Consider the following 288,358-nt stretch of genomic DNA (forward strand, 5'->3'; position numbering starts at 1 on the left):
AACGATGGATAACGGATAACGATGACATGCACAATGCCCCTATTCAGAGCAGGCCTGCTCTCCAGTACCACAGAACAAGCCTTGGAGAGAAGGTAACCGGAGAGGATCTGACTTGTTATGTTATACCTAGAAGATATACCATTTAGGTAACCAGAGAGGATCTGACTTGTTATGTTATACCTAGAAGATATAGCATTTAGGTAACCAGAGAGGATCTGACTTGTTATGTTATACCTAGAAGATATAGCATTTAGGTAACCAGAGAGGATCTGACTTGTTATGTTATACCTAGAAGATATAGCATTTAGGTAACCAGAGAGGATCTGACTTGTTATGTTATACCTAGAAGATATAGCATTTAGGTAACCAGAGAGGATCTGACTTGTTATGTTATACCTAGAAGATATACCATTTAGGTAACCGGAGAGGATCTGACTTGTTATGTTATACCTAGAAGATATACCATTTAGGTAACCGGAGAGGATCTGACTTGTTATGTTATACCTAGAAGATATACCATTTAGGTAACCAGAGAGGATCTGACTTGCTATGTTATATACCATTTATTATCACAAGTTCTGTCTTCAAAAAATCAGGGACTGATTGCTGAAGAAAATATTATTGACATAACTATCCATGAAAGTGGTAAAGGCTACTGTACTTCAACACATTTAGCTTGTCACTTTAAAAACAAAAAAATCATCTATTCCTCAGCTCTTCCAGGACAGCCTCAACTTTGTCCTGTCAGACCTCAACATGCAGTTGTTGGATGGGGCTCACAACAGCCTTCACGACCCCCACCTACGGTCCTTCTACAGCCTGCAGAACAGGCAGGAGAGACTGTTAAAGGCTGGCTGTAGAACCACTGATCAAAAGGTAGAACACACACACACACACACACACACTATGTTATTGTTGCTATCTTACCCATAGACATGTGCTGTGTAAAGGACTAGAACAGAAATGTCTGACGTTTTGAGGCGTCCTTTGTAGCTAGGTGCTCTGTTCCCGGAGTGTAAATGTATTGGATAAAGAAACAAATTAACTCTACGTAAATAAAGAATGAAATTGAGGTGACTGGACGCCTTGGGTTACAACTAGCCCAGATAAGATATTACTTCCTGCCACAGATGGGGGCAGGTGCGCACAAACAGAACCAGGAAGAGAGTTACGGACAGTGATGTTTAAGTAAAGTCATTGTCTTTGGTGCCTTGGTCCTTCACACACACATTTGTGCACAGGTACTATATAACACACAGACACAAGCTCACACATGGTTTCTCGTCTCTCCTTCTCCCTCCTCCTCCTCATCTTCTTCAGACTCTCAGGTAAGGGCACCATGTTTCTCTGAAGTGATTGTGCTCCATGAACTTAGGAACATGCTGACATTGAAGACAGGAGGAGCAGGTGGCTTCTGTTGGTTTCATACAAGGAAGTTGTATCTATATTTTGGATGTGAATATGTCTTGATCAAACCTGATTTATTTTTAAATACACTACTGGTCAAAAGTTTTAGAACACCTACTCATTCAAGAGTTTTTCTATATTTGTACTATTTTCTACATTGTAGAATAATAGTGAAGACATCAAAACTATGGAATCATATAGTAACCAAAAAATCACGTGGTAACCAAAAATATATATATTTTAAATTTGAGATTCTTCAAAGTAGCGACACTTTGCCTTGATGACAGCTTTGCACATTATTGGCATTCTCTCAACCAGCTTCATGAGATAGTCACCTGGAATGCATTTCAATTAACAGGTGTGCCTTCTTAAAATAACTTTGAAAGTTTCTTCAAGTGTAGTCGCAAAAATCATCAAGCGCTACGATCAAACTGGTTCTCATGAGGACCACCACAGGAATGGATGACCCAGAGTTACCTCTGCTGCAGAGGATTAGTTCATTAGAGTTACCAGCCTCAGAAATTGCAACCCAAATAAACGCTTCACAGAGTTCAATTTACAGACGCATCTCAACATCAACTGTTCAGAGGAGACTGCGTGAATAAGGCCTTCATGGTCGAATTTCTGTAAAGAAACCACTACTAAAGGACACCAATAATAATAAGAGACTTGCTTGGGCCAAGAAACACGAGCAATGGACATTAGACCGGTGTAAATTTGTCCTTTGGTCTGGAGTCCAAATTTGAGATTTTTGGTTCCAACCGCTGTGTCTTTGTGAGTTGCGGTGTGGGTGAACGGATGATCTCCGCATGTGTATTTCCCACCGTAAAGCATGGAGGAGGAGGTGTTATGGTGTGGGGGTGCTTTGCTGGTGACACTGTCTGTGATTTATTTTGAATTCAAGGCACTACTGCATTCTGCAACAATACGCTATCCCATCTGGTTTGGACTTAGTGGGACTATAATTTGTTTTTCAATAGGATAATGACCCAACACACCTCCAGGCTGTGTAAGGGCTATTTGACCAAGAAGGAGAGTGATGGAGTGCTGCATCAGATGGCCTCCACAATCCCCTGACCTCAACCCAATTGAGATGGTTTGGGATGAGTCGGACTAAAGAGTGAAGGAAAAGCAGCCAAGAAGTGCTCAGCATATGTGGGAAGTCCTTCAAGACTGTTGGAAAAGCATTCCAGGTGAAGCTGGTTGAGAGAATGCCAAGAGTGTACAAAGCTGTCATCAAGGGAAAGGGTGGCTATTTCAATAATCTCAAATATAAAATATATTTTGATTTGTTTAACACTTTTTTGGTTATTACATGATTCCATGTGTGTTATTTCATAGCTTTGATGTCTTCACTATTATTCTACAATGTAAATAATATTAAAAATAAAGAAAAACCCTTGAATGAGTAGGTGTTCTAAAACTTTTGACCGGTAGTGTATATATACGGTATAGCCCTTGAAATGTTCACTTACAGTTACCATGGAAAAAGGTACATCATTCCTGCACTGACAAGAAAATGAACCCTAAAATCACAAGGCATCTTAAAATCTAAATGTGATATTTCTACTAATTCCAGTCTGAATGTTTTCTGTTTCTATGTCTACAGGAACGGACGGGATTAGGTTGATGTCTGTGTGGACAGGAGACTCCATCGCCATCCCATGTATCTATCATCAGGATTACATAAACCATGTCAAATACTGGTGTAAAGGGCATTCCTTGATTACATGCTCTTATGTGGTACGCACTGACCATCCCAATAGCAGTGGTAAGACCTCAATATCTGATGCCGTCAATCTGAGAACCTTCACTGTGACTATGAAAAGTCTAGAACAAAGTGATTCTGATATTTACTGGTGTGTAGTGGAGAAGAACGGACCAGATGAATGGCTAGAATTGTTCAAACTAGTCATTACAGGTAAGAAGATCCCTGCACTGCTTGTATCTGTGTTTAGTAAAGCACAATGAATAATACCCAGTAATATCCCATGGATAGTCCTGTTGATGAGTGCCACTGACATCATTAGACAATTACTGACATTATTGCTTCATTTTCTGATAACTAGGAACTAGCAAGCTGACCCAAGAAATGTAAATAAAATGCTGAATGGCATAAATATCAGTACTGTAGAAGATTGACAATTGAAATACAACTCTGTGTCAGTCTATTTTGACAATGAAACTTACACATCATGTAACTTAGTGGTCTGTTGAATTAAGAGTCTTGAATGGACGTTGTTTTTCTGCTCCTGAGTTGTTGTGTTGTGAACCTCTCTGTTCAGACAGTCCTATTGTTGACCAAGAGGAGACTGGTGTTGAGGGAGGTAGTGTTTTTACATCAATACCAACTATTCAAGAGATTTTTGCCGTACAAACCACAACACAGTTTACCACCACCATCAGTAAGTAATGCGCAATCTCTTTTCACACAATATTGTGAATCAGTAATGCGAAAACTTCCCGTTTTGATATAGGTTTTGCTTTATATTCACACTTTGATCCTAGTCTGTGGAGTACTGATACTAAGTTTTTTCTTAAACATTGACAGCAATGCCAATACCAACTACCCAAGAGCTCTCCTCTTCCTCCTCTCAGTCAACAACACACACCATGGAGCCCAGCGGTAGGCTTCACTATCCTATAGTTATTATGCAAAGATTTCATTCATTACTATCTCAAAGCAATGCTATTCTTCTACAGATGGGAACGAACATTAGTCTACCTGCCGAAAACTGTTAAAGCAGTGGTCTTCCTCCTGTGCACCATCATGGCTGCGGTGAAGTATAGGACAAACCGACTCCGAGGTCAAACTGAGGATGAGTAGAAACCTCTGAGGTGCCACTTGGAGTATCACTTCACACACCACTGTGGACACACTCTCACACTCACTTACTATGGAAAAGTTATTCAATGTGTTTAACAGACATTTCAAGTGTGTGTATATGAGTGATTCATGGTTAGCCTATGTGTACTTGTAAAATGGAACTCATGACGACCAAAGTGTTGTTGACAGATAGTTATTAAGTTGATTCATAGTTGATATTTGGTCATTTTGCATCATATGATGCACAATGCATCATACAGGGATGATTTCTGTATTTTGAAGTTATATATCTTGAGAACTTGATTGCTGACAAGCAAAACATTTTGGGACTATGTTAACAATGGACTAATGAAACAAATACCAAGAGATAGTTTTTGGGTGGAGTTTTCCTTTAACAAATCCTCTCCCTTGAATCAGAGCCTTGGAATACCATTCTGTCTATGTTCCCCAGCTTTATAAATGGAATATAAATGCTTTGCTAATAAACCATTTTAAAGACACTACTAATGATGTGAGCTCTGTGTTCTGTGGGTTTGAGTGGGAAATTCTGATTCATCAAAAGTAGTTTCCTGACTTGGAGTGAACAATAGAATGTACTGTATAGCTCAGTGGTAATTTATCATGACATCATGGAATGAGTTGACCTAAAACCAGCAGCCTTCCGGTAAAGCAGCTTCATGTTAGAGGACATTGTGGTTTTGAGCTATGTCTATGACCAGGGTTTGTTTCCTGTATGGATACAGACTATGTTTATTGTATCTATTACTATTTATTTAGTCTCAAGATCTGTGTATTTTTTTTAGGCAAAGGGAGTTCATATCTGGACTTTATCTAAATGTCTTAGAACCACATTAAGACTGGGTTGTGGTCTGGAGGACCAGGAAACATGAACCAGGTTTAGGTGTGGGTGTCTGTGGAAGTTTTGGTTTAGCACCCGTCACTCCATCTCTGCAGTGTGAGCTGGGGTTCTGTCTCTCTCTCTCCTTCATCTCTGCAGTGTGAGCTGGGGTTCTGTCTCTCTCTCCTTCATCTCTGCAGTGTGAGCTGGGGTTCTGTCTCTCTCTCTCCTTCATCTCTGCAGTGTGAGCTGGGGTTCTGTCTCTCACTCTCCTTCATGTCTGTAGTGTGAGCTGGGGTTCTGTCTCTCTCTCTCCTTCATGTATGTAGTGTGAGCTGGGGTTCTGTCTCTCTCTCTCCTTCATGTCTGCAGTGTGAGCTGGGGTTCTGTCTCTCTCTCTCCTTCATGTCTGTAGTGTGATCTGGGGTTCTGTCTCTCTCTCTCCTTCATGTCTGTAGTGTGATCTGGGGTTCTGTCTCTCTCTCTCCTTCATGTCTGTAGTGTGATCTGGGGTTCTGTCTCTCACTCTCCTTCATCTCTGTAGTGTGAGCTGGGGTTCTGTCTCTCACTCTCCTTCATGTCTGCAGTGTGAGCTGGGGTTCTGTCTCTCTCTCCTTCATCTCTGCAGTGTGAGCTGGGGTTCTGTCTCTCTCTCTCCTTCATGTCTGTAGTGTGAGCTGGGGTTCTGTCTCTCTCTCTCCTTCATGTCTGTAGTGTGAGCTGGGGTTCTGTCTCTCTCTCTCCTTCATGTCTGTAGTGTGAGCTGGGGTTCTGTCTCTCTCTCTCCTTCATGTCTGTAGTGTGAGCTGGGGTTCTGTCTCTCTCTCTCCTTCATGTCTGTAGTGTGATCTGGGGTTCTGTCTCTCTCTCTCCTTCATGTCTGTAGTGTGAGCTGGGGTTCTGTCTCTCTCTCCTTCATCTCTGCAGTGTGAGCTGGGTATCTGGGTTTCCTACTCATTCTCTCTCTCCATCTCTCAGGGCCCAAACCCTGAGCGTCACAGTGAAAAGATGTCCAACAGTACAGTGATTCCTCAGCAGCTCAGGACAACTCAGAAGGTATAAACATTGAACCAAAGACCACAAACTCCTCTGCACACTCCACTGACTTCCAGTCCAAGCTCGCATCCACTACAACACCATGTTGCTTGCCTACAGAGCAGCAAGGGGATCTGCCCCTCCCTGCCTTCAGGCTATGTTCAAACTCTACAACCCAACCTGAGTACTCTGTTCTGCCACCTCTTCTCCCCTGGTCCTTCTACCCTTACAGTAGGGCAGCTCCCGTCAGCCCAGACAAAGCTCTTCTTTGTCCTGGCACCCCAATGGTGGAACAAGCTTCTCCCTGCCCATCTTCCGAAAACATCTGAAACCATACCTCATAAAAGAGTATCTTAAATAATCCCACAGCCCCCCGCCCCCCCTCAACAACAAAAAAGAACTTGCCTTTCGTGAACAAACCTTATTGAGAAAAATTTGACTTACTATGGCTGAGATATGTGGTTGTCCCACCTAGCTAACTGTAAGTCACTCTGGATAAGAGTGTCTGCTAAATTACTCAAATGCCAATGTAAACTATAGGCCTAAGCACTAACAGATAGTTAAGCACATCCTTCAATTATACCAAGTTAGTTTGAGGATATAAATGTAGGCCTATAAGATGTTTTCTTACTTAGGATTTATCCATGGAAATTGAATTTGGCGACTAGTACCCCCAACTCTCCATTTGCTGTCAGCCAGGCTATCTGCATGCATCCATCTTTGTGAAATCATGAGTAGGCCTACTGTACACTGAGTGTACAAAACATTAGGAACACTTTTAGGTAAAAAAAAATAATCTGCTTTGCTTGTTATTTTGACATTAATACGTGTCACATATCAGTTTGCAAACAATGTAAAAAAAATGCATTCATTAAGTTAATAAAGCCGCATACAAACATGGCCTCTTTTTTTGTTTTCTTGAGTAAGGCAGCTCCAAGATGAAGGTGTTTCAGCCTAGCTCAGCGCTTTCTGTGGTGGTGGGGCTAGCCAGCAGAAAATACAGAGCGTTGCGCCTGATTGGCTCAGTTTTCTGTCATGATTGGCTCAGTTTTCTGTCACTCATGGGACAGTACGTCATCCCCAATTCTAAGGTTAGAGCTCGAAAATGTTGGCCCCTTGAGTTCTGCCATAGAGTTATATTAGAAGTGCCCATCCAAGAAGGCTCAAGGTCATTGGCCACAGATAGAATGACATCAAATCACATTATATTTACAGTAGCTTTGATTGGACTGATCATGTCAACATCTTACTTTCAAAGTCTTAGCTAGCAGTCATCATCAGTTGTCATCAAGTCAACAATCTACTGGCAAATCCTTTATAATCCTTGTCATTGAAGATAAATAATGAAGAGAAATTATTTAAAAAACGTATCAGTGCTCATTGACCATTGTACATAAAGATTACACAACAATGAGTCGTTTGGAAGGAATCAGTGGCTAACTGCAAGCTTTGCAAAGAAACAACTAATGTTAGCCTGCTATTCAATGTAGTGGCTGTGTTTTTTCAGAGTTCCAACCATATATCCAGAGAATTGCAGACTTTCATGTCAAAGTTTGAGACAAAGTTTGCCCACCAAGGACCGCTGCGCCACCTTCACAAGGTGAGTCCAAAAATGGATTTTATGCTGCTGCATAAATTATGTAATATGCAAGGGAGAAATGTATACTGTAGCTAAGAAAGTAATACTAAGTGTATGTTGTGTAGTAAGCTGTTAGTCACCCATGTGCCTCACCCTAATAATTTGGTGTATTTTCACAAACGCGGTATTGTAAACACGTAACGTTAGTTGTTGTGGTAATGGCTTGCAGGTGCAAATTCAGCACACAACATTGTATAATAGAATTGGGTTATTTGACCTGTATCTTTTCTGACACGTAAAGGCCCAAACGGCGTTCAATGTGCCTAATAATTTGGTCTATTTTCACCTCTTCATTTCAGATACCGTTCTAACTTGGTGGTGCACAAATAGCCTATAACATGTTTTAGAGAAATGTAATCATCGAAAATTGTAAGAGCTTTCATTGTCTGTTTATATGCCCCATTTATCCTACGGTTCTGACGGGTACAGGGACTACGTTGTAAGAACGGCCCATGTTCTGAATTCTGTCGTTGTACATTTCAAAAGTGCTGAACACATAGTTACATTGACTATGTCCGTCGTCGCTTGCTCATTAATGTCTTAATCGAAATTACGGATTGCCTCTTATCTGCTTGTCGCTCCCTTATGCCATAATTTGTACATCTCAATTGTCAGTAGAAACCACATTTGTTTAAGCAAGTCAGCAGAACAGCTATGTTTTTTTAAAGGCAGTAAATGAGGCAGTAAATGAGGCTGAATGAACTGTTTCGCTGCCAGACAAGGCTCTGCTAATAGCCAGGTGTAGCAATTGTAAGGTGTTGGGACTGCTGTTGGAACTCTGCTGTTGGGACAGTTTTAGGCCCTAACAGTTTGTGGGCACCGTTTGTCACTGTTATAGTGCAATTAATGTATTGTTTAGTGTTGTGTTATGGCGTTGCTGGCATCCATCACACATTTTTTGTGTGTTTGCCCCACCAAGATTTACATGCTAAAATCGCCACTGTATAGGGGCATGGACTATACAAGGTATCGAAAGCATTCCACAGGGATGCTAGTCCAATGCTTCCCACAGTTGTGTCAATTTGGCTGGATGTCCTTTGGGTGGTGGACCATTCTTGATACACACGGGAAACTTTTGAGTGTGACAAACCCAGCAGTGTTGCAATTCTTGACGTACTCAAACTGGTGCGATTGGCACCTACTACCATACCCCGTTCAAATGCACTTAAATCTTTTGTCTTGCCCATTCACCCTCTGAATGGGACACACACACAATCCATGTCTCAATTGTTTCAAAGCTTAAAATCCTTCTTTACCCTGTCTCCTCCCCTTCACCTACACTGATTGAAGTGGATTTAACAGGTGACATCAATATGTAATGGAAAGAGTAGGTGTTTCTAATGTTTTGTACACTCGGTGTATGTTCCAGCAGAGGAAAGCAGATCTTTGGGTTAAATGAGTCCATATGGTATAGTCTCTGAGGGAACTTAGGGAAGCATGTGTAGACCAACAGAAGCAGCAAGAAAGTTTAAGACAGTAATATATTTGTATTTTATAGAAAGTAGATAATGGCCAGAATTTCCATCCATGGTCAAACTCTTAACATGTACACATTTTCAAACTCTCTCTTGTGGCGTCACTGTGGAATGAGATGATGAAACCAACCAAGTATGGTACTGGGTCGTCCCGAGTTACCACAGCCTCAAAGTCATAATTATGGTTAAACCCCACCTATTTATACAATTTCTCTTCTTAAAATCAGATTTTAAACCTAACCCTAAACTTAACCATAACTTTAACTACACTGCTAACCCTATCCAGTGGCGGTTCTAGCTTGTATGGCTCCCTGGGCGACCCCCCCCCCCCCCTTCAGCGCCCCCGCCCCCAAAAAACCATTCTGCACTAATTTTTATTCAGACATTTTGAACAAAACAAACAAATAAATAATCATAACATTTAAAACTATATAAATATAAAAATATATACAAAAATAAGACTCGTAAATATCAAAAATAAGTAATTAGAACTGTACAAATATAGAGGTGGGCTATTTGATAGATTCCCCGCTCACGGTACCTTGGGCTTCCAGTGGGGAGACCTACCCTCGCCCCCGCCCCATCTCGTACTTCTGAGTGGGAGACCTTCCCAGACAGTGGCCTGCCTAGCTCACAAACTAGAATCAGGGCGCCCACTCCGACAAGGTTAATCGACCAACAGTCCCACACGGTGACGTGATACCATTGACATGAAGTGGGGCGGCAGGAAGCCTAGTGGTGTTGGACTAGCAACTGAAAGGTTGCAAGAACAAATCCCTGAGCTGACAAGATAAAAATCTGTCGTTCTGCCCCTGAACAAGTCAGTTAACCCACTGTTCTTAGGCTGTCATTGAAAATAAGAATTTGTTCTTAACTGACTTGCCTAGTTAAATAAAATTAAAATATAATGAGTGATAAAAAAACCTGATCGCGTAAATGACACCATTCTGAATATAATTCGTTTTTTGTGTGCAGCGCCCCTGTGCCATACCCGGCAAGATGCCTGCCTATGTCGCCTATACATAAATCCGCCACTGTTTATGCCTAACCCTAACCTTAATTTAAGGACAAGTTTGACTTTGTGGCTGTGGTAACTAGTGTTGTGCGGGGATAAGAAGTGGGTGGATGTTTGTTGTTGTTGAAGATTATATAATTACTGGTGTCTATTTGGGTTTAATATTATAACCTACAGACAAATAAATCTATTCTGCAATACCACTCTAGAATTAAAACTTCAAGCGGTGTCAAATTTGGTTTGACCAATAGTAGCAGAGAACCGGGCTACCTAACTGTCTCGTGCGTACGTTACATAACAGGAAGTGTTTCACTACGCTCGAACCGAACTGCACGAGAGTCCCATGGCCTGAAAGGACAGTGACACAACAGCAAATAACCCCTCTAAATTCGCACCAAACATCGTGCACATGAGATTTACAAGCCGACCAAAAATGAACTACATGCCAGGAACAGCCAGCCTCATCGAGGATATCGATAGTAAGTCGATGGCGCTGCATGGCCATTCCAAGGCATGCTAACACCGCTAGCCGGTGTTGTGTCGAGATGCACCGGTTTTTACCACTGGTTGTTGGTTGGTTGGTTCTGGTAGAGGGTTTTAGAAATAATGTCCATTGATATATTTGTTAGATAACAGCTTGTAAAGCAGCGCCAACATGACATGCACACACATGGCATTACCAGAGGACTTGATGTGTGCACCTGACACTCAGATGAGTGCACACCTGAACACTTATCAAATAACTGAATAACCCAGCTGCAACTGTCAGTAACCTGCATTGCTACCTCCCTAGGGGGAAACGTCTGTAGGCCGCGATTTTAAGCAGAGCATGACCAGTAGGCTACTAATCGAACCATCAATAATCATGATCTCTTTTCATAAACCCCTAACAAAAATGCACAGTTAAAACCAAAGTAATTCCATCAAATATACAATGATTTTGCTGCCTGTTTGAATTGACAGAAAAACATCTCGTCCTGCTCAGAGATGGAAGAACGTTGATCGGCTTTCTCAGAAGCATTGATCAGTTTGGTATGTAAGTATTCGGACCATTGCATTGCAATACCATTGTATTGCATACAACATAGTTGGAAAGCAACCAAGCATTTTTGTGTTTGTGTGTGTGTGTAGCCAACCTGGTGCTGCAGCAGACGGTGGAGAGGATCCACGTGGGCAAGAGGTATGGAGACATCCCTCGAGGAATCTTCATCGTCAGGGGAGAGAACGTTGTCCTCCTGGGGGAGATCGTGAGTCGGCAACAAACACACACCCTTACACTCCAGGTATGTGTAGTTGGAATTCTTATTTACAATGACGGCCTACTCCAGCCAAACCTGGACGATGCTGGGCCAATTGTGCGCCGCCCTATGGGACTCCCAATCACGGCCAGTTGTGAGACAGCCTGGATTCGAACCAGGGTGTCTGTAGTGACGCCTTTAGCACTGAGATGCAGTGCCTTAGACTGCTACGCCACTCGGGAATGGGTGCATGAAAAGCGAATCAGCTAATTGGGAAGATTTGTTGCCACTCAAGACCATTTATTCGTGGCTGATTGGGCTGCGCTACGAGTCGATAGTAAGCCGCTGACCAGTGCTCCAGTGTTGTACCTGCTGACTTGAAGTGATTCCTACTGGGTGTCGTGTCGCTGGTGGTAGCTACGTGGCCATTTTTTTTCTCTCACATTATTTTATTTCAAGTATGAGTGCAGCCTACCCAAGAAATAACTAATATTGATAACCATCTAGATGTCACCTTGATACATCCAGTCAAAAGTTTTGAGAATAATATTGAAGACTTCAAAACTATATAATAACACATGGAATCATGTAGTAACCAAAAAATCAAAATACATTGTATATTTGCGTTTCTTGAAAGTAGTCATCCTTTGCCTTGATGACAGCTTTGCACACTCTTGGCATTTTCTCAACCAGCTTCATGAGGTAGTCACCTGGAATGCATTTTAATCAACAGGTGTGCCTTGTTAAAAGTTAATATGTGGAAATAATTTCCTCACTGCGTTTGAGCAAATCAGTTGTGTTGTGACAAGGTAGGGGTGGTATACAGAAGATAGCCCTATTTGGTAAAAGACCAAGGCCATATTATGGCAAGAACCGCTCAAATAAGCAAAGAGAAACGACAGACCATCATTACTTTAAGACATGAAGGTCAGTCAACCCGGAACATTTCAAGAACTTTGAAAGTTTCTTCAAGTCGTAAAAACCATCAAACGCTATGATGGAACTGGCTCTCATGAGGACCACCACAGGAAAGAAAGACCCAGAGTTACCTCTGCTGCAGAGGATAAGTTCATTACAGTTACCAGCCTCAGAAATTGCAGTCCAAATAAATGCTTTAGAGTTCAAGTAACAGACACATCTCAACATCAACTGTTCAGAGGAGACTGCATGAATCAGGCCTTCATGGTCGAATTGCTGCAAAGAAAACACTACTAAAGGACACCAATAATAAGAAGAGACTTGCTTAGCCAAGAAACACGAGCAATGGACATTAGACTGGTTCAAAACTGTCCTTTGTTCTGATGAGTCCAAATTTGAGATTTTTGGTTTCAACTGCCGTGTCTTTGTGAGACGCAGAGTAGGTGAACGGATTATCTCCATGTGTGGTTCCCACCGTGAAGTATGGAGGAGGTGTGGTGGTGCTTTGCTGGTGACACTGTCTGTGATTTATTTAGAATTCAAGGCACACTTAACCAGCTACAGCAGCATCATGCAGCGATACACCATCCCATCTGGTTTGCGCATTTGTTCTTCAACAGGACAATGACCCAACACACCACCAGGCTGTGTAATGGCTATTTGACCAAGAAGGAGAATGATGGTGCTGCATCAGATGACCTGGCCTCCACAATCACCCGACCTCAACCCAATTGAGATGGTTTGGGATGAGTTGGACCGCGGAGTGAAGGAAAAGCAGCCAAACTGTGCTCAGCATATGTGGGAACTCCTTCAAGACTGTTTGGAAAGCATTCCAGGTGAAGCTGGCTTGAGAAAATGCCAAGAGTGTGCAAAGCTGTCATCAAGGCCAAGGGTGGCTACTTTGAAGAATCTAAAATATATTTTGATTGGTTTAACACTGTTTTTGGTTACTACATGATTCCATAGGTGTTATTTCATAGTTGTGATGTCTTCACTATTATTCTACAATGTAGAAAATAGTAAAAATAGAGAAACCCTTGAATGAGTAGGTGTGTCAAAACCATTGCCTACTAATCAATGGGGAGGACATGAACGGCAACAACACCGGGACACAGTGCCCTTTGCTCCCGCTTGACAAAGTGCTCCTGTCTGGCAACGCCGCGGGAAGTAGCTACCTATTAGCCAACATCAGGGTGGCAGTCACAGTAAGCACACGTATACAATGCATGACGCAACAGTAGACCCATCAATACTTTTAATAAAAAATAAACTATTGCCAGTTTTATAACTGAACATTTACAATTATTTTGTAAAACTAACAGTGAAATACGACTCAGAGCCATCCTCTGTCTTCATAACAGAAGTCCGAACTCTTGTGGGAAGGTAGCTCAATGTACGGTAATTTCATGGTAAGAAACGTAACAAAAATTAAACACAGCTCAGTCAAAACCATCTAACCTATAGCAGAGCGATTTATATATATTTTTTATTTTAAAAATAATATTTATTTATTTTTCCACACGCCCAGTACTTTCCTTTCCATACGCCCAGTACTTTCCTTTCCATACGCCCAGTACTTTCCTTTCCATACGCCCAGTACTTTCCTTTCCATACGCCCAGTACTTTCCTTTCCATACGCCCAGTACTTTCCTTTCCATACGCCCAGTACTTTCCTTTCCATACGCCCAGTACTTTCCTTTCCACACGCCCACTGCTTTCCTTTCCACACGCCCAGTACTTTCCTTTCCATACGCCCAGTACTTTCCTTTCCATACGCCCAGTACTTTCCTTTCCATACGCCCAGTACTTTCCTTTCCATACGCCCAGTACTTTCCTTTCCATACGCCCAGTACTTTCCTTTCCACACGCCCACTGCTTTCCTTTCCATACGCCCAGTACTTTCCTTTCCATACGCCCAGTACTTTCCTTTCCATACGCCCACTGCTTTCCTTTCCATACGCCCACTGCTTTCCTTTCCACACGCCCACTGCTTTCCTTTCCACACGCCCACTGCTTTCCTTTCCACACGCCCACTGCTTTCCTTTCCACACGCCCACTGCTTTCCTTTCCATACACCCAGTACTTTCCTTTCCACACGCCCACTGCTTTCCTTTCCACACGCCCACTGCTTTCCTTTCCACACGCCCACAGCTTTCCTTTCCACACGCCCAGTGCTTTCCTTTCCACACGCCCAGTGCTTTCCTTTCCACACGCCCAGTGCTTTCCTTTCCACACGCCCAGTGCTTTCCTTTCCACACGCCCAGTGCTTTCCTTTCCACACGCCCAGTGCTTTCCTTTCCACACGCCCAGTGCTTTCCTTTCCACACGCCCAGTGCTTTCCTTTCCACACGCCCAGTGCTTTCCTTTCCACACGCCCAGTGCTTTCCTTTCCATACGCCCAGTACTTTCCTTTCCACACGCCCACTGCTTTCCTTTCCACACGCCCACTGCTTTCCTTTCCACACGCCCACTGCTTTCCTTTCCACACGCCCAGTACTTTCCTTTCCATACGCCCAGTGCTTTCCTTTCCATACGCCCAGTACTTTCCTTTCCATACGCCCAGTGCTTTCCTTTCCACACGCCCAGTGCTTTCCTTTCCACACGCCCAGTACTTTCCTTTCCATACGCCCAGTACTTTCCTTTCCATACGCCCAGTGCTTTCCTTTCCACACGCCCAGTACTTTCCTTTCCATACGCCCAGTGCTTTCCTTTCCACACGCCCACTGCTTTCCTTTCCACACGCCCACTGCTTTCCTTTCCACACGCCCACTGCTTTCCTTTCCACACGCCCACTGCTTTCCTTTCCACACGCCCAGTGCTTTCCTTTCCACACGCCCACTGCTTTCCTTTCCACACGCCCACTGCTTTCCTTTCCACACGCCCACTCGCCTATTCTCCGGTCGCCAAATTGGGATGCAACTACCCCCTTCTGCTACACACACGAACACAGATGTCTGAATGTGTGTCTATTCCTGTGAAGGACCTGGAGAAGGAGAGTGACACCAGTCTGCAGCAGGTGTGTATTGAGGACATCCTGGAGGAGCAGCGGCTGCAGCAGCAGAGCAGGCAGGAGGCAGAGAAGACCAAACACCTGGCCCTGAAGGAGAGAGGCCTGGTCATGCCCAGATCAGACATCATGGACGAATATGGAGTACAGCACCAATACTGACCGGTACACACACACACACGGTCAATAGGTAATGATCCAAGTTCACCGTCTTTACTTTACCTTTGAGAGTGAATCCCCAATGTACTGGGCACCTTATGACGAAGCACCTTATTTCACATTCAGAGTTTTATATTATGTTTCCCTAAGAGTATCATGGCACTGACATAAATGTACAGGATTTTGTTTGAACCATTCTTTTAAACTATTTTGTGAGGTGTAATGAAAACTACATTTTGATTTGTACAGAAGTGAAAAGAGGATTTATCAAAGTTGTACATCACTGGAAAGGCCTTTGTTTGTATTAAACACTTATTTTTTAGAACATGGTTTGTCGTGTGTTATAGCTGGTTGTGTTTTTAGTTTAGCTGTAGTTTTAAGTTTGAGTAGCTAGGTCTATCGGAGTTACCAGTCCAAGATGTGCCGAAACCTCACTGGTGCACCTGCTGCTGAGCCTCCTTTTGGAGCAGATCTATATCTGACCAGTAGAGGGCGTGCCTGCACTACTTTAGCCATGCATCTTTACTCGCCTCTTTCTGCATATGTCTGTTGTTTTTTAATAATTTATTTTTATTTAACCTTCATTTAACTAGGCAAGTCAGTTAAGAACAAATTCTTATTTACAATGATGGCCAAACCCTAACCCGGATGACGCTGGGCCAATTGTGCGCCGCCCAATGGGATTCCCAATCACAGCCGGTTGTTATACAGCCTGGAATCGAACCAGGTTTTGTAGTGACGCCTTCGACCGCTGCGTCACTCGGGAGCCCCCGGTGCTCGTGTCACTAAAGAAATTTGCAGCTGAAATGCGAGATATCATTTGATTAGGCTCATTACACATCTATATGACACCTGACTAAACTTGTGATTGATTACGATTAAATTCGAGCCTGATCTGATAAAAAGCTTAATAAAAAGACTTCATTCTAAATGCTATCCAATGAATTATTGGTAGCTTATAATAAATGTAACACATTTCAAATTAATATGCAAAATGAATATTTGCTGTGTGTAAAAAAAGCAGGCCATATTCACTCCATACATCCCTTCGTCATTCACCCTGGGAACAGCTTCACCTCTTCTTTTTTCTGATTCTTCTGTATCTTGAATGCTAATGTCATAGTTGGTACTGTTCACACTGTGCTACATTGTTACTAAGCTATTTTACCCTCACTGTAGTGTACACGCTTAGAAAAAAGGTTCCTTATAGAACCAAAACAGGTATATCGTTTGCTTCATTTATGGAACCCCTAAAAGTTCTAAATATAACCTTTTTTTGATATGAACCCGAGGTTTTTCTTCACTGAACCAAAATTGTTCCATATAGAAGCCTGCAAGGTGCAATTTATGAATTGTCTACTATTAAATAGTCATATTTTGAGTGAAGACTATAATTTAATAAACAAATAGACAAAAGAATATCAGCAATGTTTTTTAAATTGATTGTCATTATATGTAAGCATAGTTTGGAAATATGCACAGATTTGTACCTTGTCAGCTCGGGGATTCGATCTTGTAACCTTTCAGGTACTAGTCCAACGCTCTAACCACTAGGCTACCTGCCGCCCAATGATGGTCCACGTCAACTTCTTTACCAATGAAATATACCTTGTCCATTAGTGTCTTTTGCTCCCCCCCCAAAACAGCAGACCTCACACATACAGTTGAGACAAGCACAGCTTCAAGCTGCATGCAGCGCCCCTGGATGGAGAGCATGTTGTGGGGTTAAGGGCCTAGCTCAAGGGCCCAACGATAGGGGAATTTTCTGGGGATGTGAATCCAGCAACCCTCCAGTTATCAGATCTTTTCCACCGTTTTTTTTATTCTCCAGCGCCTAGGCGGGATTCGATTCAGCCACCTTTCGGCCACAGGTATAACTCCTTAGAGCCAATTTATGCATGATCGGAAATATGGTTGGAGGCGCTGTATGGATGGTGTGACGCAATTGCGGTGCCTCTGGAGGCATGCAGAGACCAAATTGAGCGCTGTACTCCATCTCCATGCACCTCTCAAATTCTGGAGCAATGCATAGCTCCTCATTGCATGATTGGTTGATGGTAGGTGAGGGCAGGAGATCCTGTATAAACACAAACTCACTTCCTTCACAACAGCTCGGCGAAGCGCAAGAAGTATGAATGCGTTGAAGTCTGCAGAGGCCGTATCACCGTAAATGATGCATGGCCAATGCAGATGTCGGATTGACCATGTAGCGCCTTTAATGGGAGGTGCACGGCGATGCGGTACAGAGCTGGATTTGGCCTCTGCAAGGATCCAGAGGCTCCGCAATTGCGTCAAACTGAAAGGAGCCTCCAGATCACATTTCCAGAGCAAGCATAAATTGGCTTTAGCAATTGCGGGCTGGTGCGGGTGAACAAACAGCTGACCCACGCACCACTAGCCCACTTGCAAGTAGCTTACCAATAAGCACGTTATTTTTCAATGTGTTAAGGTAAGTAAAGTTGATTATTTAATTCAAATATATGAAGCCAAAGTCATATGACGAACTATAGGCTAGATAAAGTTGAAGTGTTTTGAGCACGTTTGTAAGCAGCTAGCTAAACAGAAAAGGCTACTTTTATTCGCCACTTTACAAGTTAGCCAGCTAACTCAAATAAAAGTCTTTTTTTTTTAATTATGGGATATGCCAAAAAGGGCTACATACCCAGCCTGACATTGGCAATTATTTAATTGTTTATTTTATTTCAGTATTTCAGTGTGGAGTCGATTGAGGGACTAGCCTATGTTTCATGAAGCCATTAGAAGACTGTTGCTGACTGAGAGGATACATAAGAACTCGATTTGGCTTCAGCAAGCCTCCAGAGGCTCCGCAATTGCATCAAACCCTCCGTATGGATCCTACGGATCGCATCTTCAGAACGAGCATAAATTGTCTATAACCCGAAAATTTAAAAAATGGTTGTAGGCTAGTGAGAAACAGCTGAGCGATTTTTTTTTTGACAGGGGGTGCAGGATTCTTTTTGAGCAGATATGTTTCTGCTTATAATTTCTGATATTTTGGTAGGCAAGTTGTTAGTCAGAAGTTTACATACACTTAGGTTGGAGTCATTAAAACTAATTTTTCAACCACTCCACACATTTCTTGTTAACAAACTATAGTTTTGGCAAGTCAGTTAGGACATCTACCTTGTGCATGACACAAGTAATTTTTCCAACAATTGTTTACAGATGGATTATTTCACTGTATCACAATTCCAGTGGGTCAGAAGTTTACATACACTAAGTTGACTGTGCCTTTAAACAGCTTGGAAAATTCAAGAAAATGATGTCATGGCTTTAGAAGCTTCTGATAGGCTAATTGACATAATTTGAGTCAATTGGAGGTGTACCTGTGGATGTAGATGGATAAAGTAATCCTGGATAAAGTAATCCTTCTACCCCCCCCCCTTAAAAGATTTAGATGCACTATTGTAAAGTGGTTGTTCCACTGGATATTATAAGGTGAATGCACCAATTTGTAAGTTGCTCTGGATAAGAGCATCTGCTAAATGACTTAAATGTAAATGTAAATGTATTTCAAGGCCTACCTTCAAACTCAGTGATTCTTTGCTTGACATCATGGGAAAACAAAAGAAATCAGCCAAGACCTCAGAAAAAAAATTGTAGACCTCCACAAGTCTGGTTCATCCTTGGGAGCAATTTCCAAACGCCTGAAGGTACCACGTTCATCTGTACAATGAATAGTACGCAAGTATAAATGCCATGGGACCACGCAGCCGTCATACTGCTCAGGAAGGAGATGCGTTCTGTCTCCTAGAGATGAACGTACTTTGGTGCGAAAAGTGCAAATCAATCCCAGAACAACAGCAAAGGACATTGTGTGAAGATGCTGGAGGAAATAGGGACAAAAGTATCTATATCCACAGTAAAACGAGTCCTATATCGACATAACATGAAAGGCTGTTCAGCACTCGGAAGAAGCCACTGCTCCAAAACAGCCATAAAAAAGCCAGACTACAGTTTGCAACTGCACATGGGGACAAAGATTGTAGTTTTTGGAGAAATGTCCTTTGGTCTGATGAAACAAAAATAGAACTGTTTGGCCATAATGTTATGTTTGGAGGAAAAAGGGGGAGGCTTGCAAGCCAAAGAACACCGTCCCAACCGTGAAGCACGGGGGTGGCAGCATCATGTTGTGGGGGTGCTTTGCTGCAGGAGAGACTGGTGCACTTCACAAAATAGATGGCATCATGAGGTAGGAAAATTATGTTAATATATAGAAGCAACATCTCAAGACATCAGTCAGGAAGTTAAAGCTTGGTCGCAAATGGGTCTTCCAAATGGATATTGACCCCAAGCATACTTCCAACGTTGTGGCAATATGGCTTAAGGACAACAAAGTGAAGGTATTGGAGTGGCCATCACAAAGCCCTGACCTCAAACCTGTAGAGAATTTCTGGGCAGAACTGAAAAAGCACGTGCGAGCAAGGAGGCCTACAAACCTGACTCTGTTACACCAGCTCTGTCAAGATCAATGGGCCAAAATTCTCCCAACTTATTGTGGGAAGCTTGTGGAAGGCTACCCGAAACGTTTGACCCAAGTTGAACAATTTTAAAGGCAATGCTACCAAATACTAATTGAGTGTATGTAAACTTCTGGCAATGTGTAATCACTGGCAATGTGATGAAAGAAATAAAATCTGAAATAAATAATTCTCTACTATTATTCTGACATTTATTTTACATTCTTAAAATAAAGTGGTGATCCTAACTGACCTAAGACAGGATATTTTTACTAGGATTAAATGTCATGAATTTTGAAAAACTGAGTTTAAATGTATTTGGCTAAGGTGTATGTAAACTTCCGACTTCAACTGGATATACATGCAGCTTCTCTTCTGTCATTAGCCTATATGTTGCCCTAGAAGACTAAAATAAAGCCTTGCTCACTGGAATGTCATAAATTGATGGAATGAATGCTTCAATCTAGTTGATGTTGTTAAAGTCATCTTTGCTTCTTTCACAGAGCAAAGATGTTCAGGGACTGGGGAGAAAGCAATAACAAAAAAACGGGAAAGATTTTCTGTGTAAAATTTCCGAACTACATGAGTTTGACCGGTTGTAAGGAAATGGAAAGCTGTGAAAATGACTCAACATGTTTCTGATAAGATTTAATGTCTGCTTGGATGGATATTTGATGTGGTGGAAATGCTTTCATGATGCTGATAAAGATAGGGACCGTCTGTAAAGGCGCTAACTACACATTTTCATTCTCTCAAGATGTTGAAAGAAATACATTTTTCTCAACACCTGTTCCCAAGTCAAAATGTAGGCTACATTTTGGTGTAAGCCTATAATTTTAATGCAAAAAATTCTTAATTATTCAGGAGTAAAAATTAAGGCTATGTGAGAGGTTATAGACCCGCTGTCAGTGTCCAGATTTCAGTTTCCATTTAACCCATCAGAACAGAAAAGGATACAGTTCCCTTGACGTGCCATAGGCCTATTTGAAGTCCCTGTCTTGTGACTGCCAAATTCGAATAGTGCGCCTCAAAATCATCACACAAAACAAGCATGAATGGATTGGCAGTTGTTTTTTTAAATCGGAATTGCAGTCAAATTTTGAATTGACCAAAATGTTCTATATATAAGAGTGTATGCTTTTATTAAGCACATTATTTCCTGTTGCTTCTAGCTAGCATTTAGTTTGCAACAGCACGGGTGTGTAAGAACCTTGGTCTTTACCACTCAGACCTCTGCACCACTGTTGCAAAATATGAATTAGATCTTCCCCTTGCCAAAGAGAGCTGATGTCAGATGTCAGCTAGCTATTTTTCTGACCAGGCGAAATCATGCAGCAGCATCATTAACATGCATGTAAATGGAAAACAGCTAAAACAAATTAAAAAGGAATGCTAGCTGTCGTTTTAGAGTTTGATGTAACTGGGTTAGCTTTTGTTAGCTGTTGATTTCTAAAATCGCCATTAGGCCTACACTTTGGGGTAGGGAAAGAACCAATGATGTGTATAAACCCTGGACTGACAGGGGCGCTGTATTGACAGCCATCTTGGTACTCCTCCTCCATTGTTAAAAATATTTTGGAAGCCATGTTTATTCTATTACACACACCTTACTGCATACTTTTAAATTATATTATGTGAGCTAAACATAAAGTGTGTGTGTGTGTGTGTGTGTGTGTGTGTGTGTGTGTGTGTGTGTGTGTGTGTACATCAAATCAAATCAATTTTATTTTTATATAGCCCTTCGTACATCAGCTGAAATCTCAAAGTGCTGTACAGAAACCCAGCCTAAAACCCCAAACAGAAAGCAAAGCATGTGAAAGAAGCACGGTGGCTAGGAAAAACTCCCTGGGAAAAACTCCCTAGAAAGGCCAAAAACCTAGGAAGAAACCTAGAGAGGAACCAGGCTATGAGGGGTGGCCAGTCCTCTTCTGGCTGTGCAGGGTGGATATTATAACAGAACATGGTCAAGATGTTAAAATGTTCATAAATGACCAGCATGGTCAAATAATAATAATCATAGTAGTTGTCGAGGGTGCAACAAGCACGTCCGGTGAACAGGTCAGGGTTCCATAGCCGCAGGCAGAACAGTTGAAACTGGAGCAGCAGCATGGCCAGGTGGACTGGGGACAGCAAGGAGTCATCATACCAGGTAGTCCTGAGGCATGGTCCTAGGGCTCAGGTCCTCCGAGAGAAAGACAGAAAGAGAGAAAGAGAGAATTAGAGAGAGCATATTTAAATTCACACAGTACACCGGATAAGACAAGAGAAATACTCCAGATGTAACAGACTGACCCTAGCCCCCCGACACATAAACTACTGCAGCATAAATACTGGAGGCTGAGACAGGAGGGATCAGAAGACACTGTGGCCCCATCCGATGATACCCCCGGACAGGGCCAAACAGGCAGGATATAACCCCACCCACTTTGCCAAAGCACAGCCCCCACACCACTAGAGGGATGTCTCCAACCACCAACTTACCGTCCTAAGACAAGGCCGAGTATAGCCCACAACGATCTCCGCCATGGCACAAACCCAGTGCCTTCAGAAAGTATTCAGACCCATGGACTTTTTCCACATTTTGTTAGGTTACAGCCATATTCTAAAATTGGTTTTCTCTCATCAATCTACACACAATACTTCATAATGACAAAACAAATGCACGTTTTTAGAAATATGACATTTACATAAACATTCAGACCCTTTACACTGTACTTTGTTGAAGCACCTTTAGCAGCAATTACAGCCTCAAATCTTTTTGGAGATGCTACAAACTTGGCACACCTGTATTTGGGGAGTTTCTCCCATTCTTCTCTGCAGATCCTCTCAAGCTCTGTCAGGTTGGATGGAGAGCGTTGATGCACAGCTATTTTCAGGTCTCTCCAGAGATGTTCAAGCTGGTTAAAGTCTGGGCTCTGGCTGGGCCACTCAAGGACATTGAGACGTGTCCTGAAGCCACTCCTGCGTTGTCTTGGCTGTGTGCTTATGGTTGTCCTGTTGGAAGGTGAACATTTGACCCAGTCTGAGGTCCTGAGCGCTCTGGAGCAGGTTTTTATCAACGATCTCTCTGTACTTTGCTCCATTTATCTTTGCCTCGATCCTGACTAGTCTCCCAGTCCCTACCGCTGACAAACATCCCCACAGCATGATGCTGCCACCACCGCGCTTCACTGTAGGAATGGTGCCAGGTTTCCTCCTTACGTGACGCTTGGAATTCAGGCCAAAGAGTTGAATCGTTTCATCAGACCAGAGAATGGTTTGAGAGTCTGATTTGAGAGTCTTTCGGTGCTTTTTGACAAACTCTAAGCGGGCTGTCATGTGCCTTTTACTGAGCAGTGGTTTCCGTCTGGCCACTCTACCGTAAAGGCCTGATTGGTGGAAAGCTGCAGAAATGGTTGTCCTTCTGGAAGGTTCTCCCATCTCCACAGAGGAACTCTAGAGCTCTGTCAGTTTGACCACCGCATTCTTGGTCACCTCCCTGACCAAGGCCCTTCTTCCCCGATTTCTCAGTTTGGCCGGGCGGCCAGCTCTAGGAAGAGTCTTGGTGGTTCCAAATTTCTTCCATTTAAGAATGATGGAGGCCCCTGTGTTCTTCGGGACCTTCAATGCTGCAGAAATGATTTGGTACCCTTCCCCGGATCTGTTCCTCCGACACAATCCTGTCTCGGATCGCTACAGACAATTCCTTTGACCTCATGGCTTGGTTTTTGCGCTGATATGCCCTGTCAACTGTGGGACCTTATATAAACAGGTGGGTGAATTTCCAAATCATGTCCGATCAATTGAATTTACCACAGGTGGACTCAAATTCAGTTGTAGAGACGTCTCAAAGATGATCAATGGAAACAGGAAGCACCTGAGCTCAATTTTGTCTCATAGCAAATGGTCTGAATACTTATGTAAATAAGGTATTCTGTAAATTTTTATAAATGTGCAAAAATGTCTAAAAACCTGTTTTCACTTTGGCATTATGTGGTATTGTGTGTAGAATGCTGCAGATTTTTTATTTATTTAATCGATTTAAGAATAAGTCTGTACCGTAACAAAATGTGGAAAAAGTCAAGGGGTCTAAATACTATCTGAAGGTTTTCCTTAAAGTAATTTTTTAGAGTAGCTTACTAATGTTACTGTTCCCACTACAACAACAGAAGATACATGTAATTTTGCTCTTGAAACATTTAATTGAAACACTGTCGAATTCCATTCATTTCTATGGAGGACTGCTACTACTGGGGAGTGCCAATATGGCCTCTTAAATGCCAATATATAGCACAGCAATCAGGGTTATATACATCATTGGATAGAACCCTCAAGGTTATTTGCCTTCACTGGGTAGGTAGTCCTATCTATCTTATCTGTCTATCTATCCTTTTTTAGTAAAGGGTTATTTAATCTCGTCCAAAGAACCAAAAAGTGATGTATAGATCCCCAAATAACCTTTTTTTCTAAGAGCATAAGCTATACAGTTGCTACATTGTAGCCAGTGGTGTAGTGGTACGGGTCATCAAAATTTGGCTTCAATAGGCTATTCACCAGGCTGAGTTTTTACAATCTGAAATCAATAAAGTCAAAAATCATGTTACACTGTGATATGATTTTAAAGAAACGGGCTAGACTGGACAGAAAGGGTGGGACATGTACTATTATTTATGGTTGAGCGTTTTTCGACGCTTCCCAAAAACACTGGGTTACGTCATGTGTTGGAACTTTGCTCCAATCAGGACTCGATCTGAACTAACGTCTATGGCTTTGAAGCGGGAGGGCTCAGCGTCTATGCTACCAACAATGACCGAGATTCAAAAACACCGGCAAAGCGACATCCACCAGCAAGCGGCCAACAGCCACCTGCAACAGACCCATCCTAGGGCTTCATGAGAGAAGTTACTATTGTGGTTTAGTATTGGACAGTCTATGGGTTGATTAGATTAGCTAAGCAGAGAAGCCTGTATTGGCAAAAGGAGTGTCAGCAGCAAGACTAGGCGCTCTTGGAATAAAATAAAAAGAGGCGCCCAAATCTGTCCCTTCGGTGGACGGGATCCCCTCCCTGCGCTTCGAGCGCCACTCTCGCGGAGCTATCGCAACAATGGACCCAGGTCTCCACGGGGAGCTCACTCTGTGTGCCACATCTCAGTGGGTCAGTGGTGGATATGCCTCGTAACGTGTGTTCTTTCCCATGTTAACATCGTTCTCTGGTAGTGTTTCCTTCACTCGCGTTTGGTAAATCCAGAGGAATAGGACTGAAGATGCCTAGACGGAACAGGTACAATCTGGTGGACGATGTCGCGGATTCACGGGTCCCCCTCCATAACGAAGAGGCGTACCAACACGGGATACATTTTCAAGCTAAGGTGAAATGTGTATATATACATATTCTAGAATAAACAAGGCACTTTGATGTTTTCCCTGTATTCATTGTCTTTCCCATTGAGCGTCTTGAAACAGTTCTGCGCCGCGTTATATGTTGGTGTCCAACTTCAAAGGTCTCATTTGGGGTAGGACTAGCCGATCATTTCATTTGACATGGTTGCGTTATAAAACTCAGGACAGGTGCACGTTTGTGGTAACGACTTGATTTATTTCCAGTGACTTTAGATAATTTGTCAAATTTCCCCCACCCCCATATGTTGCAAATGTGCTTTCTAGGAGTAAGTTTTCCAAACCTTGCAAACATTCACATTTCCCTCCATCTCTGTAGCCTACTTTTACCAGAGGACTCAGTATTGACATTCTTACTCAAACTATTGTTAATGAATTAGTCAAAAGGTGGCAAAACAGAAAACACAGAACTTTATATACATTTAAGTTTGTAAAACACATATTACAAATCCTAATGTTTGAAGATTTGAGATGCATCCTACAAGATGCTTATAATAAAACACTACAAGTGTATATACCAGTATAATAACAGTCAAAATCAATAACTACTTATATAGTCTTAAACAATATTAGAAGGCTACATATAATTACTTATTGGTTGCAATTGGCTACTAGGCTATGCATAACCACTTACACAGGATAATTGCAGGGAGAGGTGTCATGCATTTTATAGTGTTATACATTTATCAGAACATGCTGTTGTATGTTTTGACATATGTTGAGTGTATTGTCCTATCTAGAACTGGGTTTTGTATAGCTGTCTTATCTATAACATATGTCTTGTGTGTGTTCAGTATGTGGGCAGTCTGGATGTTCCCAGGCCCAACAGTCGTATGGAGATCGTAGCAGCCATGAGGAGGATCAGGGTAAGACACACATCAACACTTTGCTTCTCTGCTGTTGATTGCTGTTGTTATTCTGAGAGCATCCACCCACTGCACAGATCGCATAAAAACCAACTTGTGTGACATGTGAACCTACAGTAATACTGTACATCCTCTCCAACAGCAGGACTGACATGCATTTATCCTCTCTCTCTCTCTCTCTCTCTCTCGTTCTCTCGCTCTCTCCCTCTCTCTCTCTCTCTCTCTCTCTCTCGTTTTCTCTCGTCTCTCTCGTTCTCTCTCTCTCTCATTCTCTCGTTCTCTCGTTCTCTCTCTCGTTCTCTCTCGTTCTCTCTCATACTCACTCACTCACTCACTCACTCACTCACTCACTCACTCACTCACTCACTCACTCACTCACTCACTCACTCACTCACTCACTCACTCACTCACTCACTCACTCACTCACTCACTCACTCACTCACTCACTCTCTCACTCTCTCACTCTCTCACACACACTTATAGAGATGCTGGAGAGGTGGTTGACATACGTGATGAAGCAGTCTATCCTTTTCTCTCTGCCTGCGTTTCTGTTTGTAGGCATTTTTCTATACAGCTGTTTGTTCCTTTGAGAATCAAATCAATTTTTATTGGTCACATACACGCGTTTAGCAGATGTTATTGTGGGTGTAGTGAAATGCTTGTGTTTCTAGCTCTGACAGTGCAGTAATATATAATAAGTAATAACTAACAATTTCACAACATATACCCAATACACACAAATCTAAGTACAGGAATGATGAATTAAGAATATATAAATACAGTGGCAAGAAAAAGTATGTGAACCCTTTGGAAATATCTGGATTTCTGCATAAATTGGTCATCAAATTTGATCTGATCTTCATCTAAGTCACAGCAATAGACAAACATAGTGTGCTTAAACTAATAACACAGAAAGTATTGTATTTTTCTTGTTTATATCGAATACATCATTTAAACATTCACAGTGTAGGTTGGGAAAAGTATGTGAATCCCTATGCTAATGACTTCTCCAAAAGCTAATTGGAGTCAGGAGTCAGCTAACCTGGAGTCCAATCAATAAGACGAGATTGGAGATGTTTGTTAGAGCTGCCTTCCCCTACAAAAAACACTCACGAAATGTGAGTTTGCTATTCACAAGAAGCATTGCCTGATGTGAACCATGCCTCGAACAAAGAGATCTCAGAAGATCTAAGATTAAGAATTGTTGACTTGCATAAAGCTGGAAAGGGTTACAAAAGTATCTCTAAAAGCCTTGTTAAGACAAATTGTCTATAAATGGAGATTGTTCAGCACTGTTGCTACTCTCCCTAGGAGTGGCCGTCCTGCAAAAAAAAAAAATTGAAGGTGGGTGCTAATGATAAAATGTAAATGTAAAATGCAAAGATGACTGCAAGAGCACAGCGCAGAATGCTCAATGAGGTTAAGAAGAATCCTAGAGTGTCAGCTAAAGACTTACAGAAATCTCTGGAACATGCTAACATCTCTGTTGACGAGTCTACGATACATAAAACACTAAACAAGATTGGTGTTCATGGGAGGACACCATGGAAGAAGCCACTGCTGTCCAAAAAAAACCATTGCTGCACGTCTGAAGTTTGCACAAATGTACCTAGATGTTCCACAGCGCTACTGGCAGAATATTCTGTGGACAGATGAAACTACAGTTGAGTTGTTTGGAAGGAGAAAAGGACACAGCACACCAACATCAAAACCTCATCCCAACTGTAAAGTATGTAAAGAATTCCCAGGTTTATCAAGACATTTTGCAGGAGAACGTCAGGCTATCTGTCCTCCAATTGAAGCTCAACAGAAGTTGGGTGATGCAACAGGACAAAACCCAAAACACAGAAGTAAATCAACAACAGAATCGCTTCAACAGAAGAAAATACACCTTCTGGAGTGGCCCAGTCAGAGTTCTGACCTCAACCCGATTGAGATGCTGTGGCATGACCTCAAGAGAAGTTCACACCAGACATCCCAAGAATATTGCTGAACTGAAACAGTTTTGTAAAGAGGAATGGTCCAAAATTCCTCCTGACCGTTGTGCAGGTCTGATCCGCAACTACAGAAAACATTTGGTTGAGGTTATTGCTGCCAAAGGAGGGTCAACCAGTTATTAAATCCATGGGGTCACATACTTTCCCCACCCTACACTGTGAATGTTTATACGGTTTGTTCAATAAAGGCATGAAAACATATAATTGTTTGTGTTATTAGTTTAGTCAGACTGTGTTTGTCTTGTTGTGACTTAGATAAAGATCAGATCAAATTTTATGACCACTTTATGCAGAAATCCAGGTATTTCCAAAGGGTTCACATACTTTTCTTGCCACTGAATATGGACGAGCAATGTCAGCGTGGCATAGACTCAGATACAGTAGAATAGAATACAGTTTATACATATGAGATGAGTAATGCAAGATTTGTCAACATTATTAAAGTGACTAGTGTTCCATTTATTAAAGTGGCCAGTGATTTCAAGTTTATGTATATAGGCAGCAGCCTCTAATATGCTGGTGATGGCTATTTAGCAGTCTGATGCCCTTGAGATAGAAGCTGTTTTTCAGTCTCTTGGTCCCAGCTTTGCTGCACCTGTACTGACCTCGCCTTATGGATGATAGCAGGGGGAACAGGCAGTGGCTCGGGTGGTTGTTGTCCTTGATGGTATTTTTGGCCTTCCTGTGACATCGGGGGCTATAGGTGTCCTGGAGGGAAGGTCGTTTACCCCCAGTGATGCGTTGGACAGACCGCACCATCCTCTGGAGAGCCCTGCAGTTGCAGGCAGTGCAGTTGCCATACCAGGCGGTGATACAGCCTGACAGGATGTTCTCCATTGTGTATCTGTAAAAGTTTGTGAGGGTTTTGGTGCCAAGCCAAATTTCATCAGCCTCCTGAGGTTTAAGAGTGCTGCTGTGCCTTCACCACGCTGTCTGTGTGGGTGGACCATTTCAGTTTGTCCGTGATGTGTACGCAGAGGAACTTAAAACTTTCCACCTTCTCCACTGCTGTCCCGTCGATGTGGATAGGGGGGTGCTCCCTCTGCTGTTTCCTGAAGTCCACGATCATCTCCTTTGTTTTGTTGACATTGAGTGAGAGGTTATTTTCCTGGCATCACACTCCCAGGGCCCTCATCTCCTCCTTGTAGGCTGTCTCGTCATTGTTGGTAATCAAGCCTACAACTGTTGTGTCATCTGCAAACTTGATGATTGAGTTGGAGGTGTGCTTGGCCACGCAGTCATGGGTGAACAGGTAGTACAGGAGGGGGCTGAGCACGCACCCTTGTGGGGCCCCAGTGTTGAGGATCAGCGAAGAGGTGTTGTTTCCTACCCTCACCACCTGGGGGCGGCCCGTCAGGAAGTCCAGGACCCAGTTCCACGAGATCTGTGCTCCATCCCTGTTATACACTAACTACAGCAGAGTAATACAGTGGCTATTAGTGTTGGGCCACAGCACACAGTGATTACAACACACAGTTATTACAACACACAGTGATTACAACACACAGTGATTACAACACACAATGCAAACACTGTGTGTCTGTGGCGTTCACAATGGCCTTTCAAAAGGTAGCTGTTTATGGGACAACTAAGCTCACCCTCTCATATGGGAATACTGTGACAGGCCGGGGATATGTGTATTCTGCTGAAATGCGAAGGGAGAGAGTGTAAGGGGAGAGAGATGTCATGCATACACACTACTGGGGGGTATCGTGAGTGTGAGATAGGAAGGTGTGTGTGGCGTTAACATTGCCGTGGATAGTGGCATGATTATTATTGTGCTCTGCTGAATCATTGCTGCCGTCATCGCTTAGCCTTACCCTTTCATTTGCCCAAGTTTTTTTTTCCAACAGGAAGACTTGTGTAAAGGTCTTAGAACGACACAGGTCAGAGCATGTAAAAAGTAACTGAGAGAGTGACTGAGTAACCGTGAGTCAGCCGGTAGGCTGAGACATGACAAGGCTCTTACTAAAGCCTGACTTAACACCATGCATGGAGCAGACCCAGTGGAAATAACAGACAGATTAGTGAGCAGCTCTGACTGAGCAAAAGACTGTTTCTTCTGTCTGTCAACATCTGTTGTTGTAGGTTTGAGTGTATTGTGTTTACAGTGAGCTTTCTTCAGCCGCCTTAGGAAGTAGAGTCGTTGTTGCGCCCTCTTGACAAGAGTGGTGGTGATGACAAGTCCTCTGTGATGTGGACGCCGAGCAACTTAAAACTTGTGACTCTCTCTACTACAGTCCCATTGATGTGGATCAGGGCATGTTCCCTCTACTTCCTGAAGTCAACAATCAACTCCTTTGTTTTGCTGACGTTGAGGGAGAGGTTGTTGGGAGAGGTTGTCTTTTCTTGGAGGTAGGGCTGGGACGTCTTGGAATGTGAGGTTATGGTAATTGGCCAGGCCAATGTACACGGTCACTGGCACATATCAGACTCAAAAGAAACACATACATTTTTTCTGCAACTTCACTATTACCATTACACTTCGTTATTATCAGTAGCATTTTATAATTATTATTCAAGATGTTATTTACATTTTAGTCATTTAGCAGACGCTCTTATCCAGAGCGACTTACAGTAGTGAATGCATACATTTCATTTCATGCATTTAATTATTATTATTTTTTTTTTTTTGTGCTGGCCCCCCGTGGGAATCGAACCCACAACCCTGGCGTTGCAAACACCATGCTCTACCAACTGAGCCACAGGGAAGCTATTACCTCTAAATATTAGTTTAGTATACAAATTAAAATATGTCAGATTGGATAGAATTGTCAAATGTTTGTATTGACACAACTTAAAGCATAGGCCAGGGTTCCCCAACTGGTCGGCCCGCTGGCCGAATTTGGCCAGTGGGTGATTTTATTTGGGCCCCCAAGTTTTCTAATAATTGTTGGACATAAAAGACTGTAAGAACACCTGCAAATCAGCTCCAAGTGATTTTTATTTTGGAAACTGTTCCAAATTATTCCCACACATAATAGAGAGCTACTGTACAGAGCCTTCAGAAAGTATTCACACCTGTTGACGGTTTCCACATTTTGTTGTGTTACAGCCTGAATTTAAAATGGATTACATTGAGATTTGTTTTGTCACTGGCCTACACACAATACCCCATAATGTCAAAGTAGAATTATGTTTTTCAAAATGTTTACAAATTAATAAAAAAAGAAAAGCTGTTCAATAAGTATTCAACCCCTTTGTTATGGCAAGCCTAAATAAGTTGAGTAGTAAAAATGTGTTTAAGTCACATAAGTTGCAAGGACTCACTCTGTGTTCCATTATAGTGTTTAACATGATTTTTGAATGACTACCTCATCTCTGTACACGACACATACAATTATCTGTAAGGTCCCTCAGTCAAACAGTGAATTTACACACAGATTCAACCACAAAGACCAGCGTGGTTTTCCAATACCTCGAAAAGAGGGTAGACGGGTAAAAATATAAAAAAGTCATTGACTATCCCATTGAGCATGGTGAAGTTATTAATTACACTTTAGATGGTGTATCAGTACACCGAGTCATTACAAAGATACAGGCGTACTTCCTAACTCAGTTGCCGGAGAGGAAGGGAACCGCTCAGGGATCACACCATTAGTTCAATGGTGACTTTAAAACAGTTCGAGTTTAATGGCTGTGATAGGAGAAAACTGAAGATGGATCAACAACATTGTAGTTACAATTTCAGAATGAAAAGAAGGAAGCATGTACAGAATAAAAATATTCCAAAACATACATCCTGTTTGCAACTAGGGACTAAAGCTTTAATCCCAAAAAAAATTGTCATGTCACATGCACAAAAACAGTGAAATGCCTTTCTTGCCAACTCAAAGCCCAACAACGCAATAATCAATAACAATGTATTACTAGAAAAAAAGAGATGTGAAATGCAAATTAAATAAGCAAGCATACTATATACAGCAAATATTAATAAAGTAAGTTCCAATACCATATTTACATGTGCAGGGATACTGGAGTGGTGGAGGTAGATATGTATAGGTGTAAGGTGACTAGGCAACAGGATATAAGATAAACAGAGTAGCAGCATCTTGCATGTGAGTGGGTGTGCGGGTGTGTCAGTATAAATGTATGTGCATATTATGTGTGAGTGAGCAAATGGAGTGAGTGTTTGTGTGTGTTGGAGTGATAGTGTGTAGGGCCCTGTGAGTGTGCATAGAGACAGTGCAAATACTGAAATCAAAGGTAAATAAAGATTCAAGGTGAACTCGGTCCATGTAGCTATTTTGTTAGCTATTTATCCATTTGGGGATAGAAGCTGTTCAAAGCAATTCACTTTTTGTCCTGAATACAAAGTCTTATGTTTGGGGCTAATCCAATACAACACATAACTGAGTACCACTCTTCATATTTTCAGGCATAGTGGTGGCTGCATCATGTTATGGGTATGCTTGTAATTGTTAAGGACTGGGTTGTTTTTCAGGATTAAAAAAATAAACGGAATGGAGCTAAACACAGGCAAAATCATAGAGGAAAACCTGGTTAAGTCTACTTTCCACCAGACACTGGGATATGAATTCACCTTTCAGCAGGACAATAACCTAAAACAGAAGGCCAAATCTACACTGGAGTTGGTTAGCAAGTAGACTGTGAATGTTCCTGAGTGGCCAATTTAGTTTTTTAAAATTTAAATCTACTTGAAAATATATGGCAAGACCTGAAATTTGTTGTTTAGCAATGATCAACAACCAATTTGACAGAGCTTGAAGAATTAAAAAAAAAATAATGGGCAAATATTGTACAATCCAGATGTGGAAAGCTCTTAGAGATTTACCCAGAAAGACTCAAAGCTGTAATCGCTGGCAAAGGTGCTTCTACAAAGTATTGACCCAGGGGTTGTGAATACTTATGTAAATAAGATATTTCAGTATTTAATTTTCAATACATTTTCAAAAATGTCTAAAAACATGTTTTCACTTTGTCATTAAGGGTTATTGTGTGTAGAAGGGTGAGAGAAACATCTATCTAATCCATTTTGAATTCAGGCTGTAACACAACTCAGGCACTGTATATGTGATCATTTACACATGTAACAAGGTTTACAATGATGTTTTTGTCAAATGTTATACCTCTTTGGGCTTCTTGCGGTCAATTTGCAGTCTACAAATGATTTGTAGTTATGTTCCAGTCCCCTGACCATTCACTCAAGAACAAAATCATGCTGCCGCTGAATCTAGTTGATGATCCCTGGCATAGGCTATCAGACTCAAAATAAACATCTGCAATTTCACTATTGCATTCCACTTCGTTACTGTTTTTTCCTTTTATTTCCCTTTTCATTCGTTGTCCATTTTGTTTAAATGTATGATACTGTTGTCTTGGGCTTATAAGGGCCTAGTTAAATTAAGGTTAAATAAACATAAAAAAAATAAAATAAGGAAAGGTCACAATTCTGTTTGTACACTTGTTAACATGGATATGCTTCTTAATAAAACCTATTTGAAACAAGCCATTACACTTCCTTATTATTAATGTTATTACTTATAAATATGAATCTACATATTAAGAAATGCCAGGCATTTTCGTATGCATGACGGAGCCAAAATAAAGATAGGCCTACCTTGTCCTTGTCTGTTGGCTTTCCTGAAAAAAAGAAAATAAATATGGATCCTATTTTGACGCACAAATCCATTCACATGAACTCTGTTTTTTTCCAGATTTTCCCGAAATATTCGCATAATGTCACAAATCCTGCTGCTGGGGCTGTTCTTCAAATAGAGGACGCCGTAATGAGATAAATAATGTAGCCTATGCTTCTGAAAACAAGCCTTTTACAAGAGTAAATCATGACAGGAGCGTTTTGATTGTTATTAAAGAGATGGAGTCCAGACAGGCTACTTTAGGAAACATTCTAAATGGACAGATAGATCTGTAGAGAGAATCAGCCAACTCACACACTCACACCCCCGTAAAAGGACCCATCATCAAAGCCACCAACGTATGTCAGACACATGCAAATATTTCTCATTTCCTTAAAACCCAACAGAAAACCTAGGCCTACCGTAGGCTTTCCGAAAGTCAGCTATAAGATAATGAATTGACAAGGAAAGTATGAAGGGGAGAGAGACAGCTATGCAATAGTATGAAATTAATAATAATAAAAATAGAAACAAATACACGCAGCATGTCCACAGCCTATTTATCGCCGTTGATGAATCTATAAATTAAGAACAGATTTCATATCAAACTATAACAGGCCAGGTTGGAGAGGATTGGTGCATTGTCCATTTGACACAACACTGGCTCGTTATAGGCCTCAAGAGACAGAACAGCCTTGTCGACTGCTGTTGAGACATTTATGAATAGTCAGACACATCCAAGACTGATTTATTGATTTACTAGCAAGCAATGAAAACGTGCATTGTATAAAACAAAGTCCAAACATCAAGTGTCATAGCCTATAATCTAGTGCTTCTACACCCCTGCACATCTAGAGGTTTAACTGCTGGAACATCAGATGACTCCTGGAAAGAGGAGGAGATGTGCAATGTTTAATAGACTGTTAGCAAAACAATTGTTTATAACCATTAGTGAATACTCCTACTATTAGGTAACGTTTATCTACTTGAAAATAAAGTTCATAATAAAACTTGTTTTTCCAAAGGCCTATTTAAACACTTTTGATCATTATTTTATTTTCATGACGGTCTTCATCCATAACCATAACACAGTTAAATGAAATTACAATCACAGCCTTAGTTGGAGGTTAGTGTATTGCAGGGGTTCTTAAACTTTTTCAGCCTGGGATCCAAATGAGAAATGTTGTGTTTTCCTGGGACCCAAGCTTATGAAAACATGCAAATACACGTAAATATCGGTACATTTCATTGCCCTTATGCCTAAAACAAATGCAATTTAGACAAAAACAAATAACAATGACATGAAATACCCATATAAATAGCTATTCATGTTTATTTTTTTCCCATTAAAAACACTCTTACATATCTGTCTAGGTTGGACCTGTTGCTGTTAAAATATAATAAATCATTTTCATTCTGAACTGGAATAAACTGATTGATCACATCACACAAATGTGTAACAGAACACACACACACACACACACACACACACAATTTTTGATAGTGCAACCCTAAGTAACAGTACAGATAAAATGATCAGGCCTACTGTACATCTTACTGTAGACATTATTGTTGAGGTGTGCAGCTGGTTGAAGTTTTCAACAAGCAGGTTTATTCTGGGCTGTTTTTTGACAGCGCAACACTGAGGTCATGCTCAACATGAGCAGTCCGTTTCTGTACTTCTGATTTTTTAAGTAAGCCAGAGTTGATAACCCTGACTCACATAGGTATGTGGTGCCAAACTGGACCAGAACATCTACTGCTTTCTCAGTCAGGCAGGAGACCACTTCCTGCTGTAGATGAACAACCCAGAACTGTGTGAGTGTGTTTGCCTCAAAAAGCATCTTGCTTCAATCAGTTTATTCCACTTCAGAATAAAAATGATTACTTGTATTTTAACAGCAACAGTTCCAACCTAGACTTGTTTTTAACAATCATTTCTAGAGTAAGATGTACAGTAGGCCTGATCATGTTTCACCTTCATCTGTACTGTTACTTAGGGTTCCACTAGCTAGCTAATGTTAGCTAGCTAGCTATTAGCTGTGTACAAGGGGATTGTTTGAAAGAGAAACTCACATCTACTACTATGAGAGATAGTACTCCCATATTTCTGCTTATCACCTGTTATAAAATGACAACAATGCCTTGCTAGCTGACTTTCTTTTCCACTGTGGAAGCACTGTTTCCTGAAGCATTGTGCCCTGTTCTGAAAGAACTCCCTGGGTTCACCGTCATACTGTGGATGTTTGGTCAGGACGTGTCGTTTTAATGTGTTCGTTTTGAGACTCATTACTAATCACTTCGTGGATGCTCCTCGTTATTTCTCAAAGTTTGTATGAAACCAGGAGAGAGAAACTCATTGCTGTATTTGCGTTTCATGACGATGCTCTCAGTCAGAACTTGTGGCTAGCTTGAGTCATTCGATGACAGCGGTGAGGGATGGCGAGTGGGGATGGCGAGTGGGAGTGACAGGACAGTGGCCGACAGCGCATCACCTGCTGCTGAATGACAGCCTGCAGCGTGTGGGTCACGGAGTGATCTTCATGAAAACTGCAGAAAAACATCCGGTTAACCACGAAGCACACGCACATCTCCCTCCCAATCGCAGCTGCCAAACGGAGGAGAGACACGGCTGCTGAACGGAGAGGTTGCAGTTGCACTTGGCCAAATCAATTCCAGTAATTCATGAAATATTTATAAATTTACTCTGACCCTCTTTAAGTTTAGTCTTGAGCTCTCTGTTGCGTCTGTCTGTCCGTCCGTCTGTCTCTTTCTGTATGTATGTCTGTATATAGCCTCGCTACTGTTATTTTTTACTTTTTTATTTTTATTCTTTACTTATCTATTGTTTACCTAATACCTATTTTTTACTTAAAAACTGCACCGTTGGTTAAGGGTTTGTAAGTATGCATTTCACTGTAAGGTTGTTGCACACCTGTTGTATTCGGTGCATGTGACAAACTTTGATTTGATTTGTCCAGAAATCTCTGTGTGCCTTCTCTCTCTCTGATCTCTCTCTCTCACACACACACATTTTCTCTCTGTCTGAAGTTTTATTTTATTTACAGCAAAACTTTGTTTAGTCTCCAACTAGAATAGTAGGTTAGTGGGTGGCGCTGGCTCTGTTTAAGGGGTGGGTGTGGACAGAGTAGTGAATGTTATGAGATTTGGTGTCTGTAATATTAGGTTAGTGGGTGGTGGTGTGTTGACATTGTGGGGTGTGTAAGAGAGAATGTGTGTGTGTGTGTCATTAGAGGCACCCCGCTGGCTGCCTCTGTCGAGTGGGTAAATGAGCTCTCTGGAGGACTGGAGGGGAAACAGCAGAGATATTTTTGGCCTGCTAAATCAGCACACAAAATATGGGTCTCTGGAATGGGAAAGCTCCGTGTGTGTGTATGTGTGAGAGAGAGGTGCTCTCTACTATTCTAGCTAGTGCCCAGTCTGCTTTATGGTATAGTCTGCTTATCAATCTGCTTCGGGGAGAGGTCAAGTATAAAAGGCCACAATAAATTGTCAATTGGCTATGCACTCATGTTCTTATGTTGATGAAACGAGAAATAAACCCTGGCCCAGCTAAAAATGTCTGTCTACTCTTTCTTTCTTTCTCTCCATTGTAAATCCCCCATAGAAATCCCCCTCTTTTCGCCCTCATCTCTATCCCTCTCTCCTCACTTGTCAATTCTCTCCTTCCTCTCATCTTTCCTCCCTGGCGCTTTAAGCATCACCTCCACACTCACCTCGACCTTGATCGCACGGAGCCACCGGAGTGAGCTAAACTAAACTAATGTTAAACCATCTGCAAAAACACTCACTCCCTCGAGCTCCCTGAAGTGAACTTAAACCAGTGTTCAAACGAGTGCAAACACAAACTATCCCAAAGCCCCCTGACTGGAGGACGGTTCACTGCTAAAGTACAGAAACTAGGCAGGAAAGGGAGAAATGCAGGCAGGCAGAGCAGGGAGACAGGCAGACAGGGCAGGGAGATATGTAGGCAGGGAGACAGGCAGGTAGGCAGGGCAGAGAGACGGGCAGGCAGGGAGACAGACAGGCAGGGCAGGGAGACAGGCAGGGAGACGACCAGACAGAGCAGGGAGACGGGCAGGCAGGCAGGCAGGGCAGGGAGCAGTAGAGGTGCGTGGGTAAAATCACTGAGCAAGCCAAGCCAGTAAAAAAGCCATATTACAACCTATGTTGTGATAATTGCATTGTTTGCTCTATAACACTGCCTCTGGTCACGACAGATTGGATGCTAAGCTGGCTAAAGAAGGGGTTGATTTTATTATCACACCTCTTGCCCACATTGTCAATCTATGATTTGCTAAGGGCATTGTGCCCTATTAACTGCAAAGGACCAACATTGTTCCAATTTATAAAGCTGATTATACAGCAAAGTTGACAAATTACAGACCAATATCAATTTTGCTGGTTATCTCAAACATTTTAGAGAAGCTTGCATGTAACAGATTAATCAATTATCTTAACAAGGAAAGTTTGTTATACAAACATCAGTATTGCTTCAGAAAATCTCACTCTACCTACATGGCTGTTACTTACTTAATTGACGAAATACATAAGTCAAATGATCGCAAATATCATACATTGGGTCTTTTTTTGAATCAAAAGCATTTGATACTGTTGATCATAATATTTTATTACAAAAAGGTGAAATTATGGGAGTGACTGAACAATCTCTGCTTTGGTTCTCCAGCTATCTAAAGGATAAAAAGCAATATGTGACTTTCAAAGGAATAGATTCCCCCCTCTGGAAATTAAGTATGGTGTGCTGCAGGGATCAATACTTGGACCACTATTATTTTTTATTTATATAAATGATTTGCTCAATGCATCCAAAGTGCTCTCCCAGATATTATTTGCTGATGATACAGGTGTGTTTTACTCTCACAAAAATGTAAATTACTTTATTAATGTTGTTAATGATGAACTATGTAATATCTCAAAGTGGTTTAAAATGAACAAATTGTCACTGAATCCAAATAAAATAAATACAATACAGATTATATAGGGGTCCATATTGATAATATACCTGTTGATCATGCATGTACATTCTGATTTCCTGGTGTTCTGATTGATGATGAATTGTCATGGAAACCACACATAAAGACAACCTGTAAGATCGCCAAAAATACTGGGATACTTGGCAAAATGTGATGTGTCCTAAACAGAAGCTCTGCTCTCCATCTCTATTACACAATGATCTTCCCATTCATCAGTTACTGTAACATTATATGGGCCAGCACACACCATACCAAACTACTATCAACCTATCACCAGCAGAAAAGCTCTGTAAGAATGTCATCTGCTGGTTTTAGAGACCATTCAGCACCACTTTTCAAAAAATGAAGACTCCTGAATATTTATCAAATTAATTGTTTTCAAGTAGCTCAATTTGTTTATGGCACTTTAAATCACTTAATACCCTCTTTCTTCAAAAATGATTTTACAGCCATAACTACTCAACAAGAAACAGCTACGCCACTCATATTCAAGAACAACTAATTCTCAATTCCCGAATTACCTATAGAGGCCATATGATCTGGAACTCATTCCTGCCTGATTTTTACCAAGCTATTCCTGTCGTTGTTTAAACATTTTTAAGAGGCACTTACTGTCCATCACAGTTCTACACCCCTAGTAGCATGACTTTCTGTTTAGATTTTCTATACCTTTATCTCTTTTGTGTCAAATGTTTTATTTTATCGTTTTTGTCCACACTGCTGAATACTGTTGTTTTTTTACTGTTACAAACTGTCTTTCTTTTTGTACTGATTTCTGTCTGTGTGCGCAAGTAGAACAAAAAATGTTGACTCACCCTACTTGTAGACTAGTTGATTGCCAATGCCATCCTCCTCTCTTTCATGTTGGCAAAAAGGTCTATGGCTCTGTCATACAGTACACTTAGTTTTTGTTGTTATAGGCTACCTAGATAAAATGCTTGCTAGTCTGACTTCTTTGCATAGGCAACAATGAACCAGCTAAGTTAGCTTACGACCTAGTTAATTTGAGCCTACTAGGCTACATCTAGGCTACATATTAAAATCAAATGTATTTATATAGCTCTTCTTACATCAGCTGATATCTCAAAGTGCTGTACAGAAACCTAGCCTAAAACCCCAAACAGCAAGCAATGCAGGTGTAGAAGCACGGTGGCTAGGAAAAACTCCCTAGAAGGCCAAAACCTAGGAAGAAACCTAGAGAGGAACCAGGCTATGAGGGGTGGCCAGTCCTCTTCTGGCTGTGCCAGGTGGAGATTATAACAGAACATGGCCAAGATGTTCAAATGTTCATAAATGACCAGCATGGTCAAATAATAATAATCACAGTAGTTGTCGAGGGTGCAACAGGTCAGCACCTCAGGAGTAAATGTCAGTTGGCTTTTCATAGCCGATCATTGAGAGTATCTCTACCGCTCCTGCTGTCTCTAGAGAGTTGAAAACAGCAGGTCTGGGACAGGTAGCACGTCCGGTGAACAGGTCAGGGTTCCATAGCCGCAGGCAGAACAGTTGAAACTGGAGCAGCAGCACGGCCAGGTGGCTTGGGGACAGCAAGGAGTCATCATGCCAGGTAGTCCTGAGGCATGGTCTTAGGGTTCAGGTCCCCCGAGAGAGAGAGAAAGAAAGAAAGAAATAGAGAATTAGAGAGAGCATACTTAAATTCACACAGGACACCGGAGAAATACTCCAGATATAACAGACTGACCCTAGCCCCCCGACACATAAACTACTGCAGCATAAATAATGGAGGCTGAGACAGGAGGGGTCAGGAGACACTGTGGCCCCGTCCGATGATACCCCCGGACAGGGCCAAACAGGCAGGATATAACCCAACCCACTTTGCCAAAACTCAGCCCCCACACCACTAGAGGGATATCTTCAACCACCAACTTACCATCCTCAGACAAGGCCGAGTATAGCCCACAAAGAGCTCTGCCACGGCACAACCCAAGGGGGGGCGCCAACCCAGACAGGAAGACCACGTCAGTGACTCAACCCACTCAAGTGATGCACCCCTCCTAGGTACGGCATGGAAGAGCACCAGTAAGCCAGTGACTCGGCCCCTGTAATAGGGTTAGAGGCAGAGAATCCCAGTGGAGAGAGGGGAACCGGCCAGGCAGAGACAGCAAGGTAGTTCGTTGCTCCAGTGCCTTTCACCTTCACACTCCTGGGCCAGACTACACTCAATCATAGGACCTACTGAAGAGATTAATCTTCAATAAAGACGTAAATGTTGAGAGCGAGTCTGCGTCTCTCACAGGGGTAGGCAGACCATTCCATAAAAATGGAGCTCTATAGGAGAAAGCCCTGCCTCCAGCTGTTTGCTTAGAAATTCTAGGGACAATTAGGAGGCCTGTGTCTTGTGACTGTAGCATACGTGTAGGTATGTACGGCAGGACCAAATCGGAAAGATAGGTAGGAGCAAGCCCATGTAATGCTTTGTAGGTTAGCAGTAAAACCTTGAAATCAGCCCTTGCCTTAACAGGAAGCCAGTGTAGGGAGGCTAGCACTGGAGTAATATGATCAAATTTTGGGGTTCTAGTCAGGATTCTAGCAGCCGTATTTAGCACTAACTGAAGTTTATTTAGTGCTTTATCCGGGTAGCTGGAAAGTAGAGCATTGCAGTAGTCTAACCTAGAAGAAACAAAAGCATGGATTAATTTTTCTGCATCAATTTTGGACAGAAAAGTTCTGATCTTTGCAATGTTACGCAGATGGAAAAAAGCTGTCCTTGAAACAATCTTGATATGTTCGTCAAAAGAGAGATCAGGGTCCAGAGTAACGCCGAGGTCCTTCACAGTTCTATTTGAGACGACTGTACAACCATCAAGATTAATTGTCAGATTCAACAGAAGATCTCTTTGTTTCTTGGGACCTAGAACAAGCATCTCTATTTTGTCTGAGTTTAAAAGTAGAACGTTTGCAGCCATCCACTTCCTTATGTCTGAAACACAGGCTTCCAGCGAGGGCAATTTTGGGGCTTCACCATGTTTCATTGAAATGTACAGCTATGTGTCATCCGCATACCAGTTAAAGTTAACATTATGTTTTCGAATGACATCCCCAAGAGGTCAAATATATAGTGAAAACAATAGTGGTCCTAAAACGGAACCTTGAGGAACACCGAAATGTACAGTTGATTTGGCAGAGGACAAACCATTCACAGAGACAAACATATCTTTCCGACAGATAAGATCTAAACCAGGCCAGAACTTGTCCGGGTAGACCAATTTGAGTTTCCAATCTCTCCAAAAGAATGTGGTGATCAATGGTATCAAAAGCAGCACTAAGGTCTAGGAGCACAAGGACAGATGCAGAGCCTCGGTCTGACGCCATTAAAAGGTAATTTACCACCTTCATAAGTGCAGTCTCAGTGCTATGATGGGGTCTAAAACCAGACTGAAGCATTTCGGAAACATTGTTTGTCTTCAGGAAGGCAGTGAGTTGCTGCGCAACAGCTTTTTCAAATTTTTTGGAGAGGAATGGGAGATTCGATATAGGCTGATAGTTTAAAAAATATATATTTCTGGGTCAAGGTTTGGCTTTTTCAAGAGAGGCTTTATTACTGCCACTTTTAGTGAGTTTGGTAGACATCCGGTGGATAGAGAGCCGTTTATTATGTTCAACATAGGAGGGCCAAGCACAGGAAGCAGCTCTTTCAGTAGTTTAGTTGGAATAGGGTCCAGTATGCAGCTTGACGGTTTGGAGGCCATGATTATTTTCATCATTGTGTCAAGAGATATAGTACTAAAACACTTGAGTGTCTCCCTTGATCCTAGGTCCTGACAGAGTTGTGCAGACTCAGGATAACTGAGCTTTGGAGGAATACGCAGATTTAAAGAGGAGTCCATAATTTGCTTTCTAATGATCATGATCTTTTCCTCAAAGAAGTTCATGAATTTATTACTGCTGAAGTGAAAGCCATCCTCTCTTGGGGAATGCTGCTTTTTAGTTAGCTTTGCGACAGTATACAAAAATACATTTCGGATTGTTATTTTTTTCCTCAATTAGGTTGGAAAAATAGGATGATCGAGCAGCAGTGAGGGCTCTTCGATACTGCACGGTACTGTCTTTCCAAGCTAGTCGGAAGACTTCCAGTTTGGTGTGGCGCCATTTCCGTTCCAATTTTCTGGAAGCTTGCTTCAGAGCTTGGGTATTTTCTGTATACCAGGGAGCTAGTTTCTTATGACAAATGTTTTTAGTTTTTAGGGGTGCAACTGCATCTAGGGTATTGCGCAAGGTTAAATTGAGTTCCTCAGTTAGGTGGCTAACTGATTTTTGTCCTCTGATGTCCTTGGGTAGGCAGAGGGAGTCTGGAAGGGCATCAAGGAATCTTTGGGTTGTCTGAGAATTTATGGCAGGACTTTTGATGCTCCTTGGTTGGGGTCTGAGCAGATTATTTGTTGCGATTGCAAACGTAATAAAATGGTGGTCCGATAGTCCAGGATTATGAGGAAAAATATTTAGATCCACAACATTTATTCCATGGGACAAAACTAGGTCCAGAGTATGACTGTGGCAGTGAGTAGGTCCGGAGACATGTTGGACAAAACCCACTGAGTCGATGATGGCTCCGAAAGCCTTTTGGAGTGGGTCTGTGGACTTTTCCATGTGAATATTAAAGTCACCAAAAATTAGAATATTATCTGCTATGACTACAAGGTCCGATAGGAATTCAGGGAACTCAGTGAGGAACGCTGCATATGGCCCAGGAGGCCTGTAAACAGTAGCTATAAAAAGTGATTGAGTAGGCTGCATAGATTTCATGACTAGAAGCTCAAAATACGATAACGTCGTTTATCTTTTGGTAAATTGAAATTTGCTATTGTAAATGTTATCAACACCTCCGCCTTTGCGGGATCTGCTGGGGATATGGTCACTAGTGTAACCAGGAGGTGAGGCCTCATTTAACACAGTAAATTCATCAGGCTTAAGCCATGTTTCAGTCAGGCCAATCAGATCAAGATTATGATCAGTGATTAGTTCATTGACTATAACTGCCTTGGAAGTGAGGGATCTAACATTAAGTAGCTCTATTTTGAGATGTGAGGTATCACGATCTTGTTCAATAATGGCAGGAATGGAGGTCTTTATTCTAGTGAGATTGCTAAGGCGAACACCGCCATGTTTAGTTTTGCCCAACCTAGGTCGAGGCACAGACACAGTCTCAATGGGGATAGCTGAGCTGACTACACTGACTGCGCTAGTGGCAGACTCCACTAAGCTGGCAGGCTGGCTAACAGCCTGCTGCCTGGCCTGCACCCTATTTCATTGTGGAGCTAAGGGAGTTAGAGCCCTGTCTATGTTCGTAGATAAGATGAGAGCACTCCTCCAGCTAGGATGGCGTCTGTCACTCCTCAGCAGGCCAGGCTTGGTCCTGTTTGTGGGTGAGTCCCAGAAAGAGGGCCAATTATCTACAAATTCAATTTTTTGGGAGGGGCAGAAAATAGTTTTCAACCAGCGATTGAGTTGTGAGACTCTGCTGTAGAGCTCATCACTCCCCCTAACTGGGAGGGGGCCAGAGACAATTACTCGATGCCGACACATCTTTCTAGCTGATTTACACGCTGAAGCTATGTTGCGCTTGGTGACCTCTGACTGTTTCATCCTAACATCGTTGGTGCCGACGTGGATAACAATATCCCTATACTCTCTACAATCGCCAGTTTTAGCTTTAGCCAGCACCATCTTCAGATTAACCTTAACGTCGGTAGCCCTGCCCCCTGGTAAACAGTGTATGATCGCTGGATGATTTGTTTTAAGTCTAATACTGCGGGTAATGGAGTCGCCAATGACTAGGGTTTTCAATTTGTCAGAGCTAATGGTGAGAGGCTTCGGCGTCTCAGACCCCACAACGGGAGGAGTAGAGACCAGAGAAGTCTCGGCCTCCGACTCAGACTCGCTTAATGGGGAGAACCGGTTGAAAGTTTCTGTCGGCTGAATGAGCGACACCTGTTGAGCATTCCTACAGCATTTCCCTCCAGAAGCCATGAGAAAGTTGTCCGGCTGCGGGGACCGTGCGAGGGGATTTATACTAACGTTACTATCTGTACTTACTGGTGGCACAGACGCTGTTTCATCCTTTCCTACACTGAAATTACCCTTGCCTAACGATCGCGTCTGAAGCTGGGCTTGCAGCACAGCTATCCTCGCTGCAAGGCGATTGTTCTCCTGTATATTATGAGTACAGTGACTGCAATTAGATGGCATCATGTTAATGTTACTTAGCTTCGGCTGTTGGAGGTCTTGACGAACCATGTCCAGATAAAGCGTCCGGAGTGAAAAAGTTTAATGAAAAAAAAGTTGAGTGAGGGAAAAACAAAAAATATAAACGGTAATTAAAAAGTAAAAACCGTAAAGTTGTCAGGGATTGAACGTCAATCGTCTCAGGCCAGTGGTACAACATTCATTTATGGTTATATCAGAATCCCCGTCATACTCATTGGCCTGTACAGAGAATTAAGTCAAAGCCACAAGTCCAAATCCCCATCTCCATCCATGGCTTAGGAAAGGTCCAATTTAGCAAGCTAGCTACTGCAGTACATCAACACAAGCAGACCAGAAACAGTCATGTTTTTCTCAAAATTATGTTTTTTGAAAAAGTGATTTCATTGGTCTGAAGCCAAATCCAAACTGGCCACCCTTGAGGGGTGTTTTGCTGCACCAGGAAAACCCACAGTTGAGCTCAACACCGATTGGCAATTTTTTTATGAAGGGAGGCTAAATGCTTGCTGGCATCAATCAATCAAATACAGTGGTGGTCACATGTTATACTCTTTTGATCCAGACAGCATCAGATACATGGGCTACACATCCTGAGACAGAGGGGCGCTGTTTCCCTCGCTCTAATGATTTCTCCAGGGAGATTCAGCCACTTGTGAATTGACAGAAAATTATTAAAACAGAGAGAGATGAAAGAGAAATTGTTTTATAATTAAAATGTATTTATTAGTCAAATATTTGGGAAAACCTGGCTTCCCTTGTAAGCCATTGGCAGGGAGACAGGCGGGCAAGAAGACAGGCAGACGGACAGAGAGGCAGACAGACAGGCAGGGAGAGAGGAAGGAAGGAAGAAAGGTAGACAGAACAAAGCCTTCAGACTGGCAGCCGGGATATGCTTTTGATTACAGCAAGAGAAAATTCCACTCAGAATTAGAGGGGCAGTAATTGTTCTTTGTGATCGTTAATTTCTCAACGGAATACTCCTCTTCCCTATATATTCCCTTCAATACACTGTGTCATCATTCTGTGTGTGTGTGTGTGTGTGTGTGTGTGTGTGTGTGTGTGTGTGTGTGTGTGTGTGTGTGTGTGTGTGTGTGTGTGTGTGTGTGTGTGTGTGTGTGTGTGTGTGTGTGTGTGTGTGCGGGCGCATGTGTCTGCATTAAGTTACCTTGACAATAAAAGATGGTTCCTAGCTAGCTTCTCTTCAATAATGAATTAGATTATATATTACGGCTTTGCTTTGCCCGATGGGAATAGTAGTCTATACAGAGTAACAGCCATGTTGTGGTGCTAATGGATACACAGTGTGATCTGGGTCTCAGAAGACTACAACTGATGGTGAGGATCTTAACGAGAAGAGCTGCAAGAGCTAGAGCGGGTCTGACCATTGATCTACGTTGTGTGGTTCTGCGAGTCTGACCAATGATCTAATTATTGATCTACGTTGTGTGGTTCTGCGAGTCTGACCAATGATCTAATTATTGATCTACGTTGTGTGGTTCTGATGCATTTCATCCAGTTCCCAATGAGCCACACAATAACCATGTCACAACGATAGACTACTGTACAACTAAGTATAGCTACCTGTTTAGTACAGCTACATATTACCTCAATTACCTCAACTAACCTGTACCCCCGCACATTGACTTGGTACCGGTACCCCCTGTATATAGACTTGTTAATTTTGTATGTTTTTTACTTTAGTTTATTTTGTAAATATTTTCTTAACTCTTATTTTTCTTAACTGCATTGTTGGTTGAGGGCTTGTAAGTAAGCATTTGACAAATACAATTTGATTTGATGGTTATGTATAGCTGCTTGGACAACAGTATAAGTATAGCTTTACATCACACTGACCCAATTGGCCCACTGCATAACAGACAGGAACAGTTAGGTTGTAATAGATGAGGTAGGTAGTACACACACACACACAGCCTGACACAGTATAATTCAGAAGCTCTATATTCAATTCAGGTAGTGTTTCCCCTATATGCATAAATCACAGCCGCCATTTTATAATGTAGATGTATACCATAGATGTACTGTATGCCCCAGGAAGTGTGGAAAGTCAGTGAAGGTGGCCGGTCCAGTTCAAGTGTTCAGCAGGGCCTATAGGACTCTGTTCAAAAGTAGTACACTATATGGGGAATAGAGTGCCATTTTGGACGGAGCCACAGTATTTCAGCTATAGTTGATCTTAGTGTTGCACGGTACACTGAAACTTCAGTACTTTTTCAATACCAGAACATGAAGAACGGTTTGGTACTCCAATTTTTGTTACTTTCGGTACTTCTTCACGTGTCACACAGATCAAGCCTGTCTATCAGCGCAACCGACCCCTTATTACAGCGCACCCTGCCTGCTCCACCTACTCACTGCTAGTCTGCACTGGGAGTCTGGGCTGCACCCTGCCTGATCCACCTACTCACTGCTAGTCTGCACTGGGAGTCTGGGCTGCACCCTGCCTGCTCCACCTACTCACTGCTAGTCTGCACTGGGAGTCTGGGCTGCACCCTGCCTGCTCCACCTACTCACTGCTAGTCTGCACTGGGAGTCTGGGCTGCACCCTGCCTGCTCCACCTACTCACTGCTAGTCTGCACTGGGAGTCTGGGCTGCACCCTGCCTGCTCCACCTACTCACTGCTAGTCTGCACTGGGAGTCTGGGCTGCACCCTGCCTGCTCCACCTACTCACTGCTAGTCTGCACTGGGAGTCTGGGCTGCACCCTGCCTGCTCCACCTACTCACTGCTAGTCTGCACTGGGAGTCTGGGCTGCACCCTGCCTGCTCCACCTACTCACTGCTAGTCTGCACTGGGAGTCTGGGCTGCACCCTGCCTGCTCCACCTACTCACTGCTAGTCTGCACTGGGAGTCTGGCCTGCATCATGTTAGCACCCCACTCATGCTGCACAGAAGTTAACACACTTGAATAATGTGACACAACATTTAGAAATGAAAACTGTAAATTATTGTTCACAAAACAATATCCATGCAGGCTAGAACATTTTACAATACAAGGAGATACCGGTAGCTTCCAGCTTTGTAGGCAAACTTTCTTCTTTCAGTTCACCACCCTAGTACTTTGTTTGTGATAATATGCTGACCATGGCACAAAATATGCTGATTTCAAAGCTGTTTGCTACCAAAAAGTGTATTCATTCACTTACACTATTCGGTCTCTATCTCACATATCTCCCAAAGATGATATATTGCTTCAGCAAACTGACTGGGCTCTGACTGGCTGCCCCCCTCTTGGCTTGTGAATGACATAATTACTGGTTAAAGAGAGAGCGTACATTTTTATAAAATAAGCTACTTCTATGCACATGTTGTCGATCAGTACAATAAACTAGGTTTCAAATGGAAGGGAAACAGATTGATTGTCATCTGTAGTAGCCACATGAAATCAGACAAAACAAGCTCAATAACTCAATGCTTACACTCTCATATTGAGTGATCATTCACCTGTATTGTGGATAGACCTGGGCTACATCCTGATTTACCCAGTTTATCAATAGATTTACCATTCAAATAAATGGTTACCATTATGTTGATATGTAGTTACATTGATTGCCAAATTGATTGTCTGAAAAATAAATGTACAAAAATTCCAATGTGATGATATGGAACTCAGAAGATGCCCAACGATTGAACAGAGCAGTAGCTTTTCTGTCTGGATCAAGGTCCATTCTGGGACTTTGGCTGATGTTCCTTCTTTCTCTGCGGTGGTAGTGTTTTGGTATTGAGTATCATGATGGTATCGAGTGCTGTGATACTAAACCTGGTATCGATATCGTAGTCAAAATTGTGGTCTCGTGACGAAGGGAAAGGGAAAGGGGGATACCTAGTCAGTTGCATTCAACTGAAATGTGTCTTCCTCATTTTTTCTCTGTATTGTTTTGATCTTTGGAGAGAACAGGAGGATGTTAAATGGGATACAAATGTGAGTGAGTAGATAAATGATGTCCTTTCACTGGGTGCAGGGGAGCGAAAAAGGGATGAGAGAGGAAACGAAAGAAGGGGGAAGAGAAGAGAAAGCATATATTTGCTGTAAAGATGTAGGCCTCATGGCGACATTGCAAACGATTGAAGAGAAACAATGTTTGGGATTGAAACAGTGTTTGAGCCCACACTGAGCCAAAGCCTAAGCTAGTCTATAGTTTCCACACACACCTGCAGCTCTGGCTGGGAGGATGTGAAAAGGAAGTGAAAAGAAGCCATTTTGTGCCCTGTGGATCTTTTCAGCAGAAGTTATTGTGGCCAGTTCTCCTCTGTGGCTAGCTGCTGGCAGGCTGCTGTGGTGTTTTATAAGATTGGGCTCCTTTCACTTTGAGCAGTGGAGTAGAAAGTTGCTCTTGAAGCACACACTGGAGGTGTTGTGAGGAGGGGGATTTGGTGTGTGTGTGTATTTGCGTGTATGTGTGTGTGAGAGAGAAACGGTGCTGCTTCATTGCTTCTCTAAGGCCACAGCGACCTGCATGTTAATTTGCCATGAAACCTTCAGTCAGGAGAACAAGTAGTCTGAGCTGAGAGCTGAGGGCTGAGAGCTGAGAGCTGAGGGCTGAGAGCTGAGAGCTGAGAGCTGAGGCCTGAGAGCTGAGGGCTGAGAGCTGAGGGCTGAGGCCTGAGAGCTGAGGCCTGTGAGCTGAGAGCTGTGAGCTGAGGCCTGTGAGCTGAGGCCTGTGAGCGAGGCCTGTGAGCTGAGGGCTGAGAGCTGAGGCCTGTGAGCTGAGGCCTGTGAGCTGAGGCCTGTGAGCTGAGAGCTGAGAGCTGAGGGCTGAGAGCTGAGGGCTGAGAGCTGAGGGCTGAGAGCTGAGGGCTGAGAGCTGAGAGCTGAGGCCTGTGAGCTGAGGCCTGTGAGCTGAGGCCTGTGAGCTATGAGCTGATCTCTATTTCTCTGTCTGTTTTTGCCTTTGGGACACACTGCGTGAACTGTCTCTCTCTGTACAGTACTGCTATTTTCAGTTTGTTTAGGGATATCGATCTCTCTCTCCAACCCACCATCTCTCTCGTTCTCTCTCTACCCTCTCTCTTCCCCTTTCTCTCCCCCCTCTCTCTCGTCCCCTCTTTCCCTCTCTCTCTCTCTCTCTCCCTCCTCTCTCTCCCTCCACTCTCTCTTGTCCCCTCTCTCTCTCTCCTCTCTCTCCCTCCACTCTCTCTTGTCCCCTCTCTCTTCCTCTCTCTCTCGTCCCCTCTCCGCTCTCTCTCTTCCTCTTTCCCCCCCACTCTCTCTTGTCCCCTCTCTTCCTCTCTCTCTCTCCTCTCTCTCTCCACTCTCTCTTGTCCCCTCTCTTCCTCTCTCTCTCATCCCCTCTCTCGCTCTCTCTCTCTCCTCCTCTTTCACCCCCACTCTCTCTTGTCCCCTCTCTTCCTCTCTCTCCTCTCTCTCTCTCCACTCTCTCTTGTCCCCTCTCTCTTCCTCTCTCTCTCGTCCCCTCTCTCGCTCTCTCTCTCTCCTCTTTTCCCTCTCTTTCTCACTTCTCCCCTCTCTCTCTTCCGCTCTCTCTCTCTTCCCCCTCTTCCTTTTTCCCTCTCTCGTCTTTTTCCCCCTCTTGTCTTTTTCCCCCTCTTGTCTTTTTCCCCCTCTTGTCTTTTTCCCTCTCTTGTCTTTTTCCCCCTCTTGTCTTTTTCCCTCTCTTGTCTTTTTTCCCCTCTTGTCTTTTTTCCCTCTCTTGTCTTTTTTCCCCTCTCGTCTTTTTCCCCCTCTTGTCTTTTTCCCTCTTGTCTTTTTCCCTCTCTTGTCTTTTTCCCTCTCTTGTCTTTTTCCCTCTCTTGTCTTTTTTCCCTCTCTCGTCTTTTTCCCCCTCTTGTCTTTTTCCCCCTCTTGTCTTTTTCCCTCTCTTGTCTTTTTCCCCCTCTTGTCTTTTTTCCCTCTTGTCTTTTTCCCCTCTTGTCTTTTTTCCCTCTCTTGTCTTTTTTCCCTCTTGTCTTTTTCCCTCTTGTCTTTTTCCCCCTCTTGTCTTTTTTCCCTCTCTTGTCTTTTTTCCCCTCTTGTCTTTTTCCCTCTCTTGTCTTTTTCCCCCTCTTGTCTTTTTTCCCCTCTTGTCTTTTTCCCTCTCGTCTTTTTCCCCCTCTTGTCTTTTTCCCCCTCTTGTCTTTTTTCCCTCTTGTCTTTTCCCCCTCTTGTCTTTTTTCCCTCTCGTCTTTTTCCCCCTCTCGTCTTTTTCCCCTCTTGTCTTTTTTCCCCCTCTTGTCTTTTTTCCCTCTCGTCTTTTTCCCCCTCTTGTCTTTTTCCCCCTCTTGTCTTTTTTCCCTCTCGTCTTTTTCCCCCTCTTGTCTTTTTTCCCCTCTCGTCTTTTTCCCCCTCTTGTCTTTTTCCCTCTCTTGTCTTTTTTCCCCCTCTTGTCTTTTTCCCCTCTTGTCTTTTTCCCCCTCTTGTCTTTTTTCCCTCTCTTGTCTTTTTCCCTCTCTTGTCTTTTTTCCCCTCTTGTCTTTTTCCCTCTCTTGTCTTTTTTCCCCTCTTGTCTTTTTCCCCCTCTTGTCTTTTTCCCCCTCTTGTCTTTTTCCCTCTCGTCTTTTTCCCCTCTCGTCTTTTTTCCCCCTCTTGTCTTTTTCCCCTCTTGTCTTTTTCCCTCTCGTCTTTTTCCCCCTCTTGTCTTTTTCCCCCTCTTGTCTTTTTCCCTCTTGTCTTTTTCCCCCTCTTGTCTTTTTCCCCCTCTTGTCTTTTTTCCCCCTCTTGTCTTTTTCCCTCTCTTGTCTTTTTCCCCCTCTTGTCTTTTTCCCCCTCTTGTCTTTTTCCCCCTCTTGTCTTTTTCCCTCTCTTGTCTTTTTCCCTCTCTTGTCTTTTTCCCCCTCTTGTCTTTTTCCCTCTCTTGTCTTTTTCCCCCTCTTGTCTTTTTCCCTCTCTTGTCTTTTTCCCCCTCTTGTCTTTTTCCCCCTCTTGTCTTTTTCCCCCTCTTGTCTTTTTCCCTCTCGTCTTTTTCCCTCTCTTGTCTTTCTCCCTCTCTTCGTCTTTCTCCCTCTCTTGTCTTTCTCCATCTAAAATAGTCCTGCTATAGGTTCAGGCCCAGCCTCTGAACATCTTTACACTCCTCCTGCCAGAAATACATTTAAGGCTGAAGGCAGGGAGGGACTCGTTCTTCTGAAATCTGATTGCCTGTAATGGGATTTCACAACTCCCACATGTCTGTCTGTCAGGATGCTGAGTACTCCTGCTGCCACCAGTATCTCACTGATAACTAAAATGGCCCTGTCTCACTGTGTGTAAATGTGCTCGGCTCAGTTTCTGTCTGTCTTTCAGATAAACCTAATATCTGTAATGTAAAATTAAAATCTGTTAAATAGTCCTGTTATCTACATCAGTCAGTCCGCCCGTTCATCTGTATGGACAAGTGGCTGATCATGCTGTGTCATTCTGACAAGGAGAGTGATGTCTGTGGTAGGTTGATCTGTTTTACTTCCTGAAATGACAGGTAGAGAGGAAGACGTGTCATGTCAGGTGTCATAAAACTCCCACATCCGCTTCCTCTGAAAATACAGAAGTGTTGTGACCTGAGTGGCTTGTGTATGTGATGGATGGGGGATTTGTGTGTCTGTCTTTTTATATTCCATTAGTAAATTCCATGTAGGACTGAAAGTGGCTGTTTTAAATGTATAGACGTGTTAAAACAGTAGCATGCTGCTGGGTAAACAAATAAACAAATGTTGATGCACAAACAAAGGAATTACTCCTCTTAAATCCTGCCAATCATAAAGAAATCTGTCAACAGAGATTTATTTTCACAGCCTCCAAATCCTCGATGTGTGACACACGGACTAATACCTGTAATAGCAGTCTGGAGCTGGGCTTTTTCTGGAGAATAATTAGAGAAGTGCACCTCGTACCCCTGCACATGGACTCGGTACTGGTACCCCGTGTATATAGCCAAGATATCGTTACTCATTGTGTATTTATTCCTCTTGTTATTATGTTTTCTATGTTTATCTCCATGCATTGTAAGCATTTCACTGATGGCCTACACCTGTTGTTTACAAAGCATGGAACAAATACAATTTTATTTGAATTTGTAGGGTTAACCAAGGCTGAATTATATGACCTTAAGTTGTTGACCTTAACAAGTCCCTTGATTGAATCAGCTGTGTAGTGCCAGGGCAAAAAAACAAAACGTGCACTCCTTGGGGTCTCCAAGACCGAGTTTGGGAAGCGCTGGTATAGGGTGTGTCTTAGTAGGGCATTTTGGGAAAACCATCTCATTGGACACAGACATCAGCTAAAGTCTAGTTTTACATTTGATTCAGTTGCTAACTAACATCATTTCAATGTCATTGGATTTAGGTTACAAGTTGGGTGAAAAAAAAAAAAAATTCCCGCAATTTCTTGATTACGTTTTGCAAATCCAATCAGTTATTCATGTTGATTCTGCATCATTTCATTTATACTGAACAAAAATATAAACGCAACATGTAAAGTGTTGGTCCCATGTTTCATGACCTGAAATAAAAGATCCCAGAAATGTTCCATATAGACAAAAAGCGTATTTCTCTAAAAACGTTGGCACAAATGTGTTTACATCCCAGTTAGTGAGCAAATCTCCCTTTGCCAAGATAATCCATCCACCTGACAGGTGTGGCATATCAAGAAGCTGATTAAACAGCATGATCATTACACAGGTGTACAGGGGGCCATGTGCAGGGGACAATGAAAGGCCATTCTAAAATGTGCAGTTTTGTCACACAACACAAGTTTTGAAGTAGCGTGCAGTTGGCATGCTGACTGGAGGAATGTCCACCAGAGCTGTTGACAGAGAATTTCATGTTCATTTCTCTACCATAAGCCGCGTCCAATGTCGTTTTAGAGAATTTGGCAGTACGTCCAACCGGCCTCACAACCACAGGAAACGTGTAACCACGCCTTCCCAGGACCTCCACATCCGGCTTCTTCACCTGCGGGATCGTCTGAGGCCGACCACCTGGACAGCTGATGGTAAAGCCCTTTTGTGGGGAAAAACGTAGTCTGATTGGCTGGGCCTGGCTCCCCAATGGGTGGGCCTATGCCCTCTCAGGCCCACCCATGGCTGGACAATGCCCAGTCATGTGAAATCCATAGATTAGAGTCTAATACATTTTTTTCAATTGACTGATATCCTCATATGAACTGTAACTCAGTAAAATCGTTGAAATTGTTGCATGTTGCGTTTCTATTTTTGTTCACTATAAATAATGTTGTTGAAATGATGTGGAAGCAATCTCTCTCTGGAGGAGCAGTGTGGTGTGTGGTCTGGTGAGGAATCCTAAAGTGATACACACACATGTGACCCTATGTCACGCATCCATTACCACGGTAAGAACACAGGGAAAAAGAGAGAGGGGGAGTCATTTTCCTCCATTACATCACCATTCCCTCTGTCTTTCTCTCCACTCGCACCATCTTTCACCTCCTCTTTAACCTTTAACCTTTTTGTCTCTCTCTCTGTCTCTCTGTAGTTCTCTCTCTCTGTATCTCACTCTCATTTCATTTGTATTTTCAATTCAATGAGGCTTTTAGGCATGGGAAACATGTTTACTTTGCCAAAGCAAGTGAAATAAACAATAAACAAAAGTGAGAAGACACAAAACAACACCAACAAAAAACTATTAGAAATTAGTGATAAACATCGCACTCACAAAGTCTTTATCCTTTTGAAACCGTTTCAGCTATGCACAGTGTTTTAGCAATGTGCAAATAGTTGTAGTACGAATAGTAGAGAGAGATAAATAAACAGATAAGTATTGGTGGTATTTACCATGTTGTTTATGCTGCACTGGTTGCCCTTTTCTCATGGTAAAGGGCCACACATCTTTCGGCTGTGATCGCTCACTGCGGTATTTCACCTAACAGATATGGGAGTTTATCAATGTTTGATTTTTTTTCAAATTCTTTGCCTGTGTGATCTGTGGGAAATATGCATCTCTAATGTGGTCATATATTTTGGCAGGAGGTTAGTCTGTGCAGCTCAGTTTTCACCTTTTTTTTGGAGGCAATTAGCACTAGGATTTCTCTTGAGCAGGATTTCTCCAGCAGCTCTTACGCTGGTTGAAGTAAAACGTGCTTTTATAAACCCATTCATTGTGGAACAATTCTAAATGCAATCGTGTGTTAACAGTTTTGGTGCACGATTAAAAAGAGCTATTTGTATTTCTCAACTGGTAATTGGTGTGCGCCTCATTAACCATTCAAGTGCAGGCAACATGCTATCAGCATGTCACCCACCACTTTACAATGCATTTTGAAAACATACTTCATTGTTTGAAACCTGAATGTTTTATTTCATATTATAATGTTTTTGTTTCTCAAAATCATTGTCACATGGTAAATCATAATAATCTGAATTAAAAAGCTAAAAATGTAAAAGTTGCGAGATCACCAGCCTCTGCCATATGGACACATTGATACACCGTGAGACATTGGAGGCTAAAGAAATGAGCACTTGGAACTCATAGCCTATAGGCCAATGCAGTGTTTTCAAATATCTTACTGTAAGGAACTATAGTTTTAATATATTATCATTCGCAATGATAATATAAAAAAACACCTTCCTACATTTCTGCGCAGCAGGCCAGGAACGTCTATGCGAGCTCAGGCATGCGCGCTCCCTCAACATTATCAGGACAGAGAAACCAGACAACGCCCTTAAGCAACAATGCAGTTCAATAAATATAGTTAAGAAAGTATTTACTACATAAACTAAAGTAAAAAAATTAATAAAAAAGGAACACAAGATGATTACAGAACAATAATGAGGCTATATACAGGGGGTACCGGTACCGAGTCAATGTGCGTGGGTACAGGTTGGTCAAGGTAATTTGTAAAGTGACTATGCATAGATAATAAACAGCGAGTAGCAGCAGTGTAAAAACAAGGGGGTGAGGTCAATGTAAATAGTCCAGGTGGCCATTTGATTAATTGTTCCGCAGTCTTATGGCTTGGGGGTAGAAGCTGTTATGGAGCCTTTTGGTCCTAGACTTGGCGCTCCGGTACCGCTAGCCATGCGGTAGCAGAGAAAACAGTCTATGACTGGAGTCTTGGAAAACATTTTGGGCCTTCCTCTGACACCGCCTAGTATATAGGTCCTGGATGTCAGGAAGCTTGGCCCCAGTGATGTATTGGGCCGTACGCACTACACTCTAGCACCTTATGGTCAGATGCCGAGCAGTTGCCATACCAGGCGGTGATGCAACCGGTCAGGATGCTCTCGATGGTGCAGCTGTAGAACTCTTTGAGGATCTGGGGACCCATGCCAAATCTTTTCAGTCTCCTGAGCGGGAAAAGGTGTTGTCGTGACCTCTTCACAACTGTCTTGGTGTGTTTGGACCATGATAGTTTGTTCCACTTCAGCCCTGTCGATGTTAATGGGGGCCTGTTCGGCCTTCCTCTTCCTATAGTCCACGGTCAGCTCACTGTCGGTGATCAGGCCTACCACTGTTATGTCATCAGCAAACTTAATGATGGTGTTGGAGTCCTGCTTCGTCACGCAGTCGTGGGTGAACAGGGATTACAGGAGGGGACTAAGCACGCACTCCTGAGGATCAGTGTGGCAGATGTGTTGTTGCCTACCCTTACCACCTGGGGGTGGCCTGTCAGGAAGTCCAGGATCCAGTTGCAGAGGGAGGTGTTTAGTCCCAGGTTCCTTAGCTTAGTGATGAGCTTTGTGGGAACTATGGTGTTGAACGCTGAGCTGTAGTCAATAAACAGCATTCTCACATAGGTGTTCCATTTGTCCAGGTGGGAGAGGGCAGTGTGGAGTGCGATTGAGATTGCGTCATCTGTGGATCTGTTGGGGCAATATGCGAATTGGAGTGAGTCTAGGGTTTCCGGCATGATAGTGTTGATGTGAGCCATGACCAGCCTTTCAAAACACTTCATGGATACAGACGTGAGTGCTATGGGGCGGTAATCATTTAGGCAGGTTACCCTCACTTCCTTGGGCACAGGGACTATGGTGGTCTGCTTGAAACATGTAGGTATTACAGACTCGGTCAGGGAGAGGTTGAAAATGTCAGTGAAGACACTTGACAGTTGGTCCGTGCATGCTTTGAGTACACATTCTGGTAATCTGTCTGACCCCGTGGCTTTGTGAATGTTGATCTGTTTAAAGGTCTTGCTCACATCGGCTCTTATGCATGCTTCAGTGTTTCTTGTGCATGGGACAAGGTAATCCCTGCCGGCCAAACCCTCCCCTAACCCGGAGGATGCTGGGCCAATTGTGTGCCGCCCCATGGGTCTCCCGGTCGCGTCCGGCTGTGACAGAGCCTGAACTTGAACCAGGATCTCTAGTGGTACAGCTAGCACTGCGATGCAGTGCCTTAGACCACTGCACCACTCGGGAGGACGCATAGGTCTACTTACTTGTGATTTGAAATAATCCACAGCAAGTTTTTCAAGAAGCTAATGATCCTCAATTCTTCTGAGGCTAAGCCATACTTGCTGGTGAAGTATTTTCAAGTGTTTATTTCTTTCTGTATAGACAGGAGTAATTATATCATTTTGGCAAATGTATTTCCATTTACTTCTCTATTGGACTCACTGCTATGCCATTTCTCTCCTGTTCTATTGGCTTCCTATCAACTTTCTTTCGTTGTCCAGAAACCAAAGGCACAATGAGCAACCCATCCTAGTTGGTGCATCTTTAGATTCACCCTCTTTCTAAGTTTCTAACAGAGATTTTTATCTCTGTCACATATGGAACCGCTATCAGGTGCACTGTTTTAGAATGGTGTTTTCCCAGGTGGGCTGTTTAGAATGGTGTTTTCCCAGGTGGGCTGTTTAGAATGGTGTTTTCCCAGGTGGGCTGTTTAGAATGGTGTTTTCCCAGGTGGGCTGTTTAGAATGGTGTTTTCCCAGGTGGGCTGTTTAGACTGGTGTTTTCCCAGGTGGGCTGTTTAGAATGGTGTTTCCCAGGTGGGCTGTTTAGAATGGTGTTTTCCCAGGTGGGCTGTTTAGAATGGTGTTTTCCCAGGTGGGCTGTTTAGAATGGTGTTTCCCAGGTGGGCTGTTTAGAATGGTGTTTTCCCAGGTGGGCTGTTTAGAATGGTGTTTCCCAGGTGGGCTGTTTAGACTGGTGTTTTCCCAGGTGGGCTGTTTAGAATGGTGTTTTCCCAGGTGGGCTGTTTAGAATGGTGTTTTCCCAGGTGGGCTGTTTAGAATGGTGTTTTCCCAGGTGGGCTGTTTAGAATGGTGTTTCCCAGGTGGGCTGTTTAGACTGGTGTTTTCCCAGGTGGGCTGTTTAGAATGGTGTTTTCCCAGGTGGGCTGTTTAGAATGGTGTTTTCCCAGGTGGGCTGTTTAGAATGGTGTTTTCCCCCAAATTGCATTCTGGCAAATGTTTGAAAGTGACGTTTTATTGTCTGCTTCATAACATGAGTTGCATGTTCTGTTAAGATGCATTACCATAATATAAATGTGATTTGTGTCATTCTGAGCATTGCAGGTGAACATCCTAATGGGCTATGCAACCAATGCATATGGATCCAGTAAATTTCTCAAATGGCCGGTAAATTAAAATCTTCCTGGTCACATTGTCCTGTGCTACATTTTCCTAATGGAAACTCTGGTGTGCACATAGCCTATCTTCTCTTGAGAGTCAGGTCTGCCTTTGGCAGCCTCTCTCAATAGCAAGGCTATGCTCACAGTCTGTACGTAGTCAAGAATTGTATTAATTTGGGTTAAGTATTTTGCCGCTGTGTACTCTCTATTTATGGCCAGATAGTATTCCAATTTGCTCTGTTTTTTGGATGATTCTTTCCAGTGTGTCAAAATCTTATTGTTTTTGCTTTCTCATAATTGGTTGGGTCTAATTGTGTTTCTGTCCTGGGGCTCTGTTGGGTCTGTTTGTGTTTGTGAACAGAGCCCCAGAACCAGCTGGCTGAGGGGACTCTTCTCTAAGTTCATCTTTCTGTAGGTGAGGGCTTTGTGGTGGAATGTGTAGGCATCACTTCCTTTTAGGTGGTTGTAGAATTGAACAGCTCTTTTCTGGATGTTGATAACTAGTGGGTATAGTCCTAGTTCTGCTCTGCATACGTTGTTTGGTGTTTTGCATTTCACAAAGTTTATTTTTGCAGAATGCTGCATGCAGAGTCTCAATTGGGTGTTTGTCCCATTTTGTAAATTATTGATTGGTGAGTAGACTGAAGTATTTTTCTGCCAGATCCTAATTAGGATGTCAAGTTTTATGTTCCTTTTGATGGTGTAGAAGGCCCTAGTCTTGTCTCTCAGACCATTCACAGCCCTGTGGTAGGTATGATTATTTGTGTGCTCTAGGGCAACAGTGTCTCTAGATAGAATTTGTATTTGTTGTCTCAGCTACTGTACCATTATTTTTGTCTTACTGAGATTCACTGTCAGGGTCCAAGCCTGACAGAATCTGTGCAGAAGATCTAGGTTCTGCTGTAGGCCTTCCTTGGTTGAGGCCAGTGTGCTGCAGACTGTTCTACTGCCCTCGCCAATTCATTGATATAAATGTTGAAGAGGGTGGGGCTCAAGCTGCATCCCTGTCTCACCCACGACCCTAAGGAAAGAAATTGGTGTGTTTATTGCCAATTTTAACTGCGCACTTGTTGTTTGTGTACATTGATTTTATAATGTCATGTTTTTCCCCCAACACCACTTTCCATCAAATTCTATAGCAGACCCTCATGCCAAATTGAGTCAAAAGTTTTTTTGAAAATCGACAAAGCATGAGAAGACGTTTGTTTGTCAATAAGGGTGTGCGGAATGTATACGTGGTCTGTCGTACAGTACTTTGGTAAGAAGCCAATTTGCTCAGGACATTGCTTTCACTGAGTAAATGTTGGAGTCTGATGTTGATGAGTTTTTCAGAGATTGATGTCTTGAGATGTTGCTTCAATATTTCCCCCTAATTTTCCCGCCTCATGATGCCATCTATTTTGTGAAGTGCACCAGTCCCTCCTGCAGCAAAGCACCCCCACAACATGATGCTGCTACCTCCGTGCTTCACGGTTGGGATGGTGTTATTCGGCTTGCAAGCCTCACCCTTTTTCCTCCAAACATAACGATGGTCATTATGGTCAAACAGTTCTATTTTTGTTTCATCAGACCATATGATATTTCTCCAAAAAGTACGATCTTTGTCTCCATGTGCAGTTGCAAACCGTAGTCTGGCTTTTTTATGGCGGTTTTGGAGCAGTGGCTTCTTCGTTGCTGAGCGGCCTTTCAGGTTATGTCGATATAGGACTCGTTTTACTGTGGATATAGATACTTTTGTACCTGTTTCCTCCAGCATCTTCACATGGTCCTTTGCTGTTGTTCTGGGATTGATTTGCACTTTTCGCATCAAAGTACGTTAATCTCTAGGAGACAGAACGCATGTCCTTCCTGAGCGGTATGACGGCTGCGTGGTCCCATGGTGTTTATACTTGCGTACTATTGTTTGTACAGATGAACGTGGTACCTTCAGGCGTTTGGAAATTCCTCCAAAGGATGAACCAGATTTGTGGTCTACAATTCTTTTTCTGAGGTCTTGGCTGATTTCTTTTTGTTTTCCCATGATGCCAAGCAAAGAGGCACTGAGATTGAAGGTTGGCCTTGAAATACATCCACAGGTACACCTCCAATTGACTCAAATTATATCAATTAGCCTATCAGAACCTTCTAAAGCCATGACATAATTTTCTGGAAGCTGTTTAAAGGCACAGTCAACTTAGTGTATGTAAACTTCTGACCCACTGGAATTGTGATATAGTGAATTATAAGTGAAATAATCTGTCTGTAAACAATTGTTTGAAAAATTACTTGTGTCATGCAGAAAGTAGATGTCCTAACCGACTTGCCAAAACGATAGTTTGTTAACAGGAAATTTGTGGAGTGGTTGAAAAACGAGTTTTAATGACTCCAACCTAAGTGTATGTAAACTTCCGACTTTAACTGTATCTCCGGCTCCTCGTGTGCTGCTTTCACCTGAGGATATACACACTGCAACACATAGGTCATTTCCTGACAACATAGACTCTCCACTTATGGCAAGATCACTAATTTGTGACATTTGAATAACAGCCCCCCCTGTACTCCCATCTGTCTCCCAGTTACCAGTTACCAAGCCATGTGGCATGAGTCCTCATAAACCGTAGATCAAAAACACACATGAACAGGCCTCACTTATACTTTTATACTTAACCTCTTGGGGCTAGGTGGGACGCTAGCGTGCCACCCGTGGTGCACTCCATCAACAGCAGGTGCATTTCAAGAGCGGCAAATTTGAATCCAAATAAATGTCAAAATTCAAATTTTTCAAAAATACAACTATTTTACACCATTTGAAAGATAAACATCTCCTTAATCTAACCACGTTTTACGATTTCAAAAAGGTTTTACGGCGAAAGCATAAATTTAGAGTATGTTAGGACAGTACATTTACAAGAGTTGTGTGTAATGTTTTGTCAAGTCAAAGACAGGGTCACCAAAACCATAAAACCAGCTAAAATGATGCACTAACCTTTTACAATCTCCATCAGATGACACTCCTAGGACATTATGTTAGACAATGCATGCATTTTTAGTTCTATCAAGTTCATATTTATATCCAAAAACAGCGTTTTACTATGGCATTGATGTTGAGGAAATCGTTTCCCTCCAATAACCGGCAGTCAAGTCAGCGTAACAAATTAAATAATTAAAATTAGAAAACATTGGTAAAATATTATATTGTCATTTAAAGAATTATAGATTTACATCTCTTGAACGCAATCAACTTGCCAGATTTAAAAATAACCTTACTGGGAAATCACACTTTGCAATAATCTGAGCACTGCGCCCAGAAAAATACGCGTTGCGATACAGACTAGACGTCATGTTGGGGAGATCTAAAATCGAAAATACTATGTAAATAATCCATTACCTTTGATTCTCTTCATCAGATGTCACTTCCAGGTATCACAGGTCCATAACGAATGTAGTTTTGTTCAAAAAAGCTCATCATTTATGTCCAAAAATCTCCGTCTCGTTAGCACATGATGTAAGCCAGCCGGACTTCTCGTCATGAACGAGGGGGAAAAAATATATTTCCGTTCGTTCAAACATGTCAAACGTTGTATAGCATAAATCATTAGGGCCTTTTTTAACCAGAACATGAATAATATTCAAGGTGGACGAATGCATACTCTTTTATAACGTATTGGAACGAGGGTACCCAACATGAACTAGCGCGCCAGGTGTCTAATGGGACATCATCGTTCCATGGCTCTTGTTCGGTCAGATCTCCCTCCAGAAGACTCAAAACACTTTGTAAAGGCTGGTGACATCTAGTGGAAGCAATAGGAAGTGCCAAAATATTCCTAAACCCCTGTGTTTTTCAATGGGATAGGTTTAAAGTCAATACAACACATCAGGTATCCACTTCCTGTCAGAAAATGTCTCAGGGTTTTGCCTGCCAAATGAGTTCTGTTATACTCACAGACACCATTCAAACAGTTTTGGAAACTTTAGAGTGTTTTCTATCCATATATAATAAGTATATGCATATTCTAGTTACTGGGTAGGATTAGTAACCAGATTAAATCGGGTACATTTTTTTTATCCAGACGTGCAAATGCTGCCCCCTAGACCCAACAGGTTAAAACTGCCGAATATCACTAACTGCTCTCCCCAATACCACAGTCTCCGGGGACATTTCAACGAGAGATAATGAACCTATCCTAGGTATTCCTTAAAGAGGTGGGGTTTCAGGTGTCTCCGGAAGGTGGTGATTGACTCCGCTGTCCTGGCGTCGTGAGGGAGCTTGTTCCACCATTGGGGTGCCAGAGCAGCGAACAGTTTTGACTGGGCTGAGCGGGAACTGTGCTTCCTCAGAGGTAGGGGGGCCAGCAGGCCAGTGGTGGATGAACGCAGTGCCCTTGTTTGGGTGTAGGGCCTGATCAGAGCCTGAAGGTATGGAGGTACCGTTCCCTTCACAGCTCCGTAGGCAATCACCATGGTCTTGTAGCGGATGCGAGCTTCAACTGGAAGCCAGTGGAGAGAGCGGAGGAGCGGGGTGACGTGAGAGAACTTGGGAAGGTTGAACACCAGACGGGCTGCGGCGTTCTGGATGAGTTGTAGGGGTTTAATGGCACAGGCAGGGAGCCCAGCCAACAGCGAGTTGCAGTAATCCAGACGGGAGATGACAAGTGCCTGGATTAGGACCTGCGCCGCTTCCTGTGTGAGGCAGGGTCGTACTCTGCGAATGTTGTAGAGCATAAACCTACAGGATCGGGTCACCGCCTTGATGTTAGTGGAGAACGACAGGGTGTTGTCCAGGATCACGCCAAGGTTCTTAGCACTCTGGGAGGAGGACACAAGGGAGTTGTCAACCGTGATGGCGAGATCATGGAACGGGCAGTCCTTCCCCGGGAGGAAGAGCAGCTCCGTCTTGCCGAGGTTCAGCTTGAGGTGGTGATCCGTCATCCACACTGATATGTCTGACAGACATGCAGAGATGCGATTCGCCGCCTGGTTATCAGAAGGGGGAAAGGAGAAGATTAATTGTGTGTCGTCTGCATAGCAATGATAGGAGAGACCATGTGAGGATATGACAGAGCCAAGTGACTTGGTGTATAGCGAGAATAGGAGAGGGCCTAGAACAGAGCCCTGGGGGACACCAGTGGTGAGAGCGCATGGTGCGGAGACAGATTCTCGCCACGCCACCTGGTAGGAGCGACCTGTCAGGTAGGACGCAATCCAAGCGTGGGCCGCGCCGGAGATGCCCAACTCGGAGAGGGTGGAGAGGAGGATCTGATGGTTCACAGTATCAAAGGCAGCAGATAGGTCTAGAAGGATGAGAGCAGAGGAGAGAGAGTTAGCTTTAGCAGTGCGGAGAGCCTCCGTGACACAGAGAAGAGCAGTCTCAGTTGAATGCCCAGTCTTGAAACCTGACTGATTAGGATCAAGAAGGTCATTCTGAGAGAGATAGCAGGAGAGCTGGCCAAGGACGGCACGTTCAAGAGTTTTGGAGAGAAAAGAAAGAATGGATACTGGTCTGTAGTTGTTGACATCGGAGGGATCGAGTGTAGGTTTTTTTCAGAAGGGGTGCAACTCTCGCTCTCTTGAAGACGGAAGGGACATAGCCAGCGGTCAAGGATGAGTTGATGAGCGAGGTGAGGAAGGGGAGAAGGTCTCCGGAAATGGTCTGGAGAAGAGAGGAGGGGATAGGGTCAAGTGGGCAGGTTGTTGGGCGGCCGGCCGTCACAAGACGCGAGATTTCATCTGGAGAGAGAGGGGAGAAAGAGGTCAAAGCACAGGGTAGGGCAGTGTGAGCAGGACCAGCGGTGTCGTTTGACTTAGCAAACGAGGATCGGATATCGTCAACCTTCTTTTCAAAATGGTTGACGAAGTCATCCGCAGAGAGGGAGGGGGGGGGAGGGGGAGGAGGATTCAGGAGGGAGGAGAAGTTAGCAAAGAGCTTCCTAGGGTTAGAGGCAGATGCTTGGAATTTAGAGTGGTAGAAAGTGGCTTTAGCAGCAGAGACAGAAGAGGAGAATGTAGAGAGGAGTGAGTGAAAGGATGCCAGGTCCGCAGGGAGGCGAGTTTTCCTCCATTTCCGCTCGGCTGCCCAGAGCCTTGTTCTGTGAGCTCGTAGTGAGTCGTCGAGCCACGGAGCAGGAGCGGAGGACCGAGCCGGCCTGGAGGATAGGGGACAGAGAAAATCAAAGGATGCAGAAAGGGAGGAGAGGAGGGTTGAGGAGGCAGAATCAGGAGATAGGTTGGAGAAGGTTTGAGCAGAGGGAAGAGATGATAGGATGGAAGAGGAGAGAGAGCGAAGGTTGGGACGGCGCAATACCATCCGAGTAGGGGCAGAGTGAGAAGTGTTGGATGAGAGCAAGAGGGAAAAGGATACAAGGTAGTGGTCGGAGATTTGGAGGGGAGTTGCAATGAGATTAGTGGAAGAACAGCATCTAGTAAAGATGAGGTCAAGCGTATTGCCTGCCTTGTGAGTAGGGGGGGAAGGTGAGAGGGTGAGGTCAAAAGAGGAGAGGAGTGGAAAGAAGGAGGCAGAGAGGAATGAGTCAAAGGTAGACGTGGGGAGGTTAAAGTCACCCAGAACTGTGAGAGGTGAGCCATCCTCAGGAAAGGAACTTATCAAGGCGTCAAGCTCATTGATGAACTCTCCAAGGGAACCTGGAGGGCGATAAATGATAAGGATGTTAAGCTTGAAAGGGCTGGTAACTGTGACAGATCTCCCATATAGGCCAAAAAACGTGAACCCGAACCCTCCAAGATCCCCCTGCAGTTCCCCAATAGCTGTCCCTCAACCATTCGAGACCCCTCCCACAGTCCCCCCAAGAAGAAAAATAAATGTTTTAATTAATTCCACTCTCCACCCCCAACAACCAACAGAATGAACTAAAGAGAAAAAAGAAAAAGACAGAAGAAAACAGCAAACAACAATGCAATGGAAGGTTCTTCCATCTCCACAGAGGAACTCTAGAGCTCTGTCAAAGTGACCACCGCATTCTTGGTCACCACCCTGACCAAGGCCCTTCTCCCCCGATTTCTCAGTTTGGCCAGGTTGCCAGCTCGAGGAAGAGTCTTGGTGGTTCCAAACTTCTTCCATTTAAGAATGATGGAGGCCACTGTGTTCTTGGGGACCTTCAATGATTCAGACATGTTTTGGTACCCTTCCCCAGATCTGTGCCTCTACATAATCCTGTCTCAGAGCTCTACGGACAATTCCTTCAACCTCATAGCTTGGTTTTTGTTCTGACATGCACTGTCAACTGTGGAACCTTATATAGACTGGCGTGTGCCTTTCCAAATCATGTCCAATCAATTGAATTTACCACAGATGAACTCCAATCAAGTTGTAGAAACATGTTAAGGATGATCAATGGAAACAGGATGCACCTGAGCTAAATTTTGAGTCTCATAGCAAAGGGTCTGAATAGTTATATAACTAAGGTATTTCATATACTTTTAAAGTTTTTATAAATTAGCAGAAATTTCCCCAAAACTCTTTTCGCTTTGTCATTAAGAGGTATTGTGTGTAAATTGCTGAGGATCTTTATTGATTTAATTCATTTTAGAATAAGGCTGTAATGTAACAAATTGTGGAACAAGTCAAGGGGTCTGAATACTTTCCGAAGGGACTTTATATACAGCAATATTTGAATAGGATGGCATTGACTAGAATACAGTAAATACATATGAAATTAGTAAAACAGTATGTAAACATTATTAAAGTGACCGGAGACCATTATTGAAGTGGACTCCAGTGATTCTATGTCTATGTACATAGGACAGCAGTTTCTAAGGTGCAGGGTTGAGTAACTGGGTGGTAGCTGGCTAGTGACAGTGACTAAGTTCATGGCTATTTAACAGTCTGATGGCTTTGCGATAGAAGCTGTTTTTCAGTCTCTCGGTCCCAGCTTTGATGCACCTGTACTGACCTCGCCTTCTGGATGATAGCGGGGTGAACAGGCAGTGGCTCGGGTGGTTGTTGTCCTTGATGATCTTTTTGGCCTTCCTGTGACGTTGGGTGCTGTAGATGTCTTGGAGGGCAGGCAGTGTGCCCGCAGTGATGCGTTGGACAGACCGCACTACCCTCTGGATAGCCCTGGTTGAAGAGGCTCTGTAACATAGTCAATGTTTGTTATCAACATTTGTTAACTAGCTATCTAGTAGATAGTTAGTAAATGTAGTTATTGACTATATTGGCTGTAGTAATTTAACTTTGCTAACTAACGTTAGCTAGCTAGCTACCTCTGCTAACGTTACAGCTCCTACAGCGATAGCTAGCTAGCCACCTAGCTAAACACAATCATAAAAACAGACACATTCTTATGTAAAAACATAATAATGTGTCTGTTTTTATGATTGTGTTTAGCTTTTCGTGTATTGTTGTGTATAATAAGGTGTATTTTATTGTGTATATGAATGTGTAGTTTAATATGTTTATTGTATTTTGATGTGTATTGTGGTGCTATACAGGGCTCATCTGGAAAAGAGACCTTGGTCTCAACATTGACTGCCTGTCAGAATAAAGGTTAAATAAAAATATCCCTTCTATTTCCATGCATTTGATTGGCTGATGAGTTTGTGCCGTCTTTCATGAAACTACACTTCCTGTCCTATCAAAACAGAAACTCTGTGATATAAGTGCGTTGCTTCAGCAGAAATGGAAGAGGAAAGACATTTCACTGGCAATTTTTTTCTGGTTCATATACAAGAACAGACCCAGCTGCTATCGCATTGGCGTCTATGGGAGAAGCACCCCTTAGAGCTGCAATATGTAACTTTTCAAATCAAATCAAACTTTATTTGTCACATGCGCCGAATACAACAAGTGTAGATCTTACCGTGAAATGCTTACTTACAATCCCTTAACCAACAGTGCAGTACGAGAAGAGTTAAGAAAATATTTACCAAATAAACTAAAGTAAAAAAATCATTAAAAAGTGACACAATAAAATAACAATAATGAGGCTATATACAGTGGTCGTCACCCGACGTTTTTGGGCGACCTGACCAAATTCACATAGAAATGTGAATTATAGATATGGCATTCTCTTCGAAAGCAAGTCTAAGAAGCGGTTCTATGGGCGCTCTTTCTATTCTTCCAGTTCTTAAGTTTTGTTTTTGTGTCTTTTACTTTCAGTTTTGTACACCAGCTTCAAACAGCTGAAAATACAGTATTTTTGGTTATTGAAAAGATATTTCACAACGGTTTAGATGGCACAATGATTCTCTTGCTTGTTTTGTCACATAAACTCAAATTAGCCAAACTATTGGAATTTCAGCAACCAGGAAATGTCAGACCGATTTCAGCATATTTTTATTTTTATTTTTATCCACCATATTTGTCAACCAGCCTTCTTAGCTAGCCTTTAATGTTTTATTTTCTTTGATAAGATTTTCTCTTTTATTGCCGTTCATGTTTTTTTTTTAAATGCTTTAAGTGTGTTGCTATTTTAAATGCACTTAAAGTAAAGTTTTAATTGAAGTTTGATTTGATATTGGATCTTTAATAATTGTTATTAAAACGTTAAAACAATGTATGAACTAGGTTATAGGGTTACTAAATTGTTTGTGTGTGGGGGGGTGCTTTGGGAGGGGTGGTGTATTATGTAAATAAAAGGGGGCATTGTGTGGTTGTTGTGTAAATGTAACTGAATGGCAGATGTACTGTAGCATAGTGGCCTAAATATCTCTACTGGATTAGATAAGCAGGAAGCCCCAGACTAGGTCTGAGTGGGGGAACTGAGCTGTGACTGAACGGGTGCTTGTTGAAGGCCTTGGTTACTGTTTGAACAGTTCCTTAATTTGAGCGGTTGGAAATCCAGATGTTATCATCAGCCTGTTTTGACTCACTCACCTTGTGATAATCAGAGAGTCTGTGAGGCCCGCTACTTACATTTAGCTGCTAGCCTTGCCAAAGACTCCAATACTATCTCATGCTGCTAATTTACTAAAGACTCCAATATTATCTCATGTTGTGGAATGGAATTGATTTTCCCACATCAAATGAGGATATAACTGGCAGTTTCCAAGATTAGGCTTAATTTGTGTCCAGGAAACCACCCCAAAGAGTTTTCAAATTAGTATTAATGCACATTGTTGATAAATTGTCAATTTATTGTAACATTATGTGATAAGGTTTTCTCATCAGCCTTTTCAATGTGGGAGTTATTGAGGCTCATTCTCCAGAAATTCTTTAGGGGTGGACACAGACCTTGAGCTCTCAGGAGGGAGATGATATCTAACGCCCTCCATCTCACATTAGAAACCACTGAGACACAATGAGACCATTGTTCTATATCTCCACTTTGGCTTAGCTTTTTTTGCCTCACTCTCTCTGTCTCTCTCTGTCTTTCTCTCTCTCTCTCTCTTTGTCATGCTGGAGATTTCTGCTTAATCTCCTTCTGTCCTTGTTCATTTGTCTCTCCTCTCCTCCATTCTGTCATTTGCTCTTGGTATTCCCTTGCTCACTACCAGTGGGGTCGATGGATGAAGAGATGACAGCAAGTCTTTTAACACATGGATTACCAGACTTTCTCTTATCTGGGACAAGAGAGTAGTGTGTCTGCCACAGCTACCCCCAGGCTTGGCCTGTTTCCTGTCCCGTACCCCACTCCCTCCTGTCCCATTCTCTCCTCTCTCTCTCTTTACCAGTCACGAGCCTCTGGCTATCCCAGACCTGTCATTACCTGGTCCTGGTTGGAAATACCTTATCTACAGATCCCCCCCACCTCCACCCTTATCAATTCCCTTGAGATTCCCTATAGCCCCTACCTGCCCCAAACATCCTTCCAGATAGCCCTGGGTCATGTTCAGTAGGGCACGTCCTAGCAAACAAGAAGACGGCACTGAGGTGGATAGCAGCCGTCTGTCTCCTGACCAATTTTCAAATTTTGTGTTTTTTACACTGTTCTGAACTTTCTTTGTACATTTCCGCCATCATTTCCTATGACCGAAAACAGTTTCTCGACAACAGAACAACGATCACTAACCTCGATTTGGATTAAGATTTCTACTTCAACGAGTCGACAGCTGTGAATGTACTGCTCATTCCGGACCAGGCCCTAATCCCCGGGACTCGAGAGGAAGAGATGGCGCAAGAGAGGCAAACGAGCGGGCTCCCTGACGCGACTACGTTGGCGATTAAATAAACCGCCTTTACCCTCCGTTCTATTGGCGACCGTACAATATATATACAAAAGTATGTGGACAACCCTTGAAATTTGTGGTTTTGGCTATTTTGTTGCTGACAGGTGTATAAAGATTGAGCACACAGCCATGCAATCTCCATAGACAAACATTGGCAGTAGAATGGCCTTATTGAAGAGCTCAGTGACTTCCAAAGTGGCTGGGTTTGGCAGATGCCAGGAGAATGCTACCTGCCCGAATGCATAGTAAAGTTTGGTGGAGGAGGACTGTAAACTGTAAAGTTTGGTGGAGGAGGAATAATGATCTGGGGCTGTTTTTCATGGTTCGTGCTAGTCCTCTTAGTTCCAGTGAAGACTGGTAATTCCCTAATTCCAATTACCCGTACCCCTTTTGCTGTTATTCTGCTGTGGGGAGACCAGTCAAAGTCTTTTTGGGTGCTCATTGACTCTGAGAGTTTCATGGACGCTACCCTGGTATCTGAACTAGGTATTCCCACTCAACCCCTTTCCGTTCCCATGGATGCCAGAGCACTGGACGGCCGTTCCATTGGCAGAGTCACACACAGCACAGTTCCCATGACTCTGCGGATATCTGGTAATCACAGTGAGTCAATACAGCTGCTTCTCATTGAGTCTCCTCACATCCCTGTGGTTTGGGGATTTTCTTGGCTCCAGAAGCACAACCCCGATATTGACTGGACCACGGGTTCAATCCTGGGTTGGAGCACGTTCTGTCACTCACACTGCCTAAAGGCGGCGCAGCCTTCCCCTAAACGTCTGCCTGCTGGGTTAAGTTTGGCCTCGGATCTCTCTGCCGTTCCCGCAGAGTACCATGACCTCCTGGAGGTTTTCTGCAAGGCTCGTGCTACTTCCCTTCCTCCACGTCATCCTTACGATTGTGCGATTGACCTCCTCCCGGGCACCACACCACCTCGAGGCCGGAATTTATTCCCTGTCTGGTCCTGAGACCAAGGCCATGGAGGAGTACATTGATAACTCTCTGGTGGCTGGAAGCATTCGCCCTTCGGCCTCTCCTGCCGGAGATGCGCCCATGTATTGATTACCGGGGTGTCAATGACATCACGGTCAAGAACCGGTACCCGCTACTACTCCTCTTCTCGGCTTTCAAACCTCTCCAGGGGGCAACCATCTTTTCTGGACCCAAGGAATGCCTACCACCTTGTTCGGATACGTGAAGGAGACGAGTGGAAGACTGCTTTCAATACAGCATGTGGACATAATGAGGACCTGGTCATGCTGTTTGGACTCACTAACACTCCTGCTGTCTTCCAGGCTCTGGTTAACGATGTGACATGTTGAATCGGTTTGTTTTTGTATACCTCGATGACATCCTGGTTTTCTCCCGTTCTGCCCAGGAACACGTTCTCCATGTCTGACAAGTTCTTCAGTGCCTTCTGGAGAACCAGCTGTTTGTTAAAGCGGAGAAGTGCGAGTTCCACCGCTCCACAATCACTTTTCTGGGATACATCATCTCTGAAGGGAATGTTCAGATGGATTTGGAAAAAGTGAGAGCGGTGGTGGATTGGCCCCAACCCACGTCCAGGGTGCAGCTACAATGGTTTCTGGGGTTTGCTAATTTTTACTGCCGTTTTGGGGCTACAGCAACCCCTCTCTGCACTCACCTCTCCCAAGGTACCGTTCACATGTTCTCCAGCAGTGGTCAAGGCTTTTGTGGATTTAATGCAACCATTAACCACTGCCCCATCCTCATCCATCCGGATCCGACCCGTCAGTTTGTGGTGGAGGTTGACGCTTCCGACGTGGGAGTAGGGGCTGTTCTTCCCCAGCGATCCCTCCAGGACCAAAAGCTTCATCCCTGTGCCTTCATGTCCCATCGTCTCAACTCGGCGGAGAGGAACTATGACGTTGGCAACCGGGAACTTACTGCTTTGAAATGTATAGGAATGAAGGATGTAGGTAAGGTTGTCAGTCTGGTGTAGAAGGATTGTTCTACTCAGTTATATCACCATCACCAGCTGGGTGTTCTGTGTGCAAGGAGTTTTGAATATTCGTTTTATTCACTTCGCAAAGCACAACGTTCCCAGCCAGACCCTGGGGGAGGCCCGGCTAACCGGATGTTCTTTCCTGATTCAGTCCGGTCCCAAGTCCTGGAATGGGCTCACTTCTCCAGCCTTACCTGTCATCCTGGTGCTCGTCGTACCCTGGCTTTCCTCTGACAGCGCTTCTGGTGGCTCACCATGGCCCTGATGTCTCGGCCTTCGTCACCGCATGCATGGTGTGTTCCCAAAGCAAGACTCGGCGACAAGCTCCGCCTGGTCTCCTTCAGCCACTTCCTGGACTATCCCTCCTCGAATGCTCCATGGGATATCAGCCTCTGCTCTTCCCAGAGCAAGAAGCGGAGGTCAACATACCTTCAGCCCAGATGTTCGTCCGTCGCTGTCAGTGTACCTGGAAAAAAGCTCGGGCGGCTCTTCTCAAGACAACCTCCAGGTACTGTCACGCCCTGATCTGTTTCACCTGTTCTTGTGATTGTCTCCACCTCCTCCAGGTGTCGCTTATTTTCCACAGTGTATTTATCCCTGTGTTTCCTGTCTCTCTGTGCCAGTTCATCTTGTATGTTTTTAAGTCAACCAGCGTGTTTTCCCGTGCTCCTGTTTTCTATTCTCTTTTTTTTGTCTTCCCGGTTTTGACCCTTGCCTGTTTTTTCTGGACTCCATACCCGCCTGCCTGACCCTTCTGCCTTCCCTGACATCGAGCCTGTCTGCCACTCTTTACCTCTTGGCTCAGAATCTGGTTTTGACCTTTTACCTGTCCATGACCATGCTCTTGCCTACTCCTTTTGGATTATAAATATACTACAAAGACTCTAACCATCTGCCTCCTGTTTCTGCATCTGGGTCTCGCCTTGTGCCCTTATAAAATGTCTAAAATTGTAATGTATTTCCCCCTCTCAATTGCACACATACACAATCCATGTCTCAAGGCTTAAAAATCCTTCTTTAATCCTCTACACTGATTGTGACATCAATAAGAGATTATAGCTTTCACCTGGTCAGTCTATGTCATGGAAAGAGCAGGTGTTCCTAAAGTTTTGTACCCTCAATGTACATTTAGCTGGCTTTTCCATGCATTGTCAAGACCGAACAGCAGCTTCGAGTAAGGTTAAGGGGGAGGTGTGTTTCTACGGCAGTAAAATTTCAAAGGAAGGTTGAGTCACGGTAATCTCCTTTTATGCACTCTGGACATGCATTGGTATTACCCAACTCACTAACGACTAGGGATGGGTACCGAAACCCAGTATTACACGGGTCCTGGGGCTAAATGATGAAATACCGTAGTATGGATAAGCTCTGATGTTATTGGTTCTGCTTTCGGTACTGGAGAAATGATTTATTATTGCTTCATAAACGTTATCTTGCACTTTTTATCTCACCAACCGTTTCTAATTTGCAATAAGATTAAGACATTCGTCTATGATACATTTTTGCTATTCCCAATCCAGAACAGAGCTCTCTCACATCTACTGCACAGACAGCACCCTGCTCTTAATGAGGGACGTTCAAAAGTGTGGTTTCACTTCACCAGAGTCGATGCTGACAATGCTCGTTGCCAGAAGTGCAACAAGACTTTTGCTTGTCAGGGTGGAAACACGAGCAATTTGTCCAAACATCTATGGAAAGTGAATCATGTACAGGGAGAGAAATGCACAGTTTTCGACTGCCTTGCTCATAGTTCATCTCTCGTTGCCTGATCTACGTTAGGTATTTAATGCTAGCAGCCTAGAGCCCACACACAGAGTTAACTATATTATGCGAAGATGGGTTCATGATCAAAAGTAACCATTAGCCAGCCAGCTGATTGTTTAGCTATGGGTGTGTTCATAAATTCCAATTACCCATTTTAAGATTTTGCAACTTTTTTGTTAAAGTTGCAGCTACAATGAACCAACCCACTCCTCCCTATAATACCGCTGGTCCAAGCCAAAGACAAGCCCAAAGCCCCTTCACGCTGGCAGCTAGTGGGAGGATGACTGAGGAGAGGGTGAATGACTGCCACCTAGCCGTGACCAAGTTCATAGTGAAAGGCCTACACCCCTTTGCAACAGTGGAGTCCAAGGGCTTTAGGTAACAGTCTGTCAGTATATATTGAGTTGTATTAATTTTTAGGATATAGTAGTATAAAAGGGTTGTATGTTAGTCCAATCACTCCACAATACAATACACAACAACACAATAATTCATTATTGATAATTCAACACATGAAAACTATACTTTTTTACTGTAGGGAGATGAGCAAGGCACTCAACCCCAAATATACCCCTCCCTCCAGAAGTTACCTCAGTGACACATTCATTCCTACCTGGTGTGGTGTAGAAAAGGCCAATGTGATCACTGAGCTGAAGGACGTGCCAAAGCTGGCCATCACATCAGACGGGTGGACCAGCCTCTGTCAGGACCACTATCTCACTGCTACAGTGCACTACACAAGCCAGGGCAGTGTAAAACAGAAGGTCATCCACACCAGGGCAGTGTAAAACAGAAGGTCCTCCACACCAGGACAGTGTAAAACAGAAGGTCCTCCACACCAGGACAGTGTAAAACAGAAGGTCATCCACACCAGGGCAGTGTGAAACAGAAGGTCCTCCACACCAGGGCAGTGTGAAACAGAAGGTCCTCCACACCAGGGCAGTGTAAAACAGAAGGTCCTCCACACCAGGGCAGTGTAAAACAGAAGGTCCTCCACACCAGGACAGTGTAAAACAGAAGGTCCTCCACACCAGGACAGTGTAAAACAGAAGGTCCTCCACACCAGGGCAGTGTAAAACAGAAGGTCCTCCACACCAGGGCAGTGTAAAACAGAAGGTCATCCACACCAGGGCAGTGTAAAACAGAAGGTCCTCCACACCAGGGCAGTGTAAAACAGAAGGTCCTCCACACCAGGACAGTGTAAAACAGAAGGTCATCCACACCAGGGCAGTGTAAAACAGAAGGTCCTCCACACCAGGGCAGTGTAAAACAGAAGGTCTTCCACACCAGGGCAGTGTAAAACAGAAGGTCCTCCACACCAGGGCAGTGTAAAACAGAAGGTCCTCCACACCAGGGCAGTGTAAAACAGAAGGTCCTCCACACCAGGGCAGTGTAAAACAGAAGGTCCTCCACACCAGGGCAGTGTAAAACAGAAGGTCCTCCACACCAGGGCAGTGTAAAACAGAAGGTCCTCCACACCAGGGCAGTGTAAAACAGAAGGTCCTCCACACCAGGGCAGTGTAAAACAGAAGGTCCTCCACACCAGGGCAGTGTAAAACAGAAGGTCCTCCACACCAGGGCAGTGTAAAACAGAAGGTCCTCCACACCAGGGCAGTGTAAAACAGAAGGTCCTCCACACCAGGGCAGTGTAAAACAGAAGGTCCTCCACACCAGGACAGTGTAAAACAGAAGGTCCTCCACACCAGGGCAGTGTAAAACAGAAGGTCCTCCACACCAGGACAGTGTAAAACAGAAGGTCCTCTACACCAGGGCAGTGTAAAACAGAAGGTCCTCCACACCAGGGCAGTGTAAAACAGAAGGTCCTCCATACCAGGGCAGTGTAAAACAGAAGGTCCTCCACACCAGGGCAGTGTAAAACAGAAGGTCCTCCACACCAGGGCAGTGTAAAACAGAAGGTCCTCCACACCAGGACAGTGTAAAACAGAAGGTCCTCTACACCAGGGCAGTGTAAAACAGAAGGTCCTCCACACCAGGGCAGTGTAAAACAGAAGGTCCTCCACACCAGGGCAGTGTAAAACAGAAGGTCATCCACACCAGGGCAGTGTAAAACAGAAGGTCCTCCATACCAGGGCAGTGTAAAACAGAAGGTCCTCCACACCAGGACAGTGTAAAACAGAAGGTCCTCCACACCAGGACAGTGTAAAACAGAAGGTCCTCCACACCAGGGCAGTGTAAAACAGAAGGTCCTCCACACCAGGGCAGTGTAAAACAGAAGGTCATCCACACCAGGACAGTGTAAAACAGAAGGTCCTCCACACCAGGGCAGTGTAAAACAGAAGGTCCTCCACACCAGGACAGTGTAAAACAGAAGGTCCTCTACACCAGGGCAGTGTAAAACAGAAGGTCCTCCACACCAGGGCAGTGTAAAACAGAAGGTCCTCCACACCAGGGCACAGAAGGTCCTCCACACCAGGGCAGTGTAAAACAGAAGGTCCTCCACACCAGGGCAGTGTACAAATCGCAAACTTTTGAAGTAGTGTCAGAGGAGATCTCAGACATTCTGGAAGAGTTTGAGATAGAGCCGAGCACGATTGTAGCTGTGACTGTTGATAATGCTGGCAATATAGATCTTGCCATCAAGAGGCTACACATCCGGAAAATAAGATGCTTTGCGCATACATTGAATCAGGCAGCGCAGAAAATCTACAAAATGACTTCCATTGATAAATGGGCAGCCTGAATCAGAGCAGTGGTCGTGTGGTTCAAGTGATTCTCGATGTCCAAAACAGTCTTGAAGGAAAAGCAGCAGCTCCTTGGTAAGAAGCCAGTTCAATCTGTTAAAGTATTATTTTGAAATTCCCACATTTAACAATTTAATTCAATATTCAAGTGTGCGGTAATTAAATGTATGTTGGTTTTTGTTGTTGTTTCAGGCCTTCCGCAACACTCACTCATCCCAGATGGAAGTCGCTAATGAAAAGCAATGACCAAGGACAACCTGGACCGTCTGAAGGACGAGGACTTCCATCAGGCTGAGGAGTTAGTCCAGCTCATCAGAATCCTCTATACATCCACACTGTGTGTGTCATGTGAAAAGAATTACACCTGTGGACAGATCATACCCATCCTCCAAAAACTGGAAGAGCACTTCACTGTGAAGCATGAAGATACAACGTTGGTGGCAACCATCAAAGAGAAGGTGTGGGAGAACCTCTCCGAGCGCTATCAGGATGAGGACATTCATGCCTGCCTGCATGAGGCCACAGCAATGGACCCCAGATTTAAAGGGAGGCCGGTGAGTGACGCCACCTGGGACAGGCTGAGGAAGGCAACTGTTGAGGCCAATATGACAGGAGCAACACCAGGACTGTTAGAGGAGCCGGAGCAGACAGACAGAGCATCAGCAACAGGAGGAGGAGTCTGAAGGAGAAGCAGAGGAAATGGAGGAGACAGTCCCTCCATTGTACAAAACAAGGAATGCCATGGAGGAGCTGTTCTCAGAGGAGGACAGGGATTGACGATCCAACAGGACACCTCGTCCCTCACCCTCAGCGAGCATGTTGACCTAGAGGTCGAGCTCTACAAAGGCCTGCCTCCCATCCCCATGGCTGAAGATCCTGTGATGTGGTGGTGGGAGAAGAGAGCTACTCTGCCCTCCTCACAAACATTGCAACAAGCTACCTCTGTGCTCAAGCCTCCTCCACCCCTAGTGAGAGGGTATTTTCGACTACTCCATTGTTCCTCTAACCACTCTGACATCAATGCAAATACAATCTAAAATCACATCAAACACTTATCATCAAAACAGTATTGCGCTTTTAGAACTCCACTGACTGTGATTGATAAATTTGAAGAATGAAATTCAACAACCGGTTGAAACTGAGTGGAAAACATGGGCGTTTTGGAGTCTAACACAACGAAATTGACAGCAGGTGATTAACTGAACATCCATAGCCATATTAGAGATTGATTTTTATTTTGAATATCTTAGTAATAGTTCATTTTAAAAACGTTCATACTTAGTAGGATGCCATTACCTTTAGCAACAGAATATCTCACCACCGTCCGTTTCCATCCATAGCCACGTGAAGTAGGGGTGCTGATGGTCCTGCAGCATCCGCTGACAAATCAGAATATCTATATTTTTAACAAAAGTATTGCACTGGGCCTTTACTAGTCCTGTATTAGCAGACCAATAAAGCCATCTGTGTCTATAGCGCATCTAACAAAATTATAATCTGACACTTCATTCGCTATTCGAGTGCATACTTGAGTGTTTTTTCCCCTGTTTTTGACCATTTAATAATGGGCCGTTATAAGTCTATACTAATTTGGAATATTAGTAAAGACATTAAACTGAGAACAGCATGTAAAGCCTGAGGCATGGAACAGAGCGTGAGCTTTTTTTGCGACTTTCTCAAATCATGTTTTGATTTCTAAGGTTTGTATCATTCACTACTAAAGTTGCCAAATAACTCTAAATCTAGCATATAGGACCTGTTTCAAATGATCACTTTTACACATAGCCACTTCATATGTGCACTCGGTCTGGAATGGGAAAAATATCCTTTCTTTTTTATTCAGCTAAGTTCAATTATATTCTTCTTACTATATAATCATATAATATAAAATAACGGCATGGGACTTAAGCATATCTTGTCAATTAAACTAACAAGCCTACAGCCTATGGCACATAGCCAGATAACATACAGTAGGCCAACTCATATTCTGTTCTTCTGTAATACATTTTCTTCATATCATAATGTTTCTTTAGACCTGCCTAAAATAAACAATGGATTTATTGTGATGGTGTATATTCAATTGATTTATTCAACTTTTTTAAATGTCGATGTTCCAAAGGCGTGCATCAGAGGCTTGTATGCCTGGAGGGCGGGAGAAGCTAAACATGTTTATGTTAATTAACGGTCAATTACAATGAGACTGGCAGTCTTTTGCATGAAAATAACTGGCTGACAAAATGTCATGACCGCCACAACCCTATGTTCGTTTGTTTGTTAACAACAGCTGGTGCACGATCTCTAATGTTAAGGAAGTCTCTAGGTTTTTCTCGCTTGAGTTAGAATACCTCATGATAAGCTGCAGACCGTACTATATTTTACCAAGTTTTCATCTATATTTTTCATAGCTGTCTATATACCACCACAGACCAATGCTGGCACTAAGGCCGCATTCAACGAGCTCTATAGGGCCATAGTGGCCAGTGATTTTAATGCTGGGAACCTGAAATCCGTCTTAACTCATTTTTACCAGAATGTCACCTGTGCAACTAGAGGCAACAAAACTCTAGATCACCTTTACTCCACACACAGAAACACATACACTCTAGATCACCTTTACTCCACACACAGAAACACATACACTCTAGATCACCTTTACTCCACACACAGAGACACATACACTCTAGATCACCTTTACTCCACACACAGAAACACATACACTCTAGATCACCTTTACTCCACACACAGAAACACATACACTCTAGATCACCTTTACTCCACACACAGAAACACATACACTCTAGATCACCTTTACTCCACACACAGAAACACATAAACTCTAGATCACCTTTACTCCACACACAGAGACACATACACTCTAGATCACCTTTACTCCACACACAGAAACACATACACTCTAGATCACCTTTACTCCACACACAGAAACACATAAACTCTAGATCACCTTTACTCCACACACAGAAACACATAAACTCTAGATCACCTTTACTCCACACACAGAAACACATACACTCTAGATCACCTTTACTCCACACACAGAGACACATAAACTCTAGATCACCTTTACTCCACACACAGAAACACATAAACTCTAGATCACCTTTACTCCACACACAGAAACACATACACTCTAGATCACCTTTACTCCACACACAGAAACTCCTACACTCTAGATCACCTTTACTCCACACACAGAGACACATACACTCTAGATCACCTTTACTCCACACACAGAAACACATACACTCTAGATCACCTTTACTCCACACACAGAAACACATACACTCTAGATCACATTTACTCTATACACAGAGACACATACACTCTAGATCACCTTTACTCCACACACAGAAACACATAAACTCTAGATCACCTTTACTCCACACACAGAGACACATACACTCTAGATCACCTTTACTCCACACACAGAAACACATAAACTCTAGATCACCTTTACTCCACACACAGAGACACATACACTCTAGATCACCTTTACTCCACACACAGAGACACATACACTCTAGATCACCTTTACTCCACACACAGAAATGCATACAAAGTTCTCCCTCACCCTCAATTTGGCAAATCTGACCATAACTCTATCCTCCTGATTCCTGCTTACAAGCAAAAAGTCGAAGAGGACATACCAGTGGCGGTCTCAATACGAAGTGGTCCAATGAAGCGGATGCTAAGCTACAGGACTGTTTCACTTGCGTAGACTGCAATATGTTCCGGGATTAATCCGATAATGTTGACGAGTTTACCACATCAGTCACCAGCTTCATTAATAAGTGCATTGACGACATCATTCCCACAGTGACTGTACATATCCCAACCAGAATCCATGGGCTACAGGCAACATCTGCACTGAGCTAAAGGCTAAAGCTGCCGCTTTCAAGTAGCAGGACACTAATCCGGACACTTATAAGATATCCCGCTATGACCTCCGACAAGCCATCAAACACTCAAAATGTCAGGACCGAGATCGAATCCTACTATGCCGGCTCTGATGCTCATCTGATGTCGCAGGGCTTGCAAATTATCATGGATAACAAAGGGATAGTCAGCCGCCAGCTGCCCAGTGACTTAAGCCTTCCAGACGATCTAAATTCCTTCTATGCTCGCTCGACACAAGCAAAACTGAACCGTGCATAAGAGCACCACCTGTTCCGGACGACTGTTTGATCTCGCTCTCCTTAGCCGATGGGAGTAAGACCTTTTAAACAGGTTAACGTTTATACTCAGAGCATGCACTGGGCAGCCGGCAAGTGTCTTCACTGACAATTTCAACCTCTCCCTAACCCAGTCTGTAATACCCACATGTTTCAAGCAGACCATAGCACTCATATCTGTAGCCATGAAATGCTTTGAAAGTCTGGTCATGGCTCACATCAACACCCATCATCCCAGACACCCTAGACCCAATCCAATTCACAAAAAGTCCCAGCAGATGAACAGATGACGCAATCTCTTTTGCACTCCATGCTATCCTCTCCCACCTGGACAAGAGGAACACCTATAGTGCCTAGGGAAAGTATTCAGACTCCTTGACTTTTTCTGCATTTTGTTACATTACAGCCTTATTCTAAAAAAAAACTAAAAAAAACAGTAATACCTTATTTACATAAGTTTTCAGACTGCTATGAGACACGAAATTGAGCTCAGGTGCTTCCTGTTTCCATTGATCATCCTTGAGATGTTTCTACAACTGGATTGGAGTCCACCTGTGTTAAATTAAATTGATTGGACATGATTTGGAAAGGCATACACCTGTCTATGTAAGGTCCCACAGTTGACAGTGCAAAACAAAATCCTGTATGCTCTTTGGACAAGTTCATGTAGTGCCTCCGTGTTTCACTCTATTTCAAAAAGTTTTCTCTCTACAGAACTCTCCCTGGACTCAACCCTCGGCCCTTAGGCCATGTGTTCACTACCCTCGGCCCTTAGGCCATGTGTTCACTACCCTCGGCCCTTAGGCCATGTGTTCACTACCCTCGGCCCTCAGACCATGTGTTCACTACCCTCGGCCCTCAGGCCATGTGTTCTCGGCCCTCAGGCCATGTGTTCACTACCCTCGGCCCTCAGGCCATGTTTTCACTACCCTCGGCCCTCAGGCCATGTGTTCACTACCCTCGGCCCTCAGGCCATGTTTTACTACCCTCGGCCCTCAGGCCATGTGTTCACTACCCTCGGCCCTCAGGCCATGTTTTACTACCCTCGGCCCTCAGGCCATGTTTTCACGACCCTCGGCCCTAAGGCCATGTTTGTACTACCCTCGGCCCTAAGGCCATGTTTTCACTACCTGAGGCCATGTTTTCACTACCTGAGGCCCTGAGGCCATGTTTTCACTACCCTCGGCCCTGAGGCCATGTTTCACTACCCTCGGCCCTGAGGCCATGTTTTTACTACCCTCGGCCCTGAGGCCATGTTTCACTACCCTCGGCCCTGAGGCCATGTTTTTACTACCGTCGGCCCTCAGGCCATGTTTGTACTACCGTCGGCCCTGAGGCCATGTTTGTACTACCGTCGGCCCTGAGGCCATGTTTGTACTACTGTCGGCCCTCAGGCCATGTTTGTACTACCCTCGGCCCTGAGGCCATGTTTGTACTACCGTCGGCCCTCAGGCCATGTTTGTACTACCCTCGGCCCTGAGGCCATGTTTGTACTACCGTCGGCCCTCAGGCCATGTTTGTACTACCCTCGGCCCTCAGGCCATGTTTGTACTACCGTCGGCCCTCAGGCCATGTTTGTACTACCCTCGGCCCTCAGGCCATGTTTGTACTACCCTCGGCCCTCAGGCCATGTTTGCTACTCGGCCCTCAGGCCATGTTTGTACTACCCTCGGCCCTCAGGCCATGTTTGTACTACCGTCGGCCCTGAGGCCATGTTTGTACTACCCTCGGCCCTCAGGCCATGTTTGTACTACGCTCGGCCCTCAGGCCATGTTTGTACTACGCTCGGCCCTGAGGCCATGTTTGTACTACGCTCGGCCCTCAGGCCATGTTTGTACTACCATCGGTCCTGAGGCCATGTTTTCGCTACCGTCGGCCCTCAGGCCATGTTTTCTCTCTACTGTGCTTCTCTTTGTCTTCTGCTCTGGTGGCACTGATGATGATAGTGTCGTGTCTTTGGGTACCATTAAACGGAAGACATGTTTATCAATTAACTCCCTGTAATTATTATCACGCGATTAAACTGATTAATCGTTTAATTGTAATTAACTAGGAGATCGGGGCACCAAGGAGAATATTCAGATTACAAAGTTATAATTTTCCTAACATAACTTTCCTATATTATTATATAGGCCGATTATCTTCTGGTTTAAATGGTGTATTTTACCTCTAGTCCAGTCTCATTCCAAACGTCGTAAATTGTTGTATCTGCACGAACCCAGTCTTTACTAAAATCATCCATACATCAATTGTCTTAAAATCATTTATTTACTACACTAAGTAATTAACAGAAAAACATACAAACAGTCATTATCGTCACAAAGGATTGGTAGAGGAATGTGCCCTTGTGGGCTAAACAGGCAGGTCGGCCTGTTGAACAATGGGTCATAAACGGTCAGCTGAGAAGTTACACAGGGTTCATTAATATTAACAATTGACAATTGAAGGCTCACTCATTCGGGAACAATTGGAATCAATATATATTTACGCTCAGTGTGTCGTCGTTCTTTGTTGGAGAGTTCGGTTCTGTTGGGAAGTTTTCTCCGCGTTCTCTCTCTCTCTCGGTTAGAATGGATCTTTCAGAGCGACATTCATTAATGTCGTCATAGAATGGTTGTTTCGTTGGTCTTCGCGTTCAATGATATTGATTTACTTAGCTGCAGACTAATAATTAATATCAAAGACTTGTTCTTATTCTGTCGGTATCAATAGTCTAAAAGTTAACCACGTGGTATGGTTCACTTTCAGTAGAGGAATTGGAAGGTAAAACCTATTGGCCATCGGAGTGTAGGCCTGGTCTGAAGAAATGTAAATCAGGGGGTGTTTTATAGTGCCCATAGAACAGGCTTGTCAAATGACGCCTGGTCCTGTATGAGTCCCTGGGGGCGTGCCTATGACTGAGTTAGATTTGGTTACAGAAATACAATTCTATCACATTACATCAGTACATAGCATCTCAATGTCTTACAAAAGCTTTATCCTTATTAATACATTCTATACAACCATTATGATGCTATTATATAAACAGTTTTATGGTAATATGGCTATATTGTCTCTTCTGAGTATCACAAAATTGTACCAAGCGGATCAGTTCGTAGCTGGATTCTTCACCAATCTTCCATACCTTCTCCAGAACACAAAATGTCGCTTGGCTCTCCAATTCTATGAGTTGGAAGAATTTCCTGTGTCTCTCTATGGGCCATGTGGCCAGAGACTCTCCTGGAATTTTAGAGTTTTTACGACCCTTTACACACAGGGTGGATTGGGGGGGGGGAGGTAGGTTGGGTGGTGGTGCAACAGGGAGGGGGTCAACTGTCCTCCCTGTACCAAAAGAGGCCAACGTCATGACAATAGGGTCCTCGGGAGGGGGGGGGGAGCAATTATGAAGATATTGATACAGATCAGATACAGAACTACTTATCAAAGATGAGTTAGTGTGTGTGTGTTTGCATGCGTACGTGTGCATGTGTTTATTATGTTAAAACAGTATAGGTGGGATTCAGTGCTTCCCATTTTTCACAACACATTTTATCTAAGGTTTTGCTAATGCTTTACATTTTTGGAGCTAGTGATCTATGAGGGCGGTGCATGGCGTCCATTTTGTTCCAGAGGACTCTTGAGACTTCCACAGAGACATCTATCTCATCCTGACTACCATGTTATCTGTAGCCCGCTCAGCCCTCACGTCCCCGTTGGGTTTAGCTAGAACATATCTGTTAGTTCAGCTCACTGCTCTGTGAGTCAGATGGGCTCAGCGCTGGGCTGGACTACAACTGGGCAGAAAGGAGTATCAGAGTGTGTGTTTGTGTGTGTGTGTGTGTGTGGGGGGGGTGCGTGTACACGTGTCTGTGTTTGTTCTTTTATCTGTGTGCGCCAATGTGTGTACAGTACACGTGCGTGTGTGTGTGAGCAAGTGGCTAGCCTTAAACGTAAATCGTAGTCGACAGACACTGAGCCGCGATAGTCCAGCGTCCCATTGTGACAGAGCTACATGCTTCTGAGACCACCATCTCAGAAGCATGTACCACCACGCATAGTCCCACCTCCCCACAATTCCCAACCAACACCTGTCTGGTACACGTCCTCCATTCATTTGAATGTGTTGATAGTTGGAGAAATTGCCTGAGTTGCGCTGAGAATTCTAAAAGTATGAAAGCCAACAATCTAATATTCTAGAACACTGCTGTGCGTTCGCCTACAAGTTTGGTACTCTGATAGACCCTTAAGTGTGTGAGTTACGACTCCAAGTCATGCATTCAGCCTCTGCTTGGCCTATTGCCCAAGGCTCACACAGCAAGAGACATGAAAGTAATTGCCTGCCTGCATCTCACACTATTCTTGTAAACTAACTCCTAACTGAACCACAGGACTCTCCTAGCTTTTCATGTTCTCCGACACCACCTGCAACATTATTCTGTGTTGAACTGAAAGCAGAATGCTAACAGCCAATGCTAATGCTAAAACACTACTAACAGCTAATGCTAGCTGCAAGAGGGTAACCAATGACTCATTTTCAATTACCAACCATCTGTTGGCCTACATCACACTGTGAACTCAATATAAGAACAGTTTTCCCTTTCTCTTTCTTTCTCTCTCTTTGTTTTCTTCCCCCCTCTTTTCTTCTGGTTTCTAGGGGTGGAGCTCAGGCCTGAGTTAACTACAAATATCAGGCCTCTACTCAGATCACCCTGGCAACCACAGCCACTGCCAAAACGCCCTCTATGCTGAACTTTTATTCGAGGTTGGGAAGGGCCCTGTGTGCGTGTGTGTGCGCATGTGAGTGTGTGTGTGTGTGTGTGTGTGTGTGTGTGTGTGTGTGTGTGTGTGTGTGTGTGTGTGTGTGTGTGTGTGTGTGTGTGTGTGTGTGTGTGCGTCAAGGGTATATAGTAAAACTAAAATAGCTAGTGTTTTATTTTTCTCCTCTTCTCTCTCCTTCTCCTATTCTCTTTTTCATGATCTCCCTCTCTCATCAGGACTGGGTTAAGTAAACTTTAGTCTCATTGTATTATAGGACTGCCGTTTGTTGTGTAATGATTGAGGAAAGTGCTTTGGGCCTTTGAGCCGAGAGATCGGCTGCCCTACTTCTGACTGACTATGTCTCTCACTCTGTCAGTGTATTTGTGTGAGTGTGTGTTCATCACCACTCTCACATCTCTTTCCAACTGGCTGCTTTGCTACATAGAAAGCCTCAAGGTCGTTTCTCTCTCTCTTCTCTCTCTCTCTCTCTCTCTCTCTCTCTCTCTGCCTCTCTGTCTCCTCTCTCTTTCAATTCAAGGGGCTTTATTGGCATGGGAAACATATGTTTACATTACCAAAGCAAGTGAAATAGATAAACAAAAGTGAAATAAACAAAAAATGAACAGTAAACCAAAATAATAGACATTTCAAATGTCTGTCTGTCTGTCTGTCTGTCTGTCTGTGTTTGTGCGTGCATGTGATGTAGGTGTGGTACAGACCAGTATGTTTACCAGTAGAGCTGTGATGTCGTATGACAGTTAAATACAGTGAACAATCTGTCTGTGATCTAGTGTCATTCTAGGTTCATTCTCTTCCTACAGCATGGCAGCCATTCCCTTAGATCCCCCAGCCTACAATTTCAGTTAAAGAGCCCCTGGAGCCCCATTGGGAAATGTACAGTTGTTTCTAGAAAGTTGTGCAGTCTGCGGTTCTATTGAAAACCCCTCCCTCTCTTTTCCCGCCTAGAGCAATGACTGGCAGACGCCCAATGGATGAATAGTCTGGCTTTTAGGGCACTATGCTGCTGTCCAGCCAAATAACTCACATGGCTGTCACATGGCACATACTGTCTGTCACTCAGACCCTGACTTTCCCCAACACTGGCTAATGGAGCTTTCAATCAAACTCCGTTTGTGAATTTCATTGGCGTTGTTGGGATCAATTCCATTTCAATCCAGTCAATTCAGGAAGTGATTGACTGAATTGAAATTGAATTTGACCCCAACCCAAGCCGTTCCAATCAAGGGGATTAGAGGTTGACCGATTAATCGGAATGGCCGATTAATTAGGGCCGATTTCAAGTTTTCATAACAATCGGTAATGGGTATTTTTGGCCGCCGATTAAAAAAAAAATATATATATATATATATATATATATATATATATATATATATTTTTTTTTACACCTTTATTTAACTAGGCAAGTCAGTTTAAGAACACATTCTTATTTTCAATGACGGCCCAGGAACGGGGCTTAATGCCTTGTTCAGGGGGGATTCAGGGATTCGTTTTTGCAACCTTCCGGTTACTAATCCAATCCACCGCACGAGGAGCCTGCATGGCAGGCTGACTACCTGTTACGTGAGGGCAGCAAGAAGCCAAGGTAAGTTGCTAGCTAGCATTAAACTTATCTTATAAAAAACTATCAATCTTAACATAATCACTAGTTAACTACACATGGTTGATGATATTACTAGTTTATCTAACGTGTCCTGCGTTGAATATAATCGATGTGGTGCCTGTTAATTTCTCATGGAATCACAGCCTACTTCGTCAAACGGGGGGATGATTTAACAAAAGCACATTTGCGAAAAAAGCACTGTCGTTGCACCAATGTACCTAACCATAAACATCAATGCCTTTCTTTAAAATCAATAAACAAGTATATATTTTTAAACCTGCATATTTAGTTAATATTGCCTGCTAACATGAAATTGTGTCACATCTCTAGCGTTCATTGCACGCAGAGTCAGGGTATATGCAACAGTTTGGGCCGCCTGGCTCGTTGCGAACTAATTTGCCAGAATTTTACGTAATTATGACATAACATTGACATAACATTGACATAACATAACTCATAAGCATTCATTCAGACAGCACTTTCGTGCGTTTTGCCAGCGGCTCTTCGCTGTGTTTCAAGCTGTTTATGACTTCAAACCGGGTGGGTATAATTTGTGGAATGTTCCAACAGGAATCTATTCCAAAAACAACGCATACAAAGTTGTATAGCGGCAGAATAAGGTACCGGGTAGTGAGTGGTCTATTTTATTGCGTTTTTCACTCATCACGTGTATTCCGGAAAATGTCTGTCCTCACATGTCTGGTTGCCTATAGACAAACATTAAGAATAAGCTACGTGGTGAGTTGATGCCTATTCGGCAGCTAGTTAACTAGGTTTGTATGCGTTGCTACTTTGTATGCGTTGTTGGTTGGCAACCTTTTACTTTACGTTTTTTGGAACAGATTCCTGTTGGAACGTTCCACAAATTATACCCACCCCTTCAAGCCTGTCAACTCCCAAGATGAGGCTGGTGTAACCGATGTGAAATGGCTAGCTAGTTAGCGGGGTGTGCGCTAATAGCGTTTCAAACGTCACTCGCTCTGAGACTTGGAGTAGTTCTTTCCCTTCCTCTGCATGGGTAACGCTGCTTCGAGGGTGGCTGTTGTCGATGTGTTCCTGGTTCGAGCCCAGGTAGGAGCGAGGAGAGGGACGGAAGCTATACTGTTACACTGGCAATACTAAAGTGCCTATAAGAACATCCAATAGTCAAAGGTATATGAAATACAAATCGTATAGAGAGAAATAGTCCTATAATTCCTATAATAACTACAACCTAAAACTTACCTGGGAATATTGAAGACTCATGTTAAAAGGAACCACCAGCTTTCATATGTTCCCATTTTCTGAGCAAGGAACTTAAACCTAAGCTTTTTTACATGGCACATATTGCACTTTTACTTTCTTCTCCAACACTTTGTTTTGCATTATTTAAACCAAATTGAACATGTTTCATTATTTATTTGAGGCTAAATTGATTTTATTGATGTATTATATTAAGTTAAAATAAGTGTTCATTTCAGTATTGTTGTAATTATCATTATTATAAATAAATAAATAAACAAACAAAAAAATCGGCCGATTAATCGGTAGCAGCCTTTTTGGCCCTCCAATAATCGGTCTCAGTATCGGCATTGAAAAATCATAACCTCTAAAGAGGATGTCATGTCTGTTACAAATATCTTTTGCAAACAGACAAAAATCTGTATACTGTTATGTTACATACGTCCTTCTCATCTTTATCAAAACATCAGGGCAGAAACGTTGACTTGGTATGATAATGACGCCCTGCAGAGAGAGATGCACAAGAGAGATGCAGAGGTGTAGCTTCAGATGCCGGCTAATCTTCTGCACTTTGGGCATTAGCATCCATCTGGAACATAATCCTGTTTTTTCCCAGATTCCCCAAAGCCCTGCCTCTGTCATATTCTCCCATTCACACTGTGTGTGTGTGATCCTGTTTTTATGTGGGTCTTTGAATCCCTGCCATTGTGTGTATGCCTTTGATTTCAAATCAAATCAAATTGTATTTGTCACATGCTTGGTAAACAACAGCTGTAGACTAACAGTGAAATGCTTACTTATGGGTCCTATTCCAACAAGAAAGAGTTAAAGATAAATATGTTTTTTTAAATCAAAAATAGAAATGGTGACACAAGGAATAAATACACAGTGAATAATGAATAACAATAAAAAAATAACATGGCTATATACAGGGAGTACCAGTACCGAGTCGATGTGCAGGGATACGAGGTAATAACATGTCTATATACAGGGAGTACCGGTACAATTTCGATGTGCATGGATACGAGGTAATAACATGGCTATATACAGGGAGTACCGGTACCGAGTCGATGTGCAGGGGTACGAGGTAATAACATGTCTATATACAGGGAGTACCGGTACCGAGTCGATGTGCAGGGGTACGAGGTAATAACATGGCTATATACAGGGAGTACCGGTACCGAGTCGATGTGCAGGGGTACGAGGTAATAACATGGCTATATACAGGGAGTACCGGTACCGAGTCGATGTGCAGGGGTACGAGGTAATAACATGGCTATATACAGGGAGTACCGGTACCGAGTCGATGTGCAGGGGTACGAGGTAATAACATGGCTATATACAGGGAGTACCGGTACCGAGTCGATGTGCAGGGGGTACGAGGTAATAACATGGCTATATACAGGGAGTACCGGTACCGAGTCGATGTGCAGGGGTACGAGGTAATAACATGGCTATATACAGGGAGTACCGGTACCGAGTCGATGTGCAGGGGTACGAGGTAATAACATGGCTATATACAGGGAGTACCGGTACCGAGTCGATGTGCAGGGGTCCGAGGTAATAACATGACTATATACAGGGAGTACCGGTACCGAGTCGATGTGGAGGGGTACGAGGTAATAACATGGCTATATACAGGGAGTACCGGTACCGAGTCGATGTGCAGGGGTACGAGGTAATAACATGGCTATATACAGGGAGTACCGGTACCGAGTCGATGTGCAGGGGTACGAGGTAATAACATGGCTATATACAGGGAGTACCGGTACCGAGTCGATGTGCAGGGGGTACGAGGTAATAACATGGCTATATACAGGGAGTACCGGTACCGAGTCGATGTGCAGGGGTACGAGGTAATAACATGGCTATATACAGGGAGTACCGGTACCGAGTCGATGTGCAGGGGTACGAGGTAATAACATGGCTATATACAGGGAGTACCGGTACCGAGTCGATGTGCAGGGGTACGAGGTAATAACATGGCTATATACAGGGAGTACCGGTACCGAGTCGATGTGCAGGGGTACGAGGTAATAACATGGCTATATACAGGGAGTACCGGTACCGAGTCGATGTGCAGGGGTACGAGGTAATAACATGGCTATATACAGGGAGTACCGGTACCGAGTCGATGTGCAGGGGTACGAGGTAATAACATGGCTATATACAGGGAGTACCGGTACCGAGTCGATGTGCAGGGGTACGAGGTAATAACATGGCTATATACAGGGAGTACCGGTACCGAGTCGATGTGCAGGGGTACGAGGTAATAACATGGCTATATACAGGGAGTACCGGTACCGAGTCGATGTGCAGGGGTACGAGGTAATAACATGGCTATATACAGGGAGTACCGGTACCGAGTCGATGTGCAGGGGTACGAGGTAATAACATGGCTATATACAGGGAGTACCGGTACCGAGTCGATGTGCAGGGGTACGAGGTAATAACATGGCTATATACAGGGAGTACCGGTACCGAGTCGATGTGCAGGGGTACGAGGTAATAACATGGCTATATACAGGGAGTACCGGTACCGAGTCGATGTGCAGGGGTACGAGGTAATAACATGGCTATATACAGGGAGTACCGGTACCGAGTCGATGTGCAGGGGTACGAGGTAATAACATGGCTATATACAGGGAGTACCGGTACCGAGTCGATGTGCAGGGGTACGAGGTAATAACATGGCTATATACAGGGAGTACCGGTACCGAGTCGATGTGCAGGGGTACGAGGTAATAACATGGCTATATACAGGGAGTACCGGTACCGAGTCGATGTGCAGGGGTACGAGGTAATAACATGGCTATATACAGGGAGTACCGGTACCGAGTCGATGTGCAGGGGTACGAGGTAATAACATGGCTATATACAGGGAGTACCGGTACCGAGTCGATGTGCAGGGGTACGAGGTAATAACATGGCTATATACAGGGAGTACCGGTACCGAGTCGATGTGCAGGGGTACGAGGTAATAACATGGCTATATACAGGGAGTACCGGTACCGAGTCGATGTGCAGGGGTACGAGGTAATAACATGGCTATATACAGGGAGTACCGGTACCGAGTCGATGTGCAGGGGTACGAGGTAATAACATGGCTATATACAGGGAGCACCGGTACCGAGTCGATGTGCAGGGGTACGAGGTAATAACATGGCTATATACAGGGAGCACCGGTACCGAGTCGATGTGCAGGGGTACGAGGTAATAACATGGCTATATAGAGGGAGTACCGGTACCGAGTCGATGTGCAGGGGTACGAGGTACTAACATGGCTATATACAGGGAGTACCAGTACCGAGGCAATGTGGAGGGGTACGAGGTAATAACATGGCTATATACAGTGAGTACCAGTACAGAGTCGATATGCAGGGGTACGAGGTAATAACATGGCTATATACAGGGAGTACCAGTACAGAGTCGATATGCAGGGGTACGAGGTAATAACATGGCTATATACAGGGAGTACCGGTACCGAGTCGATGTGCAGGGGTACGAGGTAATTGAGGTAGCTATGTACATACAGGTAGGTTTAAAGTGACTAGGCAACAGGATAGATAATAGACAGTAGCAATTTGAAAGTGTGTGTGTGGTATCAGTATGCATATATGCGTGTGTTATGTAGTGTGTGTGTGTGTGTGTGTCGATGCAGGTCGTCTGGGTAGCCATTTGATAAGCTGTTTAGCAGTCTTGTTTAGCTTATGGCTTGGGGGTAAAAGCTGTTCAGGGTCCTGTTGAGAGAACAGAGAACAGTCTATGACGGGTGGCTGGAGTCTTTGACAATTTTCTGGGCCTTCCTCTGACACCTCCTGGTATAGAGGTCTGTAACGCCGTGCGGTCGGCCGTACCAATCAGTGATGCAGCCAGTCAAGATGCAGCCTCTCGATGTTGCAGCTGTAGAACATTTTGAGGATCTGCAAAACCGTGGCAAATATTTTCAGCATTCCTTAGTCATGTGGACACAGAGGAACTTAAAGCTCTCGACCTAGCCCACTACAGCCCCGTTAATGTGAATAGGGGCGTGCTCGCCTTTCCATTTCCTGTAGTCCATGATCAGTTCCTTTGTCTTGCTGACGTTGAGGGAGAGTTTGTTGCCCTGGCACCACACCACACTGATCAGTCCTACCACCGTTGTGTCGTCAGCAAACTTTCACTGTGTATGTGTGTATGTTTGTCTTAGAATTGTCATTGTGTGTACATGTGCGTTGGATTTTCTCTGACAGGGAGCTGCTGGTTGCTGCTGTGTGTTTCATGTGTTTGTAGTCCGACCTCCTTGTGAGATCATAGACTGGGCGACTGGTGTCCTCTTTGGGCTCACTGTGTTACAGAGGTCTCTGACTCTCTCTCTCTCTCGCTTAGCTCTCTCTCTCTCTCTTGTTCTCACTTTGCTCTCTCTCGCTCAGCACTCTCAGCTCTGTCTGTCTGTCTGTCTGTGTCATTAGAGCAGGGATGTTTCCTCTTTGGATCACAGATTTCTGGTCATAGTAATGGCTGTCTGTAGAAAACTGTTGCAGGAGTGATGTAGTGCTATTACAATTAGTCCTGTACCAAACCCTCCCATCTGTCCTGTACCATACCCTCCCATCTGTCCTGTACCATGTCCTCCCATCTGTCCTGTACCATACCCTCCCATCTGTCCTGTACCATGTCCTCCCATCTGTCCTGTACCATACCCTCCCATCTGTCCTGTACCATGTCCTCCCATCTGTCCTGTACCATACCCTCCCATCTGTCCTGTACCATGTCCTCCCATCTGTCCTGTACCATACCCTCCCATCTGTCCTGTACCATGTCCTCCCATCTGTCCTGTACCATACCCTCCCATCTGTCCTGTACCATGTCCTCCCATCTGTCCTGTACCATACCCTCCCATCTGTCCTGTACCATACCCTCCCATCTGTTCAGTACCAAGCCCTACCATCTGTTCAGTACCAAGCCCTCCCGTCTGTTCAGTACCAAGCCCTACCATCTGTTCAGTACCAAGCCCTCCCATCTGTTCAGTACCAAGCCCTCCCATCTGTTCAGTACCAAGCCCTACCATCTGTTCAGTACCAAGCCCTACCATCTGTTCAGTACCAAGCCCTCCCATCTGTTCAGTACCAAGCCCTCCCATCTGTTCAGTACCAAGCCCTACCATCTGTTCAGTACCAAGCCCTACCATCTGTTCAGTACCAAGCCCTCCCATCTGTTCAGTACCAAGCCCTCCCATCTGTTCAGTACCATACCCTTCATCTGTCCTGTACCATGTCCTCCCATCTGTCCTGTACCATGTCCCCCCATCTGTCCTGTACCATACCCTCCCATCTGTCCTGTACCATACCCTCCCATCTGTCCTGTACCATACCCTCCCATCTGTCCTGTACCATGTCCTCCCATCTGTCCTGTACCATACCCTGTCATCTGTCCTGTACCATACCCTCCCATCTGTCCTGTACCATACCCTCCATCTGTCCTGTACCATACCCTCCCATCTGTCCTGTACCATGTCCTCCCATCTGTCCTGTACCATACCCTTCATCTGTCCTGTACCATACCCTCCTATCTGTCCTGTACCATGTCCTCCCATCTGTCCTGTACCATGCCCTCCCATCTGTCCTGTACCATACCCTTCCATCTGTCCTGTACCATACCCTCCCATCTGTCCTGTACCATACCCTCCCATCTGTCCTGTACCATGTCCTCCCATCTGTCCTGTACCATGTCCTCCCATCTGTCCTGTACCATGTCCTCCCATCTGTCCTGTACCATACCCTCCCATCTGTCCTGTACCATACCCTCCCATCTGTCCTGTACCATGTCCTCCCATCTGTCCTGTACCATACCCTTCATCTGTCCTGTACCATACCCTCCCATCTGTCCTGTACCATACCCTCCCATCTGTCCTGTACCATACCCTCCCATCTGTCCTGTACCATGTCCTCCCATCTGTCCTGTACCATACCCTCCCATCTGTCCTGTACCATACCCTCCTATCTGTCCTGTACCATGTCCTCCCATCTGTCCTGTACCATACCCTCCCATCTGTCCTGTACCATGTCCTCCCATCTGTTCAGTACCATGTCTTACCATCTGTTCAGTACCAAGCCCTCCCATCTGTTCAGTACCATGTCTTACCATCTGTTCAGTACCAAGCCCTCCCATCTGTTCAGTACCATGTCCTCCCATCTGTTCAGTACCATGTCTTACCATCTGTTCAGTACCAAGCCCTCCCATCTGTTCAGTACCATGTCCTCCCATCTGTTCAGTACCAAGCCCTACCATCTGTTCAGTACCATACCCTCCCATCTGTTCAGTACCATGTCCTCCCATCTGTTCAGTACCATGTCTTACCATCTGTTCAGTACCATGTCTTCCCATCTGTTCAGTACCAAGCCCTCCCATCTGTTCAGTACCAAGCCCTCCCGTCTGTTCAGTACCATGTCCTCCCATCTGTTCAGTACCATGTCCTCCCATCTGTTCAGTACCAAGCCCTCCCATCTGTTCAGTACCAAGCCCTACCATCTGTTCAGTACCAAGCCCTACCATCTGTTCAGTACCACGTCCTCCCATCTGTTCAGTACCATGTCCTCCCATCTGTTCAGTACCAAGCCCTACCATCTGTTCAGTACCATGTCCTCCCATCTGTTCAGTACCAAGCCCTACCATCTGTTCAGTACCATGTCCTCCCATCTGTTCAGTACCAAGTCCTCCCATCTGTTCAGTACCAAGCCCTCCCATCTGTTCAGTACCATGTCTTCCCATCTGTTCAGTACCATGTCCTCCCATCTGTTCAGTACCATGTCTTCCCATCTGTTCAGTACCATGTCCTCCCATCTGTTCAGTACCATGTCTTACCATCTGTTCAGTACCAAGCCCTCCCATCTGTTCAGTACCAAGCCATCCCATCTGTTCAGTACCATGTCCTCCCATCTGTTCAGTACCAAGCCCTCCCATCTTTTCAGTACCAAGCCCTCCCATCTGTTCAGTACCATGTCCTCCCATCTGTTCAGTACCAAGCCCTACCATCTCTTCAGTACCACGTCCTACCATCTGTTCAGTACCATGTCCTACCATCTGTTCAGTAACAAGCCCTACCATCTGTTCAGTACCAAGCCCTCCCGTCTGTTCAGTACCAAGCCCTACCATCTGTTCAGTACCAAGCCCTCCCGTCTGTTCAGTACCAAGCCCTACCATCTGTTCAGTACCAAGCCCTCCCATCTGTTCAGTACCAAGCCCTCCCATCTGTTCAGTACCAAGCCCTCCCATCTGTTCAGTACCAAGCCCTACCATCTGTTCAGTACCAAGCCCTACCATCTGTTCAGTACCAAGCCCTCCCATCTGTTCAGTACCAAGCCCTACCATCTGTTCAGTACCAAGCCCTACCATCTGTTCAGTACCAAGCCCTCCCATCTGTTCAGTACCAAGCCCTCCCATCTGTTCAGTACCAAGCCCTACCATCTGTTCAGTACCAAGCCCTCCCATCTGTTCAGTACCAAGCCCTACCATCTGTTCAGTACCAAGCCCTACCATCTGTTCAGTACCAAGCCCTCCCATCTGTTCAGTACCATGTCCTCCCATCTGTTCAGTACCAAGCCCTACCATCTGTTCAGTACCAAGCCCTCCCGTCTGTTCAGTACCAAGCCCTCCCAAGGAGTTTGTTCATTAAGTTCAGTATGTCTCTTGTTTCTCTGTTGATAGAGGGTTGAGCTTGGAGAGTGGGCTAGCCTTAATGAGCAATGTCTATGACATATGTAGACTATGACACACACACACAAACTAGTATGACCCTTCATTTAAAGGGCAGATGGCGTCCCTATTCTTCCCCCTCAGACATTTCAGGTCACCTCGTCCTCCATCTTACCCTAAGCTCCGTGCCGTGTCTATGTGTGGACGAGGGGATAGCTGCACTCCTGTCCAGGGTATACTGTAGCCAGGGTTTTGCGGCCTCTGATCCAACAGGATTCCTTCCTGGTAATCCTATTAGTTTTAGCATCTCTCTGCAGCCAGACAGAGACAGACCTTTTCAGGATTTTTAATTTTCCTCTCTGCTCTGTTGAAACCATGTGACTACATGGCCTCTATCATGCCTATACACACACACACGACACACACACACACACACACACACACACACACACACACACACACACACACACACACACACACACACACACACACACACACACACACACCACAAAACTCAGATATCCTCTCTTCTTTCTCCCTCCCTTCCTCTCCCTCCCCTCTCTCTCTCCTTCAAGCTCCAGTGACTTTATGAGGCAGCTACCTGCATTATGTCGGAGTTGCTGGTTTTTCTCGCACAAGTCAATGCCCATTTTAACAGTGCCGTCTGAAACACCTTGACAGTTTGATAAGCAGGTATTACATGGATACATTTTCCCAAACTTTGAAACTCCATTTACAGCAAATGAAGAAATAGCCTTTTATAAAGTGTCTGTGTGTGTGTGTGCTTGCTTGCTTGCTTGTGTGTGTGTGTGTGTGTGTGTGTGTGTGTGTGTGTGTGTGTGTGTGTGTGTGTGTGTGTGTGTGTGTGTGTGTGTGTGTGTGTGTGTGTGTGTGTGCGTGTGTGTGTGTGTGTGCTCTCATGAGTGTGTATGCACATCTGAGTTTGAGTTTGTGTGTGCTAACAGGTTGCACTTTTGTATTCCCATGTGGGTAGCCCACTGAGTGGCTGCGATCAGAGCCCTGGGAGCGCTTGTCGTGTTGCTCCGCCCGTCAGCGAGTCACTGGAGCGAGGGACGCTTCTCACGGCACACCAAGAGCACAGGGACTCACTCAGGGGCTGCTACTGCTAGGCTTAGTCAGTCTCTCTCTGGAAATGTCGCTGGTTCCTTGACGTCCTGAATGCTTTTCAAGACGGTTCTATAGTACTGCATAAAGTACTAGAGTACTGTACAGTACAAAAAGGCATTGTTGGAGTTTGTGGTATTTTTTCATTTTTGGATGATCTTCCCCTTGTCAGGCTATAATTGAGACTATGACACTACCTAAATAACTAATAGATCTGTCATTGTCATTGAAAGCAGGTCTAAGAAGCGGTAGATCTGCTTCCCGTTCTTAAGTTTAGTTTTTGCGTCTTTTACTTTGGATTTTGTACACCATCTTCAAACAGCTGAAAATACAATATTTTTGGTTTAGATGGTACAATGATTCTTGATTCTCTAAACAATGACTGCTTGTTTTGTCACATAAACTGAAATTAGGCTAACTATTAGAATTTTTTTCAACCAGGAAATGGCAGAGGGATTTCTGCATAGTGTATCTTTAAATGACTGACTGACTTGCTAGTTGATCGTCTCTGGTTACCGTTTTTTTTAATGTATTTTATTTAACTAGGCAAGTCAGTTAAGAACAAATTCTTATTTACAATGATGGCCAAACCCTAACCCGGATGACGCTGGGCCTATTGTGCGCCACCCTATGGGACTCCCAATCACAGCCGGTAGTGATACAGCCTGGAATCGAACCAGGGACTGTAGTGACGCCTCTAGCACTGAGATGCAGTGCTAGAGGCGCCACTCGGGACTCCACTCTCTGGTTTTGCTCTTGTCCTTCTCCTCCCCTGCTCTGGAGATGGAAGCTCTACACCATTCACAAAGTGGAGTAATTTATTGTAGAACTGTCTTTGTCACACACACACAGCGAGTGTGATGAAGCTCTGTCATGCAGAGGAGACAGACACAGCTGTATCTGACAGATGGGACCACTGTGTGGTGTCGGCTCTGGTCTGTCTCATTCTGTGGTCTCTGCCAGCAGCACTGTTGTTAAAGCAACACATTCTGTGTAACACACCACAATGTTCTGACAAGCCGGTGCACTTGAACAAGCATCTAACTAACTACAACGCTTTAACAAACCACAACACTGACAGTCCACTGCAGTCTAAACCACAACACTTACTGTCCACCGCAGTCTAAACCACAACACTGACAGTCCACTGGAGTCTAAACCACAACACTGACAGTCCACTGCAGTCTAAACCACAACACTGACAGTCCACTGCAGGCTAAACCACAACACTGACAGTCCACTGCAGTCTAAACCACAACACTGACAGTCCACTGGAGTCTAAACCACAACACTGGCAGTCCACTGCAGTCTAAACCACAACACTGACAGTCCACTGCAGTCTAAACCACAACACTGACAGTCCACTGCAGTCTAAACCACAACACTGACAGTCCACTGGAGTCTAAACCACCACACTGACAGTCCACCGCAATCTAAACCTCAACACTGACAGTCCACTGCAGTCTAAACCACAACACTGACAGTCCACCGCAGTCTAAACCACCACACTGACAGTCCACCGCAATCTAAACCACAACACTGACAGTCCACTGCAGTCTAAACCACAACATTGACAGTCCACTGGAGTCTAAACCACAACACTGACAGTCCACTTGAGTCTAAACCACAACACTGACAGTCCACCGCAGTCTAAACCACAACACTGACAGTCCACTGCAGTCTAAATCACAACACTGACAGTCCACCGCAGTCTAAACCACAACACTGACAGTCCACTGCAGTCTAAACCACAACACTGACAGTCCACCGCAGTCTAAACCACAACACTGACAGTCCACCGCAGTCTAAACCACAACACTGACAGTCCACTGCAGTCTAAACCACAACATTGACAGTCCACCGCAGTCTAAACCACAACACTGACAGTCCACCGCAGTCTAAACCACAACACTGACAGTCCACCGCAGTCTAAACCACAACACTGACAGTCCACTGCAGTGTAAACCACAACACTGACAGTCCACTGGAGTCTAAACCACAACACTGACAGTCCACCGCAGTCTAAACCACCACACTGACAGTCCACCGCAATCTTAACCACAACACTGACAGTCCACTGCAGTCTAAACCACAACACTGACAGTCCACTGGAGTCTAAACCACAACACTGACAGTCCACTGGAGTCTAAACCACAACACTGACAGTCCACTGGAGTCTAAACCACAACACTGACAGTCCACTGCAGTCTAAACCACAACACTGACAGTCCACTGCAGTCTAAACCACAACACTGACAGTCCACTGCAGTCTAAACCACAACACTGACAGTCCACTGCAGTGTAAACCACAACACTGACAGTCCACTACAGTCTAAACCACAACACTGACAGTCCACCGCAGTCTAAACCACCACACTGACAGTCCACCGCAATCTAAACCACAACACTGACAGTCCACTGCAGTCTAAACCACAACATTGACAGTCCACTGGAGTCTAAACCACAACACTGACAGTCCACTTGAGTCTAAACCACAACACTGACAGTCCACCGCAGTCTAAACCACAACACTGACAGTCCACTGCAGTCTAAATCACAACACTGACAGTCCACCGCAGTCTAAACCACAACACTGACAGTCCACTGCAGTCTAAACCACAACACTGACAGTCCACCGCAGTCTAAACCACAACACTGACAGTCCACCGCAGTCTAAACCACAACACTGACAGTCCACTGCAGTCTAAACCACAACATTGACAGTCCACCGCAGTCTAAACCACAACACTGACAGTCCACCGCAGTCTAAACCACAACACTGACAGTCCACCGCAGTCTAAACCACAACACTGACAGTCCACTGCAGTGTAAACCACAACACTGACAGTCCACTGGAGTCTAAACCACAACACTGACAGTCCACCGCAGTCTAAACCACCACACTGACAGTCCACCGCAATCTAAACCACAACACTGACAGTCCACTGCAGTCTAAACCACAACATTGACAGTCCACTGGAGTCTAAACCACAACACTGACAGTCCACTTGAGTCAAACCACAACACTGACAGTCCACCGCAGTCTAAACCACAACACTGACAGTCCACTGCAGTCTAAATCACAACACTGACAGTCCACCGCAGTCTAAACCACAACACTGACAGTCCACTGCAGTCTAAACCACAACACTGACAGTCCACCGCAGTCTAAACCACAACACTGACAGTCCACCGCAGTCTAAACCACAACACTGACAGTCCACTGCAGTCTAAACCACAACACTGACAGTCCACCGCAGTCTAAACCACAACACTGACAGTCCACTGCAGTCTAAACCACAACACTGACAGTCCACCGCAGTCTAAACCACAACACTGACAGTCCACCGCAGTCTAAACCACAACACTGACAGTCCACTGCAGTCTAAACCACAACACTGACAGTCCACCGCAGTGTAAACCACAACACTGACAGTCCACCGCAGTCTAAACCACAACACTGACAGTCCACTGCAGTCTAAACCACAACACTGACAGTCCACTGCAGTGTAAACCACAACACTGACAGTCCACTGGAGTCTAAACCACAACACTGACAGTCCACTGCAGTCTAAACCACAACACTGACAGTCCACTGCAGTCTAAACCACAACACTGACAGTCCACTGCAGTGTAAACCACAACACTGACAGTCCACTGGAGTCTAAACCACAACACTGACAGTCCACCGCAGTGTAAACCACAACACTGACAGTCCACCGCAGTCTAAACCACAACACTGACAGTCCACCGCAGTGTAAACCACAACACTGACAGTCCACCGCAGTGTAAACCACAATGGCTATCATGCCAATGCTCTTCTCTTGAAATGAAAATATATGTTTTATTTTTTTGTTGTTGCCTTAATTAGCACAAGCAAGCTGCACAATGTAATGCCAAGCTACAGTACGAGTTGTTGTTATCCCATGCCTAATGCCATGCATGTAGGAAGTCTCCTGTGGGTGTTTCCCTTTTACAAGGCCCATGTCTCCCTTCCCTCCCCATGTGGTCTAGTCCCCTGCTGTGTTTAGCCCTGTGTGTAACCCTGTTAAAGAGCCACTGTAGGTCAGGCATGCCAGCCAGTGTCAGCCCAGGGCCCTCTCTCCCAGCCAACCCTCTCTCCATGCCAACCCTCTCTCACAGCCAGTCCTCTCTCCCAGCCATACCTCTCTCCCAGCCAATCCTCTCTCCCAACCCTCTCTCCCAGCCAACCCTCTCTCCCAGCCAACCCTCTCTCCCAGCCAGCCCTCTCTCCCAGCCAGCCTTCTCTCCCAGCCAGCACTCTCTCCCAGCCAACCCTCTCTACCAGCCAGCCTTCTCTCCCAGCCAGCCCTCTCTCCCAGCCAACCCTCTCTCCCAGCCAGCCTCTCTCCCAGCCAGCCTTCTCTTCCAGCCAGCCCTCTCTCCCAACCAGCCCTCTCTCCCAGCCAACCCTCTCTCCCAGCCAGCCCTCTCTCCCAATCCTCACTCCCAGCCAACCCTCTCTCCCAGCCAGCGCTCTCTCCCAGCCAGCCCTCTCTCCAAACCCTCTCTCCCAGCCAGCCCTCTCTCCCAGCCAGCCCTCGCTCCCAGCCAACCCTCTCTCCCAACCAGCCCTCTCTCCCAGCCAGCTCTCTCTCCCAGCCAGCCCTCTCTCCCAGCCAGCCCTCTCTCCCAGCCAGCGCTCTCTCCCAGCCAGCCCTCTCTCCAAACCCTCTCTCCCAGCCAACCCTCTCTCCCAGCCAACCCTCTCTCCCAACCAGCCCTCTCTCCCAGCCAGCTCTCTCTCCCAGCCAGCCCTCTCTCCCAGCCAGCCCTCTCTCCCAGCCAGCGCTCTCTCCCAGCCAGCCCTCTCTCCAAACCCTCTCTCCCAGCCAGCCCTCTCCCAGCCAACCCTCTCTCCCAGCCAGCCCTCTCTCCCAGCCAGCCCTCTCTCCCAGCCAGCCCTCTCTCCCAGCCAGCCCTCTCTCCCAGCCAACCCTCTCTCCCAGCAACCCTCTCTCCCAGCCAGCCTTCTCTCCCAGCCAGCCCTCTCTCCCAGCCAACCCTCTCTCCCAGCCAACCCTCTCTCCCAACCAGCCCTCTCTCCCAACCAGCCCTCTCTCCCAGCCAGCCCTCTCTCCAAACCCTCTCTCCCAGCCAGCCCTCTCCCAGCCAACCCTCTCTCCCAGCCACCCCTCTCTCCCAGTCAACCCTCTCTCCCAGTCAACCCTCTCTCCCAGCAAGCCCTCTCTCCCAGCCAACCCTCTCTCTCAGCAAACCCTCTCTCCCAGCCAACCCTCTCTCCCAACCCTCTCTCCCAACCAGCCGTATCTCCCAACCCACCCCCAGCCAACCCTCTCTCCCAGCCAACCCTCTCTCCCAACCAGCCCTCTCTCCAAACCCTCTCTCCCAGCCAACCCTCTCTCCCAGCCAGCCCTCTCTCCCAACCCTCTCTCCCAGCCAACCCTTTCTCCCAGCCAGCCCTCTTTCCCAGCCCTCTCTCCCAGCCAGCCCTATCTCCCAACCCTCTCTCCCAGCCAGCCCTATCTCCCAACCCTCTCTCCCAGCCAGCCGTATCTCCCAACCCTCTCTCCCAGCCAGCCCTATCTCCCAACCCTCTCTCCCAGCCAGCCCTATCTCCCAACCCTCTCTCCCAGCCAGCCGTATCTCCCAACCCTCTCTCCCAGCCAGCCCTATCTCCCAACCCTCTCTCCCAGCCAGCCCTATCTCCCAACCCTCTCTCCCAGCCAGCCGTATCTCCCAACCCTCTCTCCCAGCCAGCCGTATCTCCCAACCCTCTCTCCCAGCCAGCCCTATCTCCCAACCCTCTCTCCCAGCCAGCCCTATCTCCCAACCCTCTCTCCCAGCCAGCCGTATCTCCCAACCCTCTCTCCCAACCCTCTCTCCCAACCAGCCGTATCTCCCAACCCACCCCCAGCCAACCCTCTCTCCCAGCCAACCCTCTCTCCCAACCAGCCCCTCTCTCCAAACCCTCTCTCCCAGCCAACCCTCTCTCCCAGCCAGCCCTCTCTCCCAACCCTCTCTCCCAGCCAACCCTTTCTCCCAGCCAGCCCTCTTTCCCAGCCCTCTCTCCCAGCCAGCCCTATCTCCCAACCCTCTCTCCCAGCCAGCCCTATCTCCCAACCCTCTCTCCCAGCCAGCCGTATCTCCCAACCCTCTCTCCCAGCCAGCCCTATCTCCCAACCCTCTCTCCCAGCCAGCCCTATCTCCCAACCCTCTCTCCCAGCCAGCCGTATCTCCCAACCCTCTCTCCCAGCCAGCCCTATCTCCCAACCCTCTCTCCCAGCCAGCCCTATCTCCCAACCCTCTCTCCCAGCCAGCCCTATCTCCCAACCCTCTCTCCCAGCCAGCCGTATCTCCCAACCCTCTCTCCCAGCCAGCCCTATCTCCCAACCCTCTCTCCCAGCCAGCCCTATCTCCCAACCCTCTCTCCCACTGGGCTAGACTGGAGCCCAAGAGCTCAATCAATAACATGTGCAGTCAGGCAGAAATCACACATTTCATACACACACACTCACGCTCATATATACACACAGATACGCATACGTGCGCGAACACACATACACACACTTCACACACTCCTGAACCAGGTCAAGGGCGTTGTCCATAGCGACCGCCTCGGCAACTACTCTCTCACTCCCCCGCTGTCCGAAGGTAAGACTCCAGTCGTGTGTGTTTTTTCTCTCTCTTACGTTCTCTCTCTTGGACCACCCTCCTCCTCCTCTGGCTCAGGTCCAGAATGGAGAGACTGAACTGATATAGAGGGAGGGAACAACATCAATGCACTGCCTCCGTCTAGAAAGATGCTAAGATGATAATTATTATAGAACACACATAACCACTGGTTATCAAACCTTCCACTGTATGGCTGAGAAACAGAAGGTACAGCAAGGATTTCAGGGAACCTAATAATCTACAGGCGCTCTTGGAATTGGAGTTCTGTTCAAGGAAAACCCCTTACTGTATTGTCAAGAAGAAAGCCAGTGAAAAAAACTATGTGAAGGCCTCTTGTCAGTCTGTCAAGTTTTTATTTGATTCTCACCAACTAGCCATAACTTTGAGTTCCTCGGATTCCTCTGAGATTCTTTTCAAGTTGAATGTTAGAAGGCCGTTGGACAGTTGCTGTGTTTTTCAGCTCGGCTCAGTTCCTCAACAGCAGGCTCTTTGTCAGAGTCTTTCAAAAAGACGAAAATGCCTAGAAATTCCCCAATCCTGAGAATTGCATTGAGGCGGTTGCCGCGATACAGTCCATAGGGGCCATTGTGAGGGTTGTATAGAGCCAACGGTTCAACAGGGAGCAGCAATGGCCCACAATGCTCCTTGCATTCCACTGTCCTTTGAGCATCCTTTGAGCTGAGCTATGGTGGATTGTGGGTAGTTTATAATTTCTCAGTCCATCAATCTGTTTACAAAATCTTAGCTCCGTCCCCGCCAAGTCACTTTGTAACTCCCATCTGTATGTAAATCAATCCAGTAGTCTGTTGCTATGTTCAGTTTATCAACCTTGAGCCAACGGACATAACATATCCTACAAGACTTGCCTAGTTAAATAAAGGTTAAAAAAAGAAAAAGATTTTCATTAAAGGACCTCTGCTTAGGTACATTGGAGAAGTTACATTGGAAGAACATTAGAACAACACTCCCTAGTCCCCTGTCTGTGTGTAAATCAACCCTACGCTGAGTTTACCTTGGACTCCGTTCAGTTCTTCAGATCAAATAAAATGGTCATGCTTATTTACAATCCCTTAACCAACAATGCAGTTCAAGAATTAGTTAAGAAAATATTTACTAAGTAAACTAAAGTAATAAAATAAAAGGTAACACAATAAAATAACAATAATGAGGCTATTTGACCTTGATCCAACTTATATGACGGATCCTTCAAGACTAGCCTTTCATTAGAGCGATGTTGACAGATACCTTTGCCTCTACATCAACACCAACTGGTGTGCTAACTCCAGCTGTCTTGAAATACTTGATGGTCAAATGCCGACCCTTCTAACTCCCGAGGGAGTTTTCAGCTGTTATCGGGACTGCTGTATACATTTCCCCTCATGACAAGGAAAATAACAAGCTGGCACTTAATGAACTGTACAAGGCAAGAAAACCTACATTCAAAGACTGCTTTTCTGATTGCCGGTGTCACTAAGACGTGATGCCCAACATTCATCAACACGTCACCAACGCCACTAGGGACGATAAAGTCCTAGACCACTGTTATTCTACCCACAAGCAAGCATACAAGAGCCTGCCTCGTCCACCATTCGGCAAATAGATCATGATTCCATACTCCTGCTTCCTGTTTACACGCAGAAACTCAAACAGGAAGTTCCTGCGACTCGCTCTGTTGAGATTATGCTACAGGACTACTTGCTAGCGCTGATTGGAAAATGTTTCGAGAATCCGCCGATAACATTGACGAGCTAACCACCTCTGTCACTGGATTCATTAGAAAATCAATCGGCGACATCGTCCCCACGGTGTGGGTTCGCTGCTTCTCCAATCAAAAGCCCTGGACTAACACAGAGGTTGGCGGTAAACTAAAGGACAGGGCTACCACACAAAGAGCTATCGTAGACAACCCTGAGGCTACGGCCGAGGACAGGAATAAGTACAAGAAGTCCAGCTATGACCTCCACAGAGTCATCAAACGAGCAAAAGGACAATATAAGAATAAGGTGGAATCATACTACACAGGCTCAGACTCCCGCCGCATGTGGCAGGGGCTACAGTCCATTACAGATTACAAAGGAAGACCCAACCGTGATCTGCCCAACGATTCCTCTCTACCAGATGAACTCAATGCATTTTATGCACGCTTTGACAACAACAACATCGTGCTGGGTGTGAGGGCCGTCATTGACCCAGAGGATTGGGTGATCTTGCTCTCCGAGGGCGATGTGAGAAAGGTCTTTAATCAGGTCAACACCCGCTAAGGCTGTGGGCTGGACGGTATTCCAAAAGGCATTTGAAAGTAGAAAGGTGGTTGAAACATACCGTTACCTCCAGAGTCACATAATGTCTGTGATTACCTCTCACTAGTTTGTTCCTCAGTTGAATTGATGCACCTTGGTTGGATTGCGAGGTAACGAGAGTATACTCTTTCCTTAGACTCATCTCCTCTGTAGTCATTGGCATCTCTTTATTTTGATGAAAGAAAAAAGCCTCTTCTTTTTAACAACACTGGAATGTTATGGATGACGGTACCATTGGTTTACGCCTCATAGACTTTTTATGCCAGAGAGGCTTGTTTCAAAATGACACACCCGGCCCAATTTCCTATCGAATTTTGTAATGTATGTGTGTCTCCTTCGTTTAAAGGTCTTAACTGAAAGCACTTTCACTGCTGAACTGGCAAATACGCCGGAGCGTCACTTAGTAAGCCCTGGCAAAGCTCTGTAGTATTCTATAAGAGAAAAATGTAGACCAATTATAGTGTTTTTAAAGGGTGAACCTGACTGTACTGAGATCAGATATTATATGTGGAGCTTTTCCATAATTTTGTGACTTTGCGCAAAGTCATCACTATTCAAGCTGTCTTATAATAAATTACTGACGGAAACGCTGAAGGAATGTTTTTTTGCTTACTTCCTTATGAGTGATGATTCTGTCTATTTAGTCATCCATCTAGGGTTTTAACACTTTGAAGTGTATTCTTTTTAAGGGTATAGTGATTTTAATAGTGATTTGGGCTCCCGAGTGTTGCAGCGTTCTAAGGCACTGCATCTCAGTGCAAGAGGCAACACTACAGTCCCTGGTTCAAATCCAGGCTGAATCACAACCGGCTGTGATTGGGAGTCCCATAGGGCGGTCCACAATTGGCCCAGCATCGTCCGGGATTGGCTGGTGTAGGCCATCATTGTAAATAAGAATTTGTTCTTAACTGACTTGCCTAGTTAAATTAAGGTGAAATATATATTTTTAAAATAAAATAATAGACTTCTACGCAAAGATTTGACTTTAAAGGGATACTTCATTATTTTGGCAATGAAACCCTTTATGTACTTCCCCAGAGTCACATGAAGTTATGGATATCATTTCTAGCATTAGCAAAATGACTGGAAGTCTATGGTAACTTCTAGCATGCTAGTAGATACCATAGACTTCCAGTCGTTGTGCTAACGCTAGTTAGCTCTGGCTCTCAAGACTACCTTTAACTTTCTTCATACTGGTTGCAGAGAAATAAAAATGGTAGCCATGAGTTCATCCGACTCTGGGGAAGTAGATAGAGGGCTTCATTGCCAAAATCCTGAAGTATCCCTTTAAAGCAGGGGTAGGCCACTAGATTCCGCCGCCGGACGATTTTTGTCGGAGTGGATGGCCGGGGGGCCAGAACATAATTATAATAATTTGTACACTGCAAATTGATCACAACTAAGCCCAAAAAGAGATTGTATTTGAAATAATAATTTCATAGCTTGATTACATTGAGAATAATTAGGAATAGATTTCCTAAATTAAACACATTTCTAGCTGAATTCATGGTGATTTTAAAGTCTTGTTGCCGACCCCTATTTTAAAGTCTTCCAATTGTTTCAATTTTTGTTAGTCGTTTGTATGGGAAATGCATGGTGCACATTTTCCAACTAAATGCTTACTTGCAGGTTCCTTCTCAACAATGTAACAACAATAAGACATAATAAAATATTAGAATATGAACATATAGTAAATGGCTTAGTAGAATAGAATAAACATTTTCGCATAATTATAATACAGGAAGGCACAATCTATAGTCCAATATTTACACGTGTATTGGGGAAGGGGGGGATGGAGGGCAGTGTGTGTAGCAGAAAGTATTCACACCCCTGGACAAATTTTATTTTGTTACACCCTGAATTTAAAATTGATTAAATTTAGATTTTGTGTCACTGGCCTACAAACAATACCCCATAATGTCAAATTGGAATTATGTTTTCATACATTTTTACAAATGAATGAAAAGCTGAAATGTCTTGAGTCAATAAGTATTCAACCCCTTTGTTATGGCAAGCCTAAATCATTTCAGGAGTAAAAATTTGCTTAACAAGCTTCATAAGTTGCATGGAATCACTCATGTTTAACATGATTTTTGAATGTCTACCTCATCTCTGTACCCCACACATAGAATTATCTGGAAGGTCCCTCAGTAGAACAGTGTATTTGTCACGTCCTGGCCAGTATAAAGGTTAATTAGTATTGTAGTTTGGTCAGGACGTGGCAGAGGGTATTCGTTTTATGTGGTTCGGGGTGGTGTGTTTGTTGAAGGGGCATTTGATTTAGTATTCCGGGGTTTTTAGGGCACTGTTTGGTTTCCATGTATTCTATGTTCAGTCTAGTATGTCTGGTTCTATGTTGGGTTAATTGGGGTTGGGGCTCTCAGTTGAAGGCAGGTGTTGTCTATCTGCCTTTGATTGAGAGTCCCATATATTAGGGTGTGTTTGTGTGTGTGATTTGTGGGTGATTGTTCTGTGTTGAGCCTATGCTTTGCAGACTGTCAGTTTATCGTTCGTTTTCTTGTTTGTTGTTTTTGTATTCGTGTTGATTTAATTAAATGTTCAAAATGAACAACTGCACACCTGCTGCGTATTGGTCTACCTTTTCTGATGACGATTTCGCATTATCGTCAGAAGACGAAGAAATCTGTGACAGAATCACCCACCACTCAAGGACCAAGCAGCAGAAGAAGGAGCAGAGGGAATTCGAGTTGGACTGGCGGGAGAAGTGGACCTGGGAGGAAGTTCTGGACGGGGCCGGACCTTGGCACCAGGCTGAGGATTATCGCCGCCCGCAGTGGGAAATTGAGGCAGCCAAGGCAGAGAGGCGGAGGTACGAGGCCAAGTACGCGCTGAGGGAGAAGCACGAGAGGCACCCCCAATAAAAAAAAATTGGGGGGCACACGGGTAGTTTGGCTAGGCGTAAGAAGAGCCGGAAGCCAGCTACCCGTGGTTATATGGAGGAGCGTATGGGGTGGAGAGCGCTATGTTTCGCTGAGGAGCGCACTATCTCACCCATACGCACGCACAGTCCGGTGCGCGTTATTCCAGCCCCTCGCAGGTGCCGTGCTAGAGCGGGCATCCAGCCTGGTAGGAGGATGCCTGCGCAGCGCAACTGGTCGCCGGTACGCCTCCGAGGACCAGGCTACCCAACTCCCGCTCTACGCACGGCTACCATCAGGCCCCTGCACAGCCCAGTCTGCCCTGTACGAGCACCCCGCTCGTACAGGGCTACTAGTTCCATCCAGCCAAGGTGGGTTGTGCAGGAGGTAAGATCTAGACCGACTGTGCGCCTCCATAGCCCTGGATTTCCAGCTCCTGTCTCTCGTGCGGACCCGGAAGTGCGTCAACCCAGTCCGACTCGTCCTGTTCCCGCTCCCCGCACTAGGCTGGAGGTGCGTGTACATAATCTGGTAAGCCCAGTACCAGCACCACGCACCAGGCTACAAGTGCGTCAACCCAGCCACGCCAGTCAACAGTCGTCAGAGCTGCCCGCCAGTCAACAGTCGTCAGAGCTGCCCGCCAGTCAACAGTCGTCAGAGCTGCCCGCCAGTCAACAGTCGTCAGAGCTGCCCGCCAGTCAACAGTCGTCAGAGCTGCCCGCCAGTCAACAGTCGTCAGAGCTGCCCGCCAGTCAACAGTCGCCAGAGAGGCCAGACTGCGCTGAACTGCCGGAGTGGCCAGACTGCGCTGAACTGCCGGAGTGGCCAGACTGCGCTGAACTGCCGGAGTGGCCAGACTGCGCTGAACTGCCGGAGTGGCCAGACTGCGCTGAACTGCCGGAGTGGCCAGACTGCGCTGAACTGCCGGAGTGGCCAGACTGCGCTGAACTGCCCGAGTGGCCAGACTGCCCTGAACTGCCCGAGTGGCCAGACTGCCCTGAACTGCCCGAGTGGCCAGACTGCCCTGAACTGCCCGAGTGGCCAGACTGTCAGAAGACGAAGATACTTGTGACAGTATTTTAAACACAGATTCAACCACAAAGATGAGGGAGGTTTTCCAATGCCTCGCAAAGAAGAGCAGCTATTGGTAGATGGGTAAAAATAAAAAAGCAGATATTGAATATCTCTTTGAATATGGTGAAGTTATTAATTCAATTCACGCAGTCACTACAAAGATACAGGCGTCCTTCCTAACTCAGTTGCCGAAAGAGGAAGAAAAACGCTCAGGGATTTCACCATTAGGCCAATTGTGACTTTAAAACAGTTAGAGTTTAATGGCTGTGATAGCAGAAAACTGAGGATGGATCAACAATATTGCATTTACTCCTCAATACTAACCTAAATGACAGTGTGAAAATAAGGAAGCCTGCACAGAATACAAATATTCCAAAACATGCATTCTGTTTGCAATAAGGCACTAAAGTAAAACTGCAAAAAATGTGGCTAAGAAATTTACTTTATGTCCTGGATACATAGAGTTACAGATTGTTAGGGGCAAATCCAAAACAACACATCTGTCACGTCCTGACCAGCAGAGGGAGTAATTGTATTAGTTTTGGTCAGGATGTGGCAGAGGGTTTGTGTTTTGTATGTTTTCTACGTTCTGTCTAGTTTAGTTTTTCTATGTATAGTTAATTGGGGTTCGACTCCCAATTGAAGGCAGGTGTGTTGAGTTGCCTTTGATTGGGAGTCCTATATAATAGGGTGTGTTTGTCTTTGTGTTTTGTGGGTAGTTATATTTTGCGACATTATATTTTGGGAGACATTCACCTTTCAGGAGGCCAATAACCAAAAACACACAACAGAATATACACTGGAGTTGTTGTGGCCTAGTTACAGTTTTGACTTAAATGGGCTTAAAAATCTATGTCAAGACTTGAAAATGGCTTAGCAATGGTCAACAACCAACAACCAAATATTAATGTGCCAATATTGTACAATCCAGGTGCGCAAAGCTCTTAGAGATTTACCCAGAAAGACTCACAGCTGTAATCACTGCCAAAGGTGATTCTAAAAAGTATTGACTCGGGGGGTTGAATACTTATCTCATCAAGATATATATATTTATTTACAAATATTTGAATTTTTTTCCACTTTGACATTACATAGTATTTTGTGTAGATTGTTGACAAATTAAATTCATTATAATCCCACTTTGTAACACAACAAAATGTGGAAACAGTGTGTGAATACTTTCTGAAGGGACTGTATATGTGTGTGTGTATGTCTGTGTGGGTGTGTGCATAAGTGAGTGCATGTGTGCTAAGGTGCGGAAAATCAGAGCAGGTGGTCAGTCCAGTTCAAGTGTTCTGAACCATATTCAGTAGTGTTTTTCATCATGAATCATGTTCTGGGGGCAGCTCTACAGAGTGGTCACTAGCTGGCACAGCCACAAAGTCATTCAATCTAACCTTAACCCTAACCTTAACCACACTGCTAACCCTAATGCCACACCTAACCTTAACCACACCTAACCTTAACCACGCTGCTAACCCTAATGCCACACCTAACCTTAACCACACTGCTAACTCTAATGCCTAACCCTAACTCTAAATTAAGACCAAAAAGCACATTTTCTACAATATAGCCAATTTGGACTTTGCAGCTGGCCTATCTAAGGGAAAATTGCTCAGTTCTGCCTCCAGAATTAGACTCATGACAATAAATGTCAACCGGCTATTCAGTATATGACCTCAGTATCAATGTTGTTACTGATTCCATTGTGACAGAGTGAAACTGTGCAACAGAATGACGGCACAAACAGTCATTCTGTTACCAAACTTTGCATCTGCACTGTTCTTCAAGTAAATGTGTTTTGTAAAATGTAGAGTGTTAATTGTTAAAAGTAGTCATTGTGCCTAGAGTTTGTTTAACTTTGCAATCATTAGTTTTTGTTTGAGATACATTTTAAAGTGAAAGATCTGAGTCAGTGTCACACTGTTACAGTGGAATGTCCTCGTATGTGTCAAGATTAGAACTCCGTAGTAGTCCTATAGTGCTTCTTACATGATCATTCATTATTCTCATTCTCAAGTCTTTCTAGCCTACATGTTACTCTCCCAGGGCTCAGAAGTATCTCAAAAAGTATCTCAAAAAGCACAACATAATGGACAAAAATGTTCACTTGTGCTCTGAAAACACTTCCTCGTCAGTTGTTATTTTAACATAACGTCTCGGCGAGCGAGGCCGTGGGACCTACGTGGCGTGATAACTTTTAATTGTTTGCTCTGCTGTTTATGACGGAAACAGGGAGAACAATGCAAGTGCATTAAATCTTGAATATTTCACAACACTTTTGCACTTAAGCAAAGAAAAATATAAAATTTTCATACTTGGATGAAGTTACAAAAAACGTTTTTCCTCCAGCAGGATGCTGACACAAAATGTGAATTATAAAAGACCTCCGTTTGCCATTTTGGAGTTTTTACACAAATAGAGATGGAGTGAAAAGTGTGTGTCCGGGACTCTGGGGGGTGGCATGTTGATTTGTGTGTGTGTCTGTCTCTCTCTCTCTGTGTGTGTGTGTGTTCATTTGTGTGAAAGCGTGTGTGTGAATGTGTTTGTATGACTGCTTGGTTAATGTGCATGAGTGTGTGTGTGTGTATAAAGAGTACAATGAGTATTTTTTTAAGGGCAGACAGTGCTATTGAGACCCAGGGTGAGCGACAGCAGCACTTAGGGCCAGTGATGACCCTGTTTCACTGTCTTTGTACTCTGTCTGGCAGGAGTATATGCTGTCATATCAACATCCAGTGTCTCTTTAAACAAAATGTTCCATTGAAACCAATGTTCTTTGGAACAGATCTGTGTGGGGGACGTCCAGCCTATATAATGGTAAGGTAAGGAAACACTGCACAGATGTCCTGCCTGAAAGAGCTGTCCTACTGTTCTCTTACCCGTTTAATTTAAAAAAAATTTTAACTAGGCAAGTCAGTTAAGAACAAATTCTTATTTATAATGACAGCCTAGGAACAGTGTGTTAACTGCCTTGTTCAGGGGCAGAACGACAGATTTTTACCTTGTCAGCTCGGGGATTCAATTTAGCAACCTTTTGGTTACTGGCCCAGCGCTCTAACCACTAGGCTACCTGCTACCCCCTCATCTTTAAAGTCATCTGTTTAGTAGGGTTTGCACTCAGCAAATGTTTTGTTATGTGAACATGGTCATGTGAGATTTAAACTCTCATCAACATGCCACAGTGGAACTGTCTGTCTGATCTAGGGGCTCAAAACTTTAGCTTTGTGTCTGATTGTGGCAATCTCTCTCTCTCTCTTTTTCCATCTCTTCCTCTCTTCCTCTTTCATTCTCATCTTTCTTCATCCCCATCTGTCACTCAGTCTCCTCTCTTCCTCCTCGTCCCTCTTTCATTTCTCCTTCTCTCTTCCTATCTTCCTCTTTCATTCCCGTCTTTCTCTCTTCCTCCCTGTCTGTCTCTCTACATCTCGTTGCTCATCCTCTATTTAATCAGCTCTCCCAGGACCCTGCTCTCAGTAATTAGCTTTGAAACTTTAATCACCATAGACCTAGAGCAGAGGAGAGTAGAGAGATGGTGGCATTAAACATACACAGGCACACACACACACGCTTACTCACGTACACACGCTGGTACGCGTACTTGCCCACATATGTAGGCCTACACTAACGCACACACACGAACGCACACACACGTACTTTTTACCCAACCTCACACACACCTGCACATCTCAGTGCATTAATATTAACTGTGGTAGCAGGCCATGGCATGCTCAGACATATTAGCCTATGGCACCGTGGATAGAGAAGGTCACGCCATGCAGGAGGCCGGTGCATAACGTTAGCACTCCTCTCTCTTTCTGTCCCCCCAACATACAGGGCCTTCCACCATTATGATACACTGTTACCATACTGTTATGATAGACTGTTATCATACTGTTATGATAGACTATTACCATACTGTTATGATAGACTGTTACCATACTGTTATGATAGACTGTTACCATACTGTTATGATAGACTGTTACCATACTGTTATGATAGACTGTTACCATACTGTTATGATAGACTGTTACCATACTGTTATGATAGACTGTTACCATACTGTTATGATAGACTGTTATCATACTGTTATGATAGACTGTTACCATACTGTTATGATAGACTGTTACCATACTGTTATGATAGACTGTTATCATACTGTTATGATAGACTGTTACCATACTGTTATGATAGACTGTTATCATACTGTTACGGTGGACTGTTACCATACTGTTATGATAGACTGTTACCATACTGTTATGATAGACTGTTATCATACTGTTATGATAGACTGTTATCATACTGTTATGGTAGACTGTTACCATACTGTTATGATAGACTGTTACCATACTGTTATGATAGACTGTTATCATACTGTTATGATAGACTGTTATCATACTGTTATGATAGACTGTTACCATACTGTTATGGTGGACTGTTATCATACTGTTATGATGGACTGTTATCATACTGTTATGATAGACTGTTATCATACTGTTATGATAGACTGTATCATACTGTTATGATAGACTGTTACCATACTGTTATGGTGGACTGTTATCATACAGTTATGATAGACTGTTATCATACTGTTATGATAGACTGTTACCATACTGTTATGATAGACTGTTACCATACTGTTATGGTGGACTGTTACCATACAGTTATGGTGGACTGTTACCATACTGTTATGATAGACTGTTACCATACTGTTATGATAGACTGTTACCATACTGTTATGATAGACTGTTATCATACTGTTATGATAGACTGTTACCATACTGTTATGATAGACTGTTACTATACTGTTATGATAGACTGTTACCATACTGTTATGATAGACTGTTATCATACTGTTATGATAGACTGTTACTATACTGTTATGATAGACTGTTATCATACTGTTATGATAGACTGTTACCATACTGTTATGATAGACTGTTATCATACTGTTACGGTGGACTGTTACCATACTGTTATGATAGACTGTTACCATACTGTTATGATGGACTGTTATCATACTGTTATGATAGACTGTTACCATACTGTTACGGTGGACTGTTACCATGCTGTTATGATAGACTGTTATCATACTGTTATGATAGACTGTTACCATACTGTTATGATAGACTGTTATCATACTGTTATGATAGACTGTTACCATACTGTTATGATAGACTGTTATCATACTGTTATGATAGACTGTTACCATACTGTTATGGTGGACTGTTACCATACTGTTATAGTGGACTGTTATCATACTGTTATGATAGACTGTTATCATACTGTTACGGTGGACTGTTACCATACTGTTATGGTGGACTGTTACCATACTGTTTTGGATAGACTGTTACCATACTGTTATGATAGACTGTTACCATACTGTTATGGTGGACTGTTACCATACTGTTATGGTGGACTGTTACCATACTGTTATGGTGGACTGTTACCATACTGTTTTGGATAGACTGTTACCATACTGTTATGGTGGACTGTTACCATACTGTTTTGGATAGACTGTTACCATACTGTTATGGTGGACTGTTACCATACTGTTTTGGATGGACTGTTACCATACAGTTATGGTGGACTTTTATCATACTGTTTTGGATTGACTGTTACCACACTTTTATGGTAGACTCTGTAGTCTTAGGTCATGGTTATTAGGCACCAAACAAAACAGACTGAAAAATGGTAACGGACTACCTCTCCTCGTCCAGTAAGGAACGCTCAATTCCATTTCCAATTGCAAAAATATTTTAAGCAATTTCTGTTGTGTTCCCCTAATAACACAACCCTGGTCTCAGGCCTTGAACCTGGTTTTCTGTTGCAAAATGCTTTTAAATTATTTCCATCACAAGCCTTAATGAACACAATCCTGGCCTTGGAGTTGTCAGAGTTGACGCTAACTGGGTTCATGTATAAGTGAGGAACCGTGAGGCTGAGTGGAGGTGACGTGGCGGACATGCTAACTCCGCTAGCTAGACTTCCTCTGAGCCGACACGATGGCCAGACACGCAGGAAGTGTGTTAGCCACTCTGAGCAGACACACAGCTGCCATGTCCCATCCTGCCAACAAGCAGAAGATGAGAAGAGCAGCACCCCTATTCTGGGAACCGGGACATTTGGGAACTGAACAACCTGGGCTGTTTTATTGTAATATGTTGAAATACAGTATACAGTAGGATGGATTGTTTTTTTTGGGGGGGGTATACGGATGGGGGTGTTTGTGTGTTTGTATACAGTGTGTGTGTGAATGTGTGTGTCTACATGCGTTTATTCGTGTGTCTATGTTCGTCTTTCATCAACGTGTGTGTGGGTTCCTTTGTGTGCGTGTGTGTGTCGGGTTGATGTGGCTCAGTCAAGGACTGACTTCGTTTAATAATGGACCTCCTGCTCTCAGCCCTCCATACAGACATATGAGTCATCAACACTGACTGGGAAACGATCCTATGGTCAGATGTTTCTCAAGGTCCAACGGCCTAACGTCACCCACAGGGGAGGGCAGCAGCTGCTACAAGTCAACTGTCCAGAAATAAACATTCATATATCCATTAGCATGAGCTAATCAGCTAATCAGCCTGGGATTGGATTGCGTGTGAATGTGGAGTGCCATGACTTTAGAATGGATGAGAGGTAGAACAGATGTACCAATCCCAAATGAAAGAGGGCAATAGAGTAACCGGTCTGTCACAAAATGTTTTGCATATCAGCAATCAAGTTTTCAAGATATATAACTTTCAAACTACAGAAAATCATATGACGCATAACGCAGCATCGTATGATGCAAAATGCATCACACAGGGATGATTTCTGTATTTTGAAGTTATATATCTTGAAAACTTGATTGCTGACAAGCAAAACATTTTGGGACTATGTCAACAATGGACTAATGAAACAAATACCAAGAGATTGTTTTTGGGTGGAGTTTTCCTTTAAATAAAGATAACATTTTGGGAATGTATAGGAATGATCATTGTCCCCTGTTCATCCTCAGTGTAGTGTTTAGTGTTAAGCCAGCTGAATATGAATGGCCCCTGTTCATCCTCAGTGTAGTGTTTAGTGTTAAGCCAACTGAATATGAATGTCCCCTGTTCATCCTCAGTGTAGTGTTTAGTGTTAAGCCAGCTGAATATGAATGGCCCCTGTTCATCCTCAGTGTAGTGTTTAGTGTTAAGCCAGCTGAATATGAATGGCCCCTGTTCATCCTCAGTGTAGTGTTTAGTGTTAAGCCAGCTGAATATGAATGGCCCCTGTTCATCCTCAGTGTAGTGTTTAGTGTTAAGCCAGCTGAATATGAATGTCCCCTGTTCATCCTCAGTGTAGTGTTTAGTGTTAAGCCAACTGAATATGAATGGCCCCTGTTCATCCTCAGTGTAGTGTTTAGTGTTAAGCCAACTGAATATGAATGGCCCCTGTTCATCCTCAGTGTAGTGTTTAGTGCTAAGCCAGCTGAATATGAATGTCCCCTGTTCATCCTCAGTGTAGTGTTTAGTGCTAAGCCAGCTGAATATGAATGGCCCCTGTTCATCCTCAGTGTAGTGTTTAGTGTTAAGCCAACTGAATATGAATGGCCCCTGTTCATCCTCAGTGTAGTGTTTAGTGCTAAGCCAGCTGAATATGAATGGCCCCTGTTCATCCTCAGTGTAGTGTTTAGTGTTAAGCCAACTGAATATGAATGGCCCCTGTTCATCCTCAGTGTAGTGTTTAGTGTTAAGCCAGCTGAATATGAATGGCCCCTGTTCATCCTCAGTGTAGTGTTTAGTGTTAAGCCAACTGAATATGAATGGCCCCTGTTCATCCTCAGTGTAGTGTTTAGTGTTAAGCCAACTGAATATGAATGTCCCCTGTTCATCCTCAGTGTAGTGTTTAGTGTTAAGCCAGCTGAATATGAATGGCCCCTGTTCATCCTCAGTGTAGTGTTTAGTGTTAAGCCAACTGAATATGAATGGCCCCTGTTCATCCTCAGTGTAGTGTTTAGTGTTAAGCCAACTGAATATGAATGGCCCCTGTTCATCCTCAGTGTAGTGTTTAGTGTTAAGCCAACTGAATATGAATGGCCCCTGTTCATCCTCAGTGTAGTGTTTAGTGTTAAGCCAACTGAATATGAATGGCCCCTGTTCATCCTCAGTGTAGTGTTTAGTGTTAAGCCAACTGAATATGAATGTCCCCTGTTCATCCTCAGTGTAGTGTTTAGTGTTAAGCCAACTGAATATGAATGGCCCCTGTTCATCCTCAGTGTAGTGTTTAGTGTTAAGCCAACTGAATATGAATGTCCCCTGTTCATCCTCAGTGTAGTGTTTAGTGTTAAGCCAACTGAATATGAATGGCCCCTGTTCATCCTCAGTGTAGTGTTTAGTGCTAAGCCAACTGAATATGAATGGCCCCTGTTCATCCTCAGTGTAGTGTTTAGTGTTAAGCCAACTGAATATGAATGGCCCCTGTTCATCCTCAGTGTAGTGTTTAGTGCTAAGCCAACTGAATATGAATGTCCCCTGTTCATCCTCAGTGTAGTGTTTAGTGTTAAGCCAGCTGAATATGAATGGCCCCTGTTCATCCTCAGTGTAGTGTTTAGTGTTAAGCCAACTGAATATGAATGTCCCCTGTTCATCCTCAGTGTAGTGTTTAGTGTTAAGCCAACTGAATATGAATGGCCCCTGTTCATCCTCAGTGTAGTGTTTAGTGCTAAGCCAACTGAATATGAATGTCCCCTGTTCATCCTCAGTGTAGTGTTTAGTGTTAAGCCAGCTGAATATGAATGGCCCCTGTTCATCCTCAGTGTAGTGTTTAGTGTTAAGCCAACTGAATATGAATGTCCCCTGTTCATCCTCAGTGTAGTGTTTAGTGTTAAGCCAACTGAATATGAATGGCCCCTGTTCATCCTCAGTGTAGTGTTTAGTGCTAAGCCAACTGAATATGAATGGCCCCTGTTCATCCTCAGTGTAGTGTTTAGTGTTAAGCCAACTGAATATGAATGGCCCCTGTTCATCCTCAGTGTAGTGTTTAGTGTTAAGCCAACTGAATATGAATGTCCCCTGTTCATCCTCAGTGTAGTGTTTAGTGTTAAGCCAACTGAATATGAATGTCCCCTGTTCATCCTCAGTGTAGTGTTTAGTGTTAAGCCAACTGAATATGAATGTCCCCTGTTCATCCTCAGTGTAGTGTTTAGTGTTAAGCCAGCTGAATATGAATGTCCCCTGTTCATCCTCAGTGTAGTGTTTAGTGTTAAGCCAACTGAATATGAATGGCCCCTGTTCATCCTCAGTGTAGTGTTTAGTGCTAAGCCAACTGAATATGAATGGCCCCTGTTCATCCTCAGTGTAGTGTTTAGTGCTAAGCCAACTGAATATGAATGGCCCCTGTTCATCCTCAGTGTAGTGTTTAGTGTTAAGCCAGCTGAATATGAATGGCCCCTGTTCATCCTCAGTGTAGTGTTTAGTGTTAAGCCAACTGAATATGAATGTCCCCTGTTCATCCTCAGTGTAGTGTTTAGTGTTAAGCCAACTGAATATGAATGGCCCCTGTTCATCCTCAGTGTAGTGTTTAGTGCTAAGCCAACTGAATATGAATGTCCCCTGTTCATCCTCAGTGTAGTGTTTAGTGTTAAGCCAGCTGAATATGAATGGCCCCTGTTCATCCTCAGTGTAGTGTTTAGTGTTAAGCCAACTGAATATGAATGTCCCCTGTTCATCCTCAGTGTAGTGTTTAGTGCTAAGCCAACTGAATATGAATGTCCCCTGTTCATCCTCAGTGTAGTGTTTAGTGTTAAGCCAACTGAATATGAATGTCCCCTGTTCATCCTCAGTGTAGTGTTTAGTGTTAAGCCAACTGAATATGAATGGCCCCTGTTCATCCTCAGTGTAGTGTTTAGTGCTAAGCCAACTGAATATGAATGTCCCCTGTTCATCCTCAGTGTAGTGTTTAGTGTTAAGCCAGCTGAATATGAATGGCCCCTGTTCATCCTCAGTGTAGTGTTTAGTGTTAAGCCAACTGAATATGAATGTCCCCTGTTCATCCTCAGTGTAGTGTTTAGTGTTAAGCCAGCTGAATATGAATGGCCCCTGTTCATCCTCAGTGTAGTGTTTAGTGTTAAGCCAACTGAATGTCACTGTTTGTTCCTAGGGAACTCACATCATCAGTACCTCAGTCAGACAGCTCAGCTCAGTGTTCTCATCACTCACCCAACCATCATTTGGAGAAGAACAAGGAACAAAACATGTAATGTTGTTTAATGTCTTCAACTCCAACTTCAGCACTGGTCTAGGTAGCCTCATGGTTCAGCTGGATCACTGGTAACTGTGTTTCAACTGGATCACTGGTCACCGTGTTTTAACTAGATCACTGGTCACCGTGTTTCAACTGGATCACTGGTCACTGTGTTTTAACTGGACCACTGGTCACTGTGGTTCAACTGGACCACTGGTCACCATGTTTTAACTGGATCACTGGTCACCGTGTTTCAACTGGACCACTGGTCACTGTGTTTTAACTAGATCACTGGTCACTGTGTTTTAACTGGACCACTGGTCACTGTGTTTCATCTGGACCACTGGTCACCGTGTTTCAACTGGACCACTGGTCACTGTGTTTTAACTGGACCACTGGTCACTGTGTTTTAACTGGACCACTGGTCACTGTGTTTTAACTGGACCACTGGTCACTGTGTTTTAACTGGATCACTGGTCACCGTGTTTTAACTAGATCACTGGTCACCATGTTTCAACTGGACCACTGGTCACCATGTTTTAACTGGATCACTGGTCACTGTGTTTTAACTGGATCACTGGTCACTGTGTTTTAACTGGATCACTGGTCACCGTGTTTTAACTGGACCACTGGTCACTGTGTTTTAACTGGACCACTGGTCACTGTGTTTTAACTGGACCACTGGTCACTGTGTTTTAACTGGACCACTGGTCACCATGTTTTAACTGGATCACTGGTCACCGTGTTTCAACTGGACCACTGGTCACTGTGTGGTAGGTAGTCTCTCTCACCATGGTTCAGCTAGGCCACTAGTCACCGTGTTTCAGCTGGACCACTGGTCACTGTGTGGTAGGTAGCCTCTCTCACCATGGTTCAGCTAGGCCACTAGTCACCGTGTTTCAGCTGGACCACTGGTCACTGTGTGGTAGGTAGTCTCTCTCACCATGGTTCAGCTAGGCCACTAGTCACCGTGTTTCAGCTGGACCACTGGTCACTGTGTGGTAGGTAGTCTCTCTCACCATGGTTCAGCTAGGCCACTAGTCACCGTGTTTCAGCTGGACCACTGGTCACTGTGTGGTAGGTAGCCTCTCTCACCATGGTTCAGCTAGGCCACTAGTCACCGTGTTTCAGCTGGACCACTGGTCACTGTGTGGTAGGTAGTCTCTCTCACCATAGTTCAGCTAGGCCACTAGTCACAGTGTTTCAGCTGGACCACTGGTCACTGTGTGGTAGGTAGCCTCTCTCACCATGGTTCAGCTAGGCCACTAGTCACCGTGTTTCAGCTGGACCACTGGTCACTGTGTGGTAGGTAGCCTCTCTCACCATGGTTCAGCTAGGCCACTAGTCACCGTGTTTCAGCTGGACCACTGTTCACTGTGTGGTAGGTAGTCTCTCTCACCATAGTTCAGCTAGGCCACTAGTCACCGTGTTTCAGCTGGACCACTGGTCACTGTGTGGTAGGTAGCCTCTCTCACCATGGTTCAGCTAGGCCACTAGTCACCGTGTTTCAGCTGGACCACTGGTCACTGTGTGGTAGGTAGCCTCTCTCACCATGGTTCAGCTAGGCCACTAGTCACCGTGTTTCAGCTGGACCACTGGTCACTGTGTGGTAGGTAGCCTCTCTCACCATGGTTCAGCTAGGCCACTAGTCACCGTGTTTCAGCTGGACCACTGGTCACTGTGTGGTAAGTAGCCTCTCTCACCATGGTTCAGCTAGGCCACTAGTCACCGTGTTTCAGCTGGACCACTGGTCACTGTGTGGTAGGTAGCCTCTCTCACCATGGTTCAGCTGGAACCCAATAGGGGTTCCAATGGCTCAGTGGGTTAGAGCACATTGCTACAAACCCAAGGGGTTGATTCCCACTTGAGCCATGATGGGCCACATGTCTGTGTCACTGTCAATGTTGACAGTTGTTTAAGTGGCTTTGGATGAAAGTGTATATTAAAATAGATGATCATATTAAGGAACCCTGCTTCACAATGGTCTCCCTGAGTCCTTGTAGTCAATAGTACCAAACACTGAGTAGATTGTTAGCTTGGCTACTGATATGAATTATGGAAGTCCTTTGCTCTTTCCTTAATGTGCTGCTGCCTGCCAAGCCATTAAAGGATAGCTAATATATTAGTGTGTAGCAGGGATCATCTCCTAACATTGACAGCCTTCCTCTGTTGGAGCCTTTAAGACTTTGCCAGAGGGGGGGGTGTGTGTGTGTGTGTGTGTGTGTGTGTGTGTGTGTGTGTGTGTGTGTGTGTGTGTGTGTGTGTGTGTGTGTGTGTGTGTGTGTGTGAGTGCAGCTTCCCCTGGGGATCAATAAACTGTCCATACTGTAAGTGCTCTAAGCACTTTACACTGTAAGAGCGGTATCTCTCACCTCATTCAGTACCTATGTGTTGAGCCCTTCACCTACAGTATGTGACAGATAGTTGATTGTAGTTGTTGTTGCTCTACTCCCATAGAGGTCTGGGATTGACCTATATGTGTTTGTGTTTTCCAGTATGAGTTCAAGGCCAAGAACATCAAGAAGAAAAAAGTGAGCATCATCGTGTCTGTGGACGGAGTCAAGGTGGTCCTCCGGAAGAAACAGAAGGTAAGGCTGGGCCAATCAGAAAGCAGGGTTATGATGATGTCATTACAAAGGGACCAATCAATGAGTAGGTTTATGATGATGTCATTATGAAGACACAAATCAAATTATAGGATTATGATGATGTCATTATGAAAGGACCAATCAGAGAGCAGGGTTATGGCGATGTCATTATGATGACGTCATTATGAAAGACCAATCAGAGAGCAACGTTATGAAGATGTCATTATTAAGGGTCCAATCAGAGCATGGTTATGATGATGTCATTATGAAGGAACAAATCTAAGATGGCTTATGTCAATGTCATTATGAGGGGAATAAAATTGTTACATCAACAAATCCATGGGATTCTTCTGTCTTGTAAATGTTGTGTTCTTGTCTGTCGTAAAATATTACATTTAGACTTCATGTTATCTTTCGACTATGAATTAGAGGTCGTCACAGGTCCAAAAAGTTGGATCTGTTCCGAAATGGACCTGGGGCTTTCCCACTCGGACCCAATATGTGTCGTGTCTTTGGCATCATTAAAACTGAAGACATATTTATCAAATAACTCTCTAATTATTATTACGCGATTAAACTGATTAATCGTGTAACTGTAATTAACTAGGAAGTCGGGGCACCAAGGAAAATATTCAGATTACAAAGTTATAATTTTCCTAATATAACTTTCAGATATTTTAATATCTGATCACTTAGTCTTCTGATTAATGACGTATTCTTTACCTCACGTCAGTCTCATTCCAAACGTCGTAAATTGTTGGTTATCTGCACGAACCCAGTCTTCACTATGAGTCATCCATACATCAATTGTCTTAAAATCATTTATTTACAAACTAGGTAATTCACAGAAATGCATAACAAACAGTAGATATCGTTACAAAGAAATGATAGAGGAATGTGCCCTAATGGGCTAAACCGGCATGGCGGCTTGTTAGACAAAAGGGGAGTGGGGGTCAGCTGAGAAGGCACTACAGAGTTGATAATTATAACAATTGAAATACTAAACCTTTGCACATGAATGCTCACTCATTCGGGAACAATTGCAATCAATATATATATTTATGCTCAGTATGTCGTCGGGATCTCTGTTGAAAAGTTTGTTTCTGTTGGAGAGTCTGTCTGCCCTCTCTCTCTCTGTCGTGGTTAGAATGGGTAGTTCAGAGTGACATTCATTAATGTCGTTATAGGACAGATTTTTCGGAGGTTGTCGGTCGTCGCGTTCAATGATACAGAATTCCTAGCTGCAGACTAGTAATTAATATCAAAGACTTGTTCTTATTCTGTCGGTATCGATAACCACGTGGTATGGTTAAAAGTTCAGCAAGAGGAATACATGGTCAAACCTTGGCCCTCTCGTTATCGAGGTAAGCTGGTCTCCAACCTTTAGCCATCTCGTAATTGAGGTAAGCTCGGTCTGTGGATAGAAAACCTAGGTGGGGGTTTTATTCGGAAGAGCAGAAAAGGGCCTGTCCCATGACGCCAGACCATAACTGTGCTCATGGGCGGTCCTCGGATTTAGTTAAACTCCAAAGGGAATTGGAGTTTACTTCATTAAACAGTCCAAAATTACATTACACAATTTCACAAATAGCTTCATCCTTACTCATTCATTTTATACAACCATTAGATGTAAGTCTCATACCTGAGACTCTTCTATAAACATGATTATGGTAATATGGCGGCATTGTCTCATGAGTTTCACAAAATTGTACCAAACAGACCAGTTCGTAGCTGGATTCTTCACAGATCTTTTATACCTTCTCCAGAACATAAATGTCATTAGGTTCTCCAGTTCTGTGAAGTGGAAGAACTCCTTTGTTCTCTCTATGAAACCCACTCTGTCTCTATACTGTGGCCATGAGGAGAGAATCTCCTCATAGGAATTTACGACCGCTCTTGCAGAGCCTGGTGTCAGAAGTATAGAGGTCGGGGGATGGTGCATAGAAAAGGCCTGGTGCAGAGGGAGGGGGGTCAACTGTGCTCGCTGTACCCAAAGAGGGCAACGTCATGACATATGCGTAAATAAAAATGTTCAATAGAGACCCGTTTTGAACGGACCCTGGGACTACTAGACCTGTTCCGTATAGACGTGGTCAGATCCAGACTCGGTCTGGTTCGAGTGAGGAAAGCAACAGAAAATGTATTTTTTAAGCTACTTTATTAACCGGAGCTGATAAATCGCGAGAGGAGGGAGAGAGAGGTGGTGATGCTGCTCTAGCAGCCAGGGGAGGGGCCGTACTGGGAGCGAGTGAAACAACGACAAGGGGGAGGGGTGAGAGACAGCAACCAACCAAGCCGACTCGCGCTATAGGAAACTATTCACTTTCATAGCTAGGTTATTTATCATCAAATATGATTACGTAGTACCTGTCTTGACTGAATCAAACCGGGAGAAGCTAGTCAAGCTAGCTAACGTTAGCTAGCTAGGCTTATTGAGGCTGCAGTGCATGCGCTTTCTCATCCTACAGTTACAAATAACAACAACTCCATTCAGAATATTAAGTAGTTGTTGGTCGTTGTAGCCTATCCTTCTCTTTTAACTTTTAATTCCGTCATTTTAATTCCATCTTCCATTGATTAGATATCTCCTCACTGTCTCTATGACTGTAGCCTATTGCCGCTTTGATGAATTATGACTGGCCAACAACAAGCTACACGCACCACGCTCAACTCTCGCTCTACTGCAGTAGTCGTGTTCGGATTTGTACGTGTTGAAATTACACATAGCCGAGGGACAGTTCAGTTAAAATTACACATACCCGAGACCCGTGTGTCAGGTGCGTCGTAAAAGCTAGACCAAGGCACAGCGGGTATCATGCTCATCTTCTTTATTTATTATAAGAGAACACTTAAACAAAATATAAACTAACGCCAAACAACAGTTCCGTAAGGACACAAGCACTATACGAAAAACAACCACCCACCAAAACCCAAAGGAAAACAGGCTGCCTAAGTATGGTTTCCAATCAGAGACAACGAAAGACACCTGCCTCTGATTGGAAACCACACTCGGCAAACCTGGAAAACGGAACATAGAAAATGAAAACTAGAACCAAAATCCCCTAGACAAAAAAACACAAAACACAAAACAAACACCCCCTGCCACGCCCTGACCAACTACAATGACAAATAACCCCTTTACTGGCCAGGACGTGACACCGTGACAATCATATCAGATCTGACCCAGACCCGTGACATTATTTTGGGTACAGGTGGATCCGTGAAGACCTCTACTCTGAATGTCCACTGTTGTGATTGATTGTTAACATCACCTTGACTTCCTTGCCCACAGAGGAAAGAGTGGACCTGGGACGAGAGCAAGATGCTGATCATGTCTGACCCCATATACAGGTCAGTGTCACACCTATTGTACAGCTCTGCCTCACTCATCACTCCATTTTCTTACCCTTTTGACCAACCAGGGTCTTGTCTCAATTTAACCCCCACCTATTCCCCATATAGTGCACTACTTCACCCAGAGCCAATGTAGTGCACTCGGACATCATTTGAAAATACATTCTTTATCTCAGTTCACCTTCCTGGTATAAAAATAGCAGAAGCTCCTTTAGTGAATCCCATTTTTATGGGCCACACTGATGGTCCAACCGGATAACACATTGAAGTCATTCATATGTGCTGCTACACACTCTGATAATAGGCCTCTACGTATGTGCCATCGGCAATTACACTCATACAGTATATATTGGTTAGGGTTTGGCTTGTAGCCACAGCATACGTGACGACTGGCTCGATTCAGTACTATGTAGCAAAATTTGAAATAGTATTTTTTACACTGGATAAAAGTAGAGAATAACAGAGCTAGAAAATGGTATATATCATATACTGTAGTTGAGGAACAATGGGAAAGTAATTATACTTTGAAAGTTATTAAACTTGTAACCCTACTTTTGAGAAAATGTATCTTGAATGTTTTGGTACACCTACTGGAGAACTCTTCTTTGTCTCCACCCATTCAGCATCGTTCACACCCTCTTAAGCTTTAGCCCCACCCATCTCTTTATTAAGGATTCACATGAGGCCATGTGCTAAACAGACTGAGCATAGTAGTGTAGTGTAGTAAACAAACAAATATTTCAATACAAAGTGATGAAAGTAGTAGCAAAAAATCTAGTCCTTGGCCTATATCTTCATTTGACTTTGGTGCAAGTCATGTTGTTCTTCACATTACCATCTCTGGTAAAAACATAAAATATTAAATCAAATCAAAGTTTATTTGTCACATGAACAGGATACAGAAGGTGCAAAAGGTACAGTGAAATGGTTACTTGCAAATTTGCATAGTAGCAATATCAAAAATAGAAAGTGTCCAAATAAATATTGTATAAATATTTTATAATTATTAGATGATTCTTACCCAGACACACTTGACCCATCTAAATTGATGGGTCATGTGAAAGAAATGCTATAACCCCCCCAGACACACCCGGCCAACTTGATGGGTCATGTAATCATCTGGCTATGTGGAGTCTTGTTTAGACATGTAGCAAGCTAAACAATGAACCTAATGGTGCTTTCAAGACAACTGGGAAAATGGAAAAATACGAGGTCAAATCATGACGTCAGTGATCTTCAGGTCAGAAAGTCTGGGCTCTAGAAAGAGGCCCAAGTTCCCGAGTTGAAATTCCGAGTTGGATGACCGCTCAAAAAGATTTTGGGATTCGGAGCTAGTTTTTTTTAGTTCCCAGTTGTCTTGAACACACTGAAGTCGGAAGTCTGAGATTTCCAAGTTCCCAGTTCCAAGTTCCCACTTGTTTTGAACGCAGAATAGCAATACAAACTGATTGTCATAGCTAGCCACCATGCATGAATCTTCAGGTAGCTAAAGCTAACCAAATAGGTTCAATGTTAGCTAGCTAGCTAATAGCTCCCATGATATCCAACTTTTCAGGGAAGTTAGGAACAAATATACACAGGCTGTTAGGAAAGCTAAGGCTAGCTTTTTCAAACAGAAATTTGCATCCTGTAGTACTAACTCAAAAAAGGTCTGGGACACTGTAAAGTCCATGGAGAATAAGAACACCTCCTCCCAGCTGCCCACTGCTCTGAGGCTAGGAAACACTGTTACCACCGATAAATCCACTATAATTGAGTATTTCAATAAGCATTTCTCTACGGCTGGCCATGCTTTCCACCTGGCTACCCCTACCCCGGTCAACTGCCCGGCACCCTCCACAGCAAACCGCCAAAGCCCCCACCATTTCTCCTTCACCCAAATCCAGATAGCTGATGTTCTGAAAGAGCTGCAAAATCTGTACCCCTACAAATCAGCCGGGCTAGACAATCTGGACCCTCTCTTTCTAAAATTATCTGCCGAAATTTTTGCAACCCCTATTACTAGCCTGTTCAACCTCTCTTTCCTATCGTCTGATATTCCCAAAGATTGGAAAGCTGCCGTGGTCATCCCCCTCTTCAAAGGGGTGACACTCTAGACCCAAACTGCTACAGACCTATATCTATCCTACCCTGTCTTTCTAAGGTCTTCGAAAGTCAAGTTAACAAACAGATTACCGACCATTTCGAATCCCACCGTACCTCTCCGCTATGCAATCTGGTTTCCGAGCTGGTCACGGGTGCACCTCAGCCACGCTCAAAGTCCTAAATGACATCGTAACCGCCATCGATAAGAGACATTACTGTGCAGCCGTATTCATCGACCTGGCCAAGGCTTTCAACTCTGTCAATCACCACATTGTTATTGGCAGACTCGACAGCCTTGGTTTCTCAAATGATTGCCTCGCCTGGTTTACCAACTACTTCTCTGATAGAGTTCAGTGTGTCAAATCGGAGGGCCTGTTGTCCGGACCTCTGGCAGTCTCTATGGGGGTGCCACAGGGTTCAATTCTCGGGCCGACTCTCTTCTTTGTATACATCAGTGATGTTGCTCTAGCTGCTGGTGATTCTCTGATCCACCTCTACGCAGACGACACCATTCTGTATACTTCTGGCCGTCTTTGGAAACTGTGTTAACTAACCTCCAGACGAGCTTCAATGCCATACAACTCTCCTTCCGTGGCCTCCAACTGTTCTTAAACGCAAGTAAAACTAAATGCATGCTATTCAATTGATCACTGCCCGCACCTGCTCGCCCGTCCAGCATCACTACTCTGGACGGCTCTGACTTAGAATACGTGGACAACTACAAATACCTAGGTGTCTGGTTAGACTGTAAACTCTCCTTCCAGACTCACATTAAGCATCTCCAATCCAAAATTAAATCTAGACTCGGCTTCCTATATCGCAACAAAGCATCCTTCACTCATGCTGCCAAACATACCCTCGTAAAACTGACCATCCTACCTATCCTCGACTTCGGTGATGTCATCTATAAAATAGACTCCAACACTCTACTCAACAAACTGGATGCAGTCTATCACAGTGCCATCCGTTTTGTCACCAAAGCCCCATACACTACCCACCATTGCGACCTGTACGCTCTCGTTGGTTGGCCCTCGCTTCATACTCGTCGCCAAACCCACTGGCTATAGGTTATCTACAAGTCTCTGCTAGGTAAAGCCCTATCTTATCTCAGCTCACTGGTCACCATAGCAGCACCCACTCGTAGCACGCGCTCCAGCAGGCATATCTCACTGGTCACCCCCAAAGCCAATTCCTCCTTTGGTCGTCTTTCCTTCCAGTTCTCTGCTGTCAATTACTGGAACGAACTGCAAAAATCTCTGAAGCTGGAGACTCATATCTCCCTCACTAGCTTCAAGCACCAGCTATCAGAGCAGCTCACAGATCACTGCACCTGTACATAGCCCATCTGTAAACAGCCCATCTATCTACTTACCTCATCCCTATACTGTATTTATTTATTTATCTTGCTCCTTTGCACCCCAGTATCCCTACTTGCACATTCATCTTCTGCACATCTACCATTCCAGTGTTTAATTGCTATATTGTAATTACTTTGCCACCATGGCCTATTTATTGCCTTAACTCCCTTATCTTACCTCATTTGCACTCACTGTATTTAGACTTTTTGTTTTATTTTGTTCTACTGTATTATTGACTATGTTTTGTTTATTCCATGTGTAACTCTGTGTTGTTGTATGTGTCGAATTGCTATGCTTTATCTTGGCCAGGTCGCAGTTGCAAATGAGAACTTGTTCTCAACTAGCCTACCTGGTTAAATAAAGGTGAAATAAAAAATAAAAAAATAAATAAACTAGCAACGCAAATGGATTTCTGAAATATGAATAATATTACTACACAGATAATACACGTAATGTTAGCTAGTGAGCCAGCCAATTAACATTAGCTAGCTAGCTAACAGTACACTTTAACTTTAATGAAAACTATCTAACAAAATTTGAAATGTATAATATCTGAAACTGTAGCTAGCTAAACTCTTACAAACATGGATGAATGCTTCTCCCTCTCTGTCACAGATGCCATGGTTGCCCTTAGTGTGAAGATGTAATCCAGAGACAAGTGTTTTATACAACTGTTCTGTTTTTGACTCCCTCTGCATATTTGTAATCAAAAGCCAGAATGTAGCTATCATACTCTGCTTCCACTGGGCATTCCACTGATTTCAAAACCCGGTCAACTTCTCCCATGACAACAACACTGTTGATCGCCGTTTCTTCCCACATCACTGTCATCGGAAGACTCTACAATGTCTGGTTCAATTCAAATATTTTTACCTAAATCAGTGATTTCCTCATCGTCTAATGCATTCCAGCTACTTAGTTAGAGAGTCAGCATGGCACGATTGTCCTTCAGAAAGTAGTCCATCACAACTTTTTCCCACTGATTTTTGTCTATATGATAGCGGCTGTTAAATTCAGGACAGCACTTTTGCAGTTCTTCTTGATATCCTTAAAAAAAACAGTGTTAGAAAGGATGATCTACACATACTGAGCAGCTCATGTTATAAATCCGAACTCATCTCTCGACATGTCTAGCCCACCCATTATCTCAATCAATCATGGCTATTAGGAAGGTTATGTTTTTTCCCCGTGGCTAAACCAACTAGGCTCGTAATTTAACCATTTTATTTGTATTTACAGATGGCTTACACGTTTGTTATTAAGGCACATGAAAGTTTACATGTTCCAGAAAGCATTTCTGTCAAAAAACGCATTTTGATAAAAAAGAAATGTTTACGTTCAAATGCCTCTCCTGTGAAGTAGTGACGTGCGAGAAACGAGTCACGTGTGAGTTTGTGTTTGTGCATGTGTGCCTTTGCGTGCGTTTGTGGTTTTTCGGGGACATCTCTGTTCTTACATGGTAGCCATGTTAGCCACAGCATTATAGCTACATCTGTAGGCAACAACACCTCTGTCACACTGACCCTCAACATGTGGCGGCCCCTCGGGGGTGTGTGCTTAGTCCTCCCCTGTACTCCCTGTTCACTCATGACTGTGTGTGGCCACGCACGACTCCAACACCATCATCAAGTTTGTTGATGACACAATGGTGGTAGGCCTGATCACCGATGGCGATGAGATGGGCTACAGGCAGCAGTAGGGGTTAGTGCCGTTTAAGATGAGGGAGGTTTTAAAAAAAGAAAAATTATGAACATGGCCTTATTTCTATTGCAGCATATTGGATGACTGTCATTCATATTACATTCACCCAGCTCAATGTAACATTGATATGGCTAGGCTACTCCATGATGCTCACATCTTTCCTGTACCCATCATGAGGTTGCTACAGCCTAGCCTATGAATTAAGGATTGCAATGTAGGTGCACAGGTCGAGAGAATTTTGAGTAATCAAAGTGACAGACAGTGACACATTCAATACTGCCTTGCACACTCTTGCCTGCATATAGCTGATCTAGTGTGTAATCATTAGTCCAACAGATGCAATGAATACACCCCTGATCACACGTAAACACAGTTCACTTTCATAGCAGCCACATACAAACAGCTCGTATATATAATTCTTTCTTGCATCTTTCTGTGCGCTCTCCTCCTCTCACCTTTTCCCTTCGCTTGTGGACTTCAGTACACAAAACATCAGCTGTCTGTGACCCACTACAATCATGCAGTACAGTGTACAGTCAGCAGCAAGCAGTTTAGTTGTTACACTGGCGGGCCCCCGTTGCAATAAATTATTGGATAGCCATAGCCAGCTACTTAACATAGAATCCATCTCGGTTTCAGCTGGTTGTTTGAGTAGGCTAAATTAGTTAGCTGCATTCGATGCTAGCTAAGTAAGTGAAAGTGAAAAAATATATAAAACGAAATATAGCTAGCTCTCTCTCTCTTGCTTCTCCTTAATATGGAGATATCACCAGATGTTATGTACTGCAGTGATAGCTAGTTGTAGCTTATGCTTTCAGTACTAAATTCATTCTTTGATCCTTTGATTTGGTGGACAACATGTCAGTTCATGCTGCAAGAGCTCTCATAGGTTGGAGGATGTCCTCCGGTTATTGTTATAATTACTGTGTAAGTCTATAGAAGGGGGTGAGAACCATGAGCCTCCTAGGTTTTTGTATTGAAGTCAATGTACCCACAGGAGGACAGAAGCTAGCTAGCGGCTACACCATGGTGCTACCCTAAAGAGTGCCAATGGGGCTACTGTAGATCTTCATTGCAAAACAGTGTTTTAATCAATTATTTGGTGACATGACTATATTTAGTATATCTTTTTTTAAAGGAAATTCACTGAGGATGGTCCTCCCCTTCCTCCTCTGAGGATCCTCCACTGCTTGGCAGTGTGGCGCAAGGACAACAACCTCTCCCTCAACATCAGTAAGACAAAGGAGCTGATTGTTGACTACAGGAGAAAGAGGGGAGAGCACACCCCTATCCACATCGACAGGGCTGTTGTGGAGTGGGTTGAGAGCGTCAATTCCCTTGGCATCCACATCACTAAGGACTTAATATGGTCCACACACCCGTACAATCGTGAAGAGGGCACGACAGAGCATCTTCTCCCTCAGGAGGCTGAAAAGATTTGGCATGGGCCTTCAGATCCTTAAAAACTTCTACAGCTGCACCATCTAGAGCATCTTGACTGGCTGCATCACCGCTTGGAAGGGCAAATGCATCACCCTCGACCACAAAACTCTACAGAGAGTGGTGCAAACGGCCCAGTACATCACTTGGGCTGAGCTCCCTGCCATCCAGGAACACTATATCAGGCGGTGTCAGAGGAAGGCTCGAAAAATTGCCAAAGACTTCAGCCAACCAAGCCATAGATTGTTTACTCTGCTACCGTCCGGCAAAAGGAATCTGAGCATAAGCCATAAGACTGCTAAATTGCCATAAATAGTTAATTAAATGGTTACACGGTCTGCATTTACCCTATCTTGCACTGAATCTATGCACACTTACAAGACGATACACTGAGTGTACAAAGCATTAGGAACACCTGCTCTTTTCATGACATTGAGTGACCAGGTGATTCCAGGTGAAAGCTATCATCCCTTATAGATGTCACCTATTAAATCCAATTCAATCAGTGTAGATGAAGGGGAGGAGACAGCTTAAAGAAGGATTTTTAAGCCTTTAGACAATTGAGACATTGATTGTGTGTGTGCCATTCAGAGGGTGAATGGGCAATACAAAATATTTAAGTGCCTTTGAACAGGGTATGACAAACACACACACACTCATACCGACACAACACACACACCAACGCCTCGTTCCCGGACAGATTTAAACACCAATTTCGCCCACTTCAAGGAGAACAATATCGAGCTGCCGATGCAGGCCCCCAAAGCTTACAAGGACTGTGTGCTCTCGTTCTCCGTGGCAGACGTGAGTAAGTCATTTAAGCATGTTAACCCTCGCAAGGCTGTTGGCCCAGACGGCATCCCAAGCCATGTCCTCAGAGCATGTGCAGACCAGCTGGCTGGAGTGTTTACCGACATACTGATTCTCTCCTGATCCCAGTCTGTTGTTCCCACTTGCTTCAAGATGTCCACCATCGTTCCTGTACCCATGAAAGCTAAGGTAACTAAACTAAATGACTATCGCCACCTAGCACTCACTTCTGTCATCATGAAGTGCTTTGAGAGGCTAGTTAAGGCTAACCCCCTCCTGTACTCCCTGTTCACCCATGACTGTGTGGCCACGCACGTCTCCAACTCAATCATCAAGTGTGCTGTCGACAGTGGTAGGCCTGATTACCAACAACGATGAGACAGCCTACAGGGAGGAGGTGAGAGCCCTGGCGGAGTGGTGCCAGGAAAATAACCTCTCCCACAACGTCAACAAAACAAAGAAGGAGCTGATCGTGGACTACAGGAGACAGCAGAGAGGGCACGCCCCCATCCACTTCGACTGAGCCACGGTGGAGAGGGTCAAAAGCTTCAAGTTCCTCAGAGTGCGCATCACTGATAACCTGAAATGGTCCCTTCATGCAGGGCTCTCCAGAGGGGGGTGTGGTCAGCCCAACACATCACTGGGGGCACTCTGCCTGCCCTCCAGGACATCTACAGCACCCAGTGTCACAGGCAGCCCAAGAAGATCATCAAGGACCTCAGCCACCCGAGCAATGGCCTGTTCACCCCGCTACCATCTACTGAGAAACAGCTTCTACCTCCAGGCCACAAGACTGTTAAAAAGTCACCACTAGCCTTAGTCACTGTTCTACCACCCGATACTCTTCCTTCCACCTTAGAGTCTTCTTGCCTATGTACAATACATAGTCATTGAACAGTGGTCACTTTAATAATGTTTAAATACTGTTTTACTCTTTTGATATGTACAGTTGAAGTCGGAAGTTTACATACCCCTTAGCCAAATACATTTAAACTCAGTTTTTCACAATTCCTGACGTTTAATCAGAGTAAAATTTCTGTGTCTTAGGTCAGTTAGGTCAGTTAGAATAATACTAGAGAAAATTATTTTTTTCAGATTTTATTTCTTTCATTTCATTCCCAGTGGGTCTGAAGTTTACATACACTCAATTAGTATTTGGTAGCATTGCCTTTAAATTGTTGAACTTTGGTCAAATGTTTTGGGTAGCCTTCCACAAGCTTCCCACAATAAGTTGGGTGAATTTTGGCCCATTCCTCCTGACAGAGCTGGTGTAACTGAGTCAGGTTTGTTGGCCTCCTTGCTCGCACACGCTTTTTCAGTTCTGCCCACATATTTCTATGGGATTGAGGTCATGGCTTTGTAATGGCCACTCCAATACCATGACTTTGTTGTCCTTAAGCCATTTTGCCACAACTTTGGAAGTATCCTTGGGGTCATTGTCCATTTGGAAGACCCATTTGCGATAAAGCTTTAACTTCCTGACTGATGTCTTGAGATGTTGCTTCAATATATCCACATAATTGTCCTACCTCATGATCTATTTTGTGAAGTGCACCAGTCCTTCCTGCAGCAAAGCATCCCCACAGCATGATGCTGCCACCCCCGTGCTTCACAGTTGGGATGGTGTTCTTCGGCTTGCAAGCCTCCCCCTTTTCCTTCCAAACATAACAATGGTCATTATGGCCAAAGAGTTCTATTTTTGTTTCATCAAACCAGAGGACATTTCTCCAAAAAGTACGATCTTTGTCCCCATGTGCAGTTGCAAACCGTAGTCTGGCTTTTTTTATGGCTGTTTTGGAGCAGTGGCTTCTTCCTTGCTGAGCGGCCTTTCAGGTTATGTCGATATAGGACTCGTTTTACTGTGGATATAGATACTTTTGTACCTGTTTCCTCCAGCATCTTCACAAGGTCCTTTGCTGTTGTTCTGGGATTGATTTGCACTTTTCGCACCAAAGAACGCGTCTCCTTCCTGAGCGGTATGACGGTTGCGTGGTCCCATGGTGTTTATACTTGCGTACTACTGTTTGTACAGATGAACGTGGTACCTTCAGGCATTTGGAAATTGCTCCCATGGATGAGCCAGACTTGTGGAGGTCTACAATTGTTTTTCTGAGGTTTTGGCTGATTTCTTTTGATTTTCCCATGATGTCAAGCAAAGAGGCACTGAGTTTGAAGGTAGGCCTTGAAATACATCCACAGGTACATCTCCAATTGACTCAAATGATGTCAATTAGCCTATCAGAAGCTTTTAAAGCCATGACATAATTTTCTGGAATTTTCCAAGCTGTTTGAAGGCACAGTCAACTTAGTATGTAAACGTCTGACCCACTGGAATTGTGATACAGTGAATTATAAGTTAAATAATCTGTCTCTAAACAATTGTTGGAAAAATTACTTGTGTCATGCACAAAGTAGTTGTCCTAACCAACTTGCCAAAACTATAGTTTGTTAACAAGAAATGTGTGGAGTGGTTGAAAAACGAGTTTTAATGACTCCAACCTAAGTGTATGTAAACTTCTGACTTCAACTGTAGCTGTATTTGTATTTTATTTTTATTCCTCTTGTGTTAGTTACTATGGTTTTATTTTTTTATTTCTCTGCATCATTGGGAAAGGTTCGTAAGCAATCACTTCACTGTAAAGTCTACACAAGTTGCATTCGGCACATGTGATCAATAAAATGTGATATGATTTGTCTGTGTGTGTGTGTGTGTGTGTCTGTGTGACAGAGACACACAGAACATCATCTCTCTTAGTGCAGGTCTTTTTATAGCTGTAATTAGCTGTGTTTGTTCCCACTGGATGCTGTTTATAGCTCTGTAGCCTAGTGTGCTGTAGAATGGCTGACACTGACCATATACCAGCTCAGTGTGTGTGTGTGAGTGAGACAGAGGGCTGACCATATATCGTGTGTGTGTGTGCGTGTGTGAGACAAGAGGGCTGACCATATACCAGCTCAGCACATCACAGGGACAAGGACAGTGAATTTGTCTTCTTTTTATGGGTATGACTGGTGGTGGTTTATTCCTAAACCAAAGTCGTATTCATTCGGGCACACCGTAGCAAAACGTTTCAATAGTTTTTTTTTTGTCCAAGTAGTCCCTCCCTCTTTCAGTCTTTTCTTCTGTTTGTTGCATAATGAACACGATGCAGAAATCAGGGAATGTTGATGAAGGGAATCACGTGAAAATGCTAACCTGGGACAGTGTTGGTTATATCATAGGTCTCTCTGTGAAAATGTATACTGGTAGTGTCACGACTTCGGCGGTCAAAGTCACCGACCTTTTCCATTGGTTTTGTCTTGTCATCCATCACACCTGGTTCCAATTCCATCAATTACATGTTATGTATTTAACCCTGTGTTCACGCTCATGTCCTTGTCGGTAATTGTTTGTTGTAGTGCTTGTGCACGGTATGCTGGTATTTACTGGGTTTTGTTTGACCCATTTATTGTATTGTTCTGTTGACGGTGGTTTATGGATATTAAACGACACCGTTGTAAATCAGTTTCCGCTCTCCTGCGCCTGACTTCTCTGCCACCAGTACACATTGCACTACAGGTAGCTACTATGTTGACTCAACATTGCATTTTGGCCTCTTATTTAATAGTTGTGTGCCAATGTAAGCATAGTGACAAAGCCTGCCTTCCAATGTTTGTCCAACATTCTTCCAAATGTTTCTCCAGGATCTTCTACGTGTCCCATGACTCCCAGGACCTGAAGATCTTCAGCTACATCGCCAGAGACGGCTCCAACAACTCCTTCAGGTGTAACGTCTTCAAATCCAAGAAGAAGGTGAGCGAGACTAGGCCATATTGCTCCTCTGTGTAGGTCACCTGTATCTTATGTCTCCCTCTCTCTCTCTCTTTCTTTCTTTCTTTATCATCTTTCTCTGACATGAATAACAACAAAGTAATATCCCACTCTCTCCCCCGTCAGACCCAGGCCATGCGTATCGTGCGTACGGTGGGCCAGGCGTTTGAGGTGTGTCATAAGCTTAGTCTGCAGCACGCCCATCAGGGAATAGATGGACAGGCAGATGGAGAGAGTGACAAGTCCACAGAGGACACCCCAGCTGAGGGTGAGAGAGCGGGGGAGAGGCACACATACCAACTGCCACAACACTGTTACACTCCTACATTGATCACTAAACATGACAGACAGACCGATATAAACACACACAAACACAGATCACCATAACACTTATTGTCTCACAAAGATTTTGTCCTATCATTTCATTGACTGACAAAACGGATGCAGAAACTGAACACGCTGTTCATGTGTGAACCAAGAAGGACACCTGACCATTAGTGATGATGTCATTGTGTTCCTCTTTCCCGCAGGTCGTCAGTTGACAGGGGCGGAGGAGGGGTGTGGAGAGGAAGGGGAGCCCCAGGCACAGTCCCAGTCTGTGTGTGAGCAGGCGGTCAACGAGATCCTCCAGAGTCTGGCCCAACTCAACGTGGTCCAGCCTGGACACACCATCATGGTAAGAGCACCTGACTTACTTTACTTATTCCTTTCTGCTCCTGGAGGAGAACAGGGCCTCAACAGGCACCGTCCCAGTCTGTGTGAGCTGGTGGTCAACAGGGCCTCAACAGGGAGTCAACAAGGCCTCAATAGGACCTCAACAAGGCCTCAACGGGGAGTCAATAGGACCTCAACGGGGAGTCAATAGGACCTCAACGGGGAGTAAACAGTGAAGCCTGGGTAATGTTCATAACTTCATTCCAGGGGTGTATAATAAGAGTTTCTATTGGACATATTCACATAAGGAATCATTGTCTCACGTCAGATGGTGTACTCCTACATAACGCTTGTCCCTCAACCTGTCTGTCTGGTAGGACGTGGAACTGATCTCTAAAAATCTAGATTTTACTCAGCGTGTAACTAGCTGTGCCAGCTATCAGATATCAGACAGATTAGTGGAGATGTCTGTCGCGCTATCTTACGTGAGACAATGGGCAAGGAATGGAACTTAAATATTTTGGTCACTGGTCAGCTGGGCTAGTAGACCACATTTAACCCAGATCTATATTGTGGTTCCCTGCGGCACTGTCTATTTAACCCAGATCTTTGGCTGTAGTTTCCCTGCGGCAGTGTCTATTTAACCCAGATCTTTGGCTGTAGTTTCCCTGCGGCAGTGTCTATTTAACCCAGATCTTTGGCTGTAGTTTCCCTGCGGCAGTGTCTATTTAACCCAGATCTTTGGCTGTAGTTTCCCTGCGGCAGTGTCTATTTAACCCAGATCTTTGGCTGTAGGTTCCCTGCGGCAGTGTCTATTTAACAAGGGATCTATAGCTGTAGTTCCTTGCAGCAGTGTCTATTTAACCTATATCTATGATGTAGTTCGCTGCAGAAGTGGATTGACCCCCCTGAGTCATGTCCTAGCCCTTTGTTACTTGGATGTAGTGTTTTGTGACCCACTGTGTCTGAGAGGAGTCTTAAACACACACAAGAAAACACACACAAGAATGCACACATATACAATACACCTATATATATATATATATATATATATATATATATATATATATACATACATACATACACCAGTGGAGGCTGCTGAGGGGAGGACAGCTCATAATAATGGCCGGACCGGCACGAATGGAATGGCATCAAACACATGGAAACCATGTGTTTGACGTATTTGATACCATTCCGCTCCAGCTATTATCACAAGCCTGTCCTCCCCAATTAAGGTGCCACTAGCCGCCTGTGATACACACACACGTATGATGGCGTGTTGCTCTGACAGAGATAGAGAATGCTCCCTACATTATTCACACCAGCCGCTGGCTGAGGGACAAGGCAGCCTTTACATGCCTGGCTAAACTATTAAAGCTTCACTCTGTTCTGGTCTAGTGTTCTGTCTGTCCTGTGTCTTTGTGTGTGGTGTTGTCATTGACAGCCTGGATCTTTGGTGGTGTTATGGGGCCCTGGGGCTGCCTAGTGGCCCTCAGAGAGAAGCAAGACTGTGTGAAACATGCCTCAACTCATCCACTTACAGTAGAACCGTAGGAACACACCAAAGGGTTGGGGCTATCCTGTCAATACTAGCTCCCCAAGCCCTTTAGGCTTAAAGTACCACGAGTGGACATTCACTTATTTTCAATTGAAAGACGATGCCCAGAGCTTACCCATGATGTTGCGCTACGATTTAAGTCAATACATCATTGTTTCAGTCAAAGTATGATATATTCAGGCTTGAAGTGGGAAATCCAAAGTGGAGATCTGTGTTTTTTCCGTGTCAATGCTGTTTCCCCTATTAAATTACATGCTAATACTTTTCAGTCTGTTTATTTTCAGGGCTGGGTTTTATTTTTAATGTTACCATCAGTGGAGGCTGCTGAGTGGAGGATGACTCTTAATAATGTCCAGAATGGAATCAAACACGTGTTTGATTCCATTCCAGCCATTATGAGCTGTCCCCCCCCTCAAAAGCCTCTACTGGTTACCACCCACAAGCATGGCATTGTTGATTTATCAGAAACACCTGCAAATTTCTTCTTCGCTAGTCGCGACTGCACTAAATAGCTTTTCGTCGTAGCCACCTGAGCCATGGAGCAAACTAAAATAGCAGGTGCAATTATTATATTTTTGCACCTTCACTTTTTTACCAGAATTCTCATCCATTGGTACATTTTTCAATTTTCACTTTTGTTTAGCTAATCTATATATGACTATTTTATAAATGGTATAATTGCGTAATGTGATTGCATTTTGCAACCCTGCTCCCCCGTTGCCACAAGATAAATGGTTTTGACCACTAATGCCATGCTTCACTACACACTTCACTGCTTGATTGGTGCAGCTAAACCACAAGTGTCTATCCTATAATGAACGGGAATTTTAAGGAACTTGTGTTATTTATTAGAGGTACTCCTCGCTCTTTTGTTTGGGTTTCAACCTTGTGTTTTGTATGGTGTTTGTTTGGTCTTCGTCCCCGTGCCTTTACACGGTACGCAGTCATTTGGGTAAGACATTTTAAAAAACAGGCGCAAAAATGCGTAATTGTCTCCCAATCCTTCATACCAACGTGACAGAATAATCACCCATTAAGGGAGACAGCGGGAATGGCCCGTCCAATGCTGCAACTGGCCCGTCCGACACCGCCACAACCGGTCTGTCCAACGACGTCGCAACTTTAGCAGCGGCAACTGGCCCGTCTGACGACTCACCTTCAGTAGCTGCATCCGGTCCTGATCGACCCGCACGGCGTTCCTGTGATTGTCCTCGGTGTGCTGCTAGTGCAGCGCGTCGGGGGGTACTGCCACGGATCCCTTCGGAACTTTCATTACGCACACCTGGCGCTATTCCCAGTGATTAGTAATTGTATAGTGTGTCCTTGGTTTACCATTGTCCTGTCGATTTTATTGTTACAATGTGCATATGAGTACCTGTGCTGTGTTTTGGCTTTCGTGCCATTGTGGATTGCGCAGATGATTACGGGTCTCGTCCTGTGTGTTAATCATTGTGCGCTTGTGTTATTTATTTGAGGTACTCCTCGATCTTTTGTTTGGGTTTCAACCCTGTGTTTTGTATGGTGTTTGTTTGGTCTTCTTCCCCGTGCCTTTACACGGTGCGCAGTCATTTGGGTGTAATAAAAAATATTACGCATTCCTGCGCCTGTCTCCCGACCCTTCATACCAATGTGACACAAAGTCATTGAAGCCTATCATTTCACTTTCCCTGTGTTAACCATGAGCACGGGCTGACTTGGCTTTGGTGTACCGCAGCCGACGCCTGCTAGCATCCTATCTACCAAAGGTTTCACTGTGCCCAGAATGCCAAGAGTGTGCAAAGCTGTCATTAAGGCAAAGGGTGCCTATTTGAAGAATCTCAAAATCAAATTGTATTTTATATATCACTTTTTAGAAAAATGTAAAAATAAAGAAAAACCCTTGACTGAGTAGGTGTTCTAAAGCTTTTGACCGGTTGTGTGTGTGTGTGTGTGTGTATACAGTTGAAGTCAGAAGTTTACATACACCTTAGCCAAATACATTTAAACTCAGTTTTTCACAATTCCTGACATTTAATCCTAGTAAAAATTCCCTGTCTTAGGTCAGTTAGGATCACCACTTTATTTTAAGAATGTGAAATGTCAGAATAATAGTAGAGAATTATTTATTTCAGCTTTTATTTCTTTCATCACATTCCCAGTGGGTCAGAAGTTTACATAATTAGTATTTGGTAGGCACAGTCAACTTAGTGTATGTAAACTTCTGACCCACTGGAATTAAGAAGAAAATTGTGGAGTGGTTGAAAAACTAGTTTTAATGACTCCAACCTAAGTGTATGTAAACTTCCGATTTGAACTGTATGTTTAAAAAAATATATATTATATATTTTTTGTACTTTTACCCCCTTTTCTGCCCAATTTCGTGATATCCAATTGGTAGTTAGTCTTGTTCCATGGCTACAGCTCCCCTACGGACTCGGGAGAGGCGAAGGTCGAGAGCCATGCGTCCTCCGAAACATGACCCTGCACGCTGCACTGCTTCTTGACAAACTGCTCGCTTAACCCGGATGCCAGCCGCACCAATGTGTCAGAGGAAACACCATCCATCCAGTTGGCAAACGAAGTCAGCTTGTAGGCGCCCTTCCCGCAACAAGGAGTCGCTAGAGTGCGATGGGACAAAGAAATCCCGGGGGGCCAAACCCTCCCCTAACCCGTATGACGCAGGGCCAATTGTGCACAGCCTCATAGGTCTCCCGGTCACAGCTGGCTGTGACACAGCCTGGGATCGAACCCGGGTCTGTAGTGATTGCTGCGATGCAATGCCTTAGACTGCTGTGCCACGAATCCAGAACCAGCCTAGCCAGCTGGCTAATGTTTTGAGTACGGTGTAGTAAAAAAATTAATAACAGCCTCAACAGATAACATTTGCTAGCTAGATAAGATTAGCAAGATAGCTAGCTAAGGTTAGCATGCTAGCTAGCTACACTGACAGCTGTTAGTTCCCCATTTGTTGATGTTTCTCTACTTCACATGGAAATCACCACAACGTTCTTTCCCACCCCTCTTCGGAGGTGGAGCCTAAACAAGTATTTCTGCTCTAGGGCAGGAATTATATCGTCTCCCTCTGGTGGAGAGCCTTTAATGCTGTTCACCGTAGAAATAGAATAAGGTGGCCTAGGTTGTTCTAGTAGTCTGTAGCTGCTGTCTCCGGATCACATACCGCTCCAGCATGGGTCCGAATCCAGCCACTGCTATTTTAGCACACTCCCTCCTCTATCTTTTCTCTCTACCTCTGTCCTGTCCAATAAACAAAAGTATTGCCCCACTCCTTTAAAAAAAAAAAAGAAGAAAAGAAAAATGAATAATAACTAGAAAATATGATATGGCGCCCTATGTAATAATATGATATGGCGCCCTATGTAATAATATGATATGGCGCCCTATGTAATAATATGATATGGCGCCCTATGTAATAATATGATATGGCGCCCTATGTAATAATATGATATGGCGCCCTATGTAATAATATGATATGGCGCCCCAGTAATAAGTCTATGATATAGAGTTATTACTGATCTTTAGGGCTTCTTCTCATTGTGTTATAGACGAAGCACTGCCTTTTCCGAGTGCCCCAGGGTCAGCCCTTGACAGTAGCTCTAGAAAATGGTCTGCATCGCCGATGCCTCTAGGAGAAATTGGAAGTTATGGGCAATTCACTTTGAGGCAGTGTAGGTGTTTTTTCCCCACTAGGCTTCTTACCTCAGAGACACAAAAAACGTCTTTTGTTGTTGTTGTCTTTTTCCTTGACACATGTCAGTTGTGTAGCCATGTGTAGCACCCTAACTGTCTGTCTGTCGTTCTCCTGAAAATCGGAGCAGAACGCAGCAGGAACTGATAGGGAGAGAGAACAGGAATGTTCTCCTTCTCCGCAGCTATGGAGGGAGACCACCTAATCCCAGAACCCAGAATGTTTTCTTTGATTTTGGAGGGAAGCCACCGTAATCCTTTTGAGGGGTTCATAAGCATCTGTTCCATGGAGATAAGCATGAAGAGAGGGATGAGAAAGAGAGAGGGGTGGAAGGAGAAAGAAGAGGGAAAGACATAAATAGAAAGAGAAAGGAAATGGAAAGAGAGAGGGATGGGGAGATGTGGGTAGAGGAAGAGCAATAGAGAGAGGAAGAAGAGAGAGAGAGAGGGGGAGAAATGGAAAGAGAAGTGGGAGGGGATAGAGAGAAAGTGAGCGAGAACGAGTGACTGAGAGGAAGGGGAGATACTGATGTGAAGAAAGAGATTAGGGGTAGGGAGATGGGGAGAGGAACCGAGTGTGGAGAGAGTGGGAAGGATGTACAGGACGTCGACAGAGAAAGAGAGTGAGGGAGTTGAGAGAAGAAAACAGAAGATAACAGGGGAGAGTGTGACAGCTCCATGCCAACCTCAGTGCCCCTGACACAGCAGCTAGCTAGCGTGGCACTGAGAGAGGGAGGGACTCAACTCATGCCAAACCCCATGCCCCTGTCAGTGCCATCTTAACTCCCCATGCCAACGTGATGCCCAGCCTGACACAGCAACTAGACTGTTATTTAGAGAAGGAGTGGTCAAAAAGGGATGAAGTGTCCTTTTGGTCCCCTCTCTGGTCGTCCGTCTTTTCTCTCTCAATTCAGTTCAATTCAAAGGTCTTTACTGGCATGGGAAACATGTTTACATTGCCAAAGCAAGTGGAATAGATAATAAACAAAAGGGAAATAAACAAGGGAAACATTAGTAAACATTACCCTCACAAAAGTTTTAAAAGAATATAGACATTTCAAATGTTACAGCATTGGCTATGTACAGTGTTGTAACAATGTGCACATAGTTGAAGTATGAAAGGGAAAATCAGTAAACAGATAAATATAGGTTGTGTTTACAATGTTGTTTGTGCTCCACTTGTGCTCCGCTCTTTTCGGGCCACAAATCTTGCTGCTGTGACTGCACACTGCGATTTTTCGTCTAACAGATATGGGATTTTATCCATTTTTGATTTGTTTAACATTCTTTGTGGGTCTGTGTGATCTGAGGGAAATATGTGTCTCTAATATGGTCATACATTTGGCAGGAGGTTAGGAAGTGCAGCTCAGTTTCCACCTCATTTCGTGGACAGTGTGCACATAGCCTGTCTTCTCTTGAGAGCCAAGTCTGCCTATGGCGGCCTCTCTCAATAGCAAGGCTATGCTCACAGAGTCTGTACATAGTCAAGGATTTTCACAGTGGTCAGGTATTCTCTCACTGTGTACTATCTGTTTAGGGCCATATAGCATTCCAATTTGCTCCAGTGTGTCTAATAGTTATCTTTTTACTTTCTCATGATTTGGTTGGGTCTAATTGTGTTGCTGTCCTAGGGCTCTGTGGGGTCTGTTTGTGTTTGTGAACAGAGCTCCAGAACCAGCTGGCTGAGGGGACTCTTCTCTGGTTTCATATCTCTGTAGGTGAGGGCTTTGGGTTTAGGCATCACTTCCTTTTAGGTGGTAGTAGAATTGAACAGCTCTTTTCTGGATGTTGATAACTAGTGGGTATAGTCCTAGTTCTGCTCTGCATACGTTGTTTGGTGTTTTGCATTTCACAAAGTTTATTTTTGCAGAATCCTGCATGCAGAGTCTCAATTGGGGGTTTGTCCCATTTTGTAAATTCTTGGTTGGCAAGTGGACCCCAGACCTAAACCATAGAGGGCAATGGGTTTGATAACGGATTGAAGTATTTTTAGCCAGATCCAAATTGGGATGTTGAGTGTTATGTTCCTTTTGATGACCTCACAACCATAGAGGGAAATGGGTTCAATAACTGATTGAAGTATTTTTTGCCAGATCTTAATTGGGATGTTGACTTTAATGTTCCTTTTGATGGCATAGAAGGCCCATCTTGCCTTGTCTCTTAGATCGTGGAAGTTACCTGTGGTTGATGTTTAGGCCGAGGTAGGTGTAATTCTTTGTGTGCTCTAGGGCAGGTATTCCCAAACTGGGTAGGGGCTGCACAATGCCGTCCCGGGTCCGCCAAATAAAAATGTAATTCACTATTTTATTTTTAAATATCATTTATATTTTTCAAAGGGGCAATACATTTGGGTGATTTTTTTTTTCTCGCCTGAGTAGCCTCGTTTCGCTGCCAAAAATAAAATTAAACCATCTAGTGTTCAGTGAAATAACAATACAATGTCAAATACAGGTATCTTAGTCAAATATTTAACATCCAATCACATTATCCGTTACTCTCTCGTGGGAATTCCACTAACGGTCCATATGTAGCCAACGTAGCTGCTGCTCATTCCGTTTGCTCGAAAATGTATAAATGGTTAAAAAAGTAAGGCCTGCATCCATAGAGACACATACCAGCTCTACTGGTAGTACTGCAACTACCAGCAGTACTACACCTGCACCTGTCGACGACACAAGTTGTTCTGCTTCCACGAGCACATCCAATGCTAGCATCAGTAATTCTACATTTGTTGTTAGCCCAGCTAGCATGGACACTGACAGTTGTGAATCTGATGAAGCCGAAGAGCTACTCCCCCCTTACCCGGGAAAGCACCGAACAACAGACAGGGACATTGGACCATCAAAGAGGCGCAAATATGATGAGAACGACATTGATTTGGGGTTCAATTATATAGGGAGTAGTGCCTTTCCTCAGCCACAGTGTGTTATATGTGCAGAAGTACTATCTCACAACTCGATGAAACCTTCACTCTTGCGCAGACATTTAGAAACAAAACATGCCAATTTGAAAAATAAGCCACAGGAGTTTTTTGAGCGAGAATTAAGACGACTTTTGAGTAGTAAGACATGTATAAAAGCAACAGATACCATTGATAAGAAGGCGCTAGAAGCGTCTTATATGGTGAGCTATCGAGTGGCTAGGACAGGCAAGCCCCATACTATTGTGGAGGACTTAATTCTTCCTGCTGCTGCAGATATGGCTGGGACAATGCTGGGGGAAAAGGCGCAAAAAAACTATACAGACAATGCCTTCATCAAACAACACTGTTTCACGACGCATCAGTGACATGGCAGGAGATGTTTTGAAACAATTACTGCTTCGCATACAAGCCAGTGAATTCTATGCATTACAGCTGGATGAGTCAACAGAAGTGGCGGGCCTGGCACAGCTCCTGGTATATGTCCGTTAAGTTTATGGGGGGTCAATTAAGGAAGACAACCTCTTCTGAAAACTACTGGAAACCAGGACAACGTGAGAGGATATTTTTAAAGTACTGGACAGCTTTGTGACATCAAATGAACTTTGGTGGTCAAGATGTGTTGGTATCTGTACTGATGGCGCAAACGCCATGACAGGGAGACATAGTGGAGTGGTAACGCGCCTGCAAGCAGTTGCTCCTGATGCCACTTGTGTACACTGCAGCATCCACTGAGTTGCAATGATATGGGCAGCGACCATGTAACGCTTTTACAACATACAGAAGTGCGCTGGTTATCAATGGGCAAAGTATTGACATGTTTTTTTGAATTGGGAGAAGAGCTTAAAGTTTTCTTTGCTGACCATAATTTTCACTTGTCTGACCGCTTGCATGATGACGAGTTTTTCACACGATTGGCCTATCTGGGTGATGTTTTTTCTCGCCTGAATGATCTGAATCTAGGATTACAGGGACTCTCCGCAACTATATTCAATGTGCTGGACAAAATTGAGGCTATGATTAAGAAGTTGGAGCTCTTCTCTGTCTGCATTAACAAGGACAACACACAGGTTTTTTCATTATTGTATGATTTTTTGTGTTCAAATGAACTAAAGCTTACGGACAATGTCAAATGTGATATAGTGAAGCACCTGAGTGAGCTGGGTGCGCAATTACAAAGGTACTTTCCTGAAACGGACGACACAAACAACTGGGTTCGATATCCCTTTCATGCCCTGCCTCCAGTCCACTTACCGATATCTGAACAAGAGAGCCTCATCAAAATTGCAACAAGCGATTCTGTGAAAATTGAATCTAATCAGAAGCCACTGCCAGATTTCTGGATTGGGCTGTGCTCAGAGTATCCGAGTATCAGGAAAATGATTTAAGACTGAGACTCTCTCCAATACAACCCAACATTGCAGAGTTATGTGCATCCTTTCAAGCACACCCTTCTCATTAACCTGTGGTGAGTTATTCACAATTTTAGATTAACAAATAAAGTTCTTTATGTAAAATGGTTAAATAAAGAGCAAAATTATTGAGTATTATTATAATATTATTTGTGCCCTGGTCCTATAAGAGCTCTTTGTCACTTCCCATGAGCCGGGTTGTGACAAAAACTCACACTCATTCTTATGTTTAATAAATGTATAGTGTGTGGCAGGCTTACAATGATGGCAAAAAACAACATTTGAGAGTGCGCTGACCCTGGTGCTAGAGGGGGTACGCAGCTGGAGGTTGAATGTTTGAAGGGGTACGGGACTATAAAAAGTTTGCGAACCACTACTCTAGAGGAACAGTGTCAGGATAGAATTTGTATTTGTTGTCTTGGCTACTGGACCTTTTTTGCAAAACCATTATTTTTGTGTTACTGAGATTCATTGTCAGGGCCCAAGTCTGACACAATCTGTGTAGAAGATCTAGGTTCTGCTGTAGGCTCTCCTTGGTTGGGGACAGAGTCACCAGATCATCTGCAAACAGTAGACATTGGATTTCTGTCCGGGCACTGCAGACTGTTCTAGTGCCCTCACCAATTGATTTATATATAAACTCAGCAAAAAAAGAAACGTCCTCCAGCTGTCAACTGCGTTTATTTTCAGAAAACTTAACATGTGTAAATATTTGTATGAACATAACAAGATTCAACAACTGAGACATAAACTGAATAGGTTCCACAGACATGTGACTAACAGAAATTGAATAATGTGTCCCTGAACAAAAGGGGGGTCAAAATCAAAAGTAACAGTCAGTATCTGGTGTGGCCACCAGCTGCATTAAGTACTGCAGTGTATCTCCTCCTCACGGACTGCACCAGATTTGCCAGTTCTTGCTGTGAGATGTTACCCCACTCTTCCACCAAGGCACCTGCAAGTTCCCAGACATTTCTGGGGGGAGTGGTCCTAGTGACACACCGCCCCAGACCATAACGGACCCTCCACCTCCAAATCGATCCCACTCCAGAGTACAGGCCTTGGTGTAACGCTCGTTCCTTCGACGATAAACGCGAATCCGACCATCACCCCTGGTGAGACAAAACCGCGACTTGTCAGAGAAGAGCATTTTGCTGTCTGGTCCAGCGACGGTGGGTTTGTTTCTATAGGTGATGTTGTTGCCGGTGATGTCTGGTGAGGACCTGCCTTACAACAGGCCCTCAGTCCAGCCTCTCTCAGCCTATTGCGGACAGTCTGAGCACTGATGGAGGGATTGTGCGTTCCTGGTGTAACTCGGGCAGTTGTTGTTGCCATCCTGTACCTGTCCCGCAGGTGTGATGTACTGATCCTGGTCTGCCACTGCGAGGACGATCAGCTGTCCATCCTGTCTCCCTGTAGCGCTGTCTTAGGCGTCTCACAGTATGGACATTGCAATTTATTGCCCTGGCCACATCTGCAGTCCTCATGCCTCCTTGCAGCATGCCTAAGGCACGTTCACGCAGATGAGCAGGGACCCTGGGCATCTTTCTTTTGGTGTTTTTCAGAGTCAGTAGAAAGGCCTCTTTAGTGTCCTAAATTTTCATAACTGTGACCTTAATTGCCTACCGTCTGTTAGCTGTTAGTGTTTTAACTTAGGGATAGGCGTCCCACTAGCGGAGGGCGCACAATTCAAATAAAAATTATGGATATTAAACATTTAGGTACATATTTTATTTATTTCACCTTTATTTAACCAGGTAGGCAAGTTGAGAACAAGTTCTCATTTACAATTGAGACCTGGCCAAGATAAAGCAAAGCAGTTCGACACATTCAACAACAGAGTTACACATGGAGTAAAACAAACATACAGTCAATAATACAGTAGAATGTGGTGATTGACAGAGTCGAAAGCCTTGGCCAGGTCAATGAATACGGCTGCACAATATTGTTTCTTATCGATGGCGGTTAAGATATCGTTTAGGACCTTGAGCGTGGCTGAGGTGCACCTACGACCAGCTCTGAAACCAGATTGCATAGCGGAGAAGGTGCGGTGGGATTCGAAATGGTCGGTAATCTGTTTGTTGACTTGGCTTTCAAAGACCTTATAAAGGAAGGGTAGGATAGATATAGGTCTGTAGCAGTTTGGGTCAAGAGTGTCCCCCCCTTTTGAAGAGGGGGATGACCGCAGCTGCTTTCCAATCTTTGGGAATCTCAGACGACACGAGAGGTTGAACATATAAGTGTCTTATATCGGCTGAAAGCTTAAATTGTTGTTAATCCAACTGCACTGTCCGATTTACAGTAGCTATTACAGCGAAAACATGCCATACGATTGCTTGAGGACGGCGCCCCAGATCAAAATATTTTTCCACCGGTAGAGGTTTCATACATTCACAAATAACGATTAAATATTCACTTATTTTTTGAAAATCTTCCTCTGATTTGTCATCCAAAGGGTCCCAGCTATAACATGTAGTGCCGTTTTGTTAGATAAAATCCTTCTTTATATCCCAAAAAGTCAGTTTAGTTGGCGCCATCGATTTGAGTAATCCACTCGTTCAACGTGCAGAGAAAGGAATCCGAAAATCTACCCCTAAACTTTGTTTCAACAAGTCAAAATACGTTTCTATTTACTCCTCAGATACCCTAAAATGTAATCAAACTATAATATTTCTTACGGAAAGAAGTTTGTTCAATAGGAAACCCGATTTTAGCAGTTGCGTCCTGTCTTCATGGCGCTCAAACACACATTTCCAAGACTATGTCCCTGTAATAAAACTGATATTGCTTATTCATTTTTGAAGTTACAAGCCAGAAACCCTCAACATAGACTGCTGACACCCTGTGGAAGCCATATGAATTTCATCCAGGGAGCTAATTTTCAATATGACCTTTTACGTGCCTTTCTAAGAGGATGGTCTCTCTCAAAAAAAATCATGTTGGTTTTTATTTGGATTTTTTCCTACCATATGTATTGTGTTATATTCTCCTACATTATTTTAACATTTCTACAAACTTCAAAGTGTTTTCTGTACAATGGTACCAATTATATGCATATCCTGGATTCAGGGCCTGAGCAACAAGCAATTTACTTTGGGCACGTCATTCAGGCGGGAATTGAGAAAAAGGGGGCCTAGCCCTAAGGAGTTTTAATGACCGTTCCACAGGGGCATGTTCATTAATTGTTTATGGTTCATTGAACAAACATGGGAAACTGTGTTTAAACCCTTTACAATGAAGATCTGTGAAGTTATTTGGATTTTTACAAATTATCTTTGTAAGACAGTGTCCTGATAAAGGGACGTTTATGTTGAAGAGGGTGGGGCTCAAGCTGCATCCCTCTCTCTCTCTCTTTCTCTCTCTCTCTACTTTCTCTCTCTGCTCTCTCTACTCTCTCTCTCTCTTGTCTCTTCTCTCCCTATCTCCTCTCTCTCTACTCTCTCTCTTTGTCTCTACTCTATATCTCTATCTCTACTTTCTCTCCTGTGTCTGAAGTCTTGTTGTTCATTCACTGCATTCAAACACTGTCTCTGGGCTCCCTCTAGTAGTGAATTGTGACTGGTACACTGGTGAGTGTTCCATCTCAGTTGGTTACTTAGGTTGTATCAGCTAGTTTATTATTGCTAGTGTATTACAGCAATGTTTGAATATCTGAAAATAGGTGAATATGCAAGCATATAATGTACTGTATGTGTCTGTCGTTATAAGTAGTGCTTTCCTCTTGCTTAGCATGACAGTGAGAAGTGTACATTAGCATGATGCCCTGTAACAACCCACATGTTAACACTTTGGAGAGTACTGTATTTAGACGCAGTCACAGTCTCCTTAGCCCTTCACTAACACACACACACATTTTAAATACTTAATTTGAATCCACCATACAAATTTACAAAAAAAGGATCCAAACATTTCAAAGGTCCCTGTATGCATGGCACTCAAGTGTACAGGAAGCTCCTCCTTCTCCAAGCAGCTAGGCTGCCCACGACAGCTGAAACAGAGCAGTACCTTGCCAATTGGTTTGCTGTAGTTTTGTCAGCCCGCAATCTGGAGGCCACGCACTGCAAGCCTGTGTACGTGGCCAAGACTGCCAAATATCAGCACCACCAGCTTGTACCTCCACCCAGGCTGTCCCAGCACCACGAGGGGCTGGTACTGAAGCAGCTTGTCAGAAAAGGCCTGCTCCATGTAGCCGTCCAATCAGCACCTCCCCCTGACCTCCCCCACAACAACAATATCTGGTGTATTTGGTACACAGGAAAACACATCATCATCAACATCAAACCAGCTTCCCCTTACACAAGAATGTTTATGCATGTGTGCTGTTGGTGAGACCACTTGTCTCAACTCGCTGGCTATCAGGTCAACAAGTTGGTCATGTCTAGCAATGTACAAATCCTTGTATGAACAGCAGCCATTTACAACATGGGCAATGGACTCCATTACATTTGACTTGTGTAGAATACAAAATGGCTCATGGTTTGCATGGTACCAGAGTGCTACATTATATTTGTTGAAGGCACAGTTATGCCGAAACGTTGGCGATTTACCCAGTAAATACCTGGGAGTCTATAGAGTGTGAGACTCTTTATTTGTTTTATAGCTTGTAGAACTTGCAGCCTCACCTTAACAGTAAAGGTGAGAATGTCCTCACCAATGGCAGTATTCTGGTACATGGAATGGGAGTGGTCAGCACATTCCAGAGCAGTGAATTTCTCCTGCAGCCTCAGGCCGGTCCAGTGTTGCAGTAGCTGCATCCGTCTGATAGCGAGGAGTGTTGTCCTGGATGTAGGATGAGATGTTCCATCATGGTGACAGAAGTCTCCACAACAACACCGCGATCTGCCACAACTGCATCAGTTTCCATATCAGTCCGTGTCCACCTGAGCTCCACTCCAGTCCTGTTGCACAGGTCGTTGATGTCCAGCCAGTCTGACCAGACTCAAAAGCCCGCAGCACGAGTGTCCAATTTTCCATTGGCCTTCCTCCTGAAGTCCAGGAAGTTGTCCTCAGTGTCCCTGGCCAGTGGAACCTTCCTCCTCCGTTGGTCCAGAAGGAGGGAAGCTCTGGCTAACTCCTTAACTGTCACATCGTCACTGTTGAGCATGTTCAACAGGTGAGTCAGTCTGGTAGCAGTGTAAATCCACTCAATATTCGGGACCCCTAAACCCCCCTCTCTTTGGCTCAGGAAGACAACGTCACATGTGGCGTGTGTGTTGAAGCATAGCCACTTTCTCACCACTTGAACAGTTTTGTTGTTCATTTCCCTCAGAACCTTCTGTGGGATAGGCACATTTGCAAGCAGATGTTGAATCTTTGCTAGGGCCACCTTTCTCACAAATCAAATCAAATGTTATTTCTCACATGCTCTGAATACAACAGGTGTAGTAGACCTTACCGTGAAATGCTTACTTACAAGCCCTTAACCAACAATACAGTTCAAGAAAGAGTTAAGAAAATATTTACTAAATAAACTAAAGTAAAAATAGTAAAATACAAATAAAAAGTAACACAATAAAATAACAATGACGAGGCTATATACGGGGTACTTGTACCCAGTCTCTGTGGGGGTACAGGTTAGTCAAGTTATTTTGTACCTGTACTGTAGGTAGGGGTAAAGTGACTATGCATAGATAATAAACAGCAAGTAGCAGCAGTGTAAAAACAAAGGGAAGTGGGCATGTCAATGTAAATAGTCCGGGTGGCCATTTGATTAATTGTTCAGCAGTCTTATGGCTTGGGGGTAGAAGCTGTTATGGAGCCTTTTGGTCCTAGACTTGGCGCTCCGGTACCGCTTGCCATGCGGTAGCAGAGAAAACAGTCTATGACTTGGGTGACTGGAGTCTTTGACAATTTTTTGGGCCTTCCTCTGACACCACCGAGTGTATAGGTTCTGGATGGTAGGAAGCTTGGCCCCAGTGATGTACTGGGCTATACGCACTACCCTCTGTAGTGCCTTATGGTCAGATGCCTAGCAGATGCCATACCAGGCGGTGATGCAACCGGTAAGGATGCTCTCAATGGTGCAGCTGTATAACTTTTTGAGGATCTGGGAAGCCATGCCACATCTTTACAGTCTCTTGAGGCGGAAAAGGTGTTGTCGTGCCCTCTTCACGACTGTCTTCATGTGTTTGAACCATGATAGTTCGTTGGTGATGTCAATGGTGATCAGTTTTAGACTTGTACCAGCGGTTACCTCCACTGTGTCTTTCATAGAACACTGCTCATTTAGTGTCTTTCACTTCCAGACCATTTCAAAAAGTAATCTGTGCGAGAGAGCATCTCTTTGATAACATGCTCCTTTCTGGAGGAGATCTGAACATCATCATCAAGCCATGGAGCCACTGGTTAATGGCTAGGATGAAGTTAACAGCACTCTATGGGCAGCCGGTTTTTACACCAACCCTGAGTGGGATTCGGCTCATCCAGCTGCTTCCCACAAATAACTGTCTTTCCCCTAACAGTCCCACCCTGTCTTTCCCTTAACAGTCCCACCCTGTCTTTCCCCTAACAGTACCACCCTGTCTTTCCCCTAACAGTCCCACCCTGTCTTTCCCCTAACAGTCCCACCCTGTCTTTCCCTTAACAGTCCCACCCTGTCTTTCCCTTAACAGTACCACCCTGTCTTTCCCTTAACAGTCCCACCCTGTCTTTCCCCTAACAGTCCCACCCTGTCTTTCCCCTAACAGTCCCACCCTGTCTTTCCCCTAACAGTCCCACCCTGTCTTTCCCCTAACAGTCCCACCCTGTCTTTCCCCTAACAGTCCCACCCTGTCTTTCCCTTAACAGTCCCACCCTGTCTTTCCCCTAACAGTCCCACCCTGTCTTTCCCCTAACAGTCCCACCCTGTCTTTCCCTTAACAGTCCCACCCTGTCTTTCCCTTAACAGTCCCATCCTGTCTTTCCCCTAACAGTACCACCCTGTCTTTCCCCTAACAGTACCACCCTGTCTTTCCCTTAACAGTCCCACCCTGTCTTTCCCCTAACAGTCCCACCCTGTCTTTCCCTTAACAGTACCACCCTGTCTTTCCCCTAACAGTCCCACCCTGTCTTTCCCTAACAGTCCCACCCTGTCTTTCCCTTAACAGTCCCACCCTGTCTTTCCCCTAACAGTACCACCCTGTCTTTCCCCTAACAGTCCCACCCTGTCTTTCCCCTAACAGTCCCACCCTGTCTTTCCCCTAACAGTCCCACCCTGTCTTTCCCTAACAGTCCTGTCTTTCCCCTAACAGTCCCACCCTGTCTTTCCCTAACAGTACCACCCTGTCTTTCCCCTAACAGTACCACCCTGTCTTTCCCTAACAGTCCTGTCTTTCCCCTAACAGTCCTGTCTTTCCCCTAACAGTCCCACCCTGTCTTTCCCTAACAGTACCACCCTGTCTTTCCCTAACAGTCCCACCCTGTCTTTCCCCTAACAGTCCCACCCTGTCTTTCCCCTAACAGTACCACCCTGTCTTTCCCCTAACAGTCCCACCCTGTCTTTCCCTTAACAGTCCCACCCTGTCTTTCCCCTAACAGTCCCACCCTGTCTTTCCCCTAACAGTCCCACCCTGTCTTTCCCCTAACAGTACCACCCTGTCTTTCCCTTAACAGTCCCACCCTGTCTTTCCCCTAACAGTCCCACCCTGTCTTTCCCTAACAGTCCCACCCTGTCTTTCCCCTAACAGTCCCACCCTGTCTTTCCCTTAACAGTCCCACCCTGTCTTTCCCCTAACAGTCCCACCCTGTCTTTCCCCTAACAGTCCCACCCTGTCTTTCCCTAACAGTACCACCCTGTCTTTCCCCTAACAGTCCCACCCTGTCTTTCCCCTAACAGTCCCACCCTGTCTTTCCCCTAACAGTCCCACCCTGTCTTTCCCCTAACAGTCCCACCCTGTCTTTCCCCTAACAGTCCCACCCTGTCTTTCCCCTAACAGTACCACCCTGTCTTTCCCCTAACAGTCCCACCCTGTCTTTCCCCTAACAGTCCCACCCTGTCTTTCCCTTAACAGTCCCACCCTGTCTTTCCCCTAACAGTACCACCCTGTCTTTCCCTTAACAGTCCCACCCTGTCTTTCCCCTAACAGTCCCACCCTGTCTTTCCCCTAACAGTCCCACCCTGTCTTTCCCCTAACAGTACCACCCTGTCTTTCCCCTAACAGTACCACCCTGTCTTTCCCCTAACAGTCCCACCCTGTCTTTCCCCTAACAGTACCACCCTGTCTTTCCCCTAACAGTCCCACCCTGTCTTTCCCCTAACAGTCCCACCCTGTCTTTCCCTTAACAGTCCCACCCTGTCTTTCCCCTAACAGTACCACCCTGTCTTTCCCTTAACAGTCCCACCCTGTCTTTCCCCTAACAGTCCCACCCTGTCTTTCCCCTAACAGTCCCACCCTGTCTTTCCCCTAACAGTCCCACCCTGTCTTTCCCCTAACAGTCCCACCCTGTCTTTCCCCTAACAGTCCCACCCTGTCTTTCCCTTAACAGTCCCACCCTGTCTTTCCCTAACAGTCCCACCCTGTCTTTCCCTAACAGTCCCACCCTGTCTTTCCCTTAACAGTCCCACCCTGTCTTTCCCCTAACAGTACCACCCTGTCTTTCCCTAACAGTCCCACCCTGTCTTTCCCTTAACAGTCCCACCCTGTCTTTCCCTAACAGTACCACCCTGTCTTTCCCCTAACAGTCCCACCCTGTCTTTCCCTTAACAGTCCCACCCTGTCTTTCCCCTAACAGTACCACCCTGTCTTTCCCTTAACAGTCCCACCCTGTCTTTCCCTTAACAGTCCCACCCTGTCTTTCCCCTAACAGTCCCACCCTGTCTTTCCCCTAACAGTCCCACCCTGTCTTTCCCTAACAGTCCCACCCTGTCTTTCCCCTAACAGTCCCACCCTGTCTTTCCCTTAACAGTCCCACCCTGTCTTTCCCCTAACAGTCCTGTCTTTCCCCTAACAGTACCACCCTGTCTTTCCCTAACAGTCCCACCCTGTCTTTCCCTTAACAGTCCCACCCTGTCTTTCCCTTAACAGTCCCACCCTGTCTTTCCCTTAACAGTCCCACCCTGTCTTTCCCTTAACAGTCCCACCCTGTCTTTCCCCTAACAGTCCCACCCTGTCTTTCCCTAACAGTCCCACCCTGTCTTTCCCCTAACAGTCCCACCCTGTCTTTCCCCTAACAGTCCCACCCTGTCTTTCCCCTAACAGTCCCACCCTGTCTTTCCCCTAACAGTACCACCCTGTCTTTCCCTAACAGTCCCACCCTGTCTTTCCCCTAACAGTCCCACCCTGTCTTTCCCCTAACAGTCCCACCCTGTCTTTCCCCTAACAGTACCACCCTGTCTTTCCCTAACAGTACCACCCTGTCTTTCCCCTAACAGTCCCACCCTGTCTTTCCCTTAACAGTCCCACCCTGTCTTTCCCCTAACAGTCCCACCCTGTCTTTCCCCTAACAGTCCCACCCTGTCTTTCCCTTAACAGTCCCACCCTGTCTTTCCCCTAACAGTCCCACCCTGTCTTTCCCCTAACAGTACCACCCTGTCTTTCCCCTAACAGTCCCACCCTGTCTTTCCCCTAACAGTCCCACCCTGTCTTTCCCCTAACAGTCCCACCCTGTCTTTCCCCTAACAGTACCACCCTGTCTTTCCCCTAACAGTCCCACCCTGTCTTTCCCCTAACAGTCCCACCCTGTCTTTCCCCTAACAGTCCCACCCTGTCTTTCCCCTAACAGTCCCACCCTGTCTTTCCCCTAACAGTCCCACCCTGTCTTTCCCCTAACAGTCCCACCCTGTCTTTCCCCTAACAGTACCACCCTGTCTTTCCCCTAACAGTACCACCCTGTCTTTCCCCTAACAGTACCACCCTGTCTTTCCCCTAACAGTCCCACCCTGTCTTTCCCCTAACAGTCCCACCCTGTCTTTCCCCTAACAGTCCCACCCTGTCTTTCCCCTAACAGTCCCACCCTGTCTTTCCCTTAACAGTCCCACCCTGTCTTTCCCCTAACAGTCCCACCCTGTCTTTCCCCTAACAGTCCCACCCTGTCTTTCCCCTAACAGTCCCACCCTGTCTTTCCCCTAACAGTACCACCCTGTCTTTCCCCTAACAGTCCCACCCTGTCTTTCCCTTAACAGTCCCACCCTGTCTTTCCCCTAACAGTCCCACCCTGTCTTTCCCCTAACAGTACCACCCTGTCTTTCCCCTAACAGTCCCACCCTGTCTTTCCCTTAACAGTCCCACCCTGTCTTTCCCCTAACAGTACCACCCTGTCTTTCCCCTAACAGTACCACCCTGTCTTTCCCTAACAGTCCCACCCTGTCTTTCCCTAACAGTCCCACCCTGTCTTTCCCCTAACAGTACCACCCTGTCTTTCCCCTAACAGTACCACCCTGTCTTTCCCTAACAGTACCACCCTGTCTTTCCCTTAACAGTACCACCCTGTCTTTCCCTAACAGTCCCACCCTGTCTTTCCCCTAACAGTCCCACCCTGTCTTTCCCCTAACAGTCCCACCCTGTCTTTCCCCTAACAGTCCCACCCTGTCTCACCATTTCACAGTCATGCTTATTAAAATGTCCCTGGGACCCTTTTCCCTAACAGTGTATACTCTTCCCTAATGTATGTGCTCTCTGTCACCTCCGGCCGCATAGCAAATGGCCCAACAAAACACAAAGGACAATGCCCATGGACCAGTCAGTCCTTCCCCCATTACAGTATCCAAAGGACGGCCTATTGAAGTGTGTGTTAGTGATGCTATTGCATCTATGTGTGGTATTTTTCTAAAACGTGTCCTCTGAGGATAACTCTGATGCTATCAATATGGATGTATGATCTCTGTGGCAGCTTGTATGATCTCTGTGGTAACTGGTATATGGATGTATGATCTCTGTGGTAACCTGTATGATCTCTGTGGTAACTTGTATATGGATGTATGATCTCTGTGGTAACTTGTATATGGATGTATAATCTCTGTGGTAACTTGTATGATCTCTGTGGTAACTGGTATATGGATGTATGATTTCTGTGGTAACCTGTATGATCTCTGTGGTAACTTGTATATGGATGTATGATCTCTGTGGTAACTTGTATGATCTCTGTGGTAACTGGTATATGGATGTATGATCTCTGTGGTAACCTGTATGATCTCTGTGGTAACTTGTATATGGATGTATGATCTCTGTGGTAACCTGTATGATCTCTGTGGTAACTTGTATATGGATGTATGATCTCTGTGGTAACTTGTATATGGATGTATAATCTCTGTGGTAACTGGTATATGGATGTATGATCTCTGTGGTAACCTGTATGATCTCTGTGGTAACTTGTATATGGATGTATGATCTCTGTGGTAACTTGTATATGGATGTATGATCTCTGTGGTAACTTGTATATGGATGTATGATCTCTGTGGTAACTTGTATATGGATGTATGATCTCTGTGGTAACCTGTATGATCTCTGTGGTAACTTGTATATGGATGTATGATCTCTGTGGTAACTTGTATATGGATGTATAATCTCTGTGGCAACTGGTATCTGTACAGGGTGAACTGTAAACTACTCTATAAAAAGGGGTTTTATTATCTTTAGGAAGTCTGTCATATCTGCACTAGGTCTCATCCCCCACACAAGCCTTTAGATGCTGTGACACCCTGTGGAGATTGGGCCTGGGGGATCAGGTTACTGTAACTTGGTATCGTTTGATTGTTCAATTGTGGTTGGTTTTGATTTGAAAGAATCACACCCTCAAATGTTCTAAATGGAATGAAATGCCTTTGATCTGCCTCTTATCTTGCCCATAGAATAAGGTTGTATGAAATGCTTCTATTGTAAACTACCCGGGGATGTGTCCCCTAAGTGGTTCTGTTCATGCTTTGTAACTCAAGGATCTTCATGCCTAGTAATGCTTCTTTATTTTACCTTTATTTAAAATGGCAAGCCAGTTAGGAACAAATTCTTATTTTCAATGATGGCCTAGGAACAGTGCGTTAACTGCCTTGTTCAGGTGCAGAAGGACGGATTTTTACCTTGTCAGCTCAGGGATTCGATCTTGCAACCTTTCGGTTACTAGTCCAATGCTCTAACCACTAGGCTACCTGCTGCCCCATGCTTTGTAACTTAAGCTTTATGCCTTTTATAATGTAACAATTAGATCTGAAATAGTATTTGAACCCAGGGTTGCTGGTGTGTCCACCCTTCTCATCGTGACTGTCTTGTCGTCAGGACTATGAGAGCCGCTCCAGCTACACGGTGTCTCCGAATGGCGTGGTTTCTCCCAGCTGCCCCTGCTCTCCGTTTCTCACCCCGCTGGCGGCGCGTCACTACCTCCAGCTCCTCCAACAGCAGATCCAGCAGCAGCAGCAACACACACAGGTGGCAGTCGCACAGGTGAGAGAGAGAGAGACACACACACATACACAGACACATTTATGACACACAGTCTTGTACAGCTAACCTTGTGGGGACACATAATTCAGTCCCATTCAAAATCCTATTTTCCCTAAACCTAACCGTACTCTTACCCTAACCTTAACCCAAAAACCTAACCTTAACCCTGAACCTAACCCTAGCTCCTAACCCTAAACCTAACCCTATCTCCTAACCCTAAAACTAACCCTATCTCCTAACCCTAAAACTAACCCTAGCTCCTAACCCTAACCCTAGCTCCTAACCCTAAAACTAACCCTAGCTCCTAACCCTAAAACTAACCCTATCTCCTAACCCTAAAACTAACCCTAGCTCCTAACCCTAACCCTAGCTCCTAACCCTAAAACTAACCCTAGCTCCTAACCCTAAAACTAAGCCTAGCTCCTAACCCTTAATGTAATTCTAACCCTAACACTAATTCTAACCTTAACACGAAACCCCCTAGAAACAGCATTTGACCTTGAGGGGACCAACAAAATGTCCCCAGTTGGTAAAATGTTTGTTTCTTTACTATTCTTCACACACACACGCACACGCACACACACACACACACACACACACACACAGTCTTGTATAACTGACTTTGTGAACACACACAATTCAGTCCCATTCAAAATCCTATTTTCCATAACCCTAAACCTAACCTTAACTCAAAAACCTAGCTCCTAACCCTAACCCTAAAACTACTCCTAGCTGCTAACCCTAAACCTAACCCTAACACTAATTCTAACCTTAACCATAAATCCTCTACAAATAACATTTGTGGGGACAAACAAAATGTTGCCAGTTGGTTAAATTCTAGTTATTTACATTTATTTACTATTCTAGTTTAACACGTCCACACACACACACACACACACACACACACACACACAACAAGCTGTCATATATCTGTGGTCAAAATGTTGCCAGTTGGTTAAATTCTAGTTATTTACATTTATTTACTATTCTAGTTTAACACGTCCACACACACACACACACACACACACACACACACACACACACACACACACACACACACACACACACACAACAAGCTGTCATATATCTGTGGTCCAGATGTCTGGTCAGTGAGACAGTTGTCCTCCTCAGGCATCAGCTGACCACCACACACTCTTTATCGGTTTCTTCTGCGTTACATTCACTCGGTCATCCTCTACACCAGTCCAGTGGCTCAGGTCATTGTGGTAGCAATGCCAGGGTGGTGGGTTTGATTCCCGCTGGGGTTGTCAATATATAAATGTATGCACACACTGTTTTAAGTCGTATTGTATAAAAGCGGCTGCTAAATTGCATATATTGTACATACACATGTGCAAAAGTTAAGTTCATGTACATAATATAACCAGTCCTACAGTGCACATAATATAGCCAGTCCTACAGTGCACATAATATAGCCAGTCCTACAGTGCACATAATATAACCAGTCCTACAGTGCACATAATATAGCCAGCCCTACATTGCACATAATATAGCCAGCCCTACAGTGCACATAATATAACCAGCCCTACAGTGCACATAATATAGCCAGCCTTACAGTGCACATAATATAGCCAGCCTTACAGTGCACATAATATAGCCAGCCCTACAGTGCACATAATATAGCCAGCCCTACAGTGCACATAATATAACCAGTCCTACAGTGCACATAATATAGCCAGCCCTACAGTGCACATAATATAGCCAGCCCTACAGTGCACATAATATAGCCATTCCTACAGTGCACATAATATAGCCAGTCCTACAGTGCACATAATATAACCAGTCCTACAGTGCACATAATATAACCAGTCCTACAGTGCACATCATATAGTCAGTCCTACAGTGCACATAATATAACCAGCCCTACAGTGCACCTAATATAGCCAGTCCTACAGTGCACATAATATAGCCAGTCCTACAGTGCACATAATAAAGCCAGTCCTACAGTGCACAAAATATAACCAGCCCTACAGTGCACATAATATAGCCAGTCCTACAGTGCACATAATATAGCCAGTCCTACAGTGCACATAATATAGCCAGTCCTACAGTGCACATAATATAACCAGTCCTACAGTGCACATAATATAGCCAGTCCTACAGTGCACATAATATAGCCAGCCTTACAGTGCACATAATATAGCCAGCCTTACAGTGCACATAATATAGCCAGTCCTACAGTGCACATAATATAGCCAGTCCTACAGTGCACATAATATAGCCAGTCCTACAGTGCACATAATATAGCCAGTCCTACAGTGCACATAATATAGCCAGCTCTACAGTGCACATAATATAACCAGTCCTACAGTGCACATAATATAGCCAGTCCTACAGTGCACATAATATAGCCAGCCATATAGATGTGCCATGGGGGACTGACTGTCTGGCTTAATCACGGCATCATGTGCCTCATTTGGCACCATTGTCTGCCTGTCTCTCTGCTGCATGACCACTAGGGAGCACTGCCATCACAGCTATGTCAGGACACACACACACACACACACACACACACACACACACACACACACACACACACACACACACACACACACGTATTCGTGTGCACTTACATGCACACACACAACACAACACACCGGGGACAGAGTGAATCAGTCTGCTATTGTTGCAGAAAATGAGCCTGGAAGGCACAACACAAACACAGATTTATTTATATTTTTCATTTATTTTCCCAGTCGTTTTCAGATGCGCATCGTCAGACTATAATGAGCTCACCGTGAATTATATTAACAAATAATTGTGGGAACTCGTCATTATTTTCAATTTCAGGTCGGGGAAATTCCATCTAATTAGATTTTCAACTGCAGTCTCTTGGATGATGTCTGGGGTCGGGCTGTAGCATGAAGTAGAATCTTTCAAACAGAAAAACCTCACTGACAGACATACACACACACAGTGCGCAGTCTCTCCTAGACTCGTAGAGAGAGAGGTGGAGTCTGTTTGTGTGTGAAGTGAGCACTGTTTAGGTCTGAGTACACACTGTTATAAACACACTACACACACACACACACTTCCTCACACTCCATCCACATCCCCATCATCATCAGTCCCACTAGGCACAGTTCTGATTCCTGATTCCCCCACTCAGGTGCAGCTCCTGAAGGATCAGATGTCAGTGGAGACCGCAGCTCGTGTGGAGGCCCAGGCTCGTGTCCACCAGCTGCTACTACAGAACAGAGACCTGCTCCAGCACCTGTCCCTGCTGGTCACACAGCTCAAACACCTGGAGAGCAAGGCACCAGGACAGGGACCGGGGGAGAGACACACAGCTGGACTGGGACAGGGGGAGAGACACACAGCTGGACTGGGACAGGGGGAGAGACAGGGTCACAGTAAGTCACCTGCACTATCTATACGAACCAGAACAATTAAGTTGAATATACAGTACAGGTAAAACAGTCATTCTCCATTGAGCATGCTTGTTAATCCAGGACTTTATCTGTGTCCAGGACACTGGCCCTGCATGTACAACAGTTAATCATCAAGGACAGATCACACTTACATACCAACATTTAGGAAATGCACATTGTTAAGCAAGCTAAGCAATCATAGAGCCCCCCCCCACACACACACACACCTATTCACAGACTGTGAGTGTGTGTACTGAGAAAGCTTCTCTTGCCATGACATCTCCTGGCTTATTTAACACTATTACTACTCATGGATAGTTTTTGGGTCCAGATACACGCGCGCACACACACACATACAAACACATACACACGCATACACACACGCATACACACACACACACACACACATACAAACACACACACGCATACAAACACACACACACATACAAACACATACACACACACATGCATACAAACACACACACACACACATACACACACACACACGCATACAAACACATACACACACACACACACATACAAACAAACACATACACACACATATAAACAAAACATATCAGATCCAATGAATAAGAGTACATAGAAGTCAAAACAGGACAACAACAATGGTAAGATACAATTATGAGGAGTGCAGTGGACATAGAACTGGTGCTCTCCTGATACAAAGGGGAAACAGGTCTACAACACCTTTACTTTGAGTAGAAATACCCTGAAAAATACAGGTAAAATAGATGCTGGTTCATTTTGGCTGTGGCTAGATTTAATTTCCCAGCCTGAATACAACTGAAGAAGTCTTGAACTCAAAATTGTACTGAAGTATTTGCTATAAAAATGGACTTAAGGATCAAACATTAAAAGTAAATTTGAAGGTTTTGTAAACCTATCAGATTGCTTAATAATTTGAATCAACTTAAACCTCCTCATCAGACTCCTCACTCTCTACTGCGATCACCCTCTTTGCACAGTCCATGAAGTCTGGCCTTCTGCTCCTGACAGAGTCCTGGTGCCACAGCATCACAGCTTTTATCAGATCATACTCCCTGATCTCTGGAGAGGACAGCTGGACCATAAGGAGATCTGACAGTGTATCAGACTTTAGGTTGGACCGCCAATCGGTTTTCACCTGTTTCATGGTATTAACACCTCTTTCACATTCAGCTGTCAGGGCAAGGAAGGACAGGAGCAGGTCAACCAATGCCAGCAAATCAGGGCAGGAATGCTGATGGCTGCTGTTGACACAGAACTAGGACATATTCTGCAGGGACTGGGGCTCCTGGGACATCAGCACCTTCAGGACAGTCCACTGGTCAGGGATCCTTTCAACATGGATACCAGAGGTCTCCAGGACAGGCTTGAAGTGGTCCACCAGGGTTTCCAGTTCAGTGTCATCAAAATCTAGAATAATTGTATACATTACAACAAGCATCATTCAGTTTTAATTCTCTTCTCTATAAAAATATGATGATGAACCTGAACCTAACCTGACTGACCAGTAATACAAAACATAAAGTAGCCTGCTGCTTCATCTCCTGACTCTGGCCAGTTGGTGAAGCTGACCAGCTTGGTGGAACACAGGACCCCTACACTGGTGTCCTGGAACCTGTCAGTCATACTCTCCACTAGCCTGTCAAGCATTTTGTCCTGTGATGTGACAAAGGTCTTACTTTACATTTTACATTTTAGTAGACGCACTTATCCAGAGCGACTTACAGTAGTGAATGCATACATTTCATACATTTTTTCTCCGTACTGGTCCCCTGTGGGAATCAAACCCACAACCCTGGCGTTGCAAACACCATGCTCTACCAACTGAGCCACACGGGACCTTTTCACCTCTGGTCAGCGAAATTCTATCATATCTGTTGGCCATTGTGGCCTTCATCATGTGCCCTTCTCTGATGATAAAAGGCTCATTTTACCATCCTTTCAGAATGTTCCTTTTCATCACACTCTCACTCACACTCTCTCTCCCTCCCTCTCTTATTGACGTAATCCTTTCTCTTAATTCTCTTAAGGTAAGTATTTCTTATTGCAGCTTAAATAAACATACCTGGTTTGGTACTTCTTAAGTACTGCCTGTGTTGAGCACAATGAGCTGTGGGCTTCTGCTATGGTGATGGTGGACCTCTGCAGACAGGCAGCTCAGGTGTGTTAGTGTGTCATGCAGGAAGCCACAGAAGCGGATAACAACAGCCTCCCTCGCAGTACTGTAGTATTCCTGGCCTTGGTCTGCTGGACACCTCAGACATTTTGGCCATCAGCAGATTGAATCTGAAATACAGAAAGAACAAAGACATACAAATAGACAATTAATTGCTGTCCAAAAAAAATATATTAGATATGACAGATTTTATCAGTGCATAAAGCATTGGAACATGATGATACCAATTGTAACTGTGTTTGTTGTTATTTACAGGACATTACATATTGAAGATGACTTGGAGTACTTAGCATAGCAATCTAGAGCCCCTACCTGTTCCAGGTGCTAGACAAGCCCCTGGTAACCTCGCAGGAAGTGGTCCAGTGCACACAATAGGTGTCCTACCCATCGGGTCCCGACAATTCAGGTGGGCACCAGTGGTGTGTGCCCAAGAGCCTGGAAGCTGTTTACCAGGTTTACCCTGTTCAGTGGACTGGTGTGGTAGAAGGTGTAGAGCCCGCTGAGGAGGTCTTCTACTTTCTGAAACATCACGTTGGACCGGATGGCATCAGAAAAGGTCAGTTGAAGGCGGTGTGCCATACAGTGGATGCCGATGATGTAGGCCCTGTCCCCCTTCAGCCGACTGACCACACCATTCTTGGCTCCGGTCATCACAGCAGCTCCATCTGTTCCCAGCGCGACCAACTTGCTCCTCCACTCATCACACACTCCCTCCATGATGGCACTGATGGCGTTGCTTATGTGTGCCCCGTCTGCCTTTTCCACCGACTTGATGCCAACAAACTTCAACTCAATCTTTCCCTTGTGACAGAATCTGACATAAACTAACTCCTCATCTTTCACAGAAGTGTCTGTGGAGCCGTCTGACATGATGGAGAGAAATGTGGGGTTTTTCAGGTTCTCTCTGATGTTGTTTCTCTCCACCTCTGCAATATGGTGCATAAACTCTTTGGCCTGCTTCTCATTTCTATATGTTGAGCCCACAGCGATTCCTTTTTTTTCATCCAACTACAAAAATCAAACAAATTAATTATATAATATTGAAATATACAATCATGTTATCCAATATAGCTGGCAGGTGATTGTGCTAAATTAGCCTTCTACCCTTAGTTTACTTAAGGATCAACATTATAAGGCAGGTAAAGTCAATTGTGTCACAATGATTTAAAATGTAAACAGCATCTGGAGACAAACATTAAAATAGAATGTTACAGAACCACAGGAAAGCATGGAGATCCATGTCAGCATCAGTAGGCCTATAATGTTATGGTATTTATACACTATTTGGAGGTGAACCAAAGCTTATCAAGAGCTGAGAAATAACCTACAATACTGGCCCACGTCTGCTAAATAGACTTGTAAAAACTAGCTACAGAAGTACTAGTCAAGCTACAAGAGTAACAACATTTTCACTTACTCACACATCCACTCCAAGTCAGAAAGTTGTCTCGCCTTCTTGCCAATGGCATGTACAGTCCTAAACAGGATCTTCCTCTTCGTGCTGGTCTGCTCTGACACCGTCACAGAGGGTGTCAAGACGAGAGGCTCCGATTGACCCGGGACACAGACACGCAGGCAATGTGACACTTCCTGTGTTCATGGTCACAAATGTTCTCGAGCTTCATCGTTTTATTTCTGATGACAAATGAGTTATTTCTGTTTTTATCTTTAGCATACTGGCGACACATATTAACTCATCATCACAGCCTCATTATCATACTGTAGCCAGCCTCTTGAAACTCCTTTATCTCCAAACCTCCATTTCTCACAAAACTTTCTTTTTTTGTGATTCGTCCTCCTTTTCTTCGGTGGGTTTTCGTTTCAAAGGTTGGCTTACTCCAGGTAAATGTTGCCACATAACAGCTATTTAATGAACGGTAGCTAGCAGCAGACCCGTGGCAAGTGAGCGATGTCCCGTACGGTAAACAGTGCCGTGAAACTAGGAGCACTAGAGACGGTCTGTGGCTGGCAAACATGAGTCATTTCCTCCGAGCCATCATGCCAGAAATTTTATTACATGACTATTTTGGTACAAACATTTACCTGCCAGTGTGGCAGATAGCCTTCTGAGATTTACTCGCCAAATGGAAAATCTACCCGCATTTGGCGCTTGGCGGGTGTTCATTTTGTGTGGTGTGTTTGTGGTTTTTTTTTTGTTGTTTAGTTTTATGTTGTATACATGGCAGCTAAAAGCTGAATTGCGTATACAAAAGCCTATAACAAACTACAACAAATCCAAAATAATAGCATTGTATCACCACAGTTTGGAAGTTAGGTAGTGGAAGGATGAGTGATGAATTGAAGCAGTTCAGATGGCATTACGAGAGGAGGAACTTCAGGTATGGATGGTCACGGATGTGAGATAGTTAGGTCCGCACCCTCAACAGCATGAGCCCACTTCACTTTTCTGTCCCCAATGTCCTTTCTCCGGGCTTTGTAGCTTGATGGTTAGCTAGCTACTCCTCTCAACTAACTCTGTGTATCACCCACTTGGGTGAAGCTAACGTTACTGCTGCCACACGGTGCTGAAAGCTCACCACTAGGGCTGCGCAATTAATCGCATTCAAATTCAAACAGTCCATAGCTAGCTAGCTGCTACACTCTAAAATGAAAAGGTTCCTGGAGTATCCTTTAGGGGTTCTTCAAATTGAAACTGTGGGGGAACCCCTATAAATTATTCAAATAATCCCTTTTAATGGATCCTCAAAGAACCTTTTGAAGAACCATTTGGGTTATTAATAATGATAAGCATAACAACAATAACACAATATTTTAGTTGTCAGTGTTTATTATGGTTTTAGTGGCAAAGCAGAGTAAAACAATCCAAAGAGAGGTAAACTCCCAGCAGAGGCCCAAGTCTAATGTGTATATCCTCTGGCGTGTTGATGTTAATGTGTTGATGTTCTCTGTATCCATAGCCAGACTGATTTTGCAGTGCATGGTGATAAAACAGGTTTCCTGTTATATTCATCCGCGGTGTCGGGAGGGTGAAGTCTGTGAATCCAAAAAATAGTAACTTTACAGATGATTAACAAAACATGCATACGACAGTATTCATACCTTGGTTTCTGTGGTGAATGTGAATGAAAAAAGCTGTTTTGATAATGGTTTTCATACACATACCTTGTCCACAATGTAGAGGCATATGGGATGTTCATTGAAGAGGGAATGGAGGGATACCTAGTCAGTTGTACAACTGAATGCCTTCAACTGAAATGTGTCTTCTGCATTTAACCAACCCCTCTGAATCAGAGAGGTGTGGAGGACTGCCTTAATCTTAAGGGAGGAGGATGGTACATGTGATCTGCATAACATACCAATACCAATTGAATACCTTTGTATGCATCCTCGTCTGTATACCTGCAGACAGACTCAGAAGTGAGCAGTTCAGTCATCTGCACCCAACACAGCTAGCCTTCAACATATTCTTATAGCCTCCAACATATTCTTATAGCCTTCAACATATTCTTATAGCCTTCAACATATTCTTATAGCCTCCAACATATTCTTATAGCCTTCAACATATTCTTATAGCCTTCAACATATTCTTATAGCCTTCAACATATTCTTATAGCCTTCAACATATTCTTATAGCCTTCAACATATTCTTATAGCCTTCAACATACTCTTATAGCCTTCAACATATTCTTATAGCCTTCAACATATTCTTACAGCCTTCAACATATTCTTATAGCCTTCAACATATTCTTATAGCCTCCAACATATTCTTATAGCCTTCAACATATTCTTATAGCCTTCAACATATTCGTATAGCCTCCAACATATTCTTATAGCCTTCAACATATTCTTATAGCTTTCAACATATTCTTATAGCCTTCAACATATTCTTATAGCCTTCAACATATTCTTATAGCCTTCAACATATTCTTATAGCCTTCAACATATTCTTATAGCCTTCAACATATTCTTATAGCCTTCAACATATTCTTATAGCCTTCAACATATTCTTATAGCCTTCAACATATTCTTATAGCCTCCAACATATTCTTATAGCCTTCAACATATTCTTATAGCCTCCAACATATTCTTATAGCCTCCAACATATTCTTATAGCCTTCAACATATTCTTATAGCCTTCAACATATTCTTATAGCCTCCAACATATTCTTATAGCCTTCAACATATTCTTATAGCCTTCAACATATTCTTATAGCCTTCAACATATTCTTATAGCCTTCAACATATTCTTATAGCCTTCAACATATTCTTATAGCCTCCAACATATTCTTATAGCCTCCAACATATTCTTATAGCCTTCAACATATTCTTATAGCCTTCAACATATTCTTATAGCCTTCAACATATTCTTATAGCCTCCAACATATTCTTATAGCCTCCAACATATTCTTATAGCCTCCAACATATTCTTATAGCCTCCAACATATTCTTATAGCCTTCAACATATTCTTATAGCCTTCAACATATTCTTATAGCCTCCAACATATTCTTATAGCCTTCAACATATTCTTATAGCCTTCAACATATTCTTATAGCCTCCAACATATTCTTATAGCCTTCAACATATTCTTATAGCCTCCAACATATTCTTATAGCCTTCAACATATTCTTATAGCCTTCAACATATTCTTATAGCCTCCAACATATTCTTATAGCCTTCAACATATTCTTATAGCCTTCAACATATTCTTATAGCCTTCAACATATTCTTATAGCCTTCAACATATTCTTATAGCCTTCAACATATTCTTATAGCCTTCAACATATTCTTATAGCCTCCAACATATTCTTATAGCCTTCAACATATTCTTATAGCCTCCAACATATTCTTATAGCCTTCAACATATTCTTATAGCCTTCAACATATTCTTATAGCCTTCAACATATTCTTATAGCCTTCAACATATTCTTATAGCCTTCAACATATTCTTATAGTCTCCAACATATTCTTATAGCCTCCAACATATTCTTATAGCCTCCAACATATTCTTATAGCCTCCAACATATTCTTATAGCCTTCAACATATTCTTATAGCCTCCAACATATTCTTATAGCCTCCAACATATTCTTATAGCCTCCAACATATTCTTATAGCCTCCAACATATTCTTATAGCCTTCAACATATTCTTATAGCCTCCAACATATTCTTATAGCCTTCAACATATTCTTATAGCCTTCAACATATTCTTATAGCCTCCAACATATTCTTATAGCCTTCAACATATTCTTATAGCCTTCAACATATTCTTATAGCCTTCAACATATTCTTATAGCCTTCAACATATTCTTATAGCCTTCAACATATTCTTATAGCCTCCAACATATTCTTACCTCTTTGTTGATTGATATCCATTGAATTGTGTCCATTTTCTGATTTAGAAAGATTTGCACAAATCTGAAAAGATAGATGGTATCATCATAAAACAATATCAATTTAGATCATATAAGGGACAAACCTTACCTTAAATTGAGGAGATCTTTACATGTTTCAGTTACTGTAAGTGCCTGAACCTGCTGTCTTTTCAAATTCAAATCCAAATGTTTCGGTCGGCCAGTTAGGTCCTTGAAAGAACCCCCACCAACTAATGAGGTTCCTCTATGAACCACACCTCAATTGGGGTTCTTGGAAGAACCTTTTGGGGCCATTTTCAGTGCCAAGAACCCTAAGGTTCTTCAAAGAACTTTGAGGATCTTAGAAGAAGCCTTGTTGAAGCCCTCATTTTTAGAGTGTAGTTATCTTAGCCAAACAAGACAACAGCAGTCTTTCATCTTGGTCATGGTGACCAATTACAACAAATTCAAAAGAGCAATCAAAACACAAATAGCTGATGCCATTTTTATTAAACCAAAAAACACTTAAAAACAATTCAGTATAAAAAAAAATCAAAATGAATGGGACCTATCAGCCATTGCTACCAGTACGACACCATTTGTGTGGTAGTGTCTGTGTATTTGTTTATGTGGGGTTGACACGTGGTGTTTCATGCTAGCTTTAATCATGTTACACCCAGAACTAGTAAATGCTAATCCAACCAATCTAAGACACAGTCCACTCAGACGCTGCCTCTGACTCCGGAGAGTGTACGTGCTTCTACACCTGCATTGCTTGCTGTTTGGGGTTTTAGGCTGGGTTTCTGTACAGCACTTTGAGATATCAGCTGATGTAAGAAGGGCTATATAAATAAATTGTATTTGATTTGTACTCACACAGGCATGTTGTGTGTGTGTGTGTGTGTGTGTGTGTGTGTGTGTGTGTGTGTGTGTGTGTTAGAGAGAGATTGAGAGAAACGGAGGAAGAAAGAGAGAAACAAACTGATAATGAGATGATGATTTGAAAGAAAGACAGGAGAAATTGACTGACGTGTGTGTGTTTTGATTTTGAGTAATTTTTGTCTGTGAGAAAGAGACGGAAAGAGGTGTGAGAGAAACTGACTAACAACTAGGGACATTGAGTGTGGGTTAAGGTTAGACCTGTTTGCTTCATTTCATTAAAATATTTATTTTTTGACTATTTGTGTTCAACTTTGTCAGTTAAAGACATTTCTCTTCCTGTAGATGATCAGGAGTCGTCATGGACGACCAGGTCTCTGTCACTCAACCTGAAGAACCATTACAGCTTGAGCAGCATGGACCAGCCCATCACCTCCACCCCTGCAGGGCCACTCCAAAACCCCCCCCTCACCGCTTCCCAGGTGGACGGTGCCGAGTCCTACCTCAACCTCCTCAACCTGGAGAATGGGACCAAACCACTGGGCTCTCAAAATGGGGGGGAGGCGGAGACAGACACACTCATCAGAAGAACATCCAATGGGAAGCCAGGGCGGAGAGACAGCTCGGAAGTGTCGTCAAATGAGATTTTGCCATTCGAAACAAGGAATTTGACAGCCCTGGATGAAAGGTAAACTATGTTAACTAGAAACAACTATCTAAACATAGCTCGGTTTATACATCTTACTGTACAGACCTTTCTTGAAGACCAGCCACATTTGAGAGTAGCCATATGCCAGAGGGCCTATTCAATGCAGCACATACACACACACACACACACACATCACACACACACACACACACACACACACCATTGCCTGGTCATGATTATACACAATGTATTGGAGCTCCTATTTGGCAGTCACAGACAGTATAGTTCCTCTCTTTCATCTAGCAGAAAAGGAGCCAGGAGCTGCTAGCCTCTCATCCCCACACAACAGAACAGCCTCCTCTCATCCCCACACAACAGAACAGCCTCCTCTCATCCCCACACAACAGAACAGCCTCCTCTCATCCCCACACAACAGAACAGCCTCCTCTCATCCCCACACAACAGAACAGGCCTCCTCTCATCCCCACACAACAGAACAGGCCTCCTCTCATCCCCACACAACAGAACAGCCTCCTCTCATCCCCACACAACAGAACAGCCTCCTCTCATCCCCACACAACAGAACAGGCCTCCTCTCATCCCCACACAACAGAACAGGCCTCCTCTCATCCCCACACAACAGAACAGCCTCCTCTCATCCCCACACAACAGAACAGGACTCCTCTCATCCCCACACAACAGAACAGCCTCCACTCATCCCCACACAACAGAACAGGCCTCCTCTCATCCCCACACAACAGAACAGGACTCCTCTCATCCCCACACAACAGAACAGGCCTCCACTCATCCCCACACAACAGAACAGGCCTCCTCTCATCCCCACACAACAGAACAGGCCTCCTCTCATCCCCACACAACAGAACAGCCTCCTCTCATCCCCACACAACAGAACAGGCCTCCTCTCATCCCCACACAACAGAACAGCCTCCTCTCATCCCCACACAACAGAACAGGCCTCCTCTCATCCCCACACAACAGAACAGGCCTCCACTCATCCCCACACAACAGAACAGGACTCCTCTCATCCCCACACAACAGAACAGGCCTCCTCTCATCCCCACACAACAGAACAGGCCTCCTCTCATCCCCACACAACAGAACAGGCCTCCTCTCATCCCCACACAACAGAACAGGCCTCCTCTCATCCCCACACAACAGAACAGCCTCCTCTCATCCCCACACAACAGAACAGCCTCCTCTCATCCCCACACAACAGAACAGCCTCCTCTCATCCCCACACAACAGAACAGCCTCCTCTCATCCCCACACAACAGAACAGCCTCCTCTCATCCCCACACAACAGAACAGGCCTCCTCTCATCCCCACACAACAGAACAGCCTCCTCTCATCCCCACACAACAGAACAGCCTCCTCTCATCCCCACACAACAGAACAGCCTCCTCTCATCCCCACACAACAGAACAGCCTCCTCTCATCCCCACACAACAGAACAGCCTCCTCTCATCCCCACACAACAGAACAGGCCTCCTCTCATCCCCACACAACAGAACAGGCCTCCTCTCATCCCCACACAACAGAACAGGCCTCCTCTCATCCCCACACAACAGAACAGGCCTCCTCTCATCCCCACACAACAGAACAGGCCTCCTCTCATCCCCACACAACAGAACAGGCCTCCTCTCATCCCCACACAACAGAACAGGCCTCCTCTCATCCCCACACAACAGAACAGCCTCCTCTCATCCCCACACAACAGAACAGCCTCCTCTCATCCCCACACAACAGAACAGCCTCCTCTCATCCCCACACAACAGAACAGGCCTCCTCTCATCCCCACACAACAGAACAGGACTCCTCTCATCCCCACACAACAGAACAGCCTCCTCTCATCCCCACACAACAGAACAGCCTCCTCTCATCCCCACACAACAGAACAGCCTCCTCTCATCCCCACACAACAGAACAGCCTCCTCTCATCCCCACACAACAGAACAGCCTCCTCTCATCCCCACACAACAGAACAGCCTCCTCTCATCCCCACACAACAGAACAGGCCTCCTCTCATCCCCACACAACAGAACAGGCCTCCTCTCATCCCCACACAACAGAACAGGCCTCCTCTCATCCCCACACAACAGAACAGGCCTCCTCTCATCCCCACACAACAGAACAGGCCTCCTCTCATCCCCACACAACAGAACAGCCTCCTCTCATCCCCACACAACAGAACAGGCCTCCTCTCATCCCCACACAACAGAACAGGACTCCTCTCATCCCCACACAACAGAACAGCCTCCTCTCATCCCCACACAACAGAACAGCCTCCTCTCATCCCCACACAACAGAACAGCCTCCTCTCATCCCCACACAACAGAACAGCCTCCTCTCATCCCCACACAACAGAACAGGCCTCCTCTCATCCCCACACAACAGAACAGCCTCCTCTCATCCCCACACAACAGAACAGGCCTCCTCTCATCCCCACACAACAGAACAGGCCTCCTCTCATCCCCACACAACAGAACAGGACTCCTCTCATCCCCACACAACAGAACAGGACTCCTCTCATCCCCACACAACAGAACAGGACTCCTCTCATCCCCACACAACAGAACAGGACTCCTCTCATCCCCACACAACAGAACAGGACTCCTCTCATCCCCACACAACAGAACAGGCCTCCTCTCATCCCCACACAACAGAACAGCCTCCTCTCATCCCCACACAACAGAACAGGCCTCCTCTCATCCCCACACAACAGAACAGGCCTCCTCTCATCCCCACACAACAGAACAGGACTCCTCTCATCCCCACACAACAGAACAGGACTCCTCTCATCCCCACACAACAGAACAGCCTCCTCTCATCCCCACACAACAGAACAGGCCTCCTCTCATCCCCACACAACAGAACAGGACTCCTCTCATCCCCACACAACAGAACAGCCTCCTCTCATCCCCACACAACAGAACAGCCTCCTCTCATCCCCACACAACAGAACAGCCTCCTCTCATCCCCACACAATTGGTAGGATGGTCAGTTTTACAAAGGTATGTTTGGCAGCATGAGTGAAGGAGGCTTTGTTGTGAAATAAGAAGCCGATTCTAGATTTAATTTTGGATTGGAGATGCTTAATGTGAGTCTGGAAGGAGAGTTTACAGTCTAACCAGACACCTAGGTATTTGTAGTTGTCCACATATTCTAAGTCAGAGCCGTCCAGAGTAGTGATGCTAGTCGGGTGGGCGGGTGCGGGCAGCAATCGGTTGAAGAGCATGCATTTAGTTTTACTAGCGTTTAAGAGCAGTTGGAGGCCACGGAAGGAGTGTTGTATGTCATTGAAGCTCGTCTGGAGGTTAGTTAACACAGTGTCCAAAGAAGGGCCAGATGTATACAGAATGGTGTCATCTGCGTAGAGGTGGATCAGAGACTCACCAGCAGCAAGAGCGACATCATTGATATATATACCGAGAATAGAGTCGGCCCGAGAATTGAACCCTGTGGCACTGAACTCTATCTGAGAAGTAGTTGGTGAACCAGGTGAGGCAGTCATTTGAGAAACCAAGGCTATTGAGTCTGCCGATAAGAATGCGGTGAGTCGAAGCCTTGGCCAGGTCGATGAAAACGGCTACACAGTACTGTCTTTATCGATGGCGGTTATGATATCGTTTAGGGTGGCTGAGGTGCACCCATGACCAGCTCGGAAACCAGATTGCATAGTGGAGAAGGTACGGTGGGATTCGTAATGGTCGGTGATCTGTTTGTTAACTTGGCTTTTGAAGATTTTAGAAAGGCAGGGTAGGATAGAATAGGTCTGTAACAGTTTGGGTGTAGAGTGTCTCCCCCTTTGAAGAGGGGGATGACTGCGGCAGCTTTCCTATCTTTAGGGATCTCAGACGATACGAAAGAGAGGTTGAACAGGCTAGTAATAGGGGTTGCAACAATTTTGACAGATAATTTTAGGAGGGTCCAAATTGTCGAGCCCAGCTAATTTGTAGAGATCCAGATTTTGCAGCTCTTTCAGAACATCAGCTATCTGGATTTGGGTGAAGGAGAAGCGGGGGAAGCTTGGGAAAGTTGCTGCGGGGGGGTGCAGAGCTGTTGACTTTACAGTGTCCCAAAACGTTTTGGAATTAGTGCTACAGGATGCAAATTTCAGTTTGAAAAAGTTAGCCTTAGCTTTTCTTACTGACTGTGTATATAGGTTCCTGACTTCCCTGAAAAGTTGCATATCACGGGGGCTATTCGATGCTAATGCAGTACACCACAGGATGTTTTTGTGCTGGTCAAGGGCAGACAAGTCTGGAGTGAAGCAAGGCCCATATCTGTTCTTAGTTCTACATTTTTTGAATGGGGCATGCTTATTTAAGATGGTGAGGAAAACACTTTTAGAGAACAACCAGGCATACTCTACTGACAGGATGAGGTAAATATTCTTCCAGGATACCCGGGCCAGGTCGATTAGAAAGGCCTGTTCGCTGAAGTGTTTTAGGGAGCGTTTGGTAGTACATCTCTCTAGTATGTATTATATCAGGTAATGTAGTTGTGCTGAGGTTTGGTAGTACATGTCTCTCTAGTATGTATTATACTAGGTAATGTAGTTCTGTTGAGGTTTGGTAGTACATCTCTCTAGTATGTATTATACTAGGTAATGTAGTTGTGTTGAGGTTTGGTAGTACATGTCTCTCTAGTATGTATTATATCAGGTAATGTAGTTGTGCTGAGGTTTGGTAGCACATCTCTATAGTATGTATTATACTAGGTAATGTAGTTCTGTTGAGGTTTGGTAGTACATCTCTCTAGTATGTATTATATCAGGTAATGTAGTTGTGTTGAGGTTTGGTAGTACATCTCTCTAGTATGTATTATACTAGGTAAGGTAGTTGTGTTGAGGTTTGGTAGTACATCTCTCTAGTATGTATTATACTAGGTAATGTAGTTGTGTTGAGGTTTGGTAGTACACAATATATTTTTAGGCATGGGGACACATTAAAAGTCAGCCTCTCAATTCAATTCAAACATAATATGTTTGCATTGCCAAAGCAAATGAAATAGATAATAAACAAAAGTAAAATGAACAGTAAACATAACACTCATACAAGTTTCAAAGGAATAGAGATATTTCAAACATCATATTATGGCTATATACAGTGTTCTAACGATGTACAAATAGTTAAAGTACAAATAGTTAAAGTATTTTTGGCAGAATTCTTTATGCGGTCTCAATTTGGTGTTTGTCCCATTTTGTGAATTCTTGGTTGGTTACTGTACCCCAGACCTCACAACCATAAAGTGCATTGGGTTCTACAACTGATTCAAGTATTTTTAGCCAGATCCTAACTGGTATGTCGATTTTATGTTCCTTTTGATGACGTAGAAGGCCCTTCTTGCTTTGTCTCTCAGCTCGTTCACAGCTTTGTGGAAGTTACCAGTGGTGCTGATGTTTAGGCTGAGGTAGGTATAGTTTTTGGTGTGCTCTAGAGAAACGGTGTCTAGATGGGATTTGTGGTCCTGGCAACTGGACCTATTTTGGAACACCATTTTTTTTGTCTTACTGAGATTTACTGTAAGGGCCCAGGTCTGACAGAATCTGTGCAGAATATCTAGGTGTTTCTCTCCTCTCACTCACTCACTCACTCACTCACTCACTCACTCACTCACTCACTCACTCACTCACTCACTCACTCACACCCTGGAGGGCCGTGACACTCCTCCAGGGTGTGTATGCTAAAGCCCATTAACAGCGGGGGGAATAAAAAGTTGTGATTGGCTCTGCAGCACTTAGGAGTGCTCTGTGTGTGTGTGTGTGTGGACATACGTGTGTGTTAAGTTCTTTGTCTTCCCCCCTCTCTCTGTATGAGTGGGTCAGGGAGAAACAAAGCCCTCAGAGACTGTGTCTAAATCCCTGCAGTCAGACTCACATCCTGTCGTTTCCTATGACCAATCCACAGACAGACACACACACATACACACCAATCCCAACTCCTCTTCCCCACAAATCCTGTAACTCTATCCCCCAACATATGGGTAAAATCAACCCCTGTTTGTCAAAAGGCAGGGAAAACACACCAAAAAAAACATGAGGAAACTTCCAAATGTTAAGTTCAAGCCTTGCTTGTTTTTTCCCAGTCCAAGTTGACATTGAAGCCAGCTGGTGAGAGAGGGCTGTGTCTGAGGGAGGATAGTGGAGCTATTCCTTCAACTTTATTACCAGTTTTCTCATACCCTCCTCCTTCTGTCTCTCTCTGTCTCTCTCTCTTCATTTCTTTCTTTCTCTCTCTCTCTCGCTCTCGCTCTCTCTCTCTCTCCCTCTCTCTCTGTCTCTCTCTCTCTCTCTCTCTGTTTTAATTCTCAAAAGGCTGCAAGGTAGTTTTTTTGTGCCAGTATACAGATCTGGGACCAGTCTAATAGAAATTGAGTCTGTTATGGTAACATACTGGGTTAGATACAAGCCACAGAGCAGGACAATACGGGAGGGAGGGAGTGAGAGGAAAAGAGATAGAAAGGGGGAGAGGTAGAGGGAGAGAGGAAAAATTAAGTCTAGAGACTGGAGAGTGGACACGGTCTGTTATGCAATTAGCGTCCTACCTCTGCCCTGTGACCTCCTTTCCCACCCCCCCCGACACAATCAAACTCCCATAACCCCCCACCTGACACTCTCTGTCCTCTTTCTCCCCTTCCTCCCCCCTCTCTCCTCCCTCTCCTCCCTCCCTCACTGTACAGCAGATTTTATTGCTTCGATTTGCTTGGTTTTCTGGATTTACCCGTTGAATCAATAATTTCTGCCCGAGTGGCCTTATTTTATGTTTTCACAGCCACTCTCTCCCCTGGTGGCTGGCGCACACACACACACACACACACACACACACACACACACACACACACACACACACACACACACACACACACACACACACACACACACACACACACTGTCTAATGTGTTACTACTGTACCACACACACACACACACACACACACACAATGTGTTACTACTGTACCACACACACAGAGACAGACACACATGGTGATTTGTAGCATATGTACTAAATTCTCCAGTGAGTCATAGCCCTCTAGCATATTCTCTTACCTTACAGTGAGGGAAAAAAGTATTTGATCCCTTGCTGATTTTGTACATTTGCCCACTGATAAAGAAAGGATCAGTCTATAATTTTAATGTTAGGTTTATTTGAACAGCGAGAGACAGAATAACAACAAAAAAATCCAGAAAAACGCATGTCAAAAATGTTATAAATTGATTTGCATTTTAATGAGGGAAATAAGTATTTGACCCCTCTGCAAAACATGACTTAGTACTTGGTGGCAAAACCCTTGTTGGCAATCACAGAGGTCAGACGTTTCTTGTAGTTGGCCACCAGGTTTGCACACATCTCAGGAGGGATTTTGTCCCACTCCTCTTTGCAGATCTTCTCCAAGTCATTAAGGTTTCGAGGCTGACGTTTGGCAACTCGAACCTTCAGCTCCCTCCACAGATTGTCTATGGGATTAATGTCTGGAGACTGGCTAGGCCACTCCAGGACCTTAATGTGCTTCTTCTTGAGCCTCTCCTTTGTTTGGCTGTGTGTTTTGGGTCATTGTCATGCTGGAATACCCATCCACGACCCATTTTCAATGCCCTGGCTAAGGGAAGGAGGTTCTCACCCAAGATTTGATGGTACATGGCCCGTTCATCGTCTCTTTGATGCGGTGAAGTTGTCCTGTCCCCTTAGCAGAAAAACACCCCCAAAGCATAATGTTTCCACCTCCATGTTTGACGGTGGGGATGGTGTTCTTGAGGTCATAGGCAGCATTCCTCCTCCTACAAACACGGCGAGTTGAGTTGATGCCAAAGAGCTCCATTTTGGTCTCCTCTGACCACAACACTTTCACCAGTTGTCCTCTGAGTCATTCAGATGTTCATTGGCAAACTTCAGACGGGCATGTATATGTGCTTTATTGAGCAGGGGGACCTTGCGGGCGCTGCAGGATTTCAGTCCTTCACGGCGTAGTGTGTTACCAATTGTTTTCTTGGTGACTATGGTCCCAGCTGCCTTGAGATCATTGACAAGATCCTCCCGTGTAGTTCTGGGCTGATTCCTCACCGGTCTCATGATCATTGCAACTCCACGAGGTGAGATCTTGTATGGAGCCCCAGGCCGAGGGAGATTGACAGTTCTTTTGTGTTTCTTCCATTTGCAAATAATCGCACCAACTGTTGTCACCTTCTCACCAAGCTGCTTGGCGATGGTCTTGTAGCCCATTCCAGCCTTGTGTAGGTCTACAATCTTGTCCCTGACATCCTTGGAGAGATCTTTGGTCTTGGCCATGGTGGAGAGTTTGGAATCTGATTGATTGATTGCTTCTGTGGACAGGTGTCTTTTATACAGGTAACAAGCTGCGATTAGGAGCACTCCCTTTATGAGTGTGCTCCTAATCTTAGCTCGTTACCTGTATAAAAGACACCTGGGAGACAGAAATCTTTCTGATTGAGAGGGGGTCAAATACTTATTTCCTTCATTAAAATGCAAGTCAATTTATAACATTTTTGACATGCGGTTTTCTGGATGTTTTTGTTGTTATTCTGTCTCTCACTGTTCAAATAAACCTACCATTAAAATTATAGACTGATCCTTTCTTTGTCAGTGGGTAAACGTACAAAATCAGCAGCGGATCAAATACTTTTTTCCCTCATTGTATCACTCCCTCTCTCGCTCTCTTTCTCTCTCTCACCCTCTCTAGCTCTCTCTTTTTCTCTCGATCGCTCTCTCTCTCTCTCCCTTCCCCCCTCCCTCTGTGTCATGTCAGGAGTCTCTCCTCTCCTCTCCTCTCCTCTCCTCTCCTCTCCTCTCTGGTTATTTTCTGTAATGGATTTTCCTGACTGTCAATTCCCCTGTGCTCATCTCTCATCTCTGTTTCTCTATCTCTTTCTCTCTATGTCGATCTCTTTCTCGCTCTCTCTCTGGCATTCTATCTATCTATTGTTAGTAGTAGGGACTGGCTGTGTGTGTCTGGCCTGCTGCTCCTGTTCTGACATTCACCCTCATTAGCCTCGTTAGCCACTGAGCTAATTATGCTAACGCTAGCTAATGTGAGTTGGTTGTGTAATGGAATAGTGGTATTCAGGGTTAGGGGAATTGTGGATTTACTGGTTGTCAGTTGGATACTCACTGCTGGAGTGCTGAAATGGACTGGAACACACACACACTCCCTCCCTCCCTCCCTCTCTCTCTCTCTCTCTCTCTCTCAGTATGACACCAATTAGATTCTGAGCCAGCTAACCAGAGTTGCGTCAGTGAGGACTGTGAGGTTTGATGCCATAGTGCGTGGTGGCCGTCTGTCCGTTCGTCTGTCTTTCTGTCTGTCCCTCCGTACGTCTGTCTGTCCCACAGGCCCTTTGAACAAGCCCATCTCTATTAGGAGATTTATTCTGATCAAGTGTTGAGGATTATCCAGCCCTAAAGGTTTCTTATGGATCTCTTCTTTCTTTATAAACCAAACGTTGTCCTGTTCCTGGGAGAAGAGTGTTTGTTTGGTGGCGGAGTCTATGTTGCTTGTTTGGGTATAAGAGATTGAGTGGGATCGATGTGTTGAAAGGTTATTTGGTTGAGTGGCAGGCTGGTTGTTTTGTGGGGTATTGATTTGTGGGGTCAATAGCTAGATAGGGCTGAGGCAGTATGCATTGTGTTGGTCTGTATGTACAGCAAGCCGCCAACACTCTCAAACATAAACATAATTATATTGCCATTGATTTGGTCATTTCGTATTGTCCCATGTAGGCAGATGTTATATTCTCACGTTTACTCTTGTGCCTGGCAGGAGAAGCTACAGTAACATGTGTAGAATAACCTACCCAAATATTGAATAGGTGACTGGATTCAAACGCAGGCTTTGTGTTAGCCTGCTGACTTAGTGTTAGCCTGCTGACTTAGTGTTGGCCTGCTGACTTAGTGTTGGCCTGCTGACTTAGTGTTAGCCTGCTGACTTAGTGTTAGCCTGCTGACTTAGTGTTAGCCTGCTGACTTAGTGTTAGCCTGCTGACTTAGTGTTAGCCTGCTGACTTAGTGTTAGCCTGCTGACTTAGTGTTAGCCTGCTGACTTGGTGTTAGCCTGCTGACTTGGTGTTAGCCTGCTGACTTGGTGTTAGCCTGCTGACTTGGTGTTAGCCTGCTGACTTAGTGTTAGCCTGCTGACTTAGTGTTAGCCTGTCTTCAGGTCTCACGCAAGGTTACTTATTTCACTGAACCACCTCCATTTTACATGTGCCAATAGTTACTGTAGTTTCTTAAAGGAGAAGAGAGTCACACCCTCTGCAGTAGACTATGGTCTCTTAAAGGAGAGGAGAGTCACACCCTCTGCAGTAGACTGTGGTCTCTTAAAGGAGAAGAGAGTCACACCCTCTGCAGTAGACTATGGTCTCTTAAAGGAGAGGAGAGTCACACCCTCTGCAGTAGTTACTGTGGTCTCTTAAAGGAGAAGAGAGTCACACCCTCTGCAGTAGACTGTGGTCTCTTAAAGGAGAGGAGAGTCACACCCTCTGCAGTAGTTACTATGGTCTCTTAAAGGAGAGGAGAGTCACACCCTCTGCAGTAGTTACTGTGGTCTCTTAAAGGAGAGGAGAGTCACACCCTCTGCAGTAGTTACTGTGGTCTCTTAAAGGAGAGGAGAGTCACACCCTCTGCAGTAGTTACTGTGGTCTCTTAAAAGAGGAGGGTCACACCCTCTGCAGTAGTTACTATGGTCTCTTAAAGGAGAGGAGAGTCACATCCTCTGCAGTAGTTACTATGGTCTCTTAAAGGAGAGGAGAGTCACACCCTCTGCAGTAGTTACTGTGGTCTCTTAAAGGAGAGGAGAGTCACCCTCTGCAGTAGTTACTGTGGTCTCTTAAAGGAGAGGAGATTCAAAACATCTGCAGTAGACTGTGGTCTCTTAAAGGAAAGGAGAGTCACACCTGCAATAGTTACTGTGGTCCCTGTGCTCTGTGTGATTTGTGCTGAGATACAGAGCCTTACCGCAGTCTAATTGTTCTCTGTCTTTGGCACAGGTGTGAGGAACCCCTCTTGCTCATCCTCGTCTTAATCTAACCCTTCCATCCCTAACCAGTAACCTCCCCCATCCCTAACCAGTAACCTCCCCCATCCCTAACCAGTAACCTCCCCCATCCCTAACCAGTAACCTCCCCATCCCTAACCAGTAACCTCCCCCATCCCTAACCAGTAACCTCCCCCATCCCTAACCAGTAACCTCCCCCATCCCTAACCAGTAACCTCCCCCATTCCTAACCAGTAAACTCCCCATCCCTAAAAAGTAACCTCCCCCATTCCTAACCAGTGACCTCCCCCATCCCTAACCAGTAACCTCCCCCATCCCTAACCAGTAACCTCCCCCATTCCTAACCAGTAAACTCCACCATCCCTAAAAAGTAACCTCCCCATCCCTAACCAGTGACCTCCCCCATTCCTAACCAGTAACCTCCCCCATCCCTAAAAAGTGACCTCCCCCATCCCTAACCAGTAATCTCCTTCATCCCTAACCAGTAACCTCCCCCATTCCTAACCAGTAACCTCCCCATCCCTAACAAGTAACCTCCCCCATTCCTAACCAGTAACCTCCCCATTCCTAAAAAGTGACCTCCCCCATTCCTAACCAGTAACCTCCCCATCCCTAAAAAGTAACCTCCCCCATCCCTAACAAGTAACCTCCCCATCCCTAACCAGTAACCTCCCCATCCCTAACCAGTAACCTCCCCCATTCCTAACCAGTAACCTCCCCCATCCCTAACCAGTAACCTCCCCATCCCTAACCAGTAACCTCCCCCATCCCTAACCAGTAACCTCCCCATTCCTAACCAGTAACCTCCCTCATCCCTAACCAGTAACCTCCCCCATCCCTAACCAGTAACCTCCCCATTCCTAACCAGTAACCTCCCCCATCCCTAACCAGTAACCTCCCCCATTCCTAACCAGTAACCTCCCTCATCCCTAACCAGTAACCTCCCCATCCCTAACCAGTAACCTCCCCCATCCCTAACCAGTAACCTCCCCCATTCCTAACCAGTAACCTCCCCCATCCCTAACCAGTAACCTCCCCCATCCCTAACCAGTAACCTCCCCATCCCTAACCAGTAACCTCCCCCATTCCTAACCAGTAACCTCCCTCATCCCTAACCAGTAACCTCCCTCATCCCTAACCAGTAACCTCCCCCATCCCTAACCAGTAACCTCCCCCATCCCTAACCAGTAACCTCCCCCTATTCCTAACCAGTAACCTCCCCCATCCCTAACCAGTAACCTCCCCATCCCTAACCAGTAACCTCCCCCATCCCTAACCAGTAACCTCCCCCATCCCTAACCAGTAACCTCCCCCTATTCCTGATTCCTGTGGTGCACCAGCCCGTCTCTCTGGGAGCCTTGGGGGCCCACTGATAACAGAACCATAGCCAGCCTAGCTCTCCCCTCCTCTCCTTTCCTCTTCTCTCCTCCTCTCTGTGGATGTGAGTATACAGTCCTCCGGCATGTGAAACGTTGTATATGAAACAAGCATGGGACTGTGTTGTACAATGGCATGTGTGGGCAGTGGTGCCCCTCTTAAAATACCTCTGTGCACGTTTAATTTACTGGACGCATGCTCTGTCCTGTTTCACCCTTGGGAAGTGTGTAGGACAGGCTATCATATGAGGGCACTCATGATTACTGCATATTAACATGTGTGTGCAATCATCATAATTTTAGCATGTATGTAATCATCATCATGTTATCATAGATGAAATCATCATCATGTTAGCATAGATGTAATCATCATTTTATCATAGATGTAATCATCATCATGTCATCGTAGATGTAATCATCGTGATGTTAGCATAGATGTTATCATAGATGTAATCATCATCATCATGTTATCATAGATGTAATCATCATCATCATGTTATCATAGATGTAATCATCATCATGTCAGCATAGATGTAATCATCATCATGTTATCATAGATGTAATCATCATCATGTTATCATAGATGTAATCATCATCATGTTATCATAGATGTAATCATCATCATGTTATCATAGATGTAATCATCATCATGTTATCATAGATGTAATCATAAATATCATCATCATGTTATCATAGATGTAATCATCATCATGTTATCATAGATGTTATCATAAATATCATCATCATGTTATCATAGATGTAATCATCATCGTGTTATCATAGATGTAATCATCATGTTATCATAGATGTAATCATCATCATGTCATCATAAATGTAATCATCATCATGTCATCATAAATGTAATCATCATCATGTCATCATAGATGTAATCATCATCATGTTATCATAGATGTAATCATCATCATGTCAGCATAGATGTAATCATCATCGTGTTATCATAGATGTAATCATCATCATGTCATCATATATGTAATCATCATCATGTTATCATAGATGTTATCATCATGTTATCATAGATGTAATCATCATGTTATCATAGATGTAATCATCATCATGTTATCATAGATGTAATCATAAATATCATCATCATGTTATCATAGATGTAATCATCATCATGTTATCATAGATGTAATCATCATCGTGTTATCATAGATGTAATCATCATGTTATCATAAATATCATCATCATGTTATCATAGATGTAATCATCATCATGTTATCATAGATGTAATCATAAATATCATCATCATGTTATCATAGATGTAATCATCATCATGTCATCATAGATGTAATCATCATCATGTTATCATAGATGTTATCATAAATATCATCATCATGTTATCATAGATGTAATCATCATCATGTTATCATAGATGTAATCATCATCATGTTATCATAGATGTAATCATCATCATGTCATCATAAATGTAATCATCATCATGTTATCATAGATGTAATCATCATCATGTTATCATAGATGTTATCATAGATGTAATCATCATCGTGTTATCATAGATGTAATCATCATCATGTTATCATAGATGTTATCATAAATATCATCATCATGTTATCATAGATGTAATCATCATCGTGTTATCATAGATGTTATCATAAATATCATCATCATGTTATCATAGATGTAATCATCATCATGTTATCATAGATGTAATCATCATCATGTCAGCATAGATGTAATCATCATGTTATCATAGATGTAATCATCATGTTATCATAGATGTAATCATCATGTTATCATAGATGTAATTTAATGACATTCAAATGATAGAGCTAGTGGGGTCTTGATTGTGTCTGTGACAGAGAGAGAAGGAGAGAAGTGGGGGAGAGAGAGAAATGGGGGAGAGAGAGAATGGGGAGAGAGACAGTGAGGATTTTGATTTGGTATCAAAGACTGTATCGTTTAACAGTGTACTTTTTGTCTGAAAATGGGGATTGTGATAAGGTCAGACGTTATGTGTGTAGTTGTATGTTTTAGCTCATTAGGAAGTGAAATGTTTCCACTGCTATCAGAGTGGGTCCATTAGCAAGGATATTACACCTACCATCCTTCTCAGGTGGCTGCACACACACACACACACACACACACACACACACACACACACACACACACACACACACACACAAGCACACAGACAGAAGAATAATCACACTATAACTTCTCATACTCATAAACAACACATTAACTTAAGTATTCACTCTTTACGAGGGTGTTTGACCCTCTGGTTGTGTTCAGCCACTGAGGAGTAGGTCTTTACGAGGGTGTTTGACCCTCTGGTTGTGTTCAGCCACTGAGGAGTAGGTCTTTACGAGGGTGTTTGACCCTCTGGTTGTGTTCAGCCACTGAGGAGTAGGTCTTTACGAGGGTGTTTGACCCTCTGGTTGTGTTCAGCCACTGAGGAGTAGGTCTTTACGAGGGTGTTTGACCCTCTGGTTGCGTCCCAAATGGCACCCTATTCCTTAAATAATGCACTACTTTTGACTAGAGCCCTATGGGTTTCCCTATGGGCCCTAGTCAAAAGTAGTGTGCTAAACAGGAGTAGGGTGCCATTTGGGATTCAGTCTTTGTCTAAGTACGCCTGTCTCTGGGGTGTTATACTGTAGGGAGGAGTAGGGAGACCTTACTGCCTTACTGCCAGACAGAGTAATGTCTCCAGGGTTGGGGAGGAGTAGGGAGACCTTACTGCCTTACTGCCAGCCAGAGTAATGTCTCCAGGAGTAGGGAGGAGTAGGGAGACCTTACTGCCAGCCAGAGTAATGTCTCCAGGAGTAGGGAGGAGTAGGGAGACCTTACTGCCAGACAGAGTAATGTCTCCAGGGTTGGGGAGGAGTAGGGAGACCTTACTGCCTTACTGCCAGCCAGAGTAATGTCTCCAGGGTTGGGGAGGAGTAGGGAGACCTTACTGCCTTACTGCCAGACAGAGTAATGTCTCCAGGAGTAGGGAGACCTTACTGCCTTACTGCCAGCCAGAGTAATGGCTCCAGGAGTAGGGAGGAGTAGGGAGACCTTACTGCCTTACTGCCAGCCAGAGTAATGTCTCCAGGAGTAGGGAGACCTTACTGCCTTACTGCCAGCCAGAGTACTGGCTCCAGGAGTAGGGAGGAGTAGGGAGACCTTGGTATGTTTGTCACCTCATTAAATTAAGTCTTCCAGTCAGCGTGGAGGTAGGGGTGACAGATTGGAAGAGAATGCACATTCAGAGAGTAAGGGATAGAGATGAACAGAGAGAGGAGGTATAGAGATGAACAGAGGGAGAGGAGGGATAGAGATGAACAGATAGAGGAGGGATAGAGATGAACAGAGGGAGAGGAGGGATAGAGATGAACAGAGAGAGAGGAGGGATAGAGATGAACAGAGAGGGGAGGGATAGAGATGAACAGAGAGAGAGGAGGGATAGAGATGAACAGAGAGAGAGGAGGGATAGAGATGAACAGAGAGAGAGGAGGGATAGAGATGAACAGAGGGAGAGGAGGGAGAGAGATGAACAGAGAGGAGGGATAGAGATGAACAGAGAGAGGAGGGATAGAGATGAACAGAGAGAGGGGAGGGATAGAGATGAACAGAGGGAGAGGAGGGATAGAGATGAACAGAGAGAGAGGAGGGATAGAGATGAACAGAGGGAGAGGAGGGAGAGAGATGAACAGAGAGAGAGGAGGGATAGAGATGAACAGAGAGAGAGGAGGGATAGAGATGAACAGAGAGAGAGGAGGGAGAGAGATGAACAGAGAGAGGGGAGGGATAGAGATGAACAGAGAGAGAGGAGGGATAGAGATGAACAGAGAGAGAGGAGGGATAGAGATGAACAGAGAGAGAGGAGGGATAGAGATGAACAGAGAGAGAGGAGGGATAGAGATGAACAGAGAGAGGAGGGATAGAGATGAACAGAGAGTAAGGGATAGAGATGAACAGAGAGAGAGGAGGGATAGAGATGAACAGAGAGAGAGGAGGGATAGAGATGAACAGAGAGAGAGGAGGGATAGAGATGAACAGAGAGAGAGGAGGGATAGAGATGAACAGAGAGAGAGGAGGGATAGAGATGAACAGAGAGAGAGGAGGGATAGAGATGAACAGAGAGTAAGGGATAGAGATGAACAGAGAGTAAGGGATAGAGATGAACAGAGAGAGGAGGGATAGAGATGAACAGAGAGAGAGGAGGGATAGAGATGAACAGAGAGAGGAGGGATAGAGATGAACAGAGGGAGAGGAGGGATAGAGATGAACAGAGAGAGAGGAGGGATAGAGATGAACAGAGAGAGAGGAGGGATAGAGATGAACAGAGAGAGAGGAGGGATAGAGATGAACAGAGAGAGAGGAGGGAGAGAGATGAACAGAGGGAGAGGAGGGATAGAGATGAACAGAGAGAGGGGAGGGATAGAGATGAACAGAGAGAGAGGAGGGATAGAGATGAACAGAGGGAGAGGAGGGATAGAGATGAACAGAGAGAGAGGAGGGATAGAGATGAACAAGAGAGAGGAGGGATAGAGATGAACAGAGAGAGAGGAGGGATAGAGATGAACAGAGAGAGAGGAGGGATAGAGATGAACAGAGAGAGGAGGGATAGAGATGAACAGAGGGAGAGGAGGGAGAGAGATGAACAGAGAGAGAGGAGGGATAGAGATGAACAGAGAGAGAGGAGGGATAGAGATGAACAGAGAGAGGAGGGATAGAGATGAACAGAGAGAGAGGAGGGATAGAGATGAACAGAGGGAGAGGAGGGATAGAGATGAACAGAGGGAGAGGAGGGATAGAGATGAACAGAGAGAGGAGGGATAGAGATGAACAGAGAGAGAGGAGGGATAGAGATGAACAGAGAGAGGAGGGATAGAGATGAACAGAGAGAGAGGAGGGATAGAGATGAACAGAGAGAGAGGAGGGATAGAGATGAACAGAGAGAGAGGAGGGATAGAGATGAACAGAGAGAGAGGAGGGATAGAGATGAACAGAGAGAGGAGGGATAGAGATGAACAGAGAGAGAGGAGGGATAGAGATGAACAGAGAGAGAGGAGGGATAGAGATGAACAGAGAGAGAGGAGGGATAGAGATGAACAGAGAGAGAGGAGGTATGCAAACGGGGAAACAGAAGGAGAGTCAGGAGGGCGAGGCATAAGGAGGGAGGGAGGGAGAGAGAAGGAGTGAGATAGAGAAAGGTGGAGGGAGTTTAAGGCAGGGAAGCAGAGCGAGGGAGAAAGATATGCATGTGAGAATAAGATTAATAAAAACCAAGGGAGGAGGTAGAGAGAACAAGAGACTGAAAGAGCAGACAGAGAGAAAAGGGGCTAGTGAAAGAGAGGGGGCATGAGCGAAGGAGCCAGAGAGAGAGAGGGGTAGAAAGGGAGAGGGAGAGAGGGGTAGAAAGGGAGAGGGAGAGAGGGGTAGAAAGGGAGAGAGAGAGAGGGGTAGAAAGGGAGAGGGAGAGAGGGGTAGAAAGGGAGAGGGAGAGAGGGGTAGAAAGGGAGAGAGAGAGGGGTAGAAAGGGAGAGAGAGAGGGGTAGAAAGGGAGAGAGAGAGAGAGAGAGAGGGGTAGAAAGGGAGAGAGAGAGGGGTAGAGAGGGAGAGAGAGAGGGGTAGAGAGGGAGAGAGAGAAGGGTAGAGAGGGAGAGAGAAGGGGAGAGAGAAGGATAAAGAGGGGTAGAGAGGGGTAGAGAGGGAGAGAGAGAGGGGTAGAGAGGGAGAGAGAGAGGGGTAGAGAGGAGAGAGAGAAGGGTAGAGAGGGAAAGAGAAGGATAAGAGGGGTAGAGAGGAAGAGAGAAGGGTAGAGAGGGAGAGAGAAGGATAAAGAGGGGTAGAGAGGGAGAGAGAAGGGTAGAGAGGGAGAGAGAAGGATAAAGAGGGGTAGAGAGGGAGAGAGAGAAGGGTAGAGAGGGAGAGAGAAGGGGAGAGAGAAGGGGAGAGAGAAGGATAAAGAGGGGTAGAGAGGGGTAGAGAGGGAGAGAGAGAGGGGTAGAGAGGGAGAGAGAGAGGGGTAGAGAGGGAGAGAGAAGGGTAGAGAGGGAGAGAGAAGGATAAGAGGGGTAGAGAGGGAGAGAGAAGGGTAGAGAGGGAGAGAGAAGGATAAAGAGGGGTAGAGAGGGAGAACGAGAGGGGTAGAGAGGGAGAACGAGAGGGAGAGAGAGGGAGACAAAGAGGGAGAGAGAGGGGGAGGAGGGGAATTAGACAGAGACAGTGATAGGAGGGGGAAGGAGACAGATAGGCAGAGAGAGGAGGGGGAATCAGACAGAGACAGCGATAGGAGGGGGAAGGAGACAGATAGGCAGAGAGAGGAGGGGGAAGGAGACAGATAGGCAGAGAAAGGAGGGGGAAGGAGACAGATAGGCAGAGAAAGGAGGGGGAAGGAGACAGATAGGCAGAGAAAGGAGGGGGAAGGAGACAGATAGGCAGAGAGAGGAGGGGGAAGGAGACAGATAGGCAGAGAAAGCAGGGGGAAGGAGACAGATAGGCAGAGAAAGGAGGGGGAAGGAGACAGATAGGCAGAGAAAGGAGGGGGAAGGAGACAGATAGGCAGAGAAAGGAGGGGGAAGGAGACAGATAGGCAGAGAAAGGAGGGGGAAGGAGACAGATAGGCAGAGAAAGGAGGGGGAAGGAGACAGATAGGCAGAGAAAGGAGGGGGAAGGATACAGATAGGCAGAGAAAGGAGGGGGAAGGAGACAGATAGGCAGAGAAAGGAGGGGGAAGGAGACAGATAGGCAGAGAAAGCAGGGGGAAGGAGACAGATAGGCAGAGAAAGGAGGGGGAAGGAGACAGATAGCCAGAGAAAGGAGGGGGAAGGAGACAGATAGGCAGAGAGAGGAGGGGGAAGGAGACAGATAGGCAGAGAGAGGAGGGGGGAAGGAGACAGATAGGCAGAGAAAGGAGGGGGAAGGAGACAGATAGGCAGAGAGAGGAGGGGGAAGGAGACAGATAGGCAGAGAAAGGAGGGGGAAGGAGACAGATAGGCAGAGAGAGGAGGGGGAAGGAGACAGATAGGCAGAGAAAGGAGGGGGGAAGGAGACAGATAGGCAGAGAAAGGAGGGGGAAGGAGACAGATAGGCAGAGAGAGGAGGGGGAAGGAGACAGATAGGCAGAGAAAGGAGGGGGAAGGAGACAGATAGGCAGAGAAAGGAGGGGGAAGGAGACAGATAGGCAGAGAGAGGAGGGGGAAGGAGACAGATAGGCAGAGAAAGGAGGGGGAAGGAGACAGATAGGCAGAGAAAGGAGGGGGAAGGAGACAGATAGGCAGAGAGAGGAGGGGGAAGGAGACTGAGGCAGAGAGAGGAGGGGGAAGGAGACTGAGGCAGAGAGAGGAGGCAAGTAGAAAGAGAGAGGGAGAGAGTGGGCCCTGACAGTAAATCTCAGTAAGACAAAAATAATGGTGTTTCAAAAAAGGTCCAGTCGCCAGGACCACATATACAAATTCCATCTAGACACCGTTTCTCTAGAGCACACCAAAAACTATACCTACCTCAGCCTAAACATCAGCACCACTGGTAACTTCCACAAAGCTGTGAACGATCTGAGAGACAAGGCAAGAAGGGCCTTCTACGTCATCAAAAGGAACATAAAACTCGACATACCAGTTAGGATATGGCAAAAACCCACTGCCCTTTATGGTTGTGAGGTCTGGGGTACAGTAACCAACCAAGAATTCACAAAACACCAAATAATGCATACAGAGCAGAATTAGGCCAAGAAAAGAGACGTTAAATTCTACAAACACCTAAAAGGAAGCGATTCCCAAACCTTCCATAACAAAGCCATCCCCTACAGAGAGATGAACCTGGAGAAGAGTTCCCTTAGCAAGCTGGTCCTGGGGCTCTGTTTACAAACTCAAACAGACCCCACAGAGCCCCAGGACAGCAACACAATTAGACCCAACCAAATCATGAGAAAACTAAAAGATAATTAGTTGACACATTGGAAAGAATTAACAAAAAAAACAGAGCAAACTAGAATGCTATTTGGCCCGAAACAGAGAGTACACAGTGGCAGAATACCTGACCACTGTGACTGACCCAAACTTAAGGAAAGCTTTGACTATGTACTATAGCCTTGCTATTAAGTAAGGCCACCGTGGAATACCACAGTGTGCCATCACAGCAGCAATATTTGTGACCTGTTGCCACAAGAAAAGGGCAACCAGTGAAGAACAAACACCATTGTAAATTCAACCCATATTTATGTTGAGTTATTTTACTTTTTATACTCCAACTATTTGCACATCGTTACAACACTGCAAATAGACATAAAATGTCTTTATTATTTTTGAGCTTCTTGTTTGTTTAATGTTTACTGTTCATTTTTATTTTTAATTTCACTTTTGTTTTTTTATCTACTTCACTTGCTTTGGCAATGTTAACATATGTTTCTCATGCCAATAAAGCCCTTAAATTGAATTGAATTGAGAGGAGGGGAAGGAGAAAGAGGTAGAGAGTGGAGGAGTGAGGGAGGGAGAGAGGAGGGAGGAGGGGGAAAGAGAATGAGGCAGAGAGAAGAGAAAGAGAGAGGTCGAGAGAGGAGTGGTAGCGCTGGGAGGGAGGTGTATGAAAGCCCAGACAGCAGACAGAACAGAAGTGCTGAGTCAAACATATGGAAATCACAAAGACTGTCTGGGGAACTGCTAGCTAGAGATTCAACCACTCAGTCAGACTCACTGTAAAATACTATTTATTACCCCCTTGCTCCTACTGTGTCTAATACCACACTTCACACACCATTCCATAACTACAACTAGAAACCAGGCTCCATACAACTCAATAACTACACATCACACAACTAGAAACCAGGCTCCATACAACTCAATAACTACACATCACACAACTAGAAACCAGGCTCCATACAACTCAATAACTACACATCACACAACTAGAAACCAGGCTCCATACAACTCAATAACTACACATCACACAACTAGAAACCAGGCTTCATACAACTCAATAACTACACATCACACAACTAGAAACCAGGCTCCATACAACTCAATAACTACACATCACACAACTAGAAACCAGGCTCCATACAACTCAATAACTACACATCACACAACTAGAAACCAGGCTCCATACAACTCAATAACTACACATCACACAACTAGAAACCAGGCTCCATACAACTCAATAACTACACATCACACAACTAGAAACCAGGCTCCATACAACTCAATAACTACACATCACACAACTAGAAACCAGGCTTCATACAACTCAATAACTACACATCACACAACTAGAAACCAGGCTCCATACAACTCAATAACTACACATCACACATCTAGAAACCAGGCTCCATACAACTCAATAACTACACATCACACAACTAGAAACCAGGCTCCATACAACTCAATAACTACACATCACACAACTAGAAACTAGGCTCCATACAACTCAATAACTACACATCACACAACTAGAAACCAGGCTCCATACAACTCAATAACTACACATCACACAACTAGAAACCAGGCTCCATACAACTCAATAACTACACATCACACAACTAGAAACCAGGCTCCATACAACTCAATAACTACACATCACACAACTAGAAACCAGGCTCCATACAACTCAATAACTACACATCACACAACTAGAAACCAGGCTCCATACAACTCAATAACTACACATCACACAACTAGAAACCAGGCTCCATACAACTCAATAACTACACATCACACAACTAGAAACCAGGCTCCATATAACTCAATAACTACACATCACACAACTAGAAACCAGGCTCCATACAACTCAATAACTACACATCACACAACTAGAAACCAGGCTCCATACAACTCAATAACTACACATCACACAACTAGAAACCAGGCTCCATACAACTCAATAACTACACATCACACAACTAGAAACCAGGCTTCATACAACTCAATAACTACACATCACACAACTAGAAACTAGGCTCCATACAACTCAATAACTACACATCACACAACTAGAAACCAGGCTCCATATAACTCAATAACTACACATCACACAACTAGAAACCAGGCTCCATACAACTCAATAACTACACATCACACAACTAGAAACCAGGCTCCATACAACTCAATAACTACACATCACACAACTAGAAACCAGGCTCCATACAACTCAATAACTACACATCACACAACTAGAAACTAGGCTCCATACAACTCAATAACTACACATCACACAACTAGAAACCAGGCTCCATACAACTCAATAACTACACATCACACAACTAGAAACCAGGCTCCATACAACTCAATAACTACACATCACACAACTAGAAACCAGGCTCCATACAACTCAATAACTACACATCACACAACTAGAAACCAGGCTCCATACAACTCAATAACTACACATCACACAACTAGAAACCAGGCTTCATACAACTCAATAACTACACATCACACAACTAGAAACCAGGCTCCATACAACTCAATAACTACACATCACACAACTAGAAACCAGGCACCATACAACTCAATAACTACACATCACACAACTAGAAACCAGGCTCCATACAACTCAATAACTACACATCACACAACTAGAAACCAGGCTCCATACAACTCAATAACTACACATCACACAACTAGAAACCAGGCTCCATACAACTCAATAACTACACATCACACAACTAGAAACCAGGCTCCATACAACTCAATAACTACACATCACACAACTAGAAACCAGGCTCCATACAACTCAATAACTACACATCACACAACTAGAAACCAGGCTCCATACAACTCAATAACTACACATCACACAACTAGAAACCAGGCTCCATACAACTCAATAACTACACATCACACAACTAGAAACCAGGCTCCATACAACTCAATAACTACACATCACACATCTAGAAACCAGGCTCCATACAACTCAATAACTACACATCACACAACTAGAAACCAGGCTCCATACAACTCAATAACTACACATCACACAACTAGAAACCAGGCTCCATACAACTCAATAACTACACATCACACAACTAGAAACCAGGCTCCATACAACTCAATAACTACACATCACACAACTAGAAACCAGGCTCCATACAACTCAATAACTACACATCACACAACTAGAAACCAGGCTCCATACAACTCAATAACTACACATCACACAACTAGAAACCAGGCTCCATACAACTCAATAACTACACACTTAGGAACCAGCCAGTGCCACTTTTAACAGACAACAACATGAAAGGCTTAATGAAGCCTTTATAAACCCTTTATAAGCTTTATATAGATGTTCAATAGCAGCACACAGTACACATAGGAGCCAGTTAGAGCTAATGACAGTTACAACTCATAACAGCTCACACACTACAAACAAGCTTCACTCATAGGCTGTCGTAGCTTCACTTAGGAAACAAAGCAAACAAATAGAATAAACAGGGAGGAATGTGGGTGTTTGTTTGCGTGTGTGTGTGTGTGTGTGTGTGTGTGTGTGTGTGTTTGTGTGCGCACACGTGTGTTTGGGTGTGTGCGTGTGTTTACACATGTGCACTACCGACCAAAAGTATGTGGACACCTGCTCATCAACATCTCATTCCAAAATCATGGGCATTAATAAGTCGATCCCCCTTTGCTGCTATAACAGCCTCCACTCTTCTGGGAAGGCTTTCCACTAGATGTTGGAACATTGCTGCGGGGTCTTGGAGTCACAAGAGGATTAGTGAGGTCAGGCACTGATGTTGGGCGGTAAGACCTGGCTCGCAGTCGATGTTCTAATTCATCCCAAATGTGTTCGATGGGTTTGAGGTCAGGGCTCTGTGCAGGCCAGTCAAGTTCTTCCACACTGATCTCAACAAAACATTTCTGTATGGACCTCGCTTTGTGCACGGGGGCATTGTCATGCTGAAACAGGAAAGTTGGAAGCACGGAATCGTCTAGAATGTCATTGTATGTTGTAGCATTAAGATTTCCCTTCACTGGAACAAAGGGGCCTGAACCATGAAGAACAGCCCCAGACCATTATTCCTCCTTCACTGGAACAAAGGGGCCTGAACCATGAAGAACAGCCCCAGACCATTATTCCTCCTTCACTGGAACAAAGAGGCCTGAACCATGAAGAACAGCCCCAGACCATTATTCCTCCTTCACTGGAACAAAGAGGCCTGAACCATGAAGAACAGCCCCAGACCATTATTCCTCCTTCACTGGAACAAAGGGGCCTGAACCATGAAGAACAGCCCCAGACCATTATTCCTCCTTCACTGGAACAAAGGGGCCTGAACCATGAAGAACAGCCCCAGACCATTATTCCTCCTTCACTGGAACAAAGGGGCCTGAACCATGAAGAACAGCCCCAGACCATTATTCCTCCTTCACTGGAACAAAGAGGCCTGAACCATGAAGAACAGCCCCAGACCATTATGCCTCCTTCACCAAAGTTTACTGTTGGAACTATACATTCGGTCAGGTAGCGTTCTCCTGCCATTCGCCAAAACCAAAATTAGTCCGTCGGACTGTGATTCATCACTCCAGAGAACGTGTTTCCACTGCGCCAGAGTCCAATGGCGGCTAGCTTTACACCACTCCAGCCAACGCTTGGCCATGGAAACCCATATCATGAAGCTCCCGACGAACACTTCTTGTACTGACGTTGATTCCAGAGGCAGTTTGGATCTCGGTAGTGAGTGTTGCAACCGAGGACAGAAGATTTTTACTCGCTACACACTTCAACACTCTGCGGTCGTGTTTGTGAGCTTGTGTGGCCTAACACGATGCTGAGCCGTTGTTGCTACTTGAATTTTCCACTTCGCAATAACAGCAGCAGCAGCTCCAGCAGGGCAGAAATTTGACAAACTGACTTGTTGGAAAGCCGTCATCCTATGACGGTGCGACGTTGAAGGTCACTGAGCTCTTCAGTAAGGCCCTTCTACTGCCAATGTTTGTCTATGGAGATTGCATAGCTGTGTGCTCGATTTTATACACCTGTTGTGGCTGAAATAGCCGAATCCACTAATTTGAAGGACAGTCCACATACTTTTGTATATACAGTACCAGTCAAAAGTTTGGACACACCTACTCATTCCAGGGTTTTTCTACGTTGTAGAATAATAGTGAAGACATCAAAACTATGAAATCATGTAGTAACCAAAAAAGTGTTAAACAAATCAAAATATATGTTATATTTGAGATTCTTCAAAGTAGCCACCCTTTGCCTTGATGACAGCTTTGCACACTCTTGGCATTCTCTCAACCAGCTTCATGAGGTAGTCACCTGGAATGCATTTCAATTAACAGGTGTGCCTTGTTTAATGTTCATTATTGGAATTTATTTCCTTTTTAATGTGTTTGAGCCAATCAGTTGTGTTGTGACAAGGTAGGGGTGGTATACAGAAGATAGCCCTATTTGGTAAAAGACCAAGTCCATATTATGGTAAGAACAGCTCAAATAAGCAAAGAGAAACGACAGTCCATCATTACTTTAAAACATGAAGGTCAGTCAATCCAGAAAATGTCAAGAACTTTGAAGGTTTCTTCAAATAAACAGACTCATCTGTTTATTTCCTCCCCTATATTTGTCAGTTCCCTTGCTCTGTTCCGCGCTGCTGCATTCATTGTTTGTCTGTATTATTAGTTTGCTGACGCTGTTCCTGTCTCGTTCCATGTCCGTTCTTTATTAAATGTTTGACTTCCCGTACCTACTTCATCTCTCCAGCATCAATTCATGTGACAGTGCTATGATGAAACTGGCTTTCATGAGGACCGCCACAGGAAAGGAAGACCCAAAGTTACCTCTGCTGCAGAGGACAAGTTCATTAGAGTTACCAGTACTCAGCATACTGTATGTGGGAACTCCTTCAAGACTGTTGGAAAAGCATTCCAAGTAAATCTGGTTGAGAGAATGCCAAGGGTCTGCAAAGCTGTGATCAATGCAAAGGGTGGCTACTTTGAAGAATCTAAAATATATTTTGATTTGTTTAACACTTTTTTGTTTATTACATGATTCCATATATGTTATTTCATAGTTTTGATGTCTTCACTATTATTCTACAATGTAGAAAATAGTAAAAAATACAGAAAAACCCTTGAATGAGTAGGTGTTTCCAAACTTTTGATTGGTGGTGTATGTGTTTTCATGGGTTTTCTGTGGTCTAAACAGGGAGACTGCAATGCAGCTATTTATAGTGTGTGTTTGGTGCTGTCGATAGAGGAGAGGAAAGCCTGCAGCTCCCTTTCTCTCTCACTTTCTCTCTCTCTCTTTCTCTTCCCCTCTTCCTCCCAACAGGGGAGCTGTGGGACCAAGATAAGTGCCCAGACTGCTCTTACCAAACACACAAACACACACACACACACACACACACATACACACACACACACAGCTCCCATCGGGCAGCGGCTTACCTCAAAGTGCATTGGGTTTAAACAATGGAAGTGTCACTGTGAAAATGTAAACAGCAAGGCTTATTTCCCTTTTGAATGCCCCTGCACGTTATAGAGAAAACACTCACTATTCACTACATTTACATTAAGAGCAGTAGCTCATGTTATTGACACTATTTGATATTTTGAGGAATATAAGACCCATATTTCACTTAGCCTGCATCTCAAATGAGTGGGGTGCCCCTCGATGCCCTTAAACCACCAGGTTTACACAGCTCTGGCCTAAAGTAGTTCATCACAGTAGGGTACTACATGGAGAATATGGTGTCATTTGAGATGTGACCTTCGATTAAATCCAACTCTCTTTTCTGATTGACAGGTTTAAACAGATCATCCCTAAATTGGAACCGCCTCCCCCGTCCTTCAACCGTAAGCGATCCAGCCGAACTGTCTCTCCGGGGTTGGAGTTCAACCCGCTGACCATGCCTCTGACCACACAAGTAGACGGGAATGGTGGCGTTCCGAGCCGGAGCGAGAGCCTGTCCTTCCCAGACATCACGCCCTGCTCCCTCTCTTCCGGACTCTCAGGAGACTTCCACCCGCTCAGCAACGGAGGCGGCGAGAGCGGCTCGTGCGGCTCAGCTAGCGAGGATTCCGGCGTCCGCTCCGAGACTAAATCGCATCTCTCGCCCCTCCATGACGAAGAGGACCCATTTGGGGACAGGGGGACGTTCCTGACTGTCTCTAGCGGCTGTGGCAGCCCCCTAGAAGACATGAAGGGGGAAACTGCGCCCCTGTCATGCGTCACCACCACCCCAGGCACACACGCGGACAGCTACGAGCACACGCTCCCCTTCTCCTCCCCCATCAATGACACCTGTCTGCACATCAGCTTCTCAGAGGATGAGTTGCTGGACAGCAGCCCTGAGGACTCCAGTGTCCCACAACGGAGCTAGGAAGACGGGCCGGGAGAGCTACTACAGACCGTGACTTCATTTGAGGCCTCTGGGGCTGGGCGCTCCTAGTTGACTGACCCTGATGCTGCAACAGACACCACACAATAAAATGACTGACACAGACTGTTATCAGAGCTTCTAACGCTCACTGAAATGCAATAGTGTTTTGTAGACCTCATTCGGTCCATATTCCTAAAATGTTGAGTAAGCTGGATTTCAAGACTAGTTTTTCTGTCCTTTCACAACACACAGCTGGACAGAATTGCGCATGGCCTAAACATACTTCAACACATTCACAGAAAAGGAACATAAAATGATCTATTATTCTATAAATTATTGCCATATGGACAGATCCTAGTATTTTTATAGAGAATAAGGATTGTATTTGTTATTAGTAAATCAGTAGAGCATTGAGAATAATCATGTAGCAGAAGTCTTTCACTGTTAATGTAGCCTATAGTGTCAGTGACAAGTTAGTAGTCAAGATGCTTAAAATGTATTTCATTACATACTCTCAACTCATTTACAGGGTTTTCAACATCACCCAAGCATTACTGAAATCGAAGTGACATACTGTAAGAATGTTGTGGGAACGTTATGGGAAAGTTGTGAGAACATTGGATTTGAAGTGCTGTGGCATTGAGAACAGCTGCCCTCTCTCAGGCATCAGGTTATGAAGTGTTATGACGAATTATGGAGAAAGGAACAGGGAAGTGATAGAAAAGGAACAGCGAATGGAAGAGAAGTGGTGATGGAACTGTGTTAGTGTGTGTTTGGCCACTCACACTCATACTCACAGTGTGGTAGTTTGATGATGTGTGTTTGGCCACTCACACTCATACTCACAGTGTGGTAGTTTGATGATGTGTGTTTGGCCACTCACACTCATACTCACAGTGTGGTAGTTTGATGATGTGTGTTTGGCCACTCACACTCATACTCACAGTGTGGTAGTTTGATGATGTGTGTTTGGCCACTCACACTCATACTCACAGTGTGGTAGTTTGATGATGTGTGTTTGGCCACTCACACTCATACTCACAGTGTGGTAGTTTGATGATGTGTGTTTGGCCACTCACACTCATACTCACAGTGTGGTAGTTTGATGATGTGTGTTTGGCCACTCACACTCATACTCACAGTGTGGTAGTTTGATGATATGTGTTTGCACATGATGTTTGGTTTTGGAATGTTGTACACCACTCCTATAGCCTTCAGACCACACAGTTTAAAAATAAGAAAAGGTAGATTTTTCTGGGACATTTCAATGATGATGAATTAATCTGTACAGCAATAAGAGCCAACATGATTAGTTGAATGTTGGTTTTAGGGCTAGAAGAGCCAACATGATTGGCTGAATGTTGGTTTTAGGGCTAGAAGAGCCAACGTGATTGGCTGAATGTTGGTTTTAGGGCTTGAAGAGCCAACATGATTGGCTGAATGTTGGTTTTAGGGCTTGAAGAGCCAACGTGATTGGCTGAATGTTGGTTTTAGGGCTAGAAGAGCCAACGTGATTGGCTGAATGTTGGTTTTAGGGCTTGAAGAGCCAACATGATTGGCTGAATGTTGGTTTTAGGGCTAGAAGAGCCAACGTGATTGGCTGAATGTTGGTTTTAGGGCTAGAAGAGCCAACGTGATTGGCTGAATGTTGGTTTTAGGGCTAGAAGAGCCAACGTGATTGGCTGAATGTTGGTTTTAGGGCTTGAAGAGCCAACGTGATTGGCTGAATGTTGGTTTTAGGGCTAGAAGAGCCAACGTGATTGGCTGAATGTTGGTTTTAGGGCTCGAAGAGCCAACGTGATTGGCTGAATGTTGGTTTTAGGGCTCGAAGAGCCAACGTGATTGGCTGAATGTTGGTTTTAGGGCTAGTAAACAGCTCTGATCTGAAAAGCTGGCCAATGGCCTGACAAGCAGTGAAACTTAACAGATGGTTCCAAGTGGAATGGTGTTATTAGATGAATGGTGTTATTAGATGAATGGTGTTATTAGATGAATGGTGTTATTAGATGAACGGTGAGGCATGAAAGGTTTAATAGCCCCTCTTAATGGCAAAAGATTTTCAGGGATTTTTAGCTTTGATCAAAAGACCCACAGAGTGGAACGATAATTGGGAATCAGCGAGAGGCCTCAGGGGAAAAGACAAACTCACTGATGAATTATATCTCTCTCTCTATTTCACTTTCTCTATTTATCTATCTATCTCTCTGAAGTCCTGAATGACAGGGTATTTTTGCTAAGCCTGAGAGTTTGGGTGTCAGTTTAAATGAAGGAGATAGTGACATCGCTGCTGAGTGTTTGTTCATTTGTGGAATGGGAGGAAGAGAGAGAGAGAAAAAAAATTGAAAGAGAGGAAAAAGTGTCATAACAGGTTAATAACAGGGTTAGTTCAGTAATTGTCTGTAAAACATGGTCTCACAGTGAGAAACATGGCGATTGTCTCATCTCCATACTTACACAGGCTTTCTGTATGACAACTACAACAATAACAGATATATGTTATATGCATGACTAGTCTAGGGGTTTATTCCTGGTCAGGTCACATGGTCAAGAACAACTCCTGGCCTTATGAGAGCGAGAAAATGAGATTGAGTTAAACTGATGTCTTAAAATGAATTGAACAATAGTACCTACTCTAAATGTGGGCTTATTCTGGATGGCAGGTTGAGGTGATGACGAGGTGGTTAAGAAGAGATATGATTGGACGACAGTACAGGTGTCGACTGGTGATTGGCAAGAAGGAATCGGAGGAGCTGAAGAGAGGGCGGCTTTTCTTTCCAACACTTTGAAGGAGAGAAAAACACAGCAATAATAAAGGAATGAGTGAATGAATAAAAGACGAGTTGAACAACTGCTGTATTCACCTGTTGTTCTTTCTCTTGAAGGACTCTAGTTCCTCATTCAAAATAGTGTTTCTTTGGTCTCTTAGATTCTCAACTACACATATATAGCGTTCCAAATGGCCCCGTATAACCTATATAGTGCACTTAGGGGTAGTGGGTGCCATTTGGGATGCGGTCATTAATTAAGTTTAGATATACAGTATAAAGAGAGGAGCAGTCATGAAGACAGGACTTTCAGAAAGGAACTGAGGGACAAGCAGAGACACATAGAGTAATTTTTAGAGAATAACAATGTATGACTTTAATTTCACATAAATTACGTATATTAAAACATGGGTAATGTGGCCTCCCGAGTGGCACAGCGGTATAAGGCACTGCATCGCAGTGCTTGAGATGTCACTACAGACCCGGGTTCAATCCCGGCTGTATTGCAGCCGGCCGTGACCGGCAGACCCATGAGGCAGCGCACAATTGGCCCAGTCTCGTCTGGGTTGGGGGAGGGTTTGGCCGGCAGGGATGTCCTTGTCCCGCAGACACAGTCACCAGTTGTACGGTGTTTCCTCTGACACATTGGTGCGGCTGGCTTTCAGGTTAAGCGAGCATGTGTCAAAAAGCAGTGTGGCTTGGTTGGGTTGTGTTTCGGAGGACGTATGGCTCTTGACCTTTGTCTCTCCCGAGTCCGTACGGGAGTTGCAGCGATGGGACAAGACTGTAACTACCAATTGGATATCACAAAATTAGGGAGATCAAGTACAAAACAATATGTATAGAGAGAGGAACAGTCATTAAGCTGTTGTATTTTCAGACAGGAAAATAGCATTGACACACACGCACACACAAAACAACGGTACCCATAAGTAATGGATGCTTGATATTTGAAGCAGTCTCTTCCCCCTGACATTTGGAATTCTGAAAATGTACTTTTTGTGTCATCTTACCCATGGGTTGATTCACAGAAGAGCATCCTCATGAATTGTCATTTCTCTGAGTCGTGGTGTACCTTCATGATGTAAATTGAGATACAGCCACTGAATGAATAGCTAACCTATTTAGAAAAAGGTTTGAATGTATTCTCTTAGTGCTTCCCCAAGGCGTCAGGGCCTCAAGAAACATACCACCACTGATGAACAGGTCTACCATACATCGCCTATACTGAGGAAAAAATATATTTCAGATAAAACTTATTATAAGTTAATTTAGCTGGTTCTTTACTGTACTGTCAACTATATTATGTGATTTCTCTGTAAATACAGAGCACAGCCATGCACATAATCATACCCGGAAGTAAATTAGCTTGCTATTGTGACAACATTCTGATGTGGTCTTCTGTATGTGCGATTCACATACTGGTGAGAGGGCCTCGAGAAACACACAACCACCAATGTCAAGGAATACTTCATAATGGCAGTGCTGTGGAAAATAAATAATAGTGCTCAGACAGAGGTTTTTAACGTAGTTCCAGGCTTCACTCAAACACAAGCCTTCTTCCAGGCTCTATTAAAGGATGTGAGACAGCAGAGACTGGACGAGGGGTAATGACTCGTAGCGTCTCAGTCCGTAGGGCCACAACACAATCACAGGACAATTAGACACAGCAGCTCTGTTTAAGCTTGCGCGTTATCCAGTTTTTTTTATACCGTCATACCGTACCGGCATATGATATTACAGAATGTGCACACAAGGGGCGCTATAAAAAAACAGTTACAAAACAATTTAGGCAACAGGGATCTTGATCCAGGAGGGGATTTAATGTCTCTGCTGGCACCAGTAAGCTTGATCTTGACATCTAGCCACTTAGCTAGCAAGTTAGCAAACCAAATGCAAAGATGGAGCCCTGAGCTGGATATCATTTGTCTTTGAGCAGTGGCGTAACACACACAGCCGAAGTACCCCGGTATAAAGTATAAACGGTATATCACCCAAGCCTAACTCTGTTCTCTCTCATCTCCCCCTGTCTTTTGCTCTCATCTCCCTCTCCCTTTCTCTCACTCTTCTCTCTTTCTCTCTCCCCACTCTCTTTCCCCTCTCTCTCTCTCTTCCTCTTATCCCTTTCTCCCTCACTCTCTCTCATTCTCTCGTATCCCCCCTCTCTTTCTCTCCCCCTCTCCCTTTCTCCCTCTCTCCATCTCTCTCTCTTTCCCCTCTCCTTCTCTCTTATCCCTTTTCCCCTCTCTCGCTGTCTTTTCTCCCTTCTAGTTGTCTGATTGGTTGGGAAAGGGAAAGGGGGATACCTAGTCAGTTGTACAACTGAATGCCTTCAATTAGAGCTCATATCTCCACTCTCAGCAGAGGTGTGTGTGTGTGTGTGTGTGTGTGTGTGTGTGTGTGTGTGTGTGTGTGTGTGTGTGTGTGTGTGTGTGTGTGTGTGTGTGTGTGTGTGTGTGTGTGTGTGTGTGTGTGTGTGTGTGTGTGTGTGTGTGCCGAGACAGAGAAATCCCCTTCCATGTAATCAGTAATGCTGGACGTGTGCCAGGCTTAGGAGAACACAACGACTCCTCCATCTCTCTCTCTCTCTCTCTGGAGGCAACCTCCCTCCATTAGAGTATGTTAATCACATGACATCTGAGCTTAGCTCAATCTGATATACACAGACACACCTGCATACACTCACTTACACACACACACACACACACACACACACACACACACACACACACACACACACACACACACACACACAGCTTTAAAGCTTATATCCTATTGTGTCCTTCTTAGATCTGTCCAACACTATGTGTCTATCTACCTTTGGCTCAGTTTAATACCAAGACATTGAGTGTTGCAAACCACAGTCAGAGCCTCCTTCATTACGGACTGTGATATGTCAAATCAAATCAAAGTTTATTTGTCACGTGTGCCGAATACAACAGGTGTAGACCTTACAGTGAACTGCTTACTTACAGGCTCTAACCAATAGTTCAAAAAATGTATTTGGTGAATAATAGGTAAGTAAAGAAATAAAAACAACAGTAAAAAGACAGTGAAAAACATTAGCAAGGCTATATACAGTAGAGAGGTTATATACAGTAGAGAGGCTATATACAGTAGAGAGGCTATAACAGTAGAGAGGTTATATACAGTAGAGAGGCTATATACAGTAGCGAGGCTATATACAGTAGAGAGGTTATATACAGTAGCAAGGCTATATACAGTAGAGAGGCTATATACAGTAGAGAGGTTATATACAGTAGAGAGGCTATATACAGTAGAGAGGCTATATACAGTAGCGAGGCTATATACAGTAGAGAGGCTATATACAGTAGAGAGGTTATATACAGTAGAGAGGCTATATACAGTAGCGAGGCTATATACAGTAGAGAGGTTATATACAGTAGAGAGGTTATATACAGTAGCAAGGCTATATACAGTAGAGAGGCTATATACAGTAGAGAGGCTATATACAGTAGAGAGGCTACATACAGTAGAGAGGCTATATACAGTAGAGAGGTTATATACAGTAGAGAGGCTATATACAGTAGAGAGGCTACATACAGTAGAGAGGCTATATACAGTAGAGAGGTTATATACAGTAGAGAGGCTATATACAGTAGAGAGGCTATATACAGACACCGGTTAGTCAGGCTGATTGAGGTAGTATGTACATGTAGATATGGGTCAATAGTGTTTACCTCATGGACCAGGCTAATGCTGGGCAAGCTGTAGTGATCACAGAGGTGTTTTGGGGAAAAGAAGCATGAATGAGTCCAATAGATCCTTCTGTGTAGACAGACAGTGAAGACAGAGGTCACCCCATTCACTGTCTTGTGGAAATACCCACTGGAGGATTAACAATAGATGTTAACCACTACATTTCTTGATTACATTTCAATGTAATGGGCTTACATTAAGGTTTTATAACACATTTCTTTACAAGTCGTTGGGCGTTTACAATGGCCACTACATTCAGGTTTATAGATGATGACAGCAGGTTGTCTCTTCTTACTCTGTTATCGTCTGAATGGCAGAATGTTTGTGACACGAATAAAAGTGTTATAGCAACTTTACAAAATCACAAATAGATATACTATCAACTCTTTTAGGCCGTTTGCACTAAAACGTGGCAGTATTTAGATTTCATGTTTCTTGTAAACCTTTTGAAAAAAATCCACTGTGTTTTCTTCCAAAACAAAACGTTAAAAAGACGTATTTCTGGTTGAAAAGACGTCTACCAACCAATTTTGCTCACTGGGTTGTGTATTCTCATTTCCTGTTCCCACTGCTGCAGTAAGAATGTAAACAGACACACGAGTCCCTGTTTCTCCAGAGCAGTCTTCACTCACTATCTCATGGCTTTATTAGGAAGCCAGACGGCGAGGAGAAGTAAACCATACAGCCTGTGTCCCAAATGGCAGCCTATTCCCAATATAGTGCACTAGTTTTAACCATAGCCCATAGTGCTCTGGACAGAAGTAGTGGAAATAGGGTGCCACTTGGGACACAGATGTAAGAGGAGGGACCGTGGAGACTGACAGCACCCATTACCCAATAGTAGCTCGGAAAGTCATATTAAGAAAATGGGTTTGTCCAATTGGATCTAATGAAAGGTTAGTGAGAGCTCGTCCCCTTTGATTCTCCAGAGGAACATTTAGAAATAAATGACAACGCATCTGCGGCTCTACGACAAACATCTGTTCCTTTTCCATTGATGACATTGACGGTTTCCATTCAGAGCGGCTAGCTTTTCTCCCTCTCTTCCCTTTTAGGTTTTCTCTTTTCTTTCTATTATAGATCTCTCAATGTCTCTCTCTTGCTCTGTCTGAGGCAAGGACATGCACACAGACAAGGACACACACACACACAAGCTTGTTTTAATTCGGTTTGCAATTGCATTTGTCATCCTTACATGCTAATCTCTTTCTACCTCACATAATACAAGGTTTAGACAGGTCAGAAGAATGGGGTTGGCTCAGCCAATTCTGTCTGCATGTAGTACTTCAGAATCAGAGAGTCATGCTGCAGCCCGAATGGCCCTCTATACCCTTTATAGTGCACTATATTTGACTAGGGCCCATAGAGCTCTGGTCAAAAGTAGTGCACTATGTAGGGAATAGGGTGGCATTTCAGACGTAGCCTCAGTGAGAGGGAGGTTGACTGCATGTCTGAAGCAAGGCCCTGGAGGAGACAGTAACCGAGGAGTTAAAAACATTTTCCTCTCTGCATGTCTCTCGAGAGGTTAAGTGGAGGAGAAGGGATACTCGTGGCGGCTTGCTGCCCACCGAAGACGCCCACAACGTTTGGAGAGCAAACCCAAAAGGTTAATGAGAATCAAAGGCGCATAACTCTGGATTTCACATTGAAAGGTAATAGAAATTGACAACCAGATCCAGACGAGAAAAATACAACCTGGCAAACCATTATCATAAGGTTACTGGCAAGTATAAATAAACATGAGAAAAAAGGGAGGGAAAATCGAATAAAAAGGTATGAGAAAGTTACTTATCTGTTATTTGTCACTCAAATACTCTTACGTTAGTAGTCAATTAATTAATGATTAATAAGACCAGTGGTGGAAAAAGTACCCAATTGTCATACTTGAGTAAGTGTGAAGATACCTTAATAATAGAAAATTACTCAAGTAAAAGTGAAAGTCACCCAGTATTATTCTACTTAAGTAAAAGTCTAAAAATATTTGGTTTTAAATATACTTAAGTATAAAAAGTAAATGTAATTGCTAAACTATACTTAAGCATCAAAAGTAAAAGTATTAATTATTTCAAATTCCTTATATTAGCCAGGGGCACACTCCAACATTTACAAACGAAGCATGTGTTTAGTGAGTCCGCCAGATCAGAGGCAGTAGGGATGACCAGGGATGTTTTTTTAATAAGTGTGTGAATTAGACCATTTTCCTGTCCTGCTAAGCATTCAAAATGTAATGAGTACTTTTGAGTGTCAGGGAAAATGTATGGAGTAAAAAGTACATAATTTTCTTTAGGAATGTAGTAAAGTAAAAGTTGTCAAAATATAAGTAGTAAAGTAAAGATACCCCAAAAAATGTCTTAAGTAGTACTTTCAAGCATTTTTACTTAAGTACTTTACACCACTGAATAAGACCAACAGTCAACAGAAACAAATGCATTGCCTTGTAATCAGCAAGGTTCCATGGTTCCTTGAGATGTGTATACAGTAGGCTGTGTTTAAATGGAAAACGGTACTGAACAACCAATTGAAAAACAGGGAGGGGTTGGGTTGTGGGTTCAAAATGCACCGCTGCACTTTAAATACGTCACTCACTGCTTCAAGCCACAGCCCACCACAACCACCAAACGGAGCAAACATACCACAAAGTCTGTTCAAGAACGTACAAAAACATTTTGGGGAAACATGTTGTTCTGTACCAACCATTCCATACCGTAGCAAAAGTTAAATCAAACTAAACGCACTCCTGGGGTGTATTCATTACGCCGGTTCTGTTGAATAACGTTTTGTCTGTTGTAAAATGTTTTGCAACAGAAACCGTTTACACCGAATGCTCTTCAACATGACCAAAAAGCTGTTGGGGTCCTTAAACAGAAGTTGTTGTTTATTTTAATCGTATGGTTTTCACACGTTCCTATTCCAATCAAAATAGTCTGCGAAGTGTTTAGCACAAGCTGTACATGTGTAAAGGATTGATTCTTCTGTGCTCTAAAGTCCATGGGGTTCCTTCCAACTTCATTCAGATGCTTATTCTGTTTGAAGAGAGACACAACTGAACTACAACTTCCGTTTAAGAGCAAAATGGAACTCAACAGCGTTTGAAGTAAACGGTTTCTGTTACAAAATGTTTTGCAACAGAATCAGCATAACAAATACACCCCTAGTTTGAGTGAAATTGGAAGTGGGTGTGGCACTATCATGAGATGACATCTTGACTTCTTCCATATTGTCCCTTTCTATCAGTCTGTCCCTTACTATCAGTTTATTCCTAGGCTTTGTTCTAGTAGTGAACCTGAGTGTTGAGTCAGTCTGGACCTAGGCCCATAATGGGCCCACCTATGCTGTTTTAAATTGGCCGTGCAGCTCCGCACAATAACAGGCCGACAGACCCAATTAATCACGCTCAATACGCTCAGTCCTCCAAACTCTACACACACACACACACACACACACACACACACACACACACACACACACACACACACACACACACACACACACACACACACACACACACACACACACACACAAACCCTCAGTCAAAGGTGTTCCATCTATCAGAGTTCACTCTACACACACACACACACACACACACACACACACACACACACACACACACACACACACACACACGCACACACACACACACACACGCACACACACACACACACACACACACACACACACACACACTCCTACACACACACAAACCCTCAGTCAAAGGTGTTCCATCTATCAGAGTTCACTCTACACACACACACACACACACACACACACACACACACACACACACACACACACACACACACACACACACACACACACACACACACACACACACACACACACACACACAAACACACAATCTAATTCAAAGCCCACATTTGAATTCAAAGTGTCTCGGAGAGAGAGGGTGAGATAAGAGGGCCTACTGTAGGATTAGGAAAATGACTTCGAATGTGTTTTGTGTTGCAGCAGAAAACACACAGAGGTGGGTATTTTAAGTACATTACAAATATAGTTTGAACAGTGAGAATTGCCACTGTTTTTGACACCCAACCTACTGCGATGCATCAATCCAATTTTTTGTTTTCGTTGACTGAATATGGTGGGCAGTACAGCGAGTGAAAAGTGCAGAGTTTATTTTACTTCCATTGTGGGTACGCTAAGGTAAACATAATTTTGTTGAAAGCAAAATATCTTGAAGTGCTCTCCTGAATGGGATAATTGATGGGATGGTAAAGAAAGTATGGAATATGGAATTAAAGCATAATATTTTCTCTGGCAGCAGTTTCACTGACCACTCTGTGTCCTGCAGCCTTGCTCTCTCTGTTTTCTATCTCTATTTCACCAGGAACTTGTGAAGAAAAAGTGAATAAAAAAAGAAAAAATTCTATGTTCTAGAAGAGTTATAGGAGAGGTAAAGGTCAGGATTCTAAGTGGTGTGTGCGGTCCAAGGTTTAAGGCTACAAACACACACACACGCACACACACGCATACACACACACACCCTTAAGATCTACAGTACTCTACTGTGTCATGGTAGTGTCTTTTACATACTGTAAAAGAGAAATATGCCTCTTTTTCCTAAATAGTTTATTTTCCATCTGTGTTTTCATGACCCTTCACAACCTTGACTGAAGAATAGGCATGAGACATGGGAATGAATCAGAGAGAGAGAGTAAAGAGCGTGTAAAGAGAGAGAGAGAGGTTCCCCCAGCCACATTATAATTCACAAGGGCACAAATCACCTGAGGGCCCAGCAGGAAAGTGTGGCAACAGCACTCAAGGGAGTGATTGAAAAAGATTCTTCCACTTTCCGCAACGCACAAGTGGTTATCTCCACCCACGAAAATACTTTCACCCTCCCACCAGTGGGTGGATGCAAGAGACTGTTCCTCAAAACCTAACGTATACCTGGCCCACCACTCCACCCTGGACTTGAACAGTCTTTACGACCAGGTCCACCTCTACAAGGCAGCAATCCCAACTTTTGTCAGGACCCTGAAGGACGTTACTCTCAACCTTAGCCACAGCACCTCACAGGAGCAACAGAGCAACGGACACCCCGCACAGACCAGCGAGACACCGTCCCAGACCTGCAAGACCCCCTCCCGAAGGACCTGCACCGAGAGAACCCACACCAAGAGGACCTACACCCAGACCACAGCTTCACCAGCCACACCCCAACCAGCTGAGACCACCCCAAACAAACCCTGGCCACACCCTACATAGGCCCCGATATCAGACCTATGCCCCTTCGGCCCACCCCATGCCCCCCGCAACAAGGACCTCAACATGTATCTCGCAATGTGTAGTCGGGTGTAACCGGTGTGAAATGGCTAGCTAGTTAGCAGGGTGTTTGTTAATAGCGTTTCAATCGGTAACGTCACTCGCTCAGAGACCTTGAAATAGTTGTTCCCCTTGCTCTGTAAGGTGCCGTGGCTTTTGTGGAGCGATGGGTAACGATGCTTCAAGGGGGGCTGTTGTCTATGTGTGCAGAGGGTCCCTTGTTCGAGCCCAGGTAGTGGTGAGGCGAGGGACAGAAGCAAAACTGTAACAGGGGCACCATTTTAATCAGGAGAATCTCCTCTTTGAAATTATGTAAGTCTGGGCAGCGAGCTCGTTTGTCATCGATCGCTAGACCAGATATATACGTTTTTATTCTTTCCCTACTTTTTTATTACGCAGACATAAGCACAGTTGCCACCATCGAGGTGCGGATGTTTACTTTCTACACAAGTTGTTTTTTCCAGTTTTGTCCGACAAACAGATTGTAGTGGTAAAATAAAAAGAGATACATTTTTTATGGAATTCTAAGCATCACTCCAGTCAAAACAGGCTCTGCAATCGTTCAATTCCATTAATTTGCTATGTGCTTGCGCTAGTGTTCCAGTTTAGCCATCGTTCTTAAGCCATTTTTCAGCTTTGGGTGAATTTTGACTCGTTCTCTTGTCCAGCCTTTAGATGGCCAGAGCGAATTTACGAAAGCACCCAAATGTCCATTGAGAACGCACAACTACTATACCATTTAGCTAAACTAAGAATAACGGGAATAATCAAGTCAATAAACGTTGGGTAGTTAGTTAATATACTGGAAAGTTTGATGTGTAACTACTAACGTTAGGTAGCTAACAACATACCGGTACATACTGCTGTAATGATATGCTATGTGGTTCGTAAGGACAGCGTAGCTAACAAATTGTCAGCCAACATAACGTGTAAGGTAATTTATTTTAAAAGTCATTACTTTATTACATTGAGTTGCAAGCTACCCCTTGGTCGTTAGGGCAAATCTGGTCTGTGATAGGAGTTTTTTTTTCTCACACCTAGCTCAGATATTAGACTATTCTTTAGTAAACATTGACTAGTCTTGTTCAGCTATTAGCCCAACTTGCAACAAATTGCTGTTCCCATCTCATTTCTTTCCCTCTTCCACGTGTCATCATTCATCATTGTCAGTGGCTCGCTTGTGGGCGTGCAGGCAGGATATGGCAGCAGCTTCGGTTGTGCGTCAAGAATTCTGCATACAGTAGCGCGTTTGTAGGAATGTGTGGTTATTCACAGGCAAATTGTTATGTGCTATGGAGGTACATTTGTGTCTTTTTGTCGAGAGCAAAACCTTTTTTATTTTCAATCAAAAATAATTGTTCTGAAAGCAACTTTTTTCCGACACAAAGGAAGTCAAAGCGGACACCTACGAAGATGGCATCTCAGGTAAGCAGCACTGGGCTGTATTGACGTATCCTAAAAATGACATCTGCTGCTTTAGATTGAATGGTCAAATGTCAGTTATTGTGTTCATATCGATAAAAAATAAGCTGTTTTCTTTACTTTCGGAGAGTGAGCTGACCAAGGGGTCGAAAATATAGATATTGCCAGATGTTCACTGTCTGAGGAACAGGCCGTGTAAGCTGTATTGCTGGCAAAAGTGTCCATAACCAGAGGTAATTAAACTGTTCTGTGTTCTTTTTCTCCAACTCTGCCTGTCTTGTTTTACATGGAACCTGTCTCACATGCATTCATTAAAAAACCCTTAAGATGTCAGCTGCTAATTTTCAGATTTACACCACATAAACACAGCCCTTTTCACTGGACTATCTGTTGCTGCCAAGTCATGATTTCCCTGGGGGTTATATTAGCCTTGCAATAACCAAGTGGGGAGACACATAGCCCTCTATATTTAAATGTTTCAGGTACACTCCGATAGGTGTCTGCGTCACATACAGTATCTTCTATTGACATTATCTTCTATTGTTTGTCCTCATATGTCTGTTTTTCAGCATAAAGTACTCTCTAGCCACTTAGTGTGGACACCAGGTGAGACCACACACACAATAACAGTCTCTCTTCTTCACTTCATCCCTCTCTCCATTCTCCCTAAACCCCTCCCGCATCTGAACTGGCTGACACAGAGGGCAGGGCATGATCATAGGTGAGATGTCACTTGGTCGGGTCAACAGGAAGTATTATTAAAAAGATGCTTTACATTGAAATACAGACAGAGATGAAGTAGTCCCAGAGTTAATGATCCAAGGTCAGTTTTGCATTTCACCTCCTGATTAAGATGACTGACCATGTTAGAATAAAAAAACAAGGCTTAATAATCATGTTCTCTCTCTATCCATCTGTCTCTCGTCTGCAGGTATGTTATGATGTGAGAGAGGAAGCCAGTCCCGTCATCGCCACCTCACCCGCTCTTAATATACCTTTTGGGCCAACTGGGGGCCAAAGGCTGGTTAGGAAACACCGCAATTGTGATGAACTGAGAGGATATTAGGGTAGCACTGAAATTCATGAGTCATATGCTGTCTGCCGCTGTTCTTACCTCTTTCTCTTTCTGTCTTCTACACCTCTCACCTCATCTTTCTTCCTCGTTTTATAATGCACACCATATGTGCATTGAAGTACAGATTGAACTTGTATTTATAATATAGTATTACAATTATCATAATTATAATGCATTTATGTATTTATAACACCTGGATAATGAACTTTTTTCAATAAAGCATTTCACATTCTCCACTGATTGAAATTAAGTATCTCATTGAAATAGTATCCTGTGTCCTCAGATTAATGCAGATGAAAGGAGTTAGATATGCATTGTTTTTTTTCTCTACCTTCCACCTTAGAGACCTCTGCCCTATGTACAGTACATAGTCATTGAACAGTGGTCACTTTAATAATGTTTAAATACTGTTTTACTCCTTTTATATGTACAGTTGAAGTTGGAAGTTTACATACACCTTAGCCAAATACATTTAAACTCAGTTTTTCACAATTCCTGACATTTAATCCTAGTAAAAATTCCCTGTTTTAGGTCAGTTAGGATCACCACTTTATTTAAAAAAATGTGAAATGTCAGAATAATAGTAGAGAGAATGATTTATTTCAGCTTTTATTTCTTTCATCACATTCCCAGTGGGTCTGAAGTTTACAAACACTCAATTAGTATTTGGTAGCATTGCCTTTAAATTGTTGAACTTGCTTCAAACGTTTCGGGTAGCCTTTCACAAGCTTCCCACAATAAGTTGGGTGAATTTTGGCCCATTCCTCCTGACAAAGTTGGTGTAACTGTGTCAGGTTGGTAGGCCTCCTTGTTCGCACACGCTTTTTCAGTTCTGCCCACAAATGTTCTATGGGATTGAGGTCAGGGCTTTATGATGGCCGCTCCAATACCTTGACTTTGTTGTCCTTAACCTGTTTTGGAGACTGGTTTTTGTTCTGAATTTCAGATGACTGATGTGCCCAAAGTAAACTACCTGTTACTCAGGCCCAGAAGGTAGGATATGCATATACTTGGTAGCATTGGATAGAAAACACTCTGAAGTTTCTAAAACTGTTAAAATGTATGTGAGTATAACAGAACTGATATGGCAGGCAAAAACGCGAGGACAATCCATCTGGATTTCTTTCTTTTTTTGAGGTCACAGGTCATTTCAGTGCTAGCCTATGGGAAATACAAATAGATAGGACCCAGATTGCAGTTCCTATGGCTTCCACTAGATGTCAACAGTCTTTAGAAAGGGTTTCAGGCTTGTTTTTTTTTTTTTAGCAAGTAGTTGGAAGAACTACAAGGTGTCTCATTAGAAAAGTTGTCTTGTTGGTGCGTGAATGAGGTGCGGCCTCTTCGTTATTTATCTTCCCTATTAAACACTATTCTCCATCTTAAATTGTATTGTTTATTTAGATATTAGAGTACCTGAGGATTAATTAGAAACATCGTTTGACTTGTTTGGATGAACTTTACTGGTAACTTTTTGGATTCGTTTGTATGCAGGTTGAACGAGTGGATTACTGAGATCATTGGCGCCAACTAAACAGACTTTTTTGGATATAAAGAAGGACTTTATTGAACACAACGACCGTTCATTGTGTAGCTGGGACCCTTGGGATTGCAAACAGAGGAAGATCTTCAAAGGTAAGTGATTTATTTAATCGCTATTTGTGATTTTGTGACGCCTGTGCTGGTTGAAAAAGTATTTTGGTGTGGGGCACTGTCCTCAGAAAATCACATGGTATGCTTTCGCCATAAAGCCTTTTTGAAATCTGACAAGGAGGTTGGATTAACAAGAAGTTATGCTTTTAAATGATGTATGACACTTGTATTTTCAGGAATGTTTAATATTTCGATTTCTGTATTTTGAATTTCACGCTCTGCAATTTCACCGGATGTTGTCGTAGGTGTCCCGCTAGTAGTTCATGCGCCAAAAGAGGTTTAAGCCATTTTGCCACAACTTTGGAAGTATGCTTGGGGTCATTATCCATTTGGAAGACCTATTTGCGACCAAGCTTCAACTTCCTGACTGATGTCTTGAGATGTTGCTTCAATATATCCACAGAAATTTCCTTCCTCATGTTGCCATCTATTTTGTGAAGTGCACCAGTCCCTCCTGCAGCAAAGCACCCCCACAACATGATGCTGCCACCCGCTTCCCGTTAGGATGGTGTTCTTCGGCTTACAAGCCTCCCCCTTTTTCCTCCAAACATAGCGATGGTCATTATGGCCAAACAGTTGTATTTTTGTTTCATCAGACCAGAGGACATTTCTCCAAAAAGTATGATTTTTGTCCCTATGTGTAGTCTGGCTTTTTTATGGCGGTTTTGGAGCAGTGGCTTCTTCCTTGCTGAGCAGCCTTTCAGGTTATGTCGATATAGGACTCGTTTTACTGTGGATATAGATACTTTTGTACCTGTTTCCTCCAGCATCTTCACAAGGTCCTTTTCTGTTGTTCTGGGATTGATTTGCACTTTTTGCACCAAAGAACGCGTCTCCTTCCTGAGCGGTATAACAGCTGCGTGGTCCCATGGCGTTTATACTTGCGTGCTATTGTTTGTACAGATGAACGTGGTACCTTCAGGCATTTGGAAATTGCTCCCATGGATGAACCAGACTTGTGGAGGTCTACAATTTTGTTTCTGAGGTCTTGACTGATTTTTTTTGACTTTCCCATGATGTCAAGCAAAGAGGCACTGAGTTTGAAGGTAGGCCTTGAAATACATCCACAGGTACACCTCCAATTGACTCAAATGATGTCAATTAGTCTATCAGATGCTTCTAAAGCCATGACATCACTTTCGGGAATTTTCCAAGCAGTTTAAAGGCACAGTCAACTTAGTGTATGTAAACTTCTGACCCACTGGAATTGTGGTACAGTGAATTATAACTGAAATAATCTGTCTGTAAATGTCATTGTCGTGTGTGTAGGTGGCAGGGAAGTCAGGCGCAGGAGAAACCAACTTGGTATCACTGGAGTTGTTTTAATAAAATAATAAACAAACAACAAACTCCAAAACCAAAATGTACATAAAATAACATGGGCAACAATACCCGTAGCTCACTACTACAAAATACACGACACAAAATAACATACAAACAATCTCAGACAAGGACATGAGGGGAAACAGAGGGTTAAATACACAACTTGTAATGAATGGGATTGGAACCAAGTGTGTGTGAAAACAAGACAAAACCAATGGAAAATGAAAAATGGATCAGTGATGGCTGGAAGACCGTTGACGTTGACCGCCGAGCACCACTCGAACAAGGAGGGACATCGACTTCGGCAGAAGTCGTGACAGTAAACAATTGTTGGAAAAATTACTTGTGTCATGCACAAAGTAGATGTCCTAACTGACTTGCCAAAACTATAGTTTGTTAACAGGAAATTTGTGGAGTGGTTGAAAAACGAGTTTTAATGACTCCAACATAAGTGTATATAAACTTCTGACTTCAACTGTATGAATTACAAATAAATCATGTTTCTAGTCTATTGCATAATTACAATGTGCAATCATTGATGTCCCAGGAGCAGTACACACTGTTGAAGTGTTTAATTGTAGTACATACATGCAGACACAGCATCATTCAAATAATGGAGTTTGATATGACTGAAAAAGAATGTCTCAGAGATTCATAGCTGAACCGCACCTATATTTGCCAAGGAAGAGTACATGATCAGTGAATGTATTCAATGTACAGTCTACAATGTGGGAATCTCATGCGTGGTCATTTTTGTATTTTTTATTTAACTAGGCAAGACAGTTAAGAACACGTTTTTATTTACAATGACGGCCTAGGAACAGTGGGTTAACTGTCTTGTTCAGGGGCAGAACAACAGATTTTTACCTTGTCAGCTCAGGGATTCGATCTAGCAACCTTTCGGTAACTGGCCCAACGCTCCAACCACTAGCCTACTTGCCTAGTGGTTACATATGTATATAGGACTTGCGTCCTTGGCACAATCAAGTTATTATATTCTACTCTATCCATAGGCTTCATTACTGCCATTCAGACTTGAAGTTGATACAACAACTATGATAGCTGAGGTTCATAGACTGGTATGAATATTAGTTCAGAACCTAACGTTTTAGGGTCCGTACACAGATCGGCTACACATCCATAGACATACAGTTATTTTTATCCTCCACTACACAATAAGCAAGTAAATAGTTAGTTAGCTATGTTACTTCAGCTGCATTGCAAGGCAAGCTAACACAATGGTACATTCAATTTGCAGTAAATGCTTTAACTAGTTAGATTCTTTACATCCACTGTTTCACAAGATGACAGCCTGGTTTGCTGGTTTTCTCAGGAGTCCCTAAAACATTAAACAACACGAATTACAAATTCATTCTCCTAACAGTAGCTAGCTGGCTAATGTTAGCAGATAACTTGCTAAATAGCGATTTTCATAAATTAACTTTATGACAAATAAATATGCACAATCCTTTGTCTCTACATTAACTAACATATTCCTCTCAATTGTAATTTTTTTGCTTGACTCATTATGATGTTATAACAACTTACCTTTTGGTTTCACTGTAATGTTTGTCAGCCACCAGGCAAGGGTGGCTCGCGTCAAAATTCATCATTGGAACCACTCGATATGATCGGTCATATAAAAACCTTGGTACCCAAAGGCATAATGAGTGCTCTAACTCCCCCTTGTGGTGGTCTGGAGCAATGAAGCCGTGACGCTGGGTACCTCTAAGACCCGCGGTGCAAGCTTGCAACTTTTAAAGGAGGAACCACTGTATGCCCCCCTAGACACAACTATGACAACATAACCAACAAAAACAGGTCACAACTCCTGCAGCTCTGTCGGATGCTGGGTATGTACATAGTCAATGGTAGTCAATACCCCATCTCTTGGTAGTAGTACTGTAGACTACTTTATCACTGACTTCAACCCAGAGTCTCTTAGCGCGTTCACAGTCCGTTCAATGACACCCCTATCAGATCACATGAGGCATCAAAGCCAAAGGAACTGAATAATATTAAGAAATGCTACAGATGGAAGGAAAATAGTGTGGAAATCTACCAAAAAACAATTAAGCAACAACAAACTCAAATCACTTCTTGACAATTTCCTGGACAAAAGGTTTCACTGTAATAGTGAAGGTATAAACTTGGCAGTAGAAAACCTAAACAGTATATTTGACCTCTCAGCTTCCCTATAAAATCAAAAAATGTCAAGCAGACAACCTAAGAAAATGAACAACAATGTAAAATGTTTTGATGAAGAATGCAAAAACCTAAGAAAGAAATTGAGAAATCTATCCAACCAAAACATAAAGACCCAGAAATACTGAGCCTACACCTTCACTATGGTGAATAATTTTTTAATTTTTTGATTTCTGTATCACTAAAGCAATACAGAAATACACTACGTTAAAAGAAGGAACAGCATGTCAAAATTCAGCTCAATGTAATTGAAGAATCATGTTAAATGTGCAACCAGAGAGAAAAAAACTCTAGACCACCTTTACTCCACACACAGAGATGTGTACAAAGCTCTCCCTCGCCCTCCATTTGGCAAATCTGACCATAATTCTATCCTCCTGATTCCTGCTTACAATCAAAAACTAAAGTAGGAAGCACCAGTGACTCGGTCATTAAGAAAGTTGTCAGATGAAGCAGATGCTAAGCCACAGGACAGTTTTGCAAGCACAGACTGGAAAATGTTCCGGGATTCTTCCAATGGCATTGACAAGTACACCACATCAGTCACTGGCTTCATCAATAAGTGCATCGATGACGTCGTCCCCACAGTGACTGTACGTACATACCCCAACCAGAAGCCATGGATTACAGGCAACATCCGCACTGAGCTAAAGGGTAGAGCTGACTCTAACCCGGAAGCTTATAAGAAATCCCGCTATGCCCTCCAACAAACCATCAAACAGGCCAAGCGTCAATATAGGACTAAGTTTGAATCGTACTACACTGGCTCCGACACTCGTCGGACGTGGCAGGGCTTGCAAACTATTACAGACTACAGAAGGGAAGCACAGCAGCGAGCTGCCCAGTGACACGAGCCTAACAGATGAGCTAAATTAATTCTATGCTCGCATCAAGGCAAGTAACACAGAAACGTACATGACAGCATCAGCTGTTCCGGACGACTGTGTGATCACGCTCTCCGTAGCCGATGTGAGTAAGACCTTTAAACAGGTCAACATTCACAAGACGGATTACCAGGACGTGTACTCCGAGCATACGCTGACAAACTGGCAAATGTCTACACTGACATTTTCAACCTGTAATACCAACATGTTTCAAACAGACCACCATAGTCCCTGTGGCTAAGAACATTAAGGTAACCTGCCTAAATGACTACTATGAAGGACTTTGAAAGGCTGGTCATGGCTCACATCAACACCATTATCCCAGAAATCCTAGACCCACTCCAATTTGCATACCGCCCCAACAGATCCACAGATGATGCAATCTCTATTGCACTCAACACCGCCCTTACCCACCTGGACAAAAGGAACACATATGTGAGAATGCTATTCATTGACAACAGTTCAACACCATAGTGCCCTCAAAGCTCATCACTAAGCCAAGGACCCTTGGACTAAACACCTCCCTCTGCAACAGGATCCTGGACTTCCTGACGGGTTTCCCCCAGGTGGTAAGGGTAGGTAACAACACATCCGCCAAACTGATCCTCAACACGGGGTTCCCTCAGGGGTGCATGCTCAGTCTCCTCCTGTACTCCCATTTCACTCATGACTGCACGGCCGGGCACGACTCCAACACCGTCATTAAATTTGCTGATGACACAACAGTGGTAGGCCTGATCACCGACAACGACGAGACAGCCTATAGCGAGGAGGTCAGAGACCTGGCCGTGTGGTACCAGAACAACAACCTCTCCCTCAACGCGATCAAGACGAAGGAGATGATTGTGGACTACAGGAAAAGGAAGACCGAGCACGCCCCCATTCTCATTGACGGGGCTGCAGTGGAGCAGGTTGAGAACATAAAGTTCCTTGGTGTCCACATCACCAACAAACTATCATGGTCCAAACACACTAAGACAGTAATGAAGAGGGCACGACAAAGCCTATTCCCCCTCAGGAGACTGAAAAGATTTGGCATGGGTCCTCAGATCCTCAAAAGTTTCTACAGCTGTACCATCGAGAGCATCCTGACTGGTTTCATCACGGCCTGGTATGGCAACTGTTCGGCCTCCGACCGCAAGGCACAACAGAGGATAGTGAGTACGGCCCAGTACATCACTGAGGCCAAACTTCCCGCCATCCAGGACCTGTATACCAGGCAGTGTTAAAGGAAGGCCCTAAAAATTGTCAAAGACTCCAGCCTCCATAGTCATAGACGGCAAGCGGTAACGGAGCGCCAAGTCTAGGTCAAAAAGGCTTCTTAACAGCTTCTACCCCCAAACCATAAGACTCCTGAACAGCTAATCAAAGGGCTACCCAGACCCCTCTTTTACACTGCTGCTACTCTCTGTTTATTATCTATACATGGTCACTTTAACTCTACCTACTGTAGAAGTACATATTACCTCAATTACTTTGACTAACTGGTGCCCCTGCACATTGACTCTGTACTGGTACCCCCTGTCTATAGCATCGCTATTGCTATTGTTATTTTACTGCTGCTGTTTAATTATTTGTTTAGTTTATTATAATTTTTTTACTTATCAATTGTTTACCCAGCACTTTTTTCTTCTTAACTTCTTGAAGCATTGTTCGTTAAGGGCTTGTAAGTAAGCACCTGTTGTATTCGGCACATGTGACAAATCAAATTTGATTTGATTTGAATCCATAGAATCTAATCACTTCTGGGAAAATTGGAAAACTCTAAACAAACAACAACACAAAGAGTTATCTATATACACGAAGAGATATCTATCTATTAGAATCTGTGCAGAAGATCTAGGTGCTGCTGTTGGCCCTCCTTGTTTGGTGACAGAAGCACCAGATCAACAGCAAACAGTAGACATTTGACTTCAGATTCTAGTAGGGTGAGGCAGAGTACTGCAGACTGTTCTAGTGCCCTCGCCAATTCGTTGATATACAGTTGAAGTCGGAAGTTTACATACACTTAGGTTGGAGTGATTAAAACTTGTTTTTGAACTCCACAAATTTCTTGTTAACAAACTATAGTTTTGGCAAGTCAGTTAGGACATCTACTTTGTGCATGACACAAGTAATTTCTCCAGCAATTTTTACAGACAGATCATTTCACTTATAATTCACTGTATCACAATTCCAGTGGGTCAGAAGTTTACATACACTAAGTTGACTGTGCCTTTAAACAATTTGGAAAATTCCAGCAAATTATGTCATGGCTTTAGAAGCTTCTGATAGGCTAATTGACATCATTTGAGTCAATTGGAGGTGTACCTGTGGATGTATTTCAAGGCCTACCTTCAAACTCAGTGCCTCTTTGCTTGACATCATTGGAAAATCAAAAGAAACCAGTCAAGACCTCAGAAACAAAATTGTAGAACTCCACAAGTCTGGTTCATTCTTGTGAGCAATTTCCAAATGCCTGAAGGTACCACGTTCATCTGTACAAACAATAGCACGCAAGTATAAACACCATGGGACCACTCAGCTGTTATACCGCTCAGGAAGGAGACGCGTTCTGTCTCCTAGAGATGAACGTACTTTGGTGTGAAAAGTGCAAATCAATCCCAGAACGACAGCAAAGGACCTTGTGAAGATGCTGGAGGAAACCGGTACAAAAGTATCTATATCCACAGTAAAATGAGTCCATATCGACATAACCTGAAAGGCTGCTCAGCAAGGAAAGAAGCCACTGCTCCAAAACCGCCATAAAAAAGCCAGACTACGGTTTGCAACTGCACATGGGGACAAAAATCTTACTTTTTGGAGAAATGTCCTCTGGTCTGATGAAACAAAAATACAACTGTTTGGCCATAATGACCATTTATGTTTGGAGGAAAAAGGGGGAGGCTTGTAAGCCGAAGAATACCATCCCAACCGTGAAGCACGGGGGTGTAAGCATCATGTTGTGAGGGTGCTTTGCTGCAGGAGGGACTGGTGCACTTCACAAAATACATGAGGAAGGAAAATGATGTGGATATATTGAAGCAACATCTCAAGACATCAGTCAGGAAGTTAAAGCTTGGTAGCAAATGGGACTTCCAAATGGACAATGACCCAAAGCATACTAACAAAGTTATGGCAAAATGGCTTAAGGACAACAAAGTCAAGGCATTGGAGTTGCCATCACAAAGCCCTGACCTCAAGCCTATAGATAATTTGTGGGCAGAACTGAAAAAGCGTGTGCGAGCAAGGAGGCCTACAAACCTGACTCAGTTACACCAGCTCTGTCAGGAGGAATGGGCCAAAATTCACCCAACTTACCGTGGGAAGCTTGTGGAAGGCTACCCAAAACGTTTGACCCAAGTTCAACAATTTAAAGGCAATGCTACCAAATACTAATTGAGTGTATGTAAACTTCTGACCCAATGGGAATGTGATGAAAGAAATAAAAGCTGAAATAAATCATTCTCTCTACTGTTATTCTGACATTTCACATTCTTAAAATAAAGTGGTGATACTAACTGACCTAATACAGGGCATTTTTACTAGGATTAAATGTCAGGAATTGTGAAAAACTGAGTTTAAATGTATTTGGCTAAGGTGTATGTAAACTTCCGACTTCAACTGTATTTTCCCTTTTGTACTTTAACTATTTGCACATCAATACACACTATTTGTATCTATTTCACTTGCTTTGGCAATGTAAACATATGTTTCTTATGCCAATAAAGCCCCTTCAATTGAAATTGAAAATTGAGTAAAGAGAGAGTAGAGGGAGAGAAAGAGAGAGAGAGAGAGAATAAAGAGAGATTAAAGACAGAGAAAAGACAGAGAGAGAGAGTAAAGAGAGTAAAGAGAGAGTAGAGGGAGAGCGAAGAGAGAGAGTAAAGAGAAAGAGAGAGAGCGAGAGACAGAGAGAGAGTAAAGAGACAGAGAGACAGAGAGAGAGAAAGCGATAGAGAGTAAAGAGAGAGTAACGAGAGAGAGAGTAAATAGAGAGTAAAGAGAGAGAATAAATAGAGAGAGAGTAAAGAGAGAGTAAAGACAGAGAAAAGACAGAGAGAGAGAGAGTAAAGAGAGTAAAGAGAGAGTAGAGGGAGAGAGAAGAGAGAGAGTAAAGAGAGTAAAGAGAAAGAGAGTAAAGAGAGAGACTAAATAGAGAGTAAAGACAGAAAAAAGACAGAGAGAGAGAGAGTAAAGAGAGTAAAGAGAGAGGGAGAGAGAAGAGAGAGAGTAAAGAGAGAGAGTAAAGAGAAAGAGAGTAAAGAGAGAGAGTAAATAGAGAGTAAATAGAGAGAGAGTAAATAGAGAGTAAAGAGAGAGTAAATAGAGAGAGAGTAAAGAGAGAGTAAAGACAGAGAAAAGACAGAGAGAGAGAGAGTAAAGAGAGTAAAGAGAGAGGGAGAGAGAAGAGAGAGAGTAAAGAGAGAGAGTAAAGAGAAAGAGAGTAAAGAGAGAGAGTAAATAGAGAGTAAATAGAGAGAGAGTAAATAGAGAGTAAAGAGAGAGTAAATAGAGAGAGAGTAAAGAGAGAGTAAAGAGAGAGTAAAGACAGAGAGAGAGAGAGTAAAGAGAGTAAAGAGAGAGTAGAGGGAGAGAGAAGAGAGAGAGAGTAAAGAGAGAGAGTAAAGAGAAAGAGAGAGAGCAAGAGACAGAGAGAGTAAAGAGAGAGAGAGACAGAGAGAGAGAAAGAGAGAGAGATAGAGAGTAAAGAGAGAGTAACGAGAGAGAGAGAGTAAATAGAGAATAGAGAGAAAAAAGAGAGAGTAGCGAGAGAGAGTAAAGACATAGAAAAGAGAGAGTATCGAGAGAGAGAGTAAAAAGAGAGAGTGTAAAAAGAGAGAGAGTATCGAGAGAGAGTAAAGAGAGAGTAAAGAGAGAGTAAAGAGAGAGAGAGCGTAAAGAGAGAGAGAGCGTAAAGAGAGAGAGAGTAAAGAGAGAGAGAGTAAAGAGAGAGAAAAAGAGAATGAGAGAGCTTAAAGAAGGAGAGAGAGTGTAAAGAGAGAGAGAGTGTAAAGAGAGAGAGAGAGAGAGATCCTAAATGAGGATCTCTAATGAGGATCTCTCAGATCTCTAATATTGAGATTCTGAGGGGGGCATCCTAAATGAGATGCTCAAACTCACTAGTGCAACATTTCAATTGGCTATATTAAAACTGTTTAATTTGATCCTGAGTGTAGGTTATTTCCCTGACATCTGGAATCAAGGACTCATAACCCCAATCTTTAAGAACAGAGACAAATTTGACCCTAACAATTACAGAGGCATTTGTGTGAACAGTAACCTGGGGAAGGTTTTCTGTAGTATTAAGGAAGTTCTAAACTTCCTTAATAAGCACAATGTCTTGAGTAAAAGCCTAATTGGATTTATACCAAAACATTGCTCGACCGATCATATTTACACCCTACACACCCTGATAGATAAACATGTCCACCAAAATAATACCAAAATATACGCTTGCTTTATCGACTTCCAAAAATCATTTGATTCTATTTGGCATACAGGACTGTTCTACAAAGTCATTGGAAGTGGTGTGGGGGGTAAAACATTTGGCATAATTAAATCAATGTATACTGGCAATAGGTGCAGGATCAAAATTGGCAAGAAAAGAACGGAATTCTTTAACCAATTTTGACATCAACGAATTGGCCACTATTCTAGAAAAATCCTCAGCCCCTGGTATTAGTCTCCACAATTCAGAAGTGAAATGCCTGCTCTTTGCAGATGACCTATGCCTGCTGTCACCCACAGCACATGGCCTACAGCAGAGCCTGGAACTGCTAGAGCAGTACTGCCAGATTTTACCAGTAATAGAACAACACCACTGAATGCAAATAGGCTAATGCTACCGATAATGGAACAACAGCAAACTGCGACAAGCTAACAGTGATGAGGCAATCATCTGATTAGGATCCTAGATGTTTATCTCGTCGTGCCCCATTGCCTAAGTTATCTGTTTTCCACTTAGTTTGTTATCAGCCATCTGTACAAAGTGCTGAGTACAGGTTCTTCATACACTCCACTCTCTGAGGGCAAAAAGAGATATATAGCTGAGGACAGGTAGATTGTAGCTTATTGCTAGCTCCTCGGCTCTTTTATAGGGGTTTCTATTAGAATATACTACTAGCCCTGGTCTTTCACATATTGTACATGGATTTCTGACTTTTGTTAGAAATCCGTATACCTAGTCCTAGTTCTCACATATTGTATGTCGATTTGTGTTAGCATGTGCCTCCTTTTTGAGTGCGGACCAGCTATAAAAATGTTGCATGTGTTGCTAACCCTTAAAACATTTTCAAACCTGGTTTTCTATTACCTTTAATAGAAAACCATGTGGTTACATGCTTTGTATTAGCATGCAGGTTACCGCTAGCACTCTCCAAGCATTATCCTGGGAGATTTCATGTCATGGGAAATGTTCCCTCTAATTTTTTTCGGCACTGAGCAAATTTCAGGTCTGCTAAGTGGAAACATGAACATTGTGAAAATTCTGTGCAACTTCTGACGCGTGTTTACTGTGAACACTGAGGCTGTACCCGCTTTAAGTTACAGTTATAGCGGTGGCCAAATAGGCTACTGTGGCTATTTGATCATAATGTATGCCTACCTGAGTGGCCTACAATAAAAAACTATGGAGAAAATGCATCCCATAACATTTTAACATGGAAATAGCTGTTGTATCATTCAGCCAATGGGTGGTGTTCAATGTAGGCCTACATTCTATGAGACTTTTGAAAAAACGTTGATAGTGTTAACTAAAAGGGAAAATTCTAGAAAGTTGAGTGACATTCAATCTTGTGCTTCTCTGCGCGGGCTGAAATTTCTTCTGCAAGGCAGTCCCGGGGGAGCTGCATGCAGCTTAGAGAGAACATTGCTCATGGGTGAGTTCAGTGATGCGTACAGCCTCCTAATGGAGGAAAGAAATTCTCTCTCTCTCTCTCTCTCTCTCTCTCTCTCTCTCTCTCTCTCTCTGTGTGATTAATCGCTGGGATTGGTCAAGGCTAAAAGGGTTAAGAAAACAGACTTTGGCTGCATCCCACATGGTACCCTATTCCATATGTAGTGCACTACTTTTGACTTGTCGGTGGAGCTTGTGGTGTTGGGGCTACAGTTGATTGCCTGTCGGTGGAGGTTGTAGTGTTGGGGCTACAGTTGATTGCCTGTCGGTGGAGGTTGTAGTGTTGGGGCTACAGTTGATTGCCTGTAGGTGGAGGTTGTAGTGTTGGGGCTACAGTTGATTGCCTGTCGGTGGAGGTTGTAGTGTTGGGGCTACAGTTGATTGCATGTAGGTGGAGGTTGTGGTGTTGGGGCTACGGTTGATTGCCTGTCGGTGGAGGTTGTAGTGTTGGGGCTACAGTTGATTGCCTGTAGGTGGAGGTTGTGGTGTTGGGGCTACAGTTGATTGCCTGTAGGTGGAGGTTGTAGTGTTGGGGCTACAGTTGATTGCCTGTCGGTGGAGGTTGTTGTGTTGGGGCTACAGTTGATTGCCTGTAGGTGGAGGTTGTGGTGTTGGGGCTACAGTTGATTGCCTGTAGGTGGAGGTTGTGGTGTTGGGGCTACAGTTGATTGCCTGTAGGTGGAGGTTGTGGTGTTGGGGATACAGTTGATTGCCTGTAGGTGGAGGTTGTAGTGTTGGGGCTACAGTTGATTGCCTGTCGGTGGAGGTTGTAGTGTTGGGGCTACAGTTGATTGCCTGTAGGTGGAGGTTGTAGTGTTGGGGCTACAGTTGATTGCCTGTAGGTGGAGGTTGTGGTGTTGGGGCTATTGTTGATTGCCTGTAGGTGGAGGTTGTGGTGTTGGGGCTACAGTTGATTGCCTGTCGGTGGAGGTGTAGTGTTGGGGCTACAGTTGATTGCCTGTAGGTGGAGATTGTGGTGTTGCCAACAAATCTTCACATTCAGTAGGACAGGGTAAAACTCTGAACTTTTAAACCACATTTTAAATCACACAAAAACAAAAAAGAGTATTTATAATCTCATTCCATTGTGGGTGAACATAGAATACAGAAGGCCATTGTGTGTTGAGAGTATGCAGATTTATGCTTTTAATTCATGCAAGCAGCAATTATAATACACCCACTCAGTCGTATTGTAAATATGCTACACAGGTTTGCTCTTCACTCCCTGCAGCACAGAGCTACAGAAATATACATTTATGCTAGCCTTAGGGCATGGAAATACCAGGCTAACATAACATACAGTACAGGTGTAGGATCTTAATTTGACTTATATTGTCACAGCAAAACAATCTTTGCAGCAACTGAATTTGAATGTTTGGACCATAATGTTACTTGATCGTGGTTAAGCTATTAGCCAGCTGAAAGTATGCTACATGAAGAGTGCAATACTATTAATATACTGTAACTGTGTGTTAGTGTGGGTTTTCAGTTAATTTATCTAAATCACAAAGCTAATCTGCAAGAAAATTCTCATAAACAATAGAGTGATCCAATGAAGATCCTCCCTCTGCTTGTCAACAGGTAAACATACCAAACCATTTAGGTAACAATTAACAGCTTACTGAAAGGGAAACTGAAAGGTGGATACCTAGTCAGTTGTACAACTGAATGCATTCAACTAAAATGTGTCATCCGCATTTAACCCAACCCCTCTGAATCAGGAAGCACTGTCATAGAATGAGAGTTGCAACGTGAAGCAATATTTGATACTGAGAGTTGTATACTAAGCTGATTCATATTTTATAGTGAGTAAGCGTTTCACTGTTTAGTCCCCAGGACTATAGGAAGAGATACCTGTCTCCTTCAATTAGAGCTCATATCTCCACTCTCAGCAGAGGTGTGTGTGTGTGTGTGTGTGTGTGTGTGTGTGTGTGTGTGTGTGTGTGTGTGTGTGTGTGTGTGTGTGTGTGTGTGTGTGTGTGTGTGTGTGTGTGTGTGTGTGTGTGTGTGTGTGTGTTTGGGGGGGGTCTGTGGTAATGGAATTACGCTTTGACTGAGTTTTTTTTCACTTTAACAACATCATGCACAAGGATTACTTGTACAATTTCCACTTAAAAATGTACAAAAACTAATTTAGTGGAAGAACAGTGCAGAATTACGATAAAATCTTCCTCAGGTTCTTATTCATCCACGTTTTCCCTGTAGCTCAGTTGGTAGAGCATGGTGTTTGCAACGCCAGGGTTGTGGGTTCGATTCCCACGGGGGGCCAGCACAAAAAAAAAAATGTATGAAATGTATGAAGTTGTATGAAATGTATGCATTCACTACTGTAAGTCGCTCTGGATAAGAGCGTCTGCTAAATGACTAAAATGTAAAGATGTTTTTCAAATGAAGATTCAAAGATGTCTGCAGAAAGAATGGGGTGTCAGCTGTGACATGACACTGAGTTAGAAAACATCTCTTGGTTATTGAACTACAGTAAGTGAAGTGGATTTACACCCAGTATCGGAATTACATCATGTGTCCCTGATCTGTACTACACAGAAATCCATAATTATGGATATGAATGTCATTCTCCTCATGTTTTACAAGTTTGGCATCACAGCAAAGCACAGCAGAGCACTGTAGAGTACAGTGCAGTAGGTTGCAGCAGAGCACAGCAGAGTAGAGTAAGGAAAGGAAAGGGAAAGGGGGGATACCTAGTCAGTTGTACCACTGAATGCCTTCAACTGAAATGTGTCTTCTGCAGAGTAGACATCCGGTGTCAGTCGGTGCTCAGTGGGTGAGGATGCTGGTTAAAGTAAATGAAAAGAGAGGAGGCTCATGGGTAGGTGTCAGTAAGAGCTGGGAAAGGTGACATTAACTTTTAACATTCTTTGTTTGACCACCAGACAACAGAAAGATAAATAAAACAGTTAAAGTACCTTCACAAAGTATTCATACCCCTTGACGTATTCCACATTTTGTTGTGTTACAGCCTGAATTCAAAATCCATTCAATATATTTTTTTCTCACCCGTCTACACACAATACCCTATAATGACAATGTGAAAACATGTTTTTAGAACTTTTTGCACATTTATTGAAAATTAAAAACAGGAATAGTACATTTACATAAGTATTCACACCACTGAGTCAATACATGTTAGAAGCACCTTTGGCAGTGATAACAGCTGTGATTCTTTCTGGGTAAGTCTCTAAAAACTTTGCACACTTGGATTGTACAATATTAAAATTCTTCAAGCGCTATCAAGACAACAAAAAATGTTTCACCTCTTCCCCACTCACTTTACAGAATTCAAAATTACAATGCTTTCATAATTTGATCAATTATACTTGCATGTGTAGTGTCAGCGTTTGTCGCTGGCATGTCATGCCTTATGTTTGCTAATTTTACCAATTAACAAAATCATTAAAGTAATTGGCAATATCAGTGAGTTTTGTGATGAATGAGCCATCTGATTCAATGAATGATGGAGGTGAGTTTGCTTTTTTGCCCAACATTACATTTAAGGTGCTCCAAAGCTTTTTACTGTCATTCTTTATATCATTTATCTCTGTCAAGTTGGTTGTTGATCATTGCTAGACAGCTATTTTCAAGTCTTGCCATAGATTTTCAAGCAGATTTAAGTCAAAACTGTACTGTAAATAGGCCACTCAGAAACAATGTTGTTTGGTTAGCAACTCCAGTGTATATTTGGCCTTGTGTTTTATGTTATTGTCCTGCTGCAAGGTAAATTTGTCTCTTAGAGTCTGTTGGAAAGCAGACTGAACCAGGTTTTCTTCTATGATTTTTCCTGTGCTTAGATCTATTCCGTTTATTTTTATCCTAAAAAACGACCTAGTCTTTGCCGATGACAAGCATACCCGTAACATGATGCAGCCACCACCTGCTTGAAAATATGAAGAGTGGTACTCGGTGATATATTGTGTTGGAATTGCCCCAAACTTAATGCTTTGTATTCAGGATATTTCTTTGTCACGTTCTTTGCAGTTTTACTTTAGTTCCTTATTGCAAACAGGATACATGTTTTGGAATATTTGTATTCTGTCATTTAAATTAGTATTGTAGAGTAACTGCAATGTTGTTGATCCATCCACAGTGTTCTCCTATCACAGCCATTAAACTCTGTAACTGTTTGAAGGTCACCATTGGTCTCATGGTGAAATCCCTGAGTGGTTTCCTTCGTCTCCGGCAACTGAGTTAGGAAGGATGCCTGTATCTTTGTAGTGACTGGGTGTATTAATACACCATTCAAAGTTTAATCATTAACTTCACCATGCTCAAAGGGATATTCAATGTTTGTTTTAGGTGCCCTTCTTTGCAAGGCATTGGAAAACCTCCCTGGTCTTTGGTTGAGTCTGTGTTTGAAATTCACTGCTCGACTGAGGGACCTTACAGATAATTGTATGTGTGTGGGGTACAGAGATGAGGTAGTCAACAAAAAATCATGTTAAACACTATTATTGCACACAGAGTGAGTCCATGCAACTTATGTGACTTGTTAAGCACATTTTTACTCCTGAACTTATTTAGACTTGCCATAAGAAATGGGTTGAATACTTATTGACTCAAGACATTTCAGCTTTTCATTGTGTGTGTGCACATGCTTATGCGCATGCTTCTGTTCACATGCACCATTGTGTGTGTACATGTTTGTGTGTGTGTTTGTGTGTGTGTGTGTCATCAAAAAACACCAACACACAGAGAGAGCACTACACATGGTGCTACACACCATGTCAGCCTACTCAGCCATCTGCTGTTTCTGCTCCTCAGTATCTGATACTTTTTCATGCTCAATTGATTTAATCCAATCCCTGAGGGGATTGCTTTGGACTGCAGTTCAGACTGAGGAGAGGATTACAGAGAACACAATAGAAATATAACGGAGAGGACGACTTCCTCGCTATTCAGTATTGGGAATTGATAATGTATTGTTACTGACAGTTAGGCACTGACAGTTAGGATGTACCTTAAATGGCACCCTATTCCCTATATAGTACACTACTTTTGACCAGGGCCCATAGAGTGCACTACATAGGGAATAGGGTGTCATTTGTGATACACCATTAGTGTAGAGCAGGTATTCCCAAACTGGGGTACACGCAATGCCATCGGGGGTACGCCAAATGAAAATGTGACTCACATTTTAATTTTTTTTATTTAAAAGAAATTCTTCACATTTTCAAACAGTACATTTCTATTTTCCAACGGGGCTATACATTTGGGTGAGTTTTTTTTCTCTCCTGAGTCGCCTCGTTTCACTGTCGAAAATAAAATTAAACCATCTAGTGTTTAGCGAAATAACAATACAATGTCAAATACAGGTAGCCTAGTCAAATAATTAACATCCAATCACATTATCCGTTACTCTCTCGCGGGAATTCCACTAACGGTCCATATGTAGCCAAACGTAGCTGCTGCTCATTCCGTTTGCTCGAAAATTGATAAATGGTTAAAAAAAGTAAGGCCTGCATCCATAGAGACACATACCAGCTCTACTGGTAGTACTGCAACTACCAGCAGTACTACACCTGCACCTGTCGACGACACAAGTTGTTCTGCTTCCACGAGCACATCCAATGCTAGCATCAGTAATTCTACATTTGTTGTTAGCCCAGCTAGCATGGACATTGACAGTTGTGAATCTGATGCTACTGCCCCCTTACCCGGGAAACACCAAACAACAGACAGGGACATTGGACCATCGAAGAGGCGCAAATATGATGAGAACTACATTGATTTGAGGTTCACTTATAAAGGGAGTAGTGCCTTTCCTCAGCGTGTTATATGTGCAAAAGTACTATCTCACAACTCGATGAAACCTTCACTCTTGCGCAGACATTTAGAAACAAAACATGCCAATTTGAAAAATAAGCCACGGGAGTTTTTGAGCGAGAATTAAGACGACTTTCAAGTAGTATAAAAGCAACAGATACCATTAATAAGAAGGGGCTAGAAGCGGTGAGCTACTGAGTGGCTAGGACAGGCAAGCCCCATACTATTGTGGAGGACTTAATTCTTCCTGCTGCCGCGGACAATGCTGGGGGAACTGTACAGCTTTGTGACATCAAATGGACATTCGTGGTCAAGATATGTTGTAGTGGTCTGGGTGTAGCTGGTGCAGAGGAGTCAGGCGCAGGACAGCAGAGCCATCTGTAACTTTACTCAAATATTCCAACAACATGTCGTAATACCGAGCCCACAATAACGGACCGAACATACATAAAACGATCACGCACAAAAACCATGGGGAAAACAGAGGGTTAAATAATGAACATGTAATTGGGGAATTGAAACTAGGTGTGTAAAACAAAGACAAAACAAATGGAAAATGAAAAGTGGATCGGAGATGGATAGAAGGCCGGTGACGTCGACTACCAAACGCCGCCCGAACAAGGAGAGGGACCGACTTTGGCGGAAGTCGTGACAGTACCCCCCCCTTGACGCGCGGCTCCAGCAGCGCGCCGACACCGACCTCGGGGACGACCCGGAGGACGAGGCGCAGGGCGATCCGGATGGAGACGGTGGAAATCCCGCAGCAACGAAGGGTCCAAAACGTCCTCCACCGGCACCGAGCATCTCTCCTCCGGACCGTACCCCTCCCACTCCACGAGATACTGAAGGCCCCTCGCCCGACGCCTCGAGTCCAGGATGGCTTGAACAGCATACGCCGGGGCCCCCTCGATGTCCAGAGGGGGCGGAGGAACCTCCCGCACCTCAGACTCCTGGAGTGGACCAGCCACCACCGGCCTGAGGAAAGACACATGGAACGAGGGGTTAATGCAGTAATCGGGGGGAAGCTGTAACCTGTAGCAAACCTCGTTCAGTCTTCTCAGGACTTTGAATGGCCCCACAAACCGCGGGCCCAGTTTCCAGCAGGGCAGGCAGAGGGGCAGGTTTCGGGTTGAGAGCCAGACCTGGTCCCCCGGTGCGAACACCGGGGCCTCACTGCGGTGGCGGTCGGCGCTCGCCTTCTGACGCCTCACCGCCCGTTGTAGGTGCACATGAGCGGCATCCCAGGTCTCCTCCGAGCGCTTAAACCATTCGTCCACCGCAGGAGCCTCGATCTGGCTCTGATGCCAAGGTGCCAGAACCGGCTGATACCCCAGTACGGACTGGAAGGGGGAGAGGTTAGTGGAGGAGTGGCGAAGCGAGTTTTGGGCCATCTCTGCCTAGGGGATGAACGCCGCCCACTCCCCCGGCCGGTCCTGGCAATAAGGCCACAGAAACCTACCCACATCCTGGTTTACTCTCTCCACCTGCCCGTTACTCTCGGGGTCAAAATCCGAGGTGAGGCTGACCGAGACCCCCAGACGTTCCATGAACGCCCTCCAGACCCTTGATGTGAACTGGGGACCTCGATCAGACACTATATCATCAGGTACACCGTAGTGCCGGAAGACGTGTGTAAACAGGGCCTCCGCAGTCTGTAGGGCTGTAGGGAGACCGGGCAGAGGAAGGAGACGGCAGGACTTAGAGAACCGATCCACAACGACCAGGATCGTGGTGTTGCCCTGTGAGGGAGGAAGATCCGTGAGGAAGTCCACCGACAGGTGCGACCACGGCCGTTGTGGAACGGGTAAGGGCTGTAACTTCCCTCTGGGCAGATGCCTAGGGGCCTTGCACTGGGCGCACACCGAGCAGGAGGAAACATAAACCCTCACATCCTTGGCCAAGGTGGACCACCAGTACTTCCCACTAAGACAGCGCACTGTCCGACCGATGACAGGATGACCAGAGGAGGGTGATGTGTGGGCCCAATAGATCAAACGGTTGCGGACAGCAGACGGAACGTACAGACGCCCCGCTGGACACTGGAGGGGAGTGGGCTCTGTACGTAACGCCCGCTCGATGTCCGTGTCCAGCTCCCACACCACCGGTGCCACTAGGCAAGAGGCCAGAAGTATGGGAGTGTGATCCATGGACCGCTCCTCTGTGTCATACATCCGGGACAGTGGGTCTGCCTTAGCGTTCTGCGAACCTGGTCTGTAGGACAGGGTGAAAACAAAACTGGTAAAGAACATGGCCCACCTTGCCTGGCGAGGGTTCAGTCTCCTCGCTGCCCGGATGTACTCCAGATTGTGGTGGTCAGTCCAGATGAGAAAAGGGTCTTTAGCACCCTCAAGCCAATGTCTCCACGCCTTCAGAGCCTTGACAAAAGCCAACAGCTCCCGGTCCCCCACATCACAGTTTCGCTCCGCCGGGCTGAGCTTCTTCAAAAAGAAAGCACAGGGACGGAGCTTTGGTGGCGTACCTGAGCGCGGAGAGAGCACGACTCCTATCCCAGCCTCGGACGCGTCCAACTCCACTATGAACACCAAAGGGGGATCCGGATGAGCCAGCACCGGAGCCGAGGTAAACAGAACCCTCAGGTGACCAAAAGCCCTGTCCTCCTCAGCCGACCACTGCAGTTGCACCGGTCCCCCCTTCAGCAGTGCGGTAATGGGAGCCGCTACCTGACCAAAGCCCCGGATAAACCGCCGGTAGTAGCTGGCAAATGCTAGAAACCGCTGCACTTCCTATACTGTGGTGGGAGTCGGCCAATTACGCACGGCTGAAATGCGGTCCCTCTTCATCTCCTCCCCTGAAGTGTAAATGCGATACCCTAGGAAGGAGACGGACTGTTGGAAGAACAGACATTTCTCAGCCTTGACGTACAGGTCATGCTCCAACAGTCGACCAAGCACCCTGCGCACCAGGGACACATGCTCGGCGCGTGTAGCGGAGTATATCAGAATGTATGTTAAATAATGAACATGTAATTGGGGAATTGAAACCAGGTGTGCTAAACAAAGACAAAACAAATGGAAAATGAAAAGTGATGGCTAGAAGGCCGGTCACGTCGACCGCTGAACGCCACCCGAACAAGGAGAGGGAACGACTTTTGCGGAAGTCGTGACAGTATCTGTACTGATGGCGCAAAAGCCATGACAGGGAGATATAGTGGAGTGGTAACGCACGTGCAAGCAGATGCTCTTGACTCAACTTGGGTACACTGCAGCATCCATCGAGAGGCTCTTGCTGCCAAGGGAATGCTTGACAGCTTGAAAGACATTTTGGACACTACAGTGAAAATGGTTAACTTTGTTAAAGCAAGGCCTCTGAACTCTCATGTATTTTCTGCACTTTGCAATGATATGGGCAGCGACCACGTAACGCTTTTACAACATACAGAAGTGCGCTGGTTATCAATGGGCAAAGTATTGACATGTTTTTTTGAATTGGGAGAAGAGCTTAAAGTTTTCTTTACTGACCATAATTTTTACTTGTCTGACCGCTTGCATGATGACGAGTTTCTCACAGGCCTGGCCTATCTGGGTGATGTTTTTTCTCGCCTGAATGATCTGAATTTAGGATTACAGGACTCTCCGCAACTATATTCAATGTGCAGAACAAAATTGAGGCTATGATTAAGAAGTTGGAGCTCTTCTCTGTCTGCATTAACAAGGACAACACACAGGTTTTTTCATTATTGTATGATTTTTTTGTGTTCAAATGAACTAAAGCTTACGGACAATGTCAAATGTGATATAGTGAAGCACCTGAGTGAGCTGGGTGCGCAATTACGCAGGTATTTTCCTGAAACGGACGACACAAACAACTGGGTTCGATATCCCTTTCATGCCCTGCCTCCAGTCCACTTACCGATATCTGAACAAGAGAGCCTCATCGAAACTGCAACAAGCAGTTCTGTGAAAATTGTATTTGATCAGAAGCCACTGCCAGATCTTTGGATTGGGCTGCGCTCAGAGTATTCTGCTTTGATAAATCGCGCTGTTAAGACGCTGATGCCCTTTGCAACCATGTACCTATGTAAGAGTGGATTTTCAGCACTCACTAGCATGAAAACTAAATACAGGCACAGACTGTGTGTGGAAAATGATTTAAGACTGAGACTCTCTCCAATACAACCCAACATTGCAGAGTTATGTGCATCCTTTCAAGCACACCCTTCTCATTAACCTGTGGTGAGTTATTCACAATTTTAGATTAACAAATAAGGTTTAAATGTAAGATGGTTAAATAAAGAGCAAACTTATTGAGTATTATTATATTATTATTTGTGCCCTGGGCCTATAAGAGCTCTTTGTCACTTCCCATGAGCCGGGTTGTGACAAAAACTCACACTCATTCTTATGTTTAATAAATGTATCGTATAGTGTGTGATGGCAAAAAACAACATTCGAGAGTGCGCTGACCCTGGTGCTAGAGCTGGAGGTTGAATGTTTGAAGGGGTACGGGACTATAAAAAGTTTGGGAACCACTGGCCTAGAGGATATGCTGTTAGTGTGGAAGTAATTGTTTTGGCTGGGGTTTTATCTAACATTTGGCCAAATTGCAGAGTGGTGGATCGTCGCCATGGGGGATCGGGTTTGAGAGTATAATTAAAGCACTGTACTTAGAAATGCAGACTTAATGACTTTGTGTGTGTGTGCGTGTTTGTGTGTGTGCGTGCGTGTATGTCTGTTCGACTTGTATGTGTGTTTGATGTGTGGGCGTGTGTAACAATATCATACTGTATAATGGAAAACATTCATATTTACACATACACACTCACACATGCGCACACACACACACACACACACACACACACACACACACACACCTGTTTCTTTCTTTCTCTCTCCACCATCTCTCACACATACGCACACAAAAACACACACACACACACACCTGTTTCTGTAATGTCTCTAATAGAGACAGATGTAATAGTAGAGGAGAACATGACGACTTCATCAGTTTATTTACTCACAGAACCATCTACCTCAGCAGAGCTGCTGTCAAGACTCAGGAGCCCACACACACACATAAACACACACACACACACACACAAATGATAAAATGTCATGCACACACATGTATTTTTCTACTATTTTTGTATGTCAGACATGATGTTTTAAAGTCTAGAGTAAATTTATAAGAGAGCATCTATAGTGACACTGGCTGTGTCACGACTTCCGCCGAAGTCGGCTCCTCTCCTTGTCCGGGCGGCGTTCGGCGGTCGACGTCACCGGCTTTCTAGCCAGCGCCGCTCCATTTTTCATTTATCCATTTGTTTTGTCTTGTTCCCTGCACACCTGGTTTTCATTCCCCAATCACACTGCATGTATTTATTCCTCTGTTCCCCCTCATATCTTTGTGTGAAATTGTTTGTGTGTTTCGTGTTTTGTACGCACTAGGCTTGCGTGCGTTTTTTCTGTGTTATTTCACAAAGCCTGTTTGTATTGTTATACATTTGATGTTTTGTGACTATTTTGCGCACTTTACACTTTGCCTTGTTGGCTGGAGGTTTTTGATGCAGCGGCGTACGTCTGTATCTCTCTCCTGCCCAAATAAAGTATGCGTCTGTTCACAATTCTCTGCTCTCCTGCACCTGACTTCACCACCAGTACGCACACGCCTGACAGGCTGATTAAAGAGATATGAGGAAGATGTTTAACTGGCTGATTAAAGAGATGGAAGGAAGATATTTGACTGGCTGATTAAAGAGATATGAGGAAGACATTTGACTGGCTGATTAAAGAGATGGAAGGAAAATATTTGACTGGCTGATTAATGAGATATGAGGAAGACATTTGACTGGCTGATTAATGAGATATGAGGAAGACATTTGACTGGCTGATTAATGAGATATGAGGAAGACATTTGACTGGATGATTAATGAGATATGAGGAAGACATTTGACTGGCTGATTAATGAGATATGAGGAAGACATTTGACTGGCTGATTAATGAGATATGAGGAAGACATTTGACTGGCTGATTAATGAGATATGATGAAGACCTTTGACTGGATGATTAATGAGATATGAGGAAGACCTTTGACTGGCTGATTAATGAAATATGAGGAAGATATTTGACTGGATGATTAATGAGATATGATGAAGACCTTTGACTGGCTGATTAATGAGATGGAAGGAAGATATTTGACTGGCTGATTAATGAGATGAGGAAGACATTTGACTGGCTGATTAATGAGATGGAAGGAAAATATTTGACTGGCTGATTAATGAGATATGAGGAAGACATTTGACTGGCTGATTAATGAGATATGAGGAAGACATTTGACTGGCTGATTAATGAGATATGAGGAAGACATTTGACTGGCTGATTAATGAGATATGAGGAAGACATTTGACTGGCTGATTAATGAGATATGATGAAGACCTTTGACTGGATGATTAATGAGATATGAGGAAGACCTTTGACTGGCTGATTAATGAGATATGAGGAAGATATTTGACAGGATGATTAATGAGATATGATGAAGACCTTTGACTGGCTGATTAATGAGATGGAAGGAAGATATTTGACTGGCTGATTAATGAGATGAGGAAGACATTTGACTGGCTGATTAATGAGATGGAAGGAAGATATTTGACTGGCTGATTAATGAGATGAGGAAGACATTTGACTGGCTGATTAATGAGATATGAGGAAGACATTTGACTGGCTGATTAATGAGATATGAGGAAGACATTTGACTGGCTGATTAATGAGATATGAGGAAGACATTTGACTGGCTAATTAATGAGATATGAGGAAGACATTTGACTGGATGATTAATGAGATATGAGGAAGACATTTGACTGGATGATTAATGAGATATGAGGAAGACATTTGACTGGCTGATTAATGAGATATGAAGAAGACATTTGACTGGCTGATTAATGAGATGGAAGGAAAATATTTGACTGGCTGATTAATGAGATATGAGGAAGATGTTTAACTGGCTGATTAAAGAGATGGAAGGAAGATATTTGACTGGCTGATTAAAGAGATATGAGGAAGACATTTGACTGGCTGATTAAAGAGATGGAAGGAAAATATTTGACTGGCTGATTAATGAGATATGAGGAAGACATTTGACTGGCTGATTAATGAGATATGAGGAAGACATTTGACTGGATGATTAATGAGATATGAGGAAGACATTTGACTGGCTGATTAATGAGATATGAGGAAGACATTTGACTGGCTGATTAATGAGATTTGAGGAAGACATTTGACTGGCTGATTAATGAGATATGATGAAGACCTTTGACTGGATGATTAATGAGATATGAGGAAGACCTTTGACTGGCTGATTAATGAGATGGAAGGAAGATATTTGACTGGCTGATTAATGAGATGAGGAAGACATTTGACTGGCTGATTAATGAGATATGAGGAAGACATTTGACTGGCTGATTAATGAGATATGAAGAAGACATTTGACTGGCTGATTAATGAGATATGAGGAAGACATTTGACTGGCTGATTAATGAGATGGAAGGAAAATATTTGACTGGCTGATTAATGAGATATGAGGAAGACATTTGACTGGCTGATTAATGAGATATGAGGAAGACATTTGACTGGCTGATTAATGAGATATGAGGAAGACATTTGACTGGCTGATTAATGAGATATGAGGAAGACATTTGACTGGCTGATTAATGAGATATGATGAAGACCTTTGACTGGATGATTAATGAGATATGAGGAAGACCTTTGACTGGCTGATTAATGAGATGGAAGGAAGATATTTGACTGGCTGATTAATGAGATGAGGAAGACATTTGACTGGCTGATTAATGAGATATGAGGAAGACATTTGACTGGCTGATTAATGAGATATGAAGAAGACATTTGACTGGCTGATTAATGAGATATGAGGAAGACATTTGACTGGCTGATTAATGAGATGGAAGGAAAATATTTGACTGGCTGATTAATGAGATATGAGGAAGATATTTGACAGGATGATTAATGAGATATGATGAAGAACTTTGACTGGCTGATTAATGAGATGGAAGGAAGATATTTGACTGGCTGATTAATGAGATGAGGAAGACATTTGACTGGCTGATTAATGAGATGGAAGGAAGATATTTGACTGGCTGATTAATGAGATGAGGAAGACATTTGACTGGCTGATTAATGAGATATGAGGAAGACATTTGACTGGCTGATTAATGAGATATGAGGAAGACATTTGACTGGCTGATTAATGAGATATGAGGAAGACATTTGACTGGCTGATTAATGAGATATGAGGAAGACATTTGACTGGCTAATTAATGAGATATGAGGAAGACATTTGACTGGATGATTAATGAGATATGAGGAAGACATTTGACTGGCTGATTAATGAGATATGAAGAAGACATTTGACTGGCTGATTAATGAGATGGAAGGAAAATATTTGACTGGCTGATTAATGAGATATGAGGAAGATGTTTAACTGGCTGATTAAAGAGATGGAAGGAAGATATTTGACTGGCTGATTAAAGAGATATGAGGAAGACATTTGACTGGCTGATTAAAGAGATGGAAGGAAAATATTTGACTGGCTGATTAATGAGATATGAGGAAGACATTTGACTGGCTGATTAATGAGATATGAGGAAGACATTTGACTGGATGATTAATGAGATATGAGGAAGACATTTGACTGGCTGATTAATGAGATATGAGGAAGACATTTGACTGGCTGATTAATGAGATATGAGGAAGACATTTGACTGGCTGATTAATGAGATATGATGAAGACCTTTGACTGGATGATTAATGACATATGAGGAAGACCTTTGACTGGCTGATTAATGAGATGGAAGGAAGATATTTGACTGGCTGATTAATGAGATGAGGAAGACATTTGACTGGCTGATTAATGAGATATGAGGAAGACATTTGACTGGCTGATTAATGAGATATGAAGAAGACATTTGACTGGCTGATTAATGAGATATGAGGAAGACATTTGACTGGCTGATTAATGAGATGGAAGGAAAATATTTGACTGGCTGATTAATGAGATATGAGGAAGACATTTGACTGGCTGATTAATGAGATATGAGGAAGACATTTGACTGGCTGATTAATGAGATATGAGGAAGACATTTGACTGGCTGATTAATGAGATATGAGGAAGACATTTGACTGGCTGATTAATGAGATATGATGAAGACCTTTGACTGGATGATTAATGAGATATGAGGAAGACCTTTGACTGGCTGATTAATGAGATATGAGGAAGATATTTGACTGGATGATTAATGAGATATGATGAAGACCTTTGACTGGCTGATTAATGAGATGGAAGGAAGATATTTGACTGGCTGATTAATGAGATGAGGAAGACATTTGACTGGCTGATTAATGAGATGGAAGGAAGATATTTGACTGGCTGATTAATGAGATGAGGAAGACATTTGACTGGCTGATTAATGAGATGGAAGGAAGATATTTGACTGGCTGATTAATGAGATGAGGAAGACATTTGACTGGCTGATTAATGAGATGGAAGGAAGATATTTGACTGGCTGATTAATGAGATGAGGAAGACATTTGACTGGCTGATTAATGAGATGGAAGGAAGATATTTGACTGGCTGATTAATGAGATGAGGAAGACATTTGACTGGCTGATTAATGAGATGGAAGGAAGATATTTGACTGGCTGATTAATGAGATATGAGGAAGACATTTGACTGGCTGATTAATGAGATATGAGGAAGACATTTGACTGGCTGATTAATGAGATATGAGGAAGACATTTGACTGGCTGATTAATGAGATATGAGGAAGATATTTGACTGGCTGATTAAAGAGATATGAGGAAGACCTTTGACTGGCTGATTAATGAGATATGAGGAAGACATTTGACTGGCTGATTAATGAGATATGAGGAAGATATTTGACTGGATGATTAATGAGATATGAGGAAGATATTTGACTGGATGATTAATGAGATATGATGAAGACCTTTGACTGGCTGATTAATGAGATGGAAGGAAGATATTTGACTGGCTGATTAATGAGATGAGGAAGACATTTGACTGGCTGATTAATGAGATGGAAGGAAGTATTTGACTGGCTGATTAATGAGATGAGGAAGACATTTGACTGGCTGATTAATGAGATATGAGGAAGATATTTGACTGGCTGATTAAAGAGATATGAGGAAGACCTTTGACTGGCTGATTAATGAGATATGAGGAAGACATTTGACTGGCTGATTAATGAGATATGAAGAAGACATTTGACTGGCTGATTAATGAGATATGAGGAAGACATTTGACTGGCTGATTAATGAGATATGAGGAAGACATTTGACTGGCTGATTAATGAGATATGAAGAAGACATTTGACTGGCTGATTAATGAGATATGAGGAAGACATTTGACTGGCTGATTAATGAGATATGAAGAAGACATTTGACTGGCTGATTAATGAGATATGAGGAAGACATTTGACTGGCTGATTAATGAGATATGAGGAAGACATTTGACTGGCTGATTAATGAGATATGAGGAAGACATTCCACTGGCTGATTAATGAGATGTGAGGAAGACATTTGTCATGTGGCAGTAAACACAGAAAGGCCCACAATGCTTTAAACAACTAAATGAGGTTTCTCTGCCAGACAGAGGGAATCCAGCTTCTGACCATTATGTTCAATAACCAGCAGTGTAATGAATCGAAGGGAAGGACATTCAAAAACAACTATTCCAAATATGATAGTTTGTTATTAATATTCCTGATTTTGTTGAGAGAATTTGCATGATTTCTTGGTTGATAGGATAAATATGGCTGGTTGGGTGGGTGAATGGGTGAATAGATGGAGAAATGGATGAACAGACATACGGACAGCCAAACAGAAGGTTGGATCCTTTCATTAGGTCATTCATTTATTGTAGTTGTAGTTGTGGCGCGTCACTGAGTCTGTTTGCTTTAACTCAGGTGGGACATGTACACAGTCTCCAGGGAAGTGCACACAATGATAGCTTTCCAACCATAAATAGAAAACCTTTTGTTTCTCAAAATTGCTTGTGCATTACCAAGAGATTACTCCCACTGAGTAGAACCCTGTTCAGGTTGAAACACAAACTCACTCACTGTGGCTGCAGCAGACATGCTGACATTGTGTGAAATAGCCACCATTGAGCTTGGTATTAGTCTTACCAGACCTAAGCATAACAGGGAAATGGATGCCAGTAGAATAAAGAGCAGGAAGTGTGAGAGCCACCAGGAAAAACCCCTTAATCTCGCTATGTTTGGCTGCAAGTTGGACACTTATAAAGCTACACTATTTCACACACAGGCCCACACACACGCTCACCCACACACACACACGCTCACCCACACACACACACACACACAAGCTCACCCACAGGCACACACACAGGCGCACACACAGGTGCACACACAGGCGCACACACGCGCACACACACTCACACACAGGCGCGCACACACACAGGCACACGCACACAGGCACACAGACAGGCACACAGACAGGCACACAGACAGGTGCACACACACAGGCACACACACACTGCACAGCAATTCACTTCACAGCAGGAGGACATTTCTGAGTTGAAAAGATAATGGATCAAATCACTGTTGTTGGTCTACCTGCGTCTGTCCACATCACTCTCTATCTTCTCATCCCCCCCACCCACACACACACAGGTTCTGCGGCACAGCCCCGTAGTTTTGTGCTGATGTGAGAATGTCCATTTGTGTTTCAGTCATCTCCTCCTCTGAGCATTGTAATTCCATCATGCTTCGATCCAGCCTGCCACCCAGCGTGAATCACGCTCAGTCGAGAGAGGGAGAGAGGGAGAGAGCGAGAGAGATGGAGAGAGAGAGAGCAACAGGCTGAGGTTATCAAAGTGTGAACAGTCTGTCTGCTGTGTTTGTGGGTGGCAGGAGGTAGTGTGTGTGTGTAAGTGTCTGGGTGTGTTTAACTTTCAGTAAGGTCTAGCACTTTGTGATTAGCCCTAAATACTCAGTCCGTTTCTCTGAAATGAGCAGCATGCAATTCAAATGAGCACCAGTGAGAACAGCCTGCACACAAATAACACTTCCTCTCAGACACAGTGTGTGTGCGTACGTGTGTGTCTATGTGCGTTTTGTGTGAACGCCCAGTCTTCCAACTTATTAGCTGCCAAACCAATGACTATGCTTTTCAATTCTAAAACACAGAGCAGCATTTCCTGTGTCTATCGCTGTCTATGAAAAACCAATTAGAGTGACGTATGAGTCATCAGGTAGAGAAGTTATTATGATCCACCAGACACTTGGAGGCTAATATCTGAAATATGATTTAATTCTGAGATTTCATGAATAACTTCAGACTGAGTGACGTCAAACACACACACACACACACACACACACACACACACACACACACACACACACACACACACACACACACACACACACACACACACACACACACACACACACACACACACACACACACGCTCCTGCCCACCCCGCCCACATACACTAAAATCCGCCAAGAGAGTATTTTGTTGTATTCTAAAGTGCACCACACAAAACAAAAAATAAAATATTATTATACCGCGCACGCTAATTGCTAAATACCACATGAATAAGATACATGACGATTAGCTCACGATGAGGCTGCATGGAGAATATTCTCCTGAATGTTCATTGATGGTAATGATGAAGCTAGTCATTATGAAGCTTTGATCAATGTCTGTCTAGAACAGTCAGGAATGATAGGACGGATGAAACCATTAAAGATCTGGATCGGTTGTTGCTGTTCCCTTTTGTCTCAACAATTTACTGTTTAACCTCGAAAAGTCTAAGCAGTTAGGGGGGGGTTGTGCTAATCTAACATAGAAAATTGTTTTAAGATGACCTTTACTACTATAGCCCATAGAAACGCACTGAATAACACATTCATAAATGGCAAAATAGACTGTACAAAATAAAATAAATCTGTACAAAATAAATCATAAGGAATAAGGTTTGTCCTATATCTAGGAGATGTAAGAAAGATCAGGAAATATATCAAAATATTTTTTGCAACATATATTTTTGGGGCACAAAACTAGCTTCATACCTACATGTGTTTGTATGGGTTACCTCCAGATGAGACCTGTGACACTTGTTTGGGGTATAGAGCAAAATGGAGAACACCATCGTGTTTGTGGGAGGCTCCTCTTTTCATAGTGGGGGCATATTAGTTTGTAGCTCAAACGGTTTGGACGCTACAGATAGAAGTTGGCACATCAGCATTACCGACTTCAGATGAGTCCCGTGACACTTATGGGGATCGTAGAGCAAAACGGAGAACACCATCGTGTTTGGGAGAGTCTCCCCTTTCCATAGAGGCCATTGTAAGCCAAACCGTTCGGACGCTACAGATGTTTTCGTGAGAAGACCGATTTTCGGGATGTCTCATGGTCTGACTAACTCCGCTGTAGCTCGGCCACCTTCCTCCGCAGATGCGGAAGGCTGACGAAGGCGGATGTGGTGGATTGAGATGCAGTTTACTACTGTAAGTCGCTCTGGATAAGAGCGTCTGCTAAATGACTAAAATGTAATGTAAAATGTTTACGCAACAAAACTGATGTCTCTTTCTTCAACTGATGGATTTGGATGGGGATTTCTTTTTTATTATGTCACTTAGATTGAGGGGTTAGGGTTAGGGTTAGGGTTAGGGTTAGGGTTAGGGTTAGTATAAACCACAATAGAGCATAAGAGCTGAGAGAAGTTACTCCAAGAAAGTGTTCAGGGTTTACTGGATGAGACATTATCTAATAATCTGTCCTTTCTTCCGAAGTGTGCACTTGTGCACTCCTTCTCATTAGATTGGTGTTAGTAAGAACTGGACAAAGTTTCCACCATATTTCTTATACCAGTCAGTCATTTCTATTCAAATGAAGGGAAGAGAACAAGGGCACACTTCAACAGAAAGTACAGATTATTGAGACTCAGGGAATGTGATGATGTAAAACAAGACAAGGTTTAGCAAATCAATAATACAATACGTCACTCTAGTATTGGGGGATAAAGCCTATACAGGATTAGATACAGTATATTGTCACTCTGGTATTGAGGGATAAAGCCTACTCACGTTTAGATATATTGTCACTGTCATGACTTCCGCCGAAGTCGGTCCCTCTCCTTGTTCGGGCCGTGTTCGGCGGTCGACATCACTGGCTTTCTAGCCACCGCCGATCCACTTTTCATTTTCCATTGGTTCTGTCTTTGTCTTACACATCTGGCTTCACTCATCCAAATTCTTGTTTATTATTTAACCCTCTGTTCCCCATGTTGTGTTTGTGAGTGATTGTTTATTGTAATTCGGTCCGTCTTTGTTGGCTCGTGATGTTACTTTGTAAATTTGTCTTTTTGAGTAAAGTACGTTGATTACTCGTATCTGCTGTCCTGCGCCTGACTCTCTACACCAGCTACACACAGGACCCTTACAGACCTGGTGTTGTTCTACTCATATCTGCTGTCCTGCGCCTGACTCTCTACACCAGCTACACACAGGACCCTTACAGACCTGGTGTTGTTCTACTCATATCTGCTGTCCTGCGCCTGACTCTCTACACCAGCTACACACAGGACCCTTACAGACCTGGTGTTGTTCTACTCATATCTGCTGTCCTGCGCCTGACTCTCTACACCAGCTACACACAGGACCCTTACAGACCTGGTGTTGTTCTACTCATATCTGCTGTCCTGCGCCTGACTCTCTACACCAGCTACACACAGGACCCTTACAGACCTGGTGTTGTTCTACTCATATCTGCTGTCCTGCGCCTGACTCTCTACACCAGCTACACACAGGACCCTTACAGACCTGGTGTTGTTCTACTCATATCTGCTGTCCTGCGCCTGACTCTCTACACCAGCTACACACAGGACCTTACAGACCTGGTGTTGTTCTACTCATATCTGCTGTCCTGAGCCTGACTCTCTACACCAGCTACACACAGGACCCTTACAGACCTGGTGTTGTTCTACTCATATCTGCTGTCCTGCGCCTGACTCTCTACACCAGCTACACACAGGACCCTTACAGACCTGGTGTTGTTCTACTCATATCTGCTGTCCTGCACCTGACTCTCTACACCAGCTACACACAGGACCCTTACAGACCTGGTGTTGTTCTACTCATATCTGCTGTCCTGCGCCTGACTCTCTACACCAGCTACACACAGGACCCTTACAGACCTGGTGTTGTTCTACTCATATCTGCTGTCCTGCGCCTGACTCTCTACACCAGCTACACACAGGACCCTTACAGACCTGGTGTTGTTCTACTCATATCTGCTGTCCTGCGCCTGACTCTCTACACCAGCTACACACAGGACCTTACAGACCTGGTGTTGTTCTACTCATATCTGCTGTCCTGCGCCTGACTCTCTACACCAGCTACACACAGGACCCTTACAGACCTGGTGTTGTTCTACTCATATCTGCTGTCCTGCACCTGACTCTCTACACCAGCTACACACAGGACCCTTACAGACCTGGTGTTGTTCTACTCATATCTGCTGTCCTGCACCTGACTCTCTACACCAGCTACACACAGGACCTTACAGACCTGGTGTTGTTCTACTCATATCTGCTGTCCTGCGCCTGACTCTCTACACCAGCTACACACAGGACCCTTACAGACCTGGTGTTGTTCTACTCATATCTGCTGTCCTGCACCTGACTCTCTACACCAGCTACACACAGGACCCTTACAGACCTGGTGTTGTTCTACTCATATCTGCTGTCCTGAGCCTGACTCTCTACACCAGCTAGACACAGGACCCTTACAGACCTGGTGTTGTTCTACTCATATCTGCTGTCCTGCGCCTGACTCTCTACACCAGCTACACACAGGACCCTTACAGACCTGGTGTTGTTCTACTCATATCTGCTGTCCTGCGCCTGACTCTCTACACCAGCTACACACAGGACCCTTACAGACCTGGTGTTGTTCTACTCATATCTGCTGTCCTGCGCCTGACTCTCTACACCAGCTACACACAGGACCCTTACAGACCTGGTGTTGTTCTACTCATATCTGCTGTCCTGCGCCTGACTCTCTACACCAGCTACACACAGGACCCTTACAGACCTGGTGTTGTTCTACTCATATCTGCTGTCCTGCGCCTGACTCTCTACACCAGCTACACACAGGACCCTTACAGACCTGGTGTTGTTCTACTCATATCTGCTGTCCTGCGCCTGACTCTCTACACCAGCTACACACAGGACCCTTACAGACCTGGTGTTGTTCTACTCATATCTGCTGTCCTGCACCTGACTCTCTACACCAGCTACACACAGGACCCTTACAGACCTGGTGTTGTTCTACTCATATCTGCTGTCCTGCGCCTGACTCTCTACACCAGCTACACACAGGACCCTTACAGACCTGGTGTTGTTCTACTCATATCTGCTGTCCTGCACCTGACTCTCTACACCAGCTACACACAGGACCTTACAGACCTGGTGTTGTTCTACTCATATCTGCTGTCCTGCGCCTGACTCTCTACACCAGCTACACACAGGACCCTTACAGACCTGGTGTTGTTCTACTCATATCTGCTGTCCTGCGCCTGACTCTCTACACCAGCTACACACAGGACCTTACAGACCTGGTGTTGTTCTACTGATATCTGCTGTCCTGCGCCTGACTCTCTACACCAGCTACACACAGGACCCTTACAGTCACTCTGGTTTTGAGGGATTAAGCGTAAATAGAATGATATATATTGTCACTCAGGTATTGAGGGAAAAAGCCTAAATAGAATGAGATATATTGTCACTCTGGTTTTGAGGGAAAAAGCCTAAATAGAATGAGATATATTGTCACTCTGGTTTTGAGGGAAAAAGCCTAAATAGAATGAGATATATTGTCACTCTGGTTTTGAGGGAAAAAGCCTAAATAGAATGAGATATATTGTCACTCTGGTTTTGAGGGAAAAAGCCTAAATAGAATGAGATATATTGTCAGTCTCGTATTGAGGGATATCTCTTATTTTAAATGATTTTCTCATTAGAATAAGTGTCACGGCTGAGTCACCTACTAACCTTGTTAAATAACTTCGCCTTCTTCTAAACAATGTTTTATAATCACAAAACGAGAGAGGGGGAGAGAGAGGGAGAGAGAGTGAAAGTGAGAGAGAGGGGGAGAGAGAGAAGGAGAGAGAGAGAGAGAGAGAGAGGGAGAGAGAGGGGGAGAGAGAGAAAGAGAGGGGGAAAGAGAGAAAAAGAGACAGCATTAACCATAATTTTTATGAAACTAGACTGGGATTTCCCTTTCATCATCAGACATATGAGTCTTGCTGCAACCTAATGTTATGCTTTCTGATGCAACCTAATGTTATGCTGATCTGATGCAACCTAATGTTATGCTGATCTGATGCAACCTAATGTTATGCTGATCTGATGCAACCTAATGTTATGCTTTCTGATGCAATCTAATGTTATGCTGAACTGATGCAACCTAATGTTATGCTATCTCCTGCAACCTAATGTTATGCTTTCTGATGCAACCTAATGTTATGCTGATCTGATGCAACCTAATGTTATGCTGATCTAATGCAACCTAAAGTTATGCTGTCTGATGCAACCTAATGTTATGTTGTCTGATGCAACCTAAATGTTATGCTGAAACTGATGCAACCTAATGTTATGATCTGATGCAACCTAATGTTATGCTGTCTGATGCAACCTAATGTTATGATCTGATGCAACCTAATGTTATGCTGTCTGATGCAACCTAATGTTATGCTGTTCTGATGCAACCTAAATGTTATGCTGAACTGATGCAACCTAATGTTATGCTGTCTGATGCAACCTAATGTTATGCTGAACTGATGCAACCTAATGTTATGCTGAACTGATGCAACCTAATGTTATGCTGAACGGATGCAACCTAAATGTTATGCTGTCTGATGCAACCTAATGTTATGCTGTCTGATGCAACCTAATGTTATGCTGTCTGATGCAACCTAATGTTATGATCTGATGCAACCTAATGTTATGATCTGATGCAACCTAATGTTATGCTGTCTGATGCAACCTAATGTTATGCTGAACTGATGCAACCTAAATGTTATGCTGTCTGATGCAACCTAATGTTATGCGGTCTGCTGCAACCTAATGTTATGCGGTCTGCTGCAACCTAATGTTATGCTGAACTGATGCAACCTAATGTTATGATCTGCTGCAACCTAATGTTATGCTATCTGCTCCAACCTAATGTTATGCTGTCTGCTCCAACCTAATGTTATGCTGTTTTGATGCAACCTAATGTTATGCTGTCTGCTGCAACCTAATGTTATGTTGTTCTGCTGCAACCTAATGTTATGATCTGCTGCAACCTAATGTTATGCTGTCTGCTGCAACCTAATGTTATGCAGTCTGTTGCAACCTAATGTTATGCTGAACTGATGCAACCTAATGTTATGCTGTCTGCTGCAACCTAATGTTATGTTGTTCTCCTGCAACCTAATGTTATGCTGAACTGATGCAACCTAATGTTATGCTTTCTGATGCAACCTAATGTTATGTAGTCTCCTGCAACCTAATGTTATGCTGGCTGCTGCAACCTAATGTTATGTTGTCTGCTGCAACCTAATGTTATGCTGTCTGCTGCAACCTAATGTTATGCTCCCTGCTGCAACCTAATGTTATGCTGGCTGCTGCAACTTAATGTTATGTTGTCTGATGCAACCTAATGTTATGATCTGCTGCAACCTAATGTTATGCTGTCTGCTGCAACCTAATGTTATGCTGAACTGATGCAACCTAATGTTATGTTGTTCTGCTACAACCTAATGGTATGCTGTCTCCTGCAACCTAATGTTATGATCTCCTGCAACCTAATATTATGATCTGCTGCAACCTAATGTTATGATCTGCTGCAACCTAATGTTATGCTGAATTGATGCAACCTAATGTTATTCTGATCTGATGCAACCTAAATGTTATGCTGAACGGATGCAACCTAATGTTATGCTGATCTGATGCAACCTAATGTTATGATCTGCTGCAACCTAATGTTATGCTCAACTGATGCAACCTAAATGTTATGCTGTCTGATGCAACCTAATGTTATGATCTGCTGCAACCTAATGTTATGCTGAACTGATGCAACCTAAATGTTATGCTGATCTGATGCAACCTAATGTTATGCGGTCTGCTGCAACCTAATGTTATGATCTGCTCTTGCCTCTAAATGTTTGTAGGCCTGTATAGTTTACTAAGAATTATCTCTGCAATATACAGGCCTCTTGCCTTTTTGGATCATCAGATGTCTAACATTAGGGCCTTTTTTCATTTGGCCAAAAGTCCGTCCTTCATCCTCTCTCCTCCTTGACCCAGAAACCGATAAGTGGTGGAGGAGAATGTACATTTTTTAGTTGGAAGAGTGTCCTCCCCTCTTCGATAGCCACCTTTCATCGAGGATAGTCATGTGTATCCTATCTGAGTCCTTTGAAGAATTGTGTTCTCGAAGGAGAAAATCATGCAAACGATATGCTACTTATTCTTTTATCTATAAAATGTCTTCAACAACTAGCTACATTTGTTTTATGACATTTATTTTGTTATTTCACCACGTACATGTAATTTGTGCAAGTGGAGTGGAGTGTCATTTCATACAAGCACATTTCCGTCCACATTCCTTCTACTGGCCGCCTCTCCTGGATTTCCTTTGACCTTTTTCGAATCAAGGGCGAGAGAGGACGGAGGAGAGAGGATGCAGAAGTTGAGCAAGTACAACTGAGAAAGGAGAGGAGAGGGAAAGGAAAGGACAGATGGGTGCAAGAGGATAACAGGATGGAAATTGGACAAAGTAAAAGGAGAAAAATTAGAGAGAGTGAGAAGAGGAGTGAAGCAAGATAGAGTTAAAGGAGGGACTGTGTCCAGAAATAAGCATTACTGCACCAGATTGCAGAAAGACCATCAGTCTGTCAATCATAAGTCATGTCCGCAGTAAAATTCCATGTGACCATGTAATCCCCTGTTATGCACTCTGGACATGCTTTGGTAGTATGTCATTTGCTAATGACCAATCAGGTCCTATGGCCTGGTACTCAGGGCTTTATTGTTCCTCTAACCACTCGGACATCAATGCAAATACAATCTAAAATCACATCAAACACTTATCATCAAAACAGTATCATGCTTTTAAAACTCCCCTCACTGTGATGATTAGAAGGTTGAAACAGAGTAAAACACGGTAATTGTTAAAATTTCCAAACCTAGCACAACGAAATAGACAGCTGTCAAGGTGATGATTAATTCAAAACACCCATATGCATATTAAGGATTCTATATGCATAGACTTACGAGCCCAAGTGTTAAAAAAAAAAAAAGGAATAAAAATGATTGTATCCTTGTACAATACATAGCCTACCACCAGTGCTTAATTTGAGCAGGATCTTGCCAGAACAGGATCCGGCACCTCTCCGTTTTGGACTGTTTTGTTCCAGAACCCATTCGGCCAGATCCAGTACCTCTCTGTGGCATGAAAAATTATTTTCACTTTTTGCGATGTAAAAATTCTAATAAAAGCAGTCAAAGTTCATTCGAGTTCCCTCTTCATTATTTCTCCTGCCCCCACAAAAAAAGTGTGTGAAAAAGTTAATTTTCAGCCTGGGCCTAATATTCTAAGAGTTGATTTGGGTTGGGCTGGCCCTGGTTTATGGTTTGCCCAACATTATAACCTGTTTGAGACCAACATGTGGCTGTGGCTGTGTGAGAAGCGCACCTGTATCTCTCACATAACTAGAATGTGATTCACTTTATATTATCTCTCTCCCTCTCTGCTCTGATAGACATTAGCCTGCAACTCAATTTTTTCCAGCGTTGCACTTCATAATTTATTTCCTTATAGAATCATAGCTGCGCCAAGGGCTCTGAAGGAACTGCAGCACCCCTGATGAATTGAAATACATTTGCCAAAGTTATGGAAGTACTGCTGTTTGTTCAGAAATAAATGAAATCATTCAAAATAGCCTACAACACCGTTAGAAGGTCTGTAATTTAGCCAAAGCTAATCAATAGCTTTTTTTTTTTTTTAAATAACCTAGCTGTGGATTGTAACCCAATAATAAGGAATTGTAACGAATGCGCAGGGAGTCGGGAAGCAAGTACAGGGAGTGAGTGTTTTAATAAATAAACAAAACAATAAACACAAAACACAAACAACGCACCGACATGAAAACAGAGTCAATAACACCTGAGGAAAGAACCAAGGGGAGTGACAGATATAGGGGAGGTAATCAGGGAGGTGATGGAGTCCAGGTGAGTGTCATGAGGCGCTTGATGATGGTGACAGGTGTGCGGGATAATCAGCAGCCTAGAGAGCGAGCGCGAGAGCGAGATCTGCCATCATCCGACTGCAATATATTTGCCTACAATAGTGTCTCCTGTCACGGTTGTCGAAAGGAGGAGCGGACCAAAGTGCAGCATGTGTGTAGTTCCACATTTTATTTACACTGTGAAACTATGCAATTTGTCCTTTATTCCTTACACAGGGCGCGCAGAGGGAGCTGTCAACAATGTCATTAAATATGTTTCACTGTCAAAACATGTACATATAGATGTTCCAGAACAGATTTGAATTGGTTTCCCAAATGAAGCACTTGGTAGCTGCAGGAACAAGGTTGGAGGGACCATGGCATACAAAGTTTAGGCAGAATATCCCCTGCGTGCAGCAAGAGCATTTTCCTCAAACTTTGGTTAATGTTTGGAGTAAAATAAGTGTTGTTATATGTATTTCTTAGCTGCTCATATTAAGCACATGCTCCGAAGTAGCTTACCTGTCATCATTGAAAAACGGACTGGTGGGAAAGCGTGTGGTGGTGGGAAAGCGTGTGGCCTCTATTCCCTTTTCGAGTGCATACAGATGACATGTCTTACCCCTACCCCTGTTCCCACCCCTGTTCCTGCCCCTGTTCCTGCCCCTGTTTAGCCCCTGTTCCTACCCCTGTTCCTGCCCCTGTTCCTGCCCCTGTTCCTGCCCATTTGATAATGGGCCATTCTAAATCGAAACTAATTTGACATATCAGTGAAGACAAGATTCAATTGAGAATAGTCTGATGGGTGAAAATATGATCACTTGATGAGAGAACAGTGTGTGCAGCCTGAGGCGAGGAACAGAGCGCTAGCTTTTATTTGATACTGTCTCAAATCATCAATATCCTATAGTCGCATCATGCAGCCCATATATGTTTTGATTTCTAAGACATTATAAGGTTTGTATCATTCACTACCAAAGTTGCCAAATAACTCTAAATCTAGCATATAGGACCTGTTTCAAATGATCACTTTTACGCTCAACATAGCCACTTCACATGCACACTCAGTCTGGAATGGGAAAAATGTCCTTTCTATTTCAATTATATTCTTCTTACTATATAATCATATAATATAAAATAACGGCATGGGACTTAAGCATATCTTGTCAATTAAACTAACAAGCCTACAGCCTATGGCACATAGCCAGATAACATACAGTAGGCCAACTCATATTCTGTTCTTCTGTAATACATTTTCTTCATATCATAGTGTTTCTTTAGACCTGCCTAAAATAAATAATGGATTTATTGTGATGGTGAATATTCAATTGATTTATTAGACTTATTAATATGTAGATGTTCCAAAGGCTTGAGGTTTGTATGCATCTTGTATGCATGGAGGCCTGCATACATACAGTAAACATGTTTATGTTAATTAATGGTCAATTACCATGAGACCTGCAGTCTTTTGCATGAAAATAACAGGCTAACAAAATGTCATGACCGCCACAGCGCTAGCCATGGACACCTCTTCCTCATCCATCAGCAGTCTGTCTGTCCATCCATCTAGCCTATTTTACCCACCTACACTATATGTACAAAAGTATGAACAAGAACAACCCTTCAAATTAGTGGATTTGGTTATTTCAGCCACACCTGTTGCCAACAGGTGTATAAAATCAAGCACTCTGCCATGCAATCTCCATAGACAAACATTGGCAGTAGAATGGCCCATTCTGAAGTGCTCAGTGACTTTCAACGTGGCACCATCATAGGATGCCACCTTTCCAACAAGTCTGTTTGTCAAATTTCTGCCCTGCTGGAGCTGCCCCGGTCAACTGTAAGTGCTGTTATTGTGAAGTGGAAATGTCTAGAGCTGAAGCGCGTAGCGCATAAAAATCGCCTGTCCTCGGTTGCAACACTCACTACCGAGATCCAAACTGCCTCTGGAAGCAACTTCAGCACAAGAACTGTTGGTCGGGAACTTCATGAATGGGGTTTCCATGTCCGAGCAGCCGCACACAAGCCTAAGATCACCATGCGTCATGCCAAGCGTCGGCTGGAGTGGTGTAAAGCTCACCGCCATTGGCCTCTGGAGCAGTGGAAACGCGTTCTCTGGAGTGATGGATCACGAGTCACCAGCTGGCTGTTTGACGGACGAATCTGGGTTTGGCGGATGCCAGGAAAATGCTACCTGCCCCAAAGCATAGTGCCAACTGTAAAGTTTGGTGGAGGAGGAATAATGGGGCTGTTTTTCATGGTTCGGGCTAGGCCCCTTAGATCCAGTGAAGGGAATTCTTAACGCTACAGCATACAATGACATTCTAGACGATTCTGTGCTTCTAACTTTGTGGCAACAGTTTGGGGAATGCCCCTTACTGTTTCAGCATGACAATGCCCCTATGCACAAAGCGAGGTCCATACAGAAATGGATCTTGTGGCTGAATGGAAGCCCTGCAGCAATGTTCCAACATCTAGTGGAAAACCTTCCCAGAAGAGTGGAGGCTGTTATAGCAGCAAAGGGGGGACCAACTCCATATTAATGCCCATGATTTTGTAATGAAATGTTTGACGAGCAGGTGGTTTGGTCATGTACTGTATCTCTACCATGTGCATATGGGCACTGTGCATCATGGCAGGATAGGCTGCGCTTCCACTGTCAAAATGTATGACATAACCAACTGTGTTACCGCAGACCACCCTTACCACCTCAGTGCAAGCGAGCTCAATCCTGGAGCTAGGGTTTGACAATACTATATATACACACACTGTATGTGCTTCTGTGCCCGTGAACCTCGTATTTAGAAACATCAAATCGAATGTTTTTTTCCATGTTTTCATTTGGATTAATAACCCAAGCATAGCCTCGCTTCCTCTCAATGAATTCTGTTTTTTTGTCTTACAACAATGCATTCGCCAAGAAGTCAAGACTATCGATGGCTCGTGAGACCGCTTTGAAGTAAATCTTAATCAAAGCTTTGTTAAAAGATTATGTTTGGCAGCAGCAAAACCGTGAGCAGAGCGGACACACCCTTTAAAAAGAAAATGTATGTTGCTAGGCCACTGCATTATTTGACAGCTCCTGTTATTATTTTGGATGTGGGTAAATATCCATGTACAGTAGGCAACAGTGCCTTCAGAAACTTGCCGACAGACAGACAGATGATGGATGAATGAGCAAGAGGTGTCCATGGCGACAGGCTCCGATGGTCTTTCTGCAGTCTGTCACAGAATCTCGAGTGCCTCTACAGAAAGTATTCATACCCCTTGACTTTTTCTACATTTTGTTGGATTACAGCCTGAATTTAAAATGGATAAATGTAGATGTGTCACTGGCCTATACACAATATTCCATAATGTCAAAGTGGAATTGTTTTTTAGGAATTTTTACAAAATTATAAAAAATGTAAAGCTGAAATGTATTCAACCCCATTGTTATGGCAAGCCTAAATAAGTTCAGTAGTAAATAATTTATCTGTGTGCAGTAAGTGTTTAACATGATATTTTTTATGACAAACTCATGTACCCCACAGATAGAATTATCTGTAAGGTCCATAAGTCGAGCAGTGAATTTCAAACACAGATTCAACCACAAAGACCAGTGAGGTTTTCCAATGCCTCGCAAAGAAGGGCACCTATTGGTGGGATAATAATAATAAACATTGAATATCCCTTTGAGCATGGTTAAGGTAAGGATTACTATCAGGAATCATTGTAGCAACAGGGGCAGGCAAAGCCAGGTCAAGGCAGGCAGGGGTCGAAAATCCAGGGTAAGGCAAAAGTACAGGACAGCAGGCAGGCTCAGGCCGAGAGGTCAGGCCGGCGGGTACAGGGTCAGGACAAGCAAAGGTCAAAACCGGGGGTACTAGCAAAGAGAGGCTGGGAAATGATAGGCGCTGACAGGAAAAACTCTGGTAAGCTTGAACGAACAAGACGAACTGGTAACAAACAGACAGAGAACACAGGTATAAATACACAGGGGATAATTGGGAAGATGGGTGACACCTGGAGGGGGGTGGAGACAATCACAAGGACAGGTGAAACAGATCAGGGCGAGACAGATTACACTTTGGATTGTGTATCAATACACCCAGTCACTACAAAGATACAGGCGTCCTTCCTAACTCAGTTGCCAGAGAAGAAGGAAACTTAGGGATTTCACCATGAGGCCAATGGTGACCTTCAAACAGTTAGAGTTCAATGGCTGTGGTATGAGAACTGAGGATGGATCAACAACATTGTAGTTACTCCACAAAACTAACCTACATGACAGAGTGAAAAGAAGGAAGCCTGTGTAGAATACAAATATCCCAAAACATGCATCCTGTTTACAATAAGGCACTAAAGTAAATCTGTGGCAAAGACATTACCTTTATTTGACTAGGCAAGTCAGTTAAGAACAAATTCTAATTTACAACCACTGCCTACCTTGGCCAAACTCGGACGATGCTGGACCAACTGTGCACCACCCTATGGGACTCCCAATCACAGCCGGATATGATGCAGGGTGGATTTGAACCAGGAACTGCAGTGACTCACTTACAGTGAGATGCAGTGCCTTAGACCACTGCGCCACTCGGGAGCCCCTGAATACATTTCCTTAATACAAAGTGTTAAGTTTGGGGCCAAATCCAACACAACATGTCACTGAGTACCACTCTTCACATTTTCAAGCTTGGTGGTGGCTGCATCATGTTAGGGAGGTTTTTTTTACAGATAAAAAGAAACCGAATAGAGATAAGTACAGGCAAAGTCCTAGAGGAAAACCTGGTTCAGTCTGCTTTCTACCAGACACTGGGAGACACATTCACCTTCCAGCAGGACTATAATCTAAAACACAACGCCAAATATACACTGGAGATGCTTACCAAGATGACATTGAATGCTCCTGAGTGGCCTAGTTACAGTTTTGAATACAATAGTCTTGAAAATCTATGGCAAGACTTGAAAATAGCTGTCTAGCAAAGATCAACAACAAACTTGACATAGCTTGAATAATTTAAAAAATAATAATGTGCAAAAATTTTACAATCCAGGTGTGCAAAGTTCTTAGAGTCTTACCCAGAAAGACTCACATCTGTAATCACTGCCAAAGGTGATTCTAACATCTATTGACTCAGGGGTGTGAATACTTACAGTTGAAGTCGGAAGTTTACATACACTTAGGTTGGAGTCATTAAAACTCGTTTTTCAACCACTTCACACATTTCTTGTTAACAAACTATAGTTTTGGCAAGTCAGTTAGGACATCCACAAATTAATACATACCATACAGTGTCCTGGATTTACATGTACTATGTTACGTCTACCCCTGAGTCCAGGTTGCAGAGGCTTGTATCCATCCCCATTTCCAAAGAGCACCTCTTGTCCGGTTACCAACAACTCGCTCCTCCAAACATAGGCTTTAAAAATGTTTCTGTCCTATAACGCCATATCAACGGTAGTAGTCCTAATCTACCCCATTCATAGACTAATTGCTTTAGTGCCTGTTGATGATAGTATCTTCTGACTGGGGGCATTTTGTTAAGAGCCCCGACGTTTGCTGTAAACACATCGCTTGCAGTACGTATCTTTCATGTCAGCAATAAATATTTTTCAAAAAACTAAAAGTTAACTTATTACACACCTTTATAGGGTTAGTGTTCCCACACGACCATATCTCCATGTTACATTGATTGTTTATGGAAGCCAAATGGAAGATGTGCTAATTAGCGATCTAGTGTGCCCCGAACACCTGTGTGTAAGCGTAATTAGGGAGGAAGTGAGGCACATGCGGCTGTGGATCTTGTTTGAAAGATTCTTTCTCGCTGATATAAAAGTGTAATGGAAATTATATGATTAAAGGTTTGACTAAATGATTTCACTCAGAAACCCTATAACCTGTTGAAATGTATTCAAAATTATAAAGGCTATAATAATGGGTTAAAAACTATATTCCAATACTGTGTGTGAGCAAGACACTGTTACCACTTCAAAATGAGCAGGGCAGAGTTGATAAGACGACCTTGGGAAAGGAACAGGAGAAGATGCCTCCCTAAGTTAGGGAGAGAAACAACGGCCTGGGAACAGCTAGGCTGGCAAAAGATAAGGAGACAGGTGGTCTGGGTACTGTGGAAAAATACAGCCGCCTAAAGCTGGGTGGAGTTCTCTACTGGTGTGTGTGTTTGTGTGTGTGTGTGTGTGTGTGTGTGTGTGTGTGTGTGTGTGTGTGTGTGTGTGTGTGTGTGTGTGTGTGTGTGTGTGTGTGTGTGTGTGTGTGTGTGTGTGTGTGTGTGTTTAATATAAAAGGCTTTGTACATTGTAAGGATTTTCAGAGCTCTCATAAATAAACGTTTTGACCCATGTGGGCTGGCTATCCGTCTGCTTCATTCAACCAGAATCTAACACACTCCGGGGGGGCAGACTGAGTAGTTTCATTGAAGTTCGGTTTAAGAACATTGATAACTTAATTCACGTCACAAAAAGACATGGGGCATATCAGCATGTTTCGAAAACCGGTTTGAAAGCGATAATTTTGGACTTTTCTGAACATTAAAACACAACAAACACAATGACGGAATTGTAGTTCACATGGAGCCAAACGTGGGTGAATGTAACCGCTGAAAACCCTACAGATGGAGAAGAAGGGTGCAACTCAATATTAAGAAGGTGTTCCTAATGTGTTGTACACTCAGTGCATCTTGAGAATGTGCCTCACACATACAGTACAATTTACAGGAGCCTAGTATTTTTTATTTGAGGAAGTGCAATGCGTAAAGGTCTATAGCCTGGTCATTGAAGCCAATTACAACAATGTTGACTGTCCACATTCCAAACATATTGAGCACACAGGATGTATTTTTTTTATGTTGCTATCACTCAGCCTATGCTATTTAATAAACGGAAGTATCAAATTATCAATCCACAATGGACTAGGATGAATATTCCGTGCCCCCAGCTGAATTGGAGTTGATGACAAAGCAAAGACCTTCAATAACCTACAGAACTTGAGACAACTACTTGCAGCATTAATTGTTGATAAAACATGTTGATTGGCCAGTGAGTGGCCAAGCCCTCATTACACCTACCTACAACTTGTTATTCATCAAATCCCAGCCCTTTCGCACAACCGCCAGCTATTGCGCTCATAATAACGGCTGTGCAAATAGCATTTGTGACACACCCCTGGTCCTGGAGCACTACCGCCAGTGCTTAGATTTACCATTGCGGTAGGTTTGTTAAAATAGAGCCCAAAGACTCCCTAGGTATTTGTATTTATTATGAATCCCCACTACTCTTCCTGGGGTCCTGCAAAATTAAGGCAATTGTACAATTTTAAAAACATTACAATACATTCATTACAGAATTCACAACACACTAAGTGTGTGCCCTCAGGCCCATACTCCACTTCCACATATCTACAAATCAAAATCCATGTGTGTGTGTGTGTATAGTGTGTATGTTATCATGTGTGTGTATGCATGTGTCTGTGCCTATGTTTGTGTTGCTTCACAGTCCCCACTGTTCCATAACGTGTATTTTTACCTGCTTTTTAAATCTAATTCTACTGCTTGAATCAGTTACCTGATGTTGAATAGAGTTCAATGAAGTCATGGCTCCATGTAATACTGTGCGCCTAACTACGTTTCCATCCACAGTTTTTTTGCGAGTAAAGTCATACCATATTATTATTTTATAAATCCTGAGAGAACATTTGTTTGTTCGACATATGGAGCGATCTTTTTGTCTGTAAAATGTGTTATGCATGAAATGGCGGTGGAAACACCTTTATGCGCAAATATTGATATACAGTATCAATATATCACATCAAAGTACATTTGGAGTCCTCCCACTACGACTCGGGAAACCATGTTTATTAGGCTACACATGAAATAAGTTATGATGAACTTCACAGGGTGGTGAAAGTGCACGGTGATGAGCTTGATGCTCCTTTCCAATAAATATTGAGGGTTTTATTCTGGTGACATGATGATCGATGCTTGACTGCCATTTGCCAATACAATATTATCGCTCTTATCCATAATAATGTCATCATCTAGACTAGACAACCTACAATGCCTACCCGCACTGTATCTGCGAGCTGTTGGTTTGAGCGCAGGTGCCAAGACCAGACTAGGCACATTTGCTATTTAATGCAACAGTTTGTGACAAAACTATCAGTAGAGTTGAAAATGCGATGGAAATTGAACTTTAGCTTTTTATTCGGTACATGAAAACTTAAGTGAAAAGGGTTTATTGGCAGACTACATCCAAAAAGTGTATTGCCACTACATACTGGGTGGGGTAAAAGCTAAGATACTTTATCGAGGAAAATTTTTTACTATATATACAGTACCAGTCAAAAGTTTGGACACACTTACTCATTCAAGGGTTTGTCTTTATTTTTACTATTTTCTACATTGTAGAATAATAGTGAAGACATCAACTATGAAATAACACATATGGAATAATGTAGTAACCAAAAAAGTGTTAAACAAATCAATGTCACGTCCTGACCAGTATAAGGGGTTATTTGTTATTGTAGTTTGGTCAGGACGTGGCAGGGGTGTGTTTGTTTTGTATTGTCGGGGTTTTTGGGTAGTGTTCTATGTCTTGTATTTCTATGTTCTATTTTCTAGTTTTTCTATTTCTATGTCTAGTTTATTGTTTTGACCTTCAATTGGAGGCAGCTGTTCCTCGTTGCCTCTAATTGAAGTCCTATTTAGTAGGGGTGTTTTTCTATGGGTTTTGTGGGTTCCTGGTTTAGCTGTGTGCCTGACAAGACTGGTTTTTCGGCGGTCTTTTTGTTCAGTTTCTTCAATAAAAGAGAAAATGAACATACACATTCCCGCTGCATTTTGGTCCAATTCATACGACGCCTGTGACAATCAAAATATATTTTAGATTCTTCAAAGTGGCCACCCTTTGCCTTGATGACAGTGTAAGGTTCTGGATTTATTTCTTAGTCAACCTTGTTCTGTTTCATTGTGTTCTTGTAGTTGGGGTCTTGTAGCTGGGGATTTTAACAAAGCTAATCTAAAACTGGAAACGGCCGTGCTCAGGTCTGTTCAATGCTGGTCCGACCAATCTGATTCCACGCTTCAAGAATGCTTCGATCACGTAGACTGGGAAATGTTCCGGATAGCGTCGAACAACAACATTGATTTATACGCTGATTCGGTGAGTGAGTTTGTTAGCAAGTGCATCAGTGATGTACCAAGAGCGACAATTAAAACCTTCCCAATCAGAAACCGTGGATTGATGGCAGCATTCACGCAAAACTGAAAGCGCGAACCACTGCTTTTAATCAGGACAAGGCGACCGGAAACATGACCGAATACAAACAGTGTAGCTATTCCCTCCAAGGCAATCAAACAAGCTAAGCATCAGTATAGAGACAAAGTAGAGTCACAATTCAACGACTCAGACACGAGAGGTATGTGGCAGGGTCTACAGTCAATTACGGACTACAAAAAGAAAACCAGCCCCGTTGCAGACCCCAATGTCTTGGTCCCAGACAAACTAAACAACTTCTTCGCTTGCTTTGAGGACAATACAGTACCACCGACATGGCCCGCTACCAAAACCTGCGGGCTCTCCATCACCGCAGCTAACGTGAGTAAAACATTTAAACGTGTTAACCCTCGCAAGGCTGCCGGCCCAGACGGCATCCCTAGCCGCGTCCTCAGAGCATGCGCAGACCAGCTGGCTGGTGTGTTTACGGACATATTCAATCAATCCTTATCCCAGTCTGCTGTTCACACATGCTTCAAGAGGGCCACCATTGTTCCTGTTCCCAAGAAAGCTAAGGTAACTGAGCTAAACGACTATCGCCCCGTAGCACTCACTTCCGTCATCATGAAGTGCTTTGAGAGACTAGTCAAGGATCATATCACCTCCACCCTACCTGACACCCTAGACCCACTCCAATTTGCTTACCGCCCCAATAGGTCCACAGACGACGCAATCGCAATCACACTGCACACTGCCCTAACCCATCTGGACAAGAAGAATACCTATGTAAGAATGCTGTTCATCGACTACAGCTCAGCATTTAACACCATAGTATCCTGCAAGCTCGAGACCCTGGGTCTCGACCCCGCCCTGTGCAACTGGGTCCTGGACTTTCTGACGGGCCGCCCCCAGGTGGTGAGGGTAGGAAACATCTCCACACCACTGATCCTCAACACTGGGGCCCCACAAGGGTGCGTTCTCAGCCCTCTCCTGTACTCCCTGTTCACCCATGACTGCGTGGCCATGCATGCCTCCAACTCAATCATCAAGTTTGCAGACGACACAGTGGTAGGCTTGATTACCAACAACGACGAGACGGCTTACAGGGAGGAGGTGAGGGCCCTTGGAGTGTGGTGTCAGGAAAATAACCTCACACTCAATGTCAACAAAACAAAGGAGATGATCGTGGACTTCAGGAAACAGCAGAGGGAGCAGCCCCCTATCCACATCGACGGGACAGTAGTAGAGAAGGTGGAAAGTTTTAAGTTCTTCGATGTACACATCACGGACAAACTGAAATGGTCCACCCACACAGACAGCATGATGAAGGCGCAATAGCGCCTCTTCAACCTCAGGAGGCTTAAGAAATTTGGCTTGTCACAAAAAACACACAACATTTTACAGATGCACAATCGAGAGCAGCCTAACGGGCTGTATCACCGCCTGGTACGGCAACTGCTCCGCCCACAACCGCAAGGCTCTCCAAAGGGTAGTGAGGTCTGCACAATGCATCACCGGGGGCAAACTACCTGCCCTCCACCCGACGTCACAGGGAGGCCAAAAAGATCATCAAGGACAACAACCACCCAAGCCACTGCCTGTTCACCCCGCTATCATCCAGAAGGCGAGGTCAGTACAGACTCAAATGATGTCAATTAGCCTATCAGAAACTTCTAAAGCCATGACATCATTTTTTTGAATTTTCCAAGCTGTTTAAAGTCACAGTCAACTTAGTGCATGTAAACTTCTGACCCACTGAAATTTAGATACTGTGAATTATAAGTGAAATAATCCGTCTGTAAACAATTGTTGGAAAAATGACTTGTGTCATGCACAAAGTAGATGTCCTAACCGACTTGCCAAAACTATAGTTTGTTAACAAGAAATGTGTGGAGTGGTTGAAAAATGAGTTTTAATGACTCCAACCTAAGTGTATGTAAACTTCCGACATCAACTGTATGTGAGAATGCTGTTCATTGATTACAGCTCAGCGTTCAACACCATAGTGCCCACGAAGCTCATTACTAAGCTAAGGACCATGGGACTAAACACCTCCCTCTGCAACTGGATCCTGGACTACCCGACAGGCCGACCCCAGGTGGTAAGGGTGGGCAACAACACGCCTGGCACACTGATCCTCAACACTGGGGCCCCTTAGGGGTGTGTACTTAGTTCCCTCCTGTACTCCCTGTTCACCCACGACTGCGTGGCCAACCACGACTCCAACACCATCATTAAGTTTGCTGACGACACAACAGTGGTAGGCCTGATCACCGACAACGATGAGACCGCCTATAGGGAGGAGCTCAGAGAACTGGCAGCGGGGTGCCAGGACAACAACCTCTCTCTGAATGTGAGAAAAACAAAGTAGCTGATCGTGGACTACAAGAAAATCCGGTCCGAACAGGCTCCCATTAACATCGACGGGGCTGTAGTGGAGCGGGTTGAAAGTTTCAAGTTCCTTCATTGTCCACATCACCAACGAACTATCATGGTCCAAACACACCAAGATAGTCGTGAAGAGGGCACAACAAAACCTTTTCCCCCTCAGGATACTGAAAAGATTTTGCATGGTTCCCCAGATCCTCAAATTTCTACAGCTGCACCATCGAGAGCATCCTGACCGGTTGCATCATCGCCTGGTATGGCAACTGCTCATCATCTGACCGTAAGGCACTACAGAGGGTAATGCGTACGGCCCAGTACATCACTGGTGCCAAGCTTCCTGCCATCCAGGACCTATATAATAGGCGGAGGAAAGCCCATAAAATTGTCAGACTCCAGTTCAAGTCATGGCAAGCGGTACTGGAGCATCAAGTCAAGGACCTAAAGGCTCCTTAACAGATTCTACCCCCAAGCCATTAGACTGCTGAACAATTAATAAAATGGCCACCAGACTATTTACTTCGAGACCCCCCTCCATTTGTTTTGTTCGCTGCTGCTGCTCGCTGTTTATTATCTATGCATAGTCACTTTACCCCTACCTACATGTACAAATTACTTCAACTAACCTGTACCCCCACACACGAACTCGGTACCGGTAGTGTCACGTTCTGACCTGTAAAGGTGTTATTTGTTAGTGTTTAGTTTGGTCAGGACGTGGCAGGGGGTATTTGTTTTATGTGGTTCAGGGTGGTTGTGTATGTGTCCATGTAGAGAGGGGTATTTGATTTATTAGTCCAGGGTTTTGGTTATTGTTCTATGTTAGTTTATTTCTATGTTCTGTCTAGTCATTTGTATTTCTATGTTTAGTTAATTGGTGTTGGGGCCTTCAGTTGGAGGCAGCTGTCTATCGTTGCCTCTGATTGAAGGTCCTATAATTAGGGGTGTGTTTGTATTGTGGATTGTGGGTAGTTGTATTCTGTTTTGTGCTTGTCACATGACAAAACGGTTAGTGTCGTTTCTGTTAATTGTATACGTGTTTATTTTGTTTCTCCTTCTTATATATTAAAAAGAGAAGATGAGTATACACTTCCCTGTTGCGTCTTGGTCCTCCACACACGACACGCATTACAGGTACCCTCTGTATATAGCATTGTTATTGTGTTACTTATTATTTTTTATTTTTTACTTTAGTTTATTTGGTAAATATTTTCTTAACTCTTCTTGAACTGCACTGTTGGTTAAGGGCTTGCAAGTAAGCATTTCACGGTAAGGTCTATACGTGTTGTTGTAACGCCCTGGCCATAGAGAGGGGTTTTTGTTCTTTATTTTGGTTAGGCCAGGGTGTTACATTGGGTGGGCGTTCTATGTGCATTTTTCTATGTTGGTTTGTTTCATTGATTTTGGCCGTGTGGCTTCCAATCAGGCACAGCTGTAGAGTGTTGCTGATTGGGAGTCACACATAAGTGCCTGTTTTTCCGTTGGGGTTTTGTGGGTAATTGTTTCTGTTTTGTATTTCACCTGACAGTACTGTTTGGCTGTCGGTTTTCTTGTTTTGTATAGTGTTCTTTCGTCCATTAAATTACGTCAATGATGAACACTAACTCCGCTGCGCCTTGGTCTACTCTCTCTCCCGACAGCCGTTACAGTTGTTTTCGGTGAATGTGACATAAATAAAGTTTGATTTGATATCATAATAGTATAATAGTATAATAATAGTAATTTCTCATCATGTAATGTCCTAACAGCTTGTTTACATTTGGCACAAGAGGTGGAAGAGAGGGAGGAGAAAAGAGAGGGAGGAGAGTGGTCAAGAAGAGAGAAAAAATTAAAGGATTTAGAGGATGAGTGGGGGAGATAAAAGGAAGGAGGGTGAAATGACAAAGGTTCATTGTGTTTGTGCACACAGGTGTTTGTATTTAGCTTCTGATCCCAGTGAAGGTGAAATAGATTTGTGTTTGCCATATAAACATTACCTAATACTCTTGTTATTGGGTGGACTGGATGATTCCAGGTGCTAGGCTTAGATTGAGTTTAAAGGGCTTAGTTAATGAATCGTTGATCAATATACTTAGATTTATTGTGGTCCTATGAGGTATTGACAGTCTAATGCATTCAAAATGGTGGAGAAAACTGTTTTGAGATACATGATACAAGTTCATGAACTTTATCTTGACTCGTCCAATGAGAAATTAATTTTAGTTTTCATTTGCAAAACATTTTGTCAAAGTGTGCTCTAATGAATGCAACCCAGGTTATGTTATAGTTATATCTCTATCAACCTGTTTGTTAATCAATTCTGTGACTGTCTGTTTTCCTCTGCATATTGACCTATCCGCAGTATAATTTTTTTTCTCTCCAAAAAACAAGATTGCTTTCGATTTTCTATCATTTGATTATTTTAGGTCAAAGTTAATTGCTTCAATTTATCTTCGGGCAGCTTTGCATTTCAATCATTTTCTAATTCTTCTTTTTGTTTCAAGTCAGAAGTTAATTGAGTAAATATTTTCTTAACTCTATTTCTTGAACTGCATTGTTGGTTAAGGGTTTGTAAATAAGCATTTCACGGTAAGGTCTACACCTGTTGCATTTGACAACTACAATTTGATTTGATTTATACAATGGGTGAGTCTAATCCTGGATGGCGATTGGTTAAAAGCGCATTCCAGCCGGTGTCTATGTCAAAAGCAGTGTTTTACGATCCCACGGCAAACAACCACAGACAGGCCAAATTACAATCAAAGGTTCTTCATTATAAATTCAGCTTTTACAACGATGGCAATACCCAATATCACTACAGCCCAAATATAATGTATTAAAGGGCTAGGATTTAAATTACAATTAGGGTTATAGGCTAACTATGAGCACCGGGGCAAACTAACACAGCAGTTGATTTACTCATGGAGTGGTGGTCAATGTTCGTTCGGCTCTTTCCGAGCAGGGTTTGCTCGTTCGGCTCTTTCCGAGCAGGGTTTGCTCGTTCGGCTCTTTACGAGCAGGGTTTGCTCGTTCGGCTTTTTCCGAGCAGGGTTTGCTCGTTCGGCTCTTTCCGAGCAGGGTTTGCTCGTTCGGCTCTTTCCGAGCAGGGTTTGCTCGTTCGGCTCTTTCCGAGCAGGGTTTGCTCGTTCGGCTCTTTCCGAGCAGGGTTTGCTCGTTCGGCTCTTTCCGAGCAGGGTATGCTCGTTCGGCTCTTTCCGAGCAGGGTTTGCTCTTTCCGAGCAGGGTTTGCTCGTTCGGCTCTTTCCGAGCAGGGTTTGCTCTTTCCGAGCAGGGTTTGCTCGTTCGGCTCTACCCTCAGGGTTTGGCACTTCCTCCCCAGCATGATCTGGTAGTCGATGGCTGTAGTTGCAGGGTACCCAAAACATACAATTCGAGCACGCACTGGCCAACAATTGGATCCACATTCACACGCTGGAAATGAACACTTTCCTTTGGTAGTGCTATAGAGAGTGTTGTATGAGCTGAGCTCTTGGTAGCCTGGCTCGGTTGTCGGTGGCAACTTGCTGGGTTGTTTCTCGCTCTGCGCCAGCCCTGATGGGTTGGGTGTAGTCTCTCGCAGTTGCGTTGGCATATCCCCCGTGTCTGCAGTCGTGGGGGACACAAACCATACAATTAGAACATGTACTGGCCAACAAGTGGAGTCACACTCACATTCAAAACAAGCACCTTCCTTTTAATGGTACTATAGAGAGCCTTGTGATTTGTGTGTTTTTCCACAGCAGGCTGAGAGGAGCAGCAAGCAGCTGCAAGGAGGTTGACATCCATTGGTCGAAAGGTTCCTGGTCTGAATGGTGCGCTAAAGGTAAGTTCCTTTTAACTCTAAGTCTGGGGCATGTTTAGCAAATAGTTTGGTTAGGGAGGAGGTGATAGGGAATTGTCAGGAGCTGTCTCAATGTCACTTTAGTCCATGCCAATCTGTAGAACACCATACAAGCAAGCAAAATAGTCCATGTGATTCAATTTACTCATAATGGGCATGACATCAAATAATAAGACATATCTGTATAATGCAATAACTGCAATATCGCTCCTCTTTGTTTGCTGCTTCTATCACACACCTCTCATCTCCCCTTCCTCTTACAGCTCCCCTCTTCCTCTCGCTCTTCCATCTCCCCCTCTAAGATAGACATTTCATCCCAGCTCAACCCAGTTCTCTCTCTCTCTCTCTCTCTCTCTCTCTCTCTCTCAGTATGAAACATCTGAGATGTCTATCTCAACACTGTGATATCCTTGTCTCCCTTCACAGAGAGAGTAAATCAAATCCAATGTTATTTGTCACATGCGCCGAATACAACAGGTGTAGACCTTACAGTGAAATGTTTACTTACAACAATGCAGTTAAAGAAATAAATGTAACAAATAATTAAAGAGCAGCAGTAAAATAACAATAGTGAGGCTATATACAGGGGGGTACCGGTACAGAGTCAATGTGAGGGGGCACCGGTTAGTCGAGGTAATATGTACATGTAGGTAGAGTTATTAAAGTGACTATGCATAGATAATAACAGAGAGTAGCAGCAGCGTAAAAGTATTATCATGCTGGCTATGATGACTCACTCTCTCTCTAATAGCCTTGTGTGTGTGTAATGGCCTCTTACATCTAGAGGAGGAAGAAGGATCATCCCTCACCACGTCTTTCTGTCTCTTAGTCTCTCTGCCTCTGTGTCTCTGTCTCTCTACCTCTACCTCTACCTCTGCTCACAGCCAGTGGCGTGTATTCATGGATGCGAAGGGAAGCCAGGCTTCCCAAAACAATGTACCAATATAAAAACATTAAATAATGTATCTTTACTCTCTCTGTGTTTCATCATTTTCCTTCAATTTGCAAGAGGCTGAATGTATCTTACAGGAAACTGCATCTGAGCGAGCGAAACAGCGCCCTCTGTCACTCTGTGTCGGCCATCTATCTGATGTTGTCTATTCCAAACGAGCATGACATTCTGTCACTTTATATAATGTTCTCATACCCTACAATACTCATCTCATATGTATATACTGTACTCCATACCATCTATTACATCTTGCCTACGCCGTTCGGCCATCACTCATTTATATATTTTTATGTACATATTCGTATTCATTCCTTTACACTTGTGTGTACAAGGTAGTTGTTGTGGAATTGGTAGATTACTTGTTAGATATTACTGCATGGTCGAAACTAGAAGCACAAGCATTTCACTACACTTGCATTAACAGCTGCTAACCATGTGTATGTGACAAGTAAATTTGATTTGATTTGACATTATTGCCGCCTGTAGCATTGAAGGCAAGGGAAGCCAGTGAGCATTTGGCATCCCTTGATAAAAAAAAGTATAGAAAATTTGCCAATCAGCATTGAGCTAAACTGAGTGAGCTCAACTGTGAATGGTCTTGGCGCATCCAAAAAACTGTCAAGGGAAGCCAGCTTGGATTTTGGAGTCACTCCTATCAAACGTCATTGACAGAACTGGAATTGTTACATCTCGTTGTGTTGTTTTCTTCCGGTGTCTTAACTAGCTAGCTAGCTAAAATTGTCCCATTCCTAAATTAGCCATAGATGGAGATTTGGTCTTGTGGTTTCACTTAATTCTCCGTACTGGCCAATGATTATAACGGCGATTCTGATCCAACCATTAATTCATACATTCTTGTGCCCCTGGCCTGAGAGGATGGAAGTTCAATATGTAGCTAGATGTAGAAGGCTAATGTTTACTAGCTAACAGACCATTTTGTCAACATGAAAGAGAGGAGGGTGGCATTGGTGTTTCTCTAAAGGTAGGGGTCAACATGTTTTTCTACTTGCACAGACACTCACGCACGCACAAACATACACACAGAAATCAGAGCCATGGACAGCAACATCATATTTAGCTTACGTTGATTGGACTAAATTGTTTTTGGTATCTTTTAGTTGTCACTGTTGTAGACTAAGCAGAGGTGATTTGATGATGTTGAAGTTCAAATGATGCTGGATAGTGGAGGCAGCTATTGTTTTCTTTGTGACTTGTGGTAACTCTCTGTGGTTCTAAATCAATAGTTGTTTAGTGGTCCGAAAATGTCGGAAACATTAACTTGCTTGACTTGTGGACTTCACTGGACAGAGGTTGCGCTCCGGTTTTGTCATAAAACAAAAGGTGTGGTTGAATTTATTCTGCTACTGTGTCTGCTTATTGTCTCAGACTTTTGGCCCATATAGCACAGTCGCAAGGCATATGAACTAACAGGTTCATAGATGGTAAAATGGCTTTTTTTTGGGGGGGGGGGGCTTGGCTTCCCCAGTGATTTTGCCCACCAACCGCTAGTCATCATATTCTCATATTCTATATAACATATCACTGTTTAACATACAGTACCAGTCAAATGTTTGAACACACCTCCTCATTGCAGGGTTTTTCTTTATTTTGAATATTTTCTACATTGTAGAATAATAGTGAAGACATCAAAACTATGAAATAATATATATGGAAACATGTAGTAACCAAAAAAGTGTTAAACATATCATAATACTCTACCGGTCAAAAGTTTTAGAACACCTACTCATTGCTGGGTTTTTCTTTATTTTGAATATTTTCTACATTGTAGAATAATAGTGAAGACATCAAAACTATGAAATAATATATATGAAATCATGTAGTAAGCAAAAAAGTGTTAAACAAATCAAAATATATTTTATATTTGAGATTCTTCACATAGCCACCCTTTGCCTTGATGACAGCTTTGCACACTCTTGGCATTCTCTCAACTAGCTTCATGAGGTAGTCACCTGGAATGCATTTCAATTAACAGGTGTGCCTTGTTAAAAGTTAATTTGTGGAATTTCTTTCCTTCTTAATGCGTTTGAGCCAATCAGTTGTGTCGTGACAAGGTAGGGTGGCTATACAGAAGAGAGCCCTATTTGGTAAAAGACCAAGTACATATTATGGCAAGAACAGCTCAAATAAGCAAAGAGAAATGACAATCCATCATTACTTTAAGAATGAAAGGTCAGTCAATCCGGAATATTTCAAGAACTTTGAAAGTTTCTTCAAGTGCAGTCGCAAAAGGGACCGCCACAGAAAAGTAATGCCCAGAGTTACCTCTGCTGCAGAGGATAAGTTAATTTATATTTAACTGCACCTCAGATTGCAGACCAAATAAATGCTTCACAGAGTTCAAGTAACAGACACATCTCAACATCAACTGTACAGAGGAGACTACGTGAATCAGACCTTCATGGTCGAATTGCTGAAAAGAAACCACTACTAAAGGACACCAATAAGAAGAAGAGACAGTGGACATTCGACCGGTGGAAATATGTCCTTTGGTCTGATGAATCCAAATTTGAGATTTTTGGTGTCTTTGTGAGACGCAGAGTAGGAAAACGGATGATCTCTGCATGTGTGGTTCCCAGCGTGAAGCATGGAGGATGAGGTGTGCTGGTGTGGGGGTGCTTTGCTAGTGACACTGTGATTTATTTAGAATTCAAGGCACACTTAACCAGCATGGCTACCACAGCATTCTGCAGCGATACGCCATCCCATCTGGTTTGCGTTTAGTGGGACTATCATTTGTTTTTCAACAGGACAATGACCCAAAACACACCTCCAGGCTTTGTAAGAGCTATTTGAGTGATGCAGTGCTGCATCAGATGGCCTGGCCTCCACAATCCCCCGACCTCAACCCAATTGAGATGGTTTGGGATGAGTTGGACCAATGAGTGAAGGAAAAGCAGCCAACAAGTGCTCAGCATAGAGTGGCTTGCGAAAGTATTCACCCCCTTGGCATTTTTCCTATTATGTTGCCTTACAACCTGGAATTAAAATTGATTTTTTTGGGGGGGTTTGTATCATTTGATTTACACAACATGCCTACCATTTTTTATTGTGAAACTAAAAACTAATAAGACAAAAAAACAAAACTTGAGCATTCATACTATTCACCCCTCCTCCCCCAAAGTCAATACTTTGTAGAGCCACCTTTTGCAGCAATTACAGCTGAAAGTCTCTTGGGGTATGTCTCTCTAAGCTTGGCACATCTAGCCACTGGGATTTTTGCCCATTCTTCAAGGCAAAACTGCTCCAGCTTCTTCAAGCTGGATGGGTTTTGCTGGTGTACAGCAATCTTTAAGTCATACCACAGATTCTCAATTGGATTGAGGTCTGGGCTTTGACTAGGCCATTCCAAGAGATTTAAATGTTTCCCCTTAAATCACTCAAGTGTTGCTTTAGCAGTATGCTTAGGGTCATTGTCATGCTGGAAGGTGAACCTCCGTCCCAGTCTCAAATCTCTGGAAGACTGAAACAGGTTTCCCTCAAGAATTTCCCTGTACTTAGCGCCATCCATCATTTCTTCAATTCTGACCAGTTTCACAGTCCCTGCCGATGTAAAAGATCCCCACAGCATGATGCTGCCACCACCATGCTTCACTGTGGGGATGGTGATCTTGGGGTGATGAGAGTTGTTGGATTTGCGCCAGACAAAGCGTTTTCCTTGTTGGCCAAAAAGCTACATTTTAGTCTCATCTGACCAGAGTACCTTCTTCCATATATTTGGGGAGTCTCCCACATGCCCTTTGGCGAACACCAAGCGTGTTTGCTTATTTTTTTCTTGAAGCAATGGCTATTTTCTGGTCACTCTTCGGTAATGCCCAGCTCTGTGGAGTGTTTGGCTTAAAGTGGTCCTATGGACAGATCCTCCAATCTCCGCTGTGGAGCTTTGCAGCTCCTTCAGGGTTATCTTTGGTCTCTATGTTGCCTCTCTGATTAATGCCCTCCTTGCCTGGTTTGAGAGTTCTGGTGAGCGGCTCTCTCTTGGCAGGTTTGTTGTGGTGCCATATTCTTTCCATTTTTTAATAATTGACTTAATGGTGCTCCGTGGGATGTTCAAAGTTTCATATACACTGCTCAAAAAAATAAAGGGAACACTTAAACATCACATCCTAGATCTGAATGAAAGAAATAATCTTATTAAATACTTTTTTCTTTACATAGTTGAATGTGCTGACAACAAAATCACACAAAAATAATCAATGGAAATCCAATTTATCAACCCATGTAGGTCTGGATTTGGAGTCACACTCAAAATTAAAGTGGAAAACCACACTACAGGCTGATCCAACTTTGATGTAATGTCCTTAAAACAAGTGAAAATGAGGCTCAGTAGTGTGTGTGGCCTCCACGTGCCTGTATGACCTCCCTACAATGCCTGGGCATGCTCCTGATAAGGTGGCGGATGGTCTCCTGAGGGATCTCCTCCCAGACCTGGACTAAAGCAACCGCCAACTCCTGGACAGTCTGTGGTGCAACGTGGCGTTGGTGGATGGAGCGAGACATGATGTCCCAGATGTGCTCAATTGGATTCAGGTCTGGGGAACGGGCGGGCCAGTCCATAGCATCAATGCCTTCCTCTTGCAGGAACTGCTGACACATTCCAGCCACATGAGGTCTAGCATTGTCTTGCATTAGGAGGAACCCAGGGCCAACCGCACCAGCATATGGTCTCACAAGGGGTCTGAGGATCTCATCTCGGTACCTAATGGCAGTCAGGCTACCTCTGGCGAGCACATGGAGGGCTGTGCGGCCCCCCAAAGAAATGCCACCCCACACCATGACTGTCCCACCGCCAAACCGGTCATGCTGGAGGATGTTGCAGGCAGCAGAACGTTCTCCACGGGCGTCTCCAGACTCTGTCACGGCTGTCACGTGCTCAGTGTGAACCTGCTTTCATCTGTGAAGAGCACAGGGCCCCAGTGGCGAATTTGCCAATCTTGGTGTTCTCTGGCAAATGCCAAACGTCCTGCATGGTGTTGGGCTGTAAGCACAACCCCCCACCTGTGGACGTCGGGCCCTCATACCACCCTCATGGAGTCTGTTTCTGACCGTTTGAGCAGACACATGCACATTTGTGGCCTGCTGGAGGTCATTTTGCAGGGCTCTGGCAGTGCTCCTCCTGCTCCTCCTTGCACAAAGGCGGAGGTAGCGGTCCTGCTGCTGGGTTGTTGCCCTCCTACGGCCTCCTCCACGTCTCCTGATGTACTGGCCTGTCTCCTGGTAGCGCCTCCATGCTCTGGACACTACGCTGACAGACACAGCAAACCTTCTTGCCACAGCTCACATTGATGTGCCATCCTGGATGAGCTGCACTACCTGAGCCACTTGTGTGGGTTGTAGACTCCGTCTCATGCTACCACTAGAGTGAAAGCACCGCCAGCATTCAAAAGTGACAAAAACATCAGCCAGGAAGCATAGGAACTGAGAAGTGGTCTGTGGTCTCCACCTGCAGAACCACTCCTTTATTGGGGGTGTCTTGCTTATTGCCTATAATTTCCACCTGTTGTCTATTCCATTTGCACAACAGCATGTGAAATTTATTGTCAATCAGTGTTGCTTCCTAAGTGGACAGTTTGATTTCACAGAAGTGTGATTGACTTGGAGTTACATTGTGTTGTTTAAGTGTTCCCTTTATTTTTTTGAGCAGTATATATTTCTATAACCCAACCCTGATCTGTACTTCTCCACAACTTTGTCCCTGACCTGTTTGGAGAGCTCCTTGGTCTTCATGGTGCCTCTTGCTTGGTGATGCCCCTTGCTTAGTGGTGTTGCAGACTCTGGGGCCTTTCAGTACAGGTGTATGTATGTATGTATGTATGTATGTATGTATGTATGTATGTATGTATGTATGTATGTATGTATGTATGTATGTATGTATGTGTGTATGTATGTGTGTGTGTGTGTGTGTGTGTGTGTGTCTGTGTATATACTGAGATCATGTGACATTTAGATTGCACACAGGTGGACTTTATTTAACTAATTATGTGACTTCTGAAGGTAATTGGTTGCACCAGATCTTATTTAGGGGCTTCATAGCAAAGGGGGTGAGTACATATGCACGCACCACTTTTTCGTTTTCTATCTTTTAGAATTTTTTGAAACAAGTTATTTTTTTAATTTAGCTAAATTATAGGTTGGAATGTAACAAAATAGGAAAACCGCCAAGCGGGATGAATACTTTTGCAAGGCACTGTATGTGGGAACTCCTTCAAGACTGATGAAAAAGCAATCCTCATGAAGCTGGTTGAGAGAATGCCAACAGTGTGCGACGCTGTCATTAAGGCAAAGGGTGGCTGCTTTGAAGAATCTCAAATATAAAATATGTTTTGATTTCTTTAACACTTTTTTGGTTACTACATGATTCCATATGTGTTCTTTCATAGTTTTGATGTCTTCACTATTATTCTACAATGTAGAAAATAGTAAAAATAAAGAAACCATTGAATGTGTAGGTGTGTCCAAACTTTTGACTGGTACTTTATAACAAAAAAACATAACATCCCGCTACGACAAGAACCCATAGCCAGCCCAACTCCTTCACAGCTCAAGCTGTACAAACACAAGCTCCTTCATTAAGTCGACCATATTGAAACTGTGGACACATCTGTGGCAGCAGCATGGCCTGTAGTTGTGGTTTTCTACTAACTGAAGCCTGAGAGCAGATCGTGTGGTCTGAGTGGACTGAAGCTATAACAGATCATTATATTCCGTAGCAGAAGGAGTAGTAGGGGCAGCAGCAGCAGCAGTAGCAGCAGCAGTAGCAGCAGCAGTAGAGGTAGAAACAATAGCAGTAGGAGTAGCACTAGCAGAATTAGCAACAACAGCAGCAGTAGTAGCAATAGCAATAGCAGTAGCAGCAGTAACATCAATAGCAGTAAGAGTAGCAGCAGCAGTAGCAGAGGTAGCAACAATAGCAGTAGTAGCAACAATAGCAGTAGGAGAAGCAGCAGTATCAAAAATAGCAGTAGCAGTCATAGCAACAATAGCAGTATGATGGCAGTAGCAACAGTAGCAATAGCGGCAGTAGCAGCAGAAGCAGCAGTAGCAATAGTGGCAGTAGCAACAAGCAGTAGGAGTAGCAGAAGTAACAACAATATCAATAGGAATGGCAGTAGCAGTAGTAGCAACAATAGCAGTAGTAGAAGCAGCAGTAGCAACAATAGCAGAAGTAGAAATAGCGGCAGTAGCATCAATAGCAGTAGCAACAATAGCAGGAGCAGAAGTAGCAACAATAGCAGTAGTAGTAGCAGCAGTAGCAACAATAGGATTAGTAGTAGCAGCAGTAGTAGCAGTAGCAACAATAGCAGTAGTAGTAGCAGCAGTAGTAGCAGTAGCAACAATAGCGGTAGCAGCAGTGGCAATAGTAGCCGTAGCAGAAGTAGCATCAATAGTAGTAACAGTAGTAGCAGTAGGAACAATAGAAGGAGTAGTAGTAGTAGTAGTAGTAGTTGCAGCAGTGGCAATAGCGGCAGTAGCAACAATAGCAGTAGTAGAGGCAGTAGCAACAATAGGAGTAGTAGTAGTAGCAGCAGCAGTGGCAATAATAGCAGTAGCAGAAGTAGCATCAATATTAGTAACAGTAGCAGCACTAGGAACAATAGGAGCAGTAGCAGTAGTAGTAGTAACATCAGTAGCAACAATAGCAGCAGTAGGAGAAGTAGCAGTAGTAATAGCAGACACAGCAGCAGCAGCAGTAGTAGTAGTAGCAACAGCAGTAGCAACAGTAGTAGTAGTAGTAGAAGTAGTAAGTAGTAGCAGTATTAGCAACAATAGGAGTAGTAGTAGCAGCTGTAGTAGTAAGTAGTAGCAGCAGTTGCAACAGGATTAGTAGTAGTTGCAGTAGTAGTAGTAGTAGTAGTAGTAGTAGCAACAATAGGAGTAGCAGTAGTAGAGGCAGTAGCAACAATAGGAGTAGTAGTAGTAGCAGCAGCAGTGGCAATAATAGCAGTAGCAGAAGTAGCATCAATAGTAGTAACAGTAGCAGCACTAGGAACAATAGGAGCAGTAGCAGTAGTAGTAGTAGTAGTAGTAGTAGTAGCAACAGCAGTAGCAACAATAGCAGCAGTAGGAGAAGAGGCAGTAGTAATAGCAGACGCAGTAGTAGTAGTAGCAACAGCAGTAGCAACAATAGTAGTAGTAGTAGTAGTAGTAGTGGTAGTAGTAGAAGTAGTAAGTAGTAGCAGTATTAGCAACAATAGGAGTAGTAGTAAGTATTAGCAACAATAGGAGTAGTAGTAGCAGCTGTAGTAGTAAGTAGTAGCAGCAGTAGCAACAGCAACAGGATTAGTAGTAGTAGTAGTAGTAGTAGTAGTAGTAGTAGTAGTAGTAGTAGTAGTAGTAGTGGCAGTGGCAGTATTAGCAACAATAGGAGTAGTAGTAGTAGCAGCAGCTGTAGTAGTAAGTAGTAGCAGCAATAGCAGGATTAGTATCAGCAGTAGCAGCTGTACCAGTAGTAGTAGCAGTAGTAGTAACTAGTAGCAGCAATAGTAGTAGTAGTAGTAGTAGTAGTAGTAGCAATAATAATAGCAGCAGTAGTAAGTAGTGGCAGTATTAGCAGCAGCTGTAGTAGAAAGTAGTAGCAGCAGTATCAGTAATAGTTGCAGTAGTAGTAACTATTAGTAGCAATAGCAGGATAAGTAGCACCAGTGTTAGTAGCAGCAGTTGCAGTATTAGTAGCATCAATAGCAGTAGTAGTAGTAGTAGCAGCATTAGCAGTAGTAGTAGCAGTAGTAGTAACTAGTAGCGGTAGTAGTAGTAACTAGCAGCGGCAGTAGTAGTAGTAACTAGTAGCGGCAGTAGTAGTAGTAACTAGTGGCGGCAGTAGTAGTAGTAGTAACTAGTAGCGGCAGTAGTAGTAGTAACTAGCAGCGGTAGTAGTAGTAGTAACTAGTAGCGGCAGTAGTAGTAGTAGTAGTAACTAGTAGCGGCAGTAGTAGTAGTAACTAGTAGCGGCAGTAGTAGTAGTAGTAGTAACTAGTAGCGGCAGTAGTAGTAGTTGTAGTAGTAGTAGTAACTAGTAGCGGCAGTAGTAGTAGTTGTAGTAGTAACTAGTAGCGGCAGTAGTAGTAGTTGTTGTAGTAGTAGTAGTAGTAGTAGTAACTAGTAGCGGCAGTAGTAGTAGTAGTAGTAACTAGTAGCGGCAGTAGTAGTAGTTGTAGTAGTAACTAGTAGTAGTAACTAGTAGCAGCAGTAGTAGTAGTAGTAGTAACTAGTAGCGGCAATAGTAGTAGTAACTAGTAGCGGCAATAGTAGTAGTAGTAGTAGTAGTAGTAGCGGCAGTAGTAGTAGTAGTAGTAGTAACTAGTAGCGGCAATAGTAGTAGTAGTAGCGGCAGTAGTAGTAGTAGTAGTAGTAGTAACTAGTAGCGGCAATAGTAGTAGTAGTAGTAGTAGTAGTAGTAGTAGTAGTAGTAGTAACTAGTAGCGGCAGTAGTAGTAGTAGCGGCAGTAGTAGTAACTAGTAGCGGCAGTAGTACTAGTAAGTAGTAGCGGCAGTAGTACTAGTAACTAGTAGCGGCAGTAGTAGTAGTAGTAACTAGTAGCGGCAGTAGTAGTAGTAGTAACTAGTAGCGGCAATAGTAGTAGTAACTAGTAGCGGCAATAGTAGTAGTAACTATTAGCGGCAATAGTAGTAGTAACTAGTAGCGGTGGTAGTAGTAGTAGTAATTAGTAGCGGCAATAGTAGTAGTAGTAGTAGTAACTAGTAGCGGCAATAGTAGTAGTAGTAACTAGTAGCGGCAATAGTAGTAGTAGTAGTAACTAGTAGTAGTAGTAGTAACTAGTAGTAGTAGTAGTAGTAGTAGTAGTAGTAGTAGTAGTAGTAGTAGTAGGAGCAACAGCAGTAGCAGTAATAGTAGCAGCTGCAGTAGCAGTAATAGTAGCAGCAGCAGTACCAGTAGTTGTGGTCGCAGCATTATTAGTAGTAGTAACTAGAAGCAGCAATAAAGTAATAGTAGCAGTAGTAGTAGTATCAGCAGTAGTATCAGCAGTAGAAGTAGTAAGTAGTAGTTGTAAGCAGCAGTAGTAGTAGTAGTAGTTGCAGCAGTAGTTGCAGTAGTAGTAACTAGTAGCAGCAATAGCAGTAATAGTAGCAGCAGCAGCAGTAGTTGTGGTCGCAGCATTATTGTTAGTAGTAGCAGTAGTAGGGAATACCTGGGATAGGATTAAGTAATCCTTCTAAACCCCCCCCAAAAAAAGATATAGATGTACTATTGTAAAGTGGTTGTTCCACTGGATATCATAAGGTGAATGCACCAATTTGTAAGTCGCTCTGGATAAGAGCGTCTGCTAAATGACGTAAATGTAAATGTAAATGTAAATGTAGTAACTAGTAGCAGCAATAGAAGTAGTAGTAGTAGTAGCAGTATTAGTAACAATAGGAGTAGTAGTAGCTGTGGAATCAGTAGTAGCAACAGCTGTAGTAGCAGAAGCAGCAGTACCAGTAGTAGCAGTAGTAGTAGTAGTAGTAGTAGTAGTAGTATCAGCAGCAGTAGTAGTAGTAGCATTAGCAGCAGCAGCAGTAGTTGTGGTCGCAGCATTATTGTTAGTAGTAGCAGTAGTAGGGAATACCTGGGATAGGATTAAGTAATCCTTCTAAACCCCCCCCCAAAAAAGATATAGATGTACTATTGTAAAGTGGTTGTTCCACTGGATATCATAAGGTGAATGCACCAATTTGTAAGTCGCTCTGGATAAGAGCGTCTGCTAAATGACGTAAATGTAAATGTAAATGTAAATGTAGTAACTAGTAGCAGCAATAGAAGTAGTAGTAGTAGTAGCAGTATTAGTAACAATAGGAGTAGTAGTAGCTGTGGAATCAGTAGTAGCAACAGCTGTAGTAGCAGAAGTAGCAGTAGCCGTAGCAGCAGTACCAGTAGTAGCAGTAGCAGTAGTAGTAGTAGTAGTAGTAGTAGTAGTAGTATCAGCAGCAGTAGTAGTAGTAGCATTAGCAGTAGTAGTAGTAGCATTAGCAGCAGCAGTAGTAGTACTAGTAGTAGTACTAGTAGTAGTAGTAGTAGTAGTAGTAGTAGTAGTAGTAGTATCAGCAGCAGCAGCAGTAGTAGTAGTAAGTAGTAGTTGTAAGCAGCAGTAGTAGCAGCATTAGCAGTAGTAGCAGCATTAGCAGTAGTAGTAGCATTAGCAGTAGTGGTAGTAGCATTAGCAGCAGTAGTAGCATTAGCAGTAATAGTAGCAGTAGCAGTACCAGTAGTTGTGGTCGCAGCATTATTAGTAGTAGTAACTAGAAGCAGCAATAGTAGTAGTAGTAGTTTCAGCAGTAGTATCAGCAGTAGTAGTAGTAAGTAGTAGTTGTAAGCAGCAGTAGTAGTAGTAGTAGTTGCAGCAGTAGTTGCAGTAGTAGTAACTAGTAGCACCAATAGCAGTAATAGTAGCAGCAGCAGTACCAGTAGTTGTGGTCGCAGCATTATTAGTAGTAGTAGCAGTAGTAACTAGTAGCAGCAATAGAAGTAGTAGTATCAGTATTAGCAACAATAGGAGTAGTAGTAGCTGTAGAATCAGTAGTAGCAACAGCTGTAGTAGCAGAAGTAGCAGTAGCCGTAGCAGTAGTAGTAGTAGTAGTAGTAGTAGTAGTAGTAGTAGTAGTAGTATCAGCAGTAGTAGTAGTAGTATCAGCAGCAGTAGTAGTAGTAGTATCAGCAGCAGTAGTAGTAGTAAGTAGTAGTTGTAAGCAGCAGTAGTAGCAGCATTAGCAGTAGTAGCAGCATTAACAGTAGTAGTAGCATTAGCAGTAGTGGTAGTAGCATTAGCAGCAGTAGTAGCATTAGCAGTAATAGTAGCAGTAGCAGTACCATTAGTTGTGGTAGTAGCATTATTAGTAGTAGTAGTAGCAGCAGTGATAGTAGTTGTAGTAGTAGTAACTAGCAGCAGTAGTATTAGCAGCAGTAGTAGCAGCAGTTGTAGATGTAGCAGTAATAGCAGCAGTATTAGTAGCAACTAGTAGTAGTAGCAGCAGTACCAGTAGTTGCAGTAGCAATAATGGTAGCAGCATTATCAGGAGAAACTACTAGTAGCAGCATTAGCAGTAGAAACTAGTAGTAGTAGCAGGAGTAGTAGTAGAAACTTGAAGCAGTAGTGGTACTAGCAGCAGCAGTAGTAGTAGTAGTAGTAGCAGCAGTAGTATTAGCATTAGCAGTAGTAGTAGGAACAGCAGTAGTACTAGAAACTAGTAGCAGCAGTAGTAGAAACTAGTAGCAGCAGTAGTAGTGGTAGTAGCAGCAGTAAGTAGTTGCACCAGTAGTAGCAGTAGTAGTAGGAGCAACAGCAGTAGCAGTAGCAGTAATAGTAGCAGCAGCAGTACCAGTAGTTGTGGTCGCAGCATTATTAATAGTAGTAACTAGAAGCAGCAATAGAAGTAATAGTATCAGCAGTAGTATCAGCAGTAGTAGTAGTAAGTAGTAGTTGTAAGCAGCAGTAGTAACTAGTAGCAGCAATAGCAGTAATAGTAGCTGCAGCAGTTGTGGTCGCAGCATTATTAGTAGTAGTAGCAGTAGTAACTAGTAGCAGCAATAGAAGTAGTAGTAGTAGTAGCAGTATTAGCAACAATAGGAGTAGTAGTAGCTGTAGAATCAGTAGTAGCAACAGCTGTAGTAGCAGAAGTAGCAGTAGCCATAGCAGCAGTACCAGTAGCAGCAGCAGCAGTAGTAGTAGTAGTAGTAGTAGTAGTAGTAGCAGTAGTAGTAGTAGTAGCAGTAGCAGTAACAGCAGTAGTAGCAGCAGCAGCAGCAGTACTGGTAGTGGTGGTAGTATCAGTAGTAGTATCAGCAGCTGTAGTAGTAAGTAGTAGCAGCGGTATCACTAGTAGTAGTAGTAGTAGTAGGAGCCGTAGCAGTAGTAGTAGTAGTAGGAGCAGTAGTAGTAGGAGCAGTAGTAGTAGTAGGAGCAGCAGCAGCAGTAGTAGTAGTAGGAGCAGCAGTAGCAGTAGTAGTAGTAGGAGCAGCAGTAGCAGTAGTAGTAGTAGGAGCAGCAGTAGCAGTAGTAGTAGTAGGAGCAGCAGTAGCAGTAGTAGTAGTAGGAGCAGCAGCAGCAGCAGTAGTAGTAGTAGGAACAGCAGTAACAGTAGTAGTAGTAGAAGCAGCAGTAACAGTAGTAGTAGTAGGAAACGCAGTAACAGTAGTAGTAGTAGGAACAGCAGTAACAGTAGTAGTAGTAGTAGTAACAGTAGTAGTAGTAGGAACAGCAGTAACAGTAGTAGTAGTAGGAACAGCAGTAACAGTAGTAGTAGTAGGAACAGCAGTAACAGTAGTAGTAGTAGTAGGAACAGCAGTAGTAGTAGGAACAGCAGTAACACTAGTGGTGGTGGTAGGAGTAAGAGTATGACAGTAAAAGGCATAGGAAAGCCCTGTGCTGTTCAACACAACACGGGCATTGAAGATTCATGAATGGGTAACATGATTAGCCTTTGGGCATTAAACATGCATATGCAGAAACAGACATCCACGCATGCACACACAGCAATCTGGTTGCACCTGCCGGATGTGGGAGCAGTGTGTGATCCAGGCAGAGGGGAGATTAAAATGAAAGGGTAAAAAATACATTCTGAATGATTCAGGATCAGTGGAACACTGGATGGTATGGGAAAGGAGGAGGGAAGGATGTGGGAGGGGAGGAGAGGATGGGGCAGGGGAGGAGGGAAGGAGGTAGTGCTGAGCGATAAGGGCTTTTTGAGGCTGGTTCAGTTTGATTATAAAAAAATATTCACTGTTTTTTATTATTTGTATTTATTTTATTAAATGCACTATGCATTATGTGGGTTGAATGCTATCACAAAACAATTAATAAAAGTCCCATGATGAAAGTCCCTGCTTATCACTTATTAACCATAATTTATTCACATGACTTTAATCAAATATTTCAGTTGTTGTGTATATTACATTTGTTTTATTTGATGACTTTATTATAAGTCATCATCTCTATAGAGCTGCTGCCTATGCTGTCTGACAAAATCCCTATTTTAGTAGTTCTTCAAAAGTAAATAAGGCATACTTTTATAACTGTTGAATACCAACTATCAATCACTTTGATCATGAATTTTTAGTTAAAGATACCTCGCAAAGCAACTGCTCTCTAGCCCTCTCAATCCCACATTATTCTGGCTCTTCTCTCCCTCTCAGATGGACAAGTAGACGCGCAATGGATTATGGTCATTGTAGTTAATTGATACGTTTTCTGTGCTAAACTATGTTGCGTTTTGGAAACTGTTGGAAATTACACCTCCCGACTACATCACACATCACACACTGCATTGAGCTCAGAAAATGGAATTCAAATAATTGAACCGACATCTGTCAATTAGATGTTTAAAAAACGGAAATTAACTGACTAGGAGGATGGGAGGAGGGGGGGTGGGAGGAGATACGGAATTAAGCAAAGATATTTTAGAACACAGCAGCACCCTGGGTAGAAAAAACACATCAAAATGCACTCGTCCCCCCTCCACCAAAAGGGAGTTCACAGGGATTTCTTCAACTTCTTGTTTGAGGGTTTATGTGTGAAAGAAGCTGTGTGGGGCTGTTTTGACTGTTGCCGGGGAAAACTGAGAGAGAATAATCCCATAAAGAACTGTTAAATAGATTTTAGGCTGGCGATTGGGGATGGTGACAGAGGTTTGGCCGTGATTACATGTTTCTCAATGAGAACTGTGCTGGAGGCCTTTTCCCTGGGGATCACAGAGATAATTAATAAACAGAGACATTATGATGCGCAGGCAGGTCCACATACAGACACAGGCAGAGACAGAGATGTACACACACACACACACACACACACACACACACACACACACAATTATCCATCCATAAACATAGCTGAGTATATAATCCCAGTGAGGTCCTTGTTCAGCATGTCCCTAAGGCCGCTGCCTGATCTGAATCCATCACGCTGTATTATTAAAACTCCTTAAATTAAGAGAGTGGGACGGGAGACACTTCAGAGCGAAGCCCAAATAGGGACATTCCAAAATCCCAAATGTGTGAATGGGATGTTTGCTCACAGATGCACACTCCAGGCAGAGTACTAAGTGAACTCTCTTCAGCAGCTGCTGCAAAGTCTACTCATGAAATCAGTAGTTCTAAAATGTTCATGTTCAGACCGCCATTCTTCCACTCTAGTTCAGTCAATAGGCTTCCAGTAGTCAAAAATGGTGTTTAAACGGATTAACGTTGTGACTGATGATAATCTGTAATTGCTATTGGATAGCAAATTCCGACATTAGTAGTATACTCCATCCATCAGTGTTGCATCACTTATTGTTATCATATTGGTCTTAGGATAATCTATCAACGTAACTGTGGCAGCCAACCAAAACAGGAAGCAGGGATGTTTTTGCGGTCTGTCCATTACCTGTCTGTATGGGGAGCGAGTGACATCAGGTTCACTTTGTGACACTTCAGCAGCTGGGCTACAGAGGTTTATAATGGATGGAATGAGTGTTCAGGACTGACCCTAGCCTGGCTGCTAGTCTGTTTCTGTGCTTTTGCCAACTCCTTATGGAAATGTCATGCCAGACAAAGAATTGGCAAGAGATCGGAAACGCCCAGGCTAGAGTGGCTCTGCTTTGTGATTATACTCTACATCTATGAGTCAGAATTGTCTTAGTTAATTACAGATCTATGATATTGGACAGTATTGAACACGGCCAACTCACTCTAGGGCTTACAGTTGGCTCAGATGTGAAATTAGGTTGATGAACTCAACCACCTACCTCCATTCTTATTCCCTTTTTCTTAGAAAGAACCACAGCCCACCCACATACATGCCTCTTCTCAGACTCAAATCTCAGACGGTCATCTCAGACCCACATCTCAGATATTCATCTCAGACCCAAATCTTTCTCCCATGATTACTCTATGCATTTTGAGTGGGCACTAATGACACTAATGGCTAACATTGATGTTCAGATATTATTTTTAGTAGAAGACTAATTATAACTTCCTGGTACATATATTAGGTGTAATATGGTAGCTCTGTCTGGTACATATTTTTGGTGTATTATGGTAGCTGTCGTGACCCATTGTACTGTACTCTCCCTGCTGTGCCCAGGTGTCCCTGGTAAACAATTTTCCCTACCAACAGACACATCCCACTTCTGTCATTTTGCTGTGTGCTTGTGTGTGTGTGTGTGCTTTCGCATTTCAGATAGGCTATTTGCCTCCTGATTTTGTGTGCTCTTTGATCCTTTGTTTGTGTGTGTATCACAGGAGGTTGGTGGCACCTTAATTGAGGAGGATGGGCTTGTGGTAATGGCTGGAGCGGAATAGGTGGAATGGTATCAAAAACATCAAACACATGGTTTCCATGTGTTTAATACCATTCCATTCACTTTGCTCCAGCCATTATTATGAGCTGTCCTCCCCTCAGCAGCCTCCACTGATGTGTGTGCCAGACATAAGCTAAAAGAGGCAAAAGTAAACAAAGGCTCCTCTTCACCACAACAACGATGCCCTTAAGAGTCAGCCTAACCTCAGTGTGACTCAACAGTCAACCTCAAAAAGTCACGCTGCACCTGTTCATTACATACATGTGTCACAGCAGTTCAAGATTTTTTTATTTTACCTTTATTTAGCTAGCAAAGTCAGTTAAGAACAAATTCTTATTTTCAATGATGGCTTAGGAACAGTGGGTTAACTGCCTTGTTCAGGGGCAGAACGACAGATTTTTACCTTGTCAGCTCAGGATTTTATCTTGCAACCTTTCGGTTACAAGTCCAACGCTCTAACTGCTAGGCTACCTGCCACCCCAACAACATTAGCTGCCGCCCTCAACAACATTAGCTTGAGCCAATGCTAATAATAGTTGTTGTATAAGAGGCCCATAGTTTTGGTCTGGATGGTGTTTTTACCTTAATTGGGGTGGACTTTTTCCTCTTTTAGCTTATGTCTGGCACTTGGACACACACATATCAGTGGAGGCTGCTGAGGGGAGGAGAGCTCATAATAATGGCTGGAACGGAACAAATGGAATGGCATCATTTTACTCACACCGCTCCAGCCATTACCACAAGTCTGTCCTCCTCAAATATGGCAAAAACACCATCCAGACCAAAACTATGGCGAAAACACCATGGTACCATAGTTTTACGATGAATTGGCACGGCAACGACGGAAGCCCAAGAGGCAGCTCCAAAAACATTTTTTTGAGGGGGCACACGGGGATATTGGTAGAGTCAGGGTTTAGACATGAGCCAACTCCCCGTGCTTACCGTGGGGAGCGTGTGACCAGTCAGGCACCGTGTTATGCGGTGATGCGCACTGTATCCCCAGTGCGCATTCACAGCCCGGTGCGCTTGTTGCCGGCTCCCTGCACTTGCCAGGCTAAAGTGAGCATTCAGCCAGGACGGGTTGTGCCAGCTCTACGCTCCAGACCTCCAGTGCGCCTCCACGGTCCAGTATATCCTGCACCGGTTCTACGCACCAGGTCTCTAGTGCGCCTCCACAGCCCAGTACGTCCTGTGCCTCCTCCTCGCACTCTCCCTGGAGTGCATGTCCTCAGTCAGGTACGTCCTGTGCCTCCTCCTCGCACTCTCTCTGAAGTGCGTGTCCTCAGTCAGATTCGTCCTGTGCCTGCTCTCCGCACTCGCCCTGAGGTGCGTGTTACCAGTCTGGCGCCACCTGTGCCGGCCCCACGCATCAGGCCTCCAGTGTGCCTTCCCGTTCCAGAGCTTCCGGCGACGGTTCCCGTTCCAGAGCTTCCGGCGACGGTTCCCTGTCCGGAGCTTCCGGCGACGGTTCCCTGTCCGGAGCTTCCGGCGACGGTTCCCTGTCCGGAGCTTCCGGCGACGGTTCCCGGTCCGGAGCTTCCGGCGACGGTTCCCTGTCCGGAGCTTCCGGCGACGGTTCCCGGTCCGGAGCTTCCGGCGACGGTTCCCTGTCCGGAGCTTCCGGCGACGGTTCCCTGTCCGGAGCTTCCGGCGACGGTTCCCGGTCCGGAGCTTCCGGCGACGGTTCCCGGTCCGGAGCCTCCGGCGATTTGCAGGATGAGAGGGTTCTTTGTCCTGCACCAGAGCCGCCTCCAATACTGACAGATCCGCAGGATGAGAAGGTTCTTCGTCCTGCACCAGAGCCACCACC

The 288,358-nt window shown here is 43.8% G+C and overlaps 4 protein-coding genes across 7 annotated transcripts; 3 read left to right on the top strand and 1 right to left on the bottom strand.

The window, feature by feature from the left end:
• The first annotated feature begins 1,140 nt into the window (after positions 1-1,140).
• On the top strand, positions 1,141-4,737 carry LOC106569125 (CMRF35-like molecule 7). Its single transcript, XM_014140127.2, has 5 exons — positions 1,141-1,328; positions 3,017-3,328; positions 3,693-3,812; positions 3,959-4,033; positions 4,111-4,737. The coding sequence occupies exons 1-5, from the start codon at positions 1,274-1,276 to the stop codon at positions 4,125-4,127; spliced, it is 579 nt and encodes a 192-aa protein (XP_013995602.1). The 5' UTR covers positions 1,141-1,273; the 3' UTR covers positions 4,128-4,737.
• Positions 4,738-10,504: 5,767 nt separating this feature from the next.
• On the top strand, positions 10,505-15,880 carry LOC106569195 (U6 snRNA-associated Sm-like protein LSm1). 2 transcript variants are annotated; one of them, XM_014140307.2, is made up of 4 exons: positions 10,505-10,715; positions 11,200-11,268; positions 11,368-11,519; positions 15,373-15,880. In XM_014140307.2, exons 1-4 carry the CDS (start codon positions 10,646-10,648, stop codon positions 15,559-15,561), a joined length of 480 nt encoding a protein of 159 aa, XP_013995782.1. In that variant the 5' UTR covers positions 10,505-10,645; the 3' UTR covers positions 15,562-15,880. The 2 variants fall into 2 exon arrangements, with proteins under 2 accessions (XP_013995782.1, XP_013995791.1); XM_014140316.2 differs by having other exon boundaries at positions 10,510-10,715; positions 11,368-11,483.
• An 8,438-nt stretch (positions 15,881-24,318) lies between these two features.
• On the top strand, positions 24,319-202,473 carry si:dkey-34e4.1 (carboxyl-terminal PDZ ligand of neuronal nitric oxide synthase protein). 2 transcript variants are annotated; one of them, XM_045692940.1, is made up of 11 exons: positions 24,319-25,387; positions 26,210-26,281; positions 122,285-122,377; positions 125,670-125,728; positions 136,810-136,918; positions 137,063-137,204; positions 137,467-137,612; positions 159,350-159,514; positions 162,645-162,888; positions 171,625-171,967; positions 182,949-183,083. In XM_045692940.1, the coding sequence occupies exons 1-11, from the start codon at positions 25,283-25,285 to the stop codon at positions 182,986-182,988; spliced, it is 1,518 nt and encodes a 505-aa protein (XP_045548896.1). In that variant the 5' UTR covers positions 24,319-25,282; the 3' UTR covers positions 182,989-183,083. The 2 variants fall into 2 exon arrangements, with proteins under 2 accessions (XP_045548896.1, XP_013995719.2); XM_014140244.2 differs by lacking the exon at positions 182,949-183,083 and adding an exon at positions 199,048-202,473 and having other exon boundaries at positions 24,323-25,387.
• LOC106569179 (zinc finger protein 862-like) lies at positions 163,413-167,233 on the bottom strand. Of its 2 annotated transcripts, XR_001320450.2 has the most exons (4): positions 166,506-167,233; positions 165,401-166,096; positions 164,978-165,198; positions 163,413-164,322 (listed from the first exon to the last, which is right to left on the bottom strand). XR_001320450.2 is itself a non-coding variant. In XM_045692944.1 (2 exons), exon 2 carries the CDS (start codon positions 166,028-166,030, stop codon positions 165,491-165,493), a length of 540 nt encoding a protein of 179 aa, XP_045548900.1. In that variant the 5' UTR covers positions 166,031-166,096; positions 166,506-167,233; the 3' UTR covers positions 165,221-165,490. The 2 variants fall into 2 exon arrangements, 1 of the variants encoding a protein (XP_045548900.1); XM_045692944.1 differs by lacking the exons at positions 163,413-164,322; positions 164,978-165,198 and having other exon boundaries at positions 165,221-166,096.
• Positions 202,474-288,358: the final 85,885 nt, after the last annotated feature.

The sequence above is a fragment of the Salmo salar genome, chromosome ssa01 (assembly GCF_905237065.1).
Source record: "Salmo salar chromosome ssa01, Ssal_v3.1, whole genome shotgun sequence".
Lineage (NCBI taxonomy): Eukaryota > Metazoa > Chordata > Actinopteri > Salmoniformes > Salmonidae > Salmo > Salmo salar.

Coding starts and splice junctions, on each gene's coding strand:
- LOC106569125 (XM_014140127.2), top strand. CDS start 1,274: ATGGTTTCTCGTCTCTCCTTCTCCCTCCTCCTCCTCATCTTCTTCAGA. Junction 1,329..3,016: donor CATCTTCTTCAGACTCTCAG/GTAAGGGCACCA, acceptor CTATGTCTACAG/GAACGGACGGGATTAGGTTG. Junction 3,329..3,692: donor GTTCAAACTAGTCATTACAG/GTAAGAAGATCC, acceptor CTCTCTGTTCAG/ACAGTCCTATTGTTGACCAA.
- LOC106569195 (XM_014140307.2), top strand. CDS start 10,646: ATGAGATTTACAAGCCGACCAAAAATGAACTACATGCCAGGAACAGCC. Junction 11,269..11,367: donor CAGAAGCATTGATCAGTTTG/GTATGTAAGTAT, acceptor GTGTGTGTGTAG/CCAACCTGGTGCTGCAGCAG. Junction 11,520..15,372: donor CACACACCCTTACACTCCAG/GTATGTGTAGTT, acceptor ATTCCTGTGAAG/GACCTGGAGAAGGAGAGTGA.
- si:dkey-34e4.1 (XM_014140244.2), top strand. CDS start 25,283: ATGCCTAGACGGAACAGGTACAATCTGGTGGACGATGTCGCGGATTCA. Junction 137,613..159,349: donor AGCCTGGACACACCATCATG/GTAAGAGCACCT, acceptor TCTTGTCGTCAG/GACTATGAGAGCCGCTCCAG. Junction 171,968..199,047: donor TTGACAGCCCTGGATGAAAG/GTAAACTATGTT, acceptor TCTGATTGACAG/GTTTAAACAGATCATCCCTA.
- LOC106569179 (XM_045692944.1), bottom strand. CDS start 166,030: ATGCACCATATTGCAGAGGTGGAGAGAAACAACATCAGAGAGAACCTG.